Below are 288,358 nucleotides of genomic sequence, written 5' to 3'. Positions count from 1 at the left end.
AGGAGTTACTCTTCCCCAGTTTCATGGTACCTCTCTTGCTGAGTTCTTTCTCTCACCATCACCCAAATCATTAGTATCCAAGCGGTAGCTCTCTAATATTGTGGCTAATCACAGTCTTCTTTAACTCTGTTTAAAGCACATCGCTCCAACATATCTTGTTTCATTCATGCTATTTCTCAGAATCCCCTATGCAGCTTTTCTTTACTCCTTCACACCTAGTATGCAGCTTTCTGGGGCGCAGTCTTAAATCCAAAGCATGCAGTCTGAAATCCAGGGTACACTGGCTCTCCAGGCACTCCATGTGGCTGCAGCCAAACACTGACTAGCTTCCTGTTTCACAGCACATTTTACTATACATTTTTGTCTTATTTTATGATCATGAGTAACATTGCAGGTGTACATTCAATGATTTTGATTCCATTCCGAATGCACCACAATACAAAAACAGTATACATAAACATAACTTAAACAAAACAAAAGAAATGAGCCGGAACGCATGTTGCTATAAGTGCAATGTGTAGGTGCACATGTGGCGCCCCTGAGGGTTTAGTCGCCACAGAGGTATTGCAGCTCACCCAGAGGTGTGGTATCTCACTCTCAGGTAAGGAAGGAGTGCAGCTCAGGACTAGAAATGAGCTGTGTGCCACTCGAACTGTTCGCCAATCTCAAATTCGAGCTGTTTTGGGCGGTGTTCGAGCCGTTCGACGAACATGAACGATTTGAAAAAAATCCGGCTGTTTGAGGTTATGTTTGATAACTGTTCGTGCACCAAAATCGTAAATGGATTTTTTCACAGTAATGCTGTTAATCAATGTTAATACACAGTTTGAGTGTACAGTGGGTGGGGGGAGGGGCAGGGGATGAATCTCTGCAGAAATAATGAAGATCTCCATTTTTTTTTCTTTCCTGCATTTACAGTGGGGAGGTGCAGTCTGTCAGCCTATCAGCAGCGCACACACGCAGCGAAGTACTTTTTTCACACAAGCAAGGGCATGTGTCATTGGCTGTGTATGTCACATGTCCTTGCCCTATAAGACCCAGCCATTTTCCACGTCGCTACCATTTTCTCACTGCTGCAGCTGAGTGTTAGACTGCACCGCTGCTGCTGTGGGCGCTATACTTTCTAACTGTGTGAATTGCAAGCGAATTTGCTCTTAAATAGACAGATAGGTTGGGAGTAGGGACTAGTTGTAATTGCAGCCCTTTTGAGGGATAGGTTACAGCATTTCCTAGGACTTTTTGCCAGGCAGGTCTGTTTCAGTGCTGTGCAAGTGTTTTTCACAGCATTTGGCTAAATCTAGCTAAGCAAATCCTTTTGGGCCTCTTGCAGTGTGTGTTAGTCAGTGGAGTAGCCTCTCTGTGTTGCAAGCTACATCACCTGTGTATGTAATACGAATTTTTTACTGCACCTAGCCAAGTAAAACCTTTTGGGCATAGTAGCAGTGTGTGAAACTCATTGTATTAGGCCATCTATACCAAACTCCACCAGCTTTGAAACTAATAATAATTTTTAGCTGCATCTAGCCCGGAAAATAATTTTGGGCCTGTAGCAGTGTGTGGTACTCATTCTATTAGGCCATCTATACTAAGCTCCCCCAGCTTTGAAATTAATAATAATTTTTAGCTGCATCTAGCCCGGAAAATAATTTTGGGCATAGTAGCAGTGTGTGGTACTCAATCTATTAGGCCATATATACTAAGCTCCACCAGCGTTGAAATTAATAATAATTTTTAGCTGCATCTAGCCTGGAAAATAATTTTGGGCCTGTAGCAGTGTGTGGTACTCAATCTATTAGGCCATCTATACTAAGCCCCACAAGCTTTGAAATTAATAATAATTTTTAGCTGCATCTAGCCCGGAAAATAATTTTGGGCCGGTAGCAGTGTGTGGTACTCATTGTATTAGGCCATCTATACCAAGCTCCACAAGCTTTGAAACTAATAATAATTTTTAGCTGAATCTAGCTCGGAAAATAATTTTGGGCCGGTAGCAGTGTGTGGTACTCATTGTATTAGGCCATCTATACCAAGCTCCACAAGCTTTGAAACTAATAATAATTTTTAGCTGAATCTAGCTCGGAAAATAATTTTGGGCATAGTAGCAGTGTGTGGTACTCATTGTATTAGGTCATCTATACCAAGCTCCACCAGCTTTGAAATTAATAATAATTTTTAGCTGCATCTTGCCCAGAAAATAATTTTGGGCATAGTAGAAGTGTGTGGTACTCATTGTATTAGTCCATCTAAACCAAGCTCCACCAGCTTTGAAATTAATAATAATTTTTAGCGGCATCTAGCCCAGAAAATAATTTTGGGCCTGTAGCAGTGTGTGGTACTCATTTTATAAGGCCATCTAAACTAAGCTCCCCCAGCTTTGTAATTAATAATAATTTTTAGCTGCATGTAGCCCGGAAAATAATTTTGGGCCTGTAGCAGTGTGTGGTACTCAATCTATTAGGCCATCTATACTAAGCTCCACCAGCTTTGAAATTAATAATAATTTTTAGCTGCATCTAGCCCGGAAAATAATTTTGGGCCTGTGGCAGTGTGTGGTACTCAATCTATTAGGCCATCTATACTAAGCTCCACCAGCGTTGAAATTAATAATAATTTTTAGCTGCATCTAGCCCAGAAAATAATTTTGGGCCTGTAGCAGTGTGTGGTACTCATTCTATAAGGCCATCTATACTAAGCTCCCCCAGCTTTGTAATTAATAATAATTTTTAGCTGCATCTAGCCTGGAAAATAATTTTGGGCCTGTAGCAGTGTGTGGTACTCTTTGTATTAGGCCATCTATACCAAGCTCCACCAGCTTTGAGATTAATAATAATGTTTAGCTGCATCTAGCCCGGAAAATAATTTTGGGCCTGTATCAGTGTGTGGTACTCATTCTATTAGGCCATCTATACTAAGCTCCACCAGCTTTGAAATTAATAATAATTTTTAGCTGCATCTAGCCCGGAAAATAATTTTGGGCATAGTAGCAGTGTGTGGTACTCATTGTATTAGTCCATCTATACCAAGCTCCACCAGCTTTGAAATTAATGATAATTTTTAGCTGCATCTAGCCCGGAAAATAATTTTGGGCCTGTAGTAATGTGTGGTACTCATTCTATTAGCCATCTATACCAAGCTCCACCACCTGTGTATGTAATACTGCTTCTAACCCAGCCAATCCTTTTGGGCTAGTACCACAGTTTGGCCACTCAGCTCTGCTCGGTTTCCATCCATCGTTTTTGTGCAAACAACTACAGAGTTGTCAATTAGTTAACCACCAAAATGAGTGGCAAAAGGACTGCTGCTGGTGGAAAGGGGAATAGGTGTGTTGGGAAAAAAAAAGGTTGTGTCCGTGGGGTAGGTGTTAAAGCAACAGTAACATCTGCAGAAGAAAGACCATCTTCCAGCCAAACTAAGATGTCTACTTCTTTTCATGGACATTGTGATCCGATCCCTTTATTACGGCCACGCCCATCGCTACAAATTCCAGATGAGGCACAAAAACAGCAAGTGCTTCAACGGATATCAAGTGCTCCTTTAAGTGGGCTCTCCTCCACCTCAACTTCAACATCACAAATACTCCAGTCCTCAGAGGTGTCACCCCAATTGCACTTGCTTCCTCACAGCTCCCAAGTCTCCAGCTGCCCGTCTGAGTATGGGGTAGCACAGATGGTTGAGTCTGCAGAGCTGTTTACTCATACTATAGCCTGGGAATCAGAGGTCTGCTCCAGAGCTTCTGTGAATCCAGACGAGGAAATGATCTGCACTGATGCCCAGAATCTTTATGAGTCGGATCCAGAACCAGATGAAGAAGGTTCTGAGCATAATGTAGACCCTCGTTCCCAAACTGTAAATCCTGTTGGTGGAGACAATGATGAAGATGATGATGAGACTCAAATACCTGATTGGAGCGAAAACTTGAGGTTTTGGTCAGGGCAGCAAGAGGTTGGCTCTGAGGACGACGGGTGTGAGAACACACAGGGTGATGATGACGAGGTTGGAGAGCCCACTTACTGTCAACCCACAGTCAGCCAGTCGCTGAGGTCAGCAGAGGATGTGGAGGAAGATACTAGTGACGACGAGGTTAGGTTGCGCCTTCCTGGACAGAGATGTAGTACTGGAAGCACGTCAACAACTGCATCCTCAAACACAACTGTGCCTCTGACCACAAGTCGTGGTGGCTCTTCAGGTCGCATGGGCTCTAAGCCTTGCATAGCCTGGGCATTTTTTCAAATCGATAAGGATGACCCAACTCGTGTTATCTGTAACATTTGTCACCAAAAGCTAAGTAGAGGCCAAAAAATACATAGTTTGAGTACTTCATGCATGAACCGTCACATGGATATAAAGCATAAGTTGCAGTGGGTAGCTCACTGTGCTACAATGCGGCCTAGCGGGCTGGGCCAACCACAGTCTGCCACATCTTGTGCATCCACGGCCTCTTCATCCTCTGTGACTGGGGGGACAGCAGTCACACATGTTTTTGGACGCAGACCTGCCACCTCTTTACCCGCAACAGCCAGCGTGATTGGCAGGTCATCATTTCCTTTGGAAGTGGAAACACCAGCTGGTGTTGAGCGCTCTCCAACATCGAGAGCACCACCTTTGGATCAAGGCAACCTAACTTTTCCGCCTGCATCTTCCTCACAGACCGGCAGTTTGCCGGGGATACCCTACTCAACCCCGTCTAAGCACAACAGCCAGCCCTCGGTCCCTCAGATGTGGACAAGTAAAAGACCATTTCCTCCTAGCCATGAGAAAGCTAAGAGGTTGAATTTCACCATCTGCAAGCTCTTGGCTACAGAAATGCTGCCTTTCCGCCTGGTAGACACAGAGGATTTTCAAGACCTTATGTCCGTCGCAGTGCCCCAGTACCAGATGCCCAGTCGGCACTACTTCTCAAAGAAAGGTGTGCCTGCGCTCCACCAGCATGTCGCACACAACATCACCGCTTCTTTGAGAAACTCTGTGTGTGACAGGGTGCATTTCACCACAGACACTTGGACGAGTAGGCATGGACAGGGGCGTTACATGTCGCTGACTGGGCACTGGGTAACTATGGTGACAGCAGGACAAGGGGCTGCTGTCCAAGTCTTGCCGTCCCCACGAGTTGTGCGTCAATCCTCTTTATCTCAAAGTTCCTCCACTGATTCTGCCTCCTCAACCTCCTCTCGGTCCTCCACCTGCACCCAAAGCCTGTCTGGTAATGCCACCCGCTTTCTAACTGCGCAGAAGGAATCCTGCACACCTCCTTACTATGCTGGCAGCAGGGCTCAACGTCATCATGCGGTTTTTACTTTGAAATGTCTGGGAAATGTGACTCACACAGCTGAGGAGTTGTGGTTAACTCCGAAGAACCAGTTTCATGAATGGTTGTCTCCACTGGACCTGCAACCAGGGAAGGCCATGTGCGACAATGCTGCAAACCTGGGTGCGGCCCTTCGCCGGGCAATGTCACACACATGCCTTGTATGGCTCCCGGACTAGATGGCCTTCTGCAGAGGGCACGGTCGCTGTGTGATCACTTCTGCCGTTCGCATCCCGCAGCTCAGCAACTTACATCTCTACAGAAGTCGTTGGGCCTGCCACTTCACCGGCTGAAATGCGATGTGTCGACATGGTGGAATTCAACTCTGCACATGTTGCAGCGACTTTGGCAGCACAGACAAGCCCTGGTGCAATATGTTGTGACGTATAGCCTGGGCCAACGAGTTCTAGAGGTGCGGCAAATCACGCTGGAGGGGTGGTCTCAGATCAGGGACCTATGCACCCTTCTGCACAGTTTTGAAATGGCAAAAAAGATGTTTAGTGCTGATGACGATGCCATTATCAGCATGACTATTCCAGTGATTTACATGCTGGAGAACAAGTTAAACAGAATTCGGAGTCACGTGGTGGGACAAGAGGAGATGGAGGAAGTAGAGGAGGAGGAGTTGTATGCAGAAGGGCTAACATCTGCAAGGTCCAGACGGTCTGCAGCACCAAGGCGGCAGGCATGGGAGGGTGGGGGAGAGGGATTAACCAGGGCGCATGGTAGCAGCCAAACTGTTGAGGAAGGTGCAGGAGCCGAGGAAGAAGTGGAGGACGAACTGGCGATGGGCATGGAAGACTCATCAGATGAGGGAGACCTTGATCACATTTCTGTTGTGCGAGGTTGGGGGGAGAGGGCAGAGGAAGGAAGCATGATTCTTACCTCACCACCAACACAACAGGGACTTGGTGCTCCTGCACGCTCAAGACACATGAGTGCCTTCCTGCTGCACTACCTGCAACATGACCCTCGGATTGTCAGAATTCGAAATAATCCTGACTACTGGGTTGCCACACTCTTAGTTCCCCGGTACAAAAGTAAATTTGCAGAAATAATTCCTGCCATAGAAAGGGATTCACTCATGCAGGAGTATCAGTAGAGACTGTTGCAGAATCTTATATGTGCTTTTCCACAAAACACCAGTGGTGCACGTAGTGAATCTCACAGTTCTAACTTGACAACCGTGTGACTGTCGAGTCTTCAGCACTCAAACCGTAACAGAAACACAGTATCTGCTGGTAACAGCAATTTTGTGCAATCATTTCACCACTTTTTTAGCCCATCCTTTGCAAGGCCACAGGAGACAAGAAGTATGACACATAGTCAACGCCTAGAGACGATGGTACAGGAGTATCTCCAAGTGAACATCGAAGCCATGACTGTGTCACTGGACCCTTGCTCATTTTAGGCTTCCAATCTGGAAAAATGGCCTGAGCTCGCCACTCACGCCTTGGAGATCTTGTCGTGCCCCGCAGCCAGCGTTCTCTCTGAACGTGTGTTCAGCGCTGCTGGTGGTGTGCTGACAGATAAGCGCACGCGGCTGTCCACTGAGAATGTAGACAGACTCACATTCATAAAGATGAACAAATCATCGATCCGCAAGGACTTTTCTACCCCTGTGTCATCCTGGGGAGAGTAAAAGCTTGAGGATTTGGTAAAATCACCTCACCAACAGTTTTAAGCAAATCTGGGGCAATAGATGCCACTTAAGTGGTGTCTGTGCCACAAATTTTTGGAAAAAATGGAGACTCTTTTTGGAGTCCCCTTGCTGTGTTTTACGTGATGTTGGCATCGTCAATTACAGGTGGGTTGGGTCTCCCCCCCCCTTTAACCATAAGAAACTACATACACTATGGCTTGGGGCAACACAGATGGTTGAGTCTGAAGAGCTGTTTACTCAGAGGTCTGCTCCAAAGCTTCAGTTTCTGCTAGTCAGCGTAGTAGCCCAGCTGTGAAGCCAGCTGCACCGCCTGTGTATCTAATAATAATTTTTAACTGCATCTAGCCTAGGCAGACTGTTGGGACCCCCACCAAACCCAGACGCTCAGCCCCCCTACCGCCCCCCTTTCATTGACAATACAATCATGCAACTCTTACAACTGGATGGGTGAGGATCGGTCACAGCTTTATTAACTGTTTATACTCATTACTTTAGAAAGGCATTTTATTTCTAAAATAATTCAGCTTGTTGCAGCATGCCCTGTGTCTCCACACCGGCAAGTTGGCCAACAAGTGTAACTCTCCAACAAGTCCTTTCTATTTCCATGCCACGGTGGATTCTGCGTACTCGTATGCAGGACTCTGACCCCCATCCATCACTCTTAACGCTTGTTCCACTCCATCCTGGAGTCCTGACAAGAATATGTCCAGTCCAATATCCATTAAGTGAACACCGTCGGGCCGTATGAGGCCTGCTTTATCTCCTTTCAGTTGTCGGTGTCGTATCACTATACCACCTCTGTCTCTTATAAATTTTGCCATCCAAATATTTATTAGCCACCTTGTCCGTTCATTGGCCGTGATGTCTCGGGCACCTTGCCATACCGCTTTCGGCACAATCTCTGACCATATTATAGTTATTTTTGTGAAAAATTTTCTGAAGCGCTCAGTGTCTAGTTTCATTATTGCCATTAGTTATGCGCTCTTGTGATAACCTATGTCGTTTTCCCCGGCCTGTATAACTAAGATGACCGGGCCTCTTGCCTCTCTCCCTACCTTGATTACCTCCATTAGTGTAACATTTATCACCAAAAGCTAAGTAGAGGCCAAAAAAACAATAGTTTGAGTACTTTCTTCTTGAACCGTCACATGGATATGAAGCATAAGTTGCTGTGCGAAGCTCACTGTGCTACAATGCGGCCTAGCGTGCCGGTCAAACCACCATCTGCCCCACCTGTGTCATCCTGGGGAGAGTAAAAGCTTTAGGATTTTGGAAAATCACCTCACCAACCATTTTAAGCAACTCTGGGACAATTGGTGCCACTTAAGTGGTGTCTGTGCCACAATTTTTGGAAAAAATAGAGACTCTTTTTGGAGTCCCCTTGCTGTGTTTTACATGACGTTGGCATCGTCAATTCCAGGTGGGTCGAGTCTCTACCCCCCTTTTAACCATAAGAAAGTACATACACTATGGCTTGGGGCAACACAGATGGTTGAGTCTGAAGAGCTGTTAACTCATACTTTAGCCTGGGAATCAGAGGTCTGCTGCACAGGTTCAGTGTCTGCTAGTCAGCGGAGTAGCCACTGCCTGTAGATCTAATTACAAATTTTTAACTGCATCTAGCCCAGGCAATACTTTGGGCCTAGTAGCAGTGTCTGCTAGTCAGCGGATTATCCCAGCTGTTAAGCAAGCTTCACCACCTGTAGTTTGGACACTTAGTTTTTTCAAAGGAAATGCTTCGGGCCCCCGGGACACTCAGTGAAGAGCATCGGGGGAGGCACCCCAAGGCACAGGGGCTGGGACTGGTGGTAGGACGCCTTGCGGTGGACCGCCAAGCTCGATCCTTATAAAAGCTTTTTAACTGCAGCAGCTTTAGTGGACGCTACTGTAGCTGGAATTACCGCGGCTGCTGGCATCAGACTTGCCCTCCAATAGATCCTTGTAAAAGGATTTAAAGTGTACTCATTCAAATTACAGAGACAATTTAAATTACAGAGCTTAGACCTGCCTCCACCACAGGGGGGCTCGACCCACCAGCGGACAGGCACCAGTATTGGGAGATGGGGGCTGGCCATCAGGGTCCACCGCAGCTCTGGCACAAACCGGGCGACAAGGAGGTCGCACGGGCAGGAACGGACTGGCCGTGTCGGCTTCTCACTTTTTTCGTTTTAGAAGGGCATGACATGCCTATATCTGTGTATCCCCCTCCTTTTACTCCTCCACCTCTTTCTTTTTGCATGACTATATTTACTTGTCACTTTTCCATGTGTTAGTTGTGTCTTCTGAGCAGTTTGTCAGGTTTTGGACACCTTTGAAGGTGTTTTCTATGTGTTTCTATGTGTTTTTGTTTGCCTGCCATTGGTTTTAACGGTGTTTGAAGGTGTTCGACGAACAGTTCGATGAACAGTTTGGCGAACATACCGGTGTTCGACGAACCGAACCGAACCCGAACACTAAAGGGGTGGCTCAACACTACTCAGGAACCTAACACCAGCATTCACTTCACCACATTTCCGGGGGACAGGGCGAGATTGCTCCTACGGGAGAGCACAGTCCCTGGTCCCTGGCTGGAGTGGGGGGAACCACCTAGAGAGGGGGAACCATGTAGTGGATGGGGTGGAGGAAGTAGATCCTGGGAGCACTTGAAAGGAAGTTGTATAAAATAGGGAACCATCTTAGCTCAGTGGTCAGTCAGAGGAGGAGAAGTGAAGGAGCAGAGGCTCTGTATGAGATCTGCTCCAGAGGTGGACCTAGCCTGTGAGGCCCTGGACTGAAGGAGAGAAGAGAGGAGTGGAAGAAGGAAGGCTCCAGGAACCGAAGGGACCCTAGGGGTATGGGCCGTGCAGAAGGCCACCCGTACGCCCGCTGCTACCAGGAGGTAGAGGGGTCAGGCCAGATAAGGGGAACCGGTCCCTCAACTAGCGGAGAAACAGCAAGGCTCAACTAGAAACCGGTGGCTGCAGCACTTTATGTACCGTAAGCCAAAAGTCCACACCAGTCTCACTAAGAATGTAGCCACATAGGACCCAGGGGACGGAACACACGTTGCCCGCCAAGGCCCGAGGGTACCAGATAGAAGTGTCACTGGGTGTGAGGTGCAGGGAGAAGGACAGAGAAAGGACACACAGAAGGGGGTCCTGCTAAATACTCTGGAGTTACCTGGGGGTCGGCTGAACCCCTCACTGAGTGAGCACAGAACGACAAGGGCCGTTACATAAAGATCTTGGGACTGCATCACACAGACTCTGTGTTCATTACTGACTCCCTGCACTACCACCACCATCATCCACCCACTCTGCCCTGAAGCTACACTCTTCCTGTGGGGAGTAATAATACCCTTGCTGCAATACCACCAGCTTCAGAGGACTGTTCTGCAGCGGCGGCCTCATTAGCCACACTCCACAGGTGGCGTAGTCGGACATTATAAAAACCCATATATACAAATAACCCCTTGGACTGACCGCCCTGGGTCACGGACCGGGTCACCGCCACTGTGACTACAACCCCCAGCGTATACCGGCCCGGCTCCGGGTACCCCACGGCCCAGGGGGCGCGTCACACATACCCAACAGTAAGTAAATGAATAAATAGTAATAGTATGTGTAAATAACATAGGGTACTTAGTAGGCACTATTTTGATAAAACGATCATAAAAGCCGCCTACTCCAACAAGGTTTACCCAGTCAGGATGGTCTCTAACTCTTGTATTTCACCTTGTTATATGCCAACAGACCTCAAATAGACAGAGGCAGAGCAGGACCCAGACTTGACTATTTAAACCCCTTCCCATGGAAATCTATACAGACAAAATGCACAGCCTAAAAAGGAGGAACGAACAATGCACTTGTATGTAAATAACATAGGATACTTAGTTGAAACCATTTTGATCTTAAGAGTGTGAAAGCCATCTCACTGCAACAAACAGGTATCAAATTAGAGGGGCAGAGAAGGCTCTATCTGTTAATGGCCACAGTGTGGATGTGCACCTACACAATGCATTTATACCAACATGTGTTCCAGCTAATTTCTTTAGGTTTCCTTTAGTTTTTGGACTTTGTATGTGCAGGGGAGTGGCTCCCCCTTTTTGGGGAGTGCATTTTGTCTGTATAGCTTTCCATGGGTGGGTGTTTAAAGGGAACCTGTCACCAGAAAAAAAACACTATTAATTTACAGATACGGTGTTAATCTGCAGGATAACAGTGTCACTAACCTGCCCGGCACCCGCAGTTAGCCAAACGGTGCAGGGAGAAAATTAACTTTATTCTCCCAAGCAGTATTCAGGTTTCAGTCATGGGGGCGAAGCCAGTGCAGCTGTAACTGCGTCCCCAACACTGACTGACACTGGCTCTGAATTGGGGCCAGCTGTCAGACAGGGTCGGGGGCGTAGCTTCAACCGCCACTCTGTATTCTCAGATCGGTGACTGAACCTGCACCGACAAAGCGCCAGTGACTGAAACTGTAATAAAGTTTAATTTCTGTTCAGCTAAGTACGGTGCCAGGCAGGTTAGTAATGCTATTAACCTGTAGATTATCCCCATATCTCAAGGTTAATAGCGTTTTTTCTGGAGACAGGTTCCCTTTAAACAGTCAGGTCTGGGTCTTTTTCTGCTCCTGTCTATTTTAAGGCCTGTTGGCATGTAGCGAGGTGAACTAAAAGGAACCATCCTGATTAGGTACACTTTGTCACAGTGGGATCGCTTTTACACTCTTTTGAGCAAAATAATGTCAACTAAAAAATGCCCTATATTATTTATATATACTATTACTATTTATTCATTTTCTATAAATATAACTTAAAAGCCTTTATGCAATAGAAGGAACAACACAAATGCTTAGACTGCAATAACTTAAAAACATTTTAACCTTGTATATTCAAGGGATATTCCCTTACACTGCTCTTACTCACTTGATGTGAGACTATTACTATAAGGCCACGGCCCCACTATCAGTATTTGGTCAGTATTCGATCAGTATTTTTTTTCAGGAGTGGGAGCCAAAACCAGGAGTGGGTGATAAATGCAGAATTGGTGACTTGTTTCTATTATACCTTTTCTCTGATTGTTCCTCACCTGGTTTTGGCTCCCACTCCTGAGAAAAAATGCTGACCGAATACAGACCAAATACTGATAGTGGAGCTGTGGCCTTAGATGAAATATGTACAATAAGTGATATATTTATTTCTGTGAATGCAGTTTAACTCTTCTGCCTCCTGCTCATATAATTTCCCTGCAGCTCTGCTCTGTTTTATGCAAAGTGGAAAAGAGGCATTTGATAAAAGAGACAGGCATTTTCTTTTAACAAAATATATCACAAGATTTATTACCTTTCTATTGATTTAGTACAAAAATTTTGTTTGTATTTTTATTTGTAAATTCATTATATGTATATTTTTTAAATAGTTTAGGTACAAATAACACTTCATATTTTACAGAGAAAGATTACTGTAAAACATGAACGTAAAAAAAAGAAAACAGTTATTTATGGGTGGATTATTTTATGTTGCTTTGTGTATTAGAAGAATCTAAAGTTTATGAGATGGCTAGCAAAGCGATGTAAAGAAATATGCAATGCAAGATTAGCAAATGATTTGTTATAATGTAGTTAATGGAAGATCATATCTAATGTAAAATGATTGTTATAGCACTTGATAAATTCTTATAAGGATATCAGAATAAAAAATGTTAAATTCTTGAATTTCTTTTAAAGTATATCAAAGACGCTATTAAATTATTTAAGGTCATAGAAACGTGTAGTTGAATTACAAGAATTCAATCAAATGTTGCTTAGTGAATTGTAGAAAATTTAGAATATTGCATTCTTATCTTAAGGTATCTAAACTAAATTTACCCCCTTATTACTGCTAAGGTCCATGTTTTACTTGGTGTTTTCTTCTCTACCACGAAAAATGAAAGTTATGTGGAAACATGACAAAAGGTATCTCTAACACTCTCATAGTAGAGATGAGCAAATCAAATCAATGGAAATCAAATTTATTGTAACATTTTAAGAAATTTGCTGAACCTGGCAAACTTGATAAATTTGCGACTTGTATCACATGAATCACCAAAAATGATCACTGTCATTTTGCAGATTACAGAAAAGTACATCAACCAGTGACGGTTCACATTACAATTAGTGTTGAGCGATACCTTCTGATATCAGGAAATATCGTATCGGATTGGATCGGACCGATACTCAAAAAGTATCGGATATCGCCGATTCCGATACCGGAAACCAATGCAAGTCAATGGGACAGAAATATCGGAATGAAAATAAACCCTTTCTTTCCTTGTAGGTTAATTCTACATGAAGTAAAACAACTAAGAATAATGTAGAATGTATTATGCGAAAAGCCGGCAATTCATCAGCGCATACACCGGTACCCGACAATTTACAACAGAAAGAATAGAGCTTCACACATAGATTAGATAGATAGAAACATGTCAGTCACATATATATGAAGTACAGTGACAGTGTTGCTTAATGTACTTGTCATTTAGTGCAAAGGATTTATTAAAAAAAATATTAGTGTTTTCATGCACCGTCTCTTTAAAAAAGCCGGCCGGCAATTCAGCAGCGGTACCCGACAATTTATAACAGACAGAATAGAGCTTCACACATAGATTAGATAGATAGAAACATGTCAGTCACATATATATGAAGTACAGTGACAGTGTTGCTTAATGTACTTGTCATTTAGTGCAAAGGATTTATTAAAAAAAATATTAGTGTTTTCGTGCACCGTCTCTTTAAAAAAGTCGGCTGGCAATTCAGCAGCGGTACCCGACAATTTATAACAGAAAGAATAGAGCTTCACACATAGATTAGATAGATAGAAACATGTCAGTCACATATATATGAAGTACAGTGACAGTGTTGCTTACTGTACTTGTCATTTAGTGTAAAGGATTTATTTAAAAAAATAATAGTGTTTTAATGCATCGTCTCTTTAAGAAAGCCGGCCGGCAATTCAGCATCTGTACCCGACAATTTAGAATAGAAGGAATAGAGAATCATACATAGATTAGATAGATAGAAACATGTCAGTCACATATATATGAAGTACAGTGACAGTGTTGCTTACTGTACTTGTCATTTAGTGTTAAAATAAAGGATTTATTTAAAAAAAAATTGGCGCGGGGTTCCCCTTAATTTTAGTCTCTAGCGGAGGTTAAGCAGACAGCTGGGGCAGATGTTTGAAGCCTGGGAAGGGGGTAATACCCACGGAGCTTCCCAGGCTGCTAATATCAGCCCCCAGCGGAATACTTAGCCTTTACTAGCTATTAAAATGGGGGACCCCCCCAAAAAAATGACGTGGGGTTCCCCCTAATTTAATAGCTAGCAAAGGCTAGGCAGACAGCTGGGGGCTGATATTAATAGCCCAGGAAGGGTGCCATGAATATTGGCCCCCTACCAGGCTAGAAACACCAGCCGTCAGCCGCCCCAGAAATGGCGCATCCATAGGATGCGCCAACTCTGGCACTTAGCCTCGCTCTTCCCACTGCCCTGTAGCGGTGGCAGTGGGGTAATAGGGTTGGGGTTGATGTCAGCTTATAATACCAGCTGACATCAAGCCCAGGTTAGTAATGGAGAGGCGTCTATAAGACACCCCCATTACTAACCCCATAGTCAAAGTTAAAAAAAAAAACACAAACACCCAGAATAAAGTCCTTTAATTGAAATAAACACACAATTCTTTATTGTTCTAAATTAAACCATACTTACCGTCACGCCCATTCCAGCTGAAGCCAATGATCTCCTGCAATAAAAGAAAAATAATAAAGCAACCTCATCCTTACCTTTCCATGGTTCCCACGATGGCTCCAGCTCTGCTACATCGAAATGACAGGCTGGACCGCAGCAGAAAGCTGCCATCCAGCCTGTCATCCCACAGACACTGAGAAGCGCAGGCATGCTTGCGCTCCTGTGTCTCTCTGTGACGGCATCCAGATGAGCCGACAATGAACTCAGCTCACCTCATGCACGTCACTGACAGCGTGGGAGAATTCTCCTGCACTCAGCGCTTCAGCGTGAGAATTTTCCCACGCTGTCAGTGACGTGCATGAGGTGAGGTCATGTCCAATGAACTCAGCTCACCTCATGCACGTCACTGACAGCGTGGGAGAATTCTCACGCTGAAGCGCTGAGTGCAGGAGAATTTTCCCACGCTGTCAGTGACGTGCATGAGGTGAGCTGAGTTCATTGGACATGAACTCGGCTCATCTGGATGACGTCACAGAGAGACACTGAGGAGAACAAGCATGCCTGCGCTTCTCAGTGTCTGCGGGATGACAGGCTGGATGGCAGCGTTCTGCTGCGGTCCAGCCTGTCATCTCGATGTAGCAGAGCTGAAGCTGTCGTGGGATCCATGGGAAGGTAAGGATGAGGTTGGTTTATTATTTTTCTTTTATTGCAGGAGATCGTTGGCTTCAGCTGGAATGGGCGTGATGGTAGGTATGGTTTAATTTAGAACAATAAAGAATTGTGTGTTTATTTCAATTAAAGGACTTTATTCTGGGTGTTGTGTTTTTTTTAAATACTTTACTAGAAATTCATGGTGGTCATGTCTAATATTGGCGTGACCCCATGAATTTCGGGCTTAGGGCCAGCTGATAATGCCAAGCTGGCCTTAACCCCTTTATTACCCAGTGAGCCACCGCACCAGGGCCCTGGATGAGTTGGGTACAGCGCCAGAAGATGGCGCTTCTATGAACGCGCCATTTTCCGGGGCGGCTGCGGACTGCAATTTGCAGCGGGTGGGGCCCAGAAAGCTTGGGCCTCCCTGCGCTGCAGATTCCAGCCCCCAGCTGCCTAGTTATACCTGGCTGGACACAAAAATAGGGCGAAGCTCCACGTATTTTTTTTTAAATTATTTCATGAAATTCATGAAATAATTAAGAAAAAAAGGGCTTCCCTATATTGTTGTGTCCGGCCAGGTACAAATAGGCAGCTGGTGGTTGGGGGCAGTTCGTTCCTGCCTGCTGTACCTGGCTGGACACAAATATAGTGCGAAGCCCCACGTCAATTTTTTTTTAATTATTTAATGAATTTCCTGAAATAATTAAAAAAAAATTGACGTGGGGCTTCGCACTATATTTGTGTCCAGCCAGGTACAGCAGGCAGGAACGGGCTGCCCCCAACCACCAGCTGCCTATTTGTACCTGGCCGGACACAACAATATCGGGAAGCCCTTTTTTAAAAAAAATATTTCATGAAATAATTAAAAAAAAAAATACGTGGGGCTTCTCCCTATTTTTGTGTCCAGCCAGGTACAACTAGACAGCTGGGGGATGGATTCTGCAGCACAGGGAGACCCAAGCTTTCTGGGCCTCCCCCCCACTGCAAATTGCAGTCCGCAGCCACCCCAGAAAATGGCGCGTTCATAGAAGCTGGATGCTGTACCTGGCTGGCATACAAAAATATGGCAAAGCCCACGTCAAAATTTTTGGGAAAAATTAATTAAAAAATAAATAATAATTTAGGGACTGCATCTTTATTAACTCCTCAAATGTCATTTAGTGTTAAAATAAAGGATTTATTTAAAAAAAAAATTGGCGTGGGATGCCCCATAATTTTAGTCTCTAGCGGAGGTTAAGCAGACGGCTGGGGCAGATGTTTGAAGCCTGGGAAGGGGGTAATACCCACGGAGCTTCCCAGACTACTAATATCAGCCCCCAGCTGAATACATAGCCTTTACTAGCTATTAAAATGGGGGACCCCCCCAAAAAAATGACGTGGGGTCCCCCCTATTTTAATTGCTAGCAAAGGCTAGGCAGACAGCTGGGGGCTGATATTATTAGCCCAGGAAGGGTGCCATGAATATTGGCCCCCTCCCAGGCTAGAAACACCAGCCGTCAGCAGCCCCAGAAATGGTGCATCCATAGGATGCGCCAACTCTGGCACTTAGCCTCGCTCTTCCACGCTGCCCTGGTGCAGTGGCAGGGGGTAATGGGGCTGGGGTTCATGTCAGCGCCAGCTGCCATGAAGCCCACGTTAGTAATGATGGGCGTCTATAAGACACCCCCATTACTAACCTACAAAGTGTTAAAAAGAAAACACACACTACACCCAGAAAAAAATAATTTATTTGAAATAAAACACACCATTTTATTTAATTCTTAGTTTACTAAAAAAAAATAGTTACCTGTCCACGTTCCTGCGCTGATCTCCCATGCACAGCTGTCACATCTGGAGATGGTGACAGCTGTGCATGGCTGCTGTAAGCTCACGCTGCCGGGAACACGTCCGCTCCCGACAGCGGGAGCCACTGACTGAGGTCACCGGAGTGCATTCAGGCAGCGCAGCTCCGGAGACCTCCTTTACGGCACTGCTGTACCGTGGGAATTTCTCACGATACAGCAGGGCCGTAAAGGAGCTGACCGGAGCAGCGCTGCCTGAACTCCGGCGAACCCGCTTATGCAATGACGGGGCTGCTTTACGGCCCCGTCATTCTAGCGGCGGCAGCGGTTCAGAGCGGTCACATTCTATGTGGCTGCCCTAAACTGGAGATCATCGTGGGACACTCGTGGACTACTACGGAGGGGTAAGGATAAGGTTGTGGTTTATTATTTTATATTTTATAACAGGAGATCGATGGCTTCGGGGAATTAGGTGTCTAGGTGAGTATAGGTGTAGTTTTTTATTTTTTACTTTATTTTAGGTAGCGATTGGCGGGGACAGGTAATTTATGAACTAATTTATTGTAGGTAACCACTGGCCACCAATGACATGTATTTAAAATTTATTGGGGACACAGTAGGGCAATTTAAATAGCAGGATCAGGCTGATGGGAACTACTGCTCCCATCGAGCTGATCCTGCTGGCACGAGTGGACGGGGGACAGACATAGGCCGATGGGAGTTGTAGTGTCACATCGGCCTATGTCTGCTTGCACGCACACACCCCCAGACATCGCACAGACACCGCACACACCCGCAGACATCGCACAGACACCGCACACACCCGCAGACACCGCACAGACACCGCACACACCCGCAGACACCGCACAGACACCCCACACACCGCGCACACCCGCACAGACACCCACACACACCAATCATGACCGGCCTGGAAGGTGAGGCTGACCTGTGAGGCCGTGGGAAAGTTCATGTGAGTTCATGCAATGCAGTCAAGCATGAACTCACATGAACCCTCTGAGGGCACCGCGGCGACTTCAAATGAACAGCTGATCGGCATCACCTGATATTTCATTTGAAATAACCGGCGGGAAAGCGCAGCACAGAACGGGAAAGCCGGCGGTGAAGTCTTTTCACTGCCGGCTTCCCTGCCCGGGTTCTTCGCTCCCCGCTCCTTGGTGCTGCGCTCCCCGCCCGGTCCTAACTTACGATCGGGATGGGAGGTGGCGAGGGGAGCGGAGGATCGGGGTGGGAGGCTGCGGGGAAGCAGTATGGGGCTGTGTGATTGTTTAAAAGCCGGCGGCTTTTTACCGCGCGCCGGCTTTTAAACAATCAGGAGAATTCTCCCACGCTGGGATGGCATTCTGATGACAGGCTGGATCTCAGCTGAGCACTGCCATCCAGCTTGTCATCCTTCAGAGACACTGCAGAGCGCAGGCATTATGGGAACTTCCAATTCCGGTATTCGATATTGTAAAAGTATCGGAATTAAGTATCGGAATTCCGATACCGCGAATATCGGCCGATACCCGATATTTCAGTATCGGAATGCTCAACACTAATTACAATTCATCATATCACATGGCATAGCACAGCCAATCAGGAGGTACTATCATAGCCTGTATAAAAGCAAAGGCAGAGAATGCAACAGCCATATTGGGGTGAATCAAGGTAGTGAGAGAAAGGCACAGCTCACAGCTTAGCTATAGAGATAAGGAGCCAGAAAACAGTGAATATATTCTAAGGATAGCATGTGTTGTAGAACAGCAATAAAGAAGATAAGTGTAGTCTGTGAAGAAAATAGAATAATATAGATATTCAATTGATAGGGAGATATACAGTGAGAGAAAGGTAGCAAGAGAGTGATAGAGAAGAATAGATAAATAAAAAAGAGTGAGAGAGGAACAAAGAAAAACAGAAAGATAGGAGAGCTGACTGTGATTAATCACCATGATTATAGTGCAGCTACTGCATTTCAATTACACATTCTATATATTTTGTTTTTATTTTTTATGCAGAAGCAAGCTACCAATTTTGCTAAAAGAAAAAAATCTAATTTGGCATCTACCACATAAGGTGTGTGTGTGTCAAAAACTGCGGAGTTTTTACACATCTGTCATATTATTCTATTTGTATATACATTTACGTCACACTAATGATGCGAGACATTGCAACTGTTGTTTCTTGAGGCTTACTGTTCATCTGGCATTTCTAGTTGAGCCATTTTTGGGAAGGTGGCGATATTGTGTTAAATAAATACTAAAGAGAATCATACTTTGCACTGACGAGGGCCAACAGCCCAAAACACCGTGTCTGCAGATTGAGATTCTGATTTGGCTTTTATCCTAAGTCATATTGCACGACTCTCTAAAGGGTTGATTGCGACTTGTAGGATTGTGGCTTCCAATAGGTGGCGCTGTAGAGTTCAAGTCCTCTTTTTCTCTGAAAAGGCAATTTGCATAAAAAAATAGGAACATTTAAATGAGCAATTGTCTACTTTACAAAGTGTGTGTTTTAGAAGTCAAATGTAACTCTGTACATGCCACGCCAATATGATGGCCAGTTTCTGTTTTAGGGATATGAACCAAGCATTTAATGTTCGTTTTTGGAATGAGTGAAATTTCATAGGAAAAAAGTGACAACAGTTAAATTTAGTGTAGTAGAAATGTATGATTTTAAAAAAAGTGGCAATGAACAGGGAAATGTAAAAAAAAAAACCCTCATAACATGGCACCTGCTAATAAAATGGTTGTAGTGGCAACAAGAAGTATAAGTAACATCACTGCTGGCCCAAACCATCTGGGCACTAGGACTATGAAACACAGGTAATAATTGTTCCTTCTTGCCTCTGGTAAGCATCTGCGTGATGAGAAAGAAGTAGACATTATGTAATATATACACATCACTTGTCCAAGGATGATGTTACCTCTGACAGAAACACCATAAGTTTAAGTCAGTGTTCTGCACACTCTTCTGCTTCTTTTGCTGTAGCAGTTAATCTTTTAGATTGTGGACTTTCAATTGCATCACTGACACCTCTATATTTTCTGTGCCTTAGTCTTCTAGCAACATGACTTTGGATGCCAAGGAAAATATTTCATAATAAATACTTCCAGTTGATGTGTTAGATGAAGGCAACAGATATCATTTGGACATGGATGAGATTGGGATAGAGAATATGGAGGACATATTTAAACAAATAGCTGTGTTTGTTGGTCACACTGTCAGCTTTGGTGGTTAGGGTAAGGCCGATGGGGTAGTGGCACTCTGAGTCAAGGCAAATTTAGAAGTGGGAATCAGAAGTAAGGCAAGGAGCTCAGTACATTTCTCACACTGAGAGAACTGTTAGCTGAATCAGGGATGATGATTATGATGATGAAGACTTTATGGTGGAAAGGACATAGTAAACAAATCGATGTGACAACAAGGTAATGTCTTCAGAGGAATAGGGTCAGCGATTCGGTCAGCTTAGCAGCAAGTGATTCCACAACTTTTTTGTGAAGGACATGCAACAGAGTCTAAAAGCTTTGGCCAGTGTGAAATTGATGATGATTACAATGACTATGAATATATTGACCAACTGTCACAACAAAGGGTAGAAAGTGAATGAACTGACTTTGTGCTGTCAAGTATGCCAAATATGCTTGTGGGCTGACAATTATATAATTAGCATGAAGGAAAGAAATGACTTTAGCCTTGCTTTAAGACTCACTTTAAAAGCAAAATTGAGATTTTTTTTCCCGGGTTATGAAAGGAAGTAAAAATTGGTGAGTTACCCGGATAAGCTGGGTTCTCTGCTCTGTGAAGCTTTTGAGAAAGCTTCGGTGCATCCAGGGCCAACTACTCCATCCAATAGCACCCTTCTTTGATGGGCACCCACAGGGAGGAGGTAGTGGCAATCTTAGGAATGTGACCGAGCACAGTAAAAATATGTGGCCAGGTAATCAGATTGTCTCAACCTGGGTTATTCAAACAAATTTGCGGGCTCAGTGTTTGGCAGTAAAGCAGTTCTGTAATCCACCAGCTGGAACCATGGTCCCAAAGCTAAAGTCCTGTAGAATCACATCGGTGACAGGAGCAGGCCCATTTTTATATCCCACAGCTCCCATTTCAGGGCATTGTATACCATAGAATTGGGAGGAGATAATCATTACTGTTCTATCCTTGTTCGCTAGTTCAACTAGACTGCATGAGTGTCCTCCCAATGATGCAGACTAGTACACCTCAAGGGGGTTAATTCAATCCATAATCAGCAGGCATTCCACTAATTAGCATACAAAAAGGGGCACCGGACAGTCTCACATAAAACAGTGGCTCATGTCCCTTGACTTACTGAACAAAGGAATAATTAAGAATTGTTCGCCCCCGCACAAGTGGCCAGATTTTCCTCATTGACACTCAGTCGTCACAATAGTTATTTATGAAGTACTGCCAAATTCAGTAGTGTGCCCTCTTTTTATTAATATCTTTTTTATTACAATATAGAGAACTTATAAGGTAAAATTTCAATATTTGCAGATGATATTAAAGTTGTACATGAATAAAAACAGAAGATGATAATATACTGTAACATTTCAGAGGGAGTTGGAGAAGCTGGAGGCTGGGTAGAGAAATTGCAAATGAAGGTAAAAGAGACTAACTTAAGGTTAGACGCAGTTTCGGACTGGGCCATGAGGCAGGGTGTCTGTGTTCCCTCAGCTGGTCCCCACAGGGTGAAAATTTTAGATTATAATACATGAGTTTGAGCAGCTTGGATCTGTTATTGGATCTATGTACTAAGCTTACTTCTGCTATTGGATCTATGTAGTAAGATTTGTTCTGCTATCTGAGCTATGTAGTAAGCTTAGTTCTGTTCCCATAACTATGTAAATTTCATATCTTCATTGAAGATATTTTTATACCACTTCCAAATTATTATGCAAATGGTATTTTTCTCTATTTTTTCTAAATGGTTGATGCAAATGAGTCAGTATAAAGTTCAGATCATCACCTGTTAGTAGAAATCACATTTTATTGGACAAATGTCCCACTGATCACAGTATGTTTTACAAAACTAAAAAAAAAAACACAAAATGCAGTTTCAAATTATTATGCACAACAGAGTTTCTAAACATTTTATAGGTCGTAAATAACTGTGTTGAATTTGCAGCATTAAAAGGTCACATTTACTGAAATCAAAAGCTTTTTCAATCAAAAACCTCTAAACTAGCCAAGTTACATGTTAACATAGGACCCTTTCTATGATATCACCTTCATAATTCTTGCATCCATTGAACTTGTGAGTTTTGAATAGTTCTGCTTAAATTTCTTTCCAGAATGACCGAATAGCATCACAGAGCTGTTGCTTTGATGTGAACTGCCTCTAACCCTTATACATCTTTTGCTTGAGGTTCCTATAACAGTTCTCAATAGGGTTGAGGTCTGTGGAGGATGATGGCCACACCATGAGTTTCTCTCCTTTTTTGCCTATAACAGCTAAATGATTCAGAAATAAACTTTGCAGCATGAGATGGTGATTGTCATGCATGAAGAAGGTATTGCTACGGATGGCAACGTTCTTCTTTTTGTACCATGAGAGAAGGTGGTCAGTCAGAAACTTTATATATTTTGCAGAGTTCCTTTTCACCCCTTCAGGAACCCTGAAGGGGCCTCCCTGCTCTCTCCCCATGATTCTAGCCGAAAACATGACTCCACTACCTCTTTGCTGACATCATAGCCTTGTTGGAACATTGTGGCCATCCACAATCCATCCACTACTCTATACATCTAGACCATCCAGGATTGCACGGCACTCATCAGCAAACACAACTGCTTTAAAATTAGTTTTCATGTATGTGTTTGGCCACTGCAACCGTTTCTGCATGTGAGCATTGTTTAGAGGTGGCTGAATAGTAAGTTTATCTACAACTGCAAGCCTCTGGAGGATCCAACACCTTAAGTTTTACATAACTCCAGAGGTACCAGCAACTTCAATACCTGCTTGCTGCTTTGTAATGGTATTTTAACAGCTGCTCTCTTAATCTGATGGCAGAAACCTCCCTCATTATGCCTTTATCTGCACGGACCAGTCTGTGCTCTGTATCTGTATCTGTATCTCTTTACAGTATGATGATCACACTTAAATTCTGGAGCTCCGGCATCCCTGCAAGCTACCCCTATTTCCCGGCAGGGACGCCGACTTACTCACTGCCGCAGCTCCCGTCCCACACTCTATCCTCCTTCCTCGTTGGCTGGTGCCCGAGGTACATGCACAGCATGCATATCCCCGGGCACTGTGCTTAGAACATCTGCGCTCTCCCTCTTTCTTATGCATGTCATTCTAAAGTGTCCCTAGCCAATGGCTGGGAGATACTTACTATTTAAGGCAACTCCACCTGCATAAAGGTGCCTGTGCAACGTCATTAGTCTGTTTCCAAACACGCTTGCTAGTTCTCAGGTCCCCAGTGCTTGTAGCTCAGTATATCTGTCCTGTATATCCACACCTGCCTGTATATCAGCCATGCCTGCCTGCCTGTATATCAGCCATGCCCGCCTGCCTGTATATTGGCCGTGACCACCTGCCATGCTGTATACTAGCCGTACCCACCAACACGCACCTGCCTGCCTGTATACCAGCAATGCTCGCCAGCACCTGCCTGCCTGTATACGAGCTGTGCCCATCACCACCTGCCTGCAAGTATATCAGTCGTGCCTGCCAGCACCTGCCTGTCTGTGTGTCAGCTGTGCCAGTCACTATACCGGCAGTGTCTGCCTGTACCGGCCAAGTCTACCCATTTCTGGCCATTCCTGCCCCTTGGGGGTCAACTGCCATGCATCCATGGTCTGTCCTCATGTAGCACTTGGTACTGCCCCCCTCTGCTATCCCAAGAACGCGGTATCGTCAGCTGCCGTACATCCAAGGTCAGATTTGCTGTGGTACCTAGTCACATCCCTCCAGGCTCCTCTCGGGTTACATCACAGTGGTTCCACCAACCAATCCGTAACAGTTTTCATAAAATATGTAATGTTTTCATAAACTGTGGAAGGCATTTGAAGCTTTCTGGCAGCAGAGAGATCCTTTTTCTTTCAGATACTGCTTGAAACCTGTGGCCTGCTTAATAATGTGGAACAATCCTTCTCAAGTAGATTTCATTTAATTGGGCTCACCTGGCAAATTAATTATCACAGGTATTTGAGATTGATTTCAGTGATCCAAAGAGCCCTGAGAAACAATGTCATCCATAAGTTTATTTGAAAAACAAAAAATTACATCTTTATGACACTTGAATCCAATTTACATAATAATCTGGAATGCAGTGTATACCGAAATGGAGGTGAAGATTAAGCATGGGCTGCTATGCATGGACTAGTGTTGCGTTCTACCCCATAGGTTAAAATTTGTCATCCAGCCTTTGGTTATGTACTTTGGCCATAGAAACAAAATGCACTCTTTATATACTGAATGTAAAATGCTGGATAAAATTGCCACGAACGACCAAGGCTATTAAGAGAATGAATAGCTTATAGTACCAAGACAAGACAAATCTAAGTAGTGTAGTGATCTTTATTTTTTCTTTTTAAATTCATTTTATTGAGCTTTCAAATTAAAATACAACGAGGGTTACATTATTGTGCATTTCAACATTTTATAATTGTAAATGCATATAGTTAAACGCAAACTGAAAAGTTCAACATAAACTTTGAGCATATAGTGTTATCCTAGAGAAAGTAGTTCAGTTCAGTAAATAATTAAATTATAGCTAAATACCAAAAGCAGGGTAGAGATGAGAAAGGAAAGTAGTGGTGGGGGGAATATGTAAGGGGGAAGATGGGGAGGGGAGGAAGGGGGCTTGGGGTTAGAGGAAGGACATGATAAAGATTTACAAAAGCTGCCTATGGTGAGTCCTGAGTACATTGTTTAGCGTAGAGATAACTCATCAAATAAAGATTAATTAAATATACACAGCTTGTTAAAATAACAGGTTTAATCATATTGTCATCTAAATATTATGATTACATTGATGGGAGAGAAAAGAGGATTAATCATGAGAGACAATAATAACAGATAATAGTTTATTCCTACAGGACAGGAGTAGAGGGGACCAAATCTCTTTAAATTGCGTATGTTTCCTGTGTTTCCAGGTTCATAACTCATCGAGTCTGTATATCTGCTCTACTTTAAGTTCCCATTGGGTGAAGAAGGGAACTATGTCTGAATCAGTATTTTTGCTAATAAGTGTCTAAAGAGAGAGATTTTTCTTAAGAATTGTATCTGAAATGTAGTATGCAATTTTATGGAGTTAAGGTCAGAGAGATTTTGAGAGTTTGTGTTATGGATCTAAAAACCTCTGACCAATATTTTTTGATCATAGCACATAGATAGTATGCGCTAGGTTATGATTGTCATCTCCAGCATGTTGAGTTATGTGTTATTAAATCTATGGAGCTTAGCTAGTGTAATATGTTATCTAGTTAATGTTTTATATTCACTTTCTTGCATGTGGACAAACTTATAGAAAAGTTTAGAGGCAATTAATAGCTTATCGCTCTCTGTAGCACAGAATGTCCTCTTTAGGTCATGTTCCCATTTTTTAATGCTTCTCAAAATGAAATAATCTCTCTGTGTGCATTCGCAAATGTCTTTTTCTGTGGCCTCAACTACGTTAGTAATTTATCACACCTGATCAGTTGTTTATTGGAATCAGCACTATTCGCAAAATATATAAGGAGAAGCGTGAATTTGTGGAAATGAAGGGGCTTTAAGGACTCAGTATATAATAGTTCTTTTGGTTCATGTTCACACAGGAACAAAGGGTGAATACTGTGTTCGCTGATAGCATCATATCTTTTTGCGCTCCAGGACTGGGAGTAATGTTCTTTTGGATGCTAAATCCTTCTCCTGTACAATGATGAAGGTCCTGTTTGTTACTGAAATGTCTACTTTATTTCTCTACTTGTGTGACTGCCAATACAATTAAAAATCTGTTAAGCATATTTATGAGTGCCAAGTTTCTAAATTATAGAGAAAAGGACATAGCGCGCCGGAGGATCCCTAACCCTGATCTAAGGGGACCAAGGTTGACATTTTTGGCCATAATTCCAAAATTTATGTCTGATGCAAAGCCAACAAAATGCATCACCAAAAGAACACCATATCATCAGTGAAGCATGATGGAAGCAGCATATTGCTTTGAGTCTGATTTTCAACAGCTGGAACCAAGAGTTACGTCATGGTGAAGGAATTATGAACAATTCTAAATATCAGTTAATTTTCCAACAAAACCTAAAGGTGTTTGCTAAATGCAGGCGATGAAGAGGAATTTTAAATTTCAGCTCAACATCTCTAAGTATACCTCTTAATCAACAAAACAATGGCTTTATCAGAAGAAGATCACTATTTTGGAGTTTCCCGGCCAGAGTGCAGCCTTGAATTCAATTGAAAATCTATGGGGTTGACCCAAAGAAGGCTGTACACAGGACATGCTCCCACAATCTGACAAATTTGGAGTACTACTGCAAGGAAGATTGGACAAAATTGCTAATTCTAGAAGCGCCAATCTGATAGACTTCTACTCAAAAAGACTGAATGTTATCATAAATTCAAAGGGTACATCAATAACATATTGGTATAAGGGTGTGCATATATATGCAGCCACATTATTTTAGTTCCTTATTTTTCTTATTCTAGTTAAAAAGATTTTAATTTTGTTTATTGCATTGTTCAGATTATAAGTAACATTAAAGTTGGAAAAAAACGTCCAGGAATTTGTCTGTGTGTTATAGCATGAAAAAAACCTGGCATTTTAACGGGGTTGTGTAGACTTTTTATATCCACTGTATATTTATTTAAAAAAATTGTGGGTGTATCTTCTTTGTATTTTTCTTCCAATTAAAACAATGCAAAACATATCAACCTAAATTTACCACTAACATGCATTGCAATGTTTCACAAGCAAAACAATCTCAGTATCACTGGGATATGTTGAAGCATTACAGAAGTATTACCATGTCAGATTTAAAAAATGGATGTTGGTCTTTAAGCCATAAAATGACCCAGGAGTACGGAGTAAAGCAGTTTTCCTGTTCTTCATTCATAAGGAAGTCATCAAGTGCACTGCCAGTGACTTCTTGGTAACTCACCTGACTGCCTTCACAGTCCATATCATATGATTGAAAACAGGATATCATTACTTCTGGTGCTGGCTGAGAACATTGGAGCAGACTGTACTGGAACCATGGGGATAAATCTGCAGAAAATGACATAATTTAACATATTAAACCATCAGCTTCCTGTTCTGGAATTTTTATTTACTACAATTAGTGATGAGCGAGCACTAAAATGCTCGATGCTCGGGTCAAGCACATTGGAATACTCGGGTGCTCGACCCAAGCAACGAGCCCAATGTAAGTCTATGGGAAACTCGAGCATTTTTCAGGCGGCTCCCCCCAGCAGTCTGCAGAGGGCCTAAAAATTGCCCAAATCAATGGGAACAGTGCTCAAATGACATGGGGACAGCATGGGGAAGACTCCTGGAAGCATTTCTGACTCCCAGGTCACTTCTGTCAACAATGTTGTCAGAGGTATTACGCCACTTTTACGGACTCACAATAAAACATACCAAAACTAAACCAAAATGGATTTTCCTGGGAAATATGTTAAGGAACATCCATTCCAGGGTAAGGACTTGTATATAAAGCAAAATAAATAAACAAAAACAAAAATGCTCCTCCACACAATGGGCTATGTTCACATGTAGCGTTTTTGATGCGTTTTTTCACTTTTGCATTGCTTTCAACCGTGACAAATGCATTCACCAGGAAATGTCATTTTAACATTTTACAACCTTATCTGGCCATGTGGTGTGTGAGATATCATCAGACACATCGTGTTTCTTTTATGAAGGAGGGACTCTGAAAGTCAAAAAGCCTATTTTTATAGGGCCATCAGGCGGCCTTTACTATTCTTAAAGGGCTAGCAGTCGGCCCTCACTATTCTTAGCGAGTCATCAGCCGGCTATGTTTTATTGTTCACATTACTAAAGAGTGGGTCTCCTATACTGTTATTGCGTATGCAGTGAGTGGCAGGGCTGCCCAAAATTTGGATGCACCCCAATACTACTTTGAAGAGACTTAGAGGAGGGCCTCCTGAAAACAATGTTCCAATTATTAGGAAGTAGGTCTCCCATTGTATTTGCCTATGCAGTGAATGCAAGGGTTGCCAAAAATTTGGAGGCACTCCAATGCCCCTTAGAAGAGACGTGGAGGTCAGAGGGCCTCCTGAAAACAATGTTCCCATTATTAGGAAGTGGGTCTCACATTGTGTTTGCCTATGCAGTGAATGCAAGGGTTGCCAAAAATTTGGAGGCACTCCAATGCCCCTTGGAAGAGACATGGAGGTCAGAGGGCCTCCTGAAAACAATGTTCCCATTATTAGAAAGTGGGTCTCCCATTGTATTTGCCTATGCAGTGAATGCAAGGGCTGCCAAAAATTGGGAGGCACTCCAATGCCCCTTGGAAGAGACGTGGAGGAGGGCCTCATAAAAAAATGTTCCCAATAGAAAGGAGCGGGCCTCCTTTACTTGTAATGCCCATGCACTAAGTGTATGGGCTGACAAACATTTACCCCTGGGGGGTATACATGAACATACTGTATAAAAAAAATTTTTTACGGGCATCATAAACATCCTTTAAAAAAAATTATGTGGGTGTTGCATCATGGACCACGGTCACCCTGCTGATATGGTGGTGGAGGATGAGGAGAAGGAGGAGGACAAGAGCAAATAGCCCAAATAAGGAAGCGTACACCCATGTCTGGGTGTGAAAAGGTTCATAGGAATACACCTCTGAAAAACAGAAACTGGACTTGAGTTTATGTTACTCTGCTATCATTCGGTGGTGTTGAGAAGTCTGGCCCAATCCAGCCCTTCCCAAACTTTGTACTTGTGAGAGTACCCTGCGCCTCAGGGCATGTGCGATGGGAGGGGCTGAGAAAATTCTCCTAGAACTTTGACAGTGTTCCCTTGCCTCTGCTGGATTGAAGTTGTGTCTCTCTCCCCTGTACTCCTTGGTTGTCCAACGAAGTGTGACCTCTGCCGCCATCATTTTCAGATGGGAATTTTTTTAATAGTTCCGCAACAAAGGCCTTCTGGTACAGCCCCATTTTTGTATACCTGTCCACCTCAGGATTAAGAGATATAAAGTTTTCCTTGTAGAGTGGGTCTAGAAGTGTCACCAACCAGTAATGACTTTCACCCAAAATTTTGAGAACGCGAGGGTCATGGCAGCGTAACATAAACTCAGCTATGCGTGCCAGACTACTAACATGCAAGACTTCCATGTCCTCACCAAGAGGATGACTGACTATGCTCCCCTCCTCCTCTCTGTCCTCTGGCCATCCACACTGAACAGACGGTAAGACAGTGGTGCAGGTAGTATCGTCTGTAGCGCATGAAACTAGCTCCTATTCTTCCACCTCCTCCTCTTCTTCAATGTCCCCCAATCCACGTTGGTATCCGATGAGGCTGGGCTGTGTGTAATCACCCTGTTGGTTCCTTGCTCCACCTCATCGTGCTCTGCCTGCAATGCATCCTCTTTGATTGTGAGCAGAGAGCATTTCAGAAGACAGAGAAGCAGGATGGTGACTCTAATTATGGCGTCATCGCCGCTCACCAACTTGGTGGAGTCCTCAAAGTTTTGGAGGATAGTACATATGTCTGACATCCATGTCCGCTCCTGAGGTCTTATGTGTGGAGTCTGAACTGAATACCAACGGCCTTGTTGATGCTGGTACTCAACAACTGCCCTCTTCTGCTCACAAATCCTTCCCAACATCTGCAGTGTAGAGTTCCAAAGCGTGGAGAAATCAAACACCAGTCTGTGAGCCGGAAGCACGGCAAGGGCGGCGGAAGCTGTAGGTGACTTTCTAAAATAGGCACACAGGCGGCGTACTTTAACAAGCAGATCCGGCAGCTCCGGGTAGGATTTGAGAAACCGCTGAACCACGAGGTTAAGCACATGGGCCAGGCATGGTACGTGTGTGAGCTCGCCTCGCCTCAGAGCCACCACCAGGTTCTGACCATTGTCACACATGACCATGCCTGGCTGTAGGTTCAGCGGTGTGAGCCACAGATCTGCCTGTTCTTTCAGAGCTGTTCACAACTCTTCAGCGTTGTGTGGTTTGTCACCTAAACATTTTAGGGTCCTGGCTTCCACTATGTTAACCCAGTGTGCCGTCAGCGAGATTTACCGTCCCTGCCCACAAGCACTTGTCCACGTGTCCGTGGTTAGGTGGACTTTCCCGGTAACTGCATTGTTGAGGGCACGGCTAATGTTTTGGGACATGTGCTTGTGTAATGCAGGGATGGCACACAGGGAGAAATAGTGGCGGCAGGGGACCGAGTATCGAGGGATGGCCGCCGCCATCAGGTTGCAGAATGCTTCCGTTTCAACGAGCCTAAAAGGCAACATTTCGAGCACAAGCAGTCGTGAAATGTGAGAATTTACTAGTGTGGCCTGTGGGGTGTTGACTGCATATTTGCGCTTGTGTTCCAAGGACTGGGGTATGGACAACTGAAGGCTGCGCTGGGACAAGGACGTGAACTTGCTTCCTAATGCTGCTACTTGAGAGTGTGCAATGACAGGTGCAGGGCAGGAGGCATCTTCCCATGCACCATGGACAGGGGATTGGCTTTCATGCACAACAGCAGAAGAAGCAATGGTGTCAACTGCAGACACTGTTCCTGGACCCTGGGGTTCGGCCCACAAAGTTGGGTGCTTTGCTGCCATGTGCCTGATCATGTTGGTGGTGGTCAGGCAGCTTGTTTTGACACCCCTGCTGATGCTGGCCTGGCAGGTGGTACAAATGGACTTTTTGGGGTTATCGGCAGAGTCTTTAAAAAACAGCCAGACTCGGGAATACCTAACAGTTGTACTGGCAAGTTCCTTCGTGTTGGTGTTACTGGGAACGGTTGCCTACTTCTGTCCGCAGCCACCACACTGCTTCTTCCTGCCTGATGGGGTGCTCTGCCTCCCTCCCCCTGTGTGCTGCTTTCCTCGGTCTGCATGTCCTCCTGCCAGGTTGGGTCAGTTACTATATCATCCACCACCTCGTCTTCCACTTCCGCACCCTGGTCCTCCTCCTGACTTTCTGCCAATTGAGTCTCATCATCGTCCACCTCTTGTGACACTTTCCCACCGTAGCCTTCGTGTGACCATGGCTGCTCAAATATTTGGGCATTGCTACATGCGATCTCCTCTTGCCTTGCTTGAAGTGGACTGGACAAGAGGCCCAAATCTATAAATGGAAAAGTGAACAGCTCTTCAGAGTGTCCAAGTGTGGGATAATTTGTCTCCGGGCACTCGGCATGGAGGGTGGAAGGAGGATCAGGGTGAGGAATATGAAGTCCAGACTCACGGCTACTGAGACTTTACCGTGTGGAAGACAGGGTGGTGGTGGCTAAGTGACTGAAAGCATTATTCGCTATCCAACCAACAACCTTTTGACACTGCTCTGGGTTCAATAGTGGTGTGCTGCGGTCCCCTAGGAATTGGGACAGGAAGGTCGGGCGAGAAGATGTGGGTGTTTGTTGTGGCACAATTTCAGCTTGCCCACGGCCTTGGCCTCGCCTCTGCATGCACCATCATCATCATATCCAGTTCCCTGTCCCTTGCCACGGGCCTTGCCAATTTTAAATGGAGGACAATATCTTCCACGCTCACTACAAATGACTGAATTTGGAGCAAACTTAAATGTGATCCGTGTGACGGACAAACCACAGTTTTAAATACCTGGCCTGTAGGTAACTATTTTGAACAGCAATCTGGTGTCAATTGCTTCACTGACACACTGAAAAAATTTTTAATGGAGGTCAGAAATGGCAGTTTTTTTCTGAAAATGTATATGTGATCCGTGTGATGGAGAAAACACAATTTTCAATACCTGGCCTGTAGGTAACTATTTTGAACAGCAAACCGGTGTCAAAAACTTCGCTGACACAGTGAAAAAGATATTGAATGGAGGCCAAAAATGGCAGTATTTTCTGAAAACGTATATGTGATCCCTGAGACGGAGAAAACACCGTTTTGAATAGCTGGATTTTTAGCGCTGTAATATGGAATGGACCTGGCAGTATTCTGCAATGCCAACAAGCAAATGGAGCAGAAAAACGGTGTTCTCTGGATTGCTTTTTAAGCACATAATGAGGATTAAGATAAAAAAAAAATTATTCCTGGCCCCTGAGACCAGGGCCTTTGTATAGAAATATCTAACAGCAGCAGAAGGCAGAGCTGGAATGGAGCCTCTTGTGCTCTATGCACTGCAGTCTGCTATATACACTGCCTGCCTGCCTATATACACTGCCTGACTGATATCTCTGCAAATGGATTAGTCCTCAGAAGGGCTGTTTGTTTAGATGGGTATGTGTAATGTACTTGTTTTCTCCCTACACTACCTAATACACAACCAAATCTCTCCCTAGCTCAGCAACAACTCTCCCTACACTGCCTGATTCCGGAGTGACTGTGACGAGCACAGCGGCGCCAGGTCTGATATAGACCTAATGACGCTGTGCGGCCATCCAATCACTTAATGCCACAACCACCATGGCTGCGGCATTACAATGAGTGGCAGGCAATCACTGCATATTGATTGGCGCTCTAAAGAGTGCCAAACATGCAGGGAGGGGACCCGAGCATCCACCCGAGCATTTCGCGAGTACTTGGCGAGCTCCGAGCATTTTGAGTACTGAGATGCTTGGCGAGTACCGAGTACTTGCGAGTATACTCTCTCATCACTAACTACAATCTGTAGGAAAAGATTCAGTAGAAGACTTTATTTCAGTCTTTACTTGTGTGCTGTTGGGATTTCCACAGATACATTGTATTCTATGGGACCATTCATTCACATGGACATATCTCTGTGCAGACCATTTTTCACTAATTTGGGTGAACAGATCTGAGAAAAAAGTGGCAACAGTTGCTACAAGACTGTTCATCAAAGATCGTTAAATTTATAATATACTGCAGTACAGAGCAACTACAGTGTATTGTACAAGCAATCAAGTATGATCTAGTACCCTAACGATATTAAAAAAAATATTTTCCACAATTACATTTTTTGCAACATATTGTAAATAAACATAAAAGTGCTGAAAATAAAACATATTTAAAATTACTACATAGGTAAATTTCTAAAATGTTAAAATATCACAATTTATCTTGCACCCTGTATATTGTACAAATACAAACACAATAAAATTTTCCCCATTTTTTAGTACAATATAGGGTAAATAAATGGTGCTATTAAATCTACATCTAAATAATAATAATAATAATAATTTTTATTTATATAGCGCCAACATATTCCGCAGCACTTTACAATTAAGTAGGGTCATGTACAGACAATATAAACAATACAATGTATCATATTTCAACTGTTGCAGGAGGAGTGAGGGCCCTGCTCGGAAGCTTACAATCTATATGGAAATGGAGGGAACACAATAGGAAGAACATGGTCATCAGCCAGTATCTATCTAAGACAGTTACCATGTGGTATTTGGTGCATGGAGGATGTGGAGACAGATGAATACGCAGGGGCAGATTAAGATTAATATTTAGGAGGCAACAGGGGAGAGTTAGGTTGGTGAGTTGAGGTGATAGGCTTGTCTAAACAGATGTGTTTTTAAAGCACGTTTGAAGACATGGGGGCTAGATATCAGTCGGATTGTTTGGGGCAGTGCATTCCAGAAAACTGGCGCAGCACGAGAGAAGTCTTGGAGATGGAGGTGTGAGGTTCAAATTAAGGAGGATGTTAGTCTTAGATCAGTTGCAGAACGGAGGGCACGGGAGGGGCGATAGATAGAAATGAGGGATGAGATGTAGGGCGGTACAGAACTGTGGAGAGCTTTGTGGGTGAGAGAGATGAGTTTTTATTGTATTCTGTGGCGAATGGGTAACCAATGCAATGACTGGCACAGGGTAGAGGCGTCGGTGAAGTGGGCTGATAGAAATACGACACTGGCTGCTGCATTCAGAATGGATTGGAAAGGAGATAGTTTGTTTAGAGGGAGACCGATCAGAAGAGAGTTGCAGTAGTCCAGGCAAAAGTGAATAAGAGAGACAGTAAGAGTTTTTGCTGTATCAAAGGTGAGAAAAGGTCGGATTCTGGAGATGTTTTTAAGGTGCATGTGACATGATCGAGTGACTGATTGTAAAAGTGGAATAAAGGAAAGTTGGGTGTCAAATATGACTCCAAGACAGCAAGCTTGCTGCTTGGGAGTTATGGTGGCACCACCCAAGGAAATTGAAAAGTCAGGTATAGGTAGGTTAGTAGAGAGAGGAAAAATAAGGAGTTCAGTTTTGGAGAGATTCAGCTTCAGATAGAGGGAGGACATGATGTTAGAGACATGCGGACAGACAATCACTGGTATTTTGTATTAGAGTGGGGGTGATGTCAGGAGAAGAGGTGTATAGTTGGGTGTCATCAGCATAGAGATGATACTGGAAACCAAATCTGCTGATGGTTTGCCCAATAGGGGCAGTATACAAGGAGAAGAGGGGGGGGGGGCTAGGACTGATCCTTGTGGAACCCTGATAGTAAAGGGAAGATTAGAGGAAGAAGAGCCGGCAAAAGATACTGTGAAGGAGCGGTCAGTGAGATAGGAGGAGAACCAGGAGAGAGCCGTGTCCTTGAGGCCTATAGAGTGGAGCATAGTGAGGAGGAGCTCATCTGATCAGCAACAAATAAAAACACTTTTTTATTGCTGTATAGACTTGGTAAAAACAAAAATGCAAAAAATACAAAATGTTGCATTCACAAAGCCAGGTTTACTACCCACTGACTAGTCTTGTCCTGCCTGCCAATAGCCTGGGGCGTGATTGAGATCTCTGATCCGCCTTTACACTCTCCTGATGGATATTTAAATCCTGTGGCTGCTTGTGAACACCGCAACTTTGAACATGCATACTGTGAATTCAAGCCTTTGCCATTTAGGCAGAGGTCCACTGCGCATGCCAAAAGTAGTCAGGTTACCTATAAATATGAAATCAAATCATAATGCTGTTAAATATCCTTATAAAGTATAGAACAGCATCAAGTACTGTAATAGCAGCTGAGAGCAGATACATTCACAGTGCATATTTGCTACAAGTTACATAGCTTTTTTTTTTGACAGGACATGAAATGACCATTTAATTGTTTGGTTGCATCTAAAATGCATTGTAATATTTCGATATTGCAATATTTTATGCCTTTTAGAGCAAATTTGAAAGGATTATAATGGTAGACCAAGGGGCCATAGTTTGGCCCACAGTTGTTATGGCAATCCAACTGTACTACACCAATTGAGAAAGCACAATTTTTGTGTAAAATGGCTGAAGTTCAGTGAACAGTATTGACCACAATATCTGAGAAGTTAAGAGGCTTGGATCAGAGTTGACTTCTATCCTTGCAATTTTAGTGTGGTGCCAGCTATATGTTACAATGTTTTTCCAGTATAGTGACAGACAGTGTAGTCAGGAAGAAAGGTAGAAAGCTGTGCTGCAGAAATACCTGAGCTATAGTTATCTAAGTTATCTAGCAAGTGGGTGTGAGGAAAAAGTTGTTATTAAGGTATAGCACCGAACCAGCCCATATGAGTTCTGGCATTAGAGGGCACGTGGAGCATAAAGGCTTTTGCCCGCATGTAAACTGTGCATTTGCCTGAATAGCAAAGGAGTTGACCACCCAAGAGGTAGAAAAAGCATCTGAAAACTGTTTGAAAGCTGATGATTGAATATAATAGCCAGAGCAGAAATAGTTAGGGAGCTGTTGGCTGTGTGTAAGAGACTGCAATGCTATAACTGTAAAGGATAGGCTGAAAACGTGTGCGAAGTGTCCAGAAAAGAATTTGCAAGGGATTGCTGCCAAAGAAGGATTAACTTGTGAGGGTTTGTGATTATCAATGTTTATTTATACCAAGATGCTGGGAAAATAACACAGAGAGAGTTTCAGAGTGAAGGAGATGCCTTTGAATTTGCCATTAGAGATGAGCGTTGTTCTACTCGAACTGTTCGCCAATCTCAAATTCGAGCTGTTTTGGGCGGTGTTCGAGCCGTTCGGCGAACACGAACGATTTGAGAAAAATTCGGCTGTTCGAGGTTATGTTCGATAACTGTTCGTGCACCAAAATCATAACTGGATTTTTTCTCAGTAATGATGAAAATTAATGTTAATACGCAGTTTGAGTGTACAGCGGGGTGGGGGGAGGGGCAGGGGATGGATCTCTGCAGGAATAATGAAGATCTCCATTTTTTTTTCTCTTTCCCGCATTTACAGTGGGGAGGTGCAATCTGTCAGCCTATCAGCAGCGCACACACGGAGCGAAGTGCTTTTTTTCACACAAGCAAGGGCATGTGTCATTGGCAGTGTATGTCACATGTCCTTGCCCTATAAGACCAAGCCATTTTCCCCGTCGCCACCATTTTCTCACTGCTGCAGCTGCATGTTAGACGGCACCGCTGTTGCTGTGTGCGCTATACCTTGTTAATTTCAAGCCAATTTTCGCACAAATCTACAGATAGCTTGGGAGTAGGGAATAGTTGTGATTGCAGTCCTTTTAAGGACTAGGTTACAGCATTTCCTACGACTTTTATCAGGCAGGTCTGTGCTCTTAAATAGATAGGTTGTGGGAGTAAAGACTAATTGTAATTGGAGTCCTTTTCAGGACTAGGTTACATCAGTTCCTATCAGTTTTTGCCAGGCAGGTCTGTGCCAGTGCTGTGCAAGTTTTTTTCACAGCATTTGGCTGAATCTAGCAAAGCTAATCCTTTTTGGCCTATTGCAGAGTGTGTTAGTCAGTGGAGTAGCCTATCTGTGTTGCAAGATATACCACCTGTGTATAGAATACCAATTTTTTTACTGCACCTAGTGAAGTAAAATCTTTTGGGCATAGCATCATTCTATTAGTCCATCTATACTGACCTCCATCAGGTTGCAAACTGAATATATTTTTTTCTGCATCTACCTCTGAAAAAATATTGGGCTTCTAGCTGTGTGTGGGACTTGTTCTATTAATCCATCTATACAGACCTCCATCAGGTTGCAAACTGAATATAATTTTTTTCTGCATCTAGCTCTGAAAAAATATTTGGCCTTCTAGCAGTGTGTGGGACTTTCTCTATTAGTCCATCTATACTGACCTCCATCAGGTTGCAAATTAAAAATAATTTTTATCTGCATCTAGCTCTGAAAAAATATTTGGGCTTCTAGCTGTGTGTGGGACTTGTTCTATTACTCCATCTATACTGACCTCCATCAGGTTGCAAAATGAATATATTTTTTTTCTGCATCTAGCTCTGAAAAAATATTGGGCTTCTAGCTGTGTGTGGGACTTGTTGTATTAGTCCATCTATACTGACCTCCATCAGGTTGCAAACTGAATATATTTTTTTCTGCATCTACCTCTGAAAAAATATTGGGCTTCTAGCTGTGTGTGGGACTTGTTCTATTAATCCATCTATACAGACCTCCATCAGGTTGCAAACTGAATATAATTTTTTTCTGCATCTAGCTCTGAAAAAATATTTGGCCTTCTAGCAGTGTGTGGGACTTTCTCTATTAGTCCATCTATACTGACCTCCATCAGGTTGCAAATTAAAAATAATTTTTATCTGCATCTAGCTCTGAAAAAATATTTGGGCTTCTAGCTGTGTGTGGGACTTGTTCTATTACTCCATCTATACTGACCTCCATCAGGTTGCAAATTGAATATATTTTTTTTCTGCATCTAGCTCTGAAAAAATATTGGGCTTCTAGCTGTGTGTGGGACTTGTTGTATTAGTCCATCTATACTGACCTCCATCAGGTTGCAAACTGAATATATTTTTTTCTGCATCTAAATCTGAAAAAATATTGGGCTTCTAGCTGTGTGTGGGACTTGTTCTATTAATCCATCTATACTGACCTCCATCACGCTGCAAATTCAAAATAATTTTTTGTCTGCATCTAGCTCTGAAAAAATATTTGGCCTTCTAGCAGTGTGTGGGACTTTCTCTATTAATCCATCTATACTGACCTCCATCAGGTTGCAAATTAAAAATAATTTTTATCTGCATCTAGCTCTGAAAAAATATTTGGGCTTCTAGCTGTGTGTGGGACTTGTTCTATTACTCCATCTATACTGACCTCGATCAGGTTGCAAATTGAATATAATTTTTTTCTGCATCTAGCTCTGAAAAAATATTGGGCTTCTAGCTGTGTGTGGGACTTGTTGTATTAGTCCATCTATACTGACCTCCATCAGGTTGCAAACTGAATATATTTTTTTCTGCATCTACCTCTGAAAAAATATTGGGCTTCTAGCTGTGTGTGGGACTTGTTCTATTAATCCATCTATACAGACCTCCATCAGGTTGCAAACTGAATATAATTTTTTTCTGCATCTAGCTCTGAAAAAATATTTGGCCTTCTAGCAGTGTGTGGGACTTTCTCTATTAGTCCATCTATACTGACCTCCATCAGGTTGCAAATTAAAAATAATTTTTATCTGCATCTACCTCTAAAAAAATATTTGGGCTTCTAGCTGTGTGTGGGACTTGTTCTATTAGTCTATCTATACTGACCTCCATCACGCTGCAAATTCAAAATAATTTTTTGTCTGCATCTAGCTCTGAAAAAATATTTGGCCTTCTAGCAGTGTGTGGGACTTTCTCTATTAGTCCATCTATACTGACCTCCATCAGATTGCAAATTAAAAATAATTTTTATCTGCATCTAGCTCTGAAAAAATATTTGGGCTTCTAGCTGTGTGTGGGACTTGTTCTATTACTCCATCTATACTGACCTCCATCAGGTTGCAAATTGAATATAATTTTTTTCTGCATCTAGCTCTGAAAAAATATTGGGCTTCTAGCTGTGTGTGGGACTTGTTGTATTAGTCCATCTATACTGACCTCCATCAGGTTGCAAACTGAATATATTTTTTTCTGCATCTACCTCTGAAAAAATATTGGGCTTCTAGCTGTGTGTGGGACTTGTTCTATTAATCCATCTATACAGACCTCCATCAGGTTGCAAACTGAATATAATTTTTTTCTGCATCTAGCTCTGAAAAAATATTTGGCCTTCTAGCAGTGTGTGGGAATTTCTCTATTAGTCCATCTATACTGACCTCCATCAGGTTGCAAATTAAAAATAATTTTTATCTGCATCTACCTCTGAAAAAATATTTGGGCTTCTAGCTGTGTGTGGGACTTGTTCTATTAGTCCATCTATACTGACCTCCATCACGCTGCAAATTCAAAATAATTTTTTGTCTGCATCTAGCTCTGAAAAAATATTTGGCCTTCTAGCAGTGTGTGGGACTTTCTCTATTAGTCCATCTATACTGACCTCCATCAGGTTGCAAATTAAAAATAATTTTTATCTGCATCTAGCTCTGAAAAAATATTTGGGCTTCTAGCTGTGTGTGGGACTTGTTCTATTACTCCATCTATACTGACCTCCATCAGGTTGCAAATTGAATATAATTTTTTTCTGCATCTAGCTCTGAAAAAATATTGGGCTTCTAGCTGTGTGTGGGACTTGTTGTATTAGTCCATCTATACTGACCTCCATCAGGTTGCAAACTGAATATATTTTTTTCTGCATCTACCTCTGAAAAAATATTGGGCTTCTAGCTGTGTGTGGGACTTGTTCTATTAATCCATCTATACAGACCTCCATCAGGTTGCAAACTGAATATAATTTTTTTCTGCATCTAGCTCTGAAAAAATATTTGGCCTTCTAGCAGTGTGTGGGAATTTCTCTATTAGTCCATCTATACTGACCTCCATCAGGTTGCAAATTAAAAATAATTTTTATCTGCATCTACCTCTGAAAAAATATTTGGGCTTCTAGCTGTGTGTGGGACTTGTTCTATTAGTCCATCTATACTGACCTCCATCACGCTGCAAATTCAAAATAATTTTTTGTCTGCATCTAGCTCTGAAAAAATATTTGGCCTTCTAGCAGTGTGTGGGACTTTCTCTATTAGTCCATCTATACTGACCTCCATCAGGTTGCAAATTAAAAATAATTTTTATCTGCATCTAGCTCTGAAAAAATATTTGGGCTTCTAGCTGTGTGTGGGACTTGTTCTATTACTCCATCTATACTGACCTCCATCAGGTTGCAAATTGAATATAATTTTTTTCTGCATCTAACCCAGCCAATAGTTTTGGCCTAATACCACAGTTTGGCCACTCAGCTCTGCTCGGTTACCATCCATTGTTTTTTTGTGCAAACAACTCCAGAGTTGTGAATTAGTTAACCACCAAAATGAGTGGAAAAAGGCCTGCTGCTGGTGGAAAGGGGAATAGGCGTGTTGGGAAGGGGAAAAAAGGTTGTGTCCGTGGGGTAGGTGTTAAAGCAACAGTAACATCTGCAGAAGAAAGACCATCTTCCAGCCAAACTAAAATGTCTACTTCTTTTAGCGGACAATGTGATAAGATCCCTTTCTTACGGCCACGCCAATCGCTACAAATTCCAGATGAGGCACAAAAACAGCAGGTGCTTCAACGGATATCAAGTGCTCCTTTAAGTGGGCTCTCCTCCACATCAACTTCAACATCACAAATACTCCAGTCCTCAAAGGTGTCACCCCAATCGCACTTGCTTCCTCACAGCTCCCAAATCTCCAGCTGCCCGTCTGAGTATGAGGTAGAACAGATGGTTGAGTCTGCAGAGCTGTTTACTCATACTATAGCCTGGGAATCAGAGGTCGACTCCAGCGCTTCTGTGAATCCAGACGAGGAAATGATCTGCACTGATGCCCAGAATCTTTATGAGTCGGATCCAGGACCAGACGCAGAAGGTTCTGACCATAATGTAGACCCTCATTCCCAAACTGTAACTCCTGTTGGTGGAAAAAATGAGGAAGACGATGATGAGACTCAAATACCTGATTGGAGCGACAACTTTAGTTTTTTGTCAGGGCAGGAACAGGTTGGCTCTGAGGACGACGGGTGTAATAACGCACAGGGTGATGATGATGAGGTTGGAGATCCCACTTACTGTCAACCCACAGTCAGCCAAGAGATGAGGTCAGCAGAGGAGGTGGAGGAAGATGCTAGTGACGACGAGGTCAGGTTGCGCCTTCCTGGACAGAGATGTAGTACTGGAAGCACGTCAACAACTGCATCCTCAAACACAACTCTGCCTCTCACCACAAGTCGTGGTGGCTCTTCAGGTCGCATGGGTGCTAAGCCTTGCATAGCCTGGGCATTTTTTCAGATCGATAAAGATGACGCAACTCGTGTTATCTGTAACATTTGTCAGCAAAAGCTACGTAGAGGCCAAAAAATACATAGTTTGAGTACTTCATGCATGAACCGGCACATGGACATGAAGCATAAGTTGCAGTGGGAAGCTCAGTGTGCTACAATGCGGCCTAGCCGGCCGGGCCAACCACCGTCTGCCATATCTTGTGCATCCGCGGCCTCTTCATCCTCTGTGACTGGGGGGACATCAGTCACACCTGTTTTGGGGCGCAGACCTGCCACCTCTTTACCCGCAACAGCCAGCGTGATTGGCAGGTCATCATTTTCTTTGGAGGTGGTAACACCAGCTGGTGTTGAGCGCTGTCCGACATCGATAGCACCACCTTTGGATCAAGGCAACCTAACATGTCCGCCTGCATCTTCCTCACAGACCGGCAGTTTGCCGGGGACACCCTTATCAACCCCGTCTAAGCACAATACCCAGCCCTCGGTCCCTCAGATGTGGACAAGTAAAAGACCATTTCCTCCTAGCCATGAGAAAGCTAAGAGGTTGAATTTCACCATCTGCAAGCTCTTGGCTACAGAAATGCTGCCTTTCCGCCTGGTGGACACAGAGGATTTTCGAGACCTTATGTCCGTCGCAGTGCCCCAGTACCAGATGCCCAGTCGGCACTACTTCTCAAAGAAAGGTGTGCCTGCGCTCCACCAGCATGTCGCACACAACATCACCGCTTCTTTGAGAAACTCTGTGTGTGACAGGGTGCAATTCACCACAGACATTTGGACGAGTAGGCATGGACAGGGGCGTTACATGTCGCTGACTGGGCACTGGGTAACTATGGTGACAGCAGGACAAGGGGCTGCTGTCCAAGTCTAGCCGTCCCCACGAGTTGTGCGTCAATCCTCTTTATGTCAAAGTTCCTCCACTGCTTCTGCCTCCTCAACCTCCTCTCGGTCTTCCACCTGCACCCAAAGCCTGTCTGGTCATGCCACAAGCTTTCTAACTGCGCAGAAGGGATCCTGCACACCTCCTTACTATGCTGGCAGTAGGGCTCAACGTCATCAGGCGGTTTTTACTTTGAAATGTCTGGGAAATGTGAGTCACACAGCTGAGGAGTTGTGGTCAGCTCTGGAGAACCAATTTCATGAATGGTTGTCTCCACTGGACCTGAAACCAGGGAAGGCCGTGTGCGACAATGCTGCAAACCTGGGTGCAGCCCTTCGCCGGGGCAATGTCACACACGTGCCTTGTATGGCTCACGTGTTGAACCTGGTTGTCCAGCAATTTTTAGCCCACTATCCCAGAGTAGATGGCTTTCTGCAGAGGGCACGGTCGCTGTGTGCTCACTTCCGCCGTTCGCATCCCGCAGCTCAGCGACTTACATCTCTACAGAAGTCGTTGGGCCTGCCACTTCACCGGCTAAAATCCGATGTTCCTACCCGGTGGAATTCAACTCTGCACATGTTTCAGCGACTTTGGCAGCACCGACAAGCCCTGGTGCAATACGTTCTGACGTATAGCCTGGGCCAACGAGATCCAGACGTGGGGCAAATCACGCTGGAGGAGTGGTCTCAGATCAGGGACCTATGCACCCTTCTGCACAGTTTTGAAATGGCGACGAAGATGTTTAGTGCTGACGATGCCATTATCAGCATGACTATTCCAGTGATTTACATGCTGGAGCACATGTTAAACAGAATTCGGAGTCAGGTGGTGGCACAAGAGGAGGTGGAGGAAGTAGAGGAGGAGGAGTTGTATGCGGAAGGGCTAACATCTGCAAGGTCCAGACGGTCGGCAGCACCAAGGCGGCAGGCATGTGAGGGTGGGGGAGATGGTTTTACCAGGGCGCATGGTAGCAGCCAAACTAGTGAGGAAGGTGCAGGAGCCCAGGAAGAAGTGGAGGACGAACTGATGGAAGACTCATCAGATGAGGGAGACCTTGACCACATTCTGTTGTGCGAGGTTGGGGGGAGAGGACAGAGGAAGGAAGCATGATTGTTACCTCGCCACCAACACAACAGGGACTTGGTGCTCCTGGATGCGCAACACACATGAGTGCCTTCTTGCTGCACTACCTGCAACATGACCCTCGAATTGGGAGAATTAGAAATAATCCTGACTACTGGGTTGCCACACTGTTAGATCCCCGGTACAAAAGTAAATTTGCAGAAATTATTCCTGCCATAGAAAGGGATGCACGCATGCAGGAGTATCAGCAGAGACTGTTGCAGAATCTTACATGTGCTTTTCCACAAAACACCAGTGGTGCACGTAGTGAATCTCACAGTTCCAACTTGCCAACCGTGGGACCGTCAAGTGTTCAGCACTCAAACCATAACAGAACCACAGTATCTGCTGGTAACATCAATTTTGCGCAATCATTTCACCACTTTTTTAGCCCATCCTTTGCAAGGCCACAGGAGACAAGAAGTCTGACACATAGTCAACGCCTAGAGACGATGGTACAGGAGTATCTCCAAGTAAACATTGAAGCCATGACTGTGTCACTGGACCCTTGCTCTTTTTGGGCTTCCAATCTGGATAAATGGCCGGAGCTCGCCACTTACGCCTTGGAGATCTTGTCATGCCCCGCAGCCAGCGTTCTGTCTGAACGTGTGTTCAGCGCTGCTGGTGGTGTGCTGACAAATAAGCGCACGCGGCTCTCCACTGATAATGTAGACAGACTCACGTTCATAAAGATGAACAAATCATGGATCCGAAACGACTTTTCTACCCCTGTGTCATCCTGGGGAGAGTAAAAGCTTGATGATTGGTTAAAATCACCCTACCAACCGTTTTAAGCTTTCAAATTACTAATCATGTTTATCTGTATCTTGGCTGGAAAATAATTTGGGCTTTGTAGCAGTGTGCAGCACTGATCCTATTAGGCCATCTATACTAAGCTCCACCAGATTTAAAATGAATAATAATTTTTAGCTGCATCTAGCCCGGAAAATAATTTTGGGGCTCCGAGATGCGCAAGACACATAAGTGCCTTCTTGCTGCACTACCTGCAACATGACCCTCATATTGCCAGAATTCGAAGTAATCATGACTACTGGGTTGCCACACTCTTAGATCCCCCAAACTTTTCGATCAACCTTTTCATTTTAATGAAGACCAAAAAAATGGTCATTTTTGAAATTATAAGCATTAGCAGGTTATTAGAAACTGAAATCAAACAGTTTTCAACTCAAAACTTTATTCTAGGTGATGTTACATTTTCACATAGGACCCCTTGTTCGAAAGGAGCTTCTGAACTCTCTCGTCCATTGAATTTGTCAGGTTTTGGATGGTTTCTGCTTCAATTGTTTTGCATGAGGACAGAATACCCTCCCAGAGCTGTTGCTTAGATGTGAACTGCCTCCCGCCATCATTGACACTCCTTTTGATGATGCTCCAGAGGTTCTGAATGGGGTAGAGGTCAGGGGAGCATGGGGGTCACAACATAAGTTTGTTCCCTTTTATGCCCATATCAGCCAGAGATGCAGATGTTTTATGTGCAGCATGAGATGGTGCATTATCATGCAAAAAAATGATCTTGCTGTGAAATACACGGTTCTTCTTCTTGAACCATGGCAGGAAGTGCTGTTTGAGAAAATCCACATACATTATGGAGTTCATCTTTAGCACCTTCAGGGATCCTAAAGGGGCCAACAATCTCTCTCCCCATGATTCCAGCCCAAAACATTACTCCACCTCCTCCTTGTTGGCGCTGTAGCCGTGTTTGCGTGGGGTGTCCATCAACCAGCCATCCTCCACTCCATCCATCTGGACCATCGAGCGCTGCACGGCACTCATCCGTGAACAAAACAGTTTTGAAATCAGTCTTCAAGTAATGTTTGGCCCACTGGAGCCGTTTCTGCTTGTGTGAAGTGGATAGAGGAGGTCGACAGGATGACGTATGCACAGCTGCAAACCTCTGAAGGACCCTGCATCTTGTTGTTCGGGGGACGTTGGAGGAACCAGCAGCTTCAAAAACTTGTCTGCTGCTATGACAAGGCTTTTTTGCCGCTGCTCTTTTAACCTGATGTAATTGCCTGTAGGAAAGAGTCCTCAATTTGCCCTTATCAGCACGCACACGTGTGTACTATGAATCATCTACATACTTCTTGATTGCCAAGACACTTCATCCTGATCATCGCACAATGTTGATTGTAGTCATGCCTTGACCTAAACACTCCACAATTTGTTGCTTCTCAGCAGCCGACACATCCTTTTTCTTTCCCATTTTGGCAGAAAATGTAGGCTGCTTAATAATGTGAGACAGCCTTCTTAAGTAGTCTTGCCTTTCATTGGACACACCTGCCAAACTAATTAGCACAGGTGTCTGCAATTGCTTACAGTGATATAAAGAGCCCTGACACACATCACCATCAATGAGTTTAACTGACAAACAAACAAATTCTTCCCTTATCACTCCTAAACACTTTTTGCATAATAATTTGGAACACAGTGTACATGTGCTTTTCCACAAAACACCAGTGGTTCACGTAGTGAATCTCACAGTTCTAACTTGCCAACCATGGTCTGTATGGAGTTGTTCAATAAAGGGCCCAAAATTAAGATAACATAGATGGGAGAGGTCTCTATGAATAGGAATACCTAAGTATTTGATACCCTGTGAGGGCCAGGCAAAGGGAAAGTTGGACTGGATGGAATCCTATATGGATTTGGGGAGGGAGACATCGAGGGCCTCAGACTTCGCTGCATTGATTTTAAAATTTGACCATGTAACAAAGTGATCTATTTCAGCCATAACAGCATGGATGTATATATTTGATTGAGTGATATATACTAGGACATCATCAGCAAATAGAGAGCACTTGCACTCGGTGTCTCCCACCTCAATCCACCTAATATTGGGGTTATGGCGAATTAATGAGAGCAGGTGCTCCGTCACTAGGATGTATAAGAGAGGGGACAGAGAACATCCCTGCCTTGTCCCATTGGTGATTGTGAAAGGTGCTGAAAATGTTCTGACGCGCCCCCTGGGCCTTGGGACACCCGGAGCCGGACCCTTTTTGGTGGATGCTGGTGGTTGTAGTCTCCGTGGCGGCGACCCGGTTCCGTGGCTCAGGGCGATCAAACCAGTGGCGGAACTATTTATGTGGTTTTGATGTTTAAATGTCCGACTACGCCACCCGTGGATTGCGGTCAGAGTGAACCGCCGCTCCAGGGCAGACCGCTGAGGCTGGTGTTGTGGGTGCAGCAGAGTGTAGCATAACTCCCCACGGGAGGAGTATAGCCTCAGGGCAGTGTATACGGAGGATGGGGGTGATGGTGCAGGGCAGCAGCAGTAACGACTCGGATTCAGTGATGCAGTCCAGGGCCTTTACTCACAGTTCTCATTATCCAGACCACGTCTGTAGGTAACGGCTGCCCACGTCGCACTGTGCTCACCAGGTGAGGGGCTCAGACAACTCCCAGATAACTTTGGAGTGCTTCACAGGACCCCCTTTGTGTGTCCTTTGTCTGGCCTTTCTTACCAACCCTTCTGTCCGGCTGCCTCGGGCCTCCTCTTGGTAAACTTGGCGCCAGTTTCCCTGACCCTATGTGGTGCCTTCCTAGCGGGTGTAGCGAGGGGCTGCGCCACATAAAATGTCACAGCCTCCTGTTTCTAGCTGAGGGTCGTTTCCTGCCTCCACTAGTTTCGGGGACCGGTCTCCCCCTTTGGCCTGACCCCTCCACGCAGGTGGATTCGGGCGTGCGGTGGCGACTCGCCCGTCCGCACCCCTGGGATCCCTTCGTTCCTCGTTCCTGGAGCCTTCTCCGCTCCTCTTCCTTCCTTCTCCCTCTTCCAGGCCTGGGCCTCTGTTACTAGGCCCGCCTCCGGAGCAGAGCTCATGCAGAGCCCCTGCTCCCTGCCACTTCTGCTCAGACTTCTCTGCACTGAACTAAGATGGTGCCCACCTTTTATACTCCCTTCTCAATGCACCCAGGAACTGCTTCCTCCCTGCTCCTGCACTACAGGGTTCCCCTTCCTCAGTGTTCCCTCCCCCCACTCCAGCCAGGGACAGGGACTGTCGTGCCCATCTCAGGGGCATATTGGTCGCCCTGCCCCACGGCAATGTGGTGTAATGCATGCAGGTGTCGGGTCCTGATCCACACTCCATCCTTACCTGAGAGTGAGATATCACACCTCTGGGTGAGGTGCAATACCTCTGTAGCAACCGAGCCCTCAGGGTAATACAGTTCCATTTATCTTCAGCCTAGGTGACGTATTGCGATACAGGGCCGTGATTTGGGCTATAAAAGGGTCCCCTAGACCCCTACCCCAAGCTTTTTAAGAGAATCATATATGGCGTGCCAGGAGACTCTATGGAATGCTTTCTCAGCATCCAACGAGAGTATCTAATTACAAATTTTTAACTGCATCTAGCCCAGGAAATACTTTGTGCCTAGTAGCAGTGTCTGCTAGTCAGCGGATTATCCCGGCTGTTAAGCAAGCTACACCACCTGTAGTTTGGACACTTAATTTTTTCAAAGGAAATGCTTCGGGACCACGGGATAATCAGTGAAGAGCATCAGGAGGCACCCCAAGGCATAGGGGCTGGGACTGGCAGTAGGATGCCTTGCGGTGGACAGCCGAGCTCGATCCTTATAAAAGCTTTTTAACTGCAGCAGCTTTAGTGGACGCTACTGGAGCTGGAATTACGCGGCTGTTGGCATGAGACTTGCCCTCCAATAGATCCTTGTAAATGGATTTAAAGTGTATTCATTCAAATTAGAGAGACAATTTAAATTAAAAAGCTTAGAGCTGCCTCCACCACAGGGGGGCTCGCTCGACCCACCAGCGGACAGGCACCAGTATTGGGAGAGGGGGGCTGGCCGTCAGGGTTCACCGCGGCTCTGGCACAAACCCGGCGACACGGAGGTGGCACGGGCAGGAGCGGACTGAACGTGTCGGCTTCTCACTTTTTGGATTTTAGAAGGGCATGACATGCCTATATCTGTGTCTCCCCCTCCTTTTACTCCTCCACATCTTTTCTTTTCGCATGACTATATGTACTTGTCACTTTTCCATGTGTTAGTTGTGTCTTCAGAGCAGTTTGTCAGCTTTTGGACACCTTTGAAGATGTTTTCTATGTGTTTCTATGTGTTTTTGTTTGCCTGCCATTGGTTTTAACGGTGTTCGAAGGTGTTCGACGAACAGTTCGACGAACAGTTCGGCGAACACACGGGTGTTCGACGAACCGAACCGAACTCGAACACTACGGGGGTGGCTCAACATTATTTGCCATCAGATAGAAGTGTCAGAAAATTGTCACCAGGGTTAACCAAGTATCACAAATGTAAACTGTCTTTGTTCAAGGAAATATATTGCTTCATGAGAGACAGCTATATTATTAAGATTGTTGCCTCTCTTGAGACTGTGTAATCATAGAGCTTGTTTCCTCTTTGTGAGTAAATAATTTGATATAAGCTCTGTTCTTGTATCCTTTTGCCATTCCCAAGTCGGAAACCAATCTACTGCCAAGAGCCACTACCTCCTTTTTTAGAAATTACTAGGACCCTAACCATGATCATGAAATGCCTTCTAACTCTATTCTCACCTGTTCACCACCATGTACTGTAAGGCCAAGATCACACAAGCGCAGATTCTCTCACGTGAGAGAATCAGATCAATGATGTTAACAGCACTTCGATTAAACTCTGATCAGAGATTGACCAGAGTGTCAGCTTAGTGTGATCCTACTCTATCAGATGAGAGAATCATAGCACAGGTGAGGAGAAGATGGAGAACAAAATTTCTTCATCTTCTCCATTATGTAAGTCAGTGGAAATCGGACTGCAGTTAGATGTCATCCAAGTGTAGTCAGATGATTTCTATGCACCCATAGACTTGAATAGGTGAGTGGCATGCTGCAATTTTCTTCTCATGCCGAGTCGGTATGAGGAAAAACACTGATCAGCACTGCCCCATTGAATAAGATTAATCTGAGTGCTATCCTATAAAACATCGGATAGCACTCGTCTAATATATACGCATGTGTGACTGAGCCCGCAGACTACTGTGCGGGAAAGGGTTAAATAGAATCCCCATTGTTACTTTCTCTTTAAATTGTTGTTATTTACTGCTCTAAGATTTCCAGTACATCTTGATGTGAACTAATATAATTTTGGTGGAATGAAAATCAAAAGTCTTTTCCTGTTTCCTGCAAGAAAGGGTTTGATTTAATACTTCAGCTGCACAAATTTCATATGTATGAAGCTTTGTCTTGTTAAGGAGTAAACTAGCTCAACATGCCAACTGATGTTTTATTATTTGTACCCATTCAGGGTTTTCTAACCTTATATCTGCCAGAAAAGCATGTATTTCAATGGACCAGACCTCCCAGATGACTGAATAAACTTGCCAACAATATTTTATGCACCAACACATTTCCATGCTAAGTAAAGATAAAAGAAAAGTAATAACATCACAAATATAAACCTTTTATAATGTCAATGATGTTCTGGTGGAGAGCCAGTATAGCATGTCTAACACACTTTCAAAAAAAAATTTCAGACGTTTATCAAGTGAAGAAGTATATAATGTTCAGAGTATCATATTACAAAACAGTCAAATATAGAAAACAAGCTTGACTGCTTTGATTGAAATAACTCCACGCATGGTTATCCCTAAGTACTTTGCATATTCCAAGGATGACAATAAAAGTAGCTTTAGTGCACATAAGAACTATTGTATTTGATATCAAGAACATTGGTCCCATTTTGCCATTTTATTATGACAATCTCTAAATCATCTCTTGAGAGGGGACATGTCACCCTCATATTGAGGATTGAAGCATGGCTTTATCATAAATTGAAATGAAAAAAAAAGAGCTAAAACTGCATCTGACCCCTGTTCAGCTATGACCCTGTGCTGTGAACAGGTAATTGAATTGGGTCATCTGATGGAGAGTGGACACAAAGTCTGTATAAAAGCCTGGAAGGCGATACATTTATCACCTGCGGAGATTAGTCTCCCTGTCTTCAAAAGAATTTCAGGCAGATACTCTGGCACCGTTGTCCTGTTATGAATTTTTTTTTTTGTGACAGGCATATGTCCTATAGTTATGGGAGACAAGTTTTCAGTGTTGAGACAAAGTGGTGAACATAGCGCTTTACTTACATCACTAGGTGGTGTGCAACTCAGCTCCAAATTAATATGGATGCCATTATACATCCCCTGGCAAAAATTATGGAATCACCAGGCTCGGAGGATGTTCATTCAGTTATTTAATGTTGTTGAAAAAAAGCAGATCACAGACATGGCACAAAACTAAAGTAATTTCAAAGGGCAACTTTAGGGCTTTAAGAAACACTGAAAGAAATCAAGATAAAAAATGTGGTAATCACTAAATTCTGAGGAAAAAATTATGGAATCATGAAAAACAAACACACAAAAGAACACTCTATTACATCACTAGTATTTTGTTGCACCACCTCTGGCTTTAATAACAGCTTGCAGTCTCAGAGGCATGGACTTAATGAGTGACAAACTGTACTCTTCATCAATTTGGCTCCAACTTTCTCTGATTGCTGTTGCCAGATCAGCTTTGCAGGTTGGAGCCTTGTCATGGACCATTTTCTTCAACTTCCACCAAAGATTTTCAATTGGATTGAGATCCGGACTATTTGCAGGCCCATGACATTGACCTTATGTGTCTTCTTTCAAGGAATCTTTTCATAGTTTTTGCTCTATGGCAGGATGCATTATCATCTTGAAAAATGATGTCATTATCCCCAAACATCCTTTCAATTGATGAGATAAGAAAACTGTCCAAAATTCAATGTAAACTTGGGCATTTATTGAAGATGTAATGACAGCCATCTCCCCAGTGCCTTTACCTGACATGCAGCCCCATATCATCAATGACTGTGGAAATTTGCATGTTCTCTTCATGTAGTCATCTTTATAAATCTCATTGGAATGGCACCAAACAAGTTCCAGCATCATCACCTTGCCCAATGCAGATTCGCGATTCATCACTGAATATGACTTTAATCCAGTTATCCACAGTCCACGATTGCTTTTTCTTAGCCCATTGTAACCTTGTTTTTTTCTGTTTAGGTTTTAATGATGGCTTATGTTTAGTTTTTCTGTATGTAAATCCCATTTCCTTTTGTCAGTTTCTTACACTTTGGTCACAGACATTGACTCCAGTTTCCTCATTCCTCGTTTGTTTTGTTGTGCATTTCCTGCTTTGGAGACATATTACTTTAAGTTCCCAGTCTTGACGCTTTGATGTCTTCCTTGGTCTACCAGTATGTTTGCCTTTAACAACCTTCCCTTGTTGTTTGTATTTGGTCCAGATTTTAGACACAGCTGACTGTGAACAACCAACATCTTTTGCAACATTGCGTGATGATTTACCTTCCTTTAAGAGTTTGATAATCTTCTCCTTTGTTTCAATTGACATCTCTCGTGTTGGAGCCATGATTCATGTCAGTCCGCTTTGTGCAACAGCTCTCAAAGGTGTGATCACTCCTTTTTAGATGCAGACTAATGAGCAGATCTAATTTGATGCAGGTGTTAGTTTTGGAAATAAAAATTTACAGGGTCATTCCATAATTTTTTCCTCAGAATTGAGTGATTCCATAATTTTTTCCCTCTGCTTGGTCTGAAAAAATTACCGTTACTGAGTACCATATTTTTTATCTTGATTTCTTTTAGTGTTTCTTAAAGCCCTAAAGTTGTCATTTGAAATGACTTTAGTTTTGTGCCATGTTTGCTATATGCTTTTTTTAAACAACATCAAACAACTGAATAAACATCCTCTGAGCCCGGTGATTCCATAATATTTGCCAGGGGTTGTATATGCCATGCTTCCTATCTATCGAAAGATACAATCATGATAGGAAATGTGCCATTAATATCTCCCACCTGGGATCTCCAGGGGGCATAAATCCTGAGGGTTGGGGATCTCTTAAATTTTTGGGACCTAGCCACATCCGATTTACCTGTTTCCAGCTGAGCTCACCAAGGGGAGGTATATGAGAGTGACTCTTATCTGACAAAATCAGATTATTATCATTGTTCAGGGCTGGGAGATTTTGCTTGCTGTAGGACTGCACCATTTTCCAATAGGAGCACTCCCCTCCGCTAAGATCCCTGTGGACATCAAGTCTAGTAATTTTATTTTACTATCCCTTTTTATTTTTATATGATTGTATATACTATATTGTTTTGTCCCCTTTGTAATATCTTTTATATATTTTTACTAACACTGCGTAATTTTTCAGATTAAATATATAAGAATTAATAGCTTAGTTCCTCTTAGTCTATAAACTGCATCCCTGAAGCCTCGTGAGGCCATACATTACCATCAACGGGTGTTCAGTTGGCCTGTATAAATGATTGGTGGTGGCAGCTATTTTTTTCTGTCATTATTGCGGAGTTTGGCAGTGACTGTACCAAAGTATATGTACACTGCTCAAAAAAATAAAGGGAACACTCAAATAACACATCCTAGATCTGAATGAATGAATTATTCTCATTGAATACTTTGTTCTATACAAAGTTGAATGTGCTGACAACAAAATCACACAAAAATCATCAATGAAAATGAAATTATTAGCCAATGGAGGCCTGGATATGGCGTCACCCCCAAAATTAAACTGGAAAAACACACTACAGGCTGATCCAACTTTGATCTAATGTCCTTAAAACAAGTCAAAATGAGGCTCAGTATAGTGTGTGGCCTCCACGTGCCTGTATGACCTCCCTACAACGCGTGGGCATGCTCCTGATGAGGTTGCGGATGGTCTCCTGTGGGATTTCCTCCCAGACCTGGATTAAAGAATCCGCCAACTCCTGGACAGTCTGTGGTGCAACGTGACGTTGGTGGATGGAGCGAGACATGATGTCCCAGATGTGCTCAATCGGATTCAGGTCTGGTGAATGGGCGGGTCAGTCCATAGCTTCAATGTCTTCATCTTGCAGGAACTGCTGACACACTCCAGCCACATGAGGTCTGGCATTGTCCGGCGTTAGGAGGAACCCAGGGCCAATCGCACCAGCATATGGTCTCACAAGGGGTCTGAGGATCTCATCTCGGTACCTAATGGCAGTCAGGATACCTCTGGCGAGCACATGGAGGGCTGTGCGCCCTCCAAAGAAATGTTGCCCCACACCATTACTGACACACTGCCAAACCGGTCATGCTGAAGAATGTTGCAGGCAGCAGATCACTCTCCACGGCATCTCCAGACTCTGTCACGTCTGTCACATGTGCTCAGTTTGAACCTGCTTTCATCTGTGAAGAGCACAGGGTGCCAGTGGCGACATTGCCAATCCTGGTGTTCTGTGGCAAATGCCATGCATCCTGCACGGTGTTGGGCTGTGAGCACAACCCCCATCTGTGGATGTCGGGTCCTCATACCACCCTCATGGAGTCAGATTCTAACGGTTTATGCAGACACATGCACATTTGTGGTGCTGGAGGTCATTTTGCAGGGCTCTGGCAGTGCTCCTCCTGTTCCTCCTTGCACAAAGGCAGAGGTAGCGGTCCTGTTGCTGGGTTGTTGCCCTCCTACGGCCCCCTCCATGTCTCCTGGTGTACTGGCCTGACTCTTGGTAGCGCCTCCAGCCTCTTGACACTACGCAGACAGACACAGCAAACCTTCTTGCCACAGCTCGCATTGATGTGCCATCCTGGATGAGCTGCACTACCTGAGCAAATTCTGTGAGTTGTAGAGTCCGTCTCATGCTACCACGAGTGTGAAAGCACAACCAACATTCAAAAGTGACCAAAACATCAGCCAGAAAGCATTGGTACTGAGATGTGGTCTGTGCTCCCCACCTGCAGAACCACTCCGTTATTGAGGGTGTCTTGATAATTCCTATAATTTCCATCTATTGTATATTCCATTTGCACAACAGCATGTGAAATTGATTGTCAATCAGTGTTGCTTCCTAAGTGGACAGTTTGATTTCACAGAAGTTTGATTTACTTGGAGTTATATTCTGTTGTTTAAGTGTTCCCTTTTTTTTTGAGCAGTGTATATACCATGAATTGGAAAAGAATATGTATATACTATACATTCATTGTGAAGTGCCCAATAATGTACCTAGTAGTGAAAGCAGCCATGGCCTCAGCCATCAATCATCAGTCAATTGCATGGTTGTCCAGGTGATTAGAGGCAGTGTCGTGCTTGTTCGTGACAAATTGGTGGCAGCAGTGGGATATTTGTGGTAGCCCCAGCTGTTTCCTGACAAATTGGTGGCAGCGGTAAGATATCTGCCTGATCCTCCGGCTGTTTCCTGACAAACATGATTGGCAACTGGCATGCATGTTTAGTGCTCTAAATATTTATGGAGGCATTTTGGAGGATTACAATGACAAGTAACTTCAAATTGAAAAATTTCTTCTGGACAATCTCAAAGCATGTCTGGAAAACTCAACAATTAAAATTAATGAACATTCCTAGACCTCAGACTCCCATTGCTTCATGTTGCTGCCCTAAAACATATCTCTGAATACTGTTATCAACAGCTCAGGATTAGTGTTGAGCCACCCCCGTAGTGTTCGGGTTCGGTTCGGTTCGTCGAACACCGGGATGTTCGAGGAACTGTTCGTCGAACTGTTCGTCGAACACCTTAGAACACCGTCGAACACCATTAAAACCAATGGCAGGCAAACAAAAACACATAGAAACACATAGAAAACACCTGCAAAGGTGTCCAAAAGCTGACAAACTGCTCAGAAGACACTCTCTTTAAAAAAGCCGGCCGGCAAATTCAGCAGCGGCATACACCGGTACCCGACAATTTAGACAAGAAGGAATAGAGCATCACACATAGATTAGATAGATAGAAACATGTCAGTCACACATATAAGAAGCACAGTGACAGTGTTGGTTACTGCACTTGTCATTTAGTGTAAAGGATTTATTAAAAAAAATAATAGTGTTTTCATGCACCGTCTCTTTAAAAAAGCCGGCCGGCAATTCAGCATCTGTACCCGACAATTTAGAACAGAAAGAATAGAGCTTCACACATAGATTAGATAGATAGAAACATGTCAGTCACATATATAATAAGTACAGTGATAGTGTTGCTTACTGTACTTGTCATTTAGTGTAAAGGATTTATTAAAAAAAATAATAGTGTTTTCATGCACTGTCTCTTTAAAAAAGCCGGCCGGCAATTAAGCAGCGGTACCCGACAATTTAGAACAGAAAGAATAGAGCATCACACATAGATTAGATAGATAGAAACATGTCAGTCACATATATATGAAGTACAGTGATAGTGTTGGTTACTGTACTTGTCATTTAGTGTTAAAATAAAGGATTTATTATTAAAAAAATTGGCGTGGGGTTCCCCTTAATTTTAGGCTCTAGCGGAGGTTAAGCAGACGGCTGGGGCAGATGTTTGAAGCCTGGGAAGGGGGTAATACCCACGGAGCTTCCCAGGCTACTAATATCAGCCCCCAGCTGAATACATAGCCTTTACTAGCTATTAAAATGGGGGACCCCCTAAAAAAAATGACGTGGGGTCCCCCCTAATTTAATAGCTAGCAAAGGCTAGGCAGACAGCTGGGGGCTGATATTAATAGCCCAGGAAGGGAGCCATGAATATTGGCCCCCTCCCAGGCTAGAAACACCAGCCGTCAGCCGCCCCAGAAATGGCGCATTCATAGGATGCGCCAATTCTGGCACTTAGCCTCGCTCTTCCACGCTGCCCTGGTGCGGTGGCAGGGGGTAATAGGGTTGGGGTTGATGTCAGCTTATAATGCCAGCTGACATCAAGCCCAGGTTAGTAATGGAGAGGCGTCTATAAGACACCCCCATTACTAACCCCATAGTCAAAGTTAAAAAAAACACAAACACCCAGAATAAAGTCCTTTAATTGAAATAAAGACACAATCCTTTATTGTTCTAAATTAAACCATACTTACCATCACGCCCATTCCAGCTGAAGCCAACGATCTCCTGCATTAAAAGAAAAATAATAAAGCAACCTCATCCTTACCTTTCCATGGTTCCCACGACAGCTTCAGCTCTGCTACATCGAGATGACAGGCTGGACCGCAGTAGAACGCTGCCATCCAGCCTGTCATCCCGCAGACACTGAGAAGCGCAGGCTTGCTTGCGCTGCTCAGCGTCTCTCTGTGACGACATCCAGATGAGCCGAGTTCATGTCCAATGAACTCGGCTCACCTCATGCACGTCACTGACAGCGTGGGAAAATTCTCACGCTGAAGCGCTGATTGCAGGAGAATTTTCCCACGCTGTCAGTGACGTGCAGGAGGTGAGCTGAGTTCATTGGACATGAGCTCACCTCATGCACATCACTGACAGCGTGGGAGAATTCTCCTGCACTCAGCACTTCAGCGTGAGAATTTTCCCACGCTGTCAGTGACGTGCATGAGGTGAGCCGAGTTCATTGGACATGACCTCGGCTCATCTGGATGCCGTCACAGCGAGACAGTGAGGAGCGCAAGCATGCCTGCGCTTCTCAGTGTCTGCGGGATGACAGACTGGATGGCAGCGTTCTGCTGCGGTCCAGCCAGTCATCTCGATGTAGCAGAGCTGAAGCTGTCGTGGGAACCATGGAAAGGTAAGGATGAGGTTGGTTTATTATTTTTCTTTTATTGCAGGAGATCGTTGGCTTCAGCTGGAATGGGTGTGATGGTAAGTATGGTTTAATTTAGAACAATAAAGAATTGTGTCTTTATTTCAATTAAAGGACTTTATTCTGGGTGTTGTGTTTTTTTTAAATACTTTACTAGAAATTCATGGCGGTCATGTCTAATACTGGCGTGACCCCATGAATTTTGGGCTTGGGGCCAGCTGATAATACCAAGCTGGCCCTAACCCCTTTATTACCCAGTGAGCCACCGCACCAGGGCCCTGGATGAGTTGGGTACAGCGCCAGAAGATGGCGCTTCTATGAACGCGCCATTTTCCGGGGTGGCTGCGGACTGCAATTTGTAGCGGGGGGGGGGCCCAGAAAGCTTGGGCCTCCCTGCGCTGCAGATTCCAGCCCCCAGCTGCCTAGTTGTACCTGGCTGGACACAAAAATAGGGCGAAGCCCCACGTACTTTTTTTTTAATTATTTCATGAAATTCATGAAATAATTAAGAAAAAAAGGCCTTCCCTATATTGTTGTGTCCGGCCAGGTACAAATAGGCAGCTGGTGGTTGGGGGCAGCCCGTTCCTGCCTGCTGTACCTGGCTGGACACAAATATAGTGCGAAGCCCCACTTCAATTTTTTTTAATTATTTCATGAAATTCATGAAATAATTAAGAAAAAAGGGCTTCCCTATATTGTTGTGTCCGGCCAGGTACAAATAGGCAGCTGGTGGATGGGGGAGGCCCGTTCCTGCCTGCTGTACCTGGCTGGACACAAATATAGTGCGAAGCCCCACTTCAATTTTTTTAAATTATTTCAGGAAATTCATGAAATAATTAAAAAAAAATTGACGTGGGGCTTCGCACTATATTTGTGTCCAGCCAGGTACAGCAGGCAGGAACGGGCTGCCCCCAACCACCAGCTGCCTATTTGTACCTGGCCGGACACAACAATATAGGGAAGCCCTTTTTTTCTTAATTATTTCATGAAATAATTTAAAGAAAATTGACGTGGGGCTTCGCCCTGTTTTTGTGTCCAGCCAGGTACAACTAGGCAGCTGGGGGCTGGAATCCGCAGCGCAGGGAGGCCCAAGCTTTCTGGGCCACCCCCGCTGCAAATTGCAGTCCGCAGCCACCCCGGAAAATGGCGCGTTCATAGAAGCGCCATCTTCTGGCGCTGTACCCAACTCATCCAGGGCCCTGATGCGGTGGCTCACTGGGTAATAAAGGGGTTAGGGCCAGCTTGGCATTATCAGCTGGCCCTAAGCCCGAAATTCATGGGGTCACGCCAATATTAGACATGACCACCATGAATTTCTAGTAAAGTATTTAAAAAAAACACAACACCCAGAAAAAAGTCCTTTAATTGAAATAAACACAATTCTTTATTGTTCTAAATTAAACCATACTTACCATCACGCCCATTCCAGCTGAAGCCAACGATCTCCTGAAATAAAAGAAAAATAATAAAGCAACATCATCCTTACCTTTCCATGGTTCCCATGACAGCTTCAGCTCTGCTACATCGAGATGACAGGCTGGACCGCAGCAGAACGCCGCCATCCAGCCTGTCATCCCGCAGACACTGAGAAGCGCAGGCTTGCTTGCGCTCCACAGTGTCTCTCTGTGAGGGCATCCAGATGAGCCGAGTTAATGTCCAATGAACTCGGCTCACCTCATGCACGTCACTGACAGCGTGGGAAAATTCTCCTGCACTCAGCGCTTCAGCGTGGGAGAATTCTCACACTGAAGTGCTGAGTGCAGGAGAATTCTCCCACGCTGTCAGTGACGTGCAGGAGGTGAGCTGAGTTCATTGGACATGAGCTCACCTTATGCACGTCACTGACAGCGTGGGAAAATTCTCCTGCACTCAGCGCTTCAGCGTGGGAGAATTCTCACGCTGAAGCGCTGAGTGCAGGAGAATTCTCCCACGCTGTCAGTGACGTGCAGGAGGTGAGCTGAGTTCATTGGACATGAGCTCACCTTATGCACGTCACTGACAGCGTGGGAGAATTCTCCTGCACTCACCGCTTCAGCGTGAGAATTTTCCCACGCTGTCAGTGACGTGCATGAGGTGAGCCGAGTTCATTGGACATGAACTCGGCTCATCTGGATGTCGTCACAGAGAGACGCTGAGCAGCGCAAGCAAGCCTGCGCTTCTCAGTGTCTGCGGGATGAGAGGCTGGATGGCAGCGTTCTGCTGCGGTCCAGCCTGCCATCTCGATGTAGCAGAGCTGAAGCTGTCGTGGGAACCATGGAAAGGTAAGGATGAGGTTGCTTTATTATTTTTCTTTTATTGCAGGAGATCGTTGGCTTCAGCTGGAATGGGCGTGACGGTAAGTATGGTTTAATTTAGAACAATAAAGGAATGTGTCTTTATTTCAATTAAAGGACTTTATTCTGGGTGTTTGTGTTTTTTTTAACTTTGACTATGGGGTTAGTAATGGGGGTGTCTTTAGGACGCCTCTCCATTACTAACCTGGGCTTGATGTCAGCTGGCATTATAAGCTGACATCAACCCCAACCCTATTACCCCCTGCCACCGCACCAGGGCAGCGTGGAAGAGCGAGGCTAAGTGCCAGAATTGGCGCATCCTATGAATGCGCCATTTCTGGGGCGGCTGACGGCTGGTGTTTCTAGCCTGGGAGGGGGCCAATATTCATGGCTCCCTTCCTGGGCTATTAATATCAGCCCCCAGCTGTCTGCCTAGCCTTTGCTAGCTATTAAATTAGGGGGGACCCCACGTCATTTTTTTTGGGGGGTCCCCCATTTTAATAGCTAGTAAAGGCTATGTATTCAGCTGGGGGCTGATATTAGTAGCCTGGGAAGCTCCGTGGGTATTACCCCCTTCCCAGGCTTCAAACATCTGCCCCAGCCGTCTGCTTAACCTCCGCTAGAGCCTAAAATTAAGGGGAACCCCACGCCAATTTTTTTAATAATAAATCCTTTATTTTAATACTAAATGACAAGTACAGTAACCAACACTATCACTGTACTTCATATATATGTGACTGACATGTTTCTATCTATCTAATCTATGTGTGAAGCTCTATTCTGTCTGTTATAAATTGTCGGGTACCGCTGCTGAATTGCCGGCCGGCTTTTTTAAAGAGACGGTGCATGAAAACACTATTATTTTTTTTGATAAATCCTTTACGCTAAATGACAAGTACAGTAAGCAGCACTGTCACTGTACTTCATATATATGTGACTGACATGTTTCTATCTATCTAATCTATGTGTGATGCTCTATTCCTTCTATTCTAAATTGTCGGGTACCGCTGTTGAATTGCTGGCTGGCTTTTTTAAAGAGACGGTGCATGAAAACACTATTATTTTTTTTGATAAATCCTTTACGCTAAATGACAAGTACAGTAAGCAGCACTGTCACTGTACTTCATATATATGTGACTGACATGTTTCTATCTATCTAATCTATGTGTGATTCTCTATTCTTTCTATTCTAAATTGTCGGGTACCGCTGCTGAATTGCCGGCCGGCTTTTTTAAAGAGACGGTGCATGAAAACACTATTATTTTTTTTGATAAATCCTTTACGCTAAATGACAAGTACAGTAAGCAGCACTTTCACTGTACTTCGTATATATGTGGCTGACATGTTTATATCTATCTAATCTATGTGTGAAGCTCTATTCTTTCGGTTCTAAATTGTCGGGTACAGGTGTATGCCGCTGCTGAATTGCCGGCTTTTCATGTTTCACTGTTGGCACTGTTCCCATCGATTTGGGCAATCACTGTAATGCCACAACCACCATGGCTGTGGCATTACAGTGAGTGGCAGACAATCCCTGCATGATTGGTGCTCTAAATAGCGCCAGACATGCAGGACACGCTTTTGGTGCACGAACAGTTATCGAACATAACCTCGAACAGCCGAATTTTTTGCAAATCGTTCGGGTTCGTCGAACAACTCGAACACCGCCCAAAACAGCTCGAATTTGAGATTGGCGAACAGTTCTAGTCGAACACCGCTCATCTCTACTCAGGATAGATATTGCTTCCTTAATTATTTACAGAAAATAGAATAAAAAAGTCAACAATCAGAAAATCAAAACAGATGATCAAAAAGAATATGTATCAGTGTTGGGTTTTAAGCCTTTAGAGGGGTTGTCTGATGAACACAGTACATTCTAAGTTCCACAATGTGTTAAAAAATGTTCCTGTGCTGAGATAATCTTATAAATGTGCCCCTGCTGTGTACTGTGTAATGGATGTGTCTGACTGTGCAGGGACATGGTCTGATCAAAACAAAGCTCCTGGGCAGGGGAGGACGCAAAAAGTGAGTATACAGACAGCACAGCAATAAAATCGCAGGTGATTTTTTCTTTGAAATAAAACATTGTCCTGCGTGTTTAAAAACATGTTTTACCTCACAAAAAGTATCAGCTTTAATTTCTGAATACTCTTTTTAACGCCAATGCCCCACTATCAGAATTTCAGTATTTGGTCAGTATTCATCAGTATTTTTTCTCAGGAGTGGAAGCCAAAACCAGGTGAGGAACAATCAGAGATAAGGTATAATAGAAACAAGTCACCAATTCTGCATTTATCACCCACTCCTGGTTTTGGCTTCCACTCCTGAGAAAAAATACTGACCAAATACCGATAGTGTCCTCCCTCATTTCATCTTCATCATCCTGATAGATGGTATCAGATTTTTATCAAGAATGCCTCTGTACATTAGTCCATTCATCCTTCCTTGAATTACACGAAGTTTGTCAGTGGCATAAGCTAAGACAGCCCTACACCATGATGTTATCACCTCCAAACTTCACTATTGGTATGGTGTTTTTGAGGTAATATGCACTGTCGTTTGATCTCCAAACATGGTATATATTATGGCATCCAAAGAGTAAATTTTGGTCTTTTCTGACCAGACTATATTCTTCTAGTATTTTACAGGCTTGTCTAAATGTTGTTGAGCAAACATTAGACGCACTTGAGCATTCTTTTTGTTCAGCAGTGGAGTCTTGCGTGGTGAGTGTGCATACAGGCCATGGAGGTCGAGTGCGTTACTTATAGTTTTCTTTGAAACAATTGTACCTGCTGATTCCTGGTCTCTCTGTAGTGATAATTCTTTTCACTCTGTCTGAAATCTTGCTTGGAGCATCCGGCAGTAGCCGGTTTATGGTGAAATGATAATCTTTCCATTTCTGGATTATGATCTCAACAGTGCTCAGTGGAATCTACAGTAGTTGCGAAGATCTTAAGATCGCTGGTTTTACCCATTATGAGATGCTTCCTGTGTAGCACCATGATAATGAAACACCTCTTTTTAGGCCATCAGTTGAACCAGCTGATATTATTTTTCACTAAGTGTCAGCATTGCTTTCTAATTACTGATAGATTTCAGTTGGTGTCATGACTTTCCATCAATTTTTGCACCTCTTTCTTCATGTGTTCAATACTTTTTCCCTGTGTCATTTCTCATTGCAATTGTCTAAGGGAACATCACACCAGTTGATCCTACCAGGATTATGGTGTGAAGTGGCATAATGTAGGCTATCCAGACTCCTTTAGTCTTCATTATAGGTGCAAAAACAGCTCGGCTTTGCATTGATTTGGTCGTCTAAATAGTGGTGTGGGCGTTTCGCCAAAAGTCTGCCCAGAGCCATTTTTCAACAAGACAACACCTTTCCCCATGTTGCTCATACATCTGTGAGCAGACTACATGACCTAAATGTGCTACCATGGCCTATAGTGTCTCTGGACTTGTACCCCATTAAGCACATCTGGGACGTCATTGTTCGGCAATTGCAAATGGTGCTGCCAGCAGGGGATCTTGATGATTTGAGTGTCCATGTGCATTCAGACCACTATTACGGTAATAAACTCATTGATGGTATGTCAAGGCATGAAGGAAATGTATTTTTGCACATGGTACTCATACTTGATACTGAATAAATTTGTTTTGAAAATTTTGTTCTACTTTTTCCTTATTTTGCAAATCACTAAAAAGTTTAGTGTTCCTGTAAGTTACATAATTCAATGACTTGGTGTTGGCATTTCAACATTAAGCAGTGTACATTGCAATATATCCCAGCAGTGTTATTACCCAGTAGTTAGACAAAGAACGTGTAGAGGTCAGAGGTCAGCAAATGTACATTCGATGCAGCATAGTTTAGTCATATAGAACCAGGTCATCATTATTTTCCTCCATTCATTTGGGCCAGACACAGAGAGGGTTGGCACAATATTGGACGCTACTTGTAATGTACAATAGATTTATACCCAGTACCAGTTATACAGTACATAAAGCCCCCCACACAACTAATATTGTGTGATATTTGTATTGTTATCTTTATAAAGTACTATTACTTACTGCTACTTATTGAATTGTAGATTCATCAAATTTCCATATGTTTTCAGGTTATTGTGTACAATATAATTTATCATCATGTGAAGTGTTTGCAAGAAAAACTGAAGGCATATTTTTTTCTGATTGATCAATTTCATATGAATTTGGAAGAAAAAAGTTGTGACAAGCTATATTAGAAACCTCGTGAGTTAAGATTTGCTTCTACAAAATAATAACTCTGTGTATAAGGAATTTGACAGATCATTTTAATGGCACCTTTACTGTATGACGGCGCACAGGACTCTGTGCTGAATCCATGAGCCTAACCCCACTATTAGCTGTCAACTCTGAAAAGCAGGAATTATTACATAAGGTGGCAGGTAAATAACTAGGATGTAAAAAACTAGATGACAAAGCCTGTAGATGCTAAAAGACTACAACATCCTTTATATCAAAGAAACTGGGAGGATAGATGGTCAATATTAAATAATATCATTTCAGAAAATGTGAAGAAATTTGCAGAGAACATTACATGAACCTGTGAATATTTTATAAGTAAGCTAAATAATTACTAGTAATAACTGCAGTAAAATTGCACTGTGCACATGTGGTCTGATGGGAAGATCTCATTTTTAACTGAATTTCCTCTTACACTCCTTAGCACTTTTATATTGGACCTTAAATTATAACTGTTGTTTCAGATGAGCTGTATCTATCTATGTGTCTGTATAGATCCTCCCTCTTCTTCCCTTGTCCCCCTTCATAGACTTTTATAAGCAGCATCAGAGACATCAGAGACATAAAAATCTGTCTTTACTGAAGACAGATTTTACTAGTTTCTGACCTGCGAGATCACTTTCATGGAGCCGAGTGGAGGTCACTTTTCAATGCAAGTCTATGAAGGTGAAGGGGTAGATAAGTATCAGACTACAGTCATGGACCTTAGATTAGAAGCATCACTCCAATGCTGAAAAAAAATCTGCTGGGGTGGTGCTTTAATGAAAAAAATGTGGCAATTTGTTAGTAGGCAGGAGCATGCACAAAACCAATGGGTTGAAAATTAATCCCTTTTTTCCTTTTCATTTTTGTGGTTTTGTTTTATTCTTCCTCTCTTATAAGAGCGATACCTATTTTATTTTCCTATTGACCTTGCAATAAGAAGGCTTGCTTTTTGCATGACAAGTTGTAGTCTTGACTCTTGAATGACTGCATTTTACTATACAAAAATTTACTAAAAAACAGGAAAAAAATCCAAATAGGATGAAATTCTGACAAAAAAAAATTCTGCCATTTTCTCCAGATTAAGGCTGTGTGCCCACGATGCGTTTTTTAAGCGTTTACGCAGTGGCAATTCCGCCGTGGAAATGCTTAAAAACGCTTGGTAGAAGGTCTGCAATGTTCCCCAATGATAATCCGCATGTGCTATGCACATGCTGCGGAAATATTCGCTGCGGATTATCAGTGCAGAAAAATCCGCAGCACTACCATGAATTTTGCGTAATCGCGATGTTTTTGCCGCCATTGACTTGCATTGAATCGCATAATATTCGCACCACATCACCTTCTGATGGCCCCCGGTCTCCTTAGAGATGCGTCCTGTCTCCTCGGCGGCTCGCGGTGGTCTAAAAGGACCTTCCATGACGTTATTTAGTCATGTGACAGGTCACGCGACCGCCAATGTCAGCGGTCGCATGACCTGTCACATGACTAAATGACGTCATGGAAGGTCCTTTTAGACCACCGCGAGTTGTCCAACACACCGGACGCACCGGAGAAGGAGACCAAGGGCCATCGGAAGGTGAGTATAATGTTTATTTTTTACTATTCTTTTTAACTATTAACTTGGTCACACTATATAAATCCATGCCAGTTGCATGGATTTATATAGTGTGAACAAGTTGTCAAGCACTTTTCCAAGTGATGCTAAAATCACTTGGAAAAGCGCTCGATAACCCGCATGCCAAATCACATGTGAAAAACGCAGGACATATGCTTGTCCCTGGCAGAAAAACGCATGTAAAATCCGCATGTGTTTTTTCTGCCAGGGAGATGCAGAAACGCTCAGGAAAAATTTGGCACATAGCCTTAGTTTTTTTTACAATGTTTATTGTGTGGTAAAAATAACATGCTATGCTATATATTCTCCAAATCATTGTAAAGTAATGAAATTGAACATGGTTTTCACTTAAAGGACATCATGGGGTTTTTTAGGAAAAAGTAAATACGGTAAATAAAAGTGTATACTTAAACTGTGTACTCCAGACATTGTGGCAATTTTTTAAAATGTAATATCATATGCAAACTTTATAATATTCAGTAATATGCTATTTATGATGCCTTCATTGTCCTTTTATCTGACTTGTATAAATAAAAAGTAATATATAACCACACCTGATATCAAAAGACTGTGTACCTCATTCATTCATCTGGAGCATGCTTCAAGGTGGATTGCTAATTCATCTTCATTGTGTGAATGAGGCCTAATAGCACACAGGGGATTTAGACTTTTTTCTTAGCAGCCAATGAATTGTGCAGCTGACATACAGCCTAGCAGCTCTGTACATCGCAGTTCTTTACCAAATATTATTTTTCTTACATTATACACCCCAGGAAGAATGGATCCCTGCTAATGTTCCCACTGCCCATTAAAATCGATGAATCAATGAATCTGGGCATGGTTTCTTATCACCCAACACAATCTGCCTGTATAGTATGTACAGTCATAGTCAAAATGTTTGAGACTGACACAAATTTTGGTTTTCTCAAAGTTTGCTTCCTGAGTGTTTTTAGATATTTTTTGTCAGTTGTTTCTATGGCTACTGGAGTCCAATAAAAATAATTGCAAAACTTTTAAAACTTTTATTGACAAATACATTAAGTTTATGCAAAGACTCCATATTTACAGTGTTGATGTGGCACCCCTGCCTGGGATTACCACAGGATCCATAGGTGCAGGAAGAGATGTACACTTGGGCACACACAACACCTTCCACCCCAGGTCTGAGGGGAGGAGTCAGTTTCCAGGGAGACAGCAAAGCGGCAGTTAGTCTTGTGACGGATGAAGGAGGAGAGAGACAGAGAGCTGTTGGCTGAGGACCAGTTAAGCCCTGAACTAGGAAACAGGTCTGTGTTGTGAAGCGCCCTAGAGAGAGGGACGTAGGCTAAAAGAAGAGAGAAAGAGATAAAACTATTATCCCTTTAGCTCACCCAGACACCGGAGTCCGAGATTGCTATTAATTCAGGAATAGCATAGAAAACCCGGACAGATCAGGAGGATCTACTCCCCCTGAAGAAGAAGGGGAGACAGTTGCAAAACTTGACCAAGTATAGGACCAGGGGCCCAGAAAGGGAATTGGTAGCCCCAAGGAAAGGTCCTCATTGTAAGTTGTGGAAAAGGACCCCAAAGAAAGTGAAGGTGGCACGTTCAACTTAATGCAGGACTGATCCCAAACAACACACACATTGATAGAGGAGGCCTCACAAATCTCCAGAGTGAATATCTCTACCTGCACCAAAAACCTGGTTACCCTCCTGAACTGTACCTGTTACCGGACATCAGTAAAAGAAAGGTGTGTGTGTGCCTACTTTGACATTACTGCCTATAGCGTTCATACAAGCCGTATGCCGATCACCTCAGCAACCATACACAGCGCTGGTAACCGATTTTACCAGTTACCACAGGAGGCGTCAGGACACAATTCTTACATCATCCTGACCCCCATCCCTTTACTGACGGTCCAGGGCACGGAACCAGGAATCGACCAACCGTGATCCCCACAGAAGTAACCCATCCATCCCGGTATCCGAGTACCCCTACCCCTGTCGACCGACTCAGTTTGGCGTCACGAATAGGATACCGGGCCCGATATAACCGGGTACTGTGTGCTTAAATTGGACTTTATTGGAAGTTTGTGTACTGTAAAACGGGCCGTCATTACTGCGTCATAGAGAAATTAAACTGCGTCACAGAGCGGAGAGAGTCACGAGGGTGCGGCTAAAGGAGCGCGAGGATAGCCCCGCCGTTTTTGTTTTTTTTTAGTCACCGGTTACTGAAGGAGTTAATCATAGCGACTGGCAACGGTTAACTAGTGGGGCACCGACATGAGTGAAAGAGATGATGCCCGAGACCTTGAGGGAGGGGATGCCCAAGACGCAGCAGCAGTCAGTTCCTCAGCTGGTGAGGGAGCCGCAGCATCTGGAGCGATGGCCCCGATAATGCCAATTGCCTTGCCGTATGTACCAGGGGCCAAATGGTTACTGACGTATGAAGGTAAACCCGGTACCTTAGCAGCTTTCAAACGTAAAATGTGTGCGGTGCTGGACATGTATGCGATGACAGGAAAGCAGCGAGCCTCCGTTGTGCAGGGACAATTAATAGGTGCAGTGGAGCTAGAAGCTGAGACTTGGAGCGATGCTGATGGAGACTCTATAGAAAATGTGTTTGATAAGCTCAAAGCTGCTTTTGAAAAACGCACACAGTCTGAACTAAGGATGCTATTCTACCAATGCAAGCAGAGACCGCAAGATACCATCAGAGACTCTGCCCTACGTTTACAAGCGGCACTCCAGTCCATAAAACAGGTAGATCCAGCAAGTGTGCAAGACGAAGATAAATTGCTTGCAGAACAGTTTATGAATGGCTTGAGGTCAGACTTTCACCGTCAGCAGGTGCACATGTGGGTCCTAGATCATCCAGATGTGGATTTTAATACATTAAAGGACCGTGCTATAACTGTACTACGAGACCCATTACCTGCAAAACCTGCAATCCCATCCTGGCAGGTTAATACCTCTCACATGAACTTAGAGCCTACCCCTAAAAACTCTGTAGAAGCGGTAGGACAAGCTGTCGTACCCGAATCTGCTGATGACCCATGTAATCAGGTGTTACAATTAACCAAAAACATGAACTACGTGTTAAAACTCTTGCACGCCAGACCGGAGGCACAACCACCAAGCAAAATCTAGTTAGCTGAATCCCCTGAGGATGTTCCGTGGATGAGAAGAAAGCTCATGTCGCCCGTGCAGGGGACCAACGCACCATTCCGACGCAGAGCCATGTCGCCCGTGGAGGAGATAAACAAGTCGCCCGTTCAGGGGACCAACGCACCATTCCGACGCAGAGCCACCGACCACACGGATTCTTCAGGACAACCCGTTTGCCTTCATTGCAACAAACCAGGCCACTTTGCAAGAAGATGTCATTTAAACCCGAGATTCCTGGGTCCCAGGGCCAACCCCCAGGAATAAAACGGCAGGGCCCATATGACTGGCATAGTCGGTATGTGGGAGGCCGCCCGTACCTCAACATTATGCTAGAAGGAATCCCCACATCGGCCCTATTGGACACTGGGTCACAAGTCGCCACCATCCCACATATCCTTTACAAGCAATTTTGGTCTGATGCTGATCTTAGCCCCCCAGACTCTAGTCTTGTCATTTTAGCAGCTAATGGTCAACCACTGAATCAGGTGGGGTTTAGAGAAGTGACAATAAAGCTGGGGAGGGTGGAGTTGAGAGGCCAAGGGTTATGTGTGGTAGAAGATGACCCCAATAACAAATATCCTTACATGGTGCTTGGTAATAATGTGATTGAAAACTGCCTTGAAGAAGTGATGTTTTTACTCCAACAGATTACAGAGACTGCTGGCATTGGGCGGAGGAGAGTCCTTCAAAGAGAAATCCGTGCCTTAATTCACAAGCAACAGGTAAATCTGTCTGGGGGGGAGATTGGCAGTGCGCGGGTAACAGACCCGTTTCCCATTGTATTACCACCAAACAGTGAAATGATGATATGGTGTCGAGCAGCTATGGGTATCAGAAGAAAGGAATACCAGGCAATTGTAGAACCGGTATATTCAGAGCATAGACCTACACTGCTGACAGCTAGAGGGGTGGTGGATGTACGCAGGGGAAGAGTACCAATCCGTGTGTTGAATTGTGGTGAGGAAGAAGTGAAACTACCCCGGTATGCTACTGTAGCAAAGCTGTACGCTGTCAGTAATAACAACATACAGACACTAGAGCCCTTGCCCCCGTCAAGTCAGACAGAGGACAACAACCCCAAGGGACAGCTGGAGGAGTGGTGTCAGCAGTTGCACATAGGGACTGATGCCACTCCTGACCACCAGAAGCAAGGAGTTTACCGGGTAGTACAAGAGTTTAGCCAAGTATTCAGTAAGCATCCATTAGATTTTGGGAGGATAAAAGGGGTACGCCATCACATACCCACAGGAGATCATCCCCCGATTAAAGTGAGACATAGACCCATCCCAACAAACCACTACCAGTGTGCTAAAGAGATTCTGCAGGACATGAAGGAGGCCGGGGTAATAAGAGATAGCTGTAGTCCCTGGGCAGCCCCCTTAGTCTTAGTCAGAAAGAACGATGGCACTATGAGGATGTCTGTGGATTAGAGGGAGGTCAATAAGATCACTCACAATGATGCTTACCCGTTACCCCGGATAGAGGAGTCCCTTGCTGCATTAAAGACTGCTAAGTATTTCTCCATATTAGATCTCACTAGTGGGTATTGGCAGGTCTCCGTTGCAGAAGAAGACCGGGAGAAAACAGCATTCACAACACCAATGGGCCTATGCAAATTCAATAGCATGCCATTTGGGCCATGCAATGCACCGGGGACGTTTCAGAGACTCATGGAGTGCTGCCTTGGACACCGGAATTTTGAGATGGTACTTTTATACCTGGATGACGTCATAGTGTATTCCAAAACCTATGAAGAACATCTGGAACACCTGGTGGAGGTATTTACAGCTCTAACAAAGTATGGAATGAAGCTCAAACCATCTAAATGTTAACTGCTGAAGCCAAAAGTCCAATACCTAGGGCATGTGGTCAGTGCGGATGGCGTAGCACCAGATCCGGAAAAAGTGACAGCGATCTAGGACTGGCAGAGGCCGACCACCGTCAGAGAGGTACGTCAGTTCTTAGGTTTGGTTGGGTATTACAGAAGATTTATTAAGGGCTACACGAAGATAGCAGCGCCCCTACAAGATCTTCTAGTAGGCCAAGCTAAGAAGAGAAGGTCTGCAGAGCTGCCGTTAGAATGGGGAAAGAAACAAGTAGACTCCTTCCAACAAATGAAACAGGCCCTGACCGGTGAGGAAATCTTGGCGTACCCAGATTATAACCTACCATTTGTCCTCTACACGGATGCAAGTAATGTAGGCCTGGGAGCAGTACTGTCCCAAATAAAAGAAGGCAAGGAAAGAGTAATTGCCTATGCCATTAGAAGACTTCGACCTACCGAGAGGAACCCGGAAAATTACAGTTCCTTTAAGTTGGAGTTCCCGTCCTTGGTCTGGGCAGTCACGGAGAGGTTCAAGCATTACTTAGCAGCTTCAAAATTTACCTTCTTTACGGACAATAATCCGCTAACACACATGGATACTGCAAAGCTTGGTGCATTGGAGCAGCGCTGGATGGCCCGGCTATCGAACTACGACTTTACCATCAAGTACCGAACAGGCCGTGGAAATGCAAATGCTGATGCCCTCTCCAGAAACCCTCAAGTACATTTGCAAGGGCTTGAAGAAGAAACAGATGACTTGGAAGAAATAGAACTTCCAGCTTTCCATAAAAGTAGAAAATGGAAAATGACAGAAACCCATATCTACCAGAACCGTCAGGATGTTGCACTAAACCCGCTGCCTCATTATGGATGGAAAGAAACCCAAGACAGTGATCCAGCAGTGAGCTTAATGAAGAGGCTGGTAACCCAACCGGATTCCAAAATTGAGAAGAATGCTCCCCCAGAGGCCCAATACCTGTGGAAAGAAAGAAGCAGGTTATTTATCTATAAAAACCAATTGTGCAGACGGTATATCAATCCAAGGACACATGAAATGGTATGGCAAGTTGTGGTTCCATAGAGAGACGTCCAAATGGTATTGGAAGCATACCATAATGGAGCAGGACACTTTGGATGGAGAAAACTGGAAATACTGTTACGTGAGAGGTTTTATTGGATTGGCATGAGGTCTTCCATAGAAAAATGGTGTAAAAATTGTGGCCCATGCTCATTAAGAAGAGGAGATCGTAACAACCAGAAAGCACCACTCCAGCCTATCATAACCAAACAGCCCTTGGAACTAGTAGCCCTGGATCATGTCAAACTCACACCCAGTAGATCAGGCTATACTTATGCTCTTACCATGGTGGACAACTATTCCAGATTCCTAGTGGTAGCTCCTGTGAAGGACTTGACAGCTCAGACAGCAGCAAGAACCTTTCAAGCTTATTCCTGCAGGCCACAAGGATATCCAGAACAGGTATTGACAGATCAGGGTCCTGCCTTTGAAGCGGAAATATTTCAAGAGTTCTGTAGCTTGCATGGATGCAAGAAAATTCGTACCACGCCTTACCATCCCCAAACTAACGGAATGTGCGAAAAAATGAATCACGTGGTAATAGAACTGCTGAAGACTCTACCCTTGGAAGACAGAAACAGATGGCCAGAGAAATTACCAGATCTTATTGACATCTATAACAACATCCCAGTAAGCTCAACTAATTGAACCCCGGCATACTTGATGAGAGCGAGACAAGGAAAATTGCCAGTTGACTTTGAAATGGGCATTGTAGTTCCTGAGGAAGACCACTCAAGTGCAGATTGGGATACTAGAAGAACAGAAAAGTACAAGAAAATACAAGAGTGTGTTGAGAAAAGTCTAGCAAAATCCAGAGAAAGACAAGAAACCAATTTCAATAAAAATGCACAAGGAATCCCTTTAACCCCCGGAGAATTGGTTTTGAAAAGGAAAAAGAGACTTCATAAGCTAGATAATCAATGGGAAGAAGAACCATACACTGTATTACCATCCAATTTTGACAACCAGAAAACCTGTCTAATCAGCAAGGATAGCGGAAAAACCACAGCAACAGTATCGGGAGACCACTTAAAGAAGTGTCCTCAACCCTTACAACAAAAAGAGTATATCCCTTGTCCCATACCAGAAGAAGAGACGCCAAGGACAATTAAGACAATCTTAGGAGAGTTACCCGCAGATTGGCCCTAAATAGAAGGAGCATATTTAATTCCCATGTTGACATTCCCACAACCAGTAGAAGGATCAAGAGCAGAAGAACCACCTGCTGCAGTCAAGCTAGGGAATCCTGCCATCGGAGTACCTGCCATTCCCACTAGGGGAGTGGGAAGACACTCCAGCATACCTGTGCTACGTAGACCAACACATGAGTCAGTAAGTAGTGTTCACTCCACACCAGGCTTACGCACCAGTGGGATACCAGTTTTATGGAGGTCATCACTAGAGATGAGCGGTGTTCGACTTGAACTGTTCGCCAATCTCAAATTCGAGCTGTTTTGGGCGGTGTTCGAGCCGTTCGGCGAACACGAACTATTTGAAAAAAATTCGGCTGTTCGAGGTTATGTTCGATAACTGTTCGTGCACCAAAATCATAACTGGATTTTTTCTCAGTAATGATGAAAATTAATGTTAATACGCAGTTTGAGTGTACAGCGGGGCGGGGGGAGGGGCAGGGGATGGATCTCTGCAGGAATAATGAAGATCTCCATTTTTTTTTTCTCTTTCCCGCATTTACAGTGGGGAGGTGCAATCTGTCAGCCTATCAGCAGCGCACACACGGAGCGAAGTGCTTTTTTTCACACAAGCAAGGGCATGTGTCATTGGCAGTGTATGTCACATGTCCTTGCCCTATAAGACCCAGCCATTTTCCCCGTCGCCACCATTTCATCACTGCTGCAGCTGCGTGTTAGACGGCACCGCTGTTGCTGTGTGCACTATACCTTGTTAATTTCAAGCCAATTTTCGCACAAATCTACAGATAGCTTGGGAGTAGGGAATAGTTGTGATTGCAGTCCTTTTAAGGACTAGGTTACAGCATTTCCTACGACTTTTATCAGGCAGGTCTGTGCTCTTAAATAGATAGGTTGGGAGTAAAGACTAATTGTAATTGCAGTCCTTTTCAGGACTAAGTTAGATCAGTTCCTATCAGTTTTTGCCAGGCAGGTCTGTGCCAGTGCTGTGCAAGTTTTTTTCACAGCATTTGGCTAAATCTAGCAAAGCTAATCCTTTTTGGCCTATTGCAGAGTGTGTTAGTCAGTGGAGTAGCCTATCTGTGTTGCAAGCTACACCACCTGTGTATAGAATACCAATTTTTTTACTGCACTAAGTGAAGTAAAACCTTTTGGGCATAGCATCATCCTATTAGTCCATCTCTACTGACCTCCATAAGGTTGCAAATTGAATATAATTTTTTTCTGCATCAACCTCTGAAAAAATATTTGGGCTTCTAGCTGTGTGTGGGACTTGTTCTATTAGTCCATCTATACTGACCTCCATCAGGTTGCAAATTGAATATAATTTTTTTCTGCATCTAGCTCTGAAAAAATATTTGGCCTTCTAGCAGTGTGTGGGACTTGTTCTATTAGTCCATCTATACTGACCTCCATCAGGTTGCAAATTGAATATAATTTTTTTCTGCATCTACCTCTGAAAAAATATTTGGGCTTCTAGCTGTGTGTGGGACTTGTTCTATTAGTCCATCTATACTGACCTCCATCAGGTTGCAAATTGAATATAATATTTTTCTGTATCTAGCAATGAAAAAATATTTGGCCTTCTAGCAGTGTGGGACTTGTTCTATTAGTCCATCTATACTGACCTCCATCAGGTTGCAAATTGAATATAATATTTTTCTGCATCTAGCTCTGAAAAAATATTTGGCCTTCTAGCAGTGTGTGTGACTTGTTCTATTAGTCCATCTATACTGACCTCCATCAGGTTGCAAATTGTATATAATTGTCACGCTGTCTCGGCGTACAGGAGGTCAGGAGCCTATGTTGACCCTACACTGAGGCCCTGCCTAATCCCTCTACCTGGAGGTACTGTTGATGGTACAGAGGTCCAGGCCGCCAGCGTAAACCTACCTCCTGAGAATCCCTGAACCTCAGTAATCTAGTCCTGAGAAGGACCCCAATCACAACAATTGGGGACAGGACCGTATATGCCAAACACAGTACAAGACGAACGAGACAGTACAAGGGGCAAACCAAAAACCACCTTGCATACAAAAAACTTTCACCACTACAACAGAGGGAACACCAACGGGTAAGGGGATAAAGAATAAAGCAAGGAAAGTAAAAACCACACTGAGTACACTTCGCTCCTAACTCCACAATACCACGTATCACTCTGATAGTCTGCATGAAAAGCTTTCACCGACAACTACCCTATCAGAACGGCAGGTATTAGAAGGAGTCCCAATACTGTAGAATTAACTGCAGCTGAGCGAGGCTGGGCCTCGTCTAGCACAGAGAGAGAGAATTAATTCCCTCCCTGCCGAAAAACACCAAGCTCCAAAAACTCAGCTGCGAGAAGTCAGGTTGTGTAATCGCGACGATCTTCGTGGCGACACACCCGTGACAATAATATTTTTCTGCATCTAGCTCTGACAAAATATTTGGGCTTCTAGCAGTGTGTGGGACTTGTTCTATTAGTCCATCTATACTGACCTCCATCAGGTTGCAAAATGAATATAATATTTTTCTGCATCTAGCTCTGAAAAAATATTTGGCCTTCTAGCAGTGTGTGGGACTTGTTCTATTAGTCCATCTATAGTGACCTCCATCAGGTTGCAAATTGAATATAATTTTTTTCTGCATCTAGCTCTGAAAAAATATTTGGCCTTCTAGCAGTGTGTGGGACTTGTTCTATTAGTCCATCTATGCTGACCTCCATCAGGTTGCAAATTGAATATAATATTTTTCTGCATCTAGCTCTGAAAAAATATTTGGGCTTCTAGCAGTGTGTGGGACTTTTTCTATTAGTCCATCTATACTGACCTCCATCAGATTGCAAATGAAAAATAATTTTTATCTGCATCTAGCTCTGAAAAATATTTGGCCTTCTAGCAGTGTGTGGGACTTGTTCTATTAGTCCATCTATACTGACCTCCATCAGGTTGCAAATTAAAAATAAGTTTTATCTGTATCTAGCTGTGAAAAAATATTTGGCCTTCTAGCAGTGTGTGGGACTTGTTCTATTAGTCCATCTATACTGACCTCCATCAGGTTGCAAATTCAAAATAATTGTTTTGTCTGCATCTAGCTCTGAAAAAATATTTGGCCTTCTAGCAGTGTGTGGGACTTGTTCTATTAGTCCATCTATACTGACCTCCATCAGGTTGCAAATTGAATATAATTTTTTTCTGCATCTAGCTCTGAAAAAATATTTGGCCTTCTAGCAGTGTGTGGGACTTGTTCTATTAGTCCATCTATACTGACCTCCATCAGGTTGCAAATTGAATATAATTTTTTTCTGCATCTACCTCTGAAAAAATATTTGGGCTTCAAGCTGTGTGTGGGACTTGTTCTGTTAGTCCATCTATACTGACCTCCATCAGGTTGCAAATTGAATATAATATTTTTCTGTATCTAGCTCTGAAAAAATATTTGGGCTTCTAGCAGTGTGTGGGACTTGTTCTATTAGTCCATCTATACTGACCTCCATCAGGTTGCAAATGAAAAATAATTTTTATCTGCATGTAGCTGTGAAAAAATATTTGGCCTTCTAGCAGTGTGTGGGACTTGTTCTATTAGTCCATCTATACTGACCTCCATCAGGTTGCAAATTGAATATAATATTTTTCTGCATCAAGCTCTGAAAAAATATTTGGCCTTCTAGCAGTGTGTGGGACTTGTTCTATTAGTCCATCAATACTGACCTCCATTAGGTTGCAAATTGAATATAATATTTTTCTGCATCAAGCTCTGAAAAAATATTTGGCCTTCTAGCATTGTGTGGGACTTGTTCTATTAGTCCATCTATACTGACCTCCATCAGGTTGCAAATTGAATATAATTTTTTTATGCATCTAGCTCTGAAAAAATATTTGGCCTTCAAGCTGTGTGTGGGACTTGTTCTATTAGTCCATCTATACTGACCTCCATCAGGTTGCAAATTGAATATAATATTTTTCTGCATCTAGCTCTGAAAAAATATTTGGCCTTCTTGCAGTGTGTGGGACTTGTTCTATTAGTCCATCTATACTGACCTTCATCAGGTTGCAAATTAAAAATAATTTTTATCTGCAACTAGCTCTGAAAAAATATTTGGCCTTCTAGCAGTGTGTGGGACTTGTTCTATTAGTCCATCTATACTGACCTCCATCAGGTTGCAAATTCAAAATAATTTTTATCTGCATCTAGCTGTGAAAAAATATTTGGCCTTCTAGCAGTGTGTGGGACTTGTTCTATTAGTCCATCTATACTGACCTCCATCAGGTTGCAAATTCAAAATAATTTTTTGTCTGCATCTAGCTCTGAAAAAATATTTGGCCTTCTAGCAGTGTGTGGGACTTGTTCTATTAGTCCATCTATATTGACCTCCATCAGGTTGCAAATTGAATATAATATTTTTCTGCATCTAGCTCTGAAAAAATATTTGGGGATCTAGCAGTGTGTGGGACTTCTTCTATTAGTCCATCTATACTGACCTCCATCAGGTTGCAAACTGAATATAATTTTTTTCTGCATCTAGCTCTGAAAAAATATTTGGGGTTCTAGCAGTGTGTGGGACTTGTTCTATTAGTCCATCTATACTGACCTCCATCAGGTTGCAAATTGAATATAATTTTTTTCTACATCTAGCTCTGAAAAAATATTTGGCCTTCTAGCAGTGTGTGGGACTTGTTCTATTAGTCCATCTATACTGACCTCCATCAGGTTGCAAATTCAAAATAATTGTTTTGTCTGCAACTAGCTCTGAAAAAATATTTGGCCTTCTAGCAGTGTGTGGGACTTGTTCTATTAGTCCATCTATACTGACCTCCATCAGGTTGCAAATTGAATATAATTTTTTTCTGCATCTAGCTCTGAAAAAATATTTGGCCTTCTAGCAGTGTGTGGGACTTGTTCTATTAGTCCATCTATACTGACCTCCATCAGGTTGCAAATTGAATACAATTTTTTTCTGCATCTACCTCTGAAAAAATATTTGGGCTTCAAGCTGTGTGTGGGACTTGTTCTGTTAGTCCATCTATACTGACCTCCATCAGGTTGCAAATTGAATATAATATTTTTCTGTATCTAGCTCTGAAAAAATATTTGGGCTTCTAGCAGTGTGTGGGACTTGTTCTATTAGTCCATCTATACTGACCTCCATCAGGTTGCAAATGAAAAATAATTTTTATCTGCATGTAGCTGTGAAAAAATATTTGGCCTTCTAGCAGTGTGTGGGACTTGTTCTATTAGTCCATCTATACTGACCTCCATCAGGTTGCAAATTGAATATAATATTTTTCTGCATCAAGCTCTGAAAAAATATTTGGCCTTCTAGCAGTGTGTGGGACTTGTTGTATTAGTCCATCAATACTGACCTCCATCAGGTTGCAAATTGAATATAATATTTTTCTGCATCAAGCTCTGAAAAAATATTTGGCCATCTAGCAGTGTGTGGGACTTGTTCTATTAGTCCATCTATACTGACCTCCATCAGGTTGCAAATTGAATATAATTTTTTTATGCATCTAGCTCTGAAAAAATATTTGGCCTTCTAGCAGTGTGTGGGACTTGTTCTATTAGTCCATCTATACTGACCTCCATTAGGTTGCAAATTGAATATAATTTTTTTCTGCATCTAGCTCTGAAAAAATATTTGGCCTTCTAGCAGTGTGTGGGACTTGTTCTATTAGTCCATCAATACTGACCTCCATCAGGTTGCAAATTGAATATAATTTTTTTCTGCATCTACCTCTGAAAAAATATTTGGGCTTCAAGCTGTGTGTGGGACTTGTTCTATTAGTCCATCTATACTGACCTCCATCAGGTTGCAAATTGAATATAATATTTTTCTGCATCTAGCTCTGAAAAAATATTTGGCCTTCTTGCAGTGTGTGGGACTTGTTCTATTAGTCCATCTATACTGACCTCCATCAGGTTGCAAATTAAAAATAATTTTTATCTGCAACTAGCTCTGAAAAAATATTTGGCCTTCTAGCAGTGTGTGGGACTTGTTCTATTAGTCCATCTATACTGACCTCCATCAGGTTGCAAATTCAAAATAATTTTTATCTGCATCTAGCTGTGAAAAAATATTTGGCCTTTTAGCAGTGTGTGGGACTTGTTCTATTAGTCCATCTATACTGACCTCCATCAGGTTGCAAATTCAAAATAATTTTTTGTCTGCATCTAGCTCTGAAAAAATATTTGGCCTTCTAGCAGTGTGTGGGACTTGTTCTATTAGTCCATCTATACTGACCTCCATCAGGTTGCAAATTGAATATAATATTTTCTGCATCTAGCTCTGAAAAAATATTTGGGGATCTAGCAGTGTGTGGGACTTCTTCTATTAGTCCATCTATACTGACCTCCATCAGGTTGCAAACTGAATATAATTTTTTTCTGCATCTAGCTCTGAAAAAATATTTGGGGTTCTAGCAGTGTGTGGGACTTGTTCTATTAGTCCATCTATACTGACCTCCATCAGGTTGCAAATTGAATATAATTTTTTTCTACATCTAGCTCTGAAAAAATATTTGGCCTTCTAGCAGTGTGTGGGACTTGTTCTATTAGTCCATCTATACTGACCTCCATCAGGTTGCAAATTGAATATAATTTTTTTCTGCATCTAGCTCTGAAAAAATATTTGGCCTTCTAGCAGTGTGTGGGACTTGTTCTATTAGTCCATCTATAGTGACCTCCATCAGGTTGCAAATTGAATAAAATTTTTTTCTGCATCAACCTCTGAAAAAATATTTGGGCTTCTAGCTGTGTGTGGGACTTGTTCTATTAGTCCATGTTTACTGACCTCCATCAGGTTGCAAATTGAATATACTATTTTTCTGCATCTTGCTCTGAAAAAATATTTGGCCTTCTAGCAGTGTGTGGGACTTGTTCTATTAGTCCATCTTACTGACCTCCATCAGGTTGCAAATTGAATATATATTTTTTTTGCATCTAGCTCTGAAAAAATATTTGGCTTTCTAGCAGTGTGTGGGACTTGTACTTTTAGTCCATCTATACTGACCTCCATCAGGTTGCAAATTGAATATAATTTTTTTCTGCATCTGGCTCTGAAAAAATATTTGGCCTTCTAGCAGTGTGTGGGACTTGTTCTATTAGTCCATCTATACTGACCTCCATCAGGTTGCAAATTGAATATAATTTTTTTCTGCATCTAGCTCTGAAAAAATATTTGGCCTTCTAGCAGTGTGTGGGACATGATCTATTAGTCCAACTACACTGACCTCCATCAGGTTGCAAATTGAATATAATTTTTTTCTGCATCTAGCTCTGAAAAAATATTTGGCCTTCTAGCAGTGTGTGGGACTTGTTCTATTAGTCCATCTATACTGACCTCCATCAGGTTGCAAATTGAATATAATATTTTTCTGCATCTAGCTCTGAAAAAATATTTGGGCTTCTAACAGTGTGTGGGACTTGTTCTATTAGTCCATCTATACGGACCTCCATCAGGTTGCAAATTGAATATAATTTTTTTCTGCATCTAGCTCTGAAAAAATATTTGGCCTTCTAGCAGTTTGTGGGACTTGTTCTATTAGTCCATCTATACTGACCTCCATCAGGTTGCAAATTGAATATAATTTTTTTCTGCATCTAGCTCTGAAAAAATATTTGGCCTTCTAGCAGTGTGTGGGACTTGTTCTATTAGTCCATCAATACTGACCTCCATCAGGTTGCAAATTGAATATAATTTTTTTCTGCATCTACCTCTGAAAAATATTTGGGCTTCAAGCTGTGTGTGGGACTTGTTCTATTAGTCCATCTATACTGACCTCCATCAAGTTGCAAATTGAATATAATATTTTTCTGCATCTAGCTCTGAAAAATATTTGGCCTGCTTGCAGTGTGTGGGACTTGTTCTATTAGTCCATCTATACTGACCTCCATCAGGTTGCAAATTAAAAATAATTTTTATCTGCATCTAGCTCTGAAAAAATATTTGGCCTTCTAGCAGTGTGTGGGGCTTGTTCTATTAGCCCATCTATACTGACCTCCATCAGGTTGCAAATTCAAAATAATTTTTTGTCTGTATCTAGCTCTGAAAAAATATTTGGCCTTCTAGCAGTGTGTGGGACTTGTTTTATTAGTCCATCTATACTGACCTCCATCAGGTTGGAAATTGAATAAAAATTTTTTCTGCATCTAGCTCTGAAAAAATATTTGGGCTTCTTGCAGTGTGTGGGGCTTGTTCTATTAGTTCATCTATACTGACCTCCATCAGGTTGCAAATTCAAAATAATTGTTTTGTCTGCATCTAGCTCTGATAAAATATTTGGCCTTCTAGCAGTGTGTGGGACTTCTTCTATTAGTCGATCTATACTGACCTCCATCAGGTTGCAAATTGAATAAAATATTTTTCTGCATCTAGCTCTGAAAAAATATTTGGGCTTCTAGCAGTGTGTGGGACTTGTTCTATTAGTAAATCTATACTGACCTCCATCAGGTTGCAAATTGAATAAAATATTTTTCTGCATCTAGCTCTGAAAAAATATTTGGGCTTCTAGCAGTGTGTGGGACTTGTTCTATTAGTCCATCTATACTGACCTCCATCAGGTTGCAAATTGAATATAATTTTTTTCTGCATCTACCTCTGAAAAAATATTTGGCCTTCTAGCAGTGTGTGGGACTTGTTCTATTAGTCCATCTATACTGACCTCCATCAGGTTGCAAATTGAATATAATATTTTTCTGCATCAAGCTCTGAAAAAATATTTGGCCTTCTAGCAGTGTGTGGGACTTGTTCTATTAGTCCATCTATACTGACCTCCATCAGGTTGCAAATTGAATATAATTTTTTTCTGCATCTAGCTCTGAAAAAATATTTGGCCTTCTAGCAGTTTGTGGGACTTGTTCTATTAGTCCATCTATACTGACCTCCATCAGGTTGCAAATTGAATATAATTTTTTTCTGCATCTAGCTCTGAAAAAATATTTGGCCTTCTAGCAGTGTGTGGGACTTGTTCTATTAGTCCATCAATACTGACCTCCATCAGGTTGCAAATTGAATATAATTTTTTTCTGCATCTACCTCTGAAAAATATTTGGGCTTCAAGCTGTGTGTGGGACTTGTTCTATTAGTCCATCTATACTGACCTCCATCAAGTTGCAAATTGAATATAATATTTTTCTGCATCTAGCTCTGAAAAATATTTGGCCTGCTTGCAGTGTTTGGGACTTGTTCTATTAGTCCATCTATACTGACCTCCATCAGGTTGCAAATTAAAAATAATTTTTATCTGCATCTAGCTCTGAAAAAATATTTGGCCTTCTAGCAGTGTGTGGGGCTTGTTCTATTAGCCCATCTATACTGACCTCCATCAGGTTGCAAATTCAAAATAATTTTTTGTCTGTATCTAGCTCTGAAAAAATATTTGGCCTTCTAGCAGTGTGTGGGACTTGTTTTATTAGTCCATCTATACTGACCTCCATCAGGTTGGAAATTGAATAAAATATTTTTCTGCATCTAGCTCTGAAAAAATATTTGGGCTTCTTGCAGTGTGTGGGGCTTGTTCTATTAGTTCATCTATACTGACCTCCATCAGGTTGCAAATTCAAAATAATTTTTTGTCTGCATCTAGCTCTGAAAAAATATTTGGCCTTCTAGCAGTGTGTCGGACTTCTTCTATTAGTCGATCTATACTGACCTCCATCAGGTTGCAAATTGAATAAAATATTTTTCTGCATCTAGCTCTGAAAAAATATTTGGGCTTCTAGCAGTGTGTGGGACTTGTTCTATTAGTAAATCTATACTGACCTCCATCAGGTTGCAAATTGAATAAAATATTTTTCTGCATCTAGCTCTGAAAAAATATTTGGGCTTCTAGCAGTGTGTGGGACTTGTTCTATTAGTCCATCTATACTGACCTCCATCAGGTTGCAAATTGAATATAATTTTTTTCTGCATCTACCTCTGAAAAAATATTTGGCCTTCTAGCAGTGTGTGGGACTTGTTCTATTAGTCCATCTATACTGACCTCCATCAGGTTGCAAATTGAATATAATATTTTTCTGCATCTAGCTCTGAAAAAATATTTGGCCTTCTAGCAGTGTGTGGGACTTGTTTTATTAGTCCATCTATACTGACCTCCATCAGGTTGGAAATTGAATAAAATATTTTTCTGCATCTAGCTCTGAAAAAATATTTGGGCTTCTTGCAGTGTGTGGGGCTTGTTCTATTAGTTCATCTATACTGACCTCCATCAGGTTGCAAATTCAAAATAATTTTTTGTCTACATCTAGCTCTGAAAAAATATTTGGCCTTCTAGCAGTGTGTGGGACTTCTTCTATTAGTCGATCTATACTGACCTCCATCAGGTTGCAAATTGAATAAAATATTTTTCTGCATCTAGCTCTGAAAAAATATTTGGGCTTCTAGCAGTGTGTGGGACTTGTTCTATTAGTAAATCTATACTGACCTCCATCAGGTTGCAAATTGAATAAAATATTTTTCTGCATCTAGCTCTGAAAAAATATTTGGCCTTCTAGCAGTGTGTGGGACTTGTTCTATTAGTCCATCTATACTGACCTCCATCAGGTTGCAAATTGAATATAATTTTTTTCTGCATCTACCTCTGAAAAAATATTTGGCCTTCTAGCAGTGTGTGGGACTTGTTCTATTAGTCCATCTATACTGACCTCCATCAGGTTGCAAATTGAATATAATATTTTTCTGCATCAAGCTCTGAAAAAATATTTGGCCTTCTAGCAGTGTGTGGGACTTGTTCTATTAGTCCATCTATACTGACCTCCATCAGGTTGCAAATTGAATAAAATATTTTTCTGCATCTAGCTCTGAAAAAATATTTGGGCTTCTAGCAGTGTGTGGGACTTGTTCTATTAGTCCATCTATACTGACCTCCATCAGGTTGCAAATTGAATAAAATATTTTTCTGCATCTAGCTCTGAAAAAATATTTGGGCTTCTAGCAGTGTGTGGGACTTGTTCTATTATTCCATCTATACTGACCTCCATCAGGTTGCAAATTGAATATCATTTTTTTCTGCATCTAGCTCTGAAAAAATATTTGGCCTTCTAGCAGTGTGTGGGACTTGTTCTATTAGTCCATCTATACTGACCTCCATCAGGTTGCAAATTGAATATAATATTTTTCAGCATCAAGCTCTGAAAAAATATTTGGCCTTCTAGCAGTGTGTGGGACTTGTTCTATTAGTCCATCTATACTGACCTCCATCAGGATGCAAATTGAATATAATTTTTTTCTGCATCTAGCTCTGAAAAAATATTTGGCCTTCTAGCAGTGTGTGGGACTTGTTCTATTAGTCCATCTATACTGACCTCCATCAGGTTGCAAATTGAATATAATATTTTTCTCCATCTAGCTCTGAAAAAATATTTGGCCTTCTAGCAGTGTGTGGGACTTGTTCTATTAGTGCATCTATACTGACCTCCATTAGGTTGCAAATTGAAAATAATTTTTTTCTGCATCTAGCTCTGAAAAAATATTTGGCCTTCTAGCAGTGTGTGGGACTTGTTCTATTTGTCCATCAATACTGACCTCCATCAGGTTGCAAATTGAATATAATTTTTTTCTGCATCTAGCTCTGAAAAAATATTTGGCCTTCTAGCAGTGTGTGGGACTTGATCTATTAGTCCATCTACACTGACCTCCATCAGGTTGCAAATTGAATATAATATTTTTCTGCATCTAGCTCTGAAAAAATATTTGGGCTTCTAGCAGTGTGTGGGACTTGTTCTATTAGTCCATCTATACGGACCTCCAACAGGTTGCAAATTGAATATAATTTTTTTCTGCATCTATCTCTGAAAAAATATTTGGCCTTCTAGCAGTTTGTGGGACTTGTTCTATTAGTCCATCTATACTGACCTACATCAGGTTGCAAATTGAATATAATTTTTTTCTGCATCTAGCTCTGAAAAAATATTTGGCCTTCTAGCAGTGTGTGGGACTTGTTCTATTAGTCCATCTATACTGACCTCCATCAGGTTGCAAATTGAATATAATTTTTTTATGCATCTAGCTCTGAAAAAATATTTGGCCTTCTAGCAGTGTGTGGGACTTGTTCTATTAGTCCATCTATACTGACCTCCATCAGGTTACAAATTGAATATAATTTTTTCCTGCATCTAGCTCTGAAAAAATATTTGGCCTTCTAGCAGTGTGTGGGACTTGTTCTATTAGTCCATCAATACTGACCTCCATCAGGTTGCAAATTGAATATAATTTTTTTCTGCATCTAGCTCTGAAAAAATATTTGGCCTTCTTGCAGTGTGTGGGACTTGTTCTATTAGTCCATCTATACTGACCTCCATCAGGTTGCAAATTAAAAATAATTTTTATCTGCAACTAGCTCTGAAAAAATATTTGGCCTTCTAGCAGTGTGTGGGACTTGTTCTATTAGTCCATCTATACTGACCTCCATCAGGTTGCAAATTCAAAATAATTTTTATCTGCATCTAGCTGTGAAAAAATATTTGGCCTTCTAGCAGTGTGTGGGACTTGTTCTATTAGTCCATCTATACTGACCTCCATCAGGTTGCAAATTCAAAATAATTTTTTGTCTGCATCTAGCTCTGAAAAAATATTTGGCCTTCTAGCAGTGTGTGGGACTTGTTCTATTAGTCCATCTATACTGACCTCCATCAGGTTGCAAATTGAATATAATATTTTTCTGCATCTAGCTCTGAAAAAATATTTGGGGATCTAGCAGTGTGTGGGACTTCTTCTATTAGTCCATCTATACTGACCTCCATCAGGTTGCAAACTGAATATAATTTTTTTCTGCATCTAGCTCTGAAAAAATATTTGGGGTTCTAGCAGTGTGTGGGACTTGTTCTATTAGTCCATCTATACTGACCTCCATCAGGTTGCAAATTGAATATAATTTTTTTCTACATCTAGCTCTGAAAAAATATTTGGCCTTCTAGCAGTGTGTGGGACTTGTTCTATTAGTCCATCTATACTGACCTCCATCAGGTTGCAAATTGAATATAATTTTTTTCTGCATCTAGCTCTGAAAAAATATTTGGCCTTCTAGCAGTGTGTGGGACTTGTTCTATTAGTCCATCTATAGTGACCTCCATCAGGTTGCAAATTGAATATAATTTTTTTCTGCATCAACCTCTGAAAAAATATTTGGGCTTCTAGCTGTGTGTGGGACTTGTTCTATTAGTCCATGTTTACTGACCTCCATCAGGTTGCAAATTGAATATACTATTTTTCTGCATCTTGCTCTGAAAAAATATTTGGCCTTCTAGCAGTGTGTTGGACTTGTTCTATTAGTCCATCTTACTGACCTCCATCAGGTTGCAAATTGAATATATTTTTTTTTTGCATCTAGCTCTGAAAAAATATTTGGCTTTCAAGCAGTGTGTGGGACTTGTACTTTTAGTCCATCTATACTGACCTCCATCAGGTTGCAAATTGAATATAATTTTTTTCTACATCTGGCTCTGAAAAAATATTTGGCCTTCTAGCAGTGTGTGGGACTTGTTCTATTAGTCCATCTATACTGACCTTCATCAGGTTGCAAATTGAATATAATTTTTTTCTGCATCTAGCTCTGAAAAAATATTTGGCCTTCTAGCAGTGTGTGGGACTTGTTCTATTAGTCCATCAATACTGACCTCCATCAGGTTGCAAATTGAATATAATTTTTTTCTGCATCTACCTCTGAAAAATATTTGGGCTTCAAGCTGTGTGTGGGACTTGTTCTATTAGTCCATCTATACTGACCTCCATCAAGTTGCAAATTGAATATAATATTTTTCTGCATCTAGCTCTGAAAAATATTTGGCCTGCTTGCAGTGTGTGGGACTTGTTCTATTAGTCCATCTATACTGACCTCCATCAGGTTGCAAATTAAAAATAATTTTTATCTGCATCTAGCTCTGAAAAAATATTTGGCCTTCTAGCAGTGTGTGGGGCTTGTTCTATTAGCCCATCTATACTGACCTCCATCAGGTTGCAAATTCAAAATAATTTTTTGTCTGTATCTAGCTCTGAAAAAATATTTGGCCTTCTAGCAGTGTGTGGGACTTGTTTTATTAGTCCATCTATACTGACCTCCATCAGGTTGGAAATTGAATAAAATATTTTTCTGCATCTAGCTCTGAAAAAATATTTGGGCTTCTAGCAGTGTGTGGGACTTGTTCTATTAGTCCATCTATACTGACCTCCATCAGGTTGCAAATTGAATATAATTTTTTTCTGCATCTACCTCTGAAAAAATATTTGGCCTTCTAGCAGTGTGTGGGACTTGTTCTATTAGTCCATCTATACTGACCTCCATCAGGTTGCAAATTGAATATAATATTTTTCTGCATCTAGCTCTGAAAAAATATTTGGCCTTCTAGCAGTGTGTGGGACTTGTTTTATTAGTCCATCTATACTGACCTCCATCAGGTTGGAAATTGAATAAAATATTTTTCTGCATCTAGCTCTGAAAAAATATTTGGGCTTCTTGCAGTGTGTGGGGCTTGTTCTATTAGTTCATCTATACTGACCTCCATCAGGTTGCAAATTCAAAATAATTTTTTGTCTGCATCTAGCTCTGAAAAAATATTTGGCCTTCTAGCAGTGTGTGGGACTTCTTCTATTAGTCGATCTATACTGACCTCCATCAGGTTGCAAATTGAATAAAATATTTTTCTGCATCTAGCTCTGAAAAAATATTTGGGCTTCTAGCAGTGTGTGGGACTTGTTCTATTAGTAAATCTATACTGACCTCCATCAGGTTGCAAATTGAATAAAATATTTTTCTGCATCTAGCTCTGAAAAAATATTTGGGCTTCTAGCAGTGTGTGGGACTTGTTCTATTAGTCCATCTATACTGACCTCCATCAGGTTGCAAATTGAATATAATTTTTTTCTGCATCTACCTCTGAAAAAATATTTGGCCTTCTAGCAGTGTGTGGGACTTGTTCTATTAGTCCATCTATACTGACCTCCATCAGGTTGCAAATTGAATATAATATTTTTCTGCATCAAGCTCTGAAAAAATATTTGGCCTTCTAGCAGTGTGTGGGACTTGTTCTATTAGTCCATCTATACTGACCTCCATCAGGTTGCAAATTGAATAAAATATTTTTCTGCATCTAGCTCTGAAAAAATATTTGGGCTTCTAGCAGTGTGTGGGACTTGTTCTATTAGTCCATCTATACTGACCTCCATCAGGTTGCAAATTGAATATAATATTTTTCTGCATCTAGCTCTGAAAAAATATTTGGCCTTCTAGCAGTGTGTGGGACTTGTTCTATTAGTGCATCTATACTGACCTCCATTAGGTTGCAAATTGAAAATAATTTTTTTCTGCATCTAGCTCTGAAAAAATATTTGGCCTTCTAGCAGTGTGTGGGACTTGTTCTATTTGTCCATCAATACTGACCTCCATCAGGTTGCAAATTGAATATAATTTTTTTCTGCATCTAGCTCTGAAAAAATATTTGGCCTTCTAGCAGTGTGTGGGACTTGATCTATTAGTCGATCTACACTGACCTCCATCAGGTTGCAAATTGAATATAATATTTTTCTGCATCTAGCTCTGAAAAAATATTTGGGCTTCTAGCAGTGTGTGGGACTTGTTCTATTAGTCCATCTATACTGACCTCCATCAGGTTACAAATTGAATATAATTTTTTCCTGCATCTAGCTCTGAAAAAATATTTGGCCTTCTAGCAGTGTGTGGGACTTGTTCTATTAGTCCATCAATACTGACCTCCATCAGGTTGCAAATTGAATATAATTTTTTTCTGCATCTACCTCTGAAAAAATATTTGGGCTTCAAGCTGTGTGTGGGACTTGTTCTATTAGTCCATCTATACTGACCTCCATCAGGTTGCAAATTGAATATAATATTTTTCTGCATCTAGCTCTGAAAAAATATTTGGCCTTCTTGCAGTGTGTGGGACTTGTTCTATTAGTCCATCTATACTGACCTCCATCAGGTTGCAAATTAAAAATAATTTTTATCTGCAACTAGCTCTGAAAAAATATTTGGCCTTCTAGCAGTGTGTGGGACTTGTTCTATTAGTCCATCTATACTGACCTCCATCAGGTTGCAAATTCAAAATAATTTTTATCTGCATCTAGCTGTGAAAAAATATTTGGCCTTCTAGCAGTGTGTGGGACTTGTTCTATTAGTCCATCTATACTGACCTCCATCAGGTTGCAAATTCAAAATAATTTTTTGTCTGCATCTAGCTCTGAAAAAATATTTGGCCTTCTAGCAGTGTGTGGGACTTGTTCTATTAGTCCATCTATACTGACCTCCATCAGGTTGCAAATTGAATATAATATTTTTCTGCATCTAGCTCTGAAAAAATATTTGGGGATCTAGCAGTGTGTGGGACTTCTTCTATTAGTCCATCTATACTGACCTCCATCAGGTTGCAAACTGAATATAATTTTTTTCTGCATCTAGCTCTGAAAAAATATTTGGGGTTCTAGCAGTGTGTGGGACTTGTTCTATTAGTCCATCTATACTGACCTCCATCAGGTTGCAAATTGAATATAATTTTTTTCTACATCTAGCTCTGAAAAAATATTTGGCCTTCTAGCAGTGTGTGGGACTTGTTCTATTAGTCCATCTATACTGACCTCCATCAGGTTGCAAATTGAATATAATTTTTTTCTGCATCTAGCTCTGAAAAAATATTTGGCCTTCTAGCAGTGTGTGGGACTTGTTCTATTAGTCCATCTATAGTGACCTCCATCAGGTTGCAAATTGAATATAATTTTTTTCTGCATCAACCTCTGAAAAAATATTTGGGCTTCTAGCTGTGTGTGGGACTTGTTCTATTAGTCCATGTTTACTGACCTCCATCAGGTTGCAAATTGAATATACTATTTTTCTGCATCTTGCTCTGAAAAAATATTTGGCCTTCTAGCAGTGTGTGGGACTTGTTCTATTAGTCCATCTTACTGACCTCCATCAGGTTGCAAATTGAATATATTTTTTTTTTGCATCTAGCTCTGAAAAAATATTTGGCTTTCAAGCAGTGTGTGGGACTTGTACTTTTAGTCCATCTATACTGACCTCCATCAGGTTGCAAATTGAATATAATTTTTTTCTGCATCTGGCTCTGAAAAAATATTTGGCCTTCTAGCAGTGTGTGGGACTTGTTCTATTAGTCCATCTATACTGACCTTCATCAGGTTGCAAATTGAATATAATTTTTTTCTGCATCTAGCTTTGAAAAAATATTTGGCCTGCTAGCAGTGTGTGGGACATGATCTATTAGTCCATCTACACTGACCTCCATCAGGTTGCAAATTGAATATAATTTTTTTCTGCATCTAGCTCTGAAAAAATATTTGGCCTTCTAGCAGTGTGTGGGACTTGTTCTATTAGTCCATCTATACTGACCTCCATCAGGTTGCAAATTGAATATAATATTTTTCTGCATCTAGCTCTGAAAAAATATTTGGGCTTCTAGCAGTGTGTGGGACTTGTTCTATTAGTCCATCTATACGGACCTCCATCAGGTTGCAAATTGAATATAATTTTTTTCTGCATCTAGCTCTGAAAAAATATTTGGCCTTCTAGCAGTTTGTGGGACTTGTTCTATTAGTCCATCTATACTGACCTCCATCAGGTTGCAAATTGAATATAATTTTTTTCTGCATCTAGCTCTGAAAAAATATTTGGCCTTCTAGCAGTGTGTGGGACTTGTTCTATTAGTCCATCAATACTGACCTCCATCAGGTTGCAAATTGAATATAATTTTTTTCTGCATCTACCTCTGAAAAATATTTGGGCTTCAAGCTGTGTGTGGGACTTGTTCTATTAGTCCATCTATACTGACCTCCATCAAGTTGCAAATTGAATATAATATTTTTCTGCATCTAGCTCTGAAAAATATTTGGCCTGCTTGCAGTGTGTGGGACTTGTTCTATTAGTCCATCTATACTGACCTCCATCAGGTTGCAAATTAAAAATAATTTTTATCTGCATCTAGCTCTGAAAAAATATTTGGCCTTCTAGCAGTGTGTGGGGCTTGTTCTATTAGCCCATCTATACTGACCTCCATCAGGTTGCAAATTCAAAATAATTTTTTGTCTGTATCTAGCTCTGAAAAAATATTTGGCCTTCTAGCAGTGTGTGGGACTTGTTTTATTAGTCCATCTATACTGACCTCCATCAGGTTGGAAATTGAATAAAATATTTTTCTGCATCTAGCTCTGAAAAAATATTTGGGCTTCTTGCAGTGTGTGGGGCTTGTTCTATTAGTTCATCTATACTGACCTCCATCAGGTTGCAAATTCAAAATAATTTTTTGTCTGCATCTAGCTCTGAAAAAATATTTGGCCTTCTAGCAGTGTGTGGGACTTCTTCTATTAGTCGATCTATACTGACCTCCATCAGGTTGCAAATTGAATAAAATATTTTTCTGCATCTAGCTCTGAAAAAATATTTGGGCTTCTAGCAGTGTGTGGGACTTGTTCTATTAGTAAATCTATACTGACCTCCATCAGGTTGCAAATTGAATAAAATATTTTTCTGCATCTAGCTCTGAAAAAATATTTGGGCTTCTAGCAGTGTGTGGGACTTGTTCTATTAGTCCATCTATACTGACCTCCATCAGGTTGCAAATTGAATATAATTTTTTTCTGCATCTACCTCTGAAAAAATATTTGGCCTTCTAGCAGTGTGTGGGACTTGTTCTATTAGTCCATCTATACTGACCTCCATCAGGTTGCAAATTGAATATAATATTTTTCTGCATCAAGCTCTGAAAAAATATTTGGCCTTCTAGCAGTGTGTGGGACTTGTTCTATTAGTCCATCTATACTGACCTCCATCAGGTTGCAAATTGAATAAAATATTTTTCTGCATCTAGCTCTGAAAAAATATTTGGGCTTCTAGCAGTGTGTGGGACTTGTTCTATTAGTCCATCTATACTGACCTCCATCAGGTTGCAAATTGAATAAAATATTTTTCTGCATCTAGCTCTGAAAAAATATTTGGGCTTCTAGCAGTGTGTGGGACTTGTTCTATTATTCCATCTATACTGACCTCCATCAGGTTGCAAATTGAATATAATTTTTTTCTGCATCTAGCTCTGAAAAAATATTTGGCCTTCTAGCAGTGTGTGGGACTTGTTCTATTAGTCCATCTATACTGACCTCCATCAGGTTGCAAATTGAATATAATATTTTTCAGCATCAAGCTCTGAAAAAATATTTGGCCTTCTAGCAGTGTGTGGGACTTGTTCTATTAGTCCCTCTATACTGACCTCCATCAGGATGCAAATTGAATATAATTTTTTTCTGCATCTAGCTCTGAAAAAATATTTGGCCTTCTAGCAGTGTGTGGGACTTGTTCTATTAGTCCATCTATACTGACCTCCATCAGGTTGCAAATTGAATATAATATTTTTTTGCATCTAGCTCTGAAAAAATATTTGGCCTTCTAGCAGTGTGTGGGACTTGTTCTATTAGTGCATCTATACTGACCTCCATTAGGTTGCAAATTGAAAATAATTTTTTTCTGCATCTAGCTCTGAAAAAATATTTGGCCTTCTAGCAGTGTGTGGGACTTGTTCTATTTGTCCATCAATACTGACCTCCATCAGGTTGCAAATTGAATATAATTTTTTTCTGCATCTACCTCTGAAAAAATATTTGGCCTTCTAGCAGTGTGTGGGACTTGATCTATTAGTCCATCTACACTGACCTCCATCAGGTTGCAAATTGAATATAATATTTTTCTGCATCTAGCTCTGAAAAAATATTTGTGCTTCTAGCAGTGTGTGGGACTTGTTCTATTAGTCCATCTATACGGACCTCCAACAGGTTGCAAATTGAATATAATTTTTTTCTGCATCTAGCTCTGAAAAAATATTTGGCCTTCTAGCAGTTTGTGGGACTTGTTCTATTAGTCCATCTATACTGACCTCCATCAGGTTGCAAATTGAATAAAATATTTTTCTGCATCTAGCTCTGAAAAAATATTTGGGCTTCTTGCAGTGTGTGGGGCTTGTTCTATAAGTCCATCTATACTGACCTCCATCAGGTTGCAAATTCAAAATAATTTTTTGTCTGCATCTAGCTCTGAAAAAATATTTGGCCTTCTAGCAGTGTGTGGGACTTCTTCTATTAGTCGATCTATACTGACCTCCATCAGGTTGCAAATTGAATAAAATATTTTTCTGCATCTAGCTCTGAAAAAATATTTGGGCTTCTAGCAGTGTGTGAGACTTGTTCTATTAGTCCATCTATACTGAGCTCCATCAGGTTGCAAATTGAATATAATTTTTTTCTGCATCTAGCTCTGAAAAAATATTTGGCCTTCTAGCAGTGTGTGGGACTTGTTCTATTAGTCCATCTATACTGACCTCCATCAGGTTGCAAATTGAATATAATTTTTTTCTGCATCTAGCTCTGAAAAAATATTTGGCCTTCTAGCAGTGTGTGGGACTTGTTCTATTAGGCCATCTATATTGACCTCCATCAGGTTGCAAATTGAATATAATTTTTTTCTGCATCTACCTCTGAAAAAATATTTGGGCTTCTAGCTGTGTGGGGGACATGTTCTATTAGTCCATCTATACTGACCTCCATCAGGTTGCAAATTGAATATAATATTTTTCTGCATCTAGCTCTGAAAAAATATTTGGCCTTCTAGCAGTGTGTGGGACTTGTTCTATTAGTGCATCTATACTGACCTCCATTAGGTTGCAAATTGAAAATAATTTTTTTCTGCATCTAGCTCTGAAAAAATATTTGGCCTTCTAGCAGTGTGTGGGACTTGTTCTATTTGTCCATCAATACTGACCTCCATCAGGTTGCAAATTGAATATAATTTTTTTCTGCATCTACCTCTGAAAAAATATTTGGGCTTCAAGCTGTGTGTGGGACTTGTGCTATTTGTCCATCTATACTGACCTCCATCAGGTTGCAAATTGAATATAATATTTTTCTGCATCTACCTCTGAAAAAATATTTGGCCTTCTAGCAGTGTGTGGGACTTGTTCTATTAGTCCATCTATACTGACCTCCATCAGGTTGCAAATTGAATATAATTTTTTTCTGCATCTAGCTCTGAAAAAATATTTGGCCTTCTAGCAGTGTGTGGGACTTGTTCTATTAGTCCATCTATACTGACCTCCATCAGGTTGCAAACTGAATATAATATTTTTCTGCATCTAGCTCTGAAAAAATATTTGGGCTTCTAGCAGTGTGTGGGACTTGTTCTATTAGTCCATCTATACGGACCTCCATCAGGTTGCAAATTGAATATAATTTTTTTCTGCATCTAGCTCTGAAAAAATATTTGGCCTTCTAGCAGTTTGTGGGACTTGTTCTATTAGTCCATCTATACTGACCTCCATCAGGTTGCAAATTGAATATAATTTTTTTCTGCATCTAGCTCTGAAAAAATATTTGGCCTTCTAGCAGTGTGTGGGACTTGTTCTATTAGTCCATCAATACTGACCTCCATCAGGTTGCAAATTGAATATAATTTTTTTCTGCATCTACCTCTGAAAAATATTTGGGCTTCAAGCTGTGTGTGGGACTTGTTCTATTAGTCCATCTATACTGACCTCCATCAAGTTGCAAATTGAATATAATATTTTTCTGCATCTAGCTCTGAAAAATATTTGGCCTGCTTGCAGTGTGTGGGACTTGTTCTATTAGTCCATCTATACTGACCTCCATCAGGTTGCAAATTAAAAATAATTTTTATCTGCATCTAGCTCTGAAAAAATATTTGGCCTTCTAGCAGTGTGTGGGGCTTGTTCTATTAGCCCATCTATACTGACCTCCATCAGGTTGCAAATTCAAAATAATTTTTTGTCTGTATCTAGCTTTGAAAAAATATTTGGCCTTCTAGCAGTGTGTGGGACTTGTTTTATTAGTCCATCTATACTGACCTCCATCAGGTTGGAAATTGAATAAAATATTTTTCTGCATCTAGCTCTGAAAAAATATTTGGGCTTCTTGCAGTGTGTGGGGCTTGTTCTATTAGTTCATCTATACTGACCTCCATCAGGTTGCAAATTCAAAATAATTTTTTGTCTGCATCTAGCTCTGAAAAAATATTTGGCCTTCTAGCAGTGTGTGGGACTTCTTCTATTAGTCGATCTATACTGACCTCCATCAGGTTGCAAATTGAATAAAATATTTTTCTGCATCTAGCTCTGAAAAAATATTTGGGCTTCTAGCAGTGTGTGGGACTTGTTCTATTAGTAAATCTATACTGACCTCCATCAGGTTGCAAATTGAATAAAATATTTTTCTGCATCTAGCTCTGAAAAAATATTTGGGCTTCTAGCAGTGTGTGGGACTTGTTCTATTAGTCCATCTATACTGACCTCCATCAGGTTGCAAATTGAATATAATTTTTTTCTGCATCTACCTCTGAAAAAATATTTGGCCTTCTAGCAGTGTGTGGGACTTGTTCTATTAGTCCATCTATACTGACCTCCATCAGGTTGCAAATTGAATATAATTTTTTTCTGCATCTAGCTCTGAAAAAATATTTGGCCTTCTAGCAGTGTGTGGGACTTGTTCTATTAGGCCATCTATATTGACCTCCATCAGGTTGCAAATTGAATATAATTTTTTTCTGCATCTACCTCTGAAAAAATATTTGGGCTTCTAGCTGTGTGGGGGACATGTTCTATTAGTCCATCTATACTGACCTCCATCAGGTTGCAAATTGAATATAATATTTTTCTGCATCTAGCTCTGAAAAAATATTTGGCCTTCTAGCAGTGTGTGGGACTTGTTCTATTAGTGCATCTATACTGACCTCCATTAGGTTGCAAATTGAAAATAATTTTTTTCTGCATCTAGCTCTGAAAAAATATTTGGCCTTCTAGCAGTGTGTGGGACTTGTTCTATTTGTCCATCAATACTGACCTCCATCAGGTTGCAAATTGAATATAATTTTTTTCTGCATCTACCTCTGAAAAAATATTTGGGCTTCAAGCTGTGTGTGGGACTTGTGCTATTTGTCCATCTATACTGACCTCCATCAGGTTGCAAATTGAAAATAATATTTTTCTGCATCTACCTCTGAAAAAATATTTGGCCTTCTAGCAGTGTGTGGGACTTGTTCTATTAGTCCATCTATACTGACCTCCATCAGGTTGCAAATTGAATATAATTTTTTTCTGCATCTAGCTCTGAAAAAATATTTGGCCTTCTAGCAGTGTGTGGGACTTGTTCTATTAGTCCATCTATACTGACCTCCATCAGGTTACAAATTGAATATAATTTTTTTCTGCATCTACCTCTGAAAAATATTTGGGCTTCAAGCTGTGTGTGGGACTTCTTCTATTAGTCCATCTATACTGACCTCCATCAAGTTGCAAATTGAATATAATATTTTTCTGCATCTAGCTCTGAAAAATATTTGGCCTGCTTGCAGTGTGTGGGACTTGTTCTATTAGTCCATCTATACTGACCTCCATCAGGTTGCAAATTAAAAATAATTTTTATCTGCATCTAGCTCTGAAAAAATATTTGGCCTTCTAGCAGTGTGTGGGACTTGTTTTATTAGTCCATTTATACTGACCTCCATCAGGTTGGAAATTGAATAAATATTTTTCTGCATCTAGCTCTGAAAAAATATTTGGGCTTCTTGCAGTGTGTGGGGCTTGTTCTATAAGTCCATCTATACTGACCTCCATCAGGTTGCAAATTCAAAATAATTTTTTGTCTGCATCTAGCTCTGAAAAAATATTTGGCCTTCTAGCAGTGTGTGGGACTTCTTCTATTAGTCGATCTATACTGACCTCCATCAGGTTGCAAATTGAATAAAATATTTTTCTGCATCTAGCTCTGAAAAAATATTTGGGCTTCTAGCAGTGTGTGGGACTTGTTCTATTAGTCCATCTATACTGACCTCCATCAGGTTGCAAATTGAATAAAATATTTTTCTGCATCTAGCTCTGAAAAAATATTTGGGCTTCTAGCAGTGTGTGGGACTTGTTCTATTAGTCCATCTATACTGACCTCCATCAGGTTGCAAATTGAATATAATTTTTTTCTGCATCTAGCTCTGAAAAAATATTTGGCCTTCTAGCAGTGTGTGGGACTTGTTCTATTTGTCCATCTATACTGACCTCCATCAGGTTGCAAATTGAATATAATTTTTTTCTGCATCTAGCTCTGAAAAAATATTTGGCCTTCTAGCAGTGTGTGGGACTTGTTCTATTAGTCCATCTATATTGACCTCCATCAGGTTGCAAATTGAATATAATTTTTTTCTGCATCTACCTCTGAAAAAATATTTGGGCTTCTAGCTGTGTGGGGGACATGTTCTATTAGTCCATCTATACTGACCTCCATCAGGTTGCAAATTGAATATAATATTTTTCTGCATCTAGCTCTGAAAAAATATTTGGCCTTCTAGCAGTGTGTGGGACTTGTTCTATTAGTGCATCTATACTGACCTCCATTAGGTTGCAAATTGAAAATAATTTTTTTCTGCATCTAGCTCTGAAAAAATATTTGGCCTTCTAGCAGTGTGTGGGACTTGTTCTATTTGTCCATCAATACTGACCTCCATCAGGTTGCAAATTGAATATAATTTTTTTCTGCATCTACCTCTGAAAAAATATTTGGGCTTCAAGCTGTGTGTGGGACTTGTGCTATTTGTCCATCTATACTGACCTCCATCAGGTTGCAAATTGAATATAATATTTTTCTGCATCTACCTCTGAAAAAATATTTGGCCTTCTAGCAGTGTGTGGGACTTGTTCTATTAGTCCATCTATACTGACCTCCATCAGGTTGCAAATTGAATATAATTTTTTTCTGCATCTAGCTCTGAAAAAATATTTGGCCTTCTAGCAGTGTGTGGGACTTGTTCTATTGGTCCATCTATATTGACCTCCATCAGGTTGCAAATTGAATATAATTTTTTTCTGCATCTACCTCTGAAAAAATATTTGGGCTTCTAGCTGTGTGTGGGACTTGTTCTATTAGTCCATCTATACTGACCTCCATCAGGTTGCAAATTGAATATAATATTTTTCTGCATCTAGCTCTGAAAAAATATTTGGCCTTCTAGCAGTGTGTGGGACTTGTTCTATTAGTGCATCTATACTGACCTCCATCAGGTTGCAAATTGAAAATAATTTTCTTCTGCATCTAGCTCTGAAAAAATATTTGGCCTTCTAGCAGTGTGTGGGACTTGTTCTATTTGTCCATCAATACTGACCTCCATCAAGTTGCAAATTGAATATAATTTTTTTCTGCATCTACCTCTGAAAAAATATTTGTCCTTCTAGCAGTGTGTGGGACTTGTTCTATTAGTCCATCTATACTGACCTCCATCAGGTTGCAAATTGAATATAATATTTTTCAGCATCAAGCTCTGAAAAAATATTTGGCCTTCTAGCAGTGTGTGGGACTTGTTCTATTAGTCCATCTATACTGACCTCCATCAGGATGCAAATTGAATATAATTTTTTTCTGCATCTAGCTCTGAAAAAATATTTGGCCTTCTAGCAGTGTGTGGGACTTGTTCTATTAGTCCATCTATACTGACCTCCATCAGGTTGCAAATTGAATATAATATTTTTTTGCATCTAGCTCTGAAAAAATATTTGGCCTTCTAGCAGTGTGTGGGACTTGTTCTATTAGTGCATCTATACTGACCTCCATTAGGTTGCAAATTGAAAATAATTTTTTTCTGCATCTAGCTCTGAAAAAATATTTGGCCTTCTAGCAGTGTGTGGGACTTGTTCTATTTGTCCATCAATACTGACCTCCATCAGGTTGCAAATTGAATATAATTTTTTTCTGCATCTACCTCTGAAAAAATATTTGGCCTTCTAGCAGTGTGTGGGACTTGATCTATTAGTCCATCTACACTGACCTCCATCAGGTTGCAAATTGAATATAATATTTTTCTGCATCTAGCTCTGAAAAAATATTTGTGCTTCTAGCAGTGTGTGGGACTTGTTCTATTAGTCCATCTATACGGACCTCCAACAGGTTGCAAATTGAATATAATTTTTTTCTGCATCTAGCTCTGAAAAAATATTTGGCCTTCTAGCAGTTTGTGGGACTTGTTCTATTAGTCCATCTATACTGACCTCCATCAGGTTGCAAATTGAATAAAATATTTTTCTGCATCTAGCTCTGAAAAAATATTTGGGCTTCTTGCAGTGTGTGGGGCTTGTTCTATAAGTCCATCCATACTGACCTCCATCAGGTTGCAAATTCAAAATAATTTTTTGTCTGCATCTAGCTCTGAAAAAATATTTGGCCTTCTAGCAGTGTGTGGGACTTCTTCTATTAGTCGATCTATACTGACCTCCATCAGGTTGCAAATTGAATAAAATATTTTTCTGCATCTAGCTCTGAAAAAATATTTGGGCTTCTAGCAGTGTGTGAGACTTGTTCTATTAGTCCATCTATACTGAGCTCCATCAGGTTGCAAATTGAATATAATTTTTTTCTGCATCTAGCTCTGAAAAAATATTTGGCCTTCTAGCAGTGTGTGGGACTTGTTCTATTTGTCCATCTATACTGACCTCCATCAGGTTGCAAATTGAATATAATTTTTTTCTGCATCTACCTCTGAAAAAATATTTGGGCTTCAAGCTGTGTGTGGGACTTGTGCTATTTGTCCATCTATACTGACCTCCATCAGGTTGCAAATTGAATATAATATTTTTCTGCATCTACCTCTGAAAAAATATTTGGCCTTCTAGCAGTGTGTGGGACTTGTTCTATTAGTCCATCTATACTGACCTCCATCAGGTTGCAAATTGAATATAATTTTTTTCTGCATCTAGCTCTGAAAAAATATTTGGCCTTCTAGCAGTGTGTGGGACTTGTTCTATTAGTCCATCTATACTGACCTCCATCAGGTTGCAAATTGAATATAATATTTTTCTGCATCTAGCTCTGAAAAAATATTTGGGCTTCTAGCAGTGTGTGGGACTTGTTCTATTAGTCCATCTATACGGACCTCCATCAGGTTGCAAATTGAATATAATTTTTTTCTGCATCTAGCTCTGAAAAAATATTTGGCCTTCTAGCAGTTTGTGGGACTTGTTCTATTAGTCCATCTATACTGACCTCCATCAGGTTGCAAATTGAATATAATTTTTTTCTGCATCTAGCTCTGAAAAAATATTTGGCCTTCTAGCAGTGTGTGGGACTTGTTCTATTAGTCCATCAATACTGACCTCCATCAGGTTGCAAATTGAATATAATTTTTTTCTGCATCTACCTCTGAAAAATATTTGGGCTTCAAGCTGTGTGTGGGACTTGTTCTATTAGTCCATCTATACTGACCTCCATCAAGTTGCAAATTGAATATAATATTTTTCTGCATCTAGCTCTGAAAAATATTTGGCCTGCTTGCAGTGTGTGGGACTTGTTCTATTAGTCCATCTATACTGACCTCCATCAGGTTGCAAATTAAAAATAATTTTTATCTGCATCTAGCTCTGAAAAAATATTTGGCCTTCTAGCAGTGTGTGGGGCTTGTTCTATTAGCCCATCTATACTGACCTCCATCAGGTTGCAAATTCAAAATAATTTTTTGTCTGTATCTAGCTCTGAAAAAATATTTGGCCTTCTAGCAGTGTGTGGGACTTGTTTTATTAGTCCATCTATACTGACCTCCATCAGGTTGGAAATTGAATAAAATATTTTTCTGCATCTAGCTCTGAAAAAATATTTGGGCTTCTTGCAGTGTGTGGGGCTTGTTCTATTAGTTCATCTATACTGACCTCCATCAGGTTGCAAATTCAAAATAATTTTTTGTCTGCATCTAGCTCTGAAAAAATATTTGGCCTTCTAGCAGTGTGTGGGACTTCTTCTATTAGTCGATCTATACTGACCTCCATCAGGTTGCAAATTGAATAAAATATTTTTCTGCATCTAGCTCTGAAAAAATATTTGGGCTTCTAGCAGTGTGTGGGACTTGTTCTATTAGTAAATCTATACTGACCTCCATCAGGTTGCAAATTGAATAAAATATTTTTCTGCATCTAGCTCTGAAAAAATATTTGGGCTTCTAGCAGTGTGTGGGACTTGTTCTATTAGTCCATCTATACTGACCTCCATCAGGTTGCAAATTGAATATAATTTTTTTCTGCATCTAGCTCTGAAAAAATATTTGGCCTTCTAGCAGTGTGTGGGACTTGTTCTATTTGTCCATCTATACTGACCTCCATCAGGTTGCAAATTGAATATAATTTTTTTCTGCATCTAGCTCTGAAAAAATATTTGGCCTTCTAGCAGTGTGTGGGACTTGTTCTATTAGTCCATCTATATTGACCTCCATCAGGTTGCAAATTGAATATAATTTTTTTCTGCATCTACCTCTGAAAAAATATTTGGGCTTCTAGCTGTGTGGGGGACATGTTCTATTAGTCCATCTATACTGACCTCCATCAGGTTGCAAATTGAATATAATATTTTTCTGCATCTAGCTCTGAAAAAATATTTGGCCTTCTAGCAGTGTGTGGGACTTGTTCTATTAGTGCATCTATACTGACCTCCATTAGGTTGCAAATTGAAAATAATTTTTTTCTGCATCTAGCTCTGAAAAAATATTTGGCCTTCTAGCAGTGTGTGGGACTTGTTCTATTTGTCCATCAATACTGACCTCCATCAGGTTGCAAATTGAATATAATTTTTTTCTGCATCTACCTCTGAAAAAATATTTGGGCTTCAAGCTGTGTGTGGGACTTGTGCTATTTGTCCATCTATACTGACCTCCATCAGGTTGCAAATTGAATATAATATTTTTCTGCATCTACCTCTGAAAAAATATTTGGCCTTCTAGCAGTGTGTGGGACTTGTTCTATTAGTCCATCTATACTGACCTCCATCAGGTTGCAAATTGAATATAATTTTTTTCTGCATCTAGCTCTGAAAAAATATTTGGCCTTCTAGCAGTGTGTGGGACTTGTTCTATTGTTCCATCTATATTGACCTCCATCAGGTTGCAAATTGAATATAATTTTTTTCTGCATCTACCTCTGAAAAAATATTTGGGCTTCTAGCTGTGTGTGGGACTTGTTCTATTAGTCCATCTATACTGACCTCCATCAGGTTGCAAATTGAATATAATATTTTTCTGCATCTAGCTCTGAAAAAATATTTGGCCTTCTAGCAGTGTGTGGGACTTGTTCTATTAGTGCATCTATACTGACCTCCATCAGGTTGCAAATTGAAAATAATTTTCTTCTGCATCTAGCTCTGAAAAAATATTTGGCCTTCTAGCAGTGTGTGGGACTTTTTCTATTTGTCCATCAATACTGACCTCCATCAAGTTGCAAATTGAATATAATTTTTTTCTGCATCTACCTCTGAAAAAATATTTGTCCTTCTAGCAGTGTGTGGGACTTGTTCTATTAGTCCATCTATACTGACCTCCATCAGGTTGCAAATTGAATATAATATTTTTCAGCATCAAGCTCTGAAAAAATATTTGGCCTTCTAGCAGTGTGTGGGACTTGTTCTATTAGTCCATCTATACTGACCTCCATCAGGATGCAAATTGAATATAATTTTTTTCTGCATCTAGCTCTGAAAAAATATTTGGCCTTCTAGCAGTGTGTGGGACTTGTTCTATTAGTCCATCTATACTGACCTCCATCAGGTTGCAAATTGAATATAATATTTTTTTGCATCTAGCTCTGAAAAAATATTTGGCCTTCTAGCAGTGTGTGGGACTTGTTCTATTAGTGCATCTATACTGACCTCCATTAGGTTGCAAATTGAAAATAATTTTTTTCTGCATCTAGCTCTGAAAAAATATTTGGCCTTCTAGCAGTGTGTGGGACTTGTTCTATTTGTCCATCAATACTGACCTCCATCAGGTTGCAAATTGAATATAATTTTTTTCTGCATCTACCTCTGAAAAAATATTTGGCCTTCTAGCAGTGTGTGGGACTTGATCTATTAGTCCATCTACACTGACCTCCATCAGGTTGCAAATTGAATATAATATTTTTCTGCATCTAGCTCTGAAAAAATATTTGTGCTTCTAGCAGTGTGTGGGACTTGTTCTATTAGTCCATCTATACGGACCTCCAACAGGTTGCAAATTGAATATAATTTTTTTCTGCATCTAGCTCTGAAAAAATATTTGGCCTTCTAGCAGTTTGTGGGACTTGTTCTATTAGTCCATCTATACTGACCTCCATCAGGTTGCAAATTGAATAAAATATTTTTCTGCATCTAGCTCTGAAAAAATATTTGGGCTTCTTGCAGTGTGTGGGGCTTGTTCTATAAGTCCATCTATACTGACCTCCATCAGGTTGCAAATTCAAAATAATTTTTTGTCTGCATCTAGCTCTGAAAAAATATTTGGCCTTCTAGCAGTGTGTGGGACTTCTTCTATTAGTCGATCTATACTGACCTCCATCAGGTTGCAAATTGAATAAAATATTTTTCTGCATCTAGCTCTGAAAAAATATTTGGGCTTCTAGCAGTGTGTGAGACTTGTTCTATTAGTCCATCTATACTGAGCTCCATCAGGTTGCAAATTGAATATAATTTTTTTCTGCATCTAGCTCTGAAAAAATATTTGGCCTTCTAGCAGTGTGTGGGACTTGTTCTATTAGTCCATCTATACTGACCTCCATCAGGTTGCAAATTGAATATAATTTTTTTCTGCATCTAGCTCTGAAAAAATATTTGGCCTTCTAGCAGTGTGTGGGACTTGTTCTATTAGGCCATCTATATTGACCTCCATCAGGTTGCAAATTGAATATAATTTTTTTCTGCATCTACCTCTGAAAAAATATTTGGGCTTATAGCTGTGTGGGGGACATGTTCTATTAGTCCATCTATACTGACCTCCATCAGGTTGCAAATTGAATATAATATTTTTCTGCATCTAGCTCTGAAAAAATATTTGGCCTTCTAGCAGTGTGTGGGACTTGTTCTATTAGTGCATCTATACTGACCTCCATTAGGTTGCAAATTGAAAATAATTTTTTTCTGCATCTAGCTCTGAAAAAATATTTGGCCTTCTAGCAGTGTGTGGGACTTGTTCTATTTGTCCATCAATACTGACCTCCATCAGGTTGCAAATTGAATATAATTTTTTTCTGCATCTACCTCTGAAAAAATATTTGGGCTTCAAGCTGTGTGTGGGACTTGTGCTATTTGTCCATCTATACTGACCTCCATCAGGTTGCAAATTGAATATAATATTTTTCTGCATCTACCTCTGAAAAAATATTTGGCCTTCTAGCAGTGTGTGGGACTTGTTCTATTAGTCCATCTATACTGACCTCCATCAGGTTGCAAATTGAATATAATTTTTTTCTGCATCTAGCTCTGAAAAAATATTTGGCCTTCTAGCAGTGTGTGGGACTTGTTCTATTAGTCCATCTATACTGACCTCCATCAGGTTGCAAATTGAATATAATATTTTTCTGCATCTAGCTCTGAAAAAATATTTGGGCTTCTAGCAGTGTGTGGGACTTGTTCTATTAGTCCATCTATACGGACCTCCATCAGGTTGCAAATTGAATATAATTTTTTTCTGCATCTAGCTCTGAAAAAATATTTGGCCTTCTAGCAGTTTGTGGGACTTGTTCTATTAGTCCATCTATACTGACCTCCATCAGGTTGCAAATTGAATATAATTTTTTTCTGCATCTAGCTCTGAAAAAATATTTGGCCTTCTAGCAGTGTGTGGGACTTGTTCTATTAGTCCATCAATACTGACCTCCATCAGGTTGCAAATTGAATATAATTTTTTTCTGCATCTACCTCTGAAAAATATTTGGGCTTCAAGCTGTGTGTGGGACTTGTTCTATTAGTCCATCTATACTGACCTCCATCAAGTTGCAAATTGAATATAATATTTTTCTGCATCTAGCTCTGAAAAATATTTGGCCTGCTTGCAGTGTGTGGGACTTGTTCTATTAGTCCATCTATACTGACCTCCATCAGGTTGCAAATTAAAAATAATTTTTATCTGCATCTAGCTCTGAAAAAATATTTGGCCTTCTAGCAGTGTGTGGGGCTTGTTCTATTAGCCCATCTATACTGACCTCCATCAGGTTGCAAATTCAAAATAATTTTTTGTCTGTATCTAGCTCTGAAAAAATATTTGGCCTTCTAGCAGTGTGTGGGACTTGTTTTATTAGTCCATCTATACTGACCTCCATCAGGTTGGAAATTGAATAAAATATTTTTCTGCATCTAGCTCTGAAAAAATATTTGGGCTTCTTGCAGTGTGTGGGGCTTGTTCTATTAGTTCATCTATACTGACCTCCATCAGGTTGCAAATTCAAAATAATTTTTTGTCTGCATCTAGCTCTGAAAAAATATTTGGCCTTCTAGCAGTGTGTGGGACTTCTTCTATTAGTCGATCTATACTGACCTCCATCAGGTTGCAAATTGAATAAAATATTTTTCTGCATCTAGCTCTGAAAAAATATTTGGGCTTCTAGCAGTGTGTGGGACTTGTTCTATTAGTAAATCTATACTGACCTCCATCAGGTTGCAAATTGAATAAAATATTTTTCTGCATCTAGCTCTGAAAAAATATTTGGGCTTCTAGCAGTGTGTGGGACTTGTTCTATTAGTCCATCTATACTGACCTCCATCAGGTTGCAAATTGAATATAATTTTTTTCTGCATCTACCTCTGAAAAAATATTTGGCCTTCTAGCAGTGTGTGGGACTTGTTCTATTAGTCCATCTATACTGACCTCCATCAGGTTGCAAATTGAATATAATTTTTTTCTGCATCTAGCTCTGAAAAAATATTTGGCCTTCTAGCAGTGTGTGGGACTTGTTCTATTAGGCCATCTATATTGACCTCCATCAGGTTGCAAATTGAATATAATTTTTTTCTGCATCTACCTCTGAAAAAATATTTGGGCTTCTAGCTGTGTGGGGGACATGTTCTATTAGTCCATCTATACTGACCTCCATCAGGTTGCAAATTGAATATAATATTTTTCTGCATCTAGCTCTGAAAAAATATTTGGCCTTCTAGCAGTGTGTGTGACTTGTTCTATTAGTGCATCTATACTGACCTCCATTAGGTTGCAAATTGAAAATAATTTTTTTCTGCATCTAGCTCTGAAAAAATATTTGGCCTTCTAGCAGTGTGTGGGACTTGTTCTATTTGTCCATCAATACTGACCTCCATCAGGTTGCAAATTGAATATAATTTTTTTCTGCATCTACCTCTGAAAAAATATTTGGGCTTCAAGCTGTGTGTGGGACTTGTGCTATTTGTCCATCTATACTGACCTCCATCAGGTTGCAAATTGAATATAATATTTTTCTGCATCTACCTCTGAAAAAATATTTGGCCTTCTAGCAGTGTGTGGGACTTGTTCTATTAGTCCATCTATACTGACCTCCATCAGGTTGCAAATTGAATATAATTTTTTTCTGCATCTAGCTCTGAAAAAATATTTGGCCTTCTAGCAGTGTGTGGGACTTGTTCTATTAGTCCATCTATACTGACCTCCATCAGGTTACAAATTGAATATAATTTTTTTCTGCATCTACCTCTGAAAAATATTTGGGCTTCAAGCTGTTTGTGGGACTTGTTCTATTAGTCCATCTATACTGACCTCCATCAAGTTGCAAATTGAATATAATATTTTTCTGCATCTAGCTCTGAAAAATATTTGGCCTGCTTGCAGTGTGTGGGACTTGTTCTATTAGTCCATCTATACTGACCTCCATCAGGTTGCAAATTAAAAATAATTTTTATCTGCATCTAGCTCTGAAAAAATATTTGGCCTTCTAGCAGTGTGTGGGGCTTGTTCTATTAGCCCATCTATACTGACCTCCATCAGGTTGCAAATTCAAAATAATTTTTTGTCTGTATCTAGCTCTGAAAAAATATTTGGCCTTCTAGCAGTGTGTGGGACTTGTTTTATTAGTCCATTTATACTGACCTCCATCAGGTTGGAAATTGAATAAAATATTTTTCTGCATCTAGCTCTGAAAAAATATTTGGGCTTCTTGCAGTGTGTGGGGCTTGTTCTATAAGTCCATCTATACTGACCTCCATCAGGTTGCAAATTCAAAATAATTTTTTGTCTGCATCTAGCTCTGAAAAAATATTTGGCCTTCTAGCAGTGTGTGGGACTTCTTCTATTAGTCGATCTATACTGACCTCCATCAGGTTGCAAATTGAATAAAATATTTTTCTGCATCTAGCTCTGAAAAAATATTTGGGCTTCTAGCAGTGTGTGGGACTTGTTCTATTAGTCCATCTATACTGACCTCCATCAGGTTGCAAATTGAATAAAATATTTTTCTGCATCTAGCTCTGAAAAAATATTTGGGCTTCTAGCAGTGTGTGGGACTTGTTCTATTAGTCCATCTATACTGACCTCCATCAGGTTGCAAATTGAATATAATTTTTTTCTGCATCTAGCTCTGAAAAAATATTTGGCCTTCTAGCAGTGTGTGGGACTTGTTCTATTTGTCCATCTATACTGACCTCCATCAGGTTGCAAATTGAATATAATTTTTTTCTGCATCTAGCTCTGAAAAAATATTTGGCCTTCTAGCAGTGTGTGGGACTTGTTCTATTAGTCCATCTATATTGACCTCCATCAGGTTGCAAATTGAATATAATTTTTTTCTGCATCTACCTCTGAAAAAATATTTGGGCTTCTAGCTGTGTGGGGGACTTGTTCTATTAGTCCATCTATACTGACCTCCATCAGGTTGCAAATTGAATATAATATTTTTCTGCATCTAGCTCTGAAAAAATATTTGGCCTTCTAGCAGTGTGTGGGACTTGTTCTATTAGTGCATCTATACTGACCTCCATTAGGTTGCAAATTGAAAATAATTTTTTTCTGCATCTAGCTCTGAAAAAATATTTGGCCTTCTAGCAGTGTGTGGGACTTGTTCTATTTGTCCATCAATACTGACCTCCATCAGGTTGCAAATTGAATATAATTTTTTTCTGCATCTACCTCTGAAAAAATATTTGGGCTTCAAGCTGTGTGTGGGACTTGTGCTATTTGTCCATCTATACTGACCTCCATCAGGTTGCAAATTGAATATAATATTTTTCTGCATCTACCTCTGAAAAAATATTTGGCCTTCTAGCAGTGTGTGGGACTTGTTCTATTAGTCCATCTATACTGACCTCCATCAGGTTGCAAATTGAATATAATTTTTTTCTGCATCTAGCTCTGAAAAAATATTTGGCCTTCTAGCAGTGTGTGGGACTTGTTCTATTGGTCCATCTATATTGACCTCCATCAGGTTGCAAATTGAATATAATTTTTTTCTGCATCTACCTCTGAAAAAATATTTGGGCTTCAAGCTGTGTGTGGGACTTGTTCTATTTGTCCATCTATACTGACCTCCATCAGGTTGCAAATTAAAAATAATTTTTATCTGCATCTAGCTCTGAAAAAATATTTGGCCTTCTAGTAGTGTTTGGGGCTTGTTCTATTAGTCCATCTATACTGACCTCCATCAGGTTGGAAATTAAAAATAAATTTTATCTGCATCTAGCTGTGAAAAAATAATTGGCCTTATAGCAGTGTGTGGGACTTGTTCTATTAGTCCATCTATACTGACGTCCATCAGGTTGCAAATTGAATATCATTTTTTTCTGCATCTACCTCTGAAAAAATATTTGGGCTTCTAGCTGTGTGTGGGATTTGTTCTATTAGTCCATCTTTACTGACCTCCATCAGGTTGCAAATTGAATATACTATTTTTCTGCATCTAGCTCTGAAAAAATATTTGGCCTTCTAGCAGTGTGTGGGACTTGTTCTATTAGTCCATCTATACAGACCTCCATCAGGTTGCAAAGTAAATATAATATTTTTCTGCATCTAGATCTGAAAAAATATTTGGCCTTCTAGAAGTGTGTGGGACTTGTTCTTTTAGTCCATCTATACTGACCTCCATCAGGTTGCAAATTGAATTAAATATTTTTCTGCATCTAGCTCTGAAAAAATATTTGGGCTTCTAGCAGTGTGTGGGACTTGTTCTATTAGTCCATCTATACTGACCTCCATCAGTTTGCAAATTGAATATAATGTTTTCTGCATCTAGCTCTTAAAAAATATTTGGCCTTCTAGCAGTGTGTGGGACTTCTTCTATTAGTCCATCTATACTGACCTCCATCAGGCTGCAAATTGAATATAATATTTTTCTGCATCTAGCTCTGAAAAAATATTTGGGCTTCAACAGTGTGTGGGACTTGTTCTATTAGTCCATCTATACTGACCTCCATCAGGTTGCAAAGTGAATATATTTTTTTTCTGCATCTAGCTCTGAAAAAATATTTGGCCTTCTAGCAGTGTGTGGGACTTGTTCTATTAGTCCATCTATACTGACCTCCATCAGGTTACAAATTGAATATAATTTTTTCTGCATCTAGCTCTGAAAAAATATTTGGCCTTCTAGCAGTGTGTGGGACTTGTTCTATTAGTCCATCAATACTAACCTCCATCAGGTTGCAAATTGAATATAATTTTTTTCTGCATCTACCTCTGAAAAAATATTTGGGCTTCAAGCTGTGTGTGGGACTTGTTCTATTAGTCCATCTATACTGACCTCCATCAGGTTGCAAATTGAATATAATATTTTTCTGCATCTAGCTCTGAAAAAATATTTGGCCTTCTTGCAGTGTGTGGGACTTGTTCTATTAGTCCATCTATACTGACCTCCATCAGGTTGCAAATTAAAAATAATTTTTATCTGCAACTAGCTCTGAAAAAATATTTGGCCTTCTAGCAGTGTGTGGGACTTGGTCTATTAGTCCATCTATACTGACCTCCATCAGGTTGCAAATTCAAAATAATTTTTATCTGTATCTAGCTGTGAAAAAATATTTGGCCTTCTAGCAGTGTGTGGGACTTGTTCTATTAGTCCATCTATACTGACCTCCATCAGGGTGCAAATTCAAAATAATTTTTTGACTGCATCTAGCTCTGAAAAAATAGTTGGCCTTCTAGCAGTGTGTGGGACTTGTTCTATTAGTCCATCTATACTGACCTCCATCAGGTTGTAAATTGAATATAATATTTTTCTGCATCTAGCTCTGAAAAAATATTTGGGGATCTAGCAGTGTGTGGGACTTCTTCTATTAGTCCATCTATACTGACCTCCATCAGGTTGCAAACTGAATATAATTTTTTTCTGCATCTAGCTCTGAAAAAATATTTGGGGTTCTAGCAGTGTGTGGGACTTGTTCTATTAGTCCATCTATACTGACCTCCATCAGGTTGCAAATTGAATATAATTTTTTTCTACATCTAGCTCTGAAAAAATATTTGGCCTTCTAGCAGTGTGTGGGACTTGTTCTATTAGTCCATCTATACTGACCTCCATCAGGTTGCAAATTGAATATAATATTTTTCTGCATCTAGCTCTGAAAAAATATTTGGCCTTCTAGCAGTGTGTGGGACTTGTTCTATTAGTGCATCTATACTGACCTCCATCAGGTTGCAAATTGAAAATAATTTTTTTCTGCATCTAGCTCTGAAAAAATATTTGGCCTTCTAGCAGTGTGTGGGACTTGTTCTATTTGTCCATCAATACTGACCTCCATCAGGTTGCAAATTGAATATAATTTTTTTCTGCATCTACCTCTGAAAAAATATTTGGGCTTCAAGCTGTGTGTGGGACGTGTTCTATTTGTCCATCTATACTGACCTCCATCAGGTTGCAAATTGAATATAATATTTTTCTGCATCTACCTCTGAAAAAATATTTGGCCTTCTAGCAGTGTGTGGGACTTGTTCTATTAGTCCATCGATACTGACCTCCATCAGGTTGCAAATTGAATATAATTTTTTTCTGCATCTAGCTCTGAAAAAATATTTGGCCTTCTAGCAGTGTGTGGGAGTTGTTCTATTGGTCCATCTATATTGACCTCCATCAGGTTGCAAATTGAATATAATTTTTTTCTGCATCTACCTCTGAAAAAATAGTTGGACTTCTAGCTGTGTGTGGGACTTGTTCTATTAGTCCATCTATACTGACCTCCATCAGGTTGCAAATTGAATATAATATTTTTCTGCATCTAGCTCTGAAAAAATATTTGGCCTTCTAGCAGTGTGTGGGACTTGTTCTATTAGTGCATCTATACTGACCTCCATCAGGTTGCAAATTGAAAATAATTTTCTTCTGCATCTAGCTCTGAAAAAATATTTGGATTTCTAGCAGTGTGTGGGACTTGTTCTATTTGTCCATCAATACTGACCTCCATCAAGTTGCAAATTGAATATAATTTTTTTCTGCATCTACCTCTGAAAATATATTTGGGCTTCAAGCTGTGTGTGGGACTTGTTCTATTTGTCCATCTATACTGACCTCCATCAGGTTGCAAATTGAATATAATATTTTTCTGCATCTAGCTCTGAAAAAATATTTGGCCTTCTTGCAGTGTGTGGGACTTGTTCTATTAGTCCATCTATACTGACCTCCATCAGGTTGCAAATTAAAAATAATTTTTATCTGCATCTAGCTCTGAAAAAATATTTGGCCTTCTAGCAGTGTGTGGGGCTTGTTCTATTAGTCCATCTATACTGACCTCCATCAGGTTGGAAATTAAAAATAAATTTTATCTGCATCTAGCTGTGAAAAAATAATTGGCCTTATAGCAGTGTGTGGTACTTGTTCTATTAGTCCATCTATACTGACGTCCATCAGGTTGCAAATTGAATATAATTTTTTTCTGCATCTACCTCTGAAAAAATATTTGGGCTTCTAGCTGTGTGTGGGACTTGTTCTATTAGTCCATCTTTACTGACCTCCATCAGGTTGCAAACTGAATATACTATTTTTCTGCATCTAGCTCTGAAAAAATATTTGGCCTTCTAGCAGTGTGTGGGACTTGTTCTATTAGTCCATCTATACTGACCTCCATCAGGTTGCAAAGTAAATATAATATTTTTCTGCATCTAGCTCTGAAAAAATATTTGGCCTTCTAGAAGTGTGTGGGACTTGTTCTTTTAGTCCATCTATACTGACCTCCATCAGGTTGCAAATTGAATAAAATATTTTTCTGCATCTAGCTCTGAAAAAATATTTGGGCTTCTAGCAGTGTGTGGGACTTGTTCTATTAGTCCATCTATACTGACCTCCATCAGGTTGCAAATTGAATATAATGTTTTCTGCATCTAGCTCTGAAAAAATATTTGGCCTTCTAGCAGTGTGTGGGACTTCTTCTATTAGTCCATCTATACTGACCTCCATCAGGTTGCAAATTGAATATAATATTTTTCTGCATCTAGCTCTGAAAAAATATTTGGGCTTCAACAGTGTGTGGGACTTGTTCTATTAGTCCATCTATACTGACCTCCATCAGGTTGCAAAATGAATATAATATTTTTCTGCATCTAGCTCTGAAAAAATATTTGGCCTTCTTGCAGTGTGTGGGACTTGTTCTATTAGTCCATCTATACTGACCTCCATCAGCTTGCAAATTAAAAATAATTTTTATCTGCAACTAGCTCTGAAAAAATATTTGGCCTTCTAGCAGTGTGTGGGACTTGTTCTATTAGTCCATCTATACTGACCTCCATCAGGTTGCAAATTCAAAATAATTTTTATCTGCATCTAGCTGTGAAAAAATATTTGGCCTTCTAGCAGTGTGTGGGACTTGTTCTATTAGTCCATCTATACTGACCTCCATCAGGTTGAAAATTGAATATAATTTTTTTCTACATCTAGCTCTGAAAAAATATTTGGCCTTCTAGCAGTGTGTGGGACTTGTTCTATTAGTCCATCTATACTGACCTCCATCAGGTTGCAAATTGAATATAATTTTTTTCTGCATCTAGCTCTGAAAAAATATTTGGCCTTCTAGCAGTGTGTGGGACTTGTTCTATTAGTCCATCTATACTGACCTCCATCAGGTTGCAAATTGAATATAAATTTTTTCTGCATCAACCTCTGAAAAAATATTTGGGCTTCTAGCTGTGTGTGGGACTTGTTCTATTAGTCCATGTTTACTGACCTCCATCAGGTTGCAAATTGAATATACTATTTTTCTGCATCTTGCTCTGAAAAAATATTTGGCCTTCTAGCAGAGTGTGGGACTTGTTCTATTAGTCCATCTTACTGACCTCCATCAGGTTGCAAATTGAATATATTTTTTTTCTGCATCTAGCTCTGAAAAAATATTTGGCCTTCTAGCAGTGTGTGGGACTTGTTCTTTTAGTCCATCTATACTGACCTCCATCAGGTTGCAAATTGAATATAATTTTTTTCTGCATCTGGCTCTGAAAAAATATTTGGCCTTCTAGCAGTGTGTGGGACTTGTTCTATTAGTCCACCTATACTGACCTCCATCAGGTTGCAAATTGAATATAATATTTTTTTGCATCAAGCTCTGAAAAATATTTGACCTTCTAGCAGTGTGTGGGACTTGTTCTATTAGTCCATCTATACTGACCTCCATCAGGTTGCAAATTGAATATAATTTTTTTCTGCATCTAGCTCTGAAAAAATATTTGGCCTTCTAGCAGTGTGTGGGACTTGATCTATTAGTCCATCTACACTGACCTCCATCAGGTTGCAAATTGAATATAATTTTTTTCTGCATCTAGCTCTGAAAAAATATTTGGCCTTCTAGCAGTGTGTGGGACTTGTTCTATTAGTCCATCTATACTGACCTCCATCAGGTTGCAAATTGAATATAATATTTTTCTGCATCTAGCTCTGAAAAAATATTTGGGCTTCTAGCAGTGTGTGGGACTTGTTCTATTAGTCCATCTATACGGACCTCCATCAGGTTGCAAATTGAATATAATTTTTCTGCATCTAGCTCTGAAAAAAATATTTGGCCTTCTAGCAGTTTGTGGGACTTGTTCTATTAGTCCATCTATACTGACCTCCATCAGGTTGCAAATTGAATATAATTTTTTTCTGCATCTAGCTCTGAAAAAATATTTGGCCTTCTAGCAGTGTGTGGGACTTGTTCTATTAGTCCATCAATACTGACCTCCATCAGGTTGCAAATTGAATATATTTTTTTTCTGCATCTACCTCTGAAAAATATTTGGGCTTCAAGCTGTGTGTGGGACTTGTTCTATTAGTCCATCTATACTGACCTCCATCAAGTTGCAAATTGAATATAATATTTTTCTGCATCTAGCTCTGAAAAATATTTGGCCTTCTTGCAGTGTGTGGGACTTGTTCTATTAGTCCATCTATACTGACCTCCATCAGGTTGCAAATTAAAAATAATTTTTATCTGCATCTAGCTCTGAAAAAATATTTGGCCTTCTAGCAGTGTGTGGGGCTTGTTCTATTAGTCCATCTATACTGACCTCCATCAGGTTGCAAATTCAAAATAATTTTATGTCTGTATCTAGCTCTGAAAAAATATTTGGCCTTCTAGCAGTGTGTGGGACTTGTTTTATTAGTCCATCTATACTGACCTCCATCAGGTTGGAAATTGAATAAAATATTTTTCTGCATCTAGCTCTGAAAAAATATTTGGGCTTCTTGCAGTGTGTGGGGCTTGTTCTATTAGTCCATCTATACTGACCTCCATCAGGTTGCAAATTCAAAATAATTTTTTGTCTGCATCTAGCTCTGAAAAAATATTTGGCCTTCTAGCAGTGTGTGGGACTTCTTCTATTAGTCGATCTATACTGACCTCCATCAGGTTGCAAATTGAATAAAATATTTTTCTGCATCTAGCTCTGAAAAAATATTTGGGCTTCTAGCAGTGTGTGGGACTTGTTCTATTAGTCCATCTATACTGACCTCCATCAGGTTGAAAATTGAATAAAATATTTTTCTGCATCTAGCTCTGAAAAAATATTTGGGCTTCTAGCAGTGTGTGGGACTTGTTCTATTAGTCCATCTATACTGACCTCCATCAGGTTGCAAATTGAATATAATTTTTTTCTGCATCTAGCTCTGAAAAAATATTTGGCCTTATAGCAGTGTGTGGGACTTGTTCTATTAGTCCATCTATACTGACCTCCATCAGGTTGCAAATTGAATATAATTTTTTTCTGCATCTAGCTCTGAAAAAATATTTGGCCTTCTAGCAGTGTGTGGGACTTGTTCTATTAGTCCATCTATACTGACCTCCATCAGGTTGCAAATTGAATATAATATTTTTCTGCATCAAGCTCTGAAAAAATATTTGGCCTTCTAGCAGTGTGTAGGACTTGTTCTATTAGTCCATCTATACTGACCTCCATCAGGATGCAAATTGAATATCATTTTTTTCTGCATCTAGCTCTGAAAAAATATTTGGCCTTCTAGCAGTGTGTGTGACTTGTTCTATTAGTCCATCTATACTGACCTCCATCAGGTTGCAAATTGAATATAATTTTTTTCTGCATCTAGCTCTGAAAAAATATTTGGCCTTCTAGCAGTGTGTGGGACTTGTTCTATTAGTCCATCTATATTGACCTCCATCAGGTTGCAAATTGAATATAATATTTTTCTGCATCTAGCTCTGAAAAAATATTTGGGCTTCAACAGTGTGTGGGACTTGTTCTATTAGTCCATCTATACTGACCTCCATCAGGTTGCAAAATGAATATAATATTTTTCTGCATCTAGCTCTGAAAAAATATTTGGCCTTCTTGCAGTGTGTGGGACTTGTTCTATTAGTCCATCTATACTGACCTCCATCAGGTTGCAAATTAAAAATAATTTTTATCTGCAACTAGCTCTGAAAAAATATTTGGCCGTCTAGCAGTGTGTGGGACTTGTTCTATTAGTCCATCTATACTGACCTCCATCAGGTTGAAATTCAAAATAATTTTTATCTGCATCTAGCTGTGAAAAAATATTTGGCCTTCTAGCAGTGTGTGGGACTTGTTCTATTAGTCCATCTATACTGACCTCCATCAGGGTGCAAATTCAAAATAATTTTTTGTCTGCATCTAGCTCTGAAAAAATAGTTGGCCTTCTAGCAGTGTGTGGGACTTGTTCTATTAGTCCATCTATACTGACCTCCATCAGGTTGCAAATTGAATATAATATTTTTCTGCATCTAGCTCTGAAAAAATATTTGGGGATCTAGCAGTGTGTGGGACTTCTTCTATTAGTCCATCTATACTGACCTCCATCAGGTTGCAAACTGAATATAATTTTTTTCTGCATCTAGCTCTGAAAAAATATTTGGGGCTCTAGCAGTGTGTGGGACTTGTTCTATTAGTCCATCTATACTGACCTCCATCAGGTTGAAAATTGAATATAATTTTTTTCTACATCTAGCTCTGAAAAAATATTTGGCCTTCTAGCAGTGTGTGGGACTTGTTCTATTAGTCCATCTATACTGACCTCCATCAGGTTGCAAATTGAATATAATTTTTTTCTGCATCTAGCTCTGAAAAAATATTTGGCCTTCTAGCAGTGTGTGGGACTTGTTCTATTAGTCCATCTATACTGACCTCCATCAGGTTGCAAATTGAATATAAATTTTTTCTGCATCAACCTCTGAAAAAATATTTGGGCTTCTAGCTGTGTGTGGGACTTGTTCTATTAGTCCATGTTTACTGACCTCCATCAGGTTGCAAATTGAATATACTATTTTTCTGCATCTTGCTCTGAAAAAATATTTGGCCTTCTAGCAGAGTGTGGGACTTGTTCTATTAGTCCATCTTACTGACCTCCATCAGGTTGCAAATTGAATATATTTTTTTTCTGCATCTAGCTCTGAAAAAATATTTGGCCTTCTAGCAGTGTGTGGGACTTGTTCTTTTAGTCCATCTATACTGACCTCCATCAGGTTGCAAATTGAATATAATTTTTTTCTGCATCTGGCTCTGAAAAAATATTTGGCCTTCTAGCAGTGTGTGGGACTTGTTCTATTAGTCCACCTATACTGACCTCCATCAGGTTGCAAATTGAATATAATATTTTTTTGCATCAAGCTCTGAAAAAATATTTGACCTTCTAGCAGTGTGTGGGACTTGTTCTATTAGTCCATCTATACTGACCTCCATCAGGTTGCAAATTGAATATAATTTTTTTCTGCATCTAGCTCTGAAAAAATATTTGGCCTTCTAGCAGTGTGTGGGACTTGATCTATTAGTCCATCTACACTGACCTCCATCAGGTTGCAAATTGAATATAATTTTTTTCTGCATCTAGCTCTGAAAAAATATTTGGCCTTCTAGCAGTGTGTGGGACTTGTTCTATTAGTCCATCTATACTGACCTCCATCAGGTTGCAAATTGAATATAATATTTTTCTGCATCTAGCTCTGAAAAAATATTTGGGCTTCTAGCAGTGTGTGGGACTTGTTCTATTAGTCCATCTATACGGACCTCCATCAGGTTGCAAATTGAATATAATTTTTCTGCATCTAGCTCTGAAAAAAATATTTGGCCTTCTAGCAGTTTGTGGGACTTGTTCTATTAGTCCATCTATACTGACCTCCATCAGGTTGCAAATTGAATATAATTTTTTTCTGCATCTAGCTCTGAAAAAATATTTGGCCTTCTAGCAGTGTGTGGGACTTGTTCTATTAGTCCATCAATACTGACCTCCATCAGGTTGCAAATTGAATATATTTTTTTTCTGCATCTACCTCTGAAAAATATTTGGGCTTCAAGCTGTGTGTGGGACTTGTTCTATTAGTCCATCTATACTGACCTCCATCAAGTTGAAAATTGAATATAATATTTTTCTGCATCTAGCTCTGAAAAATATTTGGCCTTCTTGCAGTGTGTGGGACTTGTTCTATTAGTCCATCTATACTGACCTCCATCAGGTTGCAAATTAAAAATAATTTTTATCTGCATCTAGCTCTGAAAAAATATTTGGCCTTCTAGCAGTGTGTGGGGCTTGTTCTATTAGTCCATCTATACTGACCTCCATCAGGTTGCAAATTCAAAATAATTTTATGTCTGTATCTAGCTCTGAAAAAATATTTGGCCTTCTAGCAGTGTGTGGGACTTGTTTTATTAGTCCATCTATACTGACCTCCATCAGGTTGGAAATTGAATAAAATATTTTTCTGCATCTAGCTCTGAAAAAATATTTGGGCTTCTTGCAGTGTGTGGGGCTTGTTCTATTAGTCCATCTATACTGACCTCCATCAGGTTGCAAATTCAAAATAATTTTTTGTCTGCATCTAGCTCTGAAAAAATATTTGGCCTTCTAGCAGTGTGTGGGACTTCTTCTATTAGTCGATCTATACTGACCTCCATCAGGTTGCAAATTGAATAAAATATTTTTCTGCATCTAGCTCTGAAAAAATATTTGGGCTTCTAGCAGTGTGTGGGACTTGTTCTATTAGTCCATCTATACTGACCTCCATCAGGTTGAAAATTGAATAAAATATTTTTCTGCATCTAGCTCTGAAAAAATATTTGGGCTTCTAGCAGTGTGTGGGACTTGTTCTATTAGTCCATCTATACTGACCTCCATCAGGTTGCAAATTGAATATAATTTTTTTCTGCATCTAGCTCTGAAAAAATATTTGGCCTTATAGCAGTGTGTGGGACTTGTTCTATTAGTCCATCTATACTGACCTCCATCAGGTTGCAAATTGAATATAATTTTTTTCTGCATCTAGCTCTGAAAAAATATTTGGCCTTCTAGCAGTGTGTGGGACTTGTTCTATTAGTCCATCTATACTGACCTCCATCAGGTTGCAAATTGAATATAATATTTTTCTGCATCAAGCTCTGAAAAAATATTTGGCCTTCTAGCAGTGTGTAGGACTTGTTCTATTAGTCCATCTATACTGACCTCCATCAGGATGCAAATTGAATATCATTTTTTTCTGCATCTAGCTCTGAAAAAATATTTGGCCTTCTAGCAGTGTGTGTGACTTGTTCTATTAGTCCATCTATACTGACCTCCATCAGGTTGCAAATTGAATATAATTTTTTTCTGCATCTAGCTCTGAAAAAATATTTGGCCTTCTAGCAGTGTGTGGGACTTGTTCTATTAGTCCATCTATATTGACCTCCATCAGGTTGCAAATTGAATATAATTTTTTTTTGCATCTAGCTCTGAAAAAATATTTGGCCTTCTAGCAGTGTGTGGGACTTGTTCTATTGGTCCATCTATATTGACCTCCATCAGGTTGCAAATTGAATATAATTTTTTTCTGCATCTACCTCGGAAAAAATATTTGGGCTTCTAGCTGTGTGTGGGACTTGTTCTATTAGTCCATCTATACTGACCTCCATCAGGTTGCAAATTGAATATAATATTTTTCTGCATCTAGCTCTGAAAAAATTTTTGGCCTTCTAGCAGTGTGTGGGACTTGTTCTATTAGTGCATCTATACTGACCTCCATCAGGTTGCAAATTGAAAATAATTTTTTTCTGCATCTAGCTCTGAAAAAATATTTCGCCTTCTAGCAGTGTGTGGGACTTGTTCTATTTGTCCATCAATACTGACCTCCATCAGGTTGCAAATTGAATATAATTTTTTTCTGCATCTACCTCTGAAAAAATATTTGGGCTTCAAGCTGTGTGTGGGACTTGTTCTATTTTTCCATCTATACTGACCTCCATCAGGTTGCAAATTGAATATAATATTTTTCTGCATCTACCTCTGAAAAAATATTTGGCCTTCTAGCAGTGTGTGGGACTCGTTCTATTAGTCCATCTATACTGACCTTCATCAGGTTGCAAATTGAATATAATTTTTTTCTGCATCTAGCTCTGAAAAAATATTTGGCCTTCTAGCAGTGTGTGGGACTTGTTCTATTTGTCCATCAATACTGACCTCCATCAGGTTGCAAATTGAATATAATTTTTTTCTGCATCTACCTCTGAAAAAATATTTGGGCTTCAAGCTGTGTGTGGGACTTGTTCTATTTTTCCATCTATACTGACCTCCATCAGGTTGCAAATTGAATATAATATTTTTCTGCATCTACCTCTGAAAAAATATTTGGCCTTCTAGCAGTGTGTGGGACTTGTTCTATTAGTCCATCTATACTGACCTTCATCAGGTTGCAAATTGAATATAATTTTTTTCTGCATCTAGCTCTGAAAAAATATTTGGCCTTCTAGCAGTGTGTGGGACTTGTTCTATTGGTACATCTATATTGATCTCCATCAGGTTGCAAATTGAATATAATTTTTTTCTACATCTACCTCTGAAAAAATATTTGGGCTTCCAGCTGTGTGTGGGACTTGTTCTATTAGTCCATCTATACTGACCTCCATCAGGTTGCAAATTGAATATAATATTTTTCTGCATCTAGCTCTGAAAAAATATTTGGCCTTCTAGCAGTGTGTGGAACTTGTTCTATTAGTGCATCTATACTGACCTCCATCAGGTTGCAAATTTAAAATAATTTTCTTCTGCATCTAGCTCTGAAAAAATATTTGGCCTTCTAGCAGTGTGTGGGACTTGTTCTATTTGTCCATCAATACTGACCTCCATCAGGTTGCAAATTGAATATAATTTTTTTCTGCATCTACCTCTGAAAAAATATTTGGGCTTCAAGCTGTGTGTGGGACTTGTTCTATTTGTCCATCTATACTGACCTCCATCAGGTTGCAAATTGAATATAATATTTTTCTGCATCTAGCTCTGAAAAAATATTTGGCCTTCTTGCAGTGTGTGGGACTTGTTCTATTAGTCCATCTATACTGACCTCCATCAGGTTGCAAATTAAAAATAATTTTTATCTGCATCTAGCTCTGAAAAAATATTTGGCCTTCTAGCAGTGTGTGGGGCTTGTTCTATTAGTCCATCTATACTGACCTCCATCAGGTTGGAAATTAAAAAAAAATTTTATCTGCATCTAGCTGTGAAAAAATAATTGGCCTTATAGCAGTGTGTGGGACTTGTTCTATTAGTCCATCTATACTGACGTCCATCAGGTTGCAAATTGAATATAATTTTTTTCTGCATCTACCTCTGAAAAAATATTTGGGCTTCTAGCTGTGTGTGGGACTTGTTCTATTAGTCCATCTTTACTGACCTCCATCAGGTTGCAATTTGAATATACTATTTTTCTGCATCTAGCTCTGAAAAAATATTTGGCCTTCTAGCAGTGTGTGGGACTTGTTCTATTAGTCCATCTATACTGACCTCCATCAGGTTTCAAAGTAAATATAATATTTTTCTGCATCTAGCTCTGAAAAAATATTTGGCCTTCTAGAAGTGTGTGGGACTTGTTCTTTTAGTCCATCTATACTGACCTCCATCAGGTTGCAAATTGAATAAAATATTTTTCTGCATCTAGCTCTGAAAAAATATTTGGGCTTCTAGCAGTGTCTGTGACTTGTTCTATTAGTCCATCTATACTGACCTCCATCAGGTTGCAAATTGAATATAATGTTTTCTGCATCTAGCTCTGAAAAAATATTTGGCCTTCTAGCAGTGTGTGGGACTTCTTCTATTAGTCCATCTATACTGACCTCCATCAGGTTGCAAATTGAATATAATATTTTTCTACATCTAGCTCTGAAAAAATATTTGGGCTACAACAGTGTTTGGGACTTGTTCTATTATTCCATCTATACTGACCTCCATCAGGTTGCAAAGTGAATATAATTTTTTTCTGCATCTAGCTCTGAAAAAATATTTGGCCTTCTAGCAGTGTGGGACTTGTTCTATTAGTCCATCTCTACTGACCTCCATCAGGTTGCAAATTCAAAATAATTTTTTGTCTGCATATAGCTCTGAAAAAATATTTGGCCTTCTAGCAGTATGTGGGACTTGTTCTATTAGTCCATCTATACTGACCTCCATCAGGTTGCAAATTGAATATAATATTTGTCTGCATCTAGCTCTGAAAAAATATTTGGCCTTCTAGCAGTGTGTGGGACTTGTTCTATTAGTCCATCTATACTGACTTCCATCAGGTTGCAAATTGAATATAATTTTTTTCTGCATCTAGCTCTGAAAAAATATTTGGCCTTCTAGCAGTGTGTGGGACTTGTTCTATTAGTCCATCTATACTGACCTCCATCAGGTTGCAAATTGAATATAATTTTTTTCTGCATCTAGCTCTGAAAAAATATTTGGCCTTCTAGCAGTGTGTGGGACTTGTTCTGTTTGTCCATCTATACTGACCTCCATCAGGTTGCAAATTGAATATAATTTTTTTCTGCTTCTAGCTCTGAAAAAATATTTGGCCTTCTAGCAGTGTGTGGGACTTGTTCTATTAGTCCATCTATACTGACCTCCATCAGGTTGCAAATTGAATATAATATTTTTCTGCATCAAGCTCTGAAAAAATATTTGGCCTTCTAGCAGTGCGTGGGACTTGTTCTATTAGTCCATCTATACTGACCTCCATCAGGTTGCAAATTGAAAAAAATATTTTTCTGCATCTAGCTCTGAAAAAATATTTGGACTTCTAGCAGTGTGTGGGACTTGTTCTATTAATCCATCTATACTGAACTCCATCAGGTTGCAAATTGAATAAAATATTTTTCTGCGTCTAGCTCTGAAAAAATATTTGGGCTTCTAGCAGTGTGTGGGACTTGTTCTATTAGTCCATCTATACTGACCTCCATCAGGTTGCAAATTGAATATAATTTTTTTCTGCATCTAGCTCTGAAAAAATATTTGGCCTTCCAGCAGTGTGTGGGACTTGTTCTATTAGTCCATCTATACTGACCTCCATCAGGTTGCAAATTCAAAATAATTTTTATCTGCATCTAGCTGTGAAAAAATATTTGACCTTCTAGCAGTGTGTGGGACTTGTTCTATTAGTCCATCTATACTGACCTCCATCAGGGTGCAAATTCAAAATAATTTTTTGTCTGCATCTAGCTCTGAAAAAATAGTTGGCCTTCTAGCAGTGTGTGGGACTTGTTCTATTAGTCCATCTATACTGACCTCCATCAGGTTGCAAATTGAATATAATATTTTTCTGCATCTAGCTCTGAAAAAATATTTGGGGATCTAGCAGTGTGTGGGACTTCTTCTATTAGTCCATCTATACTGACCTCCATCAGGTTGCAAACTGAATATAATTTTTTTCTGCATCTAGCTCTGAAAAAATATTTGGTGTTCTAGCAGTGTGTGGGACTTGTTCTATTAGTCCATCTATACTGACCTCCATCAGGTTGAAAATTGAATATAATTTTTTTCTACATCTAGCTCTGAAAAAATATTTGGCCTTCTAGCAGTGTGTGGGACTTGTTCTATTAGTCCATCTATACTGACCTCCATCAGGTTGCAAATTGAATATAATTTTTTTCTGCATCTAGCTCTGAAAAAATATTTGGCCTTCTAGCAGTGTGTGGGACTTGTTCTATTAGTCCATCTATACTGACCTCCATCAGGTTGCAAATTGAATATAAATTTTTTCTGCATCAACCTCTGAAAAAATATTTGGGCTTCTAGCTGTGTGTGGGACTTGTTCTATTAGTCCATGTTTACTGACCTCCATCAGGTTGCAAATTGAATATACTATTTTTCTGCATCTTGCTCTGAAAAAATATTTGGCCTTCTAGCAGTGTGTGGGACTTGTTCTATTAGTCCATCTTACTGACCTCCATCAGGTTGCAAATTGAATATATTTTTTTTCTGCATCTAGCTCTGAAAAAATATTTGGCCTTCTAGCAGTGTGTGGGACTTGTTCTTTTAGTCCATCTATACTGACCTCCATCAGGTTGCAAATTGAATATAATTTTTTTCTGCATCTGGCTCTGAAAAAATATTTGGCCTTCTAGCAGTGTGTGGGACTTGTTCTATTAGTCCATCTATACTGACCTCCATCAGGTTGCAAATTGAATATAATATTTTTTTGCATCAAGCTCTGAAAAAATATTTGACCTTCTAGCAGTGTGTGGGACTTGTTCTATTAGTCCATCTATACTGACCTCCATCAGGTTGCAAATTGAATATAATTTTTTTCTGCATCTAGCTCTGAAAAAATATTTGGCCTTCCAGCAGTGTGTGGGACTTGTTCTATTAGTCCATCTATACTGACCTCCATCAGGTTGCAAATTCAAAATAATTTTTATCTGCATCTAGCTGTGAAAAAATATTTGGCCTTCTAGCAGTGTGTGGGACTTGTTCTATTAGTCCATCTATACTGACCTCCATCAGGATGCAAATTGAATATAATATTTTTCTGCATCTAGCTCTGAAAAAATATTTGGGCTTCTAGCAGTGTGTGGGACTTGTTCTATTAGTCCATCTATACGGACCTCCATCAGGTTGCAAATTGAATATAATTTTTCTGCATCTAGCTCTGAAAAAAATATTTGGCCTTCTAGCAGTTTGTGGGACTTGTTCTATTAGTCCATCTATACTGACCTCCATCAGGTTGCAAATTGAATATAATTTTTTTCTGCATCTAGCTCTGAAAAAATATTTGGCCTTCTAGCAGTGTGTGGGACTTGTTCTATTAGTCCATCAATACTGACCTTCATCAGGTTGCAAATTGAATATATTTTTTTTCTGCATCTACCTCTGAAAAATATTTGGGCTTCAAGCTGTGTGTGGGACTTGTTCTATTAGTCCATCTATACTGACCTCCATCAAGTTGCAAATTGAATATAATATTTTTCTGCATCTAGCTCTGAAAAATATTTGGCCTTCTTGCAGTGTGTGGGACTTGTTCTATTAGTCCATCTATACTGACCTCCATCAGGTTGCAAATTAAAAATAATTTTTATCTGCATCTAGCTCTGAAAAAATATTTGGCCTTCTAGCAGTGTGTGGGGCTTGTTCTATTAGTCCATCTATACTGACCTCCATCAGGTTGCAAATTCAAAATAATTTTATGTCTGTATCTAGCTCTGAAAAAATATTTGGCCTTCTAGCAGTGTGTGGGACTTGTTTTATTAGTCCATCTATACTGACCTCCATCAGGTTGGAAATTGAATAAAATATTTTTCTGCATCTAGCTCTGAAAAAATATTTGGGCTTCTTGCAGTGTGTGGGGCTTGTTCTATTAGTCCATCTATACTGACCTCCATCAGGTTGCAAATTCAAAATAATTTTTTATCTGCATCTAGCTCTGAAAAAATATTTGGCCTTCTAGCAGTGTGTGGGACTTCTTCTATTAGTCGATCTATACTGACCTCCATCAGGTTACAAATTGAATAAAATATTTTTCTGCATCTAGCTCTGAAAAAATATTTGGGCTTCTAGCAGTGTGTGGGACTTGTTCTATTAGTCCATCTATACTGACCTCCATCAGGTTGCAAATTGAATAAAATATTTTTCTGCATCTAGCTCTGAAAAAATATTTGGGCTTCTAGCAGTGTGTGGGACTTGTTCTATTAGTCCATCTATACTGACCTCCATCAGGTTGCAAATTGAATATAATTTTTTTCTGCATCTAGCTCTGAAAAAATATTTGGCCTTCTAGCAGTGTGTGGGACTTGTTCTATTAGTCCATCTATACTGACCTCCATCAGGTTGCAAATTGAATATAATATTTTTCTGCATCAAGCTCTGAAAAAATATTTGGCCTTCTAGCAGTGTGTGGGACTTGTTCTATTAGTCCATCTATACTGACCTCCATCAGGATGCAAATTGAATATAATTTTTTTCTGCATCTAGCTCTGAAAAAATATTTGGCCTTCTAGCAGTGTGTGGGACTTGTTCTATTAGTCCATCTATACTGACCTCCATCAGGTTGCAAATTGAATATAATTTTTTTCTGCATCTAGCTCTGAAAAAATATTTGGCCTTCTAGCAGTGTGTGGGACTTGTTCTATTAGTCCATCTATATTGACCTCCATCAGGTTGCAAATTGAATATAATTTTTTTTTGCATGTACCTCTGAAAAAATATTTGGGCTTCTAGCTGTGTGTGGGACTTGTTCTATTAGTCCATCTATACTGACCTCCATCAGGTTGCAAATTGAATATAATATTTTTCTGCATCTAGCTCTGAAAAAATATTTGGCCTTCTAGCAGTGTGTGGGACTTGTTCTATTAGTGCATCTATATTGACCTCCATCAGGTTGCAAATTGAAAATAATTTTTTTCTGCATCTAGCTCTGAAAAAATATTTGGCCTTCTAGCAGTGTGTGGGACTTGTTCTATTTGTCCATCAATACTGACCTCCATCAGGTTGCAAATTGAATATAATTTTTTTCTGCATCTACCTCTGAAAAAATATTTGGGCTTCAAGCTGTGTGTGGGACTTGTTCTATTTGTCGATCTATACTGACCTCCATCAGGTTGCAAATTGAATATAATATTTTTCTGCATCTACCTCTGAAAAAATATTTGACCTTCTAGCAGTGTGTGGGACTTGTTCTATTAGTCCATCTATACTGACCTCCATCAGGTTGCAAATTGAATATAATTTTTTTCTGCATCTAGCTCTGAAAAAATATTTGGCCTTCTAGCAGTGTGTGGGACTTGTTCTATTGGTCCATCTATATTGACCTCCATCAGGTTGCAAATTGAAAAAAATATTTTTCTGCATCTAGCTCTGAAAAAATATTTGGACTTCTAGCAGTGTGTGGGACTTGTTCTATTAATCCATCTATACTGAACTCCATCAGGTTGCAAATTGAATAAAATATTTTTCTGCGTCTAGCTCTGAAAAAATATTTGGGCTTCTAGCAGTGTGTGGGACTTGTTCTATTAGTCCATCTATACTGACCTCCATCAGGTTGCAAATTGAATATAATTTTTTTCTGCATCTAGCTCTGAAAAAATATTTGGCCTTCCAGCAGTGTGTGGGACTTGTTCAATTAGTCCATCTATACTGACCTCCATCAGGTTGCAAATTCAAAATAATTTTTATCTGCATCTAGCTGTGAAAAAATATTTGGCCTTCTAGCAGTGTGTGGGACTTGTTCTATTAGTCCATCTATACTGACCTCCATCAGGGTGCAAATTCAAAATAATTTTTTGTCTGCATCTAGCTCTGAAAAAATAGTTGGCCTTCTAGCAGTGTGTGGGACTTGTTCTATTAGTCCATCTATACTGACCTCCATCAGGTTGCAAATTGAATATAATATTTTTCTGCATCTAGCTCTGAAAAAATATTTGGGGATCTAGCAGTGTGTGGGACTTCTTCTATTAGTCCATCTATACTGACCTCCATCAGGTTGCAAACTGAATATAATTTTTTTCTGCATCTAGCTCTGAAAAAATATTTGGGGTTCTAGCAGTGTGTGGGACTTGTTCTATTAGTCCATCTATACTGACCTCCATCAGGTTGAAAATTGAATATAATTTTTTTCTACATCTAGCTCTGAAAAAATATTTGGCCTTCTAGCAGTGTGTGGGACTTGTTCTATTAGTCCATCTATACTGACCTCCATCAGGTTGCAAATTGAATATAATTTTTTTCTGCATCTAGCTCTGAAAAAATATTTGGCCTTCTAGCAGTGTGTGGGACTTGTTCTATTTGTCCATCTATACTGACCTCCATCAGGTTGCAAATTGAATATAAATTTTTTCTGCATCAACCTCTGAAAAAATATTTGGGCTTCTAGCTGTGTGTGGGACTTGTTCTATTAGTCCATGTTTACTGACCTCCATCAGGTTGCAAATTGAATATACTATTTTTCTGCATCTTGCTCTGAAAAAATATTTGGCCTTCTAGCAGTGTGTGGGACTTGTTCTATTAGTCCATCTTACTGACGTCCATCAGGTTGCAAATTGAATATATTTTTTTTCTGCATCTAGCTCTGAAAAAATATTTGGCCTTCTAGCAGTGTGTGGGACTTGTTCTTTTAGTCCATCTATACTGACCTCCATCAGGTTGCAAATTGAATATAATTTTTTTCTGCATCTGGCTCTGAAAAAATATTTGGCCTTCTAGCAGTGTGTGGGACTTGTTCTATTAGTCCATCTATACTGACCTCCATCAGGTTGCAAATTGAATATAATATTTTTTTGCATCAAGCTCTGAAAAAATATTTGACCTTCTAGCAGTGTGTGGGACTTGTTCTATTAGTCCATCTATACTGACCTCCATCAGGTTGCAAATTGAATATAATTTTTTTCTGCATCTAGCTCTGAAAAAATATTTGGCCTTCTAGCAGTGTGTGGGACTTGATCTATTAGTCCATCTACACTGACCTCCATCAGGTTGCAAATTGAATATAATTTTTTTCTGCATCTAGCTCTGAAAAAATATTTGGCCTTCTAGCAGTGTGTGGGACTTGTTCTATTAGTCGATCTATACTGACCTCCATCAGGTTGCAAATTGAATATAATATTTTTCTGCATCTAGCTCTGAAAAAATATTTGGGCTTCTAGCAGTGTGTGGGACTTGTTCTATTAGTCCATCTATACGGACCTCCATCAGGTTGCAAATTGAATATAATTTTTCTGCATCTAGCTCTGAAAAAAATATTTGGCCTTCTAGCAGTTTGTGGGACTTGTTCTATTAGTCCATCTATACTGACCTCCATCAGGTTGCAAATTGAATATAATTTTTTTCTGCATCTAGCTCTGAAAAAATATTTGGCCTTCTAGCAGTGTGTGGGACTTGTTCTATTAGTCCATCAATACTGACCTCCATCAGGTTGCAAATTGAATATATTTTTTTTCTGCATCTACCTCTGAAAAATATTTGGGCTTCAAGCTGTGTGTGGGACTTGTTCTATTAGTCCATCTATACTGACCTCCATCAAGTTGCAAATTGAATATAATATTTTTCTGCATCTAGCTCTGAAAAATATTTGGCCTTCTTGCAGTGTGTGGGACTTGTTCTATTAGTCCATCTATACTGACCTCCATCAGGTTGCAAATTAAAAATAATTTTTATCTGCATCTAGCTCTGAAAAAATATTTGGCCTTCTAGCAGTGTGTGGGGCTTGTTCTATTAGTCCATCTATACTGACCTCCATCAGGTTGCAAATTCAAAATAATTTTATGTCTGTATCTAGCTCTGAAAAAATATTTGGCCTTCTAGCAGTGTGTGGGACTTGTTTTATTAGTCCATCTATACTGACCTCCATCAGGTTGGAAATTGAATAAAATATTTTTCTGCCTCTAGCTCTGAAAAAATATTTGGGCTTCTTGCAGTGTGTGGGGCTTGTTCTATTAGTCCATCTATACTGACCTCCATCAGGTTGCAAATTCAAAATAATTTTTTGTCTGCATCTAGCTCTGAAAAAATATTTGGCCTTTTAGCAGTGTGTGGGACTTCTTCTATTAGTCGATCTATACTGACCTCCATCAGGTTGCAAATTGAATAAAATATTTTTCTGCATCTAGCTCTGAAAAAATATTTGGGCTTCTAGCAGTGTGTGGGACTTGTTCTATTAGTCCATCTATACTGACCTCCATCAGGTTGCAAATTGAATAAAATATTTTTCTGCATCTAGCTCTGAAAAAATATTTGGGCTTCTAGCAGTGTGTGGGACTTGTTCTATTAGTCCATCTATACTGACCTCCATCAGGTTGCAAATTGAATATAATTTTTTTCTGCATCTAGCTCTGAAAAAATATTTGGCCTTCTAGCAGTGTGTGGGACTTGTTCTATTAGTCCATCTATACTGACCTCCATCAGGTTGCAAATTGAATATAATATTTTTCTGCATCAAGCTCTGAAAAAATATTTGGCCTTCTAGCAGTGTGTGGGACTTGTTCTATTAGTCCATCTATACTGACCTCCATCAGGATGCAAATTGAATATAATTTTTTTCTGCATCTAGCTCTGAAAAAATATTTGGCCTTCTAGCAGTGTGTGGGACTTGTTCTATTAGTCCATCTATACTGACCTCCATCAGGTTGCAAATTGAATATAATTTTTTTCTGCATCTAGCTCTGAAAAAATATTTGGCCTTCTAGCAGTGTGTGGGACTTGTTCTATTAGTCCATCTATATTGACCTCCATCAGGTTGCAAATTGAATATAATTTTTTTTTGCATCTACCTCTGAAAAAATATTTGGGCTTCTAGCTGTGTGTGGGACTTGTTCTATTAGTCCATCTATACTGACCTCCATCAGGTTGCAAATTGAATATAATATTTTTCTGCATCTAGCTCTGAAAAAATATTTGGCCTTCTAGCAGTGTGTGGGACTTGTTCTATTAGTGCATCTATATTGACCTCCATCAGGTTGCAAATTGAAAATAATTTTTTTCTGCATCTAGCTCTGAAAAAATATTTGGCCTTCTAGCAGTGTGTGGGACTTGTTCTATTTGTCCATCAATACTGACCTCCATCAGGTTGCAAATTGAATATAATTTTTTTCTGCATCTACCTCTGAAAAAATATTTGGGCTTCAAGCTGTGTGTGGGACTTGTTCTATTTGTCCATCTATACTGACCTCCATCAGGTTGCAAATTGAATATAATATTTTTCTGCATCTACCTCTGAAAAAATATTTGGCCTTCTAGCAGTGTGTGGGACTTGTTCTATTAGTCCATCTATACTGACCTCCATCAGGTTGCAAATTGAATATAATTTTTTTCTGCATCTAGCTCTGAAAAAATATTTGGCCTTCTAGCAGTGTGTGGGACTTGTTCTATTGGTCCATCTATATTGACCTCCATCAGGTTGCAAATTGAATATAATTTTTTTCTGCATCTACCTCTGAAAAAATATTTGGGCTTCTAGCTGTGTGTGGGACTTGTTCTATTAGTCCATCTATACTGACCTCCATCAGGTTGCAAATTAAAAATAATTTTTATCTGCATCTAGCTCTGAAAAAATATTTGGCCTTCTAGCAGTGTGTGGGGCTTGTTCTATTAGTCCATCTATACTGACCTCCATCAGGTTGGAAATTAAAAAAATTTTTTATCTGCATCTAGCTGTGAAAAAATAATTGGCCTTATAGCAGTGTGTGGGACTTGTTCTATTGGTACATCTATATTGACCTCCATCAGGTTGCAAATTGAATATAATTTTTTTCTGCATCTACCTCTGAAAAAATATTTGGGCTTCTAGCTGTGTGTGGGACTTGTTCTATTAGTCCATCTATACTGACCTCCATCAGGTTGCAAATTAAAAATAATTTTTATCTGCATCTAGCTCTGAAAAAATATTTGGCCTTCTAGCAGTGTGTGGGGCTTGTTCTATTAGTCCATCTATACTGACCTCCATCAGGTTGGAAATTAAAAAAATTTTTTATCTGCATCTAGCTGTGAAAAAATAATTGGCCTTATAGCAGTGTGTGGGACTTGTTCTATTGGTACATCTATATTGACCTCCATCAGGTTGCAAATTGAATATAATTTTTTTCTGCATCTACCTCTGAAAAAATATTTGGGCTTCTAGCTGTGTGTGGGACTTGTTCTATTAGTCCATCTATACTGACCTCCATCAGGTTGCAAATTGAATATAATATTTTTCTGCATCTAGCTCTGAAAAAATATTTGGCCTTCTAGCAGTGTGTGGAACTTGTTCTATTAGTGCATCTATACTGACCTCCATCAGCTTGCAAATTTAAAATAATTTTCTTCTGCATCTAGCTCTGAAAAAATATTTGGCCTTCTAGCAGTGTGTGGGACTTGTTCTATTTGTCCATCAATACTGACCTCCATCAGGTTGCAAATTGAATATAATTTTTTTCTGCATCTACCTCTGAAAAAATATATGGGCTTCAAGCTGTGTGTGGGACTTGTTCTATTTGTCCATCTATACTGACCTCCATCAGGTTGCAAATTGAATATAATATTTTTCTGCATCTAGCTCTGAAAAAATATTTGGCCTTCTTGCAGTGTGTGGGACTTGTTCTATTAGTCCATCTATACTGACCTCCATCAGGTTGCAAATTAAAAATAATTTTTATCTGCATCTAGCTCTGAAAAAATATTTGGCCTTCTAGCAGTGTGTGGGGCTTGTTCTATTAGTCCATCTATACTGACCTCCATCAGGTTGCAAATTCAAAATAATTTTATGTCTGTATCTAGCTCTGAAAAAATATTTGGCCTTCTAGCAGTGTGTGGGACTTGTTTTATTAGTCCATCTATACTGACCTCCATCAGGTTGGAAATTGAATAAAATATTTTTCTGCATCTAGCTCTGAAAAAATATTTGGGCTTCTTGCAGTGTGTGGGGCTTGTTCTATTAGTCCATCTATACTGACCTCCATCAGGTTGCAAATTCAAAATAATTTTTTGTCTGCATCTAGCTCTGAAAAAATATTTGGCCTTCTAGCAGTGTGTGGGACTTCTTCTATTAGTCGATCTATACTGACCTCCATCAGGTTGCAAATTGAATAAAATATTTTTCTGCATCTAGCTCTGAAAAAATATTTGGGCTTCTAGCAGTGTGTGGGACTTGTTCTATTAGTGCATCTATACTGACCTCCATCAGGTTGCAAATTGAATAAAATATTTTTCTGCATCTAGCTCTGAAAAAATATTTGGGCTTCTAGCAGAGTGTGGGACTTGTTCTATTAGTCCATCTATACTGACCTCCATCAGGTTGCAAATTGAATATAATTTTTTTCTGTATCTAGCTCTGAAAAAATATTTGGCCTTCTAGCAGTGTGTGGGACTTGTTCTATTAGTCCATCTATACTGACCTCCATCAGGTTGCAAATTGAATATAATATTTTTCTGCATCAAGCTCTGAAAAAATATTTGGCCTTCTAGCAGTGTGTGGGACTTGTTCTATTAGTCCATCTATACTGACCTCCATCAGGATGCAAATTGAATATAATTTTTTTCTGCATCTAGCTCTGAAAAAATATTTGGCCTTCTAGCAGTGTGTGGGACTTGTTCTATTAGTCCATCTATACTGACCTCCATCAGGTTGCAAATTGAATATAATTTTTTTCTGCATCTAGCTCTGAAAAAATATTTGGCCTTCTAGCAGTGTGTGGGACTTGTTCTATTAGTCCATCTATATTGACCTCCATCAGGTTGCAAATTGAATATAATTTTTTTTTGCATCTACCTCTGAAAAAATATTTGGGCTTCTAGCTGTGTGTGGGACTTGTTCTATTAGTCCATCTATACTGACCTCCATCAGGTTGCAAATTGAATATAATATTTTTCTGCATCTAGCTCTGAAAAAATATTTGGCCTTCTAGCAGTGTGTGGGACTTGTTCTATTAGTGCATCTATATTGAACTCCATCAGGTTGCAAATTGAAAATAATTTTTTTCTGCATCTAGCTCTGAAAAAATATTTGGCCTTCTAGCAGTGTGTGGGACTTGTTCTATTTGTCCATCAATACTGACCTCCATCAGGTTGCAAATTGAATATAATTTTTTTCTGCATCTACCTCTGAAAAAATATTTGGGCTTCAAGCTGTGTGTGGGACTTGTTCTATTTGTCCATCTATACTGACCTCCATCAGGTTGCAAATTGAATATAATATTTTTCTGCATCTACCTCTGAAAAAATATTTGGCCTTCTAGCAGTGTGTGGGACTTGTTCTATTAGTCCATCTATACTGACCTCCATCAGGTTGCAAATTGAATATAATTTTTTTCTGCATCTAGCTCTGAAAAAATATTTGGCCTTCTAGCAGTGTGTGGGACTTGTTCTATTGGTCCATCTATATTGACCTCCATCAGGTTGCAAATTGAATATAATTTTTTTCTGCATCTACCTCTGAAAAAATATTTGGGCTTCTAGCTGTGTGTGGGACTTGTTCTATTAGTCCATCTATACTGACCTCCATCAGGTTGCAAATTGAATATAATATTTTTCTGCATCTAGCTCTGAAAAAATATTTGGCCTTCTAGCAGTGTGTGGGACTTGTTCTATTAGTGCATCTATACTGACCTCCATCAGGTTGCAAATTGAAAATAATTTTCTTCTGCATCTAGCTCTGAAAAAATATTTGGCCTTCTAGCAGTGTGTGACTTGTTCTATTTGTCCATCAATACTGACCTCCATCAAGTTGCAAATTGAATATAATTTTTTTCTGCATCTACCTCTGAAAAAATATTTGGGCTTCAAGCTGTGTGTGGGACTTGTTCTATTTGTCCATCTATACTGACCTCCATCAGGTTGCAAATTGAATATAATATTTTTCTGCATCTAGCTCTGAAAAAATATTTGGCCTTCTTGCAGTGTGTGGGACTTGTTCTATTAGTCCATCTATACTGACCTCCATCAGGTTGCAAATTAAAAATAATTTTTATCTGCATCTAGCTCTGAAAAAATATTTGGCCTTCTAGCAGTGTGTGGGGCTTGTTCTATTAGTCCATCTATACTGACCTCCATCAGGTTGGAAATTAAAAAAAATTTTTATCTGCATCTAGCTGTGAAAAAATAATTGGCCTTATAGCAGTGTGTGGGACTTGTTCTATTAGTCCATCTATACTGACGTCCATCAGGTTGCAAATTGAATATAATTTTTTTCTGCATCTACCTCTGAAAAAATATTTGGGCTTCTAGCTGTGTGTGGGACTTGTTCTATTAGTCCATCTTTACTGACCTCCATCAGGTTGCAAATTGAATATACTATTTTTCTGCATCTAGCTCTGAAAAAATATTTGGCCTTCTAGCAGTGTGTGGGACTTGTTCTATTAGTCCATCTATACTGACCTCCATCAGGTTGCAAAGTAAATATAATATTTTTCTGCATCTAGCTCTGAAAAAATATTTGGCCTTCTAGAAGTGTGTGGGACTTGTTCTTTTAGTCCATCTATACTGACCTCCATCAGGTTGCAAATTGAATAATATATTTTTCTGCATCTAGCTCTGAAAAAATATTTGGGCTTCTAGCAGTGTGTGGGACTTGTTCTATTAGTCCATCTATACTGACCTCCATCAGGTTGCAAATTGAATATAATGTTTTCTGCATCTAGCTCTGAAAAAATATTTGGCCTTCTAGCAGTGTGTGGGACTTCTTCTATTAGTCCATCTATACTGACCTCCATCAGGTTGCAAATTGAAAATAATATTTTTCTGCATCTAGCTCTGAAAAAATATTTGGGCTACAACAGTGTGTGGGACTTGTTCTATTAGTCCATCTATACTGACCTCCATCAGGTTGCAAAGTGAATATAATTTTTTTCTGCATCTAGCTCTGAAAAAATATTTGGCCTTCTAGCAGTGTGTGGGACTTGTTCTATTAGTCCATCTATACTGACCTCCATCAGGTTGCAAATTAAAAATAATTTCTATCTGCATCTAGCTGTGAAAAAATATTTGGCCTTCTAGCAGTGTGGGACTTGTTCTATTAGTCCATCTCTACTGACCTCCATCAGGTTGCAAATTCAAAATAATTTTTTGTCTGCATATAGCTCTGAAAAAATATTTGGCCTTCTAGCAGTATGTGGGACTTGTTCTATTAGTCCATCTATACTGACCTCCATCAGGTTGCAAATTGAATATAATATTTGTCTGCATCTAGCTCTGAAAAAATATTTGGCCTTCTAGCAGTGTGTGGGACTTGTTCTATTAGTCCATCTATACTGACTTCCATCAGGTTGCAAATTGAATATAATTTTTTTCTGCATCTAGCTCTGAAAAAATATTTGGCCTTCTAGCAGTGTGTGGGACTTGTTCTATTAGTCCATCTATACTGACCTCCATCAGGTTGCAAATTGAATATAATTTTTTTCTGCATCTAGCTCTGAAAAAATATTTGGCCTTCTAGCAGTGTGTGGGACTTGTTCTATTTGTCCATCTTTACTGACCTCCATCAGGTTGCAAATTGAATATAATTTTTTTCTGCTTCTAGCTCTGAAAAAATATTTGGCCTTCTAGCAGTGTGTGGGACTTGTTCTATTAGTCCATCTATACTGACCTCCATCAGGTTGCAAATTGAATATAATATTTTTCTGCATCAAGCTCTGAAAAAATATTTGGGCTTCTAGCAGTGCGTGGGACTTGTTCTATTAGTCCATCTATACTGACCTCCATCAGGTTGCAAATTGAAAAAAATATTTTTCTGCATCTAGCTCTGAAAAAATATTTGGACTTCTAGCAGTGTGTGGGACTTGTTCTATTAATCCATGTATACTGAACTCCATCAGGTTGCAAATTGAATAAAATATTTTTCTGCGTCTAGCTCTGAAAAAATATTTGGGCTTCTAGCAGTGTGTGGGACTTGTTCTATTAGTCCATCTATACTGACCTCCATCAGGTTGCAAATTGAATATAATTTTTTTCTGCATCTAGCTCTGAAAAAATATTTGGCCTTCCAGCAGTGTGTGGGACTTGTTCTATTAGTCCATCTATACTGACCTCCATCAGGTTGCAAATTGAATATAATTTTTTTCTGCTTTTAGCTCTGAAAAAATATTTGGCCTTCTAGCAGTGTGTGGGACTTGTTCTATTAGTCCATCTATACTGACCTCCATCAGGTTGCAAATTGAATATAATATTTTTCTGCATCAAGCTCTGAAAAAATATTTGGCCTTCTAGCAGTGTGTGGGACTTGTTCTATTAGTCCATCTATACTGACCTCCATCAGGATGCAAATTGAAAATAATATTTTTCTGCATCTAGCTCTGAAAAAATATTTGGCCTTCTAGCAGTGTGTGGGACTTGTTCTATTAGTCCATCTATACTGACCTCCATCAGGTTGCAAATTGAATATAATTTTTTTCTGCATCTAGCTCTGAAAAAATATTTGGCCTTCTTGCAGTGTGTGCGACTTGTTCTATTAGTCCATCTATACTGACCTCCATCAGGTTGCAAATTAAAAATAATTTTTATCTGCATCTAGCTCTGAAAAAATATTTGGCCTTCTAGCAGTGTGTGGGGCTTGTTCTATTAGTCCATCTATACTGACCTCCATCAGGTTGCAAATTAAAAATAAATTTTATCTGCATCTAGCTGTGAAAAAATAATTGGCCTTCTAGCAGTGTGTGGGACTTGTTCTATTAGTCCATCTATACTGACCTCCATCAGGTTGCAAATTCAAAATAATTTTTTGTCTGCATCCAGCTCTGAAAAAATATTTGTCCTTCTAGCAGTGTGTGGGACTTGTTCTATTAGTCCATCTATACTGACCTCCATCAGGTTGCAAATTGAATATAATTTTTTTCTGCATCTAGCTCTGAAAAAATATTTGGCCTTCTAGCAGTGTGTGGGACTTGTTCTATTAGTCCATCTATAGTGACGTCCATCAGGTTGCAAATTGAATATAATTTTTTTCTGCATCTACCTCTGAAAAAATATTTGGGCTTCTAGCAGTGTGTGGGACTTGTTCTATTAGTCCATCTATACTGACCTCCATCAGGTTGCAAATTGAATATCATTTTTCTCTGCATCTAGCTCTGAAAAAATATTTGGCCTTCTAGCAGTGTGTGGGACTTGTTATATTAGTCCATCTATACTGACCTCCATCAGGTTGCAAATTAAAAATAATTTTTATCTGCATCTAGCTCTGAAAAAATATTTGGCCTTCTAGCAGTGTGTGGGACTTGGTCTATTAGTCCATCTATACTGACCTCCATCAGGTTGCAAATTCAAAATAGTTTTTTGTCTGCATCTAGCTCTGAAAAAATATTTGGCCTTCTAGCAGTGTGTGGGACTTGTTCTATTAGTCCATCAATACTGACCTCCATCAGTTTGAAAATTAAAAATAATTTTTATCTGCATCTAGCTCTGAAAAAATATTTGGCCTTCTAGCAGTGTGTGGGACTTGTTCTATTAGTCCATCTATACTGACCTCCATCAGGTTGCAAATTCAAAATAATTTTTATCTGCATCTAGCTCTGAAAAAATATTTGGCCTTCTAGCAGTGTGTGGGACTCATTGTATTAGGCCATCTATACCAAGCTCCACCAGCTTTTAAATTAAGAATAATTTTTAGCTGCATCCAGCCCTGAAATTAATTTTTTTTCCCAATAGTGGTAGCAATATAAATATGGGGCGCCCTCCTGGCTTACAAAAATATACGCTTCATAACAAAAAACACCAGCCTAGCGCACTGCATTAATAAGATGGCATCATCGTCTCTCCCAGTGCTAGGCCTACTACCCAGGCTAGCATTCCTGTGCCTAAAACACAATGTATGGGTTCGCGCTAGCCACTATGCTGAGGGGTCTAAAGCTGCTGCTAACGCTTTATAACAATTCAATTGGCAGATTTTCACAGAGCTCTTCCACAACGCCCACCCATCGGGCAACAGTTGCCCACCCTCCCTATGGGATCTAGTGGCGAATAGTTGATGCCATTAATCAGAGCGTCAGTTGCCCTGTCGACGTGGAAAGCATACGGTAAGGCATGGGAAGAGTGGACACGACTAGTAGCAGGCAGACGGGTTGACTAATGTGAACAAACCAGATCACAAGTCACCATAGAATTTCTCCACCAGCTAATGATGAGGGGCACATCAGGGGCATCAGCGCAGCGGTGTCTGACCGGAGTAGCATTTCACTTCCAACTACTGAATTGGGGAGATGTGACAAAGATTCATCATCAGACAATCCATAAAAGGGTGGAAAAGGGGTCAGCCAAGTCAGGAGTGTAGACGTCCCGTCCCGTGTCACTAAAACTGATTTCTCACATCATATCCCTATCACCATTAACATGACACTCACAATTTGAAGCAACACTACTGTCTACTGCATTTGTGATCGCCTTCTTCGGGGTGCTATGCATAAGCGAATTAGTCCCTCAATCCAAAATTACCACATCATATCCCTATTAGAGATGAGCGTTGTTCTACTCGAACTGTTCGCCAATCTCAAATTCGAGCTGTTTTGGGCCGTGTTCGAGCCGTTCGGCGAACACGAACGATTTGAGAAAAATTCGGCTGTTCGAGGTTATGTTTGATAACTGTTCGTGCACCAAAATCATAACTGGATTTTTTCTCAGTAATGATGAAAATTAATGTTAATACGCAGTTTGAGTGTACAGCGGGGTGGGGGGAGGGGCAGGGGATGGATCTCTGCAGGAATAATGAAGAACTCCATTTTTTTTCTCTTTCCCGCATTTACAGTGAGGAGGTGCAATCTGTCAGCCTATCAGCAGCGCACACACGGAGCGAAGTGCTTTTTTTCACACAAGCAAGGGCATGTGTCATTGGCAGTGTATGTCACATGTCCTTGCCCTACAAGACCCAGCCATTTTCCCTGTCGTCACCATTTTCTCACTGCTGCAGCTGCGTGTTAGACGGCACCGCTGTTGCTGTGTGCGCTATACCTTGTTAATTTCAAGCCAATTTTCGCAAAAATCTACAGATAGCTTGGGAGTAGGGAATAGTTGTGATTGCAGTCCTTTTAAGGACTAGGTTACAGCATTTCCTACGACTTTTATCAGGCAGGTCTGTGCTCTTAAATAGATAGATTGTGGGAGTAAAGACTAATTGTAATTGCAGTCCTTTTCAGGACTAGGTTACATCAGTTCCTATCAGTTTTTGCCAGGCAGGTCTGTGCCAGTGCTGTGCAAGTTTTTTTCACAGCATTTGGCTGAATCTAGCAAAGCTAATCCTTTTTGGCCTATTGCAGAGTGTGTTAGTCAGTGGAGTAGCCTATCTGTGTTGCAAGACATACCACCTGTGTATAGAATACCATTTTTTTTACTGCACCTAGTGAAGTAAAATCTTTTGGGCATAGCATCATTCTATTAGTCCATCTATACTGACCTCCATCAGGTTGCAAATTGAATATAATTTTTTCTGCATCTAGCTCTGAAAAAATATTTGGGCTTCTAGCAGTGTGTGGGACTTGTTCTATTAGTCCATCTATACTGACCTCCATCAGGTTGCAAACTGAATATAATTTTTTTCTGCATCTCGCTCTGAAAAAATATTTGGCCTTCTAGCAGTGTGTGGGACTTGTTCTATTAGTCCATATATACTGACCTCCATCACGTTGCAAATTCAAAATAATTTTTTGTCTGCATCTAGCTCTGAAAAAATATTTGGCCTTCTAGCAGTGTGTGGGACTTTCTCTATTGGTCCATCGATACTGACCTCCATCAGGCTGCAAATTAAAAATAATTTTTATCTGCATCTACCTCTGAAAAAATATTTGGCCTTCTAGCTGTGTGTGGGACTTGTTTTATTAGTCCATCTATACTGACTTCCATCAGGTTGCAAACTGAATATAATTTTTTTCTGCATCTAGCTCTGAAAACATATTTGGCCTTCTAGCAGTGTGTGGGACTTTCTCTATTAATCCATCTATACTGACCTCCATCAGGTTGCAAATTAAAAATAATTTATATCTGCATCTAGCTCTGAAAAAATATTTGGCCTTCTAGCAGTTTGTGGGACTTGTTCTATTAGTCCATCAATACTGACCTCCATCAGGTTGCAAACTGAATATAATTTTTTTCTGCATCTACCTCTGAAAAATATTTGGGCTTCAAGCTGTGTGTGGGACTTGTTCTATTAGTCCATCTATACTGACCTCCATCAAGTTGCAAATTGAATATAATATTTTTCTGCATCTAGCTCTGAAAAATATTTGGCCTTCTTGCAGTGTGTGGGACTTGTTCTATTAGTCCATCTATACTGACCTCCATCAGGTTGCAAATTAAAAATAATTTTTATCTGCATCTAGCTCTGAAAAAATATTTGGCCTTCTAGCAGTGTGTGGGGCTTGTTCTATTAGTCCATCTATACTGACCTCCATCAGGTTGCAAATTCAAAATAATTTTTTGTCTGTATCTAGCTCTGAAAAAATATTTGGCTTTCTAGCAGTGTGTGGGACTTGTTTTATTAGTCCATCTATACTGACCTCCATCAGGTTGGAAATTGAATAAAATATTTTTCTGCATCTAGCTCTGAAAAAATATTTGGGCTTCTTGCAGTGTGTGGGGCTTGTTCTATTAGTCCATCTATACTGACCTCCATCAGGTTGCAAATTCAAAATAATTTTTTGTCTGCATCTAGCTCTGAAAAAATATTTGGCCTTCTAGCAGTGTGTGGGACTTCTTCTATTAGTCGATCTATACTGACCTCCATCAGGTTGCAAATTGAGTAAAATATTTTTCTGCATCTAGCTCTGAAAAAATATTTGGGCTTCTAGCAGTGTGTGGGACTTGTTCTATTAGTCCATCTATACTGACCTCCATCAGGTTGCAAATTGAATAAAATATTTTTCTGCATCTAGCTCTGAAAAAATATTTGGGCTTCTAGCAGTGTGTGGGACTTGTTCTATTAGTCCATCTATACTGACCTCCATCAGGTTGCAAATTGAATATAATTTTTTTCTGCATCTAGCTCTGAAAAAATATTTGGCCTTCAAGCAGTGTGTGGGGCTTGTTCTATTAGTCCATCTATACTGACCTCCATCAGGTTGCAAATTCAAAATAATTTTTTGTCTGTATCTAGCTCTGAAAAAATATTTGGCCTTCTAGCTGTGTGTGGGACTTGTTTTATTAGTCCATCTATACTGACCTCCATCAGGTTGCAAACTGAATATAATTTTTTTCTGCATCTAGCTCTGAAAAAATATTTGGCCTTCTAGCAGTGTGTGGGACTTGTTCTATTAGTCCATCTATACTGACCTCCATCAGGTTGCAAATTGAATATAATTTTTTTCTGCATCTAGCTCTGAAAAAAAATTTGGCCTTCTAGCAGTGTGTGGGACTTGTTCTATTAGTCCATCTATATTGACCTCCATCAGGTTGCAAATTGAATATAATTTTTTTCTGCATCTACCTCTGAAAAAATATTTGGGCTTCTAGCTGTGTGTGGGACTTGTTCTATTAGTCCATCTATACTGACCTCCATCAGGTTGCAAATTGAATATAATATTTTTCTGCATCTAGCTCTGAAAAAATATTTGGCCTTCTAGCAGTGTGTGGGACTTGTTCTATTAGTGCATCTATACTGACCTCCATCAGGTTGCAAATTGAAAATAATTTTTTTCTGCATCTAGCTCTGAAAAAATATTTGGCCTTCTAGCAGTGTGTGGGACTTGTTCTATTTGTCCATCAATACTGACCTCCATCAGGTTGCAAATTGAATATAATTTTTTTCTGCACCTACCTCTGAAAAAATATTTGGGCTTCAAGCTGTGTGTGGGACTTGTTCTATTTGTCCATCTATACTGACCTCCATCAGGTTGCAAATTGAATATAATATTTTTCTGCATCTACCTCGGAAAAAATATTTGGCCTTCTAGCAGTGTGTGGGACTTGTTCTATTAGTCCATCTATACTGACCTCCATCAGGTTGCAAATTGAATATAATTTTTTTCTGCATCTAGCTCTGAAAAAATATTTGGCCTTCTAGCAGTGTGTGGGACTTGTTCTATTGGTCCATCTATATTGACCTCCATCAGGTTGCAAATTGAATATAATTTTTTTCTGCATCTACCTCTGAAAAAATATTTGGGCTTCTAGCTGTGTGTGGGACTTGTTCTATTAGTCCGTCTATACTGACCTCCATCAGGTTGCAAATTAAAAATAATTTTTATCTGCATCTAGCTCTGAAAAAATATTTGGCCTTCTAGCAGTGTGTGGGGCTTGTTCTATTAGTCCATCTATACTGACCTCCATCAGGTTGCAAATTCAAAATAATTTTTTGTCTGTATCTAGCTCTGAAAAAATATTTGGCTTTCTAGCAGTGTGTGGGACTTGTTTTATTAGTCCATCTATACTGACCTCCATCAGGTTGGAAATTGAATAAAATATTTTTCTGCATCTAGCTCTGAAAAAATATTTGGGCTTCTTGCAGTGTGTGGGGCTTGTTCTATTAGTCCATCTATACTGACCTCCATCAGGTTGCAAATTCAAAATAATTTTTTGTCTGCATCTAGCTCTGAAAAAATATTTGGCCTTCTAGCAGTGTGTGGGACTTCTTCTATTAGTCGATCTATACTGACCTCCATCAGGTTGCAAATTGAGTAAAATATTTTTCTGCATCTAGCTCTGAAAAAATATTTGGGCTTCTAGCAGTGTGTGGGACTTGTTCTATTAGTCCATCTATACTGACCTCCATCAGGTTGCAAATTGAATAAAATATTTTTCTGCATCTAGCTCTGAAAAAATATTTGGGCTTCTAGCAGTGTGTGGGACTTGTTCTATTAGTCCATCTATACTGACCTCCATCAGGTTGCAAATTGAATATAATTTTTTTCTGCATCTAGCTCTGAAAAAATATTTGGCCTTCAAGCAGTGTGTGGGGCTTGTTCTATTAGTCCATCTATACTGACCTCCATCAGGTTGCAAATTCAAAATAATTTTTTGTCTGTATCTAGCTCTGAAAAAATATTTGGCCTTCTAGCTGTGTGTGGGACTTGTTTTATTAGTCCATCTATACTGACCTCCATCAGGTTGCAAACTGAATATAATTTTTTTCTGCATCTAGCTCTGAAAAAATATTTGGCCTTCTAGCAGTGTGTGGGACTTGTTCTATTAGTCCATCTATACTGACCTCCATCAGGTTGCAAATTGAATATAATTTTTTTCTGCATCTAGCTCTGAAAAAAAATTTGGCCTTCTAGCAGTGTGTGGGACTTGTTCTATTAGTCCATCTATATTGACCTCCATCAGGTTGCAAATTGAATATAATTTTTTTCTGCATCTACCTCTGAAAAAATATTTGGGCTTCTAGCTGTGTGTGGGACTTGTTCTATTAGTCCATCTATACTGACCTCCATCAGGTTGCAAATTGAATATAATATTTTTCTGCATCTAGCTCTGAAAAAATATTTGGCCTTCTAGCAGTGTGTGGGACTTGTTCTATTAGTGCATCTATACTGACCTCCATCAGGTTGCAAATTGAAAATAATTTTTTTCTGCATCTAGCTCTGAAAAAATATTTGGCCTTCTAGCAGTGTGTGGGACTTGTTCTATTTGTCCATCAATACTGACCTCCATCAGGTTGCAAATTGAATATAATTTTTTTCTGCACCTACCTCTGAAAAAATATTTGGGCTTCAAGCTGTGTGTGGGACTTGTTCTATTTGTCCATCTATACTGACCTCCATCAGGTTGCAAATTGAATATAATATTTTTCTGCATCTACCTCGGAAAAAATATTTGGCCTTCTAGCAGTGTGTGGGACTTGTTCTATTAGTCCATCTATACTGACCTCCATCAGGTTGCAAATTGAATATAATTTTTTTCTGCATCTAGCTCTGAAAAAATATTTGGCCTTCTAGCAGTGTGTGGGACTTGTTCTATTGGTCCATCTATATTGACCTCCATCAGGTTGCAAATTGAATATAATTTTTTTCTGCATCTACCTCTGAAAAAATATTTGGGCTTCTAGCTGTGTGTGGGACTTGTTCTATTAGTCCGTCTATACTGACCTCCATCAGGTTGCAAATTGAATATAATATTTTTCTGCATCTAGCTCTGAAAAAATATTTGGCCTTCTAGCAGTGTGTGGGACTTGTTCTATTAGTGCATCTATACTGACCTCCATCAGGTTGCAAATTGAAAATAATTTTCTTCTGCATCTAGCTCTGAAAAAATATTTGGCCTTCTAGCAGTGTGTGGGACTTGTTCTATTTGTCCATCAATACTGACCTCCATCAAGTTGCAAATTGAATATAATTTTTTTCTGCATCTACCTCTGAAAAAATATTTGGGCTTCAAGCTGTGTGTGGGACTTGTTCCATTTGTCCATCTATATTGACCTCCATCAGGTTGCAAATTGAATATAATATTTTTCTGCATCTAGCTCTGAAAAAATATTTGGCCTTCTTGCAGTGTGTGGGACTTGTTCTATTAGTCCATCTATACTGACCTCCATCAGGTTGCAAATTAAAAATAATTTTTATCTGCATCTAGCTCTGAAAAAATATTTGGCCTTCTAGCAGTGTGTGGGACTTGTTCTATTAGTCCTTCTATACTGACCACCATCAGGTTGGAAATTAAAAATAAATTTTATCTGCATCTAGCTGTGAAAAAATAATTGGCCTTATAGCAGTGTGTGGGACTTGTTCTATTAGTCCATCTATACTGACGTCCATCAGGTTGCAAATTGAATATAATTTTTTTCTGCATCTACCTCTGAAAAAATATTTGGGCTTCTAGCTGTGTGTGGGACTTGTTCTATTAGTCCATCTTTACTGACCTCCATCAGGTTGCAAATTGAATATACTATTTTTCTGCAACTAGCTCTAAAAAAATATTTGGCCTTCTAGCAGTGTGTGGGACTTGTTCTATTAGTCCATCTATACTGACCTCTATCAGGTTGCAAAGTAAATATAATATTTTTCTGCATCTAGCTCTGAAAAAATATTTGGCCTTCTAGAAGTGTGTGGGACTTGTTCTTTTAGTCCATCCATACTGACCTCCATCAGGTTGCAAATTGAATAAAATATTTTTCTGCATCTAGCTCTGAAAAAATATTTGGGCTTCTAGCAGTGTGTGGGACTTGTTCTATTAGTCCATCTATACTGACCTCCATCAGGTTGCAAATTGAATATAATGTTTTCTGCATCTAGCTCTGAAAAAATATTTGGCCTTCTAGCAGTGTGTGGGACTTCTTCTATTAGTCCATCTATACTGACCTCCATCAGGTTGCAAATTGAATATAATATTTTTCTGCATCTAGCTCTGAAAAAATATTTGGGCTTCTAGCAGTGTGTGGGACTTGTTCTATTAGTCCATCTATACTGACCTCCATCAGGTTGCAAAGTGAATATAATTTTTTTCTGCATCTAGCTCTGAAAAAATATTTGGCCTTCTAGCAGTGTGTGGGACTTGTTCTATTAGTGCATCTATACTGACCTCCATCAGGTTGCAAATTGAAAATAACTTTTTTCTGCATCTAGCTCTGAAAAAATATTTGGCCTTCTAGCAGTGTGTGGGACTTGATCTATTTGTCCATCAATACTGACCTCCATCAGGTTGCAAATTGAATATAATTTTTTTCTGCATCTACCTCTGAAAAAATATTTGGGCTTCAAGCTATGTGTGGGACTTGGTCTATTTGTCCATCTATACTGACCTCCATCAGGTTGCAAATTGAATATAATATTTTTCTGCATCTAGCTCTGAAAAACTATTTGGCCTTCTAGCAGTGTGTGGGACTTGTTCTATTAGTGCATCTATACTGACCTCCATCAGGTTGCAAATTGAAAATAATTTTTTTCTGCATCTAGCTCTGAAAAAATATTTGGCCTTCTAGCAGTGTGTGGGACTTGTTCTATTTGTCCATCAATACTGACCTCCATCAGGTTGCAAATTGAATATAATTTTTTTCTGCACCTACCTCTGAAAAAATATTTGGGCTTCAAGCTGTGTGTGGGACTTGTTCTATTTGTCCATCTATACTGACCTCCATCAGGTTGCAAATTGAATATAATATTTTTCTGCATCTACCTCTGAAAAAATATTTGGCCTTCTAGCAGTGTGTGGGACTTGCTCTATTAGTCCATCTATACTGACCTCCATCAGGTTGCAAATTGAATATAATTTTTTTCTGCATCTAGCTCTGAAAAAATATTTGGCCTTCTAGCAGTGTGTGGGACTTGTTCTATTGGTCCATCTATATTGACCTCCATCAGGTTGCAAATTGAATATAATTTTTTTCTGCATCTACCTCTGAAAAAATATTTGGGCTTCTAGCTGTGTGTGGGACTTGTTCTATTAGTCCATCTATACTGACCTCCATCAGGTTGCAAATTGAATATAATATTTTTCTGCATCTAGCTCTGAAAAAATATTTGGCCTTCTAGCAGTGTGTGGGACTTGTTCTATTAGTGCATCTATACTGACCTCCATCAGGTTGCAAATTGAAAATAATTTTCTTCTGCATCTAGCTCTGAAAAAATATTTGGCCTTCTAGCAGTGTGTGGGACTTGTTCTCTTTGTCAATCAATACTGACCTCCATCAAGTTGCAAATTGAATATAATTTTTTTCTGCATCTACCTCTGAAAAAATATTTGGGCTTCAAGCTGTGTGTGGGACTTGTTCCATTTGTCCATCTATATTGACCTCCATCAGGTTGCAAATTGAATATAATATTTTTCTGCATCTAGCTCTGAAAAAATATTTGGCCTTCTTGCAGTGTGTGGGACTTGTTCTATTAGTCCATCTATACTGACCTCCATCAGGTTGCAAATTAAAAATAATTTTTATCTGCATCTAGCTCTGAAAAAATATTTGGCCTTCTAGCAGTGTGTGGGGCTTGTTCTATTAGTCCATCTATACTGACCTCCATCAGGTTGGAAATTAAAAATAAATTTTATCTGCATCTAGCTGTGAAAAAATAATTGGCCTTATAGCAGTGTGTGGGACTTGTTCTATTAGTCCATCTATACTGACCTCCATCAGGTTGCAAAGTAAATATAATATTTTTCTGCATCTAGCTCTGAAAAAATATTTGGCCTTCTAGAAGTGTGTGGGACTTGTTCTTTTAGTCCATCTATACTGACCTCCATCAGGTTGCAAATTGAATAAAATATTTTTCTGCTTCTAGCTCTGAAAAAATATATGGGCTTCTAGCAGTGTGTGGGACTTGTTCTATTAGTCCATCTATACTGACCTCCATCAGGTTGCAAATTGAATATAATGTTTTCTGCATCTAGCTCTGAAAAAATATTTGGCCTTCTAGCAGTGTGTGCGACTTCTTCTATTAGTCCATCTATACTGACCTCCATCAGGTTGCAAATTGAATATAATATTTTTCTGCATCTAGCTCTGAAAAAATATTTGGGCTTCTAGCAGTGTGTGGGACTTGTTCTATTAGTCCATCTATACTGACCTCCATCAGGTTGCAAAGTGAATATAATTTTTTTCTGCATCTAGCTCTGAAAAAATATTTGGCCTTCTAGCAGTGTGTGGTACTTGTTCTATTAGTGCATCTATACTGACCTCCATCAGGTTGCAAATTGAAAATAATTTTTTTCTGCATCTAGCTCTGAAAAAATATTTGGCCTTCTAGCAGTGTGTGGGACTTGATCTATTTGTCCATCAATACTGACCTCCATCAGGTTGCAAATTGAATATAATTTTTTTCTGCATCTACCTCTGAAAAAATATTTGGGCTTCAAGCTGTGTGTGAGACTTGTTCTATTTGTCCATCTATACTGACCTCCATCAGGTTGCAAATTGAATATAATTTTTTTCTGCATCTAGCTCTGGAAAAATATTTGGCCTTCTAGCAGTGTGTGGGACTTGTTCTATTGGTACATCTATACTGACCTCCATCAGGTTGCAAATTGAATATAATATTTTTCTGCATCTAGCTCTGAAAAAATATTTGGCCTTCTAGCAGTGTGTGGGACTTGTTCTATTAGTGCATCTATACTGACCTCCATCAGGTTGCAAATTTAAAATAATTTTCTTCTGCATCTAGCTCTGAAAAAATATTTGGCCTTCTAGCAGTGTGTGTGACTTGTTCTATTTGTCCATCAATACTGACCTCCATCAGGTTGCAAGTTGAATATAATTTTTTTCTGCATCTACCTCTGAAAAAATATTTGGGCTTCAAGCTGTGTGTGGGACTTGTTCTATTTGTCCATCTATACTGACCTCCATCAGGTTGCAAATTGAATATAATATTTTTCTGCATCTAGCTCTGAAAAAATATTTGGCCTTCTTGCAGTGTGTGCGACTTGTTCTATTAGTCCATCTATACTGACCTCCATCAGGTTGCAAATTAAAAATAATTTTTATCTGCATCTAGCTCTGAAAAAATATTTGGGCTTCTAGCAGTGTGTGGGGCTTGTTCTATTAGTCCATCTATACTGACCTCCATCAGGTTGGAAATTAAAAATAAATTTTATCTGCATCTAGCTGTGAAAAAATAATTGGCCTTATAGCAGTGTGTGGGACTTGTTCTATTAGTCCATCTATACTGACGTCCATCAGGTTGCAAATTGAATATAATTTTTTTCTGCATCTACCTCTGAAAAAATATTTGGACTTCTAGCTGTGTGTGGGACTTGTTCTATTAGTCCATCTTTACTGACCTCCATCAGGTTGCAAATTGAATATACTATTTTTCTGCATCTAGCTCTGAAAAAATATTTGGCCTTCTAGCAGTGTGTGGGACTTGTTCTATTAGTCCATCTATACTGACCTCCATCAGGTTGCAAAGTAAATATAATATTTTTCTGCATCTAGCTCTGAAAAAATATTTGGCCTTCTAGAAGTGTGTGGGACTTGTTCTTTTAGTCCATCTATACTGACCTCCATCAGGTTGCAAATAGAATAAAATATTTTTCTGCATCTAGCTCTGAAAAAATATTTGGGCTTCTAGCAGTGTGTGGGACTTGTTCTATTAGTCCATCTATACTGACCTCCATCAGGTTGCAAATTGAATATAATGTTTTCTGCATCTAGCTCTGAAAAAATATTTGGCCTTCTAGCAGTGTGTGGGACTTCTTCTATTAGTCCATCCATACTGACCTCCATCAGGTTGGAAATTGAATATAATATTTTTCTGCATCTAGCTCTGAAAAAATGTTTGGGCTTCAACAGTGTGTGGGACTTGTTCTATTAGTCCATCTATACTGACCTCCATCAGGTTGCAAAGTGAATATAATTTTTTTCTGCATCTAGCTCTGAAAAAATATTTGGCCTTCTAGCAGTGTGTGGGACTTGTTCTATTAGTCCATCTATACTGACCTCCATCAGGTTGCAAATTGAATATAATATTTTTCTGCATCTAGCTCTGAAAAAATATTTGGCCTTCTTGCAGTGTGTGGGACTTGTTCTATTAGTCCATCTATACTGACCTCCATCAGGTTGCAAATTAAAAATAATTTTTATCTGCATCTAGCTCTGAAAAAATATTTGGCCTTCTAGCAGTGTGTGGGGCTTGTTCTATTAGTCCATCTATACTGACCTCCATCAGGTTGGAAATTAAAAATAAATTTTATCTGCATCTAGCTGTGAAAAAATAATTGGCCTTATAGCAGTGTGTGGGACTTGTTCTATTAGTCCATCTATACTGACGTCCATCAGGTTGCAAATTGAATATAATTTTTTTCTGCATCTACCTCTGAAAAAATATTTGGGCTTCTAGCTGTGTGTGGGACTTGTTCTATTAGTCCATCTTTACTGACCTCCATCAGGTTGCAAATTGAATATACTATTTATCTGCAACTAGCTCTAAAAAAATATTTGGCCTTCTAGCAGTGTGTGGGACTTGTTCTATTAGTCCATCTATACTGACCTCCATCAGGTTGCAAAGTAAATATAATATTTTTCTGCATCTAGCTCTGAAAAAATATTTGGCCTTCTAGAAGTGTGTGGGACTTGTTCTATTAGTCCATCTATACTGACCTCCATCAGGTTGCAAATTGAATATAATGTTTTCTGCATCTAGCTCTGAAAAAATATTTGGCCTTCTAGCAGTGTGTGGGACTTGATCTATTTGTCCATCAATACTGACCTCCATCAGGTTGCAAATTGAATATAATTTTTTTCTGCATCTACCTCTGAAAAAATATTTGGGCTTCAAGCTGTGTGTGGGACTTGTTCTATTTGTCCATCTATACTGACCTCCATCAGGTTGCAAATTGAATATAATATTTTTCTGCATCTACCTCTGAAAAAATATTTGACCTTCTAGCAGTGTGTGGGACTTGTTCTATTAGTCCATCTATACTGACCTTCATCAGGTTGCAAATTGAATATAATTTTTTTCTGCATCTAGCTCTGAAAAAATATTTGGCCTTCTAGCAGTGTGTGGGACTTGTTCTATTGGTACATCTATACTGACCTCCATCAGGTTGCAAATTGAATATAATATTTTTCTGCATCTATCTCTGAAAAAATATTTGGCCTTCTAGCAGTGTGTGGGACTTGTTCTATTAGTGCATCTATACTGACCTCCATCAGGTTGCAAATTTAAAATAATTTTCTTCTGCATCTAGCTCTGAAAAAATATTTGGCCTTCTAGCAGTGTGTGTGACTTGTTCTATTTGTCCATCAATACTGACCTCCATCAGGTTGCAAGTTGAAAATAATTTTTATCTGCATCTAGCTCTGAAAAAATATTTGGGCTTCTAGCAGTGTGTGGGGCTTGTTCTATTAGTCCAGCTATACTGACCTCCATCAGGTTGGAAATTAAAAATAAATTTTATCTGCATCTAGCTGTGAAAAAATAATTGGCCTTATAGCAGTGTGTGGGACTTGTTCTATTAGTCCATCTATACTGACGTCCATCAGGTTGCAAATTGAATATAATTTTTTTCTGCATCTACCTCTGAAAAAATATTTGGACTTCTAGCTGTGTGTGGGACTTGTTCTATTAGTCCATCTTTACTCACCTCCATCAGGTTGCAAATTGAATATACTATTTTTCTGCATCTAGCTCTGAAAAAATATTTGGCCTTCTAGCAGTGTGTGGGACTTGTTCTATTAGTCCATCTATACTGACCTCCATCAGGTTGCAAAGTAAATATAATATTTTTCTGCATCTAGCTCTGAAAAAATATTTGGCCTTCTAGAAGTGTGTGGGACTTGTTCTTTTAGTCCATCCATACTGACCTCCATCAGGTTGCAAATTGAATAAAATATTTTTCTGCATCTAGCTCTGAAAAAATATTTGGGCTTCTAGCAGTGTGTGGGACTTGTTCTATTAGTCCATCTATACTGACCTCCATCAGGTTGCAAATTGAATATAATGTTTTCTGCATCTAGCTCTGAAAAAATATTTGGCCTTCTAGCAGTGTGTGGGACTTCTTCTATTAGTCCATCTATACTGACCTCCATCAGGTTGCAAATTGAATATAATATTTTTCTGCATCTAGCTCTGAAAAAATATTTGGGCTTCTAGCAGTGTGTGGGACTTGTTCTATTAGTCCATCTATACTGACCTCCATCAGGTTGCAAAGTGAATATAATTTTTTTCTGCATCTAGCTCTGAAAAAATATTTGGCCTTCTAGCAGTGTGTGGGACTTGTTCTATTAGTGCATCTATACTGACCTCCATCAGGTTGCAAATTGAAAATAACTTTTTTCTGCATCTAGCTCTGAAAAAATATTTGGCCTTCTAGCAGTGTGTGGGACTTGATCTATTTGTCCATCAATACTGACCACCATCAGGTTGCAAATTGAATATAATTTTTTTCTGCATCTACCTCTGAAAAAATATTTGGGCTTCAAGCTATGTGTGGGACTTGGTCTATTTGTCCATCTATACTGACCTCCATCAGGTTGCAAATTGAATATAATATTTTTCTGCATCTAGCTCTGAAAAACTATTTGGCCTTCTAGCAGTGTGTGGGACTTGTTCTATTAGTGCATCTATACTGACCTCCATCAGGTTGCAAATTGAAAATAATTTTTTTCTGCATCTAGCTCTGAAAAAATATTTGGCCTTCTAGCAGTGTGTGGGACTTGTTCTATTTGTCCATCAATACTGACCTCCATCAGGTTGCAAATTGAATATAATTTTTTTCTGCACCTACCTCTGAAAAAATATTTGGGCTTCAAGCTGTGTGTGGGACTTGTTCTATTTGTCCATCTATACTGACCTCCATCAGGTTGCAAATTGAATATAATATTTTTCTGCATCTACCTCTGAAAAAATATTTGGCCTTCTAGCAGTGTGTGGGACTTGCTCTATTAGTCCATCTATACTGACCTCCATCAGGTTGCAAATTGAATATAATTTTTTTCTGCATCTAGCTCTGAAAAAATATTTGGCCTTCTAGCAGTGTGTGGGACTTGTTCTATTGGTCCATCTATATTGACCTCCATCAGGTTGCAAATTGAATATAATTTTTTTCTGCATCTACCTCTGAAAAAATATTTGGGCTTCTAGCTGTGTGTGGGACTTGTTCTATTAGTCCATCTATACTGACCTCCATCAGGTTGCAAATTGAATATAATATTTTTCTGCATCTAGCTCTGAAAAAATATTTGGCCTTCTAGCAGTGTGTGGGACTTGTTCTATTAGTGCATCTATACTGACCTCCATCAGGTTGCAAATTGAAAATAATTTTCTTCTGCATCTAGCTCTGAAAAAATATTTGGCCTTCTAGCAGTGTGTGGGACTTGTTCTCTTTGTCCATCAATACTGACCTCCATCAAGTTGCAAATTGAATATAATTTTTTTCTGCATCTACCTCTGAAAAAATATTTGGGCTTCAAGCTGTGTGTGGGACTTGTTCCATTTGTCCATCTATATTGACCTCCATCAGGTTGCAAATTGAATATAATATTTTTCTGCATCTAGCTCTGAAAAAATATTTGGCCTTCTTGCAGTGTGTGGGACTTGTTCTATTAGTCCATCTATACTGACCTCCATCAGGTTGCAAATTAAAAATAATTTTTATCTGCATCTAGCTCTGAAAAAATATTTGGCCTTCTAGCAGTGTGTGGGGCTTGTTCTATTAGTCCATCTATACTGACCTCCATCAGGTTGGAAATTAAAAATAAATTTTATCTGCATCTAGCTGTGAAAAAATAATTGGCCTTATAGCAGTGTGTGGGACTTGTTCTATTAGTCCATCTATACTGACCTCCATCAGGTTGCAAAGTAAATATAATATTTTTCTGCATCTAGCTCTGAAAAAATATTTGGCCTTCTAGAAGTGTGTGGGACTTGTTCTTTTAGTCCATCTATACTGACCTCCATCAGGTTGCAAATTGAATAAAATATTTTTCTGCTTCTAGCTCTGAAAAAATATATGGGCTTCTAGCAGTGTGTGGGACTTGTTCTATTAGTCCATCTATACTGACCTCCATCAGGTTGCAAATTGAATATAATGTTTTCTGCATCTAGCTCTGAAAAAATATTTGGCCTTCTAGCAGTGTGTGCGACTTGTTCTATTAGTCCATCTATACTGACCTCCATCAGGTTGCAAATTGAATATAATATTTTTCTGCATCTAGCTCTGAAAAAATATTTGGGCTTCTAGCAGTGTGTGGGACTTGTTCTATTAGTCCATCTATACTGACCTCCATCAGGTTGCAAAGTGAATATAATTTTTTTCTGCATCTAGCTCTGAAAAAATATTTGGCCTTCTAGCAGTGTGTGGTACTTGTTCTATTAGTGCATCTATACTGACCTCCATCAGGTTGCAAATTGAAAATAATTTTTTTCTGCATCTAGCTCTGAAAAAATATTTGGCCTTCTAGCAGTGTGTGGGACTTGATCTATTTGTCCATCAATACTGACCTCCATCAGGTTGCAAATTGAATATAATTTTTTTCTGCATCTACCTCTGAAAAAATATTTGGGCTTCAAGCTGTGTGTGAGACTTGTTCTATTTGTCCATCTATACTGACCTCCATCAGGTTGCAAATTGAATATAATATTTTTCTGCATCTACCTCTGAAAAAATATTTGGCCTTCTAGCAGTGTGTGGGACTTGTTCTATTAGTCCATCTATACTGACCTTCATCAGGTTGCAAATTGAATATAATTTTTTTCTGCATCTAGCTCTGGAAAAATATTTGGCCTTCTAGCAGTGTGTGGGACTTGTTCTATTGGTACATCTATACTGACCTCCATCAGGTTGCAAATTGAATATAATATTTTTCTGCATCTAGCTCTGAAAAAATATTTGGCCTTCTAGCAGTGTGTGGGACTTGTTCTATTAGTGCATCTATACTGACCTCCATCAGGTTGCAAATTTAAAATAATTTTCTTCTGCATCTAGCTCTGAAAAAATATTTGGCCTTCTAGCAGTGTGTGTGACTTGTTCTATTTGTCCATCAATACTGACCTCCATCAGGTTGCAAGTTGAATATAATTTTTTTCTGCATCTACCTCTGAAAAAATATTTGGGCTTCAAGCTGTGTGTGGGACTTGTTCTATTTGTCCATCTATACTGACCTCCATCAGGTTGCAAATTGAATATAATATTTTTCTGCATCTAGCTCTGAAAAAATATTTGGCCTTCTTGCAGTGTGTGCGACTTGTTCTATTAGTCCATCTATACTGACCTCCATCAGGTTGCAAATTAAAAATAATTTTTATCTGCATCTAGCTCTGAAAAAATATTTGGGCTTCTAGCAGTGTGTGGGGCTTGTTCTATTAGTCCATCTATACTGACCTCCATCAGGTTGGAAATTAAAAATAAATTTTATCTGCATCTAGCTGTGAAAAAATAATTGGCCTTATAGCAGTGTGTGGGACTTGTTCTATTAGTCCATCTATACTGACGTCCATCAGGTTGCAAATTGAATATAATTTTTTTCTGCATCTACCTCTGAAAAAATATTTGGACTTCTAGCTGTGTGTGGGACTTGTTCTATTAGTCCATCTTTACTGACCTCCATCAGGTTGCAAATTGAATATACTATTTTTCTGCATCTAGCTCTGAAAAAATATTTGGCCTTCTAGCAGTGTGTGGGACTTGTTCTATTAGTCCATCTATACTGACCTCCATCAGGTTGCAAAGTAAATATAATATTTTTCTGCATCTAGCTCTGAAAAAATATTTGGCCTTCTAGAAGAGTGTGGGACTTGTTCTTTTAGTCCATCTATACTGACCTCCATCAGGTTGCAAATAGAATAAAATATTTTTCTGCATCTAGCTCTGAAAAAATATTTGGGCTTCTAGCAGTGTGTGGGACTTGTTCTATTAGTCCATCTATACTGACCTCCATCAGGTTGCAAATTGAATATAATGTTTTCTGCATCTAGCTCTGAAAAAATATTTGGCCTTCTAGCAGTGTGTGGGACTTCTTCTATTAGTCCATCCATACTGACCTCCATCAGGTTGGAAATTGAATATAATATTTTTCTGCATCTAGCTCTGAAAAAATGTTTGGGCTTCAACAGTGTGTGGGACTTGTTCTATTAGTCCATCTATACTGACCTCCATCAGGTTGCAAAGTGAATATAATTTTTTTCTGCATCTAGCTCTGAAAAAATATTTGGCCTTCTAGCAGTGTGTGGGACTTGTTCTATTAGTCCATCTATACTGACCTCCATCAGGTTGCAAATTGAATATAATATTTTTCTGCATCTAGCTCTGAAAAAATATTTGGCCTTCTTGCAGTGTGTGGGACTTGTTCTATTAGTCCATCTATACTGACCTCCATCAGGTTGCAAATTAAAAATAATTTTTATCTGCATCTAGCTCTGAAAAAATATTTGGCCTTCTAGCAGTGTGTGGGGCTTGTTCTATTAGGCCATCTATACTGACCTCCATCAGGTTGGAAATTAAAAATAAATTTTATCTGCATCTAGCTGTGAAAAAATAATTGGCCTTATAGCAGTGTGTGGGACTTGTTCTATTAGTCCATCTATACTGACGTCCATCAGGTTGCAAATTGAATATAATTTTTTTCTGCATCTACCTCTGAAAAAATATTTGGGCTTCTAGCTGTGTGTGGGACTTGTTCTATTAGTCCATCTTTACTGACCTCCATCAGGTTGCAAATTGAATATACTATTTTTCTGCAACTAGCTCTAAAAAAATATTTGGCCTTCTAGCAGTGTGTGGGACTTGTTCTATTAGTCCATCTATACTGACCTCCATCAGGTTGCAAAGTAAATATAATATTTTTCTGCATCTAGCTCTGAAAAAATATTTGGCCTTCTAGAAGTGTGTGGGACTTGTTCTATTAGTCCATCTATACTGACCTCCATCAGGTTGCAAATTGAATATAATGTTTTCTGCATCTAGCTCTGAAAAAATATTTGGCCTTCTAGCAGTGTGTGGGACTTGATCTATTTGTCCATCAATACTGACCTCCATCAGGTTGCAAATTGAATATAATTTTTTTCTGCATCTACCTCTGAAAAAATATTTGGGCTTCAAGCTGTGTGTGGGACTTGTTCTATTTGTCCATCTATACTGACCTCCATCAGGTTGCAAATTGAATATAATATTTTTCTGCATCTACCTCTGAAAAAATATTTGGCCTTCTAGCTGTGTGTGGGACTTGTTCTATTAGTCCATCTATACTGACCTTCATCAGGTTGCAAATTGAATATAATTTTTTTCTGCATCTAGCTCTGAAAAAATATTTGGCCTTCTAGCAGTGTGTGGGACTTGTTCTATTGGTACATCTATACTGACCTCCATCAGGTTGCAAATTGAATATAATATTTTTCTGCATCTATCTCTGAAAAAATATTTGGCCTTCTAGCAGTGTGTGGGACTTGTTCTATTAGTGCATCTATACTGACCTCCATCAGGTTGCAAATTTAAAATAATTTTCTTCTGCATCTAGCTCTGAAAAAATATTTGGCCTTCTAGCAGTGTGTGTGACTTGTTCTATTTGTCCATCAATACTGACCTCCATCAGGTTGCAAGTTGAAAATAATTTTTATCTGCATCTAGCTCTGAAAAAATATTTGGGCTTCTAGCAGTGTGTGGGGCTTGTTCTATTAGTCCAGCTATACTGACCTCCATCAGGTTGGAAATTAAAAATAAATTTTATCTGCATCTAGCTGTGAAAAAATAATTGGCCTTATAGCAGTGTGTGGGACTTGTTCTATTAGTCCATCTATACTGACGTCCATCAGGTTGCAAATTGAATATAATTTTTTTCTGCATCTACCTCTGAAAAAATATTTGGACTTCTAGCTGTGTGTGGGACTTGTTCTATTAGTCCATCTTTACTCACCTCCATCAGGTTGCAAATTGAATATACTATTTTTCTGCATCTAGCTCTGAAAAAATATTTGGCCTTCTAGCAGTGTGTGGGACTTGTTCTATTAGTCCATCTATACTGACCTCCATCAGGTTGCAAAGTAAATATAATATTTTTCTGCATCTAGCTCTGAAAAAATATTTGGCCTTCTAGAAGTGTGTGGGACTTGTTCTTTTAGTCCATCTATACTGACCTCCATCAGGTTGCAAATTGAATAAAATATTTTTCTGCATCTAGCTCTGAAAAAATATTTGGGCTTCTAGCAGTGTGTGGGACTTGTTCTATTAGTCCATCTATACTGACCTCCATCAGGTTGCAAATTGAATATAATGTTTTCTGCATCTAGCTCTGAAAAAATATTTGGCCTTCTAGCAGTGTGTGGGACTTCTTCTATTAGTCCATCTATACTGACCTCCGTCAGGTTGGAAATTGAATATAATATTTTTCTGCATCTAGCTCTGAAAAAATATTTGGGCTTCAACAGTGTGTGGGACTTGTTCTATTAGTCCATCTATACTGACCTCCATCAGGTTGCAAAGTGAATATAATTTTTTTCTGCATCTAGCTCTGAAAAAATATTTGGCCTTCTAACAGTGTGTGGGACTTGTTCTATTAGTCAATCTATACTGACCTCCATCAGGTTGCAAATTAAAAATAAGTTCTATCTGCATCTAGCTGTGAAAAAATATTTGGCCTTCTAGCAGTGTGGGACTTGTTCTATTAGTCCATCTCTACTGACCTCCATCAGGTTGCAAATTCAAAATAATTTTTTGTCTGCATATAGCTCTGAAAAAATATTTGGCCTTCTAGCAGTATGTGGGACTTGTTCTATTAGTCCATCTATACTGACCTCCATCAGGTTGCAAATTGAATATAATATTTGTCTGCATCTAGCTCTGATAAAATATTTGGCCATCTAGCAGTGTGTGGGACTTGTTCTATTAGTCCATCTATACTGACCTCCATCAGGTTGCAAATTGAATATAATTTTTTTCTGCATCTAGCTCTGAAAAAATATTTGGCCTTCTTGCAGTGTGTGCGACTTGTTCTATTAGTCCATCTATACTGACCTCCATCAGGTTGCAAATTAAAAATAATTTTTATCTGCATCTAGCTCTGAAAAAATATTTGGCCTTCTAGCAGTGTGTGGGGCTTGTTCTATTAGTCCATCTATACTGACCTCCATCAGGTTGCAAATTAAAAATAAATTTTATCTGCATCTAGCTGTGAAAAAATAATTGGCCTTCTAGCAGTGTGTGGGACTTGTTCTATTAGTCCATCTATACTGACCTCCATCAGGTTGCAAATTCAAAATAATTTTTGGTCTGCATCTAGCTCTGAAAAAATATTTGGCCTTCTAGCAGTGTGTGGGACTTGTTCTATTAGTCCATCTATACTGACCTCCATCAGGTTGCAAATTGAATATAATTTTTTTCTGCATCTAGCTCTGAAAAAATATTTGGCCTTCTAGCAGTGTGTGGGACTTGTTCTATTAGTCCATCTATACTGACGTCCATCAGGTTGCAAATTGAATATAATTTTTTTCTGCATCTACCTCTGAAAAAATATTTGGGCTTCTAGCAGTGTGTGGGACTTGTTCTATTAGTCCATCTATACTGACCTCCATCAGGTTGCAAATTCAAAATAATTTTTTGTCTGCCTCTAGCTCTGAAAAAATATTTGGCCTTCTAGCAGTGTGTGGGACTTGTTCTATTAGTCCATCTATACTGAACTCCATCAGGTTGCAAATTGAATATAACATTTTTCTGCATCAAGCTCTGAAAAAATATTTGGCCTTCTAGCAATGTGTGGGACTTGTTCTATTAGTCCATCTATACTAACCTCCATCAGGATGCAAATTGAATATAATATTTTTCTGCATCTAGCTCTGAAAAAATATTTGGCCTTCTAGCAGTGTGTGGGACTTGTTCTATTAGTCCATCTATACTGACCTCCATCAGGTTGCAAATTGAATATATTTTTTTTCTGCATCTAACTCTGAAAAAATATTTGGCCTTCTAGCAGTGTGTGGGACTTGTTCTATTAGTCCATCTATATTGACCTCCATCAGGTTGCTGTCACGCTGTCTCTGTATACTGGAGGTAGGTGGCCTAAGCTGACCCTAAGCTGGGGCCCTGACTAATCCCTCAACCTGGAGGTACTGTTAAAGGTACAGAGGTCCAGGCCGCCAGCGTAACCCCTACCTCCTGAGGATCCCTGCACCTAAATAATCTAGTCCTGAGAAGGACCCCGATCACAACAAAAGAGGACAAGTAATAATATGCCCACACACAGTACTTAGACGAACGAGACAGTACAAGGGAAAAACCAAAACCACCTTGCATACAAAAACTACACAACTACAACAGAGGGAACACCAACGGGAAAGGAGATAAATGATAAAGCGAGGAAGGGAAAAAACACTCCAAATACACTTATCTCAGAAACTCCAAATACCACGATCCGCTCTGTTAGTCTGTATGAAATGCTTTCACCGACACTTCCCAAACAGACCAGCAGGCATTTGAAGGAGTCTCACTACAGCAGCATAGATTGCAGCTGGGCGAGGCTGGACCTCGTCTAGCACAGAGAGAGAGAGAATTAACTCCCTCACTGCCGAAAACACAATGCACCAAAAAGTCAGCTGCGAGAAGTCAGGCTGTGTAATCGTGACGATCTTCGTGGCGACACACCCGTGACAGTACCCCCCCTTCTACGAGGGGCCTCCGGACCCTCAGGGCCAGGTTTATCCGGGTGAGTCGTGTGGAAGGCCCGAACTAATCGGTCTGCGTTAATATCTGACGCAGGAACCCACATCCTCTCCTCAGGACCATACCCTTTCCAATGAACCAGGTACTGAAGGGACCGGCGATTAAAACGTGAATCGATGACCCTTGATACCTGGAACTCCAAGTTACCATTGACCACCACTGGAGGGGGAGGTAAAGGTGACGGTACCCCCGGCGCCACATACCTCTTAAGCAATGATCTGTGGAACACGTTGTGAATTTTAAACGTAGGGGGAAGGTCAAGACGGAATGCCACCGGATTAATAATAGAACTGATTCTGTACGGCCCGATGAACCTGGGACCCAGTTTCCAGGAGGGAACCTTAAGTTTAATATTCCTGGTAGACAACCATACCCGATCGTTCACACTTAGGTCCGGACCAGACACTCTCCTCCTATCAGCCATACGTTTGTATCGGTTCCCCATAGTATTCAGATTCTTCAGCACCCCTCTCCATACTGAAGCGAGTGATGAGGAAAATCGTTCCACCTCAGGAACCCCCGAAGAGCCCCCCCTACTGAAAGTACAGAACTGGGGGTGAAAACCATATGCCCCAAAAAACGGGGACTTACCAGTGGACTCGCTCCGCCTATTATTAAGAGCAAACTCTGCCAGAGGTAAGAAAGAAGCCCAGTCCTCCTGGTTCTCTGACACAAAACACCGGAGATATGTCTCCAAGCTCTGGTTCATACGTTCCGTCTGACCATTGGTCTGAGGGTGAAAAGCCGATGAGAATGACAAATGCATCCCCCGCCGTGCACAAAACGCCTTTCAGAACTTGGACACAAACTGAGACCCCCGATCAGACACCACATCGGAGGGTACCCCGTGAAGCCTCACAATCTCCCCAATGAACACCTGCGCAAGAGTTTTAGCATTAGGGAGAGCCGGAAGAGCGATAAAATGTGCCATCTTGCTGAACCTGTCCACTACAACGAGTATGACCGTTTTACCCGAAGACGGAGGGAGGTCCGTAATAAAGTCCATAGACAGATGAGTCCAAGGACGCTCCGGGATCTTCAAAGGTAAGAGGGCCCCAGACGGACGGGTATGTGAGGTCTTAGAGCGCGCACAAACCCCACAGGACGCGACAAAAGTTACCACCTCCTTATGTAAGTTAGGCCACCAAAACCGACGCGAGAGGAGATCCACAGTTGCTTTACTCCCCAGGTGTCCTGCCAAAACTGAGTTATGGTGTGCCTCGATCACCTTTTGTCGCAACTGATCTGGAACAAACAGTCTCCCCGGAGGTCCAACAGGGGCGTCCCCCTGAGCCTCCAATACCTCCTCCTCCAGCTCAGAGCATACTGCCGAAACCACCACCCCCTCCTGAAGGATAGGAATCGGGTCGTCCGTATTCCCGGCCCCAGGGAAACTACGAGATAAGGCATCCGCCTTTACATTTTTTGACCCAGGACGATATGTAACGACAAAATTAAACCTGGTAAAAAACAATGACCACCTAGCTTGTCTGGGATTCAGACGTTTCGCAGACTCCAGATATAGCAGGTTCTTGTGATCGGTGATGACGGTGACCGGATGGACTGCCCCCTCCAAAAAATGGCGCCACTCCTCAAAAGCTAACTTAATGGCCAAGAGTTCCCTATTGCCGACATCGTAATTCCTCTCAGCGGACGACAATTTTTTAGAGAAAAAGGCGCACGGATGCCACTTACCAGGGGACGAACCCTGTGACAATACTGCTCCCACCCCTACCTCGGAAGCGTCTACCTCTACAATGAATGGCTGTGACGCATCAGGTTGAATGAGTATGGGTGCCGAGGCAAAACATTTTTTCAAGGAGGAGAATGCTTGACAAGCCTTGTCAGACCACCTAGAAAAATCCGTCCCCTTTTTAGTCATGTCTGTGAGAGGCTTAACCATGGACGAGAAATTACGAATGAACTTCCGGTAATAATTAGCAAACCCCAGGAAACGTAGTGCCTTAAGATTCTCTGGCCGATCCCACTCAAGAACTGCCCGCACTTTCCCAGGGTCCATACGAAAACCGGACGCTGAAACCAGGAAGCCTAAAAACTGGAGTTCCTGTACGGCGAACACACACTTTTCCCATTTGGCATACAGTTTATTATCCCGCAAGAACTGTAACACCTGCCTAACGTGCTCCTGATGAGACACCAGATCCGGCGAGTAAATTAAGATATCATCCAGATATATGACAACAAACTGTCCCACCAGGCGGCGAAAAATGTCATTAACAAAGTGTTGGAACACCGCCGGGGCATTAGTCAGACCGAATGGCATGACAAGGTTCTCATAATGCCCCTCCGGAGTGTTAAACGCCGTCTTCCACTCATCCCCCTCCTTCATCCTAATCAGATTGTACGCCCCCCTGAGATCCAACTTAGAGAACCATTTGGCGCCCACGATCTGATTAAAGAGATCGGGAATAAGTGGGAGTGGATACGGATCTCGGACCGTAATCCGATTAAGTTCACGGAAATCCAGGCAAGGGCGTAGGCCTCCATCTTTCTTCTTAACAAAGAAGAACCCCGCAGCCACCGGTGAAGATGAAGGTCTAATATGCCCCTTAGCCAGACTTTCTGAAATATAATCCTTCATGGCCTGCCTCTCAGGACCAGAAAGGTTATACAACCTAGCTTTAGGTAACTTGGCCTCAGGGAGCAGTTTTACAGAACAGTCATACTCGCGATGAGGAGGTAGTTCCTGACACCCTTTCTCCGAGAATACATCCTCAAAGTCCGCCAGAAATGGAGGTAAGACCCAAGGAGTAACCGCACCGATGACCGTGTTCATGCAGTTTTTATTACAGAATTTACTCCATTGGCTTATCTCTCTGGTTTGCCAATTAATAACCGGGTTATGCTTAGTTAACCAAGGAAGGCCCAACACTATAGGAGTGGGAAGACCCTCCAACACGTAGCAAGACAACAGTTCTTTATGTATCGCCCCCACTTGAAGTTTTACGTCATGCACAGCTTGCAAAAAACTTCCCTGACCGAGAGGCCTGGCATCGATCGAGAATATGGGGATGGGTTTAGCCAACTCACTCAATCGCATACCTTGAACCTGGGCAAACCGAGCATCAACCAGATTAGCCCCGGCCCCACTATCTAGAAGAACAGATATCCTCTCAGTTCTCGTACCCACCACCACCTCCGCCGGTACGAGAAACTGAGACGAACCTAGGGACGAAATACCTACTCCCAGATTGCCGTCCACCACACAACCTGGGATCAACAGTTTTCCGACGACTCTTCACACTGCAAGGGACGGGATGGACACCCCCCAATAAAATGTCCCTTTCTCCCGCAGAAGAAACACCTTCCTGTCTTATGGCGCACCACCGGTCCCCTCCCCCGAAATGATGTCCCTCCTAATTGCATAGGCTCCTCTGGACTGACCAGGGGAACCACCATATGAGGGGACCTTGTAGGAGGTGGAGTCATCACAGGGGGTCGAGTTATCCCGCACCTCTCCCGAAGCCGTCTGTCAACGCGAATAGCCAGGGCCATAGCGGCTTCCAGTGACGCGGGAGAGTCATACTGTGCCAACACATCCTGTAATTTGTCGGATAAAGCTTGACAAAACTGGCTCCTAAGAGCCGGGTCATTCCACTGGGTGTCCGTGGCCCACCTACGGAACTCCGAACAGAATTCCTCCGCCGGACGATCTCCCTGCTGGATCCTACGTAACTTAGACTCAGCAAGGGAGATCCGATCTGGGTCATCATATACGAGTCCCAGAGCAGCGAAAAACCTATCCACTGACTGGAGAGCCGGGGAGCCCGGGGGAAGAGAGAACGCCCAAGATTGTGGGTCCCCTTGTAGGAGCGAGATGACAATTCCCACCCTTTGTTCTTCACTCCCCGATGACCGAGGCCGCAGCCGAAAGTACAATTTGCATGCCTCCCGGAAAACAAAAAACTTGTCCCGCCCCCCAGTGAACCTGTCAGGGAGAGCTACTTTAGGTTCTGGTCCGGCTTGCTCCTGAGGATGTAAAACCTTGGACCTAACGTCCGCCAGCTCCATGGACAAACTCTGCAACTGCCGAGCTAGACCGGCTACTGGATCCATGGTAGCTGGAGAAAAACTAAGTGGGTCGGTGAAAATGTCACGCTGTCTCTGTATACTGGAGGTAGGGGGCCTAAGCTGACCCTAAGCTGGGGCCCTGACTAATCCCTCAACCTGGAGGTACTGTTAAAGGTACAGAGGTCCAGGCCGCCAGCGTAACCCCTACCTCCTGAGGATCCCTGCACCTAAGTAATCTAGTCCTGAGAAGGACCCCGATCACAACAAAAGAGGACAAGTAATAATATGCCCACACACAGTACTTAGACGAACGAGACAGTACAAGGGAAAAACCAAAACCACCTTGCATACAAAAACTACACAACTACAACAGAGGGAACACCAACGGGAAAGGAGATAAATGATAAAGCGAGGAAGGGAAAAAACACTCCAAATACACTTATCTCAGAAACTCCAAATACCACGATCCGCTCTGTTAGTCTGTATGAAATGCTTTCACCGACACTTCCCAAACAGACCAGCAGGCATTTGAGGGAGTCTCACTACAGCAGCATAGATTGCAGCTGGGCGAGGCTGGACCTCGTCTAGCACAGAGAGAGAGAGAATTAACTCCCTCACTGCCGAAAACACAAAGCACCAAAAAGTCAGCTGCGAGAAGTCAGGCTGTGTAATCGTGACGATCTTCGTGGCGACACACCCGTGACAGTTGCAAATTGAATATAATTTTTTTCTGCATCTACCTCTGAAAAAATATTTGGCCTTCTAGCTGTGTGTGGGACTTGTTCTATTAGTCCATCTATACTGACTAGTGTTGAGCCACCCCCGTAGTGTTCGAGTTCGGTTCGGTTCGTCGAACACCCGTGTGTTTGCCGAACTGTTCGTCGAACTGTTCGTCGAACACCTTCGAACACCGTTAAAACCAATGGCAGGCAAACAAAAACACATAGAAACACATAGAAAACACCTTCAAAGGTGTCCAAAAGCTGACAAACTGCTCAGAAGACACAACTAACACATGGAAAAGTGACAAGTACATATAGTCATGCGAAAAGAAAAGAGGTGGAGGAGTAAAAGGAGGGGGAGACACAGATATAGGCATGTTATGCCCTTCTAAAATCCAAAAAGTGAGAAGCCGAGACGGCCAGTCCGCTCCTGCCCGTGCCACCTCGGTGTCGCCGGGTTTGTGCCAGAGCCGCGGTGAACCCTGACGGCCAGCCCCCCTCTCCCAATACTGGTGCCTGTCCGCTGGTGGGTCGAGAGAGCCCCCCTGTGGTGGAGGCAGCTCTAAGCTTTTTAATTTAAATTGTCCCTCTAATTTGAATGAATACACTTTAAATCCATTTACAAGGATCTATTGGAGGGCAAGTCTCATGCCAGCAGCCGCGTAATTCCAGCTCCAGTAGCGTCCACTAAAGCTGCTGCAGTTAAAAAGCTTTTATAAGGATCGAGCTCGGCTGTCCACCGCAAGGCATCCTAGTGCCAGTCCCAGCCCCTATGCCTTGGGGTGCCTCCTGATGCTCTTCACTGAGCATCCCGTGGTCCCGAAGCATTTCCTTTGAAAAAATTAAGTGTCCAAACTACAGGTGGTGTAGCTTGCTTAACAGCCGGGATAATCCGCTGACTAGCAGACACTGCTACTAGGCACAAAGTATTTCCTGGGCTAGATGCAGTTAAAAATTTGTAAGTAGATACTCTCGTTGGATGCTGAGAAAGCATTCCATAGAGTCTCCTGGCACGCCATATATTATTCTCTTAAAAAGCTTGGGGTAGGGGTCTAGGGGACCCTTTTATAGCCAAAATCACGGCCCTGTATCACAATACGTCACCTAGACTGAAGATAAATGGAACTGTAGCACCGAGGGCTCGGTTGCTAGAGACGTATTGCACCTCACCCAGAGGTGTGATATCTCACTCTCAGATAAGAATGGAGTGTGGATCAGGACCCGACACATGCATGCATTACACCACATTGCCGTGGGGCAGGGCGACCAATATGCCCCTGAGATGGGCACGACAGTCCCTGTCCCTGGCTGGAGTGGGGGGAGGGAACACTGAGGAAGGGGAACCCTGCAGTGCAGGAGCAGGGAGGAAGCAGTTCCTGGGTGCATTGAGAAGGGAGTATAAAAGGTGGGCACCATCTTAGTTCAGTGCAGAGAAGTCTGAGCAGAAGTGGCAGGGAGCAGGGGCTCTGCATGAGCTCTGCTCCGGAGGCGGGCCTAGTAACAGAGGCCCAGGCCTGCAAGAGGGAGAAGGAAGGAAGAGGAGCGGAGAAGGCTCCAGGAACGAGGAATGAAGGGATCCCAGGGGTGCGGACGGGCGAGTCGCCACCGCACGCCCGAATCCACCTGCGTGGAGGGGTCAGGCCAAAGGGGGAGACCGGTCCCCGAACTAGTGGAGGCAGGAAACGACCCTCAGCTAGAAACCGGAGGCTCTGACATTTTATGTGGCGCAGCCCCTTGCTCCACCCGCTAGGAAGGCACCACATAGGGTCAGGGAAACTGGCGCCAAGTTTACCAAGAGGAGGCCCGAGGCAGCCGGACAGAAGTGTTGGTAAGAAAGGCCAGACAAAGGACACACAAAGGGGGTCCTGTGAAGCGCTCCAAAGTTATCTGGGAGTTGTCTGAGCCCCTCACCTGGTGAGCACAGTACGACGTGGGCAGCCGTTACCTGCAGACGTGGTCTGGATAATAAGAACTGTGAGTAAAGGCCCTGAACTGCATCACTGACTCCGTGTCGTTACTGCTGCTGCCCTGCACCATCACCCCCATCCTCCGCATACACTGCCCTGAGGCTATACTCCTCCCGTGGGGAGTTATGCTACGCTCTGCTGCACCCACAACACCAGCCTTAGCGGTCTGCCCTGTAGCGGCGGTTCACTCTGACCGCAATCCACGGGTGGCGTAGTCGGACATTTAAACATCAAAACCACATAAATTGTTCCGCCACTGGTTTGACCGCCCTGAGCCACGGAACCGGATCGCCGCCACGAAGACTACAACCACCAGCATCCACCAAAAAGGGTCCGACTCCGGGTGTCCCAAGGCCCAGGGGGTGCGTCAGAACATTTTCATCACCTTTCACAATTACCAATGGGACAAGGCAGGGATGTCCTCTGTCCCCTCTCTTATACATCCTAGTGACGGAGCACCTGCTCTCATCAATTCGCCATAACCCCAATATTAGGTGGATTGAGGTGGGAGGCACCGAGTACAAGTGCTCTCTATTTGCTGATGATGTCCTAGTATATATCACTCAATCACATATATCCATCCCTGCTGTTATGGCTGAAATAGATCACTTTGTTACATGGTAAAATTTCAAAATCAATGCAGCGAAGTCTGAGGCCCTCGATGTCTCCCTCCCTAAATCCATATAGGATTCCATCCAGTCCAACTTTCCCTTTGCCTGGCCCTCACAGGGTATCAAATACTTAGGAATTCCTATTCATAGAGACCTCTCCCATCTATGTTATCTTAATTTTGGGCCCTTTATTGAACAATTCCATACAGACCACGGTTGGCAAGTTAGAACTGTAAGATTCACTACGTGAACCACTGGTGTTTTGTGGAAAAGCACATGTACACCGCGTTCCAAATTATTATGCAAAAAGTGTTTAGGAGTGATAAGGGAAGAATTTGTTTGTTTGTCAGTTAAACTCATTGATGGTGATGTGTGTCAGGGCTCTTTATATCACTGTAAGCAATTGCAGACACCTGTGCTAATTAGTTTGGCAGGTGTGTCCAATGAAAGGCAAGACTACTTAAGAAGGCTCTCTCACATTATTAAGCAGCCTACATTTTCTGCCAAAATGGGAAAGAAAAAGGATGTGTCGGCTGCTGAGAAGCAACAAATTGTGGAGTGTTTAGGTCAAGGCATGACTACAATCAACATTGTGCGATGATCAGGATGAAGTGTCTTGGCAATCAAGAAGTATGTAGCTGATTCACAGTACACACGTGTGCGTGCTGATAAGGGCAAATTGAGGACTCTTTCCTACAGGCAATTACGTCAGGTTGAAAGAGCAGCGGCAAAAAAGCCTTGTCATAGCAGCAGACAAGTTTTTGAAGCTGCTTGTGCCTCCAACGTCCCCCGAACAACAAGATGCAGGGTCCTTCAGAGGTTTGCAGCTGTGCATACGCCATCCTGTCGACCTCCTCTATCCACTTCACACAAGCAGAAACGGCTCCAGTGGGCCAAACATTACATGAAGACTGATTTCAAAACTGTTTTGTTCACGGATGAGTGCCGTGCAGCGCTCGATGGTCCAGATGAATGGAGTGGAGGATGGCTGGTTGATGGACACCCCACGCAAACACGGCTACAGCGCCAACAAGGAGGAGGTGGAGTAATGTTTTGGGCTGGAATCATGGGGAGAGAGATTGTCGGCCCCTTTAGGATCCCTGAAGGCGCTAAAGATGAACTCCATAATGTATGTGGATTTTCTCAAACAGCACTTCCTGCCATGGTTCAAGAAGAAGAACCGTGTATTTCACAGCAAGATCATTTTTCTGCATGATAATGCACCATCTCATGCTGCACATAAAACATCTGCATCTCTGGCTGATATGGGCATAAAAGGGGACAAACTTATGGTGTGACCCCCATGCTCCCCTGACCTCTACCCCATTCAGAACCTTTGGAGCATCATTAAAAGGAGTGTCTATGATGGCGGGAGGCAGTTCACATCTAAGCAACAGCTCTGGGAGGGTATTCTGTCCTCATGCAAAACAATTGAAGCAGAAACCATCCAAAACCTGACAAATTCAATGGACGAGGGAGTTCAGAAGCTCCTTTCGAACAAGGGGTCCTATGTGAAAATGTAACATCACCTAGAATAAAGTTTTGAGTTGAAAACTGTTTGATTTCAGTTTCTAACAACCTGCTAATGCTTATAATTTCAAAAATGACCATTTTTTTGGTCTTTATTAAAATGAAAAGGTTGATCGAAAAGTTTGGGGGATCTAAGAGTGTGGCAACCCAGTAGTCATGATTACTTCGAATTCTGACAATATGAGGGTCATGCTGCAGGTAGTGCAGCAAGAAGGCACTTATGTGTCTTGCGCATCTCGGAGCCCCAAAATTATTTTCCGGGCTAGATGCAGCTAAAAATTATTTTTAATTTTAAATCTGGTGAAGCTTATTATAGATGGCCTAATAGGATCAGTGCTGCACACTGCTACAAAGCCCAAATTATTTTCCAGTCAAGATACAGATAAACATGATTAGTAATTTGAAAGCTTAAAACGGTTAGTAGGGTGATTTTAACCAATCATCAAGCTTTTACTCTCCCCAGGATGACACAGGGGTAGAAAAGTCGTTTCGGATCCATGATTTGTTCATCTTTATGAACGTGAGTCTGTTTACATTATCAGTGGAGAGCCGCGTGCGCTTATCTGTCAGCACACCACCAGCAGCGCTGAACACACGTTCAGACAGAACGCTGGCTGCGGGGCATGACAAGATCTCCAAGGCGTAAGTGGCTAGCTCCGGCCATTTATCCAGATTGGAAGCCCAAAAAGAGCAAGGGTCCAGTGACACAGTCGTGGCTTCAATATTTACTTGGAGATACTCCTGTACCATCGTCTCTAGGCGTTGACTATGTGTCAGACTTCTTGTCTCCTGTGGCCTTGCAAAGGATGGGCTAAAAAAGTGGTGAAATGATTCCGCAAAATTGATGTTACCAGCAGATACTGTGGTTCTGTTACGGTTTGAGTGCTGAACACTTGACGGTCCCACGGTTGGCAAGTTGGAACTGTGAGATTCACTACGTGCACCACTGGTATTTTGTGGAAAAGCACATGTAAGATTCTGCATCAGTCTCTGCTGATACTCCTGCATGCGTGCATCCCTTTCTATGGCAGGAATAATTTCTGCAAATTTACTTTTGTACCGGGGATCTAACAGTGTGGCAACCCAGTAGTCAGGATTATTTCTAATTCTCACAATTCGAGGGTCATGTTGCAGGTAGTGCAGCAAGAAGGCACTCATGTGTGTTGCGCATCCAGGAGCACCAAGTCCCTGTTGTGTTGGTGGCGAGGTAACAATCATGCTTCCTTCCTCTGTCCTCTCCCCCCAACCTCGCACAACAGAAATGTGATCAAGGTCTCCCTCATCTGATGAGTCTTCCATCAGTTCGTCCTCCACTTCTTCCTGTGCACCTGCACCTTCCTCACTAGTTTGGCTGCTACCATGCGCCCTGGTAAAATCATCTCCCCCACCCTCACATGCCTGCCGCCTTGGTGCTGCCGACCGTCTGGACCTTGCAGATGTTAGCCCTTCCGCATACAACTCCTCCTCCTCTACTTCCTCCACCTCCTCTTGTGCCACCACCTGACTCCGAATTCTGTTTAACATGTGCTCCAGCATGTAAATCACCGGAATAGTCATGCTGATAATGGCATCGTCAGCACTAAACATCTTCGTCGCCATTTCAAAACTGTGCAGAAGGGTGCATAGGTCCCTGATCTGAGACCACTCCTCCAGCGTGATTTGCCCCACCTCTGAATCTCGTTGGCCCAGGCTATACGTCAGAACGTATTGCACCAGGGCTTGTCGGTGCTGCCACAGTCGCTGCAACATGTGCAGAGTTGAATTCCACCGGGTAGGCACATCGCATTTTAGCCGGTGAAGTGGCAGGCCCAACGACTTCTGTAGAGATGTAAGTCGCTGAGCTGCGGGATGCGAACGGCGGAAGTGAGCACACAGCGACCGTGCCCTCTGCAGAAGGCCTTCTAGTCTGGGATAGTGGGCTAAAAATTGCTGGACAACCAGGTTCAACACGTGAGCCATACAAGGCACGTGTGTGACATTGCCCCGGCGAAGGGCCGCACCCAGGTTTGCAGCATTGTCGCACACGGCCTTCCCTGGTTTCAGGTCCAGTGGAGACAACCATTCATGAAATTGGTTCTCCAGAGCTGACCACAACTCCTCAGCTTTCCAGACATTTCAATGTAAAAACCGCCTGATGACGTTGAGCCCTACTGCCAGCATAGTAAGGAGGTGTGCAGGATCCCTTCTGCGCAGTTAGAAAGCTTGTGGCATGACCAGACAGGCTTTGGGTGCAGGTGGAAGACCGAGAGGAGGTTGAGGAGGCAGAAGCAGTGGAGGAACTTTGACATAAAGAGGATTGACGCACAACTCGTGGGGACGGCAAGACTTGGACAGCAGCCCCTTGTCCTGCTGTCACCATAGTTACCCAGTGCCCAGTCAGCGACATGTAACGCCCCTGTCCATGCCTACTCGTCCAAGTGTCTGTGGTGAAATGCACCCTGTCACACACAGAGTTTCTCAAAGAAGCGGTGATGTTGTGTGCGACATGCTGGTGGAGCGCAGGCACACCTTTCTTTGAGAAGTAGTGCCGACTGGGCATCTGGTACTGGGGCACTGCGACGGACATAAGGTCTCGAAAATCCTCTGTGTCCACCAGGCGGAAAGGCAGCATTTCTGTAGCCAAGAGCTTGCAGATGGTGAAATTCAACCTCTTAGCTTTCTCATGGCTAGGAGGAAATGGTCTTTTACTTGTCCACATCTGAGGGACCGAGGGCTGGCTATTGTGCTTAGACGGGGTTGATAAGGGTGTCCCCGGCAAACTGCCGGTCTGTGAGGAAGATGCAGGCGGACATGTTAGGTTGCCTTGATCCAAAGGTGGTGCTATCGATGTCGGACAGCGCTCAACACCAGCTGGTGTTACCACCTCCAAAGAAAATGATGACCTGCCAATCACGCTGGCTGTTGCGGGTAAAGAGGTGGCAGGTCTGCGCCCCAAAACAGGTGTGACTGCTGTCCCCCCAGTCACAGAGGATGAAGAGGCCGCGGATGCACAAGATATGGCAGACGGTGGTTGGCCCGGCCGGCTAGGCCGCATTGTAGCACACTGAGCTTCCCACTGCAACTTATGCTTCATGTCCATGTGCCGGTTCATGCATGAAGTACTCAAACTATGTATTTTTTGGCCTCTACTTAGCTTTTGCTGACAAATGTTACAGATAACACGAGTTGGGTCATCTTTATCGATCTGAAAAAATGCCCAGGCTATGCAAGGCTTAGCACCCATGCGACCTGAAGATCCACCACGACTTGTGGTGAGAGGCAGAGTTGTGTTTGAGGATGCAGTTGTTGACGTGCTTCCAGTACTACGTCTCTGTCCAGGAAGGCGCAACCTGACCTCGTCGTCACTAGCATCTTCCTCCACCTCCTCTGCTGACCTCATCTCTTGGCTGACTGTGGGTTGACAGTAAGTGGGATCTCCAACCTCATCATCATCACCCTGTGCGTTATCACACCCGTCGTCCTCAGAGCCAACCTGTTCCTGCCCTGACAAAAAACTAAAGTTGTCGCTCCAATCAGGTATTTGAGTCTTATCATCGTCTTCCTCATTGTCTCCACCAACAGGAGTTACAGTTTGGGAATGAGGGTCTACATTATGGTCAGAACATTCTGCGTCTGGTCCTGGATCCGACTCATAAAGATTCTGGGCATCAGTGCAGATCATTTCCTCGTCTGGATTCACAGAAGCGCTGGAGTCGACCTCTGATTCCCAGGCTATAGTATGAGTAAACAGCTCTGCAGACTCAACCATCTGTTCTACCTCATACTCAGACGGGCAGCTGGAGATTTGGGAGCTGTGAGGAAGCAAGTGCGATTTGGGTGACACCTTTGAGGACTGGAGTATTTGTGATGTTGAAGTTGATGTGGAGGAGAGCCCACTTAAAGGAGCACTTGATATCCGTTGAAGCACCTGCTGTTTTTGTGCCTCATCTGGAATTTGTAGCGATTGGCGTGGCCGTAAGAAAGGGATCTTATCACATTGTTCGCTAAAAGAATTAGACATTTTAGTTTGGCTGGAAGATGGTCTTTCTTCTGCACCTACCCCACGGACACAACCTTTTTTCCCCTTCCCAACACGCCTATTCCCCTTTCCACCAGCAGCAGGCCTTTTTCCACTCATTTTGGTGGTTAACTAATTCACAACTCTGGAGTTGTTTGCACAAAAAAACAATGGATGGTAACCGAGCAGAGCTGAGTGGCCAAACTGTGGTATTAGGCCAAAACTATTGGCTGGGTTAGATGCAGAAAAAAATTATTTTTAATTTGCAGCCTGATGGAGGTCAGTATAGATGGACTAATAGACCAAGTCCCACACACCGCTAGAAGCCCAAATATTTTTTCAGAGCTAGATGCAGAAAATTTTTTTATTCAATTTGCAACCTGATGGAGGTCAGTATAGATGGACTAATAGACCAAGTCCCACACACTGCTAGAAGCCCAAATATTTTTTCAGAGCTAGATGCAGAAAAAAATTATTTTTAATTTGCAACCTGATGGAGGTCAGTATAGATGGACTAATAGACCAAGTCCCACACACTGCTAGAAGCCCAAATATTTTTTCAGAGCTAGATGCAGAAAAAAATTATTTTTAATTTGCAACCTGATGGAGGTCAGTATAGATGGACTAATAGACCAAGTCCCACACACCGCTAGAAGCCCAAATATTTTTTCAGAGCTAGATGCAGAAAAAAATTATATTCAATTTGCAACCTGCTGGAGGTCAGTATAGAAGGACTAATAGAACAAGTCTCACACACTGCTAGAAGCCCAAATATTTTTTCAGAGCTAAATGAAGAAAAAAATTATTTTTAGTTTGCAACCTGATGGAGGTCAGTATAGATGGACTAATAGACCAAGTCCCACACACCGCTAGAAGCCCAAATATTTTTTCAGAGCTAGATGCAGAATATTTTTTTATTCAATTTGCAACCTGATGGAGGTCAGTATAGATGGACTAATAGACCAAGTCCCACACACTGCTAGAAGCCCAAATATTTTTTCAGAGTTAGATGCAGAAAAAAATTATTTTTAATTTACAACCTGATGGAGGTCAGTATAGATGGACTAATAGACCAAGTCCCACACACTGCTAGAAGCTCAAATATTTTTTCAGAGCTAGATGCAGAAAAAAATTATTTTTAATTTGCAACCTGATGGAAGTCAGTATAGATGGACTAATAGACCAAGTCCCACACACCGCTAGAAGCCCAAATATTTTTTCAGAGCTAGATGCAGAAAAAAATTATATTCAATTTGCAACCTGCTGGAGGTCAGTATAGAAGGACTAATAGAACAAGTCCCACACACTGCTAGAAGCCCAAATATTTTTTCAGAGCTAAATGAAGAAAAAAATTATTTTTCATTTGCAACCTGATGGAGGTCAGTATAGATGGACTAATAGACCAAGTCCCAGACACTGCTAGAAGCCCAAATATTTTTTCAGAGCTAGATGCAGAAAAAAATTATTTTTAATTTGCAACCTGATGGAGGTCAGTATAGATGGACTAATAGACCAAGTCCCACACAACGCTAGAAGCCCAAATATTTTTTCAGAGCTAGATGCAGAAATTTTTTTTATTCAATTTGCAACCTGATGGAGGTCAGTATAGATGGACTAATAGACCAAGTCCCACACACTGCTAGAAGCCCAAATATTTTTTCAGAGCTAGATGCAGAAAAAAATTATTTTTAATTTGCAACCTGATGGAGGTCATTATAGAAGGACTAATAGACCAAGTCCCACACACTGCTAGAAGCCCAAATATTTTTTCAGAGCTAGATGCAGAAAAAAATTATTTTTAATTTGCAACCTGATGGAGGTCAGTATAGATGGACTAATAGACCAAGTCCCACACACCGCTAGAAGCCCAAATATTTTTTCAGAGCTAGATGCAGAAAAAAATTATATTCAATTTGCAACCTGCTGGAGGTCAGTATAGAAGGACTAATAGAACAAGTCCCACACACTGCTAGAAGCCCAAATATTTTTTCAGAGCTAAATGAAGAAAAAAATTATTTTTAATTTGCAACCTGATGGAGGTCAGTATAGATGGACTAATAGACCAAGTCCCACACACTGCTAGAAGCCCAAATATTTTTTCAGAGCTAGATGCAGAAAAAAATTATTTTTAATTTGCAACCTGATGGAGGTCAGTATAGATGGACTAATAGACCAAGTCCCACACACCGCTAGAAGCCCAAATATTTTTTCAGAGCTAGATGCAGAAAATTTTTTTATTCAATTTGCAACCTGATGGAGGTCAGCATAGATGGACTAATAGACCAAGTCCCACACGCTGCTAGAAGCCCAAATATTTTTTCAGAGATAAATGAAGAAAAAAATTATTTTTAATTTGCAACCTGATGGAGGTCAGTATAGATGGACTAATAGACCAAGTCCCACACACTGCTAGAAGCCCAAATATTTTTTCAGAGCTAGATGCAGAAAAAAATTATTTTTAATTTGCAACCTGATGGAGGTCAGTATAGATGGACTAATAGAACAAGTCCCACACGCTGCTAGAAGCCCAAATATTTTTTCAGAGATAAATGAAGAAAAAAATTATTTTTAATTTGCAACCTGATGGAGGTCAGTATAGATGGACTAATAGACCAAGTCCCACACACTGCTAGAAGCCCAAATATTTTTTCAGAGCTAGATGCAGAAAAAAATTATTTTTAATTTGCAACCTGATGGAGGTCAGTATAGATGGACTAATAGACCAAGTCCCACACACCGCTAGAAGCCCAAATATTTTTTCAGAGCTAGATGCAGAAATTTTTTTTATTCAATTTGCAACCTGATGGAGGTCAGTATAGAAGGACTAATAGACCAAGTCCCACACACTGCTAGAATCCCAAATATTTTTTCAGAGCTAGATGCAGAAAAAAATTATTTTTAATTTGCAACCTGATGGAGGTCAGTATAGATGGACTAATAGACCAAGTCCCACACACTGCTAGAAGCCCAAATATTTTTTCAGAGCTAGATGCAGAAAAAAATTATTTTTAATTTGCAACCTGATGGAGGTCAGTATAGATGGACTAATAGACCAAGTCCAACACACCGCTAGAAGCCCAAATATTTTTTCAGAGCTAGATGCAGAAAATTTTTTTATTCAATTTGCAACCTGATGGAGGTCAGCATAGATGGACTAATAGACCAAGTCCCACACACTGCTAGAAGCCCAAATATTTTTTCAGAGCTAGATGCAGAAAAAAATTATTTTTAATTTGCAACCTGATGGAGGTCATTATAGATGGACTAATAGACCAAGTCCCACACACTGCTAGAAGCCCAAATATTTTTTCAGAGCTAGATGCAGAAAAAAAATATTTTTAATTTGCAACCTGATGGAGGTCAGTATAGATGGACTAATAGACCAAGTCCCACACACTGCTAGAAGCCCAAATATTTTTTCAGAGCTAGATGCAGAAAAAAATTATTTTTAATTTGCAACCTGATGGAGGTCAGTATAGATGGACTAATAGAACAAGTCCCACATGCTGCTAGAAGCCCAAATATTTTTTCAGAGATAAATGAAGAAAAAAATTATTTTTAATTTGCAACCTGATGGAGGTCAGTATAGATGGACTAATAGACCAAGTCCCACACACTGCTAGAAGCCCAAATATTTTTTCAGAGCTAGATGCAGAAAAAAATTATTTTTAATTTGCAACCTGATGGAGGTCAGTATAGATGGACTAATAGACCAAGTCCCACACACCGCTAGAAGCCCAAATATTTTTTCAGAGCTAGATGCAGAAAAAAATTATATTCAATTTGCAACCTGCTGGAGGTCAGTATAGAAGGACTAATAGAACAAGTCCCACACACTGCTAGAAGCCCAAATATTTTTTCAGAGCTAGATGCAGAAAAAAATTATATTCAGTTTGCAACCTGATGGAGGTCAGTATAGATGGACTAATAGAATGATGCTATGCCCAAAAGATTTTACTTCACTAGGTGCAGTAAAAAAATTGGTATTCTATACACAGGTGGTATATCTTGCAACACAGATAGGCTACTCCACTGACTAACACACTCTGCATTAGGCCAAAAAGGATTAGCTTTGCTAGATTCAGCCAAATGCTGTGAAAAAAACTTGCACAGCACTGGCACAGACCTGCCTGGCAAAAACTCATAGGAACTGATGTAACCTAGTCCTGAAAAGGACTCCAATTACAATTAGTCTTTACTCCCACAATCTATCTATTTAAGAGCACAGACCTGCTTGATAAAAGTCGTAGGAAATGCTGTAACCTAGTCCTTAAAAGGACTGCAATCACAACTATTCCCTACTCCCAAGCTATCTGTTTATTTGTGCGAAAATTGGCTTGAAATTAACAAGGTATAGCGCACACAGCAACAGCGGTGCCGTCTAACACGCAGCTGCAGCAGTGAGAAAATGGTGGCGACGGGGAAAATGGCTTGGTCTTATAGGGCAAGGACATGTGACATACACTGCCAATCACACATGCCCTTGCTTGTGTGAAAAAAAGCACTTCGCTCCGTGTGTGCGCTGCTGATAGGCTGACAGATTGCACCTCCCCACTGCAAATGCGGGAAAGAGAAAAAAAATGGAGATCTTCATTGTTCCTGCAGAGATCCATCCCCTGCCCCTCCCCCCGCCCCGCTGTACACTCAAACTGCGTATTAACATTAATTTTCATCATTACTGAGAAAAAATCCAGTTATGATTTTGTTGCACGAACAGTTATCGAACATAACCTCGAACAGCCGAATTTTTCTCAAATTGTTCGTGTTCGCCGACCGGCTCGAACACCGCCCAAAACAGCTCGAATTTGAGATTGGCGAACAGTTCGAGTAGAACAACGCTCATCTCTATTCATGTCCATGTGCCGGTTCATGCATGAAGTACTCAAACTATGTATTTTTTAGGCCTCTACTTAGCTTTTGCTGACAAATGTTACAGATAACACGAGTTGGGTCATCTTTATCGATCTGAAAAAATGCCCAGGCTATGCAAGGCTTAGCACCCATGCGACCTGAAGAGCCACCACGACTTGTGGTGAGAGGCAGAGTTGTGTTTGAGGATGCAGTTGTTGACGTGCTTCCAGTACTACGTCTCTGTCCAGGAAGGCGCAACCTGACCTCGTCGTCACTAGCATCTTCCTCCACCTTCTCTGCTGACCTCATCTCTTGGCTGACTGTGGGTTGACAGTAAGTGGGATCTCCGACCTCATCATCATCACCCTGTGCGTTATCACACCCGTCGTCCTCAGAGCCAACCTGTTCCTGCCCTGACAAAAAACTAAAGTTGTCGCTCCAATCAGGTATTTGAGTCTTATCATCGTCTTCCTCATTGTCTCCACCAACAGGAGTTACAGTTTGGGAATGAGGGTCTACATTATGGTCAGAACCTTCTGCGTCTGGTCCTGGATCCGACTCATAAAGATTCTGGGCATCAGTGCAGATCATTTCCTCGTCTGGATTCACAGAAGCGCTGGAGTCGACCTCTGATTCCCAGGCTATAGTATGAGTAAACAGCTCTGCAGACTCAACCATCTGTTCTACCTCATACTCAGACGGGCAGCTGGAGATTTGGGAGCTGTGAGGAAGCAAGTGCGATTTGGGTGACACCTTTGAGGACTGGAGTATTTGTGATGTTGAAGTTGATGTGGAGGAGAGCCCACTTAAAGGAGCACTTGATATCCGTTGAAGCACCTGCTGTTTTTGTGCCTCATCTGGAATTTGTAGCGATTGGCGTGGCCGTAAGAAAGGGATCTTATCACATTGTCCGCTAAAAGAAGTAGACATTTTAGTTTGGCTGGAAGATGGTCTTTCTTCTGCACCTACCCCACGGACACAACCTTTTTTCCCCTTCCCAACACGCCTATTCCCCTTTCCACCAGCAGCAGGCCTTTTTCCACTCATTTTGGTGGTTAACTAATTCACAACTCTGGAGTTGTTTGCACAAAAAAACAATGGATGGTAACCGAGCAGAGCTGAGTGGCCAAACTGTGGTATTAGGCCAAAACTATTGGCTGGGTTAGATGCAGAAAAAAATTATTTTTAATTTGCAACCTGATGGAGGTCAGTATAGATGGACTAATAGACCAAGTCCCACACACCGCTAGAAGCCCAAATATTTTTTCAGAGCTAGATGCAGAAAATTTTTTTATTCAATTTGCAACCTGATGGAGGTCAGTATAGATGGACTAATAGACCAAGTCCCACACGCTGCTAGAAGCCCAAATATTTTTTCAGAGATAAATGAAGAAAAAAATTATTTTTAATTTGCAACCTGATGGAGGTCAGTATAGATGGACTAATAGACCAAGTCCCACACACTGCTAGAAGCCCAAATATTTTTTCAGAGCTAGATGCAGAAAAAAAATATTTTTAATTTGCAACCTGATGGAGGTCAGTATAGATGGACTAATAGAACAAGTCCCACACGCTGCTAGAAGCCCAAATATTATTTCAGAGATAAATGAAGAAAAAAATTATTTTTAATTTGCAACCTGATGGAGGTCAGTATAGATGGACTAATAGACCAAGTCCCACACACTGCTAGAAGCCCAAATATTTTTTCAGAGCTAGATGCAGAAAAAAATTATTTTTAATTTGCAACCTGATGGAGGTCAGTATAGATGGACTAATAGACCAAGTCCCACACACCGCTAGAAGCCCAAATATTTTTTCAGAGCTAGATGCAGAAAAAAAATATTTTTAATTTGCAACCTGATGGAGGTCAGTATAGATGGACTAATAGACCAAGTCCCACACACTGCTAGAAGCCCAAATATTTTTTCAGAGCTAGATGCAGAAAAATATTATATTCAGTTTGCAACCTGATGGAGGTCAGTATAGATGGACTAATAGAATGATGCTATGCCCAAAAGATTTTACTTCACTAGGTGCAGTAAAAAAATTGGTATTCTATACACAGGTGGTATATCTTGCAACACAGATAGGCTACTCCACTGACTAACACACTCTGCAATAGGCCAAAAAGGATTAGCTTTGCTAGATTCAGCCAAATGCTGTGAAAAAAACTTGCACAGCACTGGCACAGACCTGCCTGGCAAAAACTGATAGGAACTGATGTAACCTAGTCCTGAAAAGGACTCCAATTACAATTAGTCTTTACTCCCACAATCTATCTATTTAAGAGCACAGACCTCCCTGATAAAAGTCGTAGGAAATGCTGTAACCTAGTCCTTAAAAGGACTGCAATCACAACTATTCCCTACTCCCAAGCTATCTGTATATTTGTGCGAAAATTGGCTTGAAATTAACAAGGTATAGCGCACACAGCAACAGCGGTGCCGTCTAACACGCAGCTGCAGCAGTGAGAAAATGGTGGCGACGGGGAAAATGGCTTGGTCTTATAGGGCAAGGACATGTGACATACACTGCCAATCACACATGCCCTTGCTTGTGTGAAAAAAAGCACTTCGCTCCGTGTGTGCGCTGCTGATAGGCTGACAGATTGCACCTCCCCACTGCAAATGCGGGAAAGAGAAAAAAAAATGGAGATCTTCATTGTTCCTGCAGAGATCCATCCCCTGCCCCTCCCCCCGCCCCGCTGTACACTCAAACTGCGTATTAACATTAATTTTCATCATTACTGAGAAAAAATCCAGTTATGATTTTGTTGCACGAACAGTTATCGAACATAACCTCGAACAGCCGAATTTTTCTCAAATTGTTCGTGTTCGCCGACCGGCTCGAACACCGCCCAAAACAGCTCGAATTTGAGATTGGCGAACAGTTCGAGAAGAACAACGCTCATCTCTAATACTGACCTCCATCAGGTTGCAAATTGAATATAATATTTTTCTGCACCTAGCTCTGAAAAAATATTTGGCCTTCTTGCAGTGTGTGCGACATGTTCTATTAGTCCATCTATACTGACCTCCATCAGGTTGCAAATTAAAAATAATTTTTATCTGCATCTAGCTCTGAAAAAATATTTGGCCTTCTAGCAGTGTGTGGGGCTTGTTCTATTAGTCCATCTATACTGACCTCCATCAGGTTGCAAATTAAAAATAAATTTTATCTGCATCTAGCTGTGAAAAAATAATTGGCCTTCTAGCAGTGTGTGGGACTTGTTCTATTAGTCCATCTATACTGACCTCCATCAGGTTGCAAATTCAAAAGAATTTTTTGTCTGCATCTAGCTCTGAAAAAAAATTTGGCCTTCTAGCAGTGTGTGGGACTTGTTCTATTAGTCCATCTATACTGACCTCCATCAGGTTGCAAATTGAATATAATTTTTTTCTGCATCTAGCTCTGAAAAAATATTTGGCCTTCTAGCAGTGTGTGGGACTTGTTCTATTAGTCCATCTATACTGACGTCCATCAGGTTGCAAATTGAATATAATTTTTTTCTGCATCTACCTCTGAAAAAATATTTGGGCTTCTAGCAGTGTGTGGGACTTGTTCTATTAGTCCATCTATACTGACCTCCATCAGGTTGCAAATTGAATATCATTTTTTTCTGCATCTAGCTCTGAAAAAATATTTGGCCTTCTAGCAGTGTGTGGGACTTGTTATATTAGTCCATCTATACTGACCTCCATCAGGTTGCAAATTAAAAATAATTTTTATCTGCATCTAGCTCTGAAAAAATATTTGGCCTTCTAGCAGTGTGTGGGACTTGGTCTATTAGTCCATCTATACTGACCTCCATCAGGTTGCCAATTCAAAATAGTTTTTTGTCTGCATCTAGCTCTGAAAAAATATTTGGCCTTCTAGCAGTGTGTGGGACTTGTTCTATTAGTCCATCTATACTGACCTCCATCAGGTTGCAAATTCAAAATAATTTTTATCTGCATCTAGCTCTGAAAAAATATTTGGCCTTCTAGCAGTGTGTGGGACTCATTGTATTAGGCCATCTATACCAAGCTCCACCAGCTTTTAAATTAAGAATAATTTTTAGCTGCATCCAGCCCTGAAAATAATTTTTTTTCCCAATAGTGGTAGCAATATAAATATGGGGGGCGCTCCTGGCTTACAAAAATATACGCTTCATAACAAAAAACACCAGCCTAGCGCACTGCATTAATAAGATGGCATCATCGTCTCTCCCAGTGCTAGGCCTACTACCCAGGCTAGCATTCCTGTGCCTAAAACACAATGTATGGGTTTGCGCTAGCCACTATGCTGAGGGGTCTAAAGCTGCTGCTAACGCTTTATAACAATTCAATTGGCAGATTTTCACAGAGCTCTTCCACAACGCCCACCCATCGGGCAACAGTTGCCCACCCTCCCTATGGGATCTAGTGGCGAATAGTTGATGCCATTAATCAGAGCGTCAGTTGCCCCGTCGACGTGGCAAGCATACGGTAAGGCATGGGAACAGTGGACACCACTAGTAGCAGGCAGACGGGTTGACTAATGTGAACAAACCAGATCACAAGTCACCATAGAATTTCTCCACCAGCTAATGATGAGGGGCATATCAGGGGCATCAGCGCAGCGGTGTCTGACCGGAGTAGCATTTCACTTCCAACTACTGAATTGGGGAGATGTGACAAAGATTCATCATCAGACAATCCATAAAAGGGTGGAAAAGGGGTCAGCCAAGTCAGGAGTGTAGACGTCACGACCCGTGTCGCTAAAACTGATTTCTCACATCATATCCCTATCACCATTAACATGACACTCACAATTTGAAGCAACACTACTGTCTACTGCATTTGTGATCGCCTTCTTCGGGGTGCTATGCATAAGCGAATTAGTCCCTCAATCCAAAATTACCACATCATATCCCTATTAGAGATGAGCGTTGTTCTACTCGAACTGTTCGCCAATCTCAAATTCGAGCTGTTTTGGGCGGTGTTCGAGCCGTTCGGCGAACACGAACGATTTGAGAAAAATTCGGCTGTTCGAGGTTATGTTCGATAACTGTTCGTGCACCAAAATCATAACTGGATTTTTTCTCAGTAATGATGAAAATTAATGTTAATACGCAGTTTGAGTGTACAGCGGGGTGGGGGGAGGGGCAGGGGATGGATCTCTGCAGGAATAATGAAGAACTCCATTTTTTTTCTCTTTCCCGCATTTACAGTGGGGAGGTGTAATCTGTCAGCCTATCAGCAGCGCACACACGGAGCGAAGTGCTTTTTTTCACACAAGCAAGGGCATGTGTCATTGGCAGTGTATGTCACATGTCCTTGCCCTATAAGACCCAGCCATTTTCCCTGTCGTCACCATTTTCTTACTGCTGCAGCTGCGTGTTAGACGGCACCGCTGTTGCTGTGTGCGCTATACCTTGTTAATTTCAAGCCAATTTTCGCACAAATCTACAGATAGCTTGGGAGTAGGGAATAGTTGTGATTGCAGTCCTTTTAAGGACTAGGTTACAGCATTTCCTACGACTTTTATCAGGCAGGTCTGTGCTCTTAAATAGATAGATTGTGGGAGTAAAGACTAATTGTAATTGCAGTCCTTTTCAGGACTAGGTTACATCAGTTCCTATCAGTTAATGCCAGGCAGGTCTGTGCCAGTGCTGTGCAAGTTTTTTTCACAGCATTTGGCTGAATCTAGCAAAGCTAATCCTTTTTGGCCTATTGCAGAGTGTGTTAGTCAGTGGAGTAGCCTATCTGTGTTGCAAGACATACCACCTGTGTATAGAATACCATTTTTTTTACTGCACCTAGTGAAGTAAAATCTTTTGGGCATAGCATCATTCTATTAGTCCATCTATACTGACCTCCATCAGGTTGCAAACTGAATATAATTTTTTTCTGCATCTAGCTCTGAAAAAATATTTGGGCTTCTAGCAGTGTGTGGGACTTGTTCTATTAGTCCATCTATGCTGACCTCCATCAGGTTGCAAACTGAATATAATTTTTTTCTGCATCTAGCTCTGAAAAAATATTTGGCCTTCTAGCAGTGTGTGGGACTTGTTCTATTAGTCCATCTATACTGACCTCCATCACGTTGCAAATTCAAAATAATTTTTTGTCTGCATCTAGCTCTGAAAAAATATTTGGCCTTCTAGCAGTGTGTGGGACTTTCTCTATTGGTCCATCTATACTGACCTCCATCAGGCTGCAAATTAAAAATAATTTTTATCTGCATCTACCTCTGAAAAAATATTTGGCCTTCTAGCTGTGTGTGGGACTTGTTTTATTAGTCCATCTATACTGACCTCCATCAGGTTGCAAACTGAATATAATTTTTTTCTGCATCTAGCTCTGAAAAAATATTTGGCCTTCTAGCAGTGTGTGGGACTTTCTCTATTAGTCCATCTATACTGACCTCCATCAGGTTGCAAATTAAAAATAATTTATATCTGCATCTAGCTCTGAAAAAATATTTGGCCTTCTAGCAGTGTGTGGGACTTTCTCTATTAGTCCATCTATACTGACCTCCATCAGGTTGCAAATTAAAAATAATTTTTATCTGCATCTAGCTCTGAGAAAATATTTGGCCTTCTAGCAGTGTGTGGGACTTTCTCTATTAGTCCATCTATACTGACCTCCATCAGGTTGCAAATTAAAAATAATTTTTTGTCTGCATCTAGCTCTGAAAAAACATTTGGCCTTCTAGCAGTGTGTGGGACTTTTTCTATTAGTCCATCTATACTGACCTCCATCAGGCTGCAAATTAAAAATAATTTTTATCTGCATCTACCTCTGAAAAAATATTTGGCCTTCTAGCAGTGTGTGGGACTTGTTCTATTAGTCCATCTATACTGACCTCCATCAGGTTGCAAATTGAATATCATTTTTTTCTGCATCTACTTCTGAAAAAATATTTGGGCTTCTAGCAGTGTGTGGGACTTGGTCTATTAGTCCATCTATACTCATCTCCATCAGGATGCAAATTAAAATACATTTTTATCTGCATCTAGCTCTGAAAAAATATTTGGGCTTCTAGCTTTGTGTGGGACTTGTTCTATTAGTCCATCTATACTGACCTTCATCAGGTTGCAAACTGAATATAATTTTTTTCTGCATCTAGCTCTGAAAAAATATTTGGCCTTCTAGCAGTGTGTGGGACTTTCTCTATTAGTCCATCTATACTGACCTCCATCAGGTTGCAAATTAAAAATAATTTATATCTGCATCTAGCTCTGAAAAAATATTTGGCCTTCTAGCAGTGTGTGGGACTTTCTCTATTAGTCCATCTATACTGACCTCCATCAGGTTGCAAATTAAAAATAATTTTTTGTCTGCATATAGCTCTGAAAAAATATTTGGCCTTCTAGCAGTGTGTGGGACTTTCTCTATTAGTCCATCTATACTGACCTCCATCAGGCTGCAAATTGAATATAATTTTTTTCTGCATCTACCTCTGAAAAAATATTTGGGCTTCAAGCTGTGTGTGGGACTTGTTCTATTAGTCCATCTATACTGACCTCCATCAGGTTGCAAATTGAATATAATATTTTTATGCATCTAGCTCTGAAAAAATATTTGGGCTTCTAGCAGTGTGTGGGACTTGTTCTATTAGTCCATCTATACTGACCTCCATCAGGTTGCAAACTGAATATAATTTTTTTCTGCATCTAGCTCTGAAAAAATATTTGGCCTTCTAGCAGTGTGTGGGACTTGTTCTATTAGTCCATATATACTGACCTCCATCACGTTGCAAATTCAAAATAATTTTTTGTCTGCATCTAGCTCTGAAAAAATATTTGGCCTTCTAGCAGTGTGTGGGACTTTCTCTATTGGTCCATCTATACTGACCTCCATCAGGCTGCAAATTAAAAATAATTTTTATCTGCATCTACCTCTGAAAAAATATTTGGCCTTCTAGCTGTGTGTGCGACTTGTTTTATTAGTCCATCTATACTGACCTCCATCAGGTTGCAAACTGAATATAATTTTTTTCTGCATCTAGCTCTGAAAAAATATTTGGCCTTCTAGCAGTGTGTGGGACTTTCTCTATTAGTCCATCTATACTGACCTCCATCAGGTTGCAAATTAAAAATAATTTTTATCTGCATCTAGCTCTGAAAAAATATTTGGCCTTCTAGCAATGTTTGGGACTTTCTCTATTAGTCCATCTATACTGACCTCCATCAGGTTGCAAATTAAAAATATTTTTTTGTCTGCATCTAGCTCTGAAAAAATATTTGGCCTTCTAGCAGTGTGTGGGACTTTCTCTATTAGTCCATCTATACTGACCTCCATCAGGCTGCAAATTAAAAATAATTTTTATCTGCATCTACCTCTGAAAAAATATTTGGCCTTCTAGCAGTGTGTGGGACTTGTTCTATTAGTCCATCTATTCTGACCTCCATCAGGTTGCAAATTGAATATAATTTTTTTCTGCATCTACTTCTGAAAAAATGTTTGGGCTTCTAGCAGTGTGTGGGACTTGGTCTATTAGTCCATCTATACTGATCTCCATCAGGTTGCAAATTAAAAATAATTTTTATCTGCATCTAGCTCTGAAAAAATATTTGGGCTTCTAGCTGTGTGTGGGACTTGTTCTATTAGTCCATCTATACTGACCTCCATCAGGTTGCAAACTGAATATAATTTTTTTCTGCATCTAGCTCTGAAAAAATATTTGGCCTTCTAGCAGTGTGTGGGACTTTCTCTATTAGTCCATCTATACTGACCTCCATCAGGTTGCAAATTAAAAATATTTTTTTGTCTGCATCTAGCTCTGAAAAAATATTTGGCCTTCTAGCAGTGTGTGGGACTTTCTCTATTAGTCCATCTATACTGACCTCCATCAGGCTGCAAATTAAAAATAATTTTTATCTGCATCTACCTCTGAAAAAATATTTGGCCTTCTAGCAGTGTGTGGGACTTGTTCTATTAGTCCATCTATACTGACCTCCATCAGGTTGCAAACTGAATATAATTTTTTTCTGCATCTAGCTCTGAAAAAATATTTGGCCTTCTAGCAGTGTGTGGGACTTTCTCTATTAGTCCATCTATACTGACTTCCATCAGGCTGCAAATTGAATATAGTTTTTTTTCTGCATCTACCTCTGAAAAAATATTTGGGCTTCAAGCTGTGTGTGGGACTTGTTCTATTCGTCCATCTATACTGACCTCCATCAGGTTGCAAATTGAATATAATATTTTTCTGCATCTAGCTCTGAAAAAATATTTGGCCTTCTTGCAGTGTGTGGGACTTGTTCTATTACTCCATCTATACTGACCTCCATCAGGTTGCAAATTAAAAATAATTTTTATCTGCATCTAGCTGTGAAAAAATATTTGGCCTTCTAGCAGTGTGTGGGACTTTCTCTATTAGTCCATCTATACTGACTTCCATCAGGCTGCAAATTGAATATAATTTTTTTTCTGCATCTACCTCTGAAAAAATATTTGGGCTTCAAGCTGTGTGTGGGACTTGTTCTATTAGTCCATCTATACTGACCTCCATCAGGTTGCAAATTGAATATAATATTTTTCTGCATCTAGCTCTGAAAAAATATTTGGCCTTCTTGCAGTGTGTGGGACTTGTTCTATTAGTCCATCTATACTGACCTCCATCAGGTTGCAAATTAAAAAGAATTTTTATCTGCATCTAGCTTTGAAAAAATATTTGGCCTTCTAGCAGTGTGTGGGACTTGTTCTATTAGTCCATCTATACTGACCTCCATCAGGTTGCAAATTCAAAATAATTTTTTGTCTGCATCTAGCTCTGAAAAAATAGTTGGCCTTCTAGCAGTGTGTGGGACTTGTTCTATTAGTCCATCTATACTGACCTCCATCAGGTTGCAAATTGAAAATAATATTTTTCTGCATCTAGCTCTGAAAAAATATTTGGCCTTCTAGCAGTGTGTGGGACTTTTTCTATTAGTCGATCTATACTGATCTCCATCAGGTTGCAAATTGAATATAATATTTTTCTGCATCTAGCTCTGAAAAAAATATTTGGTCTTCCAGCAGTGTGTGGGACTTGTTCTATTAGTCCATCTATACTGACCTCCATCAGGTTGCAAATTGAATATAATTTTTTTCTGCATCTAGCTCAGAAAAAATATTTGGCCTTCTAGCAGTGTGTGGGACTTGTTCTATTAGTCCATCTATACTGACCTCCATCAGGTTGCAAATTGAATATAATATTTTTCTGCATCTATCTCTGAAAAAATATTTGGGCTTCAAGCTGTGTGTGGGACTTGTTCTATTAATCCATCTATACTGACCTCCATCAGGTTGCAAATTGAATATAATATTTTTCTGCATCTAGCTCTGAAAAAATATTTGGCCTTCTTGCAGTGTGTGGGACTTGTTCTATTAGTCCATCTATACTGACCTCCATAAGGTTGCAAATTAAAAATAATTTTTATCTGCATCTAGCGCTGAAAAAATTTTTGGCCTTCTAGCAATGTGTGGGATTTGTTCTATTAGTCCATCTATACTGACCTCCATCAGGTTGCAAATTAAATATAATATTTTTCTGCATCTAGCTCTGAAAAAATATTTGGCATTCTAGCAGTGTGTGGGACTTGTTCTATTAGTCTATCTATACTGACCTCCATCAGGTTGAAAATTGAATAAAATATTTTTCTGCATCTAGCTCTGAAAAAATATTTGGGCTTCTAGCAGTGTGTGGGACTTGTTCTATTAGTCCATCTATACTGACCTCCATCAGGTTGTAAATTGAATATAATTTTTTTCTGCATCTAGCTCTGAAAAAATATTTGGGCTTCTAGCAGTGTGTGGGACTTGTTCTATTAGTCCATCTATACTGACCTCCATCAGGTTGCAAATTGAATAAAATATTTTTCTGCATCTAGCTCTGAAAAAATATTTGCGCTTCTAGCAGTGTGTGGGAATTGTTCTATTAGTCCATCTATACTGACCTCCATCAGGTTGCAAATTGAATTTAATTTTTTTCTGCATCTAGCTCTGAAAAAATATTTGGCCTTCTAGCAGTGTGTGGGACTCGTTCTATTAGTCCATCTATACTGACCTCCATCAGGTTGCAAATTGAATATAATTTTTTTCTGCATCTAGCTCAGAAAAAATATTTGGCCTTCTAGCAGTGTGTGGGACTTTCTCTATTAATCCATCTACACTGACATCCATCAGGCTGCAAATTGAATATAATTTTTTTCTGCATCTACCTCTGAAAAAATATTTGGGCTTCAAGCTGTGTGTGGGACTTGTTCTATTAGTCCATCTATACTGACCTCCATCAGGTTGCAAATTGAATATAATATTTTTCTGCATCTAGCTCTGAAAAAATATTTGGGCTTCTAGCAGTGTGTGGGACTTGTTCTATTAGTCCATCTATACTGACCTCCATCAGGTTGCAAACTGAATATAATTTTTTTCTGCATCTAGCTCTGAAAAAATATTTGGCCTTCTAGCAGTGTGTGGGACTTTCTCTATTAGTCCATCTATACTGACCTCCATCAGGTTGCAAATTAAAAATAATTTATATCTGCATCTAGCTCTGAAAAAATATTTGGCTTTCTAGCAGTGTGTGGGACATTCTCTATTAGTCCATCTATACTGACCTCCATCAGGTTGCAAATTAAAAATAATTTTTATCTGCATCTAGCTCTGAAAAAATATTTGGCCTTCTAGCAGTGTGTGGGACTTTCTCTATTAGTCCATCTATACTGACCTCCATCAGGCTGCAAATTAAAAATAATTTTTTGTCTGCATCTAGCTCTGAAAAAATATTTGGCCTTCTAGCAGTGTGTGGGACTTTCTCTATTAGTCCATCTATACTGACCTCCATCAGGCTGCACATTAAAAATAATTTTTATCTGCATCTACCTCTGAAAAAATATTTGGCCTTCTGGCAGTGTGTGGGACTTGTTCTATTAGTCCATCCATACTGACCTCCATCAGGTTGCAAATTCAAAATAAATTTTTTGTCTGCATCTAGCTCTGAAAAAATAGTTGGCCTTCTAGCAGTGTGTGGGACTTGTTCTATTAGTCCATCTATACTGACCTCCATCAGGTTGCAAATTGAATATAATATTTTTCTGCATCTAGCTCTGAAAAAACATTTGGCCTTCTAGCAGTGTGTGGGACTTGTTCTATTAGTCGATCTATACTGATCTCCATCAGGTTGCAAATTGAATATAATATTTTTCTGCATCTAGCTCTGAAAAAAATATTTGGCCTTCTAGCAGTGTGTGGGACTTGTTCTATTAGTCGATCTATACTGACCTCCATCAGGTTGCAAATTGAATATAATATTTTTCTGCATCTACCTCTGAAAAAATATTTGGGCTTCAAGCTGTGTGTGCGACTTGTTCTATTAGTCCATCTATACTGACCTCTATCAGGTTGCAAATTGAATATAATATTTTTCTGCATCTAGCTCTGAAAAAATATTTGGCCTTCTTGCAGTGTGTGGGACTTGTTCTATTAGTCCATCTATACTGACCTCCATAAGGTTGCAAATTAAAAATAATTTTTATCTGCATCTAGCTCTGAAAAAATTTTTGGCCTTCTAGCAGTGTGTGGGACTTGTTCTATTAGTCCATCTATACTGACCTCCATCAGGTTGCAAATTAAATATAAAATTTTTCTGCATCTAGCTCTGAAAAAATATTTGGCCTTCTAGAAGTGTGTGGGACTTGTTCTATTAGTCCATCTATACTGACCTCCATCAGGTTGCAAATTGAATAAAATATTTTTCTGCATGTAGCTCTGAAAAAATATTTGGGCTTCTAGCAGTGTGTGGGACTTGTTCTATTAGTCCATCTATACTGACCTCCATCAGGTTGCAAATTGAATATAATTTTTTTCTGCATCTAGCTCTGAAAAAATATTTGGCCTTCTAGCTGTGTGTGGGACTTGTTCTATTAGTCCATCTATACTGACCTCCATCAGGTTGCAAATTAAAAATAAGTTCTATCTGCATCTAGCTGTGAAAAAATATTTGGCCTTCTAGCAGTGTGGGACTTGTTCTGTTAGTCCATCTATACTGACCTCCATCAGGTTGCAAATTAAAAATAATTTTTATCTGCATCTAGCTCTGAAAAAATTTTTGGCCTTCTAGCAGTGTGTGGGACTTGTTCTCTTAGTCCATCTATACTGACCTCCATCAGGTTGCAAATTAAAAATAATTTTTATCTGCATCTAGCTGTGAAAAAATATTTGGCCTTCTATCAGTGTGTGGGACTTGTTCTATTAGTCCATCTATACTGACCTCCATCAGGTTGCAAATTCAAAATAATATTTTGTCTGCATCTAGCTCTGAAAAAATATTTGGCCTTCTAGCAGTGTGTGGGACTTGTTCTATTAGTCCATCTATACTGACCTCTATCAGGTTGCAAATTGAATATAATATTTTTCTGCATCTAGCTCTGAAAAAATATTTGACCTTCTAGAAAATGTGGGACTTGTTCTATTAGTCCATCTATACTGAAATCCATCAGGTTGCAAATTGAATATAATGTTTTTCTGCATCTAGCTCTGAAAAAAATATTGGGCCTTCTAGCAGTGTGTGGGACTTGTTCTATTAGTCCATCTATACTGACCTCCATCAGGTTGCAAATTGAATATAATTTTTTTCTGCATCTAGCTCTGAAAAAATATCTGGCCTTCTAGCAGTGTGTGGGACTTGTTCTATTAGTCCATCTATACTGACCTCCATCAGGTTGCAAATTGAATATAATTTTTTTCTTCATCTAGCTCAGAAAAAATATTTGGCCTTCTTGCAGTGTGTGGGACTTGTTCTATTAGTCCATCTATACTGACCTTCATCAGGTTGCAAATTAAAAATAATTTTTATCTGCATCTAGCTCTGAAAAATTTTTTGGCCTTCTAGCAGTGTGTGGGACTTGTTCTCTTAGTCCATCTATACTGACCTCCATCAGGCTGCAAATTAAAAATAATTTTTATCTGCATCTAGCTGTGAAAAAATGTTTGGCCTTCTATCAGTGTGTGGGACTTGTTCTATTAGTCCATCTATACTGACCTCCATCAGGTTGCAAATTCAAAATAATTTTTTGTCTGCATCTAGCTCTGAAAAAATAGTTGGCCTTCTAGCAGTGTGTGGGACTTGTTCTATTAGTCCATCTATACTGACCTCCATCAGGTTGCAAATTGAATATAATATTTTTCTGCATCTAGCTCTGAAAAAATATTTGGCCTTCTAGCAGTGTGTGGGACTTTCTCTATTAGTCCATCTATACTGACCTCCATCAGGTTGCAAATTAAAAATAATTTATATCTGCATCTTGCTCTGAAAAAATATTTGGCCTTCTAGCAGTGTGTGGGACATTCTCTATTAGTCCATCTATACTGACCTCCATCAGGTTGCAAATTAAAAATAATTTTTATCTGCATCTAGCTCTGAAAAAATATTTGGCCTTCTAGCAGTGTGTGGGACTTTCTCTATTAGTCCATCTATACTGACCTCCATCAGGCTGCAAATTAAAAATAATTTTTATCTGCATCTACCTCTGAAAAAATATTTGGCCTTCTAGCAGTGTGTGGGACTTGTTCTATTAGTCCATCTATACTGACCTCCATCAGGTTGCAAATTCAAAATAATTTTTTGTCTGCATCTAGCTCTGAAAAAATAGTTGGCCTTCTAGCAGTGTGTGGGACTTGTTCTATTAGTCCATCTATACTGACCTCCATCAGGTTGCAAATTGAATATAATTTTTTTCTACATCTAGCTCTGAAAAAATATTTGGCCTTCTAGCAGTGTGTGGGACTTGTTCTATTAGTCCATCTATACTGACCTCCATCAGGTTGCAAATTGAATATAATTTTTTTCTGCATCTAGCTCAGAAAAAATATTTGGCCTTCTAGTAGTGTGTGGGACTTGTTCTATTAGTCCATCAATACTAACCTCCATCAGGTTGCAAATTGAATATAATTTTTTTCTGCATCCACCTCTGAAAAAATATTTGGGCTTCAAGCTGTGTGTGGGACTTGTTCTATTAGTCCATCTATACTGACCTCCATCAGGTTGCAAATTGAATATAATATTTTTCTGCATCTAGCTCTGAAAAAATATTTGGCCTTCTTGCAGTGTGTGGGACTTGTTCTATTAGTCCATCTATACTGACCTCCATAAGGTTGCAAATTAAAAATAATTTTTATCTGCATCTAGCTCTGAAAAAATTTTTGGCCTTCTAGCAGTGTGTGGGACTTGTTCTATTAGTCCATCTATACTGACCTCCATCAGGTTGCAAATTCAAAATAATTTTTTGTCTGCATCTAGCTCTGAAAAAATAGTTGGCCTTCTTGCAGTGTGTGGGACTTGTTCTATTAGTCCATCTATACTGACCTCCATCAGGTTGCAAATTGAATATAATATTTTTCTGCATCTAGCTCTGAAAAAAATTTTGGCCTTCTAGCAGTGTGTGGGACTTGTTCTATTAGTCCATCTATACTGACCTCCATCAGGTTGCAAATTAAAAATAATTTTTATCTGCATCTAGCTGTGAAAAAATATTTGGCCTTCTAGCAGTGTGTGGGACTTGTTCTATTAGTCCATCTATACTGACCTCCATCAGGTTGCAAATTGAATATTATATTTTTCTGCATCTAGCTCTGAAAAAATATTTGGCCTTGTAGCAGTGTGTGGGACTTGTTCTATTAGTCCATCTATACTGACCTCCATCAGGTTGCAAATTGAATATAATATTTTTCTGCATCTAGCTCTGAAAAAAATATTTGGCCTTCTAGCAGTGTGTGGGACTTGTTCTATTAGTCCATCTATACTGACCTCCATCAGGTTGCAAATTGAATATAATTTTTTTCTGCATCTAGCTCTGAAAAAAATATTTGGCCTTCTAGCAGTGTGTGGGACTTGTTCTATTAGTCCATCTATACTGACCTCCATCAGGTTGCAAATTGAATATAATTTTTTTCTGCATCTAGCTCTGAAAAAATATTTGGCCTTCTAGCAGTGTGTGGGACTTGTTCTAATAGTCCATCTATACTGACCTCCATCAGGTTGCAAATTGAATATAATTTTTTTCTGCATCTAGCTCAGAAAAAATATTTGGCCTTCTTGCAGTGTGTGGGACTTGTTCTATTAGTCCATCTATACTGACCACCATCAGGTTGCAAGTTAAAAATAATTTTTATCTGCATCTAGCTCTGAAACAATTTTTGGCCTTCTAGCAATGTGTGGGACTTGTTCTATTAGTCCATCTATACTGACCTCCATCAGGTTGCAAATTAAAAATAATTTTTATCTGCATCTAGCTGTGAAAAAATATTTGGCCTTCTAGCAGTGTGTGGGACTTGTTCTATTAGTCCATCTATACTGACCTCCATCAGGTTGCAAATTCAAAATATTTTTTTTGTCTGCATCTAGCTCTGAAAAAATAGTTGGCCTTCTAGCAGTGTGTGGGACTTGTTCTATTAGTCCATCTATACTGACCTCCATCAGGTTGCAAATTGAAAATAATATTTTTCTGCATCTAGCTCTGAAAAAATATTTGGCCTTCTAGCAGTGTGTGGGACTTGTTCTATTTGTCCATCTATACTGACCTCCATCAGGTTGCAAATTGAATATAATTTTTTTCTGCATCTAGCTCTGAAAAAATATTTGGCCTTCTAGCAGTGTGTGGGACTTGTTCTATTAGTCCATCTATACTGACCTCCATCAGGTTGCAAATTGAATATAATATTTTTCTGCATCTAACTCAGAAAAAATATTTGGCCTTCTAGTAGTGTGTGGGACTTGTTCTATTAGTCCATCAATACTGACCTCCATCAGGTTGCAAATTGAATATAATTTTTTTCTGCATCTACCTCTGAAAAAATATTTGGGCTTCAAGCTGTGTGTGGGACTTGTTCTATTAGTCCATCTATACTGACCTCCATCAGGTTCCAAATTGAATATAATATTTTTCTGCATCTAGCTCTGAAAAAATATTTGGCCTTCTTGCAGTGTGTGGGACTTGTTCTATTAGTCCATCTATACTGACCTCCATAAGTTTGCAAATTAAAAATAATTTTTATCTGCATCTAGCTCTGAAAAAATTTTTGGCCTTCTAGCAGTGTGTGGGACTTGTTCTATTAGTCCATCTATACTGACCTCCATCAGGTTGCAAATTCAAAATAATTTTTTGTCTGCATCTAGCTCTGAAAAAATAGTTGGCCTTCTAGCAGTGTGTAGGACTTGTTCTATTAGTCCATCTATACTGAGCTCCATCAGGTTGCAAATTGAATATAATATTTTTCTGCATCTAGCTCTGAAAAAATATTTGGCCTTCTAGCAGTGTGTGGGACTTGTTCTATTAGTCCATCTATACTGACCTCCATCAGGTTGCAAATTGAATATAATATTTTTCTGCATCTAGCTCTGAAAAAATATTTGGGGTTCTAGCAGTGTGTGGGTCTTGTTCTATTAGTCCATCTATACTGACCTCCATCAGGTTGCAAATTGAATATAATTTTTTTCTGCATCTAGCTGTGAAAAAATATTTGGCCTTCTAGCAGTGTGTGGGACTTGTTCTATTAGTCCATCTATACTGACGTCCATCAGGTTGCAAATTGAATATAATTTTTTTCTGCATCTGACTCGCCCCCTGGGCCTGTGCTGCTGCTGCTGTGCAGGGGGAATACCCGGAGCCGGATCGCTGGGGGTTGTAGTTCTCCGTGGCGGTGACCCGGTCCGTGCCCAGGGTGGTCAAACCAGTGGCAGTCTATTGGTATTGTAATTGTCCGACTACGCCACTCGTGGATTGCGGTCAGTGGGGACCGCCGCTGCGCTGCAGACCGCTGAGGCTGATGTTGTTTGCGCAGCCGAGTTTGGGATGACTCCCCACGGGAGAAGTATTGCCTCAGGGCAGCTAGTGTGGATAATGATGGGAGTGATGGTGCGAGTGTCCCAGTACTGATGGTGCTGGTGCGGCGATGAAACACAGAGACTTGTGGTGCAGTTTCCATAGCTTTACTCACTGTTGTTGTTCAGATCTCTTCGGCCAGCAGTGACCGCCCGAGCCGTGCTGCGTCCACCAGGTAAGGGACTCGGTCAACTCCCAGGCAATTCCAGAGTGCGGTTCAGAGCTCCCCTCTCTTTCTTTCTACTGGCCGTCCTCACCAGTGACCCACCTTTGTTCAGCTTCCTCGGGCCTTGTGTTGGTGAAACCTCTCTCCGGTTTCCCTGACCCTATGCGGTATGCCTTTCTGGTGGATGTAGTGAGGGGTCGCACCAAGATGTGGTGACAACCTCCGGTTTTGGCTGAGGATTAGTCGCCTCCACCAATTTGGGTTCCGGTACCCTATTCTGCCAACCCTTCACCCAGTATCTCCTCTGGGAATATGGGATTCCTTCTGCCTTCGTGTCTCTGGGCCTTTCTCTGTGTTCCTCGCCTCCTTTCTCCTCTGTTTCAGTTCCTTTCTTACTCTCCTTGCTGTTCCTTCTCCTCTCTCTCTTTCTGCTGTTCCTGGCCTCACTCCAGGCCTGGCTCTGGAGCTGGGCCCAGACTGAGCCACAGCTCCCTGTCAGCCCTCTCTGGCTGAGCTCCTCTCTGAACTCACCACTGAACTAAGATGGTGCCCACCTTATATACCTCCTTCTGACACCCGAGCCCAGGTGACTAGCAACCAATGGGCTCCTACCAAGGCCCAGAAACCCACACTTATCTGCTCCTACACCACTGGGTTTTCCTCCCCCTCCCCACTCCAGCCAGGAACAGAAGCTGTCGTGCCTGCACTCTGTCTAGTGGGAGCACCGTTGGTCTGTTCCTCGGAAATGGGGTGTGTGTGGTGCATGCAGCCTACTGAGCCCCGGTCCACACTCCATCCTTACCCGGGAGTGGAATACCACACCTCTGGTTCGAGGTGCAATACCCCTGTAGCAGCCGAGTCCTCGGGGTGCTACACATCTAGCTCTGAAAAAAATATTTGGCCTTCTAGCAGTGTGTGGGACTTGTTCTATTAGTCCATCTATACTGACCTCCATCAGGTTGCAAATTGAATATACTATTTTTCTGCATCTAGCTCTGAAAAAATATTTGGCCTTCTAGCAGTGTGTGGGACTTGTTCTATTAGTCCATCTTTACTGACCTCCATCAGGTTGCAAATTGAATATACTATTTTTCTGCATCTATCTCTGATAAAATATTTGGCCTTCTAGCAGTGTGTGGGACTTGTTCTATTAGTCCATCTATACTGACCTCCATCAGGTTGCAAATTGAATATAATTTTTTTCTGCATCTACCTCTGAAAAAATATTTGAGCTTCTAGCTGTGTTTGGGACTTGTTCTATTAGTCCATCTTTACTGACCTCCATCAGGTTGCAAATTGAATATACTATTTTTCTGCATCTATCTCTGATAAAATATTTGGCCTTCTAGCAGTGTGTGGGACTTGTTCTATTAGTCCATCTATACTGACCTCCATCAGGTTGCAAATTGAATATAATATTTTTCTGCATCAAGCTCTGAAAAAATATTTGGCCTTCTAGCAGTGTGTGGGACTTGTTCTATTAGTCCATCTATACTGACCTCCATCAGGTTGCAAATTTAATATAATAATTTCTGCATCTAGCTCTGAAAAAATATTTGGCCTTCTAGCAGTGTGTGAGACTTGTTCTATTAGTCCATCTATACTGACCTCCATCAGGTTGCAAATTGAATATAATATTTTTCTGAATCCAGCTCTGAAAAAATATTTGGGCTTCAAGCAGTGTGTGGGACTTGTTCTATTAGTCCATCTATACTGACCTCCATCAGGTTGCAAACTGAATATAATTTTTTTCTGCATCTAGCTTTGAAAAAATATTTGGCCTTCTAGCAGTGTGTGGGACTTGTTCTATTAGTCCATCCATACTGACCTCCATCAGGTTGCAAATTGAATATAATTTTTTTCTGCATATAGCTCTGAAAAAATATTTGGCCTTCTAGCTGTGTGTGGGACTTGTTCTATTAGTCCATCAATACTGACCTCCATCAGGTTGCAAATTGAATATAATTTTTTTCTGCATCTACCTCTGAAAAAATATTTGGGCTTCAAGCTGTGTGTGGGACTTGTTCTATTAGTCCATCTATACTGACCTCCATCAGGTTGCAAATTGAATATAATATTTTTCTGCATCTAGCTCTGAAAAAATATTTGGCCTTCTAGCAGTGTGTGGGACTTGTTCTATCAGTCCATCTATACTGACCTCCATCAGGTTGCAAATTGAATATAATTTTTTTCTGCATCTAGCTCTGAAAAAATATTTGGTCTTCTAGCAGTGTGTGGGACTTGTTCTATTAGTCCATCTATACTGACCTCCATCAGTTTGCAAATTCAAAATAGTTTTTTGTCTGCATCTAGCTCTGAAAAAATATTTGGCCTTCTAGCAATGTGTGGGACTTGTTCTATTAGTCCATCTATACTGACCTCCATCAGGTTGCAAATTGAATATAATTTTTTTCTGCATCTACCTCTGAAAAAATATTTGGGCTTCTAGCTGTGTTTGGGACTTGTTCTATTAGTCCATCTTTACTGACCTCCATCAGGTTGCAAATTAAATATACTATTTTTCTGCATCTATCTCTGATAAAATATTTGGCCTTCTAGCAGTGTGTGGGACTTGTTCTATTAGTTCATCTATACTGACCTCCATCAGGTTGCAAATTGAATATAATATTTTTCTGCATCAAGCTCTGAAAAAATATTTGGCCTTCTAGCAGTGTGTGGGACTTGTTCTATTAGTCCATCTATACTGACCTCCATCAGGTTGCAAATTGAATATATTTTTTTTCTGCATCTAGCTCTGAAAAAATATTTGGCTTTCTAGCAGTGTGTGGGACTTGTTCTTTTAGTCCATCTATACTGACCTCCATCAGGTTGCAAATTGAATATAATTTTTTTCTGCATCTACCTCTGAAAAAATATTTGGGCTTCAAGCTGTGTGTGGGACTTGTTCTATTAGTCCATCTATACTGACCTCCATCAGGTTGCAAAATGAATATAATATTTTTCTGCATCTAGCTCTGAAAAAATATTTGGCCTTCTAGCAGTGTGTGGGACTTGTTCTATCAGTCCATCTATACTGACCTCCATCAGGTTGCAAATTGAATATAATTTTTTTCTGCATCTAGCTCTGAAAAAATATTTGGTCTTCTAGCAGTGTGTGGGACTTGTTCTATTAGTCCATCTATACTGACCTCCATCAGGTTGCAAATTAAAAATAATTTTTATCTGCATCTAGCTCTGAAAAAATATTTGGCCTTCTAGCAGTGTGTGGGACTTGGTCTATTAGTCCATCTATACTGACCTCCATCAGGTTGCAAATTCAAAATAGTTTTTTGTCTGCATCTAGCTCTGAAAAAATATTTGGCCTTCTAGCAATGTGTGGGACTTGTTCTATTAGTCCATCTATACTGACCTCCATTAGGTTGCAAATTGAATATAATTTTTTTCTGCATCTAGCTCTGAAAAAATATTTGGCCTTCTAGCAGTGTGTGGGACTTGTTCTATTAGTCCATTTATACTGACCTCCATCAGTTTGCAAATTGAATATAATTTTTTTCTGCATCTAGCTCAGAAAAAATATTTGGCCTTCTAGCAGTGTGTGGGACTTGTTCTATTAGTCCATCAATACTGACTTCTATCAGGTTGCGAATTGAATATAATTTTTTTCAGCATCTACCTCTGAAAAAATATTTGGGCTTCAAGCTGTGTGTGGGACTTGTTCTATTAGTCCATCTATACTGACCTTCATCAGGTTGCAAATTGAATATAATATTTTTCTGCATCTAGCTCTGAAAAAATATTTGGCCTTCTTGCAGTGTGTGGGACATATTCTATTAGTCCATCTATACTGACCTCCATAAGGTTGCAAATTAAAAATAATTTTTATCTGCATCTAGCTCTGAAAAATTTTTTGGCCTTCTAGCAGTGTGTGGGACTTGTTCTATTAGTCCATCTATACTGACCTCCATCAGGTCGCAAATTCAAAATATTTTTTTGTCTGCATCTAGCTCTGAAAAAATAGTTGGCCTTCTAGCAGTGTGTGGGACTTGTTCTATTAGTCCATCTATACTGACCTCCATCAGGTTGCAAATTAAAAATAATTTTTATCTGCATCTAGCTGTGAAAAAATATTTGGCCTTCTAGCAGTGTGTGGGACTTGTTCTATTAGTCCATCTATACTGACCTCCATCAGGTTGCAAATTCAAAATATTTTTTTGTCTACATCTTGCTCTGAAAAAATAGTTGGCCTTCTAGCAGTGTGTGGGACTTGTTCTATTAGTCCATCTATACTGACCTCCATCAGGTTGCAAATTGAATATAATATTTTTCTGCATCTAGCTCTGAAAAAATATTTGGCCTTCTAGCAGTGTGTGGGACTTGTTCTATTAGTCCATCTATACTGACCTCCATCAGGTTGCAAATTGAATATAATATTTTTCTGCATCTAGCTCTGAAAAAAATATTTGGCCTTCTAGCAGTGTTTGGGACTTGTTCTATTAATCCATCTATACTGACCTCCATCAGGTTGCAAATTGAATATAATTTTTTTCTGCATCTAGCTCTGAAAAAATATTTGGCCTTCTAGCATTGTGTGGGACTTGTTCTATTAGTCCATCTATACTGACCTCCATCAGGTTGCAAATTGAATATAATTTTTTTCTGCATCTAGCTCAGAAAAAATATTTGGCCTTCTAGCAGTGTGTGGGACTTGTTCTATTAGTCCATCAATACTGACCTCCATCAGGTTGCAAATTGAATATCATTTTTTTCTGCATCTACTTCTGAAAAAATGTTTGGGCTTCTAGCAGTGTGTGGGACTTGGTCTATTAGTCCATCTATACTGATCTCCATCAGGTTGCAAATTAAAAATAATTTTTATCTGCATCTAGCTCTGAAAAAGTATTTGGGCTTCTAGCAGTGTGTGGGACTTGGTCTATTAGTCCATCTATACTGACCTCCATCAGGTTGCAAATTGAATATCATATTTTGCTGCATCTAGCTCTGAAAAAATATTTGGGCTTCTAGAAGTGAGTGGGACTTGTTCTATTAGTCCATCTATACTGACCTCCATCAGGCTGCAAACTGAATATAATTTTTTTCTGCATCTAGCTCTGAAAAAATATTTGGGCTTCTAGCAGTGTGTGGGACTGGGTCTATTAGTTCATCTATACTGACCTCCATCAGGTTGCAAATTAAAAATAATTTTTATCTGCATCTAGCTCTGAAAAAATATTTGGGCTTCTAGCAGTGTGTGGGACTCATTGTATTAGGCCATCTATACCAAGCTCCACCAGCTTTGAAATTAATAATAATTTTTAGCTGCATCTAGCCCTGAAAATAATTTTTCCCAATAGTGGTTGCAATAGAAATATGGGGCGCGCGCCTGGCTAACAAAAATGTACGCTTCATAACACAAAACACCAGCCTAGCGCATTGCATTAATAAGATGGCATCATCGTCTCTCCCAGTGCTAGGCCTACTACGCAGGCTAGCATTCCTGTGCCTAAAACACAATGTATGGGTCCGCGCTAGCCACTATGCTGAGGGGTATAAAGCTGCTGCTAACGCTCTATAACAATTCAATTGGCAGATTTTCACAGAGCTCTTCCACAACGCCCACCCATCGGGCAACAGTTGCCCACCCTCCCTATGGGATCTAGTGGCGAATAGTTGATGCCATTAATCAGAGCGTCAGTTGCCCCATCAACGTGGCAAGCATACGGTAAGGCATGGGAAGAGTGGACACCACTAGTAGCAGGCAGACGGGTTGACCAATGTGAACAAGCCAGATCACAAGTCACCATAGAATTTCTCCACCAGCTAATGATGAGGGGCATATCAGGAGCGTCAGCGCAGCGGTGTCTGACCGGAGTAGCATTTCACTTCCAACTACTGAATTGGGGAGATGTAACAAAGATTCATCATCAGACAATCCATAAAAGGGTGGAAAAGGGGTCAGCCAAGTCAGGAATGTAGACGTCCCGTCCCGTGTCACTAAAACTGATTTCTCACATCATATCCCTAACACCATTAACATGACACTCACAATTTGAAGCAACACTAATGTCTACTGCATTTGTGATCGCCTTCTTCGGGGCACTATGTATAAGCGAATTAGTCCCTCAATCCAAAATTACCACCAGTGGAGGCTTATTACACCAGGACGTAGTCATAGCCAATAATGCAATACGTCTATGCATACACCAATCGAAAACGGTTCCAGCGGGCAGGGGTACTTGGGTACTTCTACAACCCACAAACGGTACACTGAATCGGGTAGCAATAGTAAAAACATATCTAACCATCAGATCACAAAGTAATTTCTTCCTATCACACATTGATGGAACGCCATTATCAAGATACCTGTTCCAAGCTATAGTTAATAAATGCATAACATCGGCAGGGAACCACCCCAAAGATTACGGGACACACTCATTCCGCATAGGTGCGGCCACGGAAGCAGCAAGAGCAGGACTGTCAGAAACGGAAGTTCAGAGGATAGGGAGATGGCGGTCCACGTGTTTGGCGAGATACATAAGACCGGACTTGTTATCCTAACGTGGTTTGTTTCTTTTACAGGTGACGCTAAGCCAACAGTGTGAGTGATAGGCCACTCGTATATATATTGGGCACAAAAAAGGGCGAAAGTCCGCCCAGGCGGGAGGAAATTAGAGTTTCATAACACATATTTCAACTGGAGAGGTATTAGAGGCCTGCTATGGCCACAGGTACTAATGGAGGTAATCAAGGTAGGGAGAGAGGCAAGAGGTCCGGTCATCTTAGTTATACAGGCCGGGGGAAACAACCTAGGTCATCACAAGAGCGCATAACTAATGGCAATAATGAAACTAGACACTGAGCGATTCAGAGAATTTTTCACAAAATTAGCTATAGTATGGTCAGAGATTGTGCCGATAGCGGTATGGCAAGGTGCGCGAGACATCACGGCCATCGAATGGACAAGGCGGGTAATAAATATTCGGATGGCAAAATTTAGAAGAGACAGAGGCGGTGTAGTGATACGACACCGACAACTGGAAGGAGATAAAGCAGGCCTCATACGGCCCGACGGTGTTCACTTAATAGATATTGGACTGGACATATTCCTGTCAGGACTCAAGGACGGAGTGGAACAAGCGTTAAGAGTGATGGGTGGGGGTCAGAGTCCTGCATACGAGTACGCTGGATCTTCCGTGGCCTGGAAATAGAAACGACATGTTGGAGAGTTACACTTGTTGGCCAACTTGCCGGAGTGGGGACCCAGGGCATGCTGCAACAAGCTGAATTATTTTAGAAATAAAATGCCTTTCTAATGGAATGAGTATAAAGAGTTAATAAAGCTGTGACCGATCCTCACCCATCCAGTTGTAAGAGTTACATTATTGTATTGTCAATGAAAGGGGGGCGGTAGGGGGGCTGAGCGTCTGGGTTTGGTTGGGGGTCCCCACAGTCTGCCTAGGCTAGATTCATTTAAAAATTCTTATTAGATACACAGGCGGTGCAGCTTGCTTCGCAGCTGGGCTACTACGCCCAAAGTATTGCCTAGGCTAGATGCAGTTAAAAATTCTACGCTGACTAGCAGACACTGAAGATTTGGAGCAGACCTCTGAGTAAACAGCTCTTCAGACTCAACCATCTGTGTTACCCCAAGCCATAGTGTATGTAGTTTCTTACAGTTAAAAGGGGGGGGGTGCGACCCAACCCACCTGGAATTGACGATGCCAACGTCACGTAAGACACAGCAAGGGGACTCCCAAAATTGTGGCACAGACACCACTTAACCCTAGAACGCATACCTGTGGCCTTGCAGGCCCGCCCAGTTAATTGTTTTCTATTTTCTGCAAGATTACTTTAGTTAGAATTTTGAAACTCTAGGTATTCTTCATGTATATAGTTGTTTGTCATTTGAGTTTGAGTTATTCCATGTTATTTGCACACGGGCCTAAAGGGCCCCAGATATGTGAAAGTGTAGATTTTTATGGTCATGCGTTCTAGGGTTAAGTGGCATCAATTGCCCCACTGTTGCTTAAAACGGTTGGTGAGGTGATTTTACCAAATCCCCAAGCTTTTAGTCTCCCAAGGATGACACAGGGGTAGAAATGTCCTTGCGAATCCATGATTTGTTCATCTTTATGAACATGAGTCTGTCTACATTCTCAGTGGACAGCCGCGTGCGCTTATCTGTCAGCACACCACCAGCAGCGCTGAACACACGTTCAGAGAGAACGCTGGCTGCATGGCATGACAAGATCTCCAAGGCGTGAGTGGCGAGCTCCGGCGATTATTCCAGATTGGAATACCAAAATGAGCAAGGGTCCAGTGACACAGTCATGGCTTCGATGTTCACTTGGAGATTCTCCTGTACCATCCTCTCTAGGCATTGACTATGTGTCAGACTTCTTGTCTCCTGTGGCCTTGCAAAGGATGGTCTAAAAAAGTGGTGAAACGATTCCACAAAATTGCTGTTACCAGCAGATACTGTGTTACTGTTACTGTTTGAGTGATGAAGACTCGACAGTCCCACCGTTGGCAAGTTAGAACTGTGAGATTCACTACGTGCACCACTGGTGTTTTGTGGAAAAGCACATGTAAGATTCTGCAACAGTGTCTGCAGATACTCCTGCATTCGTCAATACCTTTTTATGGCAGGAATTATTTCGGCAAATATACTTTTGTACCGGGGATCTAAGAGTGTGGCAACCCAGTAGTCGGGATTACTTCGAATTCTGACAATCCGGGGGTCATGTTGCAGGTAGTGCAGCAAGAAGGCACTCATGTGTCTTGCGTATCCAGAAGTACCAAGTCCTTGTTGTGTTGGTAGCGAGGTAAGAATCATGCTTCCTTCCTCTGCCCTCTCCCTCCAACCTCGCACAACAGAAATGTGATCAAGGTCTCCCTCATCTGATGAGTCTTCCATGCCCATCGCCAGTTCATCCTCCACTTCTTCCTCGGCTCCTGCACCTTCCTCAACAGTTTGGCTGCTACCATGCGCCCTGGTTAATCCCTCTCCCCCACCCTCCCATGCCTGCCGCCTTGGTGCTGCCAACCGTCTGGACCTTGGAGATGTTATCCCTTCCGCATACGACTCCTCCTCTACTTCCTCCACCTCCTCTTGTCCCACCACCTGACTCTGAATTCTGTTTAATGTGTGCTCCAGCATGTAAATCACCGGAATAGTCATGCTGATAATGGCATCGTCGTCAGCACTAAACATCTTCGTCGCCATTTCAAAACTGTGCAGAAGGGTGTGTGGCGCCCCTGAGGGTTCAGTCGCCACAGAGTTACTGCATCTCACCCAGAGGTGTGGTATCTCACCCTCAGGTAAGGAAGGGGTATGGCTCGAGACCCTGACTCCTGCATCCAACACATACCCGCAGTGGGGGTAGGGCGAGATTGCTCCTAAGGGAGAGCACAGTCCCAGGTCCCTAGCTGGTTTGAGGGTCCTATGTAGTGGGTGCTTAGGGGAGCAGCTTAGGGGAGCACATGACAAGGAGAGTATAAATAGGAAGCCATCTTAGAAAGAGCAAGCCAGACAGAGGAGGGAAAGTGATAGGAGCATAGACTAGGCATGAGCTCTGCTCCGGAGGCGGGCCTAGCCTGGGAGGCCCAGGACTGAAGGAGAGAAGAGAGGAGTGGGAGCTGGAAGGCTCCAGGAACCGAAGGGACCCTACGGCTACGGGCCGTGCAGAAGGCCACCCGTACTCCCGCTGCTACCAGGAGGTAGAGGGGTCAGGCCAGATAAGGGGAACCGGTCCCTCAATTAGCGGAGAAACAGCAAGGCTCAACTAGAAACCGGAGGCTGCTGCATTTCATGTACTGCAGGCCAAAGTCCACACCAGTCTCACTAAGAAGGTAGCCACATAGGACCCAGGGGACGGAACACACGTCACCCGCCAAGGCCCGAGGATACCGGATAGAAGTGTCACTGGGTGTGAGGTGCAGGGAGAAGGCCAGAGAAAGGACACACAGAAGGGGGTCCTGCTAAGTACTCCGGAGCTATCTGGGGGTGGACTGAGCCCCTCACTGAGTATGCACAGCACGACGGGGGAGATTGCTCTGGTACCTGAAATCTGGACTACAACAACTGTGAGTAATATCTTGAGATGGCATCACACGGACTCTGTGTTCATTACTGACTCCCTGCACTACAACCACCATCATCCACCCACACTGCCCTGAAGCTACACTCTTCCTGTGGTGTGTAATAATACCGTTGCTGCAAAACCACCAACTTCAGAGGACTGTTCCGCAGCGACGGCCCCTTTGGCCGCACTCCACAGGTGGCGTAGTCAGACATTATAAAATCCATATATACAAATTACCCTTGGATTGACCGCCCTGGGTCACGGACTGGGTCACCGCCACAGTGACTACAACCCCCAGCGTCTACCGGCCCGGCTCAGGGTACCCCATGGCCCAGGGGGCGCGTCAACTTCATAGGTCCCTGATCTGAGACCACTCCTGCAGCGTGATTTGCCCCACCTCTGGATCTCGTTGGCCCAGGCTATACATCAGAACGTATTGCACCAGGGCTTGACGGTGCTGCCACAGTCGCTGCAACATGTGCAGAGTTGAATTCCACCGTGTCGGCACATCACATTTCAGCCGGTGAACTGGCAGGCCCAACTACTTCTGTAGAGATTTAAGTCGTTGAACTGCGGGATGCGAACGGCGGAAGTGAGCACACAGCGACCGTGCCCTCTGCAGAAGGCCATCTAGTCCGGGATAGTGGGCTAAAAATTGCTGGACAACCAGGTTCAACACGTGAGCCATACAAGGCACGTGTGTGACATTGCCCCGGCGAAGTGCCGCTCCCAGGTTTGCAGCATTGTCGCACATGGCCTTCCCTGGTTGCAGGTCCAGTGGAGACAACCTTTCATGAAACTGGGTCTCCAGAGCTGACGACAACTAACTCCTCAGCTGTGTGACTCACATTTCCCAGACATTTCAAAGTAAACACTGATGCCGTTGAGCCCTGCTGCCAGCATAGTAAGGAGGTGTGCAGGATTCCTTCTGCGCAGTTAGAAAGCAGGTGGCATTACCAGACAGGCTTTGGGTGCAGGTGGAGGACCGAGAGGAGGTTGAGGAGGCAGAAGCAGTGGAGGAACTTCGAGATAAAGAGGATTGACGCACAACTCGTGGGGACGGTAAGACTTGGACAGCAGCCCTTGTCCTGCTGTCACCATAGTTACCCAGTGCCCAGTCAGCGACATGTAACGCCCCTGTCCATGCCTTCTCGTCCAAGTGTCTGTGGTGAAGTGCACCCTGTCACACACAGAGTTTCTCAAAGAAGCGGTGATGTGTGCGACATGCTAGTGGAGCGCAGGCACACCTTTCTTTGAGAAGTAGTGCCGACTGGGCATCTGGTACTGGGGCACTGTGACGGACATAAGGTCTTGAAAATCCTCTGTGTCCTCCAGGTGAAAATGCAGCATTTCTGTAGCCAACAGCTTGCAGATGGTGAAATTCAACCTCTTAGCTTTCTCATGGCTAGGAGGAAATGGTCTTTTACTTTTCCACATCTGAGGGACCGAGGGCTGGCTGTTGTGCTTAGACGGTGTTGAGTAGGGTGTCCCCGGAAAACTGCCGGTCTGTGAGGAAGATGCAGGCGGACATGTTAGGTTGCCTTGATCCAAAGGTGGTGCTCTCGATGTCGGAGAGCGCTCAACACTAGCAGGTGTTTCCACTTCCCAATGAACTGACGACCTGCCAATCACACTGGCTGTTGCGGGTAAAGAGGTGGCAGGTCTGCGTCCAAAAACATGTGTGACTGCTATCCCCCCAGTCACAGAGGATGAAGAGGCTGCGGATGCACAAGATGGGGCAGACGGTGGTTGGCCCAGCCGGCTAGGCCGCATTGTAGCACAGTGAGCTTCCCACTGCAACTTATGCTTCATATCCATGTGATGGTACATGCATGAAGTACTCAAACTATGGATTTTTTGGCCTCTACTTAGCTTTTGCTGACAAATATTACAGATAACACGAGTTGGGTCATCCTTATCGATCTGAATAAATGCCCAGGCTATGCAAGGCTTAGAGCCCATGTGACCTGAAGAGCCACTACGACTTGTGGTCAGAGGCAGAGTTGTGGTTGAGGATGCAGTTGTTGACGTGCTTCCAGTACTCCGTCTCTGTTCAGGAAGGCGCAACCTAACCTCGTCATCAATAGCATCTGTGATGCCCCGCTGCGCTTGTTATCACAGATCCTAGAAGAGTGCATTGATGGAATCCTCCACAAGAGGCCCCCATAAACATTCACACATCTCCACCTTCCACCTCAGACCAGCAGAGGGAGCCCGTTAGGGATATAAATAGGGAAGGTGGAGCTAGGCAGTTCAGTTCCTCTGAAGAGTTCCTGCAGTAGAGAAGCCTAAGAGAGGTCAGTCTGCAGTGGAGCTCAGTCTAGTCTAGAGAACGCAGTTAATAGTTCAGCAGTGGAGCACGAGGCTCCTGCTTGCTAGATTCAGGGAGCCCAGATAGAGCTTAAGGTGTGCCGGTGCCGTAAGATCAGTGAAGCGCGGCAAGCTGCCGTTAGTGTGTATAGCCTAGTGAGGGCCCGAGTAGGCAGAAGGCGAGTGGCGAGTTAGTACATAAGGGGCAGAGGACCCTAACCAGCTCACCCCGAAGCATTTACCGGACACAGGATCCGAGCTTACCGGTATCTCTATGACCCAGTAAGGCATAACCAGAATCCCTGGAGAACTACAAGTCCCAGGATCGCTAAGGTGCTGATATGTAACAGAGTCAGGAGACGCTTAGGCCCCGCATACTGGGAGCGTGAACTCCAAGAGAAGGCCCTACCACAAGGTCAGCCAGCGCAGGACAGAGACAAAGTTAGGCCTAGCTCCAGGCAGGTCAGAAACTTACTACGCAGAGGCAAGAAACAGGAGGCCCTACACCCGCTCATTGGGGAGGATCCTGATATGCACCCTTCACCCTACAGTGCTCCGGTATGTGCCTGAATTTCCACCAGTAAAAGGTACTGAAGTGACTACCGTGTCCGTTCCCGTTCTTGCTCTGACCCAGCTGGGTCTCGCCTGTCCTGCATTCCCCCTGCATACGCTGCCCTGAGACCTAGGTCCACCTGTGGGGAGCTATACTATCGAGCTGCCTTATCACCGGCCTCAGTGGACTGCTGCAGCGCTGGTGCTTGTCACCAGATACCACAGGTGGCGTCTTGAACTCTTATAAAATTAACAATTATCCACCCTTTTAAAGAGAGACCCCAGGGTACGGGCCAGGGAGCCGACCACCGCGACATCCCCAAGGCCAGGCAAATGCCCGGGTACCGAGTCATCCCCATCCCCAGGGCTAGTCACATCCTCCTCCACCTCCTCTGCTGACCTCATCGACTGGCTGACTGTGGGTTGACAGTAAGTGGGATCTCCAACCTCGTCATCATCACCCTGTGTGTTATCACACCCGTCGTCCTCAGAGCCAACCTCTTCCTGCCCTGACCGAAAAGTCAAGTTGTCGCTCCAATCAGGTATTTGAGTCTCATCATCGTCTTCATCATTGTCTCCACCAACAGGAGTTACAGTTTTGGAACAAGGGTCTACATTATGCTCAGAACCTTCTTCATCTGGTCCTGTATCCGACTTATAAAGATTCTGGGCATCAGATCAGATCATTTCCTCATCTGGATTAACAAAAACTCTGGAGCAGACCTCCGTTTCCCAGGCTATAGTATGAGTAAACAGCTGTGCAGACTCAACCATCTGTGCTACCCCATACTCAGACGGGCAGCTGGAGACTTGGGAGCTGTGAGGAAGCAAGTGCGATTGGGGTGACACCTCTGAGGACTGGAGTATTTGTGATGTTGAAATTGAGGTGATGGAGAGCCCACTTGAAGGAGCACTTGATATCCGTTGAAGCACCTGCTGTTTTTGTGCCTCATTTAGAATTTGTAGCGATGGGCGTGTCCGTAAGAATGGGATCGTATCACATTGTCCACGAAAAGAAGTCGACATCTTAGTTTGGCTGGAAGATGGTCTTTCTTCTGCAGATGTTACTCCCCCCCCACCGTGGGGGGCCTCGACCCACCGGCGGACAGGCACCAGTATTGGGATAGGTAGGCTGGCCGTCAGGGTCCACCACGGCTCTGGCACAAACCCGGCGACACAGAGGTGGCACGGGCAGGAACGGACTGGCCGTGTCGGCTTCTCACTTTTTGGATTTTAGAAGGGCATGACATGCCTATATCTGTGTCTCCCCCTCCTTTTACTCCTCCACCTCTTTTCTTTTCGCATGACTATATGTACTTGTCACTTTTCCATGTGTTAGTTGTGTCTTCTGAGCAGTTTGTCAGCTTTTGGACACCTTTGAAGGTGTTTTCTATGTGTTTCTATGTGTTTTTGTTTGCCTGCCATTGGTTTTAACGGTGTTCGAAGGTGTTCGATGAACAGTTCGATGAACAGTTCGGCGAACACACGGGTGTTCGACGAACCGAACCGAACTCGAACACTACGGGGGTGGCTCAACACTAATCCCTATCACCATTAACATGACACTCACAATTTGAAGCAACACTACTGTCTACTGCATTTGTGATCGCCTTCTTCAGGGCGCTATGCATAAGCGAATTAGTCCCTCAATCCAAAATTACCACCAGTGGAGGCTTATTACACCAGGACGTAGTCATAGCCAATAATGCAATTCGTCTACACATACACAAATCGAAAACGGTTCCAGCGGACAGGGGCACTTGGGTACTTCTACAACCCACAAACGGTACACTGAGTCGGGTAACAATAGTAAAAACATATCTAACCATCAGATCACAAAGTAATTTCTTCCTATCACACATTGATGGAACGCCATTATCAAGATACCAGTTCCAAGCTATATTTAATAAATGCATAACATCGGCTGGGAACCACCCCAAAGATTACGGGACACACTCATTCCGCATAGGCACGGCCACGGAAGGAGCAAGAGCAGGACTGTCAGAAACGGAAGTTCAGAGGATAGGGAGATGGCGATCCACGTGTTTGGCAAGATACATAAGACCGGACTTGTTATCCTAACATGGTTTGTTTCTTTTAAAGGTGACGCTAAGCCAACAGAGTGGGTGATAGGCCACTCGTATATATATTGGGCAGAAAAAAGGGCGAAAGTCCACCCAGGCGGGAGGAAATTAGAGTTTCATAACACATATTTCAACTGGAGAGGTATTAGAGGCCTGCTATGGCCACAGGTACTAATGGAGGTAATCAAGGTAGGGAGAGAGGCAAGATGTCCGGTCATCTTAGTTATACAGGCCGGGGGAAACAACCTAGGTCATCACAAGAGCGCATAACTAATGGCAATAATGAAACTAGACACTGAGCGCTTCAGAGAATTTTTCACAAAACTAGCTATAGTATAGTCAGAGATTGTGCCGATAGCGGTATGGCAAGGTGCGCGAGACATCACGGCCATCAAACGGACAAGGCGGGTAATAAATATTCGGATGGCAAAATTTAGAAGAGACAGAGGCGGTGTAGTGGTACAACACCGACAACTGGAAGGAGATAAAGCAGGCCTCATACGGCCCGACGGTGTTCACTTAATGGATATTGGACTGGACATATTCCTGTCAGGACTCCAGGACGGAGTGGAACAAGCGTTAAGAGTGATGGGTGGGGGTCAGAGTCCTGCATACGAGTACGCAGGATCCTCCTTGGCCTGGAAATAGAAAGGACATGTTGGAGAGTTACACTTGTTGGCCAAGTTGCCGGAGTGGAGACCCAGGGCATGCTGCAACAAGCTGAATTATTTTAGAAATAAAATGCCTTTCTAATGGAATGAGTATAAAGAGTTAATAAAGCTGTGACCGATCCTCACCCATCCAGTTGTAAGAGTTACATTATTGTATTGTCAAGGAAAGGGGGGCGGTAGGGGGGCTGAGCGTCTGGGTTTGGTTGGGGGTCCCCACAGTCTGCCTAGGCTAGATGCATTTAAAAATTCTTTTTAGATACACAGGCGGTGCAGCTTGCTTCGCAGCTGGGCTACTACGCCCAAAGTATTGCCTAGGCTAGATGCAGTTAAAAATTCTACGCTGACTAGCAGACACTGAAGATTTGGAGCAGACCTCTGAGTAAACAGCTCTTCAGACTCAACCATCTGTGTTACCCCAAGCCATAGTGTATGTAGTTTCTTACAGTTAAAAGGGGGGGGAGCGACCCAACCCACCTGGAATTGACGATGCCAACGTCACGTAAGACACAGCAAGGGGACTCCAAAAAGAGTCTCCATTTTTTCCCAAAATTGAGGCACAGACACCACTTAAGTGGCATCAATTGCCCCACAGTTGCTTAAAACGGTTGGTGAGGTGATATTACCAAATCCTCAAGCTTTGAGACTCCCAAGGATAACACAGGGGTAGAAAAGTCCTTGCAAATCCATGATTTGTTCATCTTTATGAACGTGAGTCTGTCTACATTCTCAGTGGACAGCCGCGTGCGCTTATCTGTCAGCACAGCATCAGCAGCGCTGAACACACGTTCAGAGAGAACACTGGCTACTGGGCATGACAAGATCTCCAAGGCGTGAGTGGCGAGCTTTGGCCATTTTTCCAGATTGGAATACCAAAATGAGCAAGGGTCCAGTGACACAGTCATGGCTTCGATGTTCACTTGGAGATACTCCTGCACCATCCTCTCTAGGCATTGACTATGTGTCAGACTTCTTGTCTCCTGTGGCCTTGCAAAGGATGGTCTAAAAAAGTGGTGAAACGATTCCACAAAATTGCTGTTACCAGCAGATACTGTGTTACTGTTACGGTTTGAGTGATGAAGACTCGACAGTCCCACGGTTGGCAAGTTAGAACTGTGAGATTCACTTCGTGCTCCACTGGTGTTTTGTGGAAAAGCACATGTAAGATTCTGCAACAGCATCTGCAGATACTCCTGCATGCGTCAATCCCTTTTTATGGCTGGAATTATTTCGGCAAATTTACTTTTATACCGGGGATCTAAGAGTGTGGCAACCCAGTAGTCAAGATTACTTCGAATTCTGCCATCTGAGGGTCATGTTGAAGGTAGTGCAGCAAGAAGGCATTCATTTGTCTTGCGCATCCAGGAGGACCAAGTCCTTGTTGTGTTGGTAGCGAGGTAAGAATCATGCTTCCTTCCTCTGCCCTCTTCCCCCAACCTCGCACAACAGAAATGTGATCAAGGTCTCCCTCATCTGATGAGTCTTCCATGCCCATCGCCAGTTCATCCTCCACTTCTTCCTCGGCTCCTGCACCTTCCTCAACAGTTTGGCTGCTACCATGCGCCCTGGTTAATACCTCTCCCCCACCCTCCCATGGCTTCCGCCTTGGTGCTGCCAACCGTCTGGACCTTGGAGATGTTATCCCTTCCGCATACGACTCCTCCTCTACTTCCTCCACCTCCTCTTGTCCCACCACCTGACTCTGAATTCTGTTTAATGTGTGCTCCAGCATGTAAATCACCGGAATAGTCATGCTGATAATGGCATCGTCATCAGCACTAAACATCTTCGTCACCATTCAAAACTGTGCAGAAGGGTGTGTGGCGCCCCTGAGGGTTCAGTCACCACAGAGTTACTGCATCTCACCCAGAGGTGTGGTATCTCACCCTGAGGTAAGGAAGGCGTATGGCTCGGGACCCTAACACCTGCATCCAACACATACCTGCAGTGGGGGTAGGGCAAGATTGCTCCAAAGGGAGAGCACAGTCCCTGGTCCATAGCTGGTGGGAGGGTCCTATGTAGTGGGTGCTTAGGGGAGAAGCTTAGGGGAGCACATGACAGGGAGAGTATAAATAGGAAGCCATCTTAGAAAGAGCAAGCCAGTCAGAGGAGGAAAAGTGACAGGAGCAGAGGCTCGGCATGAGCTCTGCTCCGGAGGCGGGCCTAGCCTGGGAGGCCCAGGACTGAAGGAGAGAAGAGAGGAGTGGGAGCAGGAAGGCTCCAGGAACCGAAGGGACCCTAGGGCTACGGGCCATGCAGAAGGCCACCCGTACTCCCGCTGCTACCAGGAGGTAGAGGGGTTAGGCCAGATAAGGGGAACCGGTCCCTCAACTAGAGGAGAAACAGCAAGGCTCAACTAGAAACCGGAGGCTGCAGCATTTCATGTAATGCAGGCAAAAGTCCACACCAGTCTCACTAAGAAGGTAGCCACATAGGACACAGGAGACGGAACACAAGTCGCCCGCCAAGGCCCGAGGATACCGGATAGAAGTGTCACTGGGTGTGAGGTGCAGGGAGAAGGCCAGAGAAAGGACACACAGAAGGGGGTCCTGCTAAGTACTCCAGAGCTATCTGGGGGTGGACTGAGCCCCTCAATGAGTACGCACAGCACGACAGGTGAGATTGCTCTGGTACCTGTAATCTGGACTGCAACAACTGTGAGTAAAGATCTTGGGACTGCATCACACGGACTCTGTGATCATTACTGACTCCCAGCACTACAACCACCATCATCCACCCACACTGCCCTGAAGCTACACTCTTCCTGTGGTGAGTAATAATACCATTGCTGCAAAACCACCAGCTTCAGAGGACTGTTCCGCAGCGGTGGTCCCTTTGGCCGCACTCCACAAGTGGCATAGTCGGACATTATAAAATCCATATATACAAATTACCGTTGGATTGACCGCCCAGGGTCACGGACCGGGTCACCGCCACAGTGACTACAACCCCCAGCATCTACCGGCCCGGCTCAAGGTACCCTACGGCCCAGGGGGCGCGTCAACTTCATAGGTCCCTGATCTGAGACCACTCCTGCAGCGTGATTTGCCCCACCTCTGGATCTCGTTGGCCCAGGCTATACGTCAGAACGTATTGCACCAGGGCTTGTCGGTGCTGCCACAGTCGCTGCAACATGTGCAGAGTTGAATTCCACCGTGTCGGTACATCGCATTTCAGCCAGTGAACTGGCAGGCCCAACGACTTCTGTAGAGATGTAAGTCGTTGAGCTGCGGGGTGCGAACGGCGGAAGTGAGCACACAGTGACCGTACCCTCTGCAGAACGCCATCTAGTCCGGGATAGTGGGCTAAAAATTTATGGACAACCAGGTTCAACACGTGAGCCATACAAGGCACGTGTGTGACATTGCCCCGGCGAAGGGCCGCACCCAGGTTTGCAGCATTGTCGCACTCGGCCTTCCCTGGTTGCAGGTCCAGTCGAGATAACCATTCATGAAACTGGGTCTCCAGAGCTGACCACAAGTCCTCAGCTGTGTGACTCACATTTCCCAGACATTTCAAAGTAAACACTGATGCCGTTGAGCCCTGCTGCCAGCATAGTAAGGAGGTGTGCAGGATTCCTTCTGCGCAGTTAGAAAGCAGGTGGCATTACCAAACAGGCTTTGGGTGCTGGTGGAGGACCGAGAGGAGGTTGAGGAGGCAGAAGCACAGAAGCAGTGGAGGAACTTCGAGATAAAGAGGATTGACGCAAAACTCATGGGGACGGTAAGACTTGGACAGCAGCCCCTTGTCCTGCTGTCACCATAGTTACCCAGTGCCCAGTCAGCGACATGTAACGCCCCTGTCCATGCCTACTCGTCCAAGTGTCTGTGGTGAAATGCACCCTGTCACACACAGAGTTTCTCAAAGAAGCTGTGATGTTGTGTGCGACATGCTGGAGGAGCGCAGGCACACCTTTCTATGAAAAGTAGTGCCGACTGGGGATCTGGTAATGGGGCACTGCGACGGACATAAGGTCTCGAAAATCCACTGTGTCCTCCAGGCGGAAAGGCAGCATTTCTGTAGCCAACAGCTTGCAGATGGTGAAATTCAACCTCTTAGCTTTCTCATGGCTAGGAGGAAATGGTCTTTTACTTTTCCACATCTGAGGGACCGAGGGCTGGCTGTTGTGCTTTGACAGGGTTGAGTAGGGTGTCCCCGGCAAATTACCGGTCTGTGAGGAAGATGCAGGCGGACATGTTAGGTTGCCTTGATCCAAAGGTGGTGCTCTCGATGTCAGAGAGCGCTCAACACCAGCAGGTGTTTCCACTTCCCAATGAACTGACGACCTGCCAATCACACTGGCTGTTGCTGGTAAAGAGGTGGCAGGTCTCCGTCCAATAACATGTGTGACTGCAGTCCCCCCAGTCACAGAGGATGAAGAGGCTGCGGATGCACAAGATGGGGCAGACGGTGGTTGGCCCAGCCTGCCAGGCCGCATTGTAGCACAGTGAGCTTCCCACTGCAACTTATGCTTCATATCAATGAGACGGTACATGCATGAAGTACTCAAACTATGGATTTTTTGGCCTCTACTTAGCTTTTGGTGACAAATATTACAGATAACATGAGTTGGGTCATCCTTATCGATCTGAATAAATTCCCAGGCTATGCAAGGCTTAGAGCCCATGCGACCTGAAGAGCCACTACGACTTGTGGTCAGAGGCAGAGTTGTGGTTGAGGATGCATTTGGTGACGTGCTTCCAGTACTCCGTCTCTGTCCAGGAAGGCGCAACCTAACCTCGTCGTCAATAGCATCTGTGACAACCCGCTGCGCTTGGTATCACTGATCCTAGAAGAGTGTATTGATGGAATCCTCCACAAGAGGCCCCCATAAACATTCACACATCTCCACCTTCCACCTCAGACCAGCAGAGGGAGCCCGTTAGGGATATAAATAGGGAAGGTGGAGCTAGGCAGTTCAGTTCCTCTGAAGAGTTCCTGCAGTAGAGAAGCCAAAGAGAGGTCAGTCTGCAGTGGAGCTCAGTCTAGTCTAGAGAACTCAGTTAATAGTTCAGCAGTGGAGCACGAGGCTCCTGCTAGCTAGATTCAGGGAGCCCAGATAGAGCTTAAGGTGTGCCGGCGCCATTAAATCGGTGAAGCGCGGCAAGCTGCCGTTAGTGTGTATAGCCTAGTGAGGGCCCGAGTAGGCCGAAGGCGAGTGGCGAGTTAGTACATAAGGGGCAGAGGAGCTTAACCAGCTCACCCCGAAGCATTTACCGGACACCGGATTCGAGCTTACCGGAATCTCTATGACCCAGCAAGGCATAACCGGAATCCCTGGAGAACTACAAGTCCCAGGATCGCTAAGGTGGTGATACGTAACAGAGCCAGGAGAAGCTTAGGCCCCGCATACTGGGAGCGTGAACTCCAAGAGAAGGCCCAACCACAAGGTCAGCCAGCGCAGGACAGAGACAAAGTTAGGCCTAACTCCAGGCAGGTCAGAAACTTACTACGCAGAGGCAAGAAACAGGAGGCCCTACACCCGCTCATTGGGGAGGATCCTCATATGCAACCTTCACCCTACAGTGCTCCGGGATGTGCCTGAATTTCCTCCAGTAAAAGGTACTGAAGTGACTACCGTGTCCGTTCCCGTTCTTGCTCTGACCCAGCTGGGTCTCGCCTGTCCTGCATTCCCCCTGCATACGCTTCCCTGAGACCTAGCTCCAAGTGTGGGGAGCTATACCATCGAGCTGCCTTATCACGGCCCTCAGTGGACTGCTGCAGCGCTGGTGCTTCTCACCAGATACCACAGGTGGCGTCACGAACTCTTATAAAATTAACAATTATCCACTCTTTTAAAGAGTGACCCCAGGGTACGGGCCAGGGAGCCGACCACCGCGACATCCCCAAGGCCAGGCAAAGGCCCGGGTGACCTCATCGACTGGCTGACTGTGGGTTGACAGTAAGTGGGATCTCCAACCTTGTCATCATCACCCTGTGTGTTATCACACCCGTCGTCCTCAAAGCCAACCTCTTCCTGCCCTGACCGAAAAGTCAAGTTGTCGCTCCAATCAGGTATTTGAGTCTCATCATCGTCTTCATCATTGTCTCCACCAACAGGAGTTACAGTTTGGGAACGAGGGTCTACATTATGCTCCGAACATTCTTCATCTGGTCCTGGATCTTATAAAGATTCTGGGCTTCAGTGCAGATCATTTCCTCATATGGATTAACAGAAGCTCTGGAGCAGACCTCCGTTTCCCAGGCTATAGTATGAGTAAACAGCTCTTCAGACTCAACCATCTGTGTTACCCCATACTCAGACGGGCAGCTGGAGACTTGGGAGCTGTGAGGAAGCAAGTGAGATTGGGGTGACACCTCTGAGGACTGGAGTATTTGTGATGTTGAAGTTGAGGTGGAGGAGAGCCCACTTGAAGGAGCACTTGATATCCGCTGAAGCACCTGCTGTTTTTGTGCCTCATCTGGAATTTGTAGCGATGGGCGTGTCCGTAACAAAGGGATCGTATCACATTGTCCACAAAAAGAAGTCGACATGTTAGTTTGGCTGGAAGATGGTCATTCTTCTGCAGATGTTACCCCCCCCCCACCGCGGGGGGGGGCTCGACCCACCAGCGGACAGGCACCAGTATTGGGAGAGGGGGGCTGGCCATCAGGGTCCACCGCGGCTCTGGCACAAACCCGGCGACACGGAGGTGACACGGGCAGGAACGGACTGGCCATGTCGGCTTCTCACTTTTTGGATTTTAGAAGGGCATGACATGCCTATATCTGTGTCTCCCCCTCCTTTTACTCCTCCATCTCTTTTCTTTTCGCATGACTATATGTACTTGTCACTTTTCCATGTGTTAGTTATGTCTTCTGAGCAGTTTGTCAGCTTTTGGACACCTTTGAAGGTGTTTTCTATGTGTTTCTATGTGTTTTTGTTTGCCTGCCATTGGTTTTAACGGTGTTCGAAGGTGTTCGACGAACAGTTCGATGAACAGTTTGGCAAACACAAGGGTGTTCGACGAACCGAACCGAACTCGAACACTACGGGGGTGGCTCAACACTAGTCATCACGTATTAATTTTGGACACCCACCACTCAGATACAGGGAGTAAACCATAACAAAAGGGAAATGTAAATAGGTTCAAAAATGTAAATATGTAGTTAAAGTCAGTATATAGAAGGGTGACGAGTAGACCAAAACAGGTTACACTGGGTACACAACATAAAAAAAAGGGGTGAGTAGAGTTGGTGTAAGAAGCTGTCTAGGGAGAGCAAAATCTTGGCCATTAGGTGACCCCAGGGTCAAAGGGCCTACCGTGCTTATGACCGGGAGAGGCCCCTGCAGTACCTAGGACCCTTGCGCCGAGGCACACGTAGTAAATGTTTTGTTGTGTTTTGTGAATTATTAAGTCTATTTGAATCTTTAAGCCTAAAGAGACTTTACCTGTTTGGACGTCTGAAACTTTTTGAAAATTTTTTAAGAATGGACCGAAGCCACAGAACTGGTGGTGGCAAAAACACTTTCCCTTTAACAGCTTGCAGAAGATCGACTGGCGTTGTATGGACTGGTTATCCGTTTTTCCCATTTTCCCTGGTTATTGTAAATTTTATTTTTGAGACTCTGTTCAAAGTTCAAATATAAATGTTAATGTTATGTTATCTTTTAAAAAAAAAAAAATGTTTCGGTCCCGGAGGACTGAAATTAACTAGGGGGGAATGTGGCACCCCTGTGGGGGATTACCACGGGATCCATAGGTGCAGGAAGAGATGTACACTTGGGCACACACAACACCTTCCACCCCAGGTCTGAGGGGAGGAGTCAGTTTCCAGGGAGACAGCAAAGTGGCAGTTAGTCTTGTGAGGGATGAAGGAGGAGAGAGACAGAGAGCTGTTGGCTGAGGACCAGTTAAGCCCTGAACTAGGAAACAGGTCTGTGTTGTGAAGCGCCCTAGAGAGAGGGACGTAGGCTAAAAGGAGAGAGAAAGAGATAAAACTATTATCCCTTTAGCTCACCCGGACACCGGAGTCCGAGATTGCAATTAATTCAGGAATAGCATAGAAAACCCGCACAGATCAGGAGGATCTACTCCCCCTGAAGAAGAAGTTGCCAAACTTGACCAAGTATAGGACCAGGGGCCCAGAAAGAGAATTGGTAGCCCCAAGGAACGGTCCTCATTGTCAGTTGTGGAGAAGGACCCCAAAGAAAGTGAAGGTGGCACGTTCAGCTTAAGGCAGGACTGATCCCAAACAACGCACACATTGATAGAGGAGGCCTCACAAATCTCCAGAGTGAATATCTCTACCTGCACCGAAAACCTGGTTACCCTCCTGAACTGTACCTGTTACCGGACATCAGTAAAAGAAAGGTACTGAAACAAAGACTTAATATGTGTGTGTGCCTACTTTGACATTACTGCCTATTGCGTTCATACAAGCCATATGCCGATCACCTCAGCAACCATACACAGCGCTGGTTACCAACTTTACCAGTTACCACAGGAGGCGTCAGGACACAATTCTCCCATCATCCTGACCCCCATCCCTTTACTGACGGTCCAGGGCACGGAACCGGGAATCGACCAACCGTGATCCCCACAGAAGTAACCCATCCATCCCGGTATCCGAGTACCCCTACCCCTGTCGACCGACTCATTGATCTTTATTTTTAACGTCTTCCCAACATGGCCAATTTCTATGTTTGCATTTTGTTTTTTTCCTCCCCTTCTTCCAAGAGCCATAGCTTTTTTATTCCTCTGGCCGCATAGACATATGAGGGCTTGCTTTTTTTGAAGGACAAATTGTACTTTTGAATGACACAATTCATTTTACCACATATTGTACTGGAAAATGGGAAAATCATTCCAAGTGTGGTGAAATTGTAAAATAAAATGCAATTCTGACATTGTTTTTTAAGAATTGCTTGTACATCATACATTGTATGGTAAAAATGACCTGGCGGTATGTTTCTCCTCATAAGAACAATTTTGGCAATACCAAAATTATTCAGTTTTTTATTATTTTACTGGTGGAAGCAAAAATTGGAAATTTGTTAAAAAAAAAGAAAAACTTTTATTGTGTCACCATTTTCTGACACGTGCAATTTTTTCATTTTTTGGTTAATGGAGCTAAGTGAGGGCTTATTTTTCCACTGGTTCGAGATGTCGATAACATTTTTGGACAGATATGACATTTTGATTGACTCCTTACTGCTTTTTTTTCAGGTGTTGCGGCGATCAAAAACTGCAGTTTTGGCTTTTTTAATTTTTTTCTATTTATGATGTTTACAGATCAGGTTAATTATTTTTATATTTTAATAGATTGGACTTTTTTTTAGATGTGGCGATACTCACATATGTTTTAATTATCTTTATCTTAATAGGGTAAATGAGGGGTGGTTTGAACATTTATGTTTTTTTATTTTTACTTTTCATAATTTTTAAAACTTTTTTTTACTGTATTTTGTTATTCCCCTTAGCGGACTTGAATATGTGATCGTCTGATCTCTTGTGCTATATCCAGCAACACCACAGTATTGCTGTATAAATGTATATAGCAAAAACAGGCTGAGATTCAAAGGAGCCCCATGATGGTAGGCATGGAGGTCATCCTCAGAGCCCTGGTTGCCACGGGAACCCATTGGTGTACCACAATCGTGTCATAGTGACTTTGATGAGCGCCGCGCCATACCGGTGAGCTGTTAATGTTGTTTTCAGAGTTTGACTGCGGCACTTAACAGGTTGTCAGTCGAGGGTGGTGCTCTGCTCCACCCACAGATGTTAGAGGCAGGTCTTGGCTATGTTTCACAGCCATTATCTGCCAGGCATGGGGCTGGCTCACCCCGTGAGCCAGCTCCATATACCTGCTACTGACTTGGTGTCGATTAAAGTTAAAGACTTCTGCAATTTTCTTGCCTTGGTATGCTGGATATCAGCTTCTGGGCCAAATTCTGACTTATGGCAACCCTTTCTTGCCTAAACAGTGCTTGGAATTTACCACAATTTATATTCTCAGATGCAGTATTTCATGCTGGGATTAACATCTGGCTCCACAGACAACCTTCACTTGGATTTCTGGGTGAATCAACATATGGAGGTTGTTTTGGGAAAAACCTCTGGTTCTTTGGCTTACAGCTATTCCTTCTTGTATGTTCAGTTCACCTGCTTTTTGAGGATTGACCACAAGTTCTCAATGGGATTGAGATACGTGGAGTTTCTTGGCTATAAATCCAAAATATTAATGTTTGGTTCACTGAGCCAACTTATTATCACTTTTATCTTTTGACATCGTGTGCCATCATGCTGTAAAACACATTGTTCGTCACCAAATTACTCCTGGATAGTTGAGAGAAATTGCTTTTGGAGGATGTCTAGATGCGATTCTTTATTTATGGCAGCATTGCAAATTAAAAGGAACTCTACACATGAAAGGTCTCAGGATCCTGTACAGTTGGCATGATACAAGACCTCGTTCCCAAGGCTGCATAAGTTACTCGTGGTCATGTCTCACTGGCGATGACGAGGCTACATAGCTTACTTGCGGTCATGTCTCATGGGCGATGTTGTTGCTGATGTCATAGCTTGTGAGACTTGGCCGCGAGTAACCTATACAGCATCGTTCTCAGAACGACGCTTCATAGGTTTCAGAAGAGAATCGCTGGACAATGTGGGAACCCACAGTGAATTATGTTGGAACTGCTGGGGTAATTTTTTAATAATAAATGGATAAACCAGAGAATGTGTGGGGGAGTCTTTTTTCAAATAAACTTTTTTTTTCCTCTGTGTGTCATTTTATTTCTAAATATGAGGTTAGTAATTGGGGTGTCTAATAGATGCCTTTCCATTACTAACCCCTGGGCTTCATGTCAGCTGACATTACACAGCTGACATCAACCCCAAAAACTATAACCCTGATTGTCACCACACCAGGGCAATCAGGAGAAGCCAAGGCTATGCGCCAGAATTGGCACATCTAATGGATGTGCCATTTCTAGACTGGCAAAGGGCTGGTCTTAGGCACTGAAGGTGCCAATATCCATGGACCTTTCTAGCCTATTAATATCAGCACCCAGCTATCTGCTTTGCCTTAGCTGGTTATTAAAAATAAGAAGGACCTCATGTCAGATTTTGAGGGATCCCCCATTTTTAATAACCAGCAAAGGCTAAAGTAGACAGCTGGGGGTTGATACTAATAGGCTGGAAAAGTTCATGGATATTGGCACCTTCTCAGCATAATAAGATCAGCTCACAGCTGTTTGCTTTCCCTTGGCTGGTTATCAAAAAATACACGGGACCCCATGTCATTTTTTTTCATTTATTTATTTATTGACAAGTACAGTAAAATACACACGCAAAGAACTGCTCAACTCCTCAACTTGGACCTCCGCCTCCTGGTTCAAGCTTTTTATTTTTTATTTTTTTCAATTCTCTGTTATTTTAAGTCATTTCCCTATCCATATTTGTTTGCGGGGCATTTGTCCTGCTCTTACCTCCATTTTGCTTCCTTTTTTAGCCTCCTAGCCCTTATGATGACCATTTTAAAGCCATTTTGCAGCACCAAAGTTCGGGTCCCCATTAACTTATATGGGGTTCGGGTCCGGGGTTAAGTTCGGGTGAAGTTCTGGTACCCAAACCGTATTTTTGACTAACGTTCATACGAATCCGAACTTCCACTGGTCAGCTCATCCCTATTAGTAAATTAATAAATTGTACTGGACAACCAGTTTAAGAAAACAGTGAGATCTGTATATTTTTTTTCCAAAATTACCAAAAATGTTTTATCAAGACTAAATAGCTTATTGAGTGTAATTTTGACTCAAAGGTATTGTATTGAACAAGCTTTAAATGACATGGATATAAACGGTAGTCTTTCTTAGTCAGTAATTTCCTATTATTCATATTTCCACATTACTTTTACTACAAGTCATGACAAGGAGAATGAAAATACAGGACGCTAGTTTATAGTTCAAAGACTTATTTTACTTAGTGTTCACAGGGTCCAATTTTAATTATTATTGTCAGAAAATATACAAAGGAAATTGTTGGATTTTATCAAGTGTTTGAGAGGTTTTATTTACATATAGTGTTATAGGATTTTATTTGCAATTCAGATTTGAGAATAATAAACTGTAGAACATACAACATATTTTATTTAGATTTATCTAACATTCCAAATGGTGTGCATACAAATCTATAAGCTTTTCTTGAGATATTTTTCCATGCGTTTCGACTTCAACAGTCTTAATCATAGCGATTAACAATTAAGACTGTTCAAGTTGAAATACGTCATCACCAGAACACTGTTCTGTTTGTGACCTGATTTTAATGAAAGTGTAATTAAGCTACAAATATTTTATTGAGGACCTCGGCTTTTTTGGCGTTATATTGAATTTTTTTGCCCTGGCCGAGGAGCTTGCTGGACCTTCGAAACATATGCGATGGTGGATACTTACAACGATAAGCTCATCTAGTTTTCTACTTTTGCAATTATCGGCTGTTTTCCACGTAATCATGAGTTATTAGTTTGGTTATAGCAGAACCTTTTAGTGCAGGGTAATGCCTCAAGCATATAGTAGCGGTGTCAAGGTCTACCTCACTGCATAGACACACTGCAGGAGGTGATGCTAGTACAATTACTGATGCTAAGTCTTACAACACTGAATATTCAAGAATTTAAGTGCTAAACAGAAGCTCCAATTATACAAATAACATACAAACTGGATATAATAAGCATCACAACATTTAACGTCAGGAGTAATACAGCAAGATAAGACTTTGCCCACAATGAATAACCTTGTAAGCCCTCAGAATCCTCCTGGATGGAGAAAGAAAAATGTTGTGAAGAAAAAACGCAGAGTGGAGGTCATGGGGAATTCCCTGTTGAGAGGAACAGAGGCCGCTATCTGCAGACCAGACATAACCTCAAGAAAAATGTGCTGTCTTCCAGGTGCAAAAATTAAAGATGTGTCTGACAGGATATCAAGACTTTTCAGACCTACAGATCACTACCCATTCCTGCTAATACATGTGGGGACAAATGACACCGCAAGAAAGGACCTGGAAACCATCTGCAGTGACTTTGAAAACTTAGGCAAGAAAGTGAAAGAATTGGGAGCGCAGGTGGTCTTCTCATCCATCCTCCCAGTGGATGGCCATGGAACAATGAGGTGGAATAAGATTCTACAGGTGAACAACTGGCTATGTCGATGGTGCCATCAACAAGGATTTGGATTTCTGGATCACGGAATGAATTACCTATATGATGGACTACTTGCTAGAGATGGGGTGCACCTTACGAAGACTGGAAAACGTGTATTTGGCCTTAATACACTCATCAGGAGAGCTTTAAACTAGAACAATGTGGGAAGGGAAGCAAAAGGCCAGAAAAAGCTATACAGCTGACAAATACTATTGAGATCTCTGCTATTGGAAGTGGAAAGAAAGAACAAAGACAAAAAAATCTAAATAATAAAAATATGCGAGCAAGAGAAACCAATCACAAACGAAAATGTTTTTATACAAATGCACAAAGCATGGGCAACAAACAAGGAGAATTGGAACTACTAACGCAGGAAAAGAAATATGATGTCATTGGAATCACTGAAACTTGGTGGGATGATACACATGATTGGAATACAAGGCTAAAAGGATACAGCTTATTTGCAAGAAACAGACTTGATAAACGAGGAGGAGGTGTCGCATTGTATGTTAGAAAAGCAAATCTCTGCACAGAGATTGAAGCTTCAGAGACTGGGAGTTCTGTGGAAACTGTTTGGGTAAGAATACAAGGAGAGAACAACGGAAAGGACACCATTGTAGGCATTTACTACAGGCCACCTGGGCAAACTGAAGATATGGATGAACTCTTTATGTATCAAATGACCAAGTTCTCCAAAAAGTATGATGTAGTGGTCATGGCCAGGGAGATTTCAACTATCCAGACATTTGTTGGGAATCTCTCTCAAGCAAAACTAACAGGTCAAGCAAATTCTTATCCTCTCTTGCTGACAACTTTATCTTCCAAAAGGTAGGGGAGAAAACAAGGGGATCTGCTACTTTGGATCTAATCCTTATAAACAGGGAGGAAATGGTTGAGGAGGTAAAAGTGGCTGGGACCCTAGGAAGCAGCGATCATGCTATTATAGAATTTTGGATAAGTAGAGGAGGAAGACATGTGAAGACTCAAACTTCAAGGTTAGATTTCAGAAAGGCAGATTTTAAGCAACTCAGAAAGAGAATAGGAGGGATCCAATGGCTGGATGCCCTTAAGGACAAAAATGTCCAGGAAGGATGGGAAATTTTTAAAAATGAGATTCTCAAAGCACAATCGTTAACAATCCCAAAAAGTATGTAGAATGGGAAGCATTTTAGGAAACCAGGATGGATGAACACAGAACTTAAACACATGCTAAAAAGAAAGATAGAAATGTTTATCAAATGGAAAGAGGGAGGCATATCTAAAGAAGATTATAATGCAGTCTGCAGAACCTGTAGGGCACGTATCAGGTTAGCTAAAGCTGACAATGAATTAAGGCTTGCAAGAGATGTCAAAAGCAATAAAAAAGGATTTTGGGGGTATTTCAAAAGTAAAAGAAAAGTCAAAGATGCTATAGGATTTTTACAGGATGAAAATGGTGAAATGGTAAGAAAGGATGTTGAGAAGGCCGAACTTTTTAATTCCTATTTTGCATCAGTTTTCTCTCAGAAAGAAAATGTAACATCAACTGATCTTCACTGTCCTATTAGAGGAATAGAAGAATCCAGGTTATCTGTAAACAGAAAGATTGTGAGGGAATATTTAGCTAACATAAATGAGCTCAAGTCTCCAGGTCCAGATGAATTACACCCCAGAGTACTGAAGGAGATCATAGAAGAAATTTTAGAACCACTCTCCATAGTCTTTGAAAATTCTTGGAGAACAGGAGAAGTCCCAGAAGACTGGAGAAGAGCAAATGTTGTTCCTATCTTCAAAAAGGGGAAGAAGGTGGACCCAGGGAATTATAGGCCGGTGAGTCTGACTTCTATACCAGGAAAGATCTTTGAACAAATTATTAAACAACATGTATGTAAGTACCTGGATAAGAATGAAGTAATTAACCAGAGTCAGCATGGGTTTGTAACTAACAAGTCATGTCAGACTAACTTAATTTCCTTCTATGACAGAATCACTGACTGGGTGGATCAGGGAAATGCTGTAGATATAATATATCTTGACTTCAGCAAAGCATTTGACAAAGTATCTCACACCATCTTTATTGAAAAAATGACCAAGTATAGAATGGACAAGGCAACTGTTAGGTGGATTCATAACTGGCTTAGTGATCGGACTCAAAGAGTGGTTGTAAATGCCTTCACATCCAGTTGGATGAATGTCTCAAGTGGGTACCACAGGGCTCTGTCCTGAGACCTGTATTGTTCAACATCTTTATCAAGCATTTAGATGAAGGAATTGAGGGTAAACTGATTAAATTTGCTGATGACACAAAGCTAGGAGGGATAGCTAACACTAGAGAAGAGAGAGAGTCTTCAAAAAGACCTAAATAAACTGGAGCAGTGGGCAGCAACTAACAGAATGGTTTTTAGCAGGGAAAAATGCAAAGTACTACCTCTGGGCAATAAAAATGAGAAAAGCATATACAGAATGGGAGGAATAGAGCTAAGCAACAGTACCTATGAAAAAGACTTAGGCTGCGTGCACACGATGCGTTTTTCATGCGTTTATGCTGCGGAATTTCCGCAGCGGAAACGCATAAAAAACGCTTGGTAATCCGCACCCCATGGTCCCCAATGGCATTCCGCAATGTCAATGCACATGCTGCGGATTTTTATGCAGCATTTATGCAGCGCAAATAAATCAGCAGCATGTTCATTAATTTTTCAGAAGCGCAGCGGAAGCGCCGCCATTGACTTGCATTGAGACGCATGGAATCCGTGTCTGTACATTTGTACAAGCGGATTTTATGCATCTCTATGTGCGGATGGTACCCAGTTCTGGAGGAGAGGAGACTCTCATCCAGACCTGGGTACCATTGTGCCTGTAAAAAAAAGAATAAAATAATAAATAAAGTTTATTTTCACCTGTCCGGCGGCCCCTGCAGCGCTTCTCCTTCCAGGACCTGAGATGACGTCGAGGTCATGTGACCACAGGCAGTCTCGCGAGATACCGGCAACCCGGAAGAAGCCAGGACGAGCGCGACAGCACACGCGGCGGGGGATCGGGGGTAAGTATAGCTTTATTTTTTTATTTTTACGGTCACACTATAAAAATCCATGCCTTTTGCTGACAGGAAGTGGGAGGAGGCCTGACAGGAAGTGGTGGAGGCGGAGCCTGCCGTGTGCTGCAAGAGTTGTGCTGTGTGTGGAGAGAGCTCCTGGGAAGGGAGGAGAGCCAGGCGGAGGTGACCGAGCGGACCGGGAGGACCAGTAGGAGGCGACCGGAGGGACGAGCGCAAGAGAGCGCTGTGGCAGCGTGCAGTGCCGGCCAGCGGAGGGTGCCAGGTGGTGGTTACCAGGAGGTGATCAGGAGGACCGGTAAGAGGCGACCGGAGGGACAAGCGCGCTGTGATAGCTTGCAGCGTCCCTAGAGGAGGTGAGTGAGGGGCAGGAGGCCGCGATAAGCGGCCCTACTGAACCCAAGTGTGTACTGTACTGTATTGTATTTGTATCTGTATTGTAATTGTATTGTATTCCCTAGTCCATATTTAATTGATTACCCCCCCGTCCATATTTAAATTGATTCCCCTGAACACCCCCGTCCATATTTAACTGATCCCTCTGACCACATTAAATTGACCCCCCGTCCTCATTTAATTGATCCCCGACCACCCCCCGTCCATATTAAAGTGATCCCCCTGACCACATTTAAATGATTGACCCCCCCAGCCCATAATTGATTGATCCCCCTTGTCCTATTTAATAGATTCCCCTTGTCCACTTTTACTCATCCCCAGTCCCTATCTATTTGCCTTATCCCCCACCATATTTAATTAACCCCTGTCCATAATTAATTGATTGATTCCCCAGACCACAATTAATTATTTCCCCAGTCCATATTTATTGATATTATTGATACTTATTGATCCCCAGTCCTTAGTTAATTGACCCACCGTCCATACCTATTTTTTTGCTTTACCCCCCATCCTATTTAATTAAACCCCCTGTCCATAATTAATTGATTGAATCCCTAGTCCACAATTAATTATTTCCCCAGTCCATACTTATTGATCCCAGTCCATAGTTAATTGACACACCGTCCACACTTAATTAATCCACCTGACCCACTCAGCTGATCCCCCATCCATACTTAATTGATACTTAATTGATCCCCCGTCCATACTTAACTGATCCCGCGCCGATATCTAATCGATACACTTGCACATCCCTAATTGATCCCCGTCCATACACCTATATATAAATAATTGTGTTTTGTACTTGTACATATATACTGACTGTATCCCCATATTTAGAATGACGTCCATGTTGGCCGGAGCCGTGCAGTGTACATCTTGCGCAATGTATGCATTCCCTGAGCTACCGCTCAGGGATCCATACTGCTGCGAGAGATGTGAGCATATCGTGCACTTGGAAGCCCAAATCCTGGATCTAAGTGCTCAGATAGCGGTACTGAGGAGCATCGACAACATGGAACGGAGTTTGCTGCTCACCGAGCAGACACTCAATGGGTCAACACTGGGGGTGGAGCTTAGTGGGGAAGCGCAGGCTGAACAGGCAGGGAGCTGGGTAACGGTTAGAAGGGATAGAGGGAAGAAGTATAGGAAGGCTGGTTCAGAACCGGCATTATTGGAGCACGACAGATCCTCTGACCGCCGGGGGAGTGTATGCTCCAGTAATGAGGGGGAGGGGGGAAGTGTAGGGCAGGCTAGACAGGTCCTGGTAGTGGGTGACTCTATTATTAGGGGGACAGACAGGGCAATCTGTCACAAAGACCGGGATCGCCGAACGGTGTGCTGCCTCCCTGGCGCTCGAGTCCGGCACATCGCGGATCGGGTTGACAGGTTACTGGGTGGGGCTGGCGAAGACCCAGCGGTCATGGTCCACATTGGCACCAATGACAAAGTGAGTGGTAGATGGAGGGTCCTTAAAAATGATTTCAGGGATCTAGGTAGGAAGCTTAGGGCAAGGACCTCCAAGGTAGTTGGTGCAAGGCAGAAGGGTTTGGGTTCATGGAGAACTGGGCCGACTTCGCTGTCGGCTACAGGCTCTACCGTAGGGACGGGCTGCACCTCAATGGGGAGGGTGCAGCGGTGCTGGGGAAGAAGATGGCTAATAGGTTGGAGGAGTTTTTAAACTAGAGACGGGTGGGGGGAACCAAGGAAATAGGTGGGATGTGAGGCAAGCAAGGGGGAAGGGGAGAAGTGAATATAATGAGGGTGGAGAGGGGGGTGGGGATAGTACAGTTAGATCGTTAGAGAAGAATAGGATGCTAAATAACCCCAAAGTTTTATCTTGCATGCTGACCAACGCAAGAAGCCTGACCAATAAGTCGGATGAGCTGCGGGCGCTTATATCGGAGGAGAGGTATGACATCGTAGGTATAACAGAGACTTGGCTAGACGATAGCTACGACTGGGCGGTAAATTTAACAGATTATAGTTTATTTAGAAGGGACCGGAAACAGGGGAAGGGCGGAGGAGTCTGCTTATATGTAAAGTCACGTCTAAAGCCCAGACTAAGGGAAGATATAGGAGAGGGAGAAGAGGGGGGTCGAGTCCATGTGGGTAGAGATAGAGGGGGCAAAAAATAATAATAAAATATTACTGGGGGTCTGCTATAAGCCACCCAATATAACAGAGGAGAATGAGAAACTGCTATTAGGACAAATAGACAAAGTAGCAAAACATAATGAGGTGATTGTAATGGGGGACTTCAACTACCCGGATATTGACTGGGAAACAGAAACCTGTAGATCGCAGAAAGGAAAAAGGTTCTTGACAAATATCAAGGATATTTATCTCTCCCAACTAGTGCAGGAACCAACGAGAGGGAAGGCAGTGTTGGACTTAATATTGACTAATAGGCCTGATAGAATAACTGAGGTACAGATAGGGGGGCACCTAGGTAATAGCGATCATAATATTATCAATTTCAAAATGCCCTTCAGTAAGGTTATCAATAAGGGAACAACTAAAACATTAAACTTTAGGAGGGCGAAGTTTGATCAGCTGAAAGAAAACCTTCAACTTATAGACTGGGACAAAGTTCTTAATCAAGGAAATACGAATAGTAAATGGGAAACCTTCAAAAGAATTCTGAATACTCAGTGCGAGAGGTATATACCGTATGGGAGTAAAAGGGCCAGAAATAAGAGGAAACCAATATGGTTGAATAAGAACGTAAAAGGGGCGTTAAATAGCAAAAAAGAGGCATTCAAGAGATTAAAACAGGAAAACAGCAAGGAGGCACTAATGTGTTACAAGGAAAAAACGAGAACCTGCAAAAAACAAATAAAAATAGCAAAGGAGGAAACAGAGAGACGTATTGCTAGGGAAAGTAGATCAAATCCCAAACTGTTCTTTACGTATATAAATAGTAAAAGGATTAAATCGAATAATATTGGACCGATAAAAAGTGATGAAGGCAAAATCATAGAGAAAATTTTTTTCGTCAACTTTCACAAAGGAAAAAGAACTAACAGGCGAAATGAGAAGTGACAAGCTTAATCCTCCACTAAGTATGACAAATCTAACCCAAGCTGGGGTACAGAAACGCCTCAGTAACATTAAAATAAACAAATCACCAGGACCTGATGGCATACACCCACGGGTACTAAGGGAACTAAGTAATGTGATAGACAGACCGTTATATCTTATATTTAAGGACTCTGTTGAGACTGGGTCTGTACCACTTGATTGGCGACAGGCGAATGTAGTGCCAATATTCAAAAAGGGAGCAAAAAGTGACGCCGGAAACTATCGGCCGGTGAGTCTGACGTCCGTTGTGGGCAAAATTTTTGAAGGCTTTATTAATGAGGCAATCATGGAGCATCTTGACGCTAATAATCTATTAACCCCGAACCAACATGGATTCATGAGGAATCGCTCCTGCCAAACAAACCTGATTGACTTCTACGAGGAGGTTAGCTCTCGAGTAGATCAGGGGGAACCAGTGGATGTCGTGTATCTCGACTTCTCAAAAGCGTTCGATAGCGTGCCACATAATAGGTTGGTATACAAAATGAGAATGATGGGGCTGGGGGAAAATGTCTGCAAGTGGGTAGCTAACTGGCTAAAGGATAGAAGGCAGAGGGTGGTTATAAATGGAATATACTCAGATTGGGTAAGCGTCACTAGTGGGGTACCACAGGGGTCTGTACTAGGCCCAATGTTATTTAATATCTTTATTAACGACATAGTCAACGGGATAAATAGTAAAATATCAATATTTGCAGATGACACAAAGTTATGTAAAACAATTAATACAAAAGAGGATAGTGAAGACCTTCAGAGGGATTTGGATAAGCTGGGTAGGTGGAGCATTAAATGGCAAATGAGGTTTAACGAGGAGAAATGTAAGGTCATACATATGGGAAGGAAAAATGGAAGTCACCAGTACTCACTGAATGGGAAATCATTGGGGAATTCAGAGATGGAGAAGGACTTGGGCATCTTGATTGATAGCAAACTAAATTGGAGTGCCCAAAGTCAGGCCGCTGCTGTAAGGGCAAACAGGGTAATGGGATGTATCAGAAGAGGTATAGCTGCAAAGGATGAGAACATTGTTCTTCCACTGTACAAAGCACTGGTCAGACCACACTTGGAATACTGTGCTCAGTTATGGGCCCCAATATATAGAAAGGATATAAATGAGCTTGAAAATGTACAAAGGAGGGCAACAAAATTAATAAAGGGAATGGAGGGACTGCAATACCCAGAGAGGTTGGCAAAACTAGGACTATTCAGCCTGGAAAAGAGAAGGTTGAGGGGGGACATAATAAATGTGTACAAATATGTTAGGGGACAGTATAGAGACCTTGCCCGGGATTTGTTCAAAAGGAGGGATATTACGGTAACAAGAGGGCACTCACTAAGACTGGAAGAGAAAAGGTTTCAGCACCAGCATAGGAAGGGGTTCTTTACGGTAAGAGCAGTGAGCATATGGAATTCACTGAGTGAGGAGACGGTAATGTCAGATTCACTACACCAGTTCAAGCGGGGAATGGATGCTTTTCTAGATACCAGGCAGATTTCTGCATATACTTAAAAATAGAATAAAATAGTAGGTTGATACAGGGATTTATTCTGACTGCTGGTTTCAGAGTCGGGAGGGAATTTTTCCTCAGGTGAAGATTGGCTAAATCATTTGGGGTTTTTGCCCTCCTCTGGATCAACTGTAGCAATTACAGGACTAACAGGTCGAACTTGATGGACGCAAGTCTTTATTCGGCTTTACAAACTATGTACTATGTACTATGTACTATGATGCTATCGCTTGGAAAGTGCTTGTCAGTCCGCATGCGGAAACACATGCGTTAACGCATGTGGGTACGCATGTAAATCCGCATGTATTCTGCAGGAAAAACGCATGCACAATCAGCATGAGTTTTTTCTGCCAGGGAGATGCAGAAATGCTGCAGAAATTTTCTGCTTCATTTCTGCATCGTGGGCACATAGCCTTAGGTATACTAATAGATCATAAACTGAACATGAGTCAACAGTGTGATGCAGCAGCAAAAAAGGCAAGTACAATTCTGGGATGTATTAACAGAAGCATACAGTCTAGATCATGTGAAGTCATTATCGCACTTTACTCCTCTTTGGTCAGACCTCATCAGGAATACTGTGTCCAGTTTTGGGCACCACATTTTAAAAAAGACATTGACAAACTGGAGCAAGTTCAGAGAAGAGCGACCAGAATGGTGACCGGTCTGCAAACCATGTCCTATGAGGAATGGTTACAGGATTTGGGAATGTTTAGCTTGCAAAAAAGAAGACTGAGAGGAGACTTAATATCTGTCTACCAAGGGCTGTCACATTGTAGAAGGATCATCTTTATTCTCATTTGCACAAGGAAAGACTAGAAGCAATGGGATGAAACTGAATGGGAGGAGACACAGATTAGATATTATAAAAAACTTTCTGACAGTTAGGGTGATCAATGAGTGGAACAGGCTGCCACGAGAGGTGGTGAGCTCTCCTTCAATGGATGTCTTCAAACAGAGGCTGGACAGACATCTGTCTGAGATGGTTTAGTGAATCCTGCTTTGAGCAGGGGGTTGGACCAGATGACCCAGGAGGTCCCTTCCAACTCTACTATTCTATGATTCTATGTTTCTATGAGTATTGGAACCAAGTCAATCCAGTTAAAGGAAATCTGTCAATAGGTTCAACACTCCAAAACTGTCTATATGGGCATGCAAGTCATAGGAAGCTGATTAAAGTGATATGTTGATATTTGCAATCCAATGTCTCAGAGAAATTCACATTTTTCTTATATGTAAATGAGCTGTTAAGATCTATGGGCTGGACATAGATCTGCTGCGAATCAGTCTCCAGAGCTTATTTTAAAAGAATTTAAGTACAAGTCAAAGGTATTTTATAGATGACATACAAAATAAGTTTTGCTATTCATCAAACATTCGATCTGCAATAGCATTGTTGGCACATGAAAACACGTGCAATAGATTTTATTGCCCAGTTCATCATGCCACTTTAAGTCAGTAATCATCAAATTAAATTTCATCCTCGCTGTTATGATCTGCAACATGTACTAAGGAAAGATAGGGGAAAGCTGTCCCTACAGTAAGACTAAGCTGAATCCCTACGATGTAGCGGGCTGCTTGTTCCTAGCGAACAGACCCGCCTTAGTCCTCGGCTAGTCTGAACAAAGACCTATAGCATAAGGGGAGGGGTCCCTAAAAGAACTAAGGACTGGGACAAAAATGGGGCACCTCCTAAACAGAGAAGTTGTTGCAGAACACAAAAAGACAAACAGACAAAAAAAAGTACTAGAGGTCCCAGAAGGACCAAACGAACTGACAGAGAAAGGCACAGAAGCACCTGGCTAGAGAAACAGTCAAACACTGAAGTCCAGCACAGCTAAAAGGGCGGAGCTAGAATATAAAGGCAGATGGTCACGTGACCACAAAACACAAGATGGAAAAAACAAACAGGAGGGTTCTAGCACTCGCCTTCCATACAAACACTCCTATTAACACCTCTTTGTGGGGTTTAAGAGAACTTTCTTTTCACCAGTTTACGTATGTTAAATTGGCCATATCATGCAATTATGGTTTCAGAGCTGAATAAAACATATTTTTTAAATTATTTGTGTTTTTTCAATTTCTCCTATCTGTTACTAGCTTGTAAAGAGTATATTATAATGTATGTTACGTCCAAGGGGGAACTATCAGTGATTTTTCGCTGATGGCATGTACTTCTTTCCCTATATGACATTGACCAATCATAAGCAGGCAACAATCTACAGGGGAAAACAAGAACATATCCTCACAGTAGCTTAGAACATGCTTTTTCCTGTTTAAGACATTTAATGACCGTCTTATTCCCATTCATTATTTAACATTTTTACAGCAAGAGTATACAACATGACAGCACATTCTTTTCTATAAATAAATGATCATAATAGATTGATTCTTTATGTCAAAAGTTTCCAATTATATATGTTTGCTTGGACTCAGTATGTTTCATTCTTGCATTGAACAGCAGTCTGTGTTCTGCTAAATAATATTCAGAGCAATAGAAAAAAACCTATCCCTCACAGCTGTGTACTTATTGCACTATTATTGAAGACATATGTACCAATGGCATACAAAAGCCACATAGCGTCAGAAATTTGAACACAATAAAATCAATATTTTATTCCTAACCCTAAGTCTGACCTAAAAAGATACATGATAACTTTATACAGGATAACTGTATACAGAAATTAGGTATTGCTTTTTTATATTCTAAAACATGTTGAAAAATATTCCAAAATATAATATTGTTACTGTATTTTAATACATTCTCATCAAGTACTATATATTTAAGCAGTTCATGCAGCTGTTATGAGACCATTGGAGACCCACAGAACCCATTTCAAGTTATTCTAATCTTTTTTTGCTATTTGATGAACCCTTCCATAAGTCCCTTTTCATTTGAACTACATTGAATGGCATACAAGTAGATAGGAAATTGGCAAAAGTGACATTGAAAGGGTATAGTAGGTAAGACACTCACGAGACTCTACTGTCATGGGTGGCAAAACTAAAGCGCCACCCATAAATACCACCAAAACATGTACTTTTCGATGGGGTTTGGTCGGGTTTGCATAAACTCAATCAAATTTTGCATTCTGGTTCACCTGTTTATTCCACCAACATTGTGACTGTTGGCAATTATATAAAACCGGTCATCATAGTAAGAACAGAGCTACGGGGGCCCACTTTTTTATGTACTCTACTGGCATGAACCTTAATACTTGTCAGAGCCAATCAATTGCCTCAGTGGTCTCAGGCTGTAAACTATGGCTTCGTACCGTTGTGGCAAGTGGTCAACTGCAGATATTACATGTGGTATAGGGGCCGAGACATCTGAGCCACTGTAAACAGAATGTCACCAGAGAAAAGTGGGGTTACAGCTTTGGAATGAAAGGTGAGTACGTATTATTTCATTATTTTAGTGTTCCCTCCGTACGGCATTCACAATAACTTTGAAAACTCCTCTAAGACAGTCCTGATTATTTGTGTAACATGTGAGATTTGAAGTGAGTGGGTATAAATCTGCACTGTGAATGATCCATGATGTAGTAAAAGACCGAAAAGGTTTGAATGCGGGTTGTATTTGTCAATGTGTTTCAAAGTGAACATCAGGAAGTTTGTGGCTTGTCCTGATGAAGAAATATCTGCACTTCGAAATGCGTTGACAAATAAAAAATGCAAGTAGACCTTTTCGGTCTCCAACTACATCCTGGACCATTGGCAGTGCGGATTTATACCCACTCACTTCCAATCTTACATGTTATTTCTTATTGTGGATTTGCTGCAGCCAATTTCTTCAGCTGATTGCACTTATTGTCTTTCCAGTTTTTTCCTAATCCTGATTATTTGTGTAACTCTACTGTTAATTATAAATGGAAAAAACAGTGAATTAAATGGTGCTCTCAATTTCAGACATAACCAAGACACAAACTGTGTTATGGTTGCTTTAACATCATAGTCCAAAAGTAGCCTTGATCCTGGGTTCAAATCCCACAATTGACAATATCTGCAAGGTCAGTTTGTATGTTCTCCTTGTATTTGCGTCAGCTTCCTCCTGTTTCATAGTAACATAGTAACATAGTTTTTAAGGTTGAAGGAAGACTAAGTCCATCTAGTTCAACCCATAGCCTAACATGTTGATCCAGAGGAAGGCAAAAAACCCACGTGGCAAACACCAAGCTTCACATTGGGGAAAAAAATTCCTTCCTGACTCCATACGACAATCAGACTAGTTCCCTGGATCAATGCCCTATCAAGGAATCTAGTATATATAACCTGTAATATTATACTTTTCAAGAAAGGCATCCATGCATTCATTACAACATCATGCGGCAGAGAATTCCATAGTCTCACTGCTCTTACTGTAAAGAATCCGCGTCTGTGATTATGATTAAACCTTCTTTCCTCCAGATGTAGAAGATGCCCCCTTGTCCCCGTCTCAGGCCTCAGAGTAAAAAGATCAGTAGAAAGGTCTTTGTACTGTCCCCTCATATACTTGTACATAGTAACAAGATCACCCCTAAGCCTTCGTTTTTCCAAAGTAAATAACCCCAAGTGTAATTGACTCGCCCCCTGGGCCGTGGGGCACGCGGAACCGGACAATAGGGAGACGCTGGGAGTAGCAGTGGTGGCCCGGTCCCGCGGCTCAGGGTGGTCAGGCCAGTGGTAGTCTTTCAGATGTTTTAGATAATGTCTGACTACGCCACCCGTGGATTGCGGTTATGAGGAACCGCCGCTGCAAGGCAGTCCGCTGGGGCTGATGACGTGTGCAACTGGGATGGTGTGACTCCCCACGGGAAGAGTGCGGCCCCAGGGCAGTGTAGTAGATGGTGGGAGTGATGGTGGTGAGAGTCCCAATACCGGTAGTGCTGGAGGCGCAAAGGAGCACACAGACAACAAGTTACAGTCCAGGGTCTTTACTCACAGTTCATGTGCTCCGGGTCACTTCGGCACCGGTAGTGACCGCCCGAGCCGTGCAGCGTCCACCAGGTGTGGGGCTCGGTCAACTCCCAGGCAGTTCAGAAGTATGGCTCAGGAACCCCTTTTGTCCTTTCTCTGGCCTGCCTCACCAGTGACCCACTTTTGTCCAGCTGCCGCGAACTTGTGCGGGTAAACGTGGGCCCCGTCCTCTGCTGTCCTATATGGTGCCTTCCTAGCAGGTTTGATGAGGTGTCGCACCAATAAATGATCACGACGACCGGTCTTTGGCTGAGGGTAGTTTCTCCTCCACCAACTTGGGGTCCGGTACCCTTAATCTGCCTGACCCTTCACCCTAGATTCTCGTGGGTTCTTAGGGTCCCTTCCACCTTCTTATTCCTGAGCCCTTCTGTTTCTCTGTCTCTTCTTCTCCTTTTCTGTTCCTTCCTGTTCCTTTCTGTTCCTTTCTCTTGGAGCTGGGATGAGCCACAATCTCAGCTCCCTTTCACCTCCTCCTCGGCCTCTCACTAGGCCCTTCTGGAGCAGAGCTCCTACAGAGCCTCTACTCTCTGTCTTCTCCTCAGTGGACAGAACGAACTTCTCTCTCCAGAGCTAAGATGGTGCCCACCTTTTATACCTCCCTCTGACCATGAGCCCAGGTGACCAGCAACCAATGGGCTCCTACCTACGCTCAGGAACCAACCCCTATCTGCCCCTACAGCACTGGGTGTTCCACCCCCCCTCCCCACTCCAGACAGGGACATAGTCGGTCGTGCCTGCACTTCTGTCTAGTGGGAGCACCGTTGAGCTGTCCCTCGGAAATGGGGTGTGTGTGCTGTATGCAGCTAACTGAGCCCTGGTCCATACTCCATCCTTACCCGGGAGAGGAATATCACACCTCTGGTCTGAGGTGCAATACCCCTGTAGCGGCCGAACCCTCGGGGCGCTGCATAATAACCTGTCTTGGTATTGCAAACCCTCCAGTCCTCTAATAACCTTGGTCGCTCTTCTCTGCACCCGCTCTAGTTCAGCTGTGTCTTTCTTATACACCGGAGACCACAAATGTACACAGTATTCTAAGTGTGGTCGCACTAGTGACTTGTATAGAGGTAAAATTATGTTCTCCTCATGAGCATCTTTGCCTCTTTTAATGCATCCCATTATTTTATTTGCCTTTGCAGTAGCTGCCTGACACTGGCCACCAAACGTAAACTTGTCATCCACCAATACACCCAGGTCTTTTTCAGTGACAGTTTTGCCCATTGTTTTACAATTAAGCATATAATTATACGTTTTATTTACTCTACCCAAGTGCATTACCTTACATTTATCCCCATTAAAGCTCATTTGCCATTTATTAGCCCAAGCTTCTAGTTTACATAGATCCTCCTGTAATATAAAATTGTCCTCCTCTGTATTGATTACCCTGCAGAGTTTAGTGTCATCTGCAAATATTGAAATACTACTCTGTATGCCCCCTACAAGGTCATTAATAAATATGTTAAAAAGAAGCGGGCCCAGTACTGACCCCTGTGATACCCCACTGTTAACTGAGACCCAGTCTGAGTATGTTCCATTAATAACCACCCTTTGTTTCCTATCACTGAGCCAGTTCTTAAGCCACATACATATATTTTCCCCTATTCCCATTGTTCTCAATTTATGTATCAACTTATTGTGTGGAACCATATCAAAAGCTTTTGAAAAGTCCATATACACAACATCCACTGCATTTCCTTGGTCCAGTCCGGAACTTGCCTCCTCATAAAAGCTAATCAGATTAGTTTGACAGGAATGATCCCTCGTAAACCCATGTTGATATTGGGTCATGAGGTTATTCTTCTTCAGATACTCTAGTATAGCATCTCTTAGGAAACCCTCCAGGATTTTACCCACAGTAGAGGTTAAGCTTACTGGCCTATAATTTCCAAGTTCGGTTTTTGTCCCATTTTTGAATATTGGCACTACATTTGCTATACGCAAGTCCTGTGGTACAGATCCTATTATTATGGAATCTTTAAAGAGTAAAAATAATGGTCTATCTATGACGTTACTTAATTCCTCAGTACTCGCGGGTGTATCCCATCCGGGCCCGGGGATTTGTCAACTTTAGTGATTTTTAGATGCCGCCATAGTTCCTGCTTGGTTAAGCAAGTGACATTTAATGAAGAATTTTTGTCATCGCTAATCATGTTTTCTGTCATGCCATTTTCTTGTGTAAATACTGTTGAAAAAAAATCATTTAGCATATTGGCTTTTTCCTCATCCTCATCCACCATTTCACCCAGACTATTTTTAAGGGGGCCAACACTATCATTTTTTAGTTTTTTACTATTTATGTAGTTAAAGAATATTTTGGGATTATTATTACTTTCTCTGGCAATGAGTCTCTCTGTCTCAATCTTTGCTGCCTTGATTTGGTTTTTACAGAATTTATTTAAATTTTCTGTATTTATTTAATGCCTCATGACGACCTACTTGCTTTGGTTCTCTAAATGCTTTTTTTTGTCACTTATTGCGCCCCTTACAGCTCTATTTAGCCATAGTGGTGTCCTCCTATTTCTAGCATGTTTATTCCCATAGGGTATATATTGTGCACTGGTCCTATTCAGGATGCTAATAAATGTCTCCCATTTGCTTTGTGTAGTTTTATGTCTCAGGATATCGTCCCAGTTTATTGCACTAAGATCATCTCTCAACCGTTGGAAATTTGCCTTCCTGAAGTTTAGCGTCCTTGTAACCCCTCTACTACACATCTTATTAAAGGATACATGAAAACATATTATTTTGTGATCACTATTACCCAAGTGACCCTCAACTCGTATATTTGATATGCGGTCTGGCCTGTTGGTTAATATTAGGTCTAGCAGTGCCCCCCTTCTTGTTGGGTCCTGAACCAGTTGTGAAAGGTAATTGTCTCTCAAAGTTGTCAAAAACCTATTACCTTTGCTTGAACTACAGGTTTCTGTTCCCCAATGTATTTCAGGGTAGTTGAAGTCCCCCATAATAATGGCTTCTCCTTGAGTCGCTGCTTCATCTATTTGCTTTATGAAGATATTCTCCACTGCTTCTATTATTTTTGGAGACTTATAACAAATCCCTATCAGTAACTTATTATTTTTTCCCCCTCCCCTTATCTCCACCCACAGGGACTCTACATTTTCATTAGATTCACATATATTCTCACGCAAGATGGGTTTTAAGGATGATTTTACATAAAAACACCTCCCCCCTCGCTTGTTTGTACGGTCATTTCTGAATAGACTATTGCCCTGTAAATTAACTGCCTAGTCATGGCTCTCGTCCAGCCATGTCTCAGATATCCCCATCATGTCATAATTATTTTCCAACAAAATTAATTCTAATTCCTCCATTTTGTTGGTGAGGCTTCTGGCATTAGTGTATAGAGATGAGCGTTGTTCTACTCGAACTGTTCGCCAATCTCAAATTCGAGCTGTTTTGGGCGGTGTTCGAGCCGGTCGGCGAACACGAACAATTTGAGAAAAATTCGTCTGTTCGAGGTTATGTTCGATAACTGTTCGTGCACCAAAATCATAACTGGATTTTTTCTCAGTAATGATGAAAATTAATGTTAATACGCAGTTTGAGTGTACAGCGGGGCGGGGGGAGGGGCAGGGGATGGATCTCTGCAGGAACAATGAAGATCTCCATTTTTTTTTCTCTTTTCCGCATTTGCAGTGGGGAGGTGCAATCTGTCAGCCTATCAGCAGCGCACACACGGAGCGAAGTGCTTTTTTTCACACAAGCAAGGGCATGTGTGATTGGCAGTGTATGTCACATGTCCTTGCCCTATAAGACCAAGCCATTTTCCCCGTCGCCACCATTTTCTCACTGCTGCAGCTGCGTGTTAGACGGCACCGCTGTTGCTGTGTGTGCTATACCTTGTTAATTTCAAGCCAATTTTCGCACAAATATACAGATAGCTTGGGAGTAGGGAATAGTTGTGATTGCAGTCCTTTTAAGGACTAGGTTACAGCATTTCCTACGACTTTTATCAGGGAGGTCTGTGCTCTTAAATAGATAGGTTGTGGGAGTAAAGACTAATTGTAATTGGAGTCCTTTTCAGGACTAGGTTACATGAGTTCCTATCAGTTTTTGCCAGGCAGGTCTGTGCCAGTGCTGTGCAAGTTTTTTTCACAGCATTTGGCTGAATCTAGCAAAGCTAATCCTTTTTGGCCTATTGCAGAGTGTGTTAGTCAGTGGAGTAGCCTATCTGTGTTGCAAGATATAACACCTGTGTATAGAATACCAATTTTTTTACTGCACCTAGTGAAGTAAAATCTTTTGGGCATAGCATCATTCTATTAGTCCATCTATACTGACCTCCATCAGGTTGCAAACTGAATATAATTTTTTTCTGCATCTAGCTCTGAAAAAATATTTGGGCTTCTAGCGGTGTGTGGGACTTGGTCTATTAGTCCATCTATACTGACCTCCATCAGGTTGCAAATTAAAAATAATTTTTTTCTGCATCTAGCTCTGAAAAAATATTTGGGCTTCTAGCAGTGTGTGGGACTTGGTCTATTAGTCCATCTATACTGACCTACATCAGGTTGCAAATTAAAAATAATTTTTTTCTGCATCTAGCTCTGAAAAAATATTTGGGCTTCTAGCGGTGTGTGGGACTTGGTCTATTAGTCCATCTATACTGACCTCCATCAGGTTGCAAATTAAAAATAATTTTTTTCTGCATCTAGCTCTGAAAAAATATTTGGGCTTCTAGCAGTGTGTGGGACTTGGTCTATTAGTCCATCTATACTGACCTCCATCAGGTTGCAAATTAAAAATAATTTTTTTCTGCATCTAGCTCTGAAAAAATATTTGGGCTTCTAGCGGTGTGTGGGACTTGGTCTATTAGTCCATCTATACTGACCTCCATCAGGTTGCAAATTAAAAATAATTTTTTTCTGCATCTAGCTCTGAAAAAATATTTGGGCTTCTAGCAGTGTGTGGGACTTGGTCTATTAGTCCATCTATACTGACCTACATCAGGTTGCAAATTAAAAATAATTTTTTTCTGCATCTAGCTCTGAAAAAATATTTGGGCTTCTAGCGGTGTGTGGGACTTGGTCTATTAGTCCATCTATACTGACCTCCATCAGGTTGCAAATTAAAAATAATTTTTTTCTGCATCTAGCTCTGAAAAAATATTTGGACTTCTAGCAGTGTGTGGGACTTGGTCTATTAGTCCATCTATACTGACCTACATCAGGTTGCAAATTAAAAATAATTTTTTTCTGCATCTAGCTCTGAAAAAATATTTGGGCTTCTAGCAGTGTGTGGGACTTGGTCTATTAGTCCATCTATACTGACCTCCATCAGGTTGCAAATTAAAAATAATTTTTTTCTGCATCTAGCTCTGAAAAAATATTTGGGCTTCTAGCAGTGTGTGGGACTTGGTCTATTAGTCCATCTATACTGACCTCCATCAGGTTGCAAATTGAATAAAAAAATTTTCTGCATCTAGCTCTGAAAAAATATTTGGGCTTCTAGCGGTGTGTGGGACTTGGTCTATTAGTCCATCTATACTGACCTCCATCAGGTTGCAAATTAAAAATAATTTTTTTCTGCATCTAGCTCTGAAAAAATATTTGGGCTTCTAGCAGTGTGTGGGACTTGGTCTATTAGTCCATCTATACTGACCTCCATCAGGTTGCAAATTAAAAATAATTTTTTTCTGCATCTAGCTCTGAAAAAATATTTGGGCTTCTAGCGGTGTGTGGGACTTGGTCTATTAGTCCATCTATACTGACCTCCATCAGGTTGCAAATTAAAAATAATTTTTTTCTGCATCTAGCTCTGAAAAAATATTTGGGCTTCTAGCAGTGTGTGGGACTTGGTCTATTAGTCCATCTATACTGACCTACATCAGGTTGCAAATTAAAAATAATTTTTTTCTGCATCTAGCTCTGAAAAAATATTTGGGCTTCTAGCGGTGTGTGGGACTTGGTCTATTAGTCCATCTATACTGACCTCCATCAGGTTGCAAATTAAAAATAATTTTTTTCTGCATCTAGCTCTGAAAAAATATTTGGGCTTCTAGCAGTGTGTGGGACTTGGTCTATTAGTCCATCTATACTGACCTACATCAGGTTGCAATTTAAAAATAATTTTTTTCTGCATCTAGCTCTGAAAAAATATTTGGGCTTCTAGCAGTGTGTGGGACTTGGTCTATTAGTCCATCTATACTGACCTCCATCAGGTTGCAAATTAAAAATAATTTTTTTCTGCATCTAGCTCTGAAAAAATATTTGGGCTTCTAGCAGTGTGTGGGACTTGGTCTATTAGTCCATCTATACTGACCTCCATCAGGTTGCAAATTGAATAAAAAAATTTTCAGCATCTAGCTCTGAAAAAATATTTGGGCTTCTAGCGGTGTGTGGGACTTGGTCTATTAGTCCATCTATACTGACCTCCATCAGGTTGCAAATTAAAAATAATTTTTTTCTGCATCTAGCTCTGAAAAAATATTTGGGCTTCTAGCAGTGTGTGGGACTTGGTCTATTAGTCCATCTATACTGACCTACATCAGGTTGCAAATTAAAAATAATTTTTTTCTGCATCTAGCTCTGAAAAAATATTTGGGCTTCTAGCAGTGTGTGGGACTTGGTCTATTAGTCCATCTATACTGACCTCCATCAGGTTGCAAATTAAAAATAATTTTTTTCTGCATCTAGCTCTGAAAAAATATTTGGGCTTCTAGCAGTGTGTGGGACTTGGTCTATTAGTCCATCTATACTGACCTCCATCAGGTTGCAAATTGAATAAAAAAATTTTCTGCATCTAGCTCTGAAAAAATATTTGGGCTTCTAGCGGTGTGTGGGACTTGGTCTATTAGTCCATCTATACTGACCTCCATCAGGTTGCAAATTAAAAATAATTTTTTTCTGCATCTGAACCCAGCCAATAGTTTTGGCCTAATACCACAGTTTGGCCACTCAGCTCTGCTCGGTTACCATCCATTGTTTTTTTGTGCAAACAACTCCAGAGTTGTGAATTAGTTAACCACCAAAATGAGTGGAAAAAGGCCTGCTGCTGGTGGAAAGGGGAATAGGCGTGTTGGGAAGGGGAAAAAAGGTTGTGTCCGTGGGGTAGGTGCAGAAGAAAGACCATCTTCCAGCCAAACTAAAATGTCTACTTCTTTTAGCGGACAATGTGATAAGATCCCTTTCTTACGGCCACGCCAATCGCTACAAATTCCAGATGAGGCACAAAAACAGCAGGTGCTTCAACGTATATCAAGTGCTCCTTTAAGTGGGCTCTCCTCCACATCAACTTCAACATCACAAATACTCCAGTCCTCAAAGGTGTCACCCAAATCGCACTTGCTTCCTCACAGCTCCCAAATCTCCAGCTGCCCGTCTGAGTGTGAGGTAGAACAGATGGTTGAGTCTGCAGAGCTGTTTACTCATACTATAGCCTGGGAATCAGAGGTCGACTCCAGCGCTTCTGTGAATCCAGACGAGGAAATGATCTGCACTGATGCCCAGAATCTTTATGAGTCGGATCCAGGACCAGACGCAGAAGGTTCTGACCATAATGTAGACCCTCATTCCCAAACTGTAACTCCTGTTGGTGGAGACAATGAGGAAGACGATGATAAGACTCAAATACCTGATTGGAGCGACAACTTTAGTTTTTTGTCAGGGCAGGAACAGGTTGGCTCTGAGGACGACGGGTGTGATAACGCACAGGGTGATGATGATGAGGTCGGAGATCCCACTTACTGTCAACCCACAGTCAGCCAAGAGATGAGGTCAGCAGAGGAGGTGGAGGAAGATGCTAGTGACGACGAGGTCAGGTTGCGCCTTCCTGGACAGAGACGTAGTACTGGAAGCACGTCAACAACTGCATCCTCAAACACAACTCTGCCTCTCACCACAAGTCGTGGTGGCTCTTCAGGTCGCATGGGTGCTAAGCCTTGCATAGCCTGGGCATTTTTTCAGATCGATAAAGATGACCCTACTCGTGTTATCTGTAACATTTGTCAGCAAAAGCTAAGTAGAGGCCAAAAAATACATAGTTTGAGTACTTCATGCATGAACCGGCACATGGACATGAAGCATAAGTTGCAGTGGGAAGCTCAGTGTGCTACAATGCGGCCTAGCCGGCCGGGCCAATCACCGTCTGCCATATCTTGTGCATCCGCGGCCTCTTCATCCTCTGTGACTGGGGGGACAGCAGTCACACCTGTTTTGGGGCGCAGACCTGCCACCTCTTTACCCGCAACAGCCAGCGTGATTGGCAGGTCATCATTTTCTTTGGAGGTGGTAACACCAGCTGGTGTTGAGCGCTGTCCGACATCGATAGCACCACCTTTGGATCAAGGCAACCTAACATGTCCGCCTGCATCTTCCTCACAGACCGGCAGTTTGCCGGGGACACCCTTATCAACCCCGTCTAAGCACAATAGCCAGCCCTCGGTCCCTCAGATGTGGACAAGTAAAAGACCATTTCCTCCTAGCCATGCGAAAGCTAAGAGGTTGAATTTCACCATCTGCAAGCTCTTGGCTACAGAAATGCTGCCTTTCCGCCTGGTGGACACAGAGGATTTTCGAGACCTTATGTCCGTCGCAGTGCCCCAGTACCAGATGCCCAGTCGGCACTACTTCTCAAAGAAAGGTGTGCCTGCGCTCCACCAGCATGTCGCACACAACATCACCGCTTCTTTGAGAAACTCTGTGTGTGACAGGGTGCATTTCACCACAGACACTTGGACGAGTAGGCATGGACAGGGGCGTTACATGTCGCTGACTGGGCCAAAGCCTGTCTGGTCATGCCACAAGCTTTCTAACTGCGCAGAAGGGATCCTGCACACCTCCTTACTATGCTGGCAGTAGGGCTCAACGTCATCAGGCGGTTTTTACATTGAAATGTCTGGGAAATGTGAGTCACACAGCTGAGGAGTTGTGGTCAGCTCTGGAGAACCAATTTCATGAATGGTTGTCTCCACTGGACCTGAAACCAGGGAAGGCCGTGTGCGACAATGCTGCAAACCTGGGTGCGGCCCTTCGCCGGGGCAATGTCACACACGTGCCTTGTATGGCTCACGTGTTGAACCTGGTTGTCCAGCAATTTTTAGCCCACTATCCCAGACTAGATGGCCTTCTGCAGAGGGCACGGTCGCTGTGTGCTCACTTCCGCCGTTCGCATCCCGCAGCTCAGCGACTTACATCTCTACAGAAGTCGTTGGGCCTGCCACTTCACCGGCTAAAATGCGATGTGCCTACCCGGTGGAATTCAACTCTGCACATGTTGCAGCGACTGTGGCAGCACCGACAAGCCCTGGTGCAATACGTTCTGACGTATAGCCTGGGCCAACGAGATTCAGAGGTGGGGCAAATCACGCTGGAGGAGTGGTCTCAGATCAGGGAGCTATGCACCCTTCTGCACAGTTTTGAAATGGCGACGAAGATGTTTAGTGCTGACGATGCCATTATCAGCATGACTATTCCGGTGATTTACATGCTGGAGCACATGTTAAACAGAATTCGGAGTCAGGTGGTGGCACAAGAGGAGGTGGAGGAAGTAGAGGAGGAGGAGTTGTATGCGGAAGGGCTAACATCTGCAAGGTCCAGACGGTCGGCAGCACCAAGGCGGCAGGCATGTGAGGGTGGGGGAGATGGTTTTATCAGGGCGCATGGTAGCAGCCAAACTAGTGAGGAAGGTGCAGGAGCCCAGGAAGAAGTGGAGGACGAACTGATGGAAGACTCATCAGATGAGGGAGACCTTGATCACATTTCTGTTGTGCGAGGTTGGGGGGAGAGGACAGAGGAAGGAAGCATGATTGTTACCTCGCCACCAACACAACAGGGACTTGGTGCTCCTGGATGCGCAACACACATGAGTGCCTTCTTGCTGCACTACCTGCAACATGACCCTCGAATTGTGAGAATTAGAAATAATCCTGACTACTGGGTTGCCACACTGTTAGATCCCCGGTACAAAAGTAAATTTGCAGAAATTATTCCTGCCATAGAAAGGGATGCACGCATGCAGGAGTATCAGCAGAGACTGTTGCAGAATCTTACATATGCTTTTCCACAAAATACCAGTGGTGCACGTAGTGAATCTCACAGTTCCAACTTGCCAACCGTGGGACCGTCAAGTGTTCAGCACTCAAACCGTAACAGAACCACAGTATCTGCTGGTAACATCAATTTTGCGGAATCATTTCACCACTTTTTTAGCCCATCCTTTGCAAGGCCACAGGAGACAAGAAGTCTGACACATAGTCAACGCCTAGAGACGATGGTACAGGAGTATCTCCAAGTAAACATTGAAGCCACGACTGTGTCACTGGACCCTTGCTCTTTTTGGGCTTCCAATCTGGATAAATGGCCGGAGCTAGCCACTTACGCCTTGGAGATCTTGTCATGCCCCGCAGCCAGCGTTCTGTCTGAACGTGTGTTCAGCGCTGCTGGTGGTGTGCTGACAGATAAGCGCACGCGGCTCTCCACTGATAATGTAGACAGACTCACGTTCATAAAGATGAACAAATCATGGATCCGAAACGACTTTTCTACCCCTGTGTCATCCTGGGGAGAGTAAAAGCTTGATGATTGGTTAAAATCACCCTACCAACCGTTTTAAGCTTTCAAATTACTAATCATGTTTATCTGTATCTTGACTGGAAAATAATTTGGGCTTTGTAGCAGTGTGCAGCACTGATCCTATTAGGCCATCTATACTAAAGCTTCACCAGATTTAAAATTAAAAATAATTTTTAGCTGCATCTAGCCCGGAAAATAATTTTGGGGCTCCGAGATGCGCAAGGCACATAAGTGCCTTCTTGCTGCACTACCTGCAGCATGACCCTCATATTGTCAGAATTCGAAGTAATCATGACTACTGGGTTGCCACACTCTTAGATCCCCCAAACTTTTTGATCAACCTTTTCATTTTAATAAAGACCAAAAAAATGGTCATTTTTGAAATTATAAGCATTAGCAGGTTGTTAGAAACTGAAATCAAACAGTTTTCAACTCAAAACTTTATTCTAGGTGATGTTACATTTTCACATAGGACCCCTTGTTCGAAAGGAGCTTCTGAACTCTCTCGTCCATTGAATTTGTCAGGTTTTGGATGGTTTCTGCTTCAATTGTTTTGCATGAGGACAGAATACCCTCCCAGAGCTGTTGCTTAGATGTGAACTGCCTCCCGCCATCATAGACACTCCTTTTAATGATGCTCCAAAGGTTCTGAATGGGGTAGAGGTCAGGGGAGCATGGGGGTCACACCATAAGTTTGTCCCCTTTTATGCCCATATCAGCCAGAGATGCAGATGTTTTATGTGCAGCATGAGATGGTGCATTATCATGCAGAAAAATGATCTTGCTGTGAAATACACGGTTCTTCTTCTTGAACCATGGCAGGAAGTGCTGTTTGAGAAAATCCACATACATTATGGAGTTCATCTTTAGCGCCTTCAGGGATCCTAAAGGGGCCGACAATCTCTCTCCCCATGATTCCAGCCCAAAACATTACTCCACCTCCTCCTTGTTGGCGCTGTAGCCGTGTTTGCGTGGGGTGTCCATCAACCAGCCATCCTCCATTCCATCCATCTGGACCATCGAGCGCTGCACGGCACTCATCCGTGAACAAAACAGTTTTGAAATCAGTCTTCATGTAATGTTTGGCCCACTGGAGCCGTTTCTGCTTGTGTGAAGTGGATAGAGGAGGTCGACAGGATGGCGCATGCACAGCTGCAAACCTCTGAAGGACCCTGCATCTTGTTGTTCGGGGGACGTTGGAGGCACAAGCAGCTTCAAAAACTTGTCTGCTGCTATGACAAGGCTTTTTTGCCGCTGCTCTTTCAACCTGACGTAATTGCCTGTAGGAAAGAGTCCTCAATTTGCCCTTATCAGCACGCACACGTGTGTACTGTGAATCAGCTACATACTTCTTGATTGCCAGGACACTTCATCCTGATCATCGCACAATGTTGATTGTAGTCATGCCTTGACCTAAACACTCCACAATTTGTTGCTTCTCAGCAGCCGACACATCCTTTTTCTTTCCCATTTTGGCAGAAAATGTAGGCTGCTTAATAATGTGAGAGAGCCTTCTTAAGTAGTCTTGCCTTTCATTGGACACACCTGCCAAACTAATTAGCACAGGTGTCTGCAATTGCTTACAGTGATATAAAGAGCCCTGACACACATCACCATCAATGAGTTTAACTGACAAACAAACAAATTCTTCCCTTATCACTCCTAAACACTTTTTGTATAATAATTTGGAACGCAGTGTACATGTGCTTTTCCACAAAACACCAGTGGTTCACGTAGTGAATCTTACAGTTCTAACTTGCCAACCGTGGTCTGTATGGAGTTGTTCAATAAAGGGCCCAAAATTAAGATAACATAGATGGGAGAGGTCTCTATGAATAGGAATTCCTAAGTATTTGATACCCTGTGAGGGCCAGGCAAAGGGAAAGTTGGACTGGATGGAATCCTATATGGATTTGGGGAGGGAGACATCGAGGGCCTCAGACTTCGCTGCATTGATTTTAAAATTTTACCATGTAACAAAGTGATCTATTTCAGCCATAACAGCATGGATGGATATATGTGATTGAGTGATATATACTAGGACATCATCAGCAAATAGAGAGCACTTGTACTCGGTGCCTCCCACCTCAATCCACCTAATATTGGGGTTATGGCGAATTGATGAGAGCAGGTGCTCCGTCACTAGGATGTATAAGAGAGGGGACAGAGGACATCACTGCCTTGTCCCATTGGTGATTGTGAAAGGTGATGAAAATGTTCTGACGCACCCCCTGGGCCTTGGGACACCCGGAGCCGGACCCTTTTTGGTGGATGCTGGTGGTTGTAGTCTTCGTGGCGGCGACCCAGTTCCGTGGCTCAGGGCGGTCAAACCAGTGGCGGAACTATTTATGTGGTTTTCATGTTTAAATGTCCGACTACGCCACCCGTGGATTGCGGTCAGAGTGAACCGCCGCTACAGGGCAGACCACTGAGGCTGGTGTTGTGGGTGCAGCAGAGCGTAGCATAACTCCCCACGGGAGGAGTATAGCCTCAGGGCAGTGTATGCGGAGGATGGGGGTGATGGTGCAGGGCAGCAGCAGTAACGACACGGAGTCAGTGATGCAGTTCAGGGCCTTTACTCACAGTTCTTATTATCCAGACCACGTCTGCAGGTAACGGCTGCCCACGTCGTACTGTGCTCACCAGGTGAGGGGCTCAGACAACTCCCAGATAACTTTGGAGCACTTCACAGGACCCCCTTTGTGTGTCCTTTGTCTGGCCTTTCTTACCAACACTTCTGTCCGGCTGCCTAGGGCCTCCTCTTGGTAAACTTGGCGCCAGTTTCCCTGACCCTATGTGGTGCCTTCCTAGCGGGTGTAGCGAGGGGCTGCGCCACATAAAATGTCAGAGCCTCCGGTTTCTAGCTGAGGGTCGTTTCCTGCCTCCACTAGTTCGGGGACCGGTCTCCCCCTTTGGCCTGACCCCTCCACGCAGGTGGATTCGGGCGTGCGGTGGCGACTCGCCCGTCCGCACCCCTGGGATCCCTTCATTCCTCGTTCCTGGAGCCTTCTCCGCTCCTCTTCCTTCCTTCTCCCTCTTCCAGGCCTGGGCCTCTGTTACTAGGCCCGCCTCCGGAGCAGAGCTCATGCAGAGCCCCTGCTCCCTGCCACTTCTGCTCAGACTTCTCTGCACTGAACTAAGATGGTGCCCACCTTTTATACTCCCTTCTCAATGCACCCAGGAACTGCTTCCTCCCTGCTCCTGCACTACAGAGTTCCCCTTCCTCAGTGTTCCCTCCCCCCACTCCAGCCAGGGACAGGGACTGTCGTGCCCATCTCAGGGGCATATTGGTCGCCCTGCCCCACGGCAATGTGGTGTAATGCATGCAGGTGTCGGGTCCTGATCCACACTCCATCCTTACCTGAGAGTGAGATATCACACCTCTGGGTGAGGTGCAATACGTCTTTAGCAACCGAGCCCTCAGGGTGCTACAGTTCCATTTATCTTCAGCCTAGGTGACGTATTGCGATACAGGGCCGTGATTTTGGCTATAAAAGGGTCCCCTAGACCCCTACCCCAAGCTTTTTAAGAGAATCATATATGGCGTGCCAGGAGACTCTATGGAATGCTTTCTCAGCATCCAACGAGAGTATCTAATTACAAATTTTTAACTGCATCTAGCCCAGGAAATACTTTGTGCCTAGTAGCAGTGTCTGCTAGTAAGCGGATTATCCCGGCTGTTAAGCAAGCTGCACCACCTGTAGTTTAGACACTTAATTTTTTCAAAGGAAATGCTTCGGGACCATGGGATACTTAGTGAAGAGCATCAGGAGGCACCCCAAGGCATAGGGGCTGGGACTGGCAGTAGGATGCCTTGCGGTGGACAGCCGAGCTCGATCCTTATAAAAGCTTTTTAACTGCAGCAGCTTTAGTGGACGCTACTGGAGCTGGAATTACCGCGGCTGCTGGCATGAGACTTGCCCTCCAATAGATCCTTGTAAATGGATTTAAAGTGTATTCATTCAAATTAGAGAGACAATTTAAATTAAAAAGCTTAGAGCTGCCTCCACCACAGGGGGGCTCGCTCGACCCACCAGCGGACAGGCACCAGTATTGGGAGAGGGGGGATGGCCGTCAGGGTTCACCGCGGCTCTAGCACAAACCCGGCGACACGGAGGTGGCACGGGCAGGAGCGGACTGGCCGTGTCGGCTTCTCACTTTTTGGATTTTAGAAGGGCATGACATGCCTATATCTGTGTCTCCCCCTCCTTTTACTCCTCCACCTCTTTTATTTTCGCATGACTATATGTACTTGTCACTTTTCCATGTGTTAGTTATGTCTTCTGAGCAGTTTGTCAGCTTTTGGACACCTTTGAAGGTGTTTTCTATGTGTTTCTATGTGTTTTTGTTTGCCTGCCATTGGTTTTAACGGTGTTCGAAGGTGTTCGACGAACAGTTCGACGAACAGTTCGGCGAACACACGGGTGTTCGACGAACCGAACCGAACTCGAACACTACGGGGGTGGCTCAACACTATTAGTGTATAAGCATTTTATGTATCTCTCTGTACCTCTATTCTTTCTTACTATATTGACTCTTCTAACTTCACCCCCAATTTCTTTATTTGTGACCAGGTCACTATCTGCACTATCTTCCCCACCTATAAAATGAATACCCTCCCCACCAATCCCTAGTTTAAACACTCCTCCAACCTTCTAGCCATTTTCTCTACCAGCACAGCTGCACCCTCCCCATTGAAGTGCAGCCCGTCCCTTGCGTAGAATCTGTAGCCAACTGAGAAGTCGGCCCAGTTCTCCAGGAACCCAAACCCCTCCTTCCTACACCAGTACCTGAGCCACTTATTTATCTCCCTAATCTCCCATTGCCTCTCTGGTGTGGCACGTGGTACAGATAGTATTTCAGAGAATACCACCTTGGAGGTCCTTGCTTTAAGCTTGCAGCCTAATTCCCTGAAATCATCTTTAAGGACCTTCCACCTACCTCAAACTTTGTCATTTGTGCCAATGTGCACCATGAGCGCTGGGTCCTCACCAGCCCCTCCCAGTAATCTGTCAACCCGATCAGCGATGTGCCGGACTCCAGCGCCAGGTAGGCAGCACCCTGTTCGATGATCCCTGTCTTATTGAGCGATTGCCCTATCTGTTCCCCTATTAATTGAGTCCCTCACTACCAGCACCTGACTGGCTTGCCCTGCTCACCTATTTTCCCCCTTACTGGAGCTGACACTCCTCCGGCTTTCAGAGGACTTACCTTGCTGCAGCAGTGCTACCCCTGTACCGACACCTCCCTCATCTGCCAACTTTGCAAACTTATTGGGGTGTGCCAGATCACGACTAGCCTCCCTGACACTCTTCCTTCTACCCCCCTTCTAACTGTCACCCAGCTAGATGCCTCACTGTCCTGTAGCTCCCTACTACCACCCTCCCCCACATCTACCCCAGTGAGCAGCTGCTCAGTGAGCAGCAGACTCCTTTCCATATTGTCAATGGATCTTAGTGTTGCCAGCTGCTCATTTAGATCCAGTACCTGGGCTTCCAAACGCACAACGTTCACACATCTCGCACAGCAGTATGCCTCCACGACCGGCTGTTCACGGATTGCATACATGTGGCAAGATGTACACTGGATAGCATTGTCAATAATGCAGCTCATTTCCTAAAGGGGAAAAATTTTTTTTCCCTGACGAAGGATACCGTAGTATCCGAAACGCGTAGGAAATGTGGCCTCTCCTGCTCTCCGTCTCCCAGTCACGTGACTAGCAGGACCTTACGCAACGCAGGTCCTACTGAGATCATCATCTTTCTTTCCTCGGGTGCTGCACGCAGGTGCCGGAGTCTCCGGCCGGGACTCCGACGCCCTCAGCCTTGACATCCAGCAGTCCCGTCCCCACGAAGCAAGCCTTCTAACCAGGACGCCGACAAAGGTAACAACTCCAGCAACACGTACCCATCCGGGACTACACGTGCACGCACGACAGACTCCACCGCCCCAAGGAATACTTACCACCACCACCGTCGAAAGAAACAGCTACAAAGCACCTACCAGCGCTCTCTATCTATTGCTACGAACCAGGATTTTTTCTATACAGCTCAACCTACTCCACAGCTGATTCTTTTTCCATCACACAGAGCCACTAGTGGTAAGACTTCTCATTCTATTGCAGCAGTACGTAACTCTATATATATATATAAGAGATCATCTTACCCTTCTTTTTACCTATGAGTACTGTATTTATAATAATTATTTATAATAACCATCATTGACACATAGCTCCCCTAGGTGGTATAACTAATCTCGATGACTACACTAGTCTGGATGACTATACTGTGACTACATCCACCACCATTAGACAACTACTACCCTCTAGATCCACAAAACTACTTCCCTACGGGTAAGACAAACTGTGAAAAGTGTGCTACCTAGATCTATATACGTTTTAACGTTTTAATTTTCTATTCCCACTTTCTAGTACCCTATAGTCTCTGCAATAACCCACCGGAGTAACCCCCTAATCCTACCAGATATATACAGACCTTTCCACTTATTTAAGATTTCTACTATACAGGTAAAATACCCAACTCAAACTCTAAACGTGGTAATACCCTGTCTCTTAATAATTAGCCCCCCTTCTTTTACTCACAGCTGACAGGTTAAAGAGAACTAGCCAGAGGCATCCATATGTGATTATTCTTCCACCACCTAATTACCTTTCAGGTAACTAAAATCTCTATATATTAATAAGATAATTCGCCAACTATTCCTATACTTATCATAGTATATATACCCTTCACAGGTACCTGTACGTCCTGGATATACCGAGAATAATCCACTGATATTTCGTTCATATTCCTCCACGGAACCTCGCTTCTTCTGGGAATTTTAGCCTCATATTTTATCCTTATTTTAACCAGTTTTGTATAAATAAAAATAAAAAATTTTTTCCTTTTATCTTCTTAACCTCTCGTGTCATTTAAAGTGAGTGCACCAGCGCAGTAGATCTTGTTTATTTTAGGTTTTATGCTTATGTGGTATATGGTGCCCCTTACTACGTGCTGCAGGTTAACTTAATTATACCCACCAGCGCCCTTAAGAACTCTTATACATTTCCTAAAGGGGATTGCCCAAGACAAAAATGTTAACTAAAAAGAAATGTAAAGAATTAATAAAATACAGACAGCAATTCAGTCCAAATTCCTCCCTTCCAAACGCCCTGAATCCAAGTCACTGAAAAACAAGTCACACACTTACTTCTGTTTGCACTTACACTCCAGTCACACTCAACTCGTTCACACTCGCTAAGGAAGAAGATTTAAACAGTTTTTTTTTTCCCTTTTAGCAGCAATCCACCCTACAGCTCAATGCACTACCAAAGGAAAAAAGGCCACACTCCCACACTCCAAAGACATACTGGTAGGGAATTTAGATTCTGATCCCCAATGGGGACAGTGATGATGATGTTTGGAAAGCGCTGTGGAAGTAATGGCGCTATATAAGCAAGTAAAATAAATAAATAAAATAACTTTTGTACCAGTACAGCAAGATGTTTACACATTTGACGGCTTTATGATCAATTTTGTTAAAGCTCCTGGTAATTACATTTAGCTCATTTCACACAAACATATTAATGAATTTAATCACTTTGATTCTTCATATTATTATATTATTTTAAGCCAGCAGACAAATATTCTCAAAATGAGTTCTTTCATTTTACCTTTATTACAGATAGATTATATGATTTCTATAGCAGCGATTGTAAAATCCTACATTCTTTCTCAGTGCTTTCATTGCTTGTCCTGCTTCCTTTTAGCGTCAAATTTTAATTGCCATTTAAACTATTAATTTGCCTTTGTCACCTAACATAACCTATTTTTCATAAAATATTATTTGAAAATCATGAAGTATTTGGAATTATTTATTTGCTTTGAATAATCTTTTGTTCTTTATTTTTTTATTTTCCAAAAAAATGTACTGTAATGATAATATATAATGATAAATGGAAGTACTAATTTAAGATAATTATTGAGATTAGGTTAAACCTGAGTAGATAGAAAAACAATTTACTGCTATAGTTTGTAGGCATGCACTATCATTATAATAATATTCATACACATTTTCCTATGTGAGGATAATCATAAAAGAGCTGCAATGTATCCTCAGCCTTATTGCTAATGTTAGATCATTTAAGCATATAAAAATATACTATTTGCAAAATGAATCTAAAAAGTCTGCATTAAATTGTTAAACTTTAAAACATAATGATGGCTATAAATGATAAAATGTCATTCTGTCACTTTTTTGAAGCTTTGTTGCTTTAAACTATTGTCGTTCTTAAAAATAGTTTTATATATACATATACACTGCTCAAAAAAATAAAGAGAACACTTAAACAACAGAATATAACTGCAAGTAAATCAAACTTGTGTGTAATCAAACTGTCCACTTAGGAAGCAACACTGATTGACAATTTCACATGCTGTTGTGCAAATGGAATAGACAATAGATGGAAATTATTGGCAATTATCAAGACACCCTCAATAAATGAGTGGTTCTGCAGGTGGGGACCACAGACCACTACTCAGTACTAATGCTTTCTGGCTGATGTTTTGGTCACTTTTGAATGTTGGTTGTGCTTTCACACTCGTGGTAGCATGAGACAGACTCCACAACCCACAGAAGTAGCTCAGGTAGTGCAGCTCATCCAGGATGGCACATCAATGCGAGCTGTGGCAAGAAGGTTTGCTGTGTCCGTCAGCGTAGTGTCCAGAGGCTGGAGGCGCTACCAGGAGACAGGCCAGTATACCAGGAGATGTGGAGGGGGCCGTAGGAGGGCAACAACCCAGCAGCATGACCGCTACCTCTGCCTTTGTGCAAGGAGGAACAGGAGGAGCACTGCCAGAGCCCTGCAAAATAACCTACAGCAGGCCACAAATGTGCATGTGTCTGCATAAACGGTTAGAAACCGACTCCATGAGGGTGGTATGAGGGCCCGACGTCCACAGATGGAGGTTGTGCTCACTGCCCAACACCATACAAGACGCTTGGCATTTGCCACAGAACACCAGGATTGGCAAAGTCGCCACTGGCGCCCTGTGCTCTTCACAGATGAAAGCAGGTTCAAACTGAGCACAAGTGACAGATGTGACAGAGTCTGCAGACGCCGTGGAGAGCGATCTGCTGCCTGCAACATCCTTCAGCATGACCGGTTTGGCAGTGGGTCAGTAATGGTGTGGGGTGGCATTTCTTTGGAGGGCCGCACTGCCCCCAGAAGGCATTGAAGCTACGGACTGGCCCGCCGGTTCCCCAGACCTGAATCCGATTGAGCACATCTGGGACATCATGTTTTGCTCCATCCACCAACGTCACATTGCACCACAGACTGTCCAGGAGTTGGGGGATGCTTTAGTCCAGGTCTGGAAGGAGATCCCACAGGAGACCATCCACATCCTCATCAGGAGCATGCCCAGGCATTGTAGGGAGGTCATACAGGCACATGGAGGCCACACACAATACTGAGCCTCATTTTGACTTGTTTTAAGGACATTACATCAAAGTTGGATCAGCCTGTAGTGTGTTATTCCACTTTAATTTTGGGGGTGACTCCAAATCCAGGCCTCCGTTGGTTAATAAATTTGATTTCTATTGATGATTTTTGTGTGATTTTGTTGTCAGCACATTCAACTTTGCACAGAACAAAGTATTCAATGAGAATATTTCATTCATTCCGATATAGGGTGTGTTATTTGAGTGTTCCCTTTATTTTTTTGAGCAGTGTATATATTACATATATATATATACATAAATATATGTAATATATACACTGGTTCAAACAAACTGGTGCTTTATTTAGTGTCCATACACCAGTTAAGAAACAAAAGTAACAGCCTTTTCCTGGCACAAAAAGGAATAACAGATGAAAGCTCAATCTAACAAGTCCATGCAGCACGGCCTCTGGCCACTTAAACAAGGTGCTTTTCTCTGCCTCCTGCAGAGTCTAAGAAGTACCTGCAAGCACCTGCAAGGTCTGCTCACCTTGCCCAACAAACACAGACAGACAGAGACAGGCGCAGCTGTCTTAAATTAGCCTTTCAAGACCTGGACTGGAGGTAAGTGAGCAGCTGTTCCCCCCCAGCTCTTTCAGCTGCTCGTAAAACCCGGCCCTGTAATCCGGGCCCATTAAATTCCTCTCAGCACTATGTGTGCTGGAGCCTGCTTCTCTGGGTCCTACATCACCAAAGCTTGGCACTTTGGAGACACATACCTCCCGTCCACGACCTGTCCGGCAACCACCTTACATACCCCCCCCCTGCCCAAAGGCGGAGGGCTTGGCACCTTCTGTCACCATACAATAAACCCTTGAAAAGGCATCCGCCTTCCCATGTTGTTTCCCGGGCCTATGCTCTACCTGGAAACTAAAATCTTGTAGACCCAGGAACCACCTAGTCACTCTGGCATTGTTCCCCTTCTTTTCTCACATCCACCTCAGTGGGGCATGGTCTGACACTAACCTGAACCTTCTACCTAACAGGTAATACCTCAGAGTGTCTAACGCCCACTTAATGGCCATACATCCTTTTTCTACAATGGAGTAGTTCTTCTCACAAGCGGAGAGCTTCCGACTGAGGTATATTACAGGGTGTTCTTCTCCGTTAATCCCCTGGGACAAGACTGCTCCCAGCCCGACATCCGGTGCATCCGTCTGGACCACAAACTCCTTGGGGAAGTTGGGCGCCACCAAGACTGGTTGTTTACAGAGGACCAGTTTCAATTCCCGGAAGGCCGTTTCTGCTTCGGGTACCATTTGGCCATAGCTGACTTCGTCCCTTTCAGAAGATCCGTCAGCGGGGCTGCTATTAGGGCAAAGTTATGAACAAATCTTCGATAGTAGCCCACAATGCCTAGAAACGCTCTGACCTGCTTCTTCGAGAGGGGCTGTGTCCAGTTCAAGATCGCCTCGACTTTATTTATTTGTGGTTTTATTTCCCCTCTACCAACCACGTACCCTAGGTACTTGGCTTCCTCCATCCCCATGGCACATTTCTTCGGGTTGATAGTAAAGCTCGCCTTCCTTAGGGAATCAAGTATGGCTTGAACTTTGTCCAGATGACTTTCCCAGTCCTGGCTAAATATGACGATGTCATCTAGGTAGGCCGCTGCATACTTTTCGTGGAGTGCTAAGATCCGGTCCATGGCTCTCTGGAAGGTGGCCGGAGCTCCCTGCAACCCAAACAGCATCCTGACGTATTGATAACATCAGTCTGGCGTCGAGAAGGCTGTCTTCTCATTGGCCTCTTTGGACAGGGGAATTTGCCAATATCCTTTGGTGAGGTGCAGAGTGGTGATGTACCGAGCGGGTCCTAGCCTTTCGATAAGCTCATCTACCCTAGGCATTGGGTAGGCGTCGAACTTTGAGACCTCGTTTAACTTCCTATAATCGTTGCAAAACCGCCATTCCCCATATGGTTTCGGCACTAAGACTATAGGACTGGACCATCCACTTTTGGACTCTTTAATGACTCCCAGGTTAAGCATCCGCCTTACTTCTTTTGAGATCACCTCTCTGCGGGCTTCGGGGATCCTGTATGGTTTTAGATTGAGGCGAACATGAGGCTCTGTGAGAACCTCATGCTCTATGACCTGAGTGAGTCCTGGCAACTCCGAAAACAGGTCTTTATTTCACTGTAACAACTCTTTGCACTGTTGCTTTTGGGCACGTGACAGTGGCTCTGCCACCTTGACCTCTTTCACATCGGCCTCAGCCTCAACCACTAAACAGGGAGCTTCCGCAGGCTCTCTTTCTTGCCATGGCTTAATCAAGTTAACATGGTAAATTTGGTAGGGCTTCCTCTTCCCTGGTTGGTTGATTTTATAGTTGATTTCCCCCATTTTCTCTACCACCTCATAGGGGCCCTGCCACTTGGCCATGAACTTGCTCTCCACTGTGGTGCTCCCTCACAATGGGCATCACGTGGGCAATCCTCTCTTGCATCTGGGCAACGTGCTCCACCACGCTCCTATAGGGAGTGGTCTCAGCTTCCCAGGACTCTTTCGCCACATCCAGGAGTCCTCGAGGGTGTCGTCCATAGAGTAGTTCAAACGGGGAGAAACCTGTGGAAGCTTGGGGAACTTCCCAGATGGGGAAGCAGATAGTCCCAGTCTCGGCCATCCTTTTCCACTGCTTTCCTCAACATTGCTTTCAAGGTTTTGTTAAACCTCTCGACCAGTCCGTCCGTCTGGGGATGGTACACGGAGGTTCTCAGTTGTGCAATCTGCAGTGTCTTGCACAATTCCCTCATGACCTTCGACATAAATGGAGTTCCTTGGTCTGTTAGGATCTCCTTAGACAACCCTGTTCTTGAAAACATGTGGACTAACTCCCGGGCTATACACCTGGCGGAGGATTTTCGTAGTGGTACTGCCTCCGGATACCGTGTAGCATAATCTAATACCACCAGGATATACTGATGCCCTCGGGCGGACTTGACCAGAGGCCCCACTAGATCCATTGCTATGCGTTCGAATGGAACCTCGATGATGGGTAAGGGCACTAGAGGAATGCGGAAGTAGGCCACTGGGGAGGTTATCTGGCATGTGGGGCAGGAACGACAAGAACTCTTTATTTCTTTATAGCAACCTGGCCAGTATAATCTTTGGAGGATCCGTTCTTGAGTCTTGTCTGCACCCAGGTGACCACCCAACACATGAGAATGAGCCATGTCTAACACCCTGCGTCTATAGGGCCCTGGCAACAGCAACAGTTCTATTACCTCACCCCTTGGCTTGGTTACTCTGTACAGCAAATCCCCACTCACAGCAAAATGAGGGAACCGAGTTTCAGCCCCCGGTTCCTGAGACACCCCATTTAACACGGTAACATTTTCAAAGGCCCCTTTCAGAGTTAAATCCCTGAGTTGGGCAGTTCCAAAGTTTCCCTCGGACACCTTCAGCTCAGGGATATTGGCCTCAGGGGATGTTGCCTCATCCTCATCGCCCACCAGCACACACATGGGAAACTCATCTACTATGTTCTGCGGGTAAGTTTCCTTAGGGGCGATCTGGCTGTCGTCCGAGCAACCAGGTGTCCCCGCTTTTCCCCACATTTCCCAGAATAATGCAAAGTCACGTCCAATTATTATGGGATGCAATAGGTCCTTAACGACCACTACTTCATGAGATGTGGTGCCACAATCCGTGTTTACATCCACCTGGGCAACAGGATAGTTCTTAAGGCCCCGTCACACTTAGCGACGCTGCAACGATCCCGACAACAATACGACCTGTCAGGGATCGTTGCTGCGTCGCTATGTGGTCGCTGGTGAGCTGTCAAACAGGCAGGCTCACCAACGATCAGGGGAGCAGTGACATCGTGGAAAGAATCTTTCCACGATGTCCTGCTCCTGGTTACCAGCCTGCTGAAGCAGGAGCAGGCTGGTAACCATGATAAACAGCGGGTAACTAGGGGCACACGCGCACCTAGTAACCCGCTGTTTATCATGGTTACCACTCTGCTATGGTGAGCGGGAGGTTACCGCTCTCTTTAGCAGGCTCGTAACCATGATAAACAGCGGGTTACTAAGTGTGCGTGCGCCCCTAGTAACCCGCTGTCTATCATGATTACCAGCCTGATCGCTGCTCCCGCTGGTCACACACAGCGATGTGTGCTGACCAGCGGGAGGGCAACGACCAAAAAAAGGTCCAGGACATTCTGTAGCGATCAGCGACCTCACAACAGGGGCCTGATCTCTGCAAAGTGTCACACATAGCGACATCGCTGGTGAGGTCGCTGTTGCGTTACCAAAACCGTGACACAGCAGCGATCTCGCTAGCGATCTCGCTATGTGAGACGGGGACTTTAGCGTCCCCATGGATACACCGGACACCCACCACATTCCCAGGAACCAGCCGATGAGGGAGCGTGGCCCGTGTCAGAGTCACCAAACTTTCTGAGTCCAATAGTCCAGAGACTTGAGCCCCGTTTACTGACACTGAGCATGCCTGAGGGCTCTCGCCATGTTGATGAACCGCGCTGCAGGTGGGGTAGGCAAAATAAGAGCAACGCCGGCCCATGTTGCAGTCCATTGGCTCAGAGTTTATGGGACACCGGGCGGCAATATGGCCAGGGGTATGACATCTCCAACACACTATATTATGGGGTGGGACCTTGGGCAGCAACTCAGACCCCTCCCGAACTATAGGACGCTCCCCAGGTGTGGCGCTAGCTCCCTTCTTTTGGGTGTCCGCCGCCTTTTGGGAACCCCAGTATTGAGAGGCTACAACCCCTTGTTTTCCCAATAGACTCTCAACCGCCTGGTATCTTTCCACCAACCCCACCAAGTCATCGGCATTATGGGGATCTCCCTGGACAACCCAGGATTTCACCGACTTTGGGAGATTGTGTATAAACCTGTCTATAACTACTTTCTCCACCATCTGTGCTGGGGAGGAAGATTAAGGTTGCAACCACTTTTGGACCAGATGTAGGAGGTCGAACATCTGGGACCAGGGAGGTTTGTCACTGCAATAGGGACAGTGGAACACCCGTTGCGCCCTGACAGTCAGAGTCACTCACAAGCATGCCAAAATCTCAGTTTTCAACTTAGCGTACTCTTTCGAGTCCTGCAAGGCCAAGTCATAATAGGCCTTCTGCGGCTCGCCTGTCAAATATGGCGCCAGTACCTCCGCCCACTGCTCTGAAGGCAATTTCTCCCGCTCTGCCACCCTCTCAAAGACCGTCAGGAAAGCCTCAGAGTCATCACCTGGGGTCATCTTTTGTAATGCTCTTCTTACCGTCTTCCTGACGTGTGAGTCATCACCTGGATCTGAGGATGTGCAGGTCGTCCTGTCATGGATCTGCTCTGCCAAGATCTCCATTTGTCTTTGCTGCTGTTGGAACTGCTGCATCAAAAGTTTAGTTGTTTCCTGCTGCTGCTCCTGTTGCTGCTGTCTGCTCTGCTGGCTCTGCTGCATGATCTGTTGCATGCTCTGCTGGCTCTGCAGGTACTGCTGCTGGAACTGCGCCTGCTGAGCCTGCTGTTGCTGAAGTTGCTGCTGGTGTTGCGCTTATTGCGCCTGCTGTGCCTGCAACAAATGTTTAAGCAGGTCCTCCATTTTGTCGGCGACACTTGTTGTCTTATGGCCGACTTCACCCGGGACATATACGTCTTCTTGTAGCAGTCACACTGCCGCTTGGGATCTGTGCCCGTGCTTCTAGCACCAATTGTAGGGATTTGTACTCACTGAGCCGCGTTGGAAGTAGGCACGGGTTCACACAGTGATGCAGTCCACGGGTTCAAACAAACTGGTGGTTTATTTAGTGTCCATACTCCTGTTAAGAAACAAAATTAACAGCCTTTTCCTGGCACAAAAAGGAATAACAGAACAAAGCTCAATCTAACAAGTCCATGCAGCACGGCCTCAGCCGTTTAAACAAGGTGCATTTCTCTGCCTCCAACAGAGTCTAAGAAGCACCTGCAAGGTCTGCTCACCTTGCCCAACAAACACAGACAGACAGAGACAGGTGCAGCTGTCTTAAATTAGCCTTCCAAGACCTGGACTGGAGGTAAGTGAGCAGCTGTTGCCCCCCAGCTCTTTCAGCTGCTCGTAAAACCCGGCCCTGTAATCCGGGCCCATTAAATTCCTCTCAGCACTATGTGTGCTGGAGCCTGCTTCTCCGGGTCCTACATCACCGAAGCTTGGCACTTCGGAGACACATACCTCCCGTCCATGACCTGTCCGGCAGCCACCTTACAATATATATACTGTATATGAATTCATAGTAAAAGGAATGAACTGTACAAATTTGTTTTGTAATCTTGTATACTTTATGAAAACTCACTGTAATCTTGAAGTTACACTCTAGCTAAAAGAAGATGATAGGGAAAGTCATCCAACCACCCTGACATCCATCACTTACTGGTGTCAATTACTCAGTAATACCTCCAATAACATGTAATGATTATATTTGATCCTGGGAGTAACTTTTAAGAATAGATGGGATTAAATGCACCTGTCACCAGAATAGTCCACTTAAAGTATATTTTACTCTTTATAGTAAATACAACATTGGGTTTACAGCACCGCATTTAAAGATACTCGGTCACCTTTAAACATTAATTGCATGCACTTTATGTACATTTATTTGCCTATCATCTAGTGCCATGTGGATATGGTAATGACAATAAGTGTTTGAAGCAGTTGTTGCTTTAAATAACCCTACAATGAATTTCCTATTCAGCTTTTATTGGATCCTTATGGCAGACAAGATTTAAAAACCACTTATGGGCTTAAACATTGGCCTATAAATACTAAGGTGGTTTCGCCTTAGAAGCTTTTTACACAGATGTATAAAACCTTTGTAACAAAAGTAAGGTCCCTATGTGTCATGATTGCCACATTTTTTCTAATTTTAAAGGTGGGCATGACTAAGTGTAGTTATAATTGTAGCCAATTTTATTATTGACATATCACAGAGTGTGATACATAGTCTACATTTTCTGATTGCCTAGAGTAAGTTTATGAAATCTAACTATTAGGGAATGTGCATATGTTGAGTATTTGATTGCAGAAATTTCTGCAACATTTCTGCAACGTTTCTGCATCTCTAGCAATTTGTTGGCAGCCAAAACGCAACGGAAAATACACTCATTTTTGGTGTATTTTTGCCATGCGGTTTTGATTGATTTGAGTGAAGTCAATGGTGAAAAATGCACAGCAAAAATGCACAGAGCATTGACATGCTGCACATTATTTTCTGCACCAAATCTGCAAATCAAAAATACTTAACGTGAGAACGCAGAAATAATGCAACAAAAAGGCACCAAATCTGCAACGTGTGCACAAAGCCTTAGACAGAATTAGCCAATGTACGTAATTGTTGTGAAAACTACAAGGTTAGCTCAGTCTATATGTATTATAAGGGCTGAAGGACTACAAAAATTAGCATCCATTGAGGACTCCCTGAAATGGCTTCTGGTCTCTAGAAGTCAGTAAGTAATGGCATCCATGTCCATCCAAATAATTGGTTATTATAATGGAGTCAATCTATTGCTTTACTCCATCATCCTGACACTACCCTCTACAGCTATTGTTTTTTTTTAATCATGCTATAATAGAATATATAAGGATTTGTAAGGATAGTGCATGTTAGTAAACAGAATTCTTGTTCCACACACTGAACATTTTTAAGGGGAAAATGTTTTTGATGAATGCTATATTTGTTCAGTTTCAATGTTCCTTGCCACACAAGCATATTCACATCAATACAGCCAAGGCTAATCTACTTAGAGGGTCATAAAGGTATACCAGATTAATGTTTAGACTGATGTAGAAGATGAGAACTTAATGGTTTAAACTATTTACAAAACTTAAAATAACTAACAGAATATAGTAGAGGTGAGCAGGTTGATTTGGGAAGGATCGAGTTTGAGTCAAATTTACTAAAATGTGGGGTTTCATGTGAATTCGAACATTTTGAGATTTGACTTGCAAAAAAAAACAAATGCACTGCACCATTTCCCACACTGCTGAAGAAACAGAGAGCAGGCAAATATCATTTTGCATTGCCTTGTAGCCTCCCTTTTATGCCCTGCAGCTATGAAATCTTATGGATTATCATACCATGTACAGTGGTGGTCAGTAGTGACGAGCGAGCACTAAAATGCTCGAGTACTCGGGTGATGCAAATTGGAATGCTCGAGTGCTCGGTCTGAGTAACGATCCCAATGTAAGTCTATGGGAAACTCGGGCATTTTTCCGGCGGCTTCCCCCGGCGGTCTGCAGAGGGCCTAAAAATTGCCCAAATCGACAGAAACAGTGCTCAAATGACATGGGAACAGCATGGGGAAGACCCCTGGAAGCATTTCTTACTCCCAAGGTCACTGCTGTCAACAATGTTGTCAGAGGTATTATGCCACTTTTACGGACTCACAATAAAAAATGCAAAAACGAAACCAAAATGGATTTTCCTGGGAAATATGTTAAAGAACATCCTTTCCAGGGTAATGACTTGTATATAATAAATAACCAAAAACAAAAATGCTCCTCCACAACTTGGGCTATGTTCACACGTAGCGTTTTTGATGCGTTTTTGCACTTTTGCATTGCTTTCAACCAAGATAAATGCATTCACCGGGAAATGTCATTTTAACATTTTACAACGTTATCTGGCCATGTGGTGTGTGACACATCATCAGACACATACATACAATGCTGAAAAGACATGGGAATAGCATGGGGAAGACCCCTCGAAGCATCTCTGACTCCCATGTTACTGCCTAAGTGTGCCCATCATAAGTGATCCTTGGCGCATGCGAAGATGCCTCCTGCCATGCACCTGTCATTGCACACTTGCAACAATCACTGTCCACGTCCTTGTCCCAGCGCAGCGTCCTACCCCATTCCTTGGAATGCAAAAGCAAATATACAGCCAGACACACACCCACCCACAGGCTGCAATACTATACTGCCAAATTTTTGAAAGCAGCTTGCACTTGAAATGTGGTCTTTTAGGCTCATGGAGGCGGAAGCTGTCCACAGCCTAATGGCAGCAGTGACCGGGTGTCCATACTCGGTCCCCAGCTACCACTATTTCTCCCGATGTTGTCTCCGCTTTCCACAAGCACGGGTCCCACAACATTACCCGTCCCCTCCCCAGTGCACCTACTGGGAAGGACCGCCCAACCACAAACATGTGGACAGGTGAATGTGGCCTGGGATGGTATGGAGCCAGTCCACATTAAAAAAACAGCCATAGAGAGTCCAGGAACCTTCCCACACACTTTTCTTTGCAAGGGCTGCTTCTCGGCAGAGTTGGACGGGCCCACCAGAGAACTGGAGACTCCTCCGGTGGGCCCTGGCTTCTCCTTCAGGATAGTTCATAGTGCCGAGGTGAGGCCATGATGATGATAAAGGCCACCATTTGCTTAGTTTTCTGTTACTTGGAATGCAAGCGCAAGTATGCAGCCAGTCAGCCTCCCACCCACAGGCTGCAATACTATACTGCCAAATTTTTGACAGCTTCTTGCACTTGAAATGTGGCCTTTTAGGTTCATGGAGGCGGAAGCTGTCCACAACCTCATGGCGGCGGCGGCGGCCGGGTGTCCATACACGGTCCCTAGCTGCCACTATTTGTCCCGGTGTCGTCTCTGCCTCCCACAAGCACGGATCCTACAACATTACCCGTGCCCTCCCCAGTGCACTCACTGGGAAGAACTGCCAAACCACAAACACGTGGACAAGTGAATGTGGCCAGGGACGATACGAAGACAGTCCACAGCTTGTCGGTGAGTTGTATTTCACCACAGACATATTTTTAGCTCGGTCAAAGGACTGACTTGGAAAACTGTACCTACTCCAGCTGTCATTTCTCCCAGGAAGTCCTCTAATGCAGCTTGTCGCATAAGCAATGGGAGCCCGTCCAACATCAGCTCGCACTTGTCGGTGGTGTTTCGACACGCAAACATCTTTCTTTGCCCTTCTATTTCATGACTACAGAGTTGAGCAATGGCCTGATCTGCAATGCGGTTTCAGAAATAACATGCATAAACACGTCCAACCCACATTTAAAAAGCAGCCATAAAGTTTCCGGGAACCTTCCCACACCCACACACTTTTCTTAGCCAGAGCTGCTTCTCGGCAGGGACGGGCCCATCAGAGAACCGGAGACTCCTCCCGTGGGTCCTGGCTTCTCCATCGGGAGAGTTTATAGTGCCGAGGTGAGGCCATGATGATGAAAGAGGCCACCATCTGCTTAGTTTTCTGCTACTTGGAATGCATGCGCAAGTATGCAGCCAGCCACCCACCCACAGACCGCAATAGTAAACTGCCAGATTTCTGGGCAGCTGCTTGCACTTGAAATGTGGCCTTTTATGCTCGTGGAGGCGGAAGCTTTTCACAACCTCATGGTGGCGGCGGTGGCTAGGGGGTCCGTACTCGGTCCCAGCCGCCACTATTTGTCCCGATGTCGCCTCCGCCTTCAACAAGCATGGGTCCCACAACATTACCCATGTCCTCTCCAGTGCACTTACTGGGAAGGACAGCCTAACCACAAACACGTGGTCAACAGATGTGGCCAGGGACTGACTTTTGGGAAACCGTATCTACTCTCGCTGTCATTTCTCCATCACCAGGTTCCGCCCACCATCACACCCGACCATGCCTGGCTGTATGTTCAGTAGAGAGAGCCACAGATCAGGCTGCTGTGTTACAGCTTTCAACAACTCTGCAGCAGTGGGCGGTTTGTCATCTAAGCATTAAGCGTGTTATCTTCACAGAGCCTGTTGCTGCTTGGCCAAGGCAGTGCTACAGTGCTTTCAGCTTGTGACTGATTTGGTCTTTCAGAGATGGAAGCTGAACTGGATGAGGAGGTGCCGAATCTGAACAATGTGATTACATAGTGGTTACATTGGCGACTCTGGTTTTTATACTAAAGAAAGATCCTAGTGCATTTTTTTTCCTTAAAGTTATCTTTTAAGACAAGTTCATTCACAGGGAAATGTTATTTTAACATTTTATAACCTTATCTGGCCATGTGGTGTGTGACACATCATCAGACACATCCAGTTTCATTTATAATGGAGGGAAAGTCACAAACCTATTTTTATAGGGCCATCAGGTGGCCCTTACTATTCTTTAAGGGCCAGCAGCCGACCCTCGCTATTGTTAGAGAGCCATCAGACGGCTATGCTTTGTTGTTCCCATGATTAACGAGTGGGTCTCCTATACTGTTATTGCGTATGCAGTGACTGCAAGGGCTTCCAAAAATTTGGAGGCACTCTAATGCCCCTTGCAAGAGAGGTAGAGATCAGAGGGCTTCTTAAAAACAATGTTCCTATCATTAGGAAGTGGGTCTCTCATAGTGTTTGCCTATGCAGTGTTGCAACGGCTGCCAAAAATTTGCGGGAACAACAATGTCCCTTGCAAGAGACGTAGATATGTTGATATGGTACATATGGTGATTGAGAATGAGGATGCGGAGAAGGCGAAGGAGGAGGACAAGAAACAAAAAGAGAAAATCAGGAAGCGTATACCCAAGTCTGAGTGTGAAGACAGAGGTGCATGGGAATAGAGTCTCAAAAAGACACTGTATTTGAGTTTATGTTACTCTGCTATCATTCGGTGGTGTTGAGAAGTCTGGCCCAATCCAGCCCTTGTTCATTTTTATAAGAGTCAGCCTGTCAGCATTTTCAGTTGACAGGCGAATGCGCCTATCGGTTATAATTCCACCGGCAGCACTAAAAACTCGCTCTGACAAAACGCTAGTGGCAGGGCAGACCAGGACCTCCAAGGCATATAGAGCCAGTTCATGCCACATGTCCAGCTTGGATACCCAATAATTCTAAGGCACAGAGGAATCACGGAGGACGTTGGTACAGTCGGTAAGTTACTCCCTCACCATCTTCCGAAATTTTGCACTCCTTGTGAGAGTACCCTCCGCCTCAGGGCCTGTACGATGAGAGGGTCTGAGAAAACTGTCCCATAACTTTGACAGTTTTCCCCTGCCTCTGCTGGATTGCATTTGTGGCTCTTTCTTGGGCGAGTACTGAGCAGTGGCGAGCATGTTTGCTCATCACTAGTGGTAAGTACCTGGGTCATCAGAAATCAGTGGTTCCCAGTGGAGCACAATTTGTAAGCTAGAGTCATTTTTCATCTCTAGAGTCACTGGGTAAGTCTCTCTCTCCCTTAGAGTGTAAGCTCTTATGGCCAGGGAGGTACTTTATCTCTCTTGCCTGTACAGTGTAAGCTTTTATGATCAGCAGGGTCCTCTCCCTCATGTAGAGCATAAGCCCCTATGGTCAGCGGGATCCTCTCTCTCTCTCACCTGTGAAGTGTAAGCTCTTATTGTCAGTGAGGTTCTCTCTCTCCTCTCCTCATGTGTATTTTATGAACAATTAGTTTTCCAGTATGAATTTTGTGCAAATTTATGTGTTGTAAATCTAGTTTTTGGGAAACATTTGCCGAAGTCAGCAAATTCAAATTTCAAAAGATTTGCTCATCTTTACAATATAATACATGAGAGAATTAAAACCCTTTGGCAACATTTGCAATTTATCAACAGAGTCAATGAGAGCATTAGATGATTGGAGCTGGCTAAGGAGTAGAGCCCACTCATACATTGCTGATGAATGATGTGTTACATAGTCAGCAACAGACTATAAGTGCTGTTATTTCTGGGCTTCATGGAAGATTGTTATTTTACGATAGTTCTCATATGTTGATCACGGTTGTTATGGAACCGGATGGTGGAACCTCTGTGCTGCGGTGCAAGAGGGACCCAGAGGTATCAACTCAGAGCGACCTAGGTCGTACGGCCGCTCAATCGACTCCGTGACCAGGGAGGGTCCGAGCAAAGGGACCAGGTGCTACTCTGGGGACAACCTTGTAAGGGAGCAGGTGACTCCCACGGTACAGATGGCAGGGACTGACCTGTACTGCAGATGGGCACAGCAGGCAGGCTGACGAGTGATCCGGGTGGATGGACTGGCAGACACGGCAGGCGAAAGGCGGGAGCCTCTAGGTAGGCTGTCAGGTGGTCACGGCAGGTGACAGGCAGGAGCCTCTAGGTAGGCTGTCAGGTGGTCACGGCAAGTGACGGGCAGGAGCCTCCTGGTAGGCTGACAGGTGGTCACGGCAAGTGACAGGCAGGAGCCTCTATGTAGGCTGTCAGGTGGTCACAGCAGGTGACAGGCAGGAGCCTCTAGGTAGGCTGTCAGGTGGTCACGGCAAGTGACGGGCAGGAGCCTCCAGGTAGGCAGATAGGTGGCCACGGCAAGTGACAGGCAGGAGCCTCTAGGTAGGCATGGCAGGTAGCAAGCAGGAGCCTCAAGGTAGGCACGGCAGGTATAGGGCAGGTGCTTCCTGGTAAGCAGGCGGGCAAAGCCCATAGACAGACTGGCAGACTGAACGGAAGACAGACTGTCGGGCTGGAGAGCAGTCAGGCTGGCGGACTGGACTGGTAGTCAGGCTGGCGGGCAGGACTAGTAGTCAGACTAGCAGCGGGACCTGAGGGCTGAAGCAGAGGTAAGTACACTGTGCAACAACTATTGCTCGGGCACCTCCATTTTGGAGTAGGTGCCTTATATATGGGAGGACCTCGGCAATTGGCCGGGGACTCCCTAGGATGGTGCTTGCCTCCCCTTTAAGAGTGCCCGGGAAGTGCGCGCGCCGGCAGCAGCTGGAAGAGGAGCGCTGGAGGACACCGGGCGGGGAGCGCAGCGGTGAGAGGGATAGCGTCTCTGCCTGGCAGGAGGCAGAGACGCCGATGCTACAACGGTAAGTACATAACTAAATCCTTGACCTTTAACTATGACAGTCCTAAGTTCAGCAAGTTGCGCTCAGTATTCCTTCAATATCCAACAAGAAAGCATGGCAAAAATATATATACCATGAAATTTAGAAATATTGTTCAACTGCCTCAGAAACTGAGAGCCCATTTGAAAAATAGGGGACATACAAAGATAATTGTAATTGAGAAGACTCTTGAAAAAGCAAAAATGCAAAATTGGAGAAATTTGATATTTTCTTATAGACAAAGGAAACAGGAAAGAATATCTATACTCTCATTTTTAAAAAATCCCCATGTCAAATTTCCTGAAGAAAAATATTTATTCTCAGTTGCTCATTGGCATATTTTGGAATGTGATTCTGATTTACAGTAGATTGCAATAAGTCACTCAACCATATTGTTTAAGGGAGAACGATATTGGAGGGATTAACTGGTGAGGAGTAAATTTATTTCATGATATAGTTTTGGAAAGAACATTACCCAAAGAAACTACAGATGTGAATCATATTCATGTGACCTTATAAAGAGAAATGTATTAGTCTAAGTGGCATACAAATTAATGTAACAAATTTCTTAAGTTCTCGATTAGTGATGAGCGAGCACTAAAATGCTCGGGTACTTGTTGCTCGCGTCGAGCAAATTGGAATGCTCGAGTGCTTGACCCAAGCAACGAGCCCAATGTAAGTATATGGGAAACTCGAGCATTTTTACGGCGCCCCCCACCCTCCCGCAGGTCTGCAGGGGGCCTAAAAACTGTCCAAATCGATGGGAAGAGTGCTCAAATGACATGGGAACAGCATGGGGAAGACCCCTGGAAGCATCTCTGACTCCCAGGTCACTGATGTGAACAATGTTGTCAGAGTATTACCCCACTTTTACGGACTCTTACGAACAAAATGAAAATGGATTTTCCTGGGAAAAATGTTAAGGAACATCCTTTCCAGGGTAATGACTTGCATATACGGTGAAATAAATAACGAAAAACAAAAATGATCCTCCACACCTTGGGCTATGTTCACACTTAGCGTTTTTGATACGGTTTTTCACTTTTGCATTGTTTTCAACAGTGAAAAATACATTTATTGGTAAAAGGAATTTTAACTTTTAACTACCTTATCTTCCCATGTGGTGTGCGTGACATGATCAGACGCATCCTGTTTCATTTATGAAGGAGGGACTCTGAAAGTCACAAAGCCTATTTTTATAGGGCCATCAGGTGGCCCTTACTATTCTTAAAGGGCCAGCAATCGGCTCTCACTATTGTTAGAGAGCCATCAGCCGTCTATGCTTTGTTGTTCCCATTGTTAAAGAGTGAGTCACCTATACTGTTATTGCATATGCAGTGACTGCATGGGCTGCCAAAAATTTGGACGCACCCCAACACCTTTGAAGAGACATAGAGGAGGGGAGGGCCTCAGTAAAAGCAAAAGTTCCCATTATAAAGGAGCTGGTCTCCTATAGTGGTAATGCCCATGCATTGACTGCAAGGGCTGCCTAAATTTGGTAAAAACCCCAATACCAATTTAAAGACAGATAGAGGAGGGCCTCCGTAACAACATGTTCCTATTAGAAAGGAGCGTTTCTGCTACACAGTTATTGCGTATGCAGTAAGTACAATGGCTGCCTAAATTTGGGAAAAACCCCAGTACCAATTTAAAAACACATGGAGGAGGGCCTCCATAACAACATGTTCCCATTTGAAAAGAACAGTTCTGCTATACAGCTATTGCGTATGCAATGAGTACAACGACTGCCTAAATTTGGGAAAAACCACAATACCAATTTGAAGATACAAAGATGTGCTCCTCCGTAACAACATGTTCCCATTAGAAAGGAGCAGTTCTGCTATACAGTTATTGCGTATGCAGTGAGTATAACGGCTGCTTAAATTTGGAAAATATCCCAATACCAATTTGAAGACACATAGAGGTGGGCCTCCGTAACAAAATGCTCCCATTATAAAGGAGCGGGTCTCCCATACTGTTCTTGCGTATGCAGTGACAGAAACAGCTGCCAAAAATTTGGACGCACTCCAATGCCCCTTACAAGAGACGTAGAGGAGGGCCTCATAAAAAAAATGTTCCCATTATTAGGAAGTGGGTCTCCCATACTGTTATTGCCTATGCAGTGAATGCAAGGGCTACCAAAAATTTGGAGGCATTCCAATGCCCCTTGCAAGAGACATAGATATGGTGATATGGTAGATATGATGGTGATATGGTGGTGGGGTGGAAGATGAGGATGAGGAGAAGGAGGAGGACAACAGCAAATAGACAAAATCAGGAAGCGTATACCCATGTCTGGGTGTGAAGAGGTGCATGGGAATAGACCTCCGAAAAAAGACACTGTATTTAAGTTTATGTTACACTGCTATCATTTGGTGGTGTTCAGAAGTCTGGCCCAATCCAGCCCTTGTTCATTTGTATAAGAGTCAGCCTGTCAAAATTTTCAGTTATAATCCCCCCAGTGGCACTAAAAACCCGCTATGACAAAACGCTAGCAGCAGGACAGGCCAGGACCTCCAAGGCGTAGGGAGCCAGTTCATTCCACATGTCCAGTTTGGATACTCAATAATTATAAGGCACAGAGGAATCATGGAGGACATTGATACGGTGAGCAAGGAACTCTCTTCGGATTTTCGTAAAATTATCCCTCCTTGTATTACTACCCCGCACATCAGGGCCTGTGCGATGAGAAAACTGTCTCAGAACCTTGACAATGTTCACTTGCCTCTGCTGGATCGTATTTGTGTCTCTCTCACCTGTACTCCTTGGTTGTCCAAGGAAGTGCAACCATTATCGCCGGTGTTTTCAAATGGGAATTTTTTTAATAATTCCGCAACAAGGGCATTCTGGTACTGCTCTATTTAAGTAGACCTGTCCACCGCGGGAATATGAGATAGAAAGTTCTTGTAGCATGGGTCTAGAAGTCTCACCAACCAGTAATGACTGTCACCCAAAATTTGGAGAACGTGAGGGTAACGGGAAAGGCAGCGTAACATAAACTCAGCCATGTGTGCCAGACTGCTAATAGGCACGACTTCCGTGTCCTCACCAAGAGGATGACTGACCATGCTCTCCTCCTCATGCTCTTCCTCCTTCTCCTCAGACCATCCACACTGAACAGACGGTATGACAGTTGTGCGGGTAGTACTATCTACACTGTGTTCCGAATTATTAGGCAAGTTGTATTTTAGAGGATTATTTTTATTATTGATCAACAACTATGTTCTCAATCAACCCAAAAGACTCATAAATATCCAAGCTTAATATTTTTGGAAGTTGAAGTGGGGTTTTTTTAGATTTGGCTATCTTAGGACGATATCTGTTTGTGCAGGTAACTATTACTGTGCAGAATTATTAGGCAATGTAATAAAAAACAAATATAATCCCATCTCACTTGTTTATTTTCACAAGGTAAACCAATATCAGTGCACAAAATTTAAAAATAAACATTTCTGACATGCACAAATGAAAACCAAAAAAATTAGTGATCACTATAGCCACCTTTCTTTATGATGACAATCAACAGCCTTCCATCCATAGATTCAGTCAGCTGCGTGATCTATTTTCGATCAACATTGCGTGCAGCAGCCACCACAGCCTCCCAGACACTGTTCCAAGAGGTGTACTGTTTTCCCTCCCTGTAGATCTCACATTTTATGACGGACCACAGGTTCTCTATGGGGTTCAGATCAGGTGAACAAGGGTGCCATGTCATTACTTTTTCTTCTTTTAGACCTTTACTGACCAGCCACGCTGTGGAGTAGTTGGATGCATGTGATGGAGCATTGTCCTGCATGAAAATCATATTTTTCTTGAACGATACCGACTTCTTCCTGTACCACTGCTTGAAGAAGTTGTCTTCCAGAAACTGGCAGTAGGTCTGGGAGTTGAGCTTCACTCCATCCTCAACTCGAAAAGGTCCCACAAGTTCATCTTTGATGATACCAGCCCATATCAGTACCCCACCTCCACCTTGCTGGCGTCTGAGTCGGAGTAGAGCTCTCTGCCCTTTACTGATCCAGCCTCTGGCCATTCCATCTGGCCCATCAAGAGTCACTCTCAATTCATCAGTCCATAAAACCTTTGAAAAATCAGTCTTAAGATATTTCTTGGCCCATTCTTGACGTTTTATCTTATGTTTCTTGTTCAAAGGTAGTTGTTTTTCAGCCTCCCTTACCTTGGCCATGTCCCTGAGTATCGCACACCTTGTGCTTTTTGATACTCCAGTAACGTTGCAGCTCTGAAATATAGCAAAACTGGTGGCGAATGGCATCTTGGCAGCTTCACGCTTGATTTTCCTCAATTCATGGGCAGTTATTTTGCGCCTTTTTTGGCCAACACGCTTCTTGTGACCCTGTTGGCTATTTGCCATGAAACACTTGATTGTTCGGTGATCAAGCTTCAAAAGTTTGGAAATTTCAAGACTGCTGCATCCCTCTGCAAGACATCTCACAATTTTGGACTTTTCAGAGCCCGTCAAATCTCTCTTCTGACCCATTTTGCCAAAGGAAAGGAAGTTGCCTAATAATTAAGCACACCTTATATAGGGTATTGATGTCATTAGTCAACACCCCTCCTCATTACAGAGATGCACATCACCAGATTTACTTAATTGGTAGTTGGCTCTCAAGCCTATGCAGCTTGGAGTAGGACAACATGTATAAAAAGTATCATTTGATCAAAATACTCATTTGCCTAATAATTTGGCACACAGTGTATAGTGCAGGAAACTAGCTCCTGTTCTTCCTCCTCCTCCTACTCTTCCTCATTGTCTCCCAATCCACATTATGATGAATTAAGGCTGGGCAGTGTGGAATCACCCTGTATGGTTCTTTGTTCCATCTCATCGTGCTCTGCCTGCAATGCACCCTCTTTAATTGTGAGCAGCGATTATTTCAGAAGACAGTGAAGCAGGATTATGAAGCTAATTATGGCGTCATCGCCACTCACCATCTCGGTGGAGTCCTCAAAGTTTTGGAGGACGGCACAGATGTCTGACATCCATGCCCACTTCTCAGCTCTTATGTGCGGAGGCTAACCTGAATACTGATGGACGGAAGCTGGTACTGAACAACTGCCCTGTGCTGCTCACAAATCCTTCCCAACATCTGCAAGGTTGAGTTCCAATGTGTGGAGACATCGCACACCAGTCTGTGAGCTGGAAGCTGCAAATGCTGCTGAAAAATGGCAAGGGCGGCGGAAGCTGGAGCTGACTTTCTAAAATGAGCACACACACACAACATACTTTGACAAGCAGATCCGGCGGACCAGGGTTGGTTTTCAGAAACCGCTGAATCACGAGGTTCAGCACAGGGGCCAGGCATGGTACATGTGTGAGCCACCTTGCTTTAGAGCCACCACCAAGTTCCAGTCATTGTCACACACGAACATGCCTTGCTGTAGATTCAGCGGTGACAGCCACAGAGCTGTCCACAATTCTTCAGCGCTGTGCGGTTTGTCACCTAAGTATATTAGCTTTAGCACACAGCACAGCCTGTTGTCGCTTGGCAGAGGAAGTGCTGCAGTTCTTCAAGCTTCTGACTGATGTTGACATTTTTGAGATGGAGGCTGAAGAGGAGGAGGAGGAGGTGCAGAAGCTGTAGAATGTGGAGGCAACCCTGATTGCCCCAAGGTTCGCAATCCTCAGCATGTGTTCCGTCCCAAGGTCTGACTGGGTCCCGGCTTCCACTATATTAACACAGTGTGCCGTCAGCGAGATGCATCATCCCTGCACACAAGCACTTTTCCACGTTTCCGTAGTTAGGTGGACCTTCTCAGTAACTGCACTGCTGAAGGCACATCTAATGTTCTGGGACACGTGCTTGTGTAATGCGGGGACGGCACACGGGGAGAAATAGTGGCGGCTGGGGACCGAGTACAAAGGGACGGCCGCCGTCATCAGGTTGCGGGAAGCTTCCGTCTCCACGAGCCAAAAACGCAACATTTCAAGCGCAAGCATTCACAAAATCTGTGAATTTTGTAGCGTGGCCTGTGGTTTGTTGGCTGCGTATTTGCGCCTGCGTTCCATGGACTGGGGTAGGGACATCCGAACGCTGTGCTGGAACGAGGACGTGGACGTGGATGCTGATGATGCTAGTTGAGAGTGTGCAACAACAGGTGCAGGGCAGGAGGCATCTTCGCATGCGCCATGGAGAGGGGATTGGTGTGCATGCACAAGAAGCAGTGGTGTCACTCGCAGACACTCTTTCTGGACCCCGGCGTTTAGCCCACTTAGTTGGGTGCTTTTCTGTCATGTTCCTGATCATGCTGGTGGTGGTAAGACTTCTAGTTTTGCTACCCCTGCTGATGCTGGCCTGTCAGATGGTGCAAATGGCCTTTTTTGGGATAACTGCAGAGTCTTTAAAAAACAACCAGACTCAGGAAGACCTAACAGCTGTACTGGCAACTTCCATCATGTTGGTGTTCTGGGGAACAGTTGTCCACCTTGTGTCTGTGGCCACCACACTGCTTCTCTTTGCCTGTTATTGTGCTACGCCTCCCTCCCCCAGTGTGCTGCTGTTCTTGCTCTGCATGTTACCTTGCCAGGTTGGGTCAGTGAATTCATCGTCCACCACCTTGTCTTCCACTTCAGCACCCTGGTCCTCCTCCTGACTTTCTGGCAATTGTGTTTCATCATTATCCACCTCTTGCAACAGTAATTGCCCTTTTCCACAGTCACCTTCATGTAACCATCCATGGCATCTCAAATATTTCGGCATCGCTACATGCGTTCTCCTCTTGCCCCGCTTGAAGCTGGCCAGGTGAGAGGCGTGAATCTATAAATGGAAAAGTGAGCAGCTCTTCGGAGTGTCCAAGTGTGGGGTCAGTGATCTCTGTCATTCGGCATGGTGAAAGGTAGGAGGATCAGGGTAAGGAATATGCGGTCCAGAGTCATGGCTACTGAGACTTGACCGTGTGAAAGACAGGGTGGTGGTGGTAGTAGCAAAGTGACTGGAAGCATTATCTGCTATCCAACTAATAACCTTTTGACACTGCTCTGGGTTCAATAGTGGTGTGCTGCGGTCCCCTAGCAATTGGGACAGGAAGTTCAGGCGACAAGATGTGAGTGTTTGTTGTGGCACAATTTCAGCTTGCCCACGGCATCGGCCTTTGCATGCACCATCAGCATCATGTCCACTTTCCATCCCTTGCCACACGCCTTGCCCATTTTAAATGGAAGACAATATTTTCCACGGTCGCTACAAATGTCAGGATTTGTATCGCAGTTAGATGTGGTACGTCTGATGGACGCCATCAGTTTTAAATAGCAGGCTTGTAATTTCCTATTATTCACAGCGACCACGTGTGAATAGCTTTACTGACACACTGCTGCAAACTGTAAATGGAATACAATATTTTCCACGCTCGCTACAAATGGCTGGATTTGTACCACAGTTATATGTGATACTTCTGATGGACGCCAACGGTTTTAAATAGCAGGCTTGTAGTTTCCTATTATTCACAGCGACCATGTGTGAATAGTTTCACTGACACACTGCTGCAAACTGTAAATGGAATACAATATTTTCCACGCTCGCTACAAATGGCTGGATTTGTACCGCAGTTATATGTGATACGTCTGATGGGCGCCAACGGTTTTAAATAGCGGGCTTGTAGTTTCCTATTATTCACAGTGACCACGTGTGTATAGTTTCACTGACACACTGCTACAAACTGTAAATGGAAGACAAAATTTTCCACGCTCACTACAAATGGCTGGATTTGAACCACAGTTATATGTGATACGTCTGATGGACGCCAACGGTTTTAAATAGCAGGCTTGTAGTTTCCTATTATTCACAGTGACCACGTGGGAATAGCTTCACTGACACACTGCTACAAACTGTAAATAGAAGACAATATTTTCCACGTTCACTGCAAATTTCTGAATTTTTATTGCTGTAACATGGGATCACGTCTGATGATGGAAAAGATGTGGCTGTATTCTGCAATGCTAATGAAGCGCCCTTGGGCCTGTGTCGCGCTGCGTTGTGCACGCGGGAGCTTACCCGGAGCCGGATCTCTTGAGGGTTGTAGTCTCGTGGCGGTGACCCGGTCCGTGCCCAGGGAGTCAAACTGAGCGGCGATGTAACAGCGGTAGATGTAGGACGACTACGCCACCCGTTGAATGCAGCTATGGAGCTGCCGCTGCAGGACAGTCCGCTGAGGCCGGTGGATGGATGGTGCAGCGTAGATGGTATAACCCCCAACGGGAGGGGTATGGCCTCAGGGCAGCAGATGTGGATGATGGGGGTAGCAGGAACCACTCAGAGACGGTGCGGTGTAATTCAGGGTCTTTACTGGTAACAACGATAGACCATCCCGGAGTACTTGCTAGTGAACGGGGCCTGGTCAGTCCTTGAGCAGATGGGATCTCCCCTGGCCAGGCGGAGTTGTAGGCCTCCCAAACTGACTGTACTCTTCTGGCTACCTTGCTAGAAGCGGATATAAGTAGCCCACGTCCCTGAGTGTACCGTGTGGTGCTCACCCGTATGGCCGGTGACTCGGGGCCTTCTAATGGCTTCCGCTCCACGATGGCGGTGCTGGTCCCACGCGTGTGACCGTGCCTTCGGGTTTCTGGGCCTGAGGACCTGAAATCCCCTGCCGGTCGGCTTCTGCTGCTGGGTAAGAGTTAGTCCCCACAGCCTCGGACGCCGGGTCCGGTAAGAAAGCTTCTCAGTCAGGGCGAGCTCTGCAGCTGCCAGCCCCTGACTCGCAGTAGTATTGCTTCTGCTGTTTCTTGTCTCTACTCTCCTTGACTCCAGGCTCAGGCCCCTGGACAGGGCCTGCCTGTGGAGCAGAGCCCATAGAGCAGCTCTGCTCCCTGTCTTCTCCTCTCAGAACTCACTAACCCTGCCTCAGCCCCAGGTCTATATAGGGGAAGTCCTTCCCCTCCCAAGACTGGGCAGGAGGTGTGGCATGCACAGGATCCCTGACCAAAGGACCTCCCACCTGCTCTCAGACATAACATTACATTACTGTGGCAACCAGACCCCTGGGGTGTCACATTCCCCCCTAGTGAAATTTAGTACTCCGGGACTAAACATATTTTTTTTTAGAAAAACATAACATTATAACAATAACAATACAATAAGAAAAACACATAAGATGGTTACGGCGTGTCCGCAACCGGGTGCAGTTTTGAAAAGCAAGGTGTCCATTTCACCAAAACAGGGAGACGTAACCAGGTAGGGGTCTGTCCTACCCCGAGTCCTTAACAGTCTTTTAGTCCATCCTGGGTTACGCTCCACTAACTGTACAAAGGATTCCCGGTAAATCCACCAAGGACTCCTATAAATAACTGGAAACACATAATATTTACAAGATATGGCCGCTCTCAGTCCTCGGCCAGTGGGGATAAGGATTGGCTGCTCACAGTCCTCAGCCTGTGGGGAGATGGGATGGCTGCTCACAGTCCTCAGCCTGGTTAAGGATAGGGGACACACGGGAAAAGTTCACACTTGTCCCAACGGGGACCATATTTTAATTAGCAACACAAGTACCCCTACGGGTAACTATGTACAGTTCCACTTTACCGTACTTCAGTAACGGCATCCTCCTGCTCCTTCTTGTGTGTAGGCTTCAGACCCATCCGGGTCCTCTTGGCCTTCCTCGTATTGGTAGTACTGCAGCTCCTCCTCAGTCAGACGGTGTACATGGAGGGCGTACAGTCCTTTGGCACCCTTATGCCGGGTGAAGGTAACCACATCACCCGGATAGAGATCACGTCCGCGGTGCCCGTCCGGGCTGGCATGTTGTGCGAAAAGATCTGCGCCCAGGGGTGGCACTGTGGAGGTTGAGGGCACCGTAGGGGCGGCAGCGCCCGGGGTACTCGGCCTTGCGACCAGGCCGGGGGTGCTTTGGAAGTAGAGGGCACTGTTGGAACAGCGGCGCCCTGGTTCACTAGGCCTTGCGACCGGGCCTGGAGAGGGTCGCCGTTGATGACGCCCGGGGTCAGAGAGTGCGACTTTGGGCCTGGGCGCGGGCTGGTGGTGGCGGTGCCCAGGGCTGGAGGGCTCGGCCGCAGGGCTTGTTGCGGGGGCTGGAGCAGGTCGGTGTTCGCAGCGCCCGGGGTCAGCGGCTCCACCAGGGGGCCCGGGAGCAGGCTGACGCTGGCAGCGTCCGGGACAGGGAGACTCCTCTTACCTGCTCCCGCGGCCGCTCCTGCGTCACGCGTCTTCTCCTGGTGCTGGTCGGGGCCCGCGACGACTGGGGCGCTGCCGATGCTGGGCAGCTTAGTCTGCTGCCGGTTCGCCATCTTGCTGTCCGTTCCTGGTGTCCTCCTCCCCCCTAGTGGACCGTGGCCTACCTTGCGATGATCCTCTGCCGTAGGCCGCGGCTCCGCAGTGGATCGTCAGGGTTGAGGACCTTCCGTCGCGCTCCTGTGACGTCGGCGTCTGCTGGGCTCCTTCCAGGACCTTACGCAACGTCCGGACGTGAGGCGGGGCTTCAGTTCTCGCGCGCTTTCGGAGTCCACGCCCCTCTTCTTCCCGCGCGGCATCCTCAAGATGGCGTCCAATGGCGGGAAAACTCCACGGATGGCGGGAAGAAGGCAGAAGATGGCGCCGGATGGCGGGAAACTTCACCGATGGCGGGAAGAAGGCTGAAGATGGCGCCGGATGGCGGGAATCTTCACCACAGGTAAGTTTGAAAAGTTTCTTTTTCAGGCACGCAGTACCCGGTGGTTGCGGGCACGAAATCCTGCCGACTATGCCAAAATTGACGCGCCCCTGGGCCTGTGTCGCGCTGCGTTGTGCACGCGGGAGCTTACCCGGAGCCGGATCTCTTGAGGGTTGTAGTCTCGTGGCGGTGACCCGGTCCGTGCCCAGGGAGTCAAACTGAGCGGCGATGTAACAGCGGTAGATGTAGGACGACTACGCCACCCGTTGAATGCAGCTATGGAGCTGCCGCTGCAGGACAGTCCGCTGAGGCCGGTGGATGGATGGTGCAGCGTAGATGGTATAACCCCCAACGGGAGGGGTATGGCCTCAGGGCAGCAGATGTGGATGATGGGGGTAGCAGGAACCACTCAGAGACGGTGCGGTGTAATTCAGGGTCTTTACTGGTAACAACGATAGACCCTCCCGGAGTACTTGCTAGTGAACGGGGCCTGGTCAGTCCTTGAGCAGATGGGATCTCCCCTGGCCAGGCGGAGTTGTAGGCCTCCCAAACTGACTGTACTCTTCTGGTTACCTTGCTAGAAGCGGATATAAGTAGCCCACGTCCCTGAGTGTACCGTGTGGTGCTCACCCGTATGGCCGGTGACTCGGGGCCTTCTAATGGCTTCCGCTCCACGATGGCGGTGCTGGTCCCACACGTGTGACCGTGCCTTCAGGTTTCTGGGCCTGAGGACCTGAAATCCCCTGCCGGTCGGCTTCTGCTGCTGGGTAAGAGTTAGTCCCCACAGCCTCGGACGCCGGGTCCGGTAAGAAAGCTTCTCAGTCAGGGCGAGCTCTGCAGCTGCCAGCCCCTGACTCGCAGTAGTATTGCTTCTGCTGTTTCTTGTCTCTACTCTCCTTGACTCCAGGCTCAGGCCCCTGGACAGGGCCTGCCTGTGGAGCAGAGCCCATAGAGCAGCTCTGCTCCCTGTCTTCTCCTCTCAGAACTCACTAACCCTGCCTCAGCCCCAGGTCTATATAGGGGAAGTCCTTCCCCTCCCAAGACTGGGCAGGAGGTGTGGCATGCACAGGATCCCTGACCAAAGGACCTCCCACCTGCTCTCAGACATAACATTACATTACTGTGGCAACCAGACCCCTGGGGTGTCACACTAACAAGCAAATTGAGCAGTAAAATGATGTACTCTGGATTGCTTTTTAGGCAAATAATCAGGATTACGATGAAAAGAAAAATTTTCTCTGGCCCCTGATATCTGGGGCTATGTCTATGGATATCTGTAACAGCAGGAACAGACAGAACGTGCAATAGACCCTCTTGTGCTGTATACATTGACACGAACTCTGTCTGCATGCCTAACTCCTCCTATCAGGATTAATATATGCAGCTGGATTAGTCCTCAGAAGGACTGTTAGTTCAGATGGATATATATATACTCCTGGAGTACAACTACCTATATGTGACTATTACACCGCCAATTCTGTCCCTCACACAGCAGCACCTCTCCCTACTCTGCTTATTTTCGGGGTACACTGTGACAAGCATAAGGTCACCAGGTCTAATATAGACCTGATGACGCTATGCGGCCAGCCAATCACTGTAATGCCACAACCAACATGGCTACGGCATTTCAGTGCATGGTAGACAATCCCTGCATGTTCATTGGCTCTCTAAAGAGCGCCAAAAATGCAGGGCAGGGACCAGAGCGCTCGCCTGAGCAACCCTGAAATACTCGCCAAGCATGTCGAGCAGGGCGATGCTCGGGCGAGTACCGAGCAGTGGCGAGCACGCTCGCTCATCACTATTCTCAATCTACATATGTGGTATGTTATCTTAAATGATTTTGTGACTTTTTATATAGTAAAAACTATTGGGACACTTTTTATAAGATCAAGTGAACATTGCATATTTATTATAACTGGAAAAGGGGCTCTGAGATTAATTAGACACATGAGAGAAACACTTGAAAGTGATACATTGTCTCTGACATTTGCAGATGTTTTAAAGATTCATCCAGTTAACTGTTTTCTTCTGAAACTGAATTTAGTCTCCTGTGTTATTTTTTTGAATGGAGGCATTGAGCCCTATGTGTTTTAATGATCGCATTGAATTGAATGTATTTTTGTAAGTAAAATGTAGAAAACTGCAGTAGCGCTGCTGCTATAGTCCGATCAGATAGGCAAAGAGCCGCAATCTCAATGCACCGTATGCCCTGGTGCAAATAATAATGAAATGATAAAAAGAAAAGAGATGCGCTGCAAACCACTCATAAAATACCAAGAGAGTAATTCCTACCTGTCTAAGAGAAAATGGCAGTCCAAATGAAGATATACGGGTGCAGCTTCCAGGGGTCCTTTGAAGAAGTCACAACTGCAACTAGAGGTGATGGATATATGCCGCAGTCTGTAGAACAAGCCGTGAGTGTTGCAGAAAATGGGTTCAAACAGCATATTAACGCCGGAGATAGAGGGCTGCAGAGACTCTCAGAGATTCAAGCTTTCAGGTACATGCAGCCATTGCAATAGGTGGATACAGGGATGAAGATCATGGGTGAGAAGGACTGCAGACAGCCTGGTAGGTGTGCCGGCCGGTCACACCTGCAGAACAGGGATTTCCCCTGACGAAGGAGGCCGTGACCTCGGAAACGCGTCGGATAAGCGCTGGACTGGTTTTCCCTCAGTGGAATCCCCCAGCTGTTGTGACGTCACACAGATACTAAGCGCTCACATCCTTGATCATCAGCTGTCCTGCAGGTGTGACCGGCCGGCACACCTACCAGGCTGTCTGCAGTCCTTCTCACCCATGATCTTCATCCCTGTATCCACCTAGAGCAATGGCTGCATGTACCTGTAAGCTTGAATCTCTGAGAGTCTCTGCAGCCCTCTATCTCCGGCGTTAATACGCTATTTTTGTAAGTATTTATTGAAGAAATGAATTGATATTTACTGCAAACTATTTTTGTATTCTGTATTATTATACAGTTGCATTGTATTTTTGTATTTTTATATCTATCTTAGACTATGTGATGTATTAGACTTATATGTGTTATGAATGCATGATCTGACTTGTCATGTGAAACACCTGCAGAAGCATCACATGAGATGCAAAACAGCCGATGTTTTGGTCTTATGAAGAGGGAGCCTGTGCAAGCCTGTCTAACCCACTATTGTTATGGATGTTGTGTTTTTACAAGAATAAACATGCATAAAAACTTTGGATGAGTGCTTTTTCTGTTTCTGAACTTTATGGTATATATGTAATTTCACAATAGACTGCAATACAACAGTATTGCAGTGGATTGTACAAGCAACCAAGCAATAACAACTTCAATTCTCCTAGGGGGAACTAATAATAAAATATCTGTTTTTTAATTCTATACCACATTATTTATTTCACATTTTGTAGCACATTTTAAGGCAAATTGAATGGTGTCATTCGACATTATAACTCATCAAGCCCTCATAAAGCAATGCTAACAGAAGAATAAACAAATTGTGGGGGTAATTCAGGAAAGCATTTACACCAGAAAACTAGTGTTAAAGCTTTAAAAAGCTGCAAAATGTTTGTGCAACGGGGATATGCATAAAGATACTGCTTCTTTTGCCATTTTTTTGACAGTTTTACTCAGATACACCGATTTGGGTGGAGTTGCGGCGGAGGAGGTGTGACAGTGCTTTGTAATCCAGAAATGGTACTCCAGTTCTCAACAGGAGTAGCATTTCTGGCACAACACATGGAGGAGCATGCCACTTACTAGAAGCGCCGAATACATTGTACATTGGGAAGCACCTCTTTATGAATTTAGCGCCTTTTTTCAGCAAGAATGGTGTAGCGCTAAGCCAGTCTTGATGAATCAGCCACTATTTCTCTTAAGGAGTAAAAAAAAAGAAAAAGAAAAATATTTAAAATTACTCTATCCTAAAGGGGTTAATAGTACCCTTCTGGTTTATTTATCTTTGGTTATAGGATCATATTTTATATTCAATTCAATATTGTAACTTAAGTACATTTGGAAAAATCTAATTTCTGAAAAATAGACAGTGACTGTTGTTTCTAATTTGCCTAAATAGCCATGAATAATCTGTAATTATCCCATGCCACTAAGTTTGCAAATTTGGAAATTATATTGTTGTTATTTTGAAAGTCAGAAAGACCTTTTATATTACATTGAAATGTGGAAATGCATTTTAAGTATTGATCAAATGAGCTGAAATTACTGAAATTGCTCTCTGTAACAAAATGTGTAGAGTAGTGTTGAGCGAACATGCTCGACACTGCTCGGTACTCGTCCGAGCATCACGCTACTCGGGATGTTCGGCGAGCACCGAGCATTTCAGGGTTACTCGGGCGGGAGCTCGGGTCTCCACCCTGGATGTTTGGGGCTCTTTACAGAGCCAATGAACATGCAGGGATTGCCAGCCAGTCACTGTAATGCCGCAGCCATGTTGTTTGTGGGCACTACAGTGATTGGCTGGCCGCACAGCATCACCTCGAGTATTTAAAACCGGGCTCCGCCATCTTGGACACAGTCGCTCCGGATCAGACAGTGTAGGGACAGCGCTGCTGATTTAGGGAGAGATATATCCTACAAAATAGTTAGTGTAGGGTCTGTAAAGGCTGCCAGATCAAACAAACAGTCCTTCTCAGGACTAAAATCCATCCCAGATATCAGGCAGGCAGGCAGACATGCTGTATAGGAGACGCAGTGGTTATACCAGCAAACGCTGCATTACAGTCCTGTGTGCTCCTGTTGCTGAAATTGCTGGACTTAGCTCCAGGTCTCGGGGGCCGGGAAAATTTTTTTTTTTTCATCTAAATCCTCTTTTTTTTCCTCCTTCATATTGTACAAATACCCGTCTTATTAACCTTTTGGTGTCCCCCCCCCCCCCAAAAAAAAGTGTGTCTCTGATTTTTCAGACACAAATATATCTGTTGAAAATAGTCTGGTGTTGGTCAGTGAAATAGAAGTGTGGTTTTGCAGTTCCATGGGCCATTTGTATCTAAAAAAAACAGTTTGAGTGTGTCGCTCACTGTTCAGCCGCAAATATATATATTTAGAAAAGTCTGGTATACACCAGAAAATTATAACTGTAGTTTTGCTGTTCCACGGTAAAAAATCTGTATTATCCTGTTTTGGGCATTGTTTGAAGTAAAAAAAAATAATAGTGTCATCCTGATTTTTCAGACACAAATATATCTGTTGAAAATAGTCTGGTGTAGTCCAGAGAGACAGAAGTGTGGTTTTGCAGTTTCACGGTAAAAAATCTCTATTATCCTGCTTTTGGCATTTTTTGCCGTAAAAAAAAAAATAATAGTGTCTCCCTGATTTTTCAGACACAAATATATCTGTTGAAAATAGTCTGGTGTAGGCCAATGAGACAGAAGTGTGCTTTTGCTGTTCCATGATAAAAAATCTCTATTATCCTGCTTTTGGCAATATTTGCCGTAAAAAAAAAAGATAATAGTGTCTCCCTGATTTTTCAGACACAAATATATCTGTTGAAAATAGTCTGGTGTAGGCCAGAGAGACAGAAGTGTGGTTTTGCTGTTCCACGGTAAAAAATCTCTATTATCCTGCTTTTGGCATTTTTGGCCATAAAAAAAAAAATAATAGTGTCTCCCTGATTTTTCAGACTCAAATATATCTGTTGAAAATAGTCTGGTGTAGGCCAGAGAGACAGAAGTGTGGTTTTGCAGTTCCACGGTTCAAACCTCTGTATTATCCACTTTTGGGCCATTTGTATCTAAAATAAACAGTTTGAGTGTGTCGCTCACTGTTCAGCCACAAATATATATATTTAAAAAAGTCTGGTATACACCAGTAAATTATAACTGTAGTTTTGCTGTTCCACGGTAAAAAATTTCTATTATCCTGCTTTTGGCATTTTTTGCTGTAAAAAATAAATAATAGTGTCTCCTGATTGTTCAGACACAAATATATCTGTTGAAAATAGTCTGGTGTAGGCCCGAGAAATACAAGTGTGGTTTTGCAGTAACACGGTTCAAACCTCTGTATTATCCACTTTTGGGCCATTTGTATCTAAAAAAAACAGTTTGAGTGTGTCGCTCACTGTTCAGCCGCAAATATATATATTTAAAAAAGTCTGGTATACACCAGTAAATTATAACTGTTGTTTTGCTGTTCCACGGTAAGAAATCTCTATTATTCAGCTTTTGGTATTTTTTCCGTAAAGAAAAACAATAATAGTTTCTCCCTGATTGTTCAGATTCTTTAAAAGAGTCGGGTGTAGGCCAGAGAAATAGAACTGTGGTTTTCCTCTTCCACGGTTCTAATCTACTTTTTATTACCCTATTTCCATTGATAGTGCGAGTGTAAGCTATTTTACTTCCTTTACAATGGGCAAGGTGCGTGGCAAGGGACGTGGAACTGGACGTTCTGGTGATGGTGCGTGCAGAGGACGGGGCCGTGGCCAAGGTGAAAATGTGCCACAACCAACAGCCACATCTTCTCGCTCCCACTTCTTGACCGAATTACTAGGGAAGCACAGAACAACACCAGTATTGAGAACTGATCAGTGTGAACAGGTTATTAATTGGATAGCAGATAATACTTCCAGTTACCTGGGCACCACCACCTCCGGCCTGTCTTCCACACGGTCGACACTTAGTAGCCGTGAGTCTCGACCGCATACTCCTCCTCACCCTGATGCTCCTTCCTCCCACCATGCCGAGAGTCGTCAGACAGCAACTGATCCCACACTTGGACACTCTGAAGAGCTGTTCACTGGTCCATTTCCAGATTTGTGCCCCTCGCCTGCTCCGCTTGAAGTGGTGGAAGAGGAGATCCCATGTAGCGATGCCCAAATATTTGAACAGCCACGGCCACAGGAATTCGACACTGGCAATTTGTCACAAGAGGTGGACGATGACGAGACACAATTGCCAGGAAGTGAGGAGGAGGATCGTGGTGCGCACGTGGAAGAGGAGTAGGTGGTGGATGATCTAGTAACTTACCCAACGTGGCAGGAGAACATGCAGAGTGAGGCCAGCAGCACAAAGGGGGAGGGAGGCAGAGTACCCCAACAGGCAGGAAGAAGCTGTGTGGTGGCCGCAGACAAGGCGGGCAACCGTTCCCCGTAACGCCAACACGAGGGACGTTGCCGGAACAAGCGGTAGGTCTTCCAGAATCTGGTTATCAGACTCTGCTGATAACCCCAAAAAGGCCATTTGTACCACCTGCCATGCCAGCATCAGCAGGGGTGACAAAACTACCAGGCTGACCACCACCAGCATGATCAGGCACAAGGCAGCAAACACCCTACTTTGTGGGGCGAACCCCAGGGTCCACGACCAGTGTCAGCGGGTGTCACCACTGCTTCTTCCGCTGTTGTGCGTGCAATAGAACCCCCTGTTGTGTGTGCAAGGCAATCCCCTGTCCATACTGCATGCAAAGATGCCCCCTCCTC

This window comes from Phyllobates terribilis, unplaced genomic scaffold, assembly GCF_046119375.1.
Source record: "Phyllobates terribilis strain yellow unplaced genomic scaffold, ASM4611937v1 Scaffold_4__5_contigs__length_816908805, whole genome shotgun sequence".
NCBI classification, from domain to species: domain Eukaryota; kingdom Metazoa; phylum Chordata; class Amphibia; order Anura; family Dendrobatidae; genus Phyllobates; species Phyllobates terribilis.
Note: the sequence above shows the minus strand (reverse complement) of the source record.